This window comes from Macrotis lagotis, chromosome X, assembly GCF_037893015.1.
Source record: "Macrotis lagotis isolate mMagLag1 chromosome X, bilby.v1.9.chrom.fasta, whole genome shotgun sequence".
Classification (NCBI taxonomy): Eukaryota; Metazoa; Chordata; class Mammalia; order Peramelemorphia; family Peramelidae; genus Macrotis; species Macrotis lagotis.
Genome location: NC_133666.1, coordinates 281,194,847 through 281,483,204, shown reverse-complemented (window position 1 = coordinate 281,483,204; position 288,358 = coordinate 281,194,847). Strand labels below are relative to the sequence as shown.

The 288,358-nt window shown below is 35.9% G+C and overlaps 1 protein-coding gene across 2 annotated transcripts; it reads right to left on the bottom strand.

Annotated features, from left to right (window-relative positions):
* Positions 1-50,423: 50,423 nt before the first annotated feature.
* PLCXD3 (phosphatidylinositol specific phospholipase C X domain containing 3) lies at positions 50,424-270,476 on the bottom strand. Of its 2 annotated transcripts, XM_074207228.1 has the most exons (3): positions 270,374-270,476; positions 114,030-114,738; positions 50,424-50,674 (listed from the first exon to the last, which is right to left on the bottom strand). In XM_074207228.1, exons 1-3 carry the CDS (start codon positions 270,474-270,476, stop codon positions 50,518-50,520), a joined length of 969 nt encoding a protein of 322 aa, XP_074063329.1. In that variant the 3' UTR covers positions 50,424-50,517. The 2 variants fall into 2 exon arrangements, 1 of the variants encoding a protein (XP_074063329.1); XR_012472533.1 differs by lacking the exons at positions 114,030-114,738; positions 270,374-270,476 and adding an exon at positions 60,671-60,751 and having other exon boundaries at positions 50,591-50,674.
* Positions 270,477-288,358: the final 17,882 nt, after the last annotated feature.

The following is a 288,358-nucleotide window of genomic DNA, read 5'->3' as shown; positions in this document are numbered from 1 at the left end:
ATACAAAATGTGAATAATGCTCTCAGATCCTCAAATGAGCAAATGCGAAAAGAAATTAATTCTCTCAAAACCTCAATTGGTCAAATGGAAAGCTCTCTCAAAAGTAGAATTGACCAATTGGAAAAGGAGTTGCAAAAGGTTAATGAAGAAAACTCCCCCCAAAAAAGAATGGAGTCTACAGAGACTAATGACTCCACGAGACAGCAAGCCAGTTAAACAAAATCAAAAAATAGAAAAAAATAGAAGCAAATGTAAAATACCTCATCAACAAAACCACTGACCTCGAGAATAGATCAAGGAGGGGCAACCTGAAAATTATAGGACTTCCTGGAAACATTGAAGAGAAAAAAAGCCTGGACTTAATATTACAGGATCTAGTGATGGAAAACTGCCCTGATATCATGGAATCAGAGGGCAAAGTAATTATTGAAAGAGTACATCGATCCCCACCAGAAAAAGATCCTAAAATGAAAACACCAAGGAATGTTGTGGCCAAACTCTAGAACTATCAGATAAAAGTGAAAATCCTGCAAGCAGCCAGAAAGAAACAATTTAAATATCATGGAGCCACAGTAAGGATCACACAGGACCTGGCTGCATCAACATTAAGGGATTGAAGGGCCTGGAACAAGTTATTTCGAAAAGCAAGGGAGCTTGGAATGCAGCCAACAATTTACTTTCCTGCAAAGCTGAGCCTTCTCTTCCAGGAAAAAAGATGGACATTTAACGAAATGGAAGAGTTCCAAAAATTTCTGATGAAAAGACCAGAGCTAAACAGAAAATTTGGACATCCAACAGGAGGTTCAAGAGACACATGAAAAGGTAAAAAAAAAGGGGGGTGTAAAAGGGAAAAAAATACAATCCAGTAAGTTGAAACTGGCTATATCCCAGCATGGGGGGAAAAAGATTCTCATAAACCTTGAGAATTGTAACTCTAACAGAGAGAATACACCTAGCCAGAAATGATAGACATTCATGACCTATCCATGAGATTGCTATCTAATGGGATGCAACTGGCTCTAATCCCACTTGGGAGAAAGACTCTAATACCTGTCAGGAATTTTGACTCTATTTGATAGAATATACTGAACTAGAAGGGACAGACACTCAGAATTTTCTATGACTTTGATAGAATGATCTAAAAAAACACTACCTCCTTAAAAAAGGGGGAGAGGAAAGAGACAGGAGGAGGGAGGGGATTGAATGGGGTAAATCTCATTACACTAAGAGGTACAAAAAAACCTATGGTAATATAGGGGAAGAAGGGAGCAGAGGAGAAACACCTGAATCTTCTTCTCATCAGACTTGGCTTAAAGTCAACCTACACATACTCAGTTAACTTAAAAACATCTAACCTTTCAAGTATTAAAAGGGGAAAAGGGGAGGGGGGATGGAGAAAGGGAAGGGGAGTGGGGAAAAAGGGGAAATAACAAAAGAAAGGGAAAAAGGAAAAGGGGAAAGAAAGGGGAGGGTGTGATATAGGAGGCCAAACACACTGAAGGGGTGGTATTCAGAAACAAAATACTGGGGTATGTGGATAAAGGGAGGGAAGGGGAAAAATACAAACAGAGGGAAGATAGCATGGAGGGCAATAAAGAATTAGTAATCATAACCTTGAATGGGATGAACTCTCCCCTTAAAACATAAGCAAATAGCAGAGTGGATTAAAAACCAGAATCCTACAATATGCTGCTTACAAGAAACCCATTTGAAGCAAAGGGATATATATAGAGAGTAAAGGTAAAAGTCTGGTAAAAGTTTTGCTTCAGCTGAAGTTAAAAAAGCAGGGGTAGCAATCCTTATCTCAGACAAAGTAGCAGCAAAAAGAGATAGCATTAAAAGAGATAAGGAAGGAAACTTTATCCTTCTAAAAGTTACCATAGACAATAAAGTCATTTCAATATTGAATATATATGCACCAAGTGGGACAGCACCCAAATTCTTAGAGGAGAAGCTGAAAGAACTACAGGAAGACAGACAGCAAAACTCTACTAGTGGGAGACCTCAACCTCCCGCTATCAGATCTAGATAAAGCGAATCATAAAATAAACAAGAAAGAAGTTAAGGAGGGTTCATATGATCATATCAATAGATGATGAAAAAGCTTTTGACAAAATACAGCATCCATTCCTATTAAAAACACTAGAGAGTGTAGGAATAAATAGACTGTCCCTTAAAATAATTAGCAGTATGTATTTGAAACCATCAACAAGTATTACATTCAATGGGGAGAGGCTAGAGGCATTCCCAATAAGATCAGGGGTGAAACAAGGGTGTCCATTATCACCACTACTATTCAATATTGTATTAGAAATGTTAGCATCAGCAATTAGAGAAGAAAAAGAAATTGAAGGAATTAGAATTGGGAAGGAAGAGACAAAACTCTCACTCTTTGCAGATGATATGATAGTCTACCTAGAGAATCTCAAGAAATCATCCAAAAAACTACTGGAAACAATTAGCAATTTTAGCAAAGTTGGAGGTTATAAAATAAACCCCCATAAATCAAGAAACAGCAGGAAGAGCTAGAAAGAGAAATCCCATTCAAAGTAACCTCAGACAACATAAAATATTTGGGAGTCTATTTGCCAAGACAGACTCAGAATCTTTTTGAAAACAATTATAAAACACTTCTCACACAAATTAAATCAGATTTAAATAACTGGGCAAATATCAATTGCTCATGGAGCTAATATAATAAAAATGAGAATTCTACCAAAACCAAACTATCTGTTTAGTGCCCTACCAATCAAAATTCCAAAAAATTACTTTAATGAGTTAGAAAAAATTGCAAGTAAATTCATATGGAGAAATAAAAAGTCAAGAATTGCCAGGAGGTTAATGAAAAAAGTGCAAAAGAAGGTGGCTTAGCTCTACCTGATCTAAAAATTATATTATAAAGCACCAGTCATCAAAACTGTTTGGTATTGGCTAAGAAATAGAGTGGTAGACCAGTGGAATACACTAGGTGTAAAAGCAGGAGATGACTATAGTAATCTGCTGTTTGATAAACCCAAGTCCAGCCATTGAGATAAAAACTCCCTCTTTGATAAAAATTGCTGGAATAATTGGAAGTTAGTATGTAAGAAACTTAGATTAGACTAACACCTCACACCCTTTACCAAGATAAGATCCAAATGGTTACAGGACACAGACATAAAAAACAATACTATAAGCAAATTAGAAGATCAAGGACTAGTCTACCTGTCAGATCTATGGAAAGGGGAGCAGTTTATGACTAAGGAAGAGTTGGAGAACATCACCAAAAACCATCTAGATGATTTCAATTACATTAAATTAAAAAGCTTTTGCACAGATAAAACCAATGTAACCAAGATCAAAAGAAATGTAGTAAATTGGGAAACAATCTTTACAACTAATGATTCTGACAAAGGACTCGTTTCTAAAATATACAGAGAACTGAGTCATATTTTTAAAACAAAAAGTCGTTCCCTAATTGACAAATGGTCAAAGGATATGCAAAGGCAATTTACAGATGAGGAGATCAAAGCAATCCATAGCCTTATGAAAAAATGCTCTAAATCATTAATTATTAGAGAAATGCAAATTAAAGCTTCTCTGAGGTACCACCTCACACCTCTCAGATTGGCCAATATGACCAGGAAGGATAATGATCATTGTTGGAAGGGTTTTGGGAAATCTGGGACACTATTACACTGTTGGTGGAGCTATGAACTCATCCAACCATTCTGGGGAGCTATTTGGAACTATGCCCAAAGGGCAACAAAAATGTGCATACCCTTTGACCCAGCAATACCACTACTGGGTCTATACCCTGAAGAGTTGAGGGAAAAGGGTAAAAACATTACTTGTACAAAAATATTTATAGCAGCCCTGTTTGTGGGGGCAAAGAATTGGAAATCAAGTAAGTGTCCTTCAATTGGGGAATGGCTTAGCAAACTGTGGAATATGTATGTCATGGAACACTATTGTTCTATTAGAAACCAGGAGGGATGGGATTTCAGGGAAGCCTGGAGGGATTTGCATGAACTGATGCTGAGTGAGATGAGCAGAACCAGAAAAACACTGTACACCCTAACAGCAACATGGGAATGATGTTCAACCTTGAAGGACTTGCTCATTCCATCAGTGCAACAATTGGGAACAATTTGGGGCTATCTGCAAAGGAGTGTGCCATCTGTATCCAGATAAGCAGCTGTGGCGTTTGAACAAAGTACAAGGACTATTCCCTTTAATTTAGGAAAAAACAGATATCTTATTGTCTGATCTTGTTACCTCTTAGACTTCTCTTCTTCAAGGTTACGATTTCTCTCTCATCACACTAAATTTGGATCAAGGTACAATATGGAAACAAAGTAAAGACTGACAGATTGCTTTCTGTGGAGGGGTGGGAAGCAAGATTGGGGGGGAAATTGTAAAACTAAAATAATATATTTAATAAAAATAAATTTTAAAAAAGAGGTACAAAGGAACTATTGCAATAGAAGGGAAGAAGGCAGGAGATGAGAACTGCCTGAATCTTACTCTCATCAGATTTGGCTTAAAGTTAACATACATGCACTTACTTAATTTAAGAAACTAATCTTACCTTTCAAGTATTAAAAGGGGGAAAGTGGAGGGTGGGAGGAAAAGGGGAACCCACAAAAGGAAGGGGAGGAAGAAGAGGATTAGGGGGAAAATTGTAAAATTTAAAATAAATATAATCTTTCTTTAAAAAAATATAATGACTTATTTTCTGGAAATACTGAGCTTGAGATGCTGATAGGAGATCCAAATATAGTTGTCTATCAGGCAGTAACTGATATGTGACTCTAATTTATGAAGCTATATTTAGAAATTTCAAAATCATCTGCTTAGAGATAAGATTTGAGCCCCTTGGAGCAGATGAGATTCCTAAGGGAAACACTGTAGAGAAAAAAGAAAAGAGGACCCAGGAGAGAATTTTAGGGGACACCTATGCTTAGTAGGTGAATGATGAACTATCAAAGAAATAGAAATATTGGTCTGGAAGAACAAAGAGAAAACCAGCATCACTGAAGACAAGAGCAGAGAAGTATATAGGAGGACTGTCAAAAGATAAAGATGGGGAGGAAAGGATAATTGATATCAAAAAGTACACAGAATAAAGGGCCTAAATAATACCAATAAATAATAATAATAATAATAATAATAATAATAATAATAATAAAGTCCAGGACATAAGTAAGACTGTTGACTTTTTCAAAGGAGAAAGGCCACCTTTGCCTAAAGGATTGGACCAATGAGAGGGGATGGTCAAAGGCTATTAGTTCTAGCATGGAATAAAAGAGACTTATGGCCTTACAGTAGTAGAATGGATCCTCTACTGATAAGTTGGGGTAAAAGGTTAAGATTTTATGAAGGAAGGAAAATTTTCAAAGAAACCATTGAACAAAGTGTGACAGAGAACCTTCAGTTCTCATCTTGCACCTGACCAACTCATCTCATTGATGAAATCTTTTATGCCAGTAGTCATGTGCAAGTTCATTGGTGATATATTAACTGATTTACATTCATTAAACATCATTTCCCTTTTATGCATGCAAATTTCATTACTGTGACATTGTGATTCGTTAGATTTTGTGGTGGCAGCCTTTACCAATGAATGTACTAAGATCTTTCTGTATGCTTGGATAGACTTTAAGGCTGAATTTTTGTTTACCAATTCAAATGACCTTTTAGAATATGTATATAATAAATTCTTACTCATTGGCACTTTATTGTCAATTCTATGTCTATAAAGCATGGTTCATTTTTTAAATTAATTTTTATTAAAGATATTATTTGAATTTTACAATTCCCCCCCCAATCTTACCCCCCCCCCATGGAAAGCAATCTGTCAGTCTTTACTTTGTTTACATGTTGTACCTTGATCCAAATTGGGTGTGATGAGAGAGAAATCATGTCCTTAGAGAAGAGACAAGAATTTTAAGAGGTAACAAGATCAGACAATAAGATACCTGTTTTTTTTTTCTAAATTGAAGGGAATAGTCCTTGAACTTTGTTCAAACTTCACAGTTCCTTATCTGGATACAGATGGCACTCTCCTTTGCAGACAGCCCAAATTTGCTCCCCATTGTTGCACTGATGGAATGAGTGAGTCCTTCAAGGTTGATCATCACTCCCATGTTCATTTTTTTAACATTGATATTTTTCTTCTATTCTTTTCACCAAAATTTGCCTTGATATGCATACAGATATCAGAATTCCTAAAGATAACAAAAACAATAAAATGGGCATATTAGCTATTAATTCATGCTATCTCTCAATTGCTCTTTTTTCGGTACAATATCATCTGTTAATTTTACTGATCCTTTACTATTTCTACTTCTTTCAGAGGTTTTGAGAATTGATCCCTCAGTGTTCTCAAATGTGTATTGCCTTCCATCAAATGATTCCTCTGTATATAATTGATCTGGTTCAGTTCCTCCCCATTTTTAGTTTTTTTTTAAACTATCATTACCATAACTTTGTATAGAAAATAATAGAAATTTGACTGATATATCTTTTCAAAAATCATAGTCTTTTTTATGATTTCATCTTTCATATTCAGGTTTAGTTTAACTGGATCTCACTCCAAATTTTCTGCAAACTCTTTTTTTTCCCTTTACTACATCTCTGCTTTATATAGTACTAATGCTCATAACCATTTACCATAATCCTCCCGTCATCTATAAGGTTTTGTGAACAAGTTTACATTATAACCTGGCAACTGCTGTCATATCTTGTTTTTTAGGGGTTTTTTTTAGGTTTTTGCAAGGCAAACGGGGTTAAGTGGCTTGCCCAAGACCACACAGCTAAGTAATTATTAAGTGTCTGAGACCGGATTTGAACCCAGGTACTCCTGACTCCAGGGCCGGTGCTTTATCCTACGCCACCTAGCCATCCCCTTTTTTAGGTTTTTGTAAGACAATGGGGTTAAGTGATTTGCCCAAGGTCACACAGTTACATAATTAGTAAGTGTCTGAGACTGGATTTGAACTCAGGTCCTCCTGACTTCAGGGTCAGTGCTCTATCTGTCATATCTTTCTGTTTGACAAGGAGATCAAGTATCTATTGGCTGACTACAACTTTTGAACATGGAACATTATTCCCTAAGAACCTCTTCATAAATGCTAGGGACTTAAAAACTTGTTATATGAATTAAATTAGTTCAGTTTACTGAACCATACTCATTATTATTACCAGATTTTTGTGCTATGAAGGGGTATCAAATAGATTTGGACATTTCCAGAGGGTTTACACCTGGAAAAAATTCCCTGTGCTTTGCCTCATGTAGTTAAGATATTGTTCTTCAAAATGATGAGTATATAGGAGAAGTAACTTGTTTCTTGTACATAAGGAATGATAAAGGAAGGGCTACTAAGCACATGCAGACTGCATGTTGGTGCCTGAAAGGTTCCATATTTGACATGACCATTATAATTCATTTAAATCCTTGAATTTCTTTTCCTGCACTGTATAAATGCATATCTATCAATCTGTCAGAATGTGACACAGATTTTCCAACAGTTAGATCATTTATGAATATTCGTCTGACACTAGTATTTATTATTCTATACAAGTTGCTGCACATGCCTTAGAAGCCCTAGCTCTCTCCAAAGCTAGGATCACAATGTCACTTATGAATGAGTCAATCAATGAATGAATCAATCAGCCAGCATTTAATAACTACCTATTTCAGGTACGGGGGATTCAAAGACAAAAGAGAAAGAGTCCCTGCTCTCAAGGAGTTTATATGATATCAGATATGATGACTTGGACATTTGCAACATACATACAACGCAGGCATAACATAATATTGGGTAAAAAGGCAATAGCACCTTCTAGTGGTGGTGGGGAACCAGGAAAGGTCACCTGTCACTTGCAGAGGGGGGCACTTAAGCTGATTTTTGAAGGAAATCTGGAATTCCAAGAAGTGAGGAAGGAGAAGGGGCATTACAGGTTTGTGAGAGACAGTCAGCACAAAGACATGGAAGTGGGAAATGGAAAATCATCTGAAGAAAAGAAAATGACTCAGTTTCCCTGGACCATAAAAAATGTATAAAGAATAAATAAATATATTATATATTATTATTTATTAAATTATTATATTATATAATATAATGTAGTATATTATAGTGTAATATAACAATGTAACATAGTATAGTATAAAATAACATAACACAACATAAACATAATATAATATAATAGATATAAATATAATGAATATAACATCATATAGTATAGTATAGTAATGTAATATATAATATAATATATGATATGATATGATGTAATGTAATATAAAATATAACATAATATAACATGACATGACATAACAGAATGTAACATAATGTAATGTAACATAATGTAATGTAATATAATATAATTAATATAATATAATATAGTATATTGGAATAAAAGGGGGACATAGCTAGGTGGCACAGTGGATGGAACACTGGTCCTGGAATCAAGAGGACATGTGTTCAAATCCGACCTAAGATATCTACTAGCTGTGTGACTCTGGACAAGTCACTAATTCCAACTATCCCTCAAAAACAAAATGACAGAGATACACTGAGAAACTGAGAGATAGAGGCACCAGGTTGTAAAGGATTTCAAATGTCAAAGAGAGCAATTGATAACTGATCCTAGGTAATAGGGAGCCACTGGAGTTTATAGAGTAAACTTGCTCTTTTGGAAAAACATTTTTGATGGCTATGTGGAGGATGGCTTTGAGTAGTAAGAGACTTGAAACATGGAACCTAAATAGAAGGCTATTACAGTAATCCAGTTGAGAGGTCATAAAGGTTTTTCTGATTTTACCCTCATTAACTCTCCTGAAATTACTTCATAATTATATTTCATATATTTTAATTTATTTAAGATCATAGATAGAAGGAAAAGAAACTTAATGGTTATCTATTTCACTATCTCATTTTACGGATTAAGGGTCAGAGTATGAAGTGTCTTACCCAGGGTCACACAGAAATTGTGACCTGAACTCACTTTTGGTGACTCAGGTGTCCTCTGTGACTCTGAGCAGGAAAGATTCTGTCATTATATGGTCCTTTTCAAGCATAATATCTTACCATAGTAAGAAATGCAAAAAAAAAAAAAGAAGAAAAATCACAATTCTTAGGTTTTTAAAAAATGTATATTACTTTAAATAAATGTCATTGATATCTTTTGCTTTTATTTACCTTGATTTCCAAATATATTCCTCCTTACAGCCATGTAGAAGAATGTGTCCTGTAATAAATATTATTTTAAAATGAATAAAGAGTTCAGAAAAAACATAAATATATTGATTGAGTCTGACAGTCTATGCTGTGTTCCACTCCCATAATTCCCCCATGTCTATAAAAAAGTACCAGATTTATATTTTTTCATTTCTACTTTAGGGCCAATATCAGTCATTATAATTACATATTTCATTTATTTTTCCTTGTTCTTTACATTTATTGTTGTAGTCATTATGCCTACATTTTCTGCTTATGTTTATGTTACTATTGATTTCATATAAATTTTACTATGCTTCTCTGTCTTCTTCATATTCATCATTTCTCATAGCATTATAATATTCTATACCAAAATTAGTTTAGTCATTCCAAAATCAATTGACATCCACTTTGTTTAAAATTCTTTGCTAGTACAAAGTGTTATTATGAACATTTCAGTGCATTATGGGGATGCTTTCTATCTTTGACTCCCCTAAGGTATATGCTTAGTTATTGGAAACTCTAGGTCAGAGAGTGTAGACATTCTGTATGTTTAACTTTCATAATACTTTCTCTTTTGTTGCTCTTAAGGAAAATAAATTCACTGATATTTCTTATAGAATTTTTTTTGGAGAAGGACATCTGATGAATAGTGCTAGCTCAAATGTCTCCCTTTGGAATAATTTAAATATAAATGTACTCCAGGGGATCTAGAAAGTTCAGAGAATTCAAAACAGGATGCAACTGTTTTATTACAGAGTGCCTGGCCCATAGAACTGCTTAATTATCTGCCCCCAGGTTTCATTTCTGAAGACTGGCAAGTATGAAGGATGTGTTTCCTCATACAAACTGGTGGGCATTGTGTGGCTTTGTCATTTCTTTAATTTATGGAATTCCCTCTAGTGGTTGAGAACACGACCCATCTGTGCCTCCTAAATCATGCATATTCTGTTTAGAGAGATAGTGAGGGGCAAAGGAAAGTGTCTTGGATGTGGTGGTCAGATAAACTAAGTTCAAATCCCAGAGCTCCCATTTACTTAACCTCTCTGTGACTTGGTTTCCTCAACTATTAGTAGAAGGGGTTGAACGAATTGACCTCTGAGAACCAGTTCACTTCTAGATCTGTGATCTATAAAATAAGAGATCTGAACTAAAAGACTTCCTTTTCTAAAAAAGATCCTTTCCAATTCTAAATCTATGATAAAGGGAGAAGAGTTAGTAAAAAAACTGGAAGCACTCATTGACCTGAATGATTTTATAATTGACTCATCTTCATTGAAATAGCTCATTTGTACAAATAAGTCAAGTAAAAATGATTTTAGATATTTGTAAGAGTGTGTGTGTGTGTGTGGGGGGGAAATACCTGCATGGGAATTAAAATTGTTTAACCTACAATGAAAGAGACTGAGGCAGAACTTTGAGCCAATGGCACTTAATAATCTGAGGTGCTCCCTTCTTCCAGGACCTTATTGTAATCAGGCTTGAAAGCAGATTTGATGCCTAAACATTCCAAAAAGGCTATACAAAGTGCAGAATCTCATTGACTGATAGATTTTTGCATTGATGGCCAAAAAATGACTTATTAGCTAGAAATAGTATGTCAGCAGGGAGTCAAAACTTTGGTTATCCAAAGTCTCAGCATCCTCATGCTCAAAACAAAGATTTTTGTAAATGGAATCCTTTGCCATTATTTGAATAGTCAGAAATCCAAATGGCAAGGTGGGAACTAGTGAAAGAGGTCAAAGCAAGGTAGGACCCTTTTTAAATGAGAATGTGAGCTAACTAATGAATTGGTAAGTGAAAAGTTTTGCTAGATCCTGCCTTCCATATTACGCCTACAAATTGCTGTCGGTGGAACCATTAAATTCCATAAAAAACTTGTAGGAAGATCATTTCCTTATCAATATTTTCTTAATATTTCTTTTTTTTTCAAGACACAACCTTTTTAACTAGTTAGAAGAGCAATATTGCTCATTATGCATTACATTTTGGTGCATTTCCATAATGATCAACTCCTCACCAAGTTCTGGCAAATCCGAGAAGTGATTTCCATAATGCTTCATAGAAGAAGACAATAAAAGAAATCAGGGAGACATCTGTGCATTGTTTATAGGTCCATTAACCTTTACTGAACTGTAAATTACTTGACAACAGCTGGGCAGGAGGAGGGAAAACAAGGCTGCTTCTATAAAGGTAGTAGGAGGATCATGACTGGATTCAAGTTTTTCCACATTTTATTATCTTAAAAGTTAAAGTGGATTTGAAAGCCTAGATTTAGTAATTATAAAACTAATTAAGAGAAGTCAACACTTTGAGTAAATGCATAAATACAAGACAAAATATTCTAAAAAATAAAGTGAAATGCTGCTGAAGATTTAAATGGTAAGGCCAAAAGTCACTTGAAATGAAATGAAATGAAAATTTAGTCTGTGGGAAACCATTTTACATGTTGTTTTTAAATGAATATACATTCATTAAGCAACCATTAAATTAGGGTTGAGGAAAATGGTTTGACTTGGAATTGGGGAGGGGTGGATAGAGGCACAGCTTGGGGAACTCAGAATCTCCAAACTCTTTGCAATGTAATTTTTTTTGGGTGGGGGTGTTTGCAAGGCAATGGAGTTAAATGACTTGCCCAAAGTCACACAGGTAGGTAACTATTAGGCATTTGAGGCCAAATTTGAACTCAGGTCCTCCCACTCCAGGGATGATACTTTTATTTGATTTTCTTGAGAGAAGGGTACACTCCAATTTTCACAAAGGTAGTCAAGATCAAGGAGCTGCCCCAAATGACAATCAAGCAAGATTATATAGCCTAACACAATCCCCTCCTCTTCCCTCTCCTCTCTCTGTGTCTATTCATTGGTTGGTCTTCAGAGTTAGATGCTATGTCTGAAAATCTACCCCAGCAACAAAGAAAAGAATGAAAGGTTTTCTTAAAATATTATCTCACCACCTGGATGGTGAGAATAACCTTCAAGATTATAGCTATCTTATTTAAGTAATGTCTAAGCCTAGTAAAATTAGGTTTATCATAAAATTATGAACTTGTCTTGGAATGCAAGGTCTAGGAACAGTCTACTATCCTCCCAGTTAGTAAAAAATATCCTTAGCAAGAAAACAGGTGGTGTTTCATTTGGAATGCAAGGTCTTTCTTCTAAGAATAATGGTTTGGTTTTCTTAATATTTCTTGTTTAGGTTTTTTGGTTGTTGTTGTTGTTGTTTTTCAAGGCAATGGGGTTAAGTGACTTGCCCAAGGCCACACAGCAGCCTCACTCTCTCCTCCAGAGTTGTCAAAGTCCATAGACAAGATATAGATCAGGACAACTGGTGACCCAAGATGTCATTGGAGATTCTGACTTTTTAAGTGAAGGCCTGTCTCTCAGTTTGTCTGAGGCAACACCAGTTCAGTAATTAAAAGGTAAATGAGAATGGAGGCAAAAGATGGACTAATTTGCCTTCACAAAAGAATCAGTCTGTAAGGAGAAGACATTCACAGTTTCTGGACAGAACAGAAACAATTGCAATTTATACTCTGAGCCATCAATACATTAACAATGAGCAAATGATGCTTGGGCAAGACCTATGATTGCCAGTCAGTGAGAGCCAGGTTTAAAGGAATAGTCAAGTAGCTACATTTTAATCCCACTGGGCATTATCAAAACCTGACTTTTCAGAGCTATATTTCAAAAATTCATAAATGAAAACTACATCAGACAAAAGAGTTAATTGACCCATTTTTTCAAAAAAGAGCAATGATAGAAGAAATAAGTAGGGAAGATTAAAACAAATCTAGCCCTCATTATATTCCTTTGAACAGAGCACCTGTATGTAAGGGCATGACTCCCTATGTAAACTGGAGAAGAGGAAGAGTAGGATGGTGAAGAAGAAAAGTAGGAGGAGTTTTGGAATTGTAGAAACAACATAAATGAGAATATTAATACATTTGAAACATCTGTAATTTCCTCAGTTTCTACCTCTCCAAATTAGTAAATGAGTTACCTTGGTGATAAAAATATGCCCCAAGTTGGCTAATTTTGGAGTAGTAACCTTCTTCAAACTTAAGTAGGATGGTCGTACTGTTTGGCAGTCACATATTAGGTCCATGTACAAAGTCCTTCCAAATGAGTTGAAAAAGTATGTGCTTCAATGTCATAGCCTTCATGAACCTAAAGTCATATGAGGAGAATTTTAGTGGAAGGGATGGATGAGACTGGACTGGAGTTTTATCAGTGTAGAGAATTACTGATAAGAAAGTTCCCTCTACCAATGCAAGCCAGTCGTTACTATATAATTTATAGTTTGAAAAAGTTTTCTGGGGCACTAAGAGGTAAACAATTTGCCCAGAGTCACATGAGGTAAGATTTGAACCCCAGGTTTTTTGGAGTCCAAAAGCAACTCTATCTACTGCAACCACAACCTGACTTGGCTTCTTTTTGTTCAATGATAACAAATGATACACATAAATTGATGATTATCAATTGTTGTCACTTGATTATCATTTTGTTATGATTATCATTTAGGTGACAATTGTTGAGGATACTACTTTCAACTTTAGAAAAGAAGGAAGAAAAATGTGGATATAGTACTATCATAGGGGTATTGAAGAAAAGGAAATCTTTGAGGGAACCAATTTATTCTTTTCTATCTTCATGTCTACATTTCCAGTCCAGATTTTTCACATATAGACTAGTTCTCAGCCCATGTGTTGCTTGGCATATGCTCAAATACAAATAGTTCCATGACTTTATCAATTAAGATTTCTCTCTGACAATGGAAATGAATTTGTCCCTATCCATTTAATCCTACAACTCTTTTTGATGTCTAACCATAAGTTTGCCATAAAGGGTCTACCTTGGAGGACATCTTTGCTTTTCTTGAATTGTAAGAAAATCTTACATTTTCCTACCTGTTGTTATTCTTCACTCTTGTCTGGCAATCAGGCCATCCTTTCTTCCTATTATTAAATTTTTTGATGGCATCTCTCACTCCTGTTCTTTGAATTCCTTACTGGTTATCTGTCGCAGCCCACTCACATCTATCACATTTTGCCCACTCTGTGACTCTCATTTCTATTTCTTCAGAGACAGTTATATGTCATGTCTTGATATAACAATAATGGTAGAATATTAGCATTTTTTAATATGAGGCTTTGTTTTCATGGTAAGCTTTTGGTAGATAAGGGAACTTTGAGATTTCTCAAATACAATCCAATCTTGCTATTTTTCTCATATTCACCTCTGAGACAAACTCATTGCCCATCTGTACAATCTATTCCAGATATACCTCCTACTTTTGTTTTTGTTGTTTTTCACTCATTTCAATTTTTTATACTTTATGACCCAATTTGGGGTTATATTGGCAAAGATACAGGAGTGGTTTGCCATTTCTTTTCTTGATTATTTGATAGATGAGAAAACTGGAGCAAACAGGATTAAGTGACTTGCTTAGGGTTACATAGCTAAGGCTCTATCCACTTTTGTTAACTAGCTGACCATTTTTTGCCATAATAAGATTAAATTGGCTATGGGATCCACACTGCATTCTCTTTTAGTATGTACAATATCAGTACAATGAGCACCCCAGAAAAGAGGCAGGTATTTTGATTCTACTCAAATTCTATAATGGAGAATCATTCTTCCCTTGGTGTTATCAGGATCCCCATACAAAGACTAATCCCTTTCTTTTAACTTCTCTCTTTTTACTACTATTAGGTGATACTTGGTTTTTCAGAGCTAAGGCCCAGCAAGCAAGCTGTGACCTGAGCCTGACATAATAAAAATTCATTGTGTTCACCCTCTGCATGAACTCAGTCTCAACAAAGTTCCAAAATTGTTTTATATCAGTGACCAAGTGTTCTCTAATCTTGAACAAACACTTGTAATACCCATGTTTTAATCATGAAGTCCTGCTATGAATCAAACTTGCCTCATTGCTGCTATTGTCCTTCATTGTCAAAAGCTATGGCTCACTATGTAGCCATGAATATATGTATTGAGCTTTGTCCACACTAAAGTAAGTGTCTTCAGTATCAGAAGAGGCCTTGGCACATGGGTATAGGTTCCTTACTTCAATAAGGAAGATTTTTTTTTTTTTGCTTATGATACATTTTACCTCTTTGATTTTATTCTGGTTTTGTTTTTATATTTTCAAAGTTAACTGTGATTATGTTAATCTGTGTGAGCTCTTTGGTAGTTTCAGAGTTAACAGCAGTTGCATAACTTCTATGAATCTTTGGTCATTTGTTTTCAAAATTGACAATATCAAATTCCAAAGCATTATGTCAAGGTAAAGATTGGAAGACTCCACTAGTCATTTTCTGAAAAGGAAAAATCCCAGGAATGTTACAGTCCAAGTTTAGAGCTCCTATGTCAAAGAAAAGTATGCAGAAGGAAGTTTAAGCTCTAAAGAACTACAATTAGGATCACAGAAAACTTGGCAACTTCTACTAAAAACTAGGGAAGATCTTGGAATATGATATTACAAAAGGTAAAAGAAAACTGTGTTAGAATTTCAAAATGCGCAAACAAGAGTACAGAAAAACCTATCAAGGATTGGCAATCATGTGATGTTAAGATCCATGGGTTAAAAGCCCCTCTCTGATATATGTCATATGGGTGAAGGCGCCAATATATATTGGTTAAAAAAAGTTCCTCATAAGTTTTCTGTACCAGTGGAATCACAGTTTCAGCTTCTGTCTCTGTCCTAATTCTTATTATCCTTATTGTGTTTCATCTACTAGACTATACAGTGAGGGTAGAAACTGTGCCATGTTTCAGCTTTGTATTTCTAATTCTTAGTGGAATCCTCTGCACAAAATAAGTGCTTAACAATTGCTTGAATTGAATCATATTGGACTGAATTATGTCAAATATCATTCTAAAATGTACTTTCTGGCTGTCTGTTTACTCAAAAAGAGATTAAAGAGAATATTTATATACTTAAAGCATAGGAGGGATTAAGACTAGACATCTGAATACAAAGTTTTTTAAATATTTGAGCATTTTACCATTTCCCCATGGGAAGTTGTATAATTTCTATCAGTGTCTCTCTGTTTACATTTGTCTCTTTCTGTCTCTGACTCTGTCTCTCTGTATCTTTTTCTATCTCCCCCCCTCTCTTTCTATTTCTCTGTCTCACTTTTTCTCTCATTCCTGTTTTAATGTAATCTTAGGAAAATCAAATAACTTCAAATTGTTCCACTGAGTTGCATTTTCCAAAGCTTTTGCTTAAGAAAATCATTTTATTTAACTGAGAGATTACCTGAAGGGAATTTAACTTGATTCTCCTTGTGATAGCAACTTTACAAAATCCTCTCCAATGAACTTCCCCTATCCTTCCATAATTCTTCATGGTTAAATGAGATGTGAAGGGTAGCTATCTTCTGAGAAAGAGATGAATTTACTTTCAGCATATATTTTCATAATGGTTTGAAAGACACCCTCATAACTCCCCAGAATGTATTAAATAACCAGGACAGATCTCTGGGGATTTACAAAATCAGTATTCCCAGTCTATCTATATTCTACTACAACTGTCTTTTCCAGGTTGTGGTTAGAGGGGGTGTGAGAAGAAAATGACAATGATAACAGCTTACATTCATTTTGTGCTTAAAGGTTTGCTACAACTTTGTTTTAGATCCTATGTCTACTTAACTCTTGAGTAAGCTTGCTCATGAACATCAGTATCAATCACTTTTCCCACAGAAACTATCAATGGTTTTACTGTACCTTGAAGAGGTAATGGAATTTATACACTGATTTTATGCTCATTCATTTCTCTCCTGAAAATTTTTCATTTCCTTCATCTCCATTAGTCTTTCCCTCTCTTTTTGTTTTTTTCTTAGAAGAATTTTATTAATTTTTTCATTTCAATGTTTATTCCCAAAGACATTTCCCATCATATAATACTTAACTGTAGTGAAGAAGTATGATTAAATAAAAAATCAATATGCTGACCCCACATAATAATATATAGAAGGGAGATAGATTTCACCATTAGTCATTTGGAGTTAGCATTGGCCATTGCATTGATAAGACATCTTTCACTGATGTGTTTACTCCCTCTGCTTTCAAGCTTGCACAGCATTCTTCCATCTTGAAAAAGGTTTACTTAACTCTATAGTGCCTTTTTTTCCTCTTTTACATTTGCTTCCTTCACTTCAAAACCATTCATTCTCTCCTTAACTCTTTGTAATCAGATTTCTCTCCTTCTTACTCTTTTCCCTCTTCTCCCATTCTACCTGATACTTTCTGGTAGGTCACCAATGATCCTTTATCTTTGCCTTGATTCTTCTCCCTAACACATGATAACTCTCTCCTTGAGCTTTGGATTCTATGACACTGGTTTTTGTCTCAATGCTATGATAGTTCTGTGTCTCTTGCTTGAGCCATGCTGGCTCCTTATTCTAAGTCTTTATTCTTGTTTCCTCTGAGCAGATTAATTTTCCCTTTTCCCTTTGAAATTTAATTTAATTTCTTCCTCTTCTATGAGGTCTTCCCAGGTCAACCAGCCATCAGGATCTTTCTCTCTTCTCTGAACTCCCAGAATACTTGTGGCCAATATCACTTCTACAGAATAATACTGCTTGAGGTGTTTCTAAAATGTTTGATGTAGGGGTGGCTAGGTGGCACAGTGGATAAAGCACCAGCCCTGGAGTCAGGAATACCTGGGTTCAAATCCAGTCTCAGACACTTAATAATAATTACGTAGCCATGTGGCCTTAGGCAAGCCACTTAACCCCATTTGCCTTGCCAAAAAAAATCTAAAAAAAAAAAATAAAAAATAAAAAAGTTTGATGTATATATGCCTTTTCCCATGGACTCTAATCTCTAAGAGGGAAGAGCTTGTACTTTATACATGTTCCATTCAACAATATCTATCATCAAGCTGGTCACATGGTAGCTACTCAGTAAACTTGCTTAATGAATTAATCAAAAGAGTAAAGTTTTAAGGCAATTTTTCAAATAGCTTGGCATCAAGTTCTATGCTGAGAAAACAGATACCCAATATTTTCTTATTTTATTTGCTGTTTGGGGCAGGGGTTGGAAAGGAATGTTTGTAGAATGGAAAGGAGTTACCTTAACTATCCAAATTACTTATGCAGGCTAAAGTTTCTAGATAATTGCACAAAATTGCCCTTTCATCCCAGAAGGGCATTTGCCTTCCTAAATAAAATATTCTAAAAGCATTCCCAGGGTATATTCTGGTTCCATGCTAAAAGAAAATCTTATTACTAGTTGTAATAGTTCTTAATACTATTTCTTCTTCTAACCATAAAATAGAAACTATGTAAACATAAAAATATTATTTGTAACCTTCAGAAATGGGTGGCTATGGAAATGGGCTTAATTTTTTTCTACTTTGCTCCAGAATATTTGTAGATCATTTTTATTTTCAGAGAATGCAATATCCTCAGACTTCCAAAGCTTCATTTGTATATTCTATCAATATATTTTAATCCTCAAAAGAGTTCCAGAATCAAATTAGTTAGGAAAATATTGCTCTAAGTCTAAAGGGGGAAAATCACATTTGACTACGTCCCAAAGATAATCACCCAACCTGTCACTAACAAGTAACTTTCTTTCAAGAGTTGTCAGCTATGGCTGACCTAAATGAGAAACTTCATTTAGGTTCTAATTATTCACTGTATTATGTACCATACAAAGATCTGGAAAATTTTAATGATATTTAGTACATTGTGAGTGAATAAGAGGCCCCGTTAAACCCACAGGAAATCACCTGGCTTTAGACATATTACTCTGTACTGGAACTAGACCAGAACTCCACTTTGATTCTTTGAATTCAGGCTGTAATTCAATTCCGCAATTTATTAAGTAAGTCATTGTACTAGTCCTTGAGGATACAAAAACAAACCTCTGCCCTTAAGGAGCTTACATTTTTCATAGAAATGGGATAAATTCAGGGGCAATGACTACCCTAAATAATATTTAGGTAAGAAGGGACCTTTAAATCATATTATATGGCAACATGATGTCCCTCATAGAGTAGAGTCTGCTTGGAAAAAAGTCTGGGAGTTCAAGTTTTAGTGAAACTCATTGCCAGAAGGTATAGAGGGTCATGAGGATCCTGTATATCCAGGGAGAATGAGGAGATATAAAAATCTGGAAGGACTGGAAATAAATTATATTTTTATATGTCCTAAGGTCAATTCTGAAACCCAGACCTTGGAGTTACAGGCTGGAGAACTATACAGAGGTGCAGTAATTGATCCCCTATTATGCCATTTTTTAAATTTCCTAAATATCAATGGTGAGAGTCTAGGTCTTTAATTTATCATCCTGTAGCTAACTCAAAGGTCTGTAGTTGTATCATTCCTTTAAAGGAATGTTGACTACTTCTACATTTTTTTTTATTTTTGCAAGGCAATGGGGTTTGCATAAAGAAGACTTTATGCAAAATTAATTTCTTCTTTGAAGCATCAGTGGTTAGCTTTCTTCTCTATGCAGTAGGGAAAGTTTATTTCTTCTCATCCCTACAGTCTCCTAGTATATCATAATGCTTGGGAGGACTTGGCTTCTCCTTCCTGTATTCTCTACCATGTAGGGAGCCAGTTTTTGATCATTTGATTGCTTAGAACCTCCAGAGAATTTGGGAGAATTGAAATGCACTTTATAAAAAAAAGTTGAGTGTTCTGTCAAACTTTAAATGATGAGGCGTAGTATTTTTCAGGAGGCGCAGTGCCTTCTATGTCAGACCTTGACTCCTTTCTGTCCTAAAACAGTGTTCATGATTAGGACTTCCTTTGAAATATTTACTCCTTGGTTAATTTTTAAATAGATTTTTATTGATATTTTTTGTTTTTCTATCACTTGAAATTTCCCCTATTTATCTTTCTTTCCCCAATCCCAGAGAGTCATCCTTAATATCAAAGTTTTTAGAAAAGAAAAATGTAACAATAGAAAAAAGTTTAATAAAGCCATTCAGTGCAACAACAAAAAAAAATCTAACATTCTGTGTTGAACTCAGGTCTCCTGACTCCAGGGTCTGTGTGTAACCACTGCACCACCTAGTTTCCCCATATTATTTTTTTCTTGATGGGAAGAGAAATGTGTAATAACTGAGCACTAGGGCCAGTTCAAGACAAACCAGGCTAGCAGATAAAAGTTGTTTTTTATTCTTAGTATAACTGGGAATTGTTGAGGGAAAACAATGGTTAGGGCACTGACTCCTCTTTAGGGCGCTCTCTCTGCTTTGGACCCATGGACATGGTTTGACCATGCTTAGACCTGGGAAGGTTGACCTCTAATTAAAGAGTAATAGGCACCTTTTACTCATACTCTTCGACTCAAGAAAACTTAATTCCTGGACCCCAGACAAATGATTTAAAGCTAAGAAATAGTCTATCAATGTGAAAAATGTTATTATTGTTTTTATCTTAAGAAATCGCCATAGCCACCCCAACCTTCAGCAACAGCCACCTTAAACAGTCAGCAGCCATCAACATTGAGACACTCTACCAGCAAAAATTTAGGACTTATTAAAGACTCAGCTGAAAGTTAGCAATTTTTAGTCATGAAGTATTTTTAATGAAGGTATGTACTTTACTTTTTTAGACATAATACTATTGTACACTTAAAAGACACCAAAGCATATGCAAAACTGAGAAACCAAAAAAAAATTGTTCGACTAGCTTTAGTGCAATATTTGCTTATTTTCAGTCATTTAGAATCAAACATGCCCATCTCTGATTTATTTCCATACTTTAAATTGATTCAGCACCCTCTCCCCTTTCCCTCCCTCCCTTTATTCTCCACCATCACGAGGTAGATGAAGACCAAGAGACTATCATATTGTCATATCACTTCGACTGATGAGGCATCACATGGCCAAGAAGTCCTTATCCACAAAGTTTCAAGGCAGTCCTTTACTCTGTTCCTGGAATCCCCAGAAAGACTAAAGACTAACACTGAAAATTTGTTGGATCTGACTCTATACTCTTGACAAGCACACCCCCACCTACATTGCAGGGTGAAGATAGTGCTACAACTCCCAGGTACCTTTTCATGGGAGGACCCCAAAGTTGTGTTAGAACCTGCTCACTTTATTTTTTATGATGTCTTTCTCCTCTTAGCTATTACTTAGTTTAAAATGTTAACTGATAATCATTTAAGTCAGGGGTTCTATGTTTTTTCTGTGTCATGGACCCCCTTTGTCAGTTTGATGAAGTCTTTGGACCCCTTCTCAGAAAAATGTTTTTTAAATAGTTGAAGGAAATGTTAAATTTCAGTTGGAAGTTAGTGAAAATAAAAATGAATTTTTTTTCACTATCTTATTCTGAGGACTACCTGAAATCTATCCAAATACTCCTTGGTTGAGGTACATGGAGGCAGGTTAAGAAATCCTGGCTTAAGAGGGTTTATCCTTTCCCTCTGAAGCTTGCATTTTTAGGGGACCCTAGAAAACTTGACACATCAAAAGGAATGTGTCTCTACTGATGGAATTTCAGGCCAGAGTGATGGGGGGGGGTGAGATATTATTGGGCAGAAAGGCCTTTCTAATGCCCTAAAACACACTGATTGCCACCCCCAATTCTGCCTGGTCATAAGACCAACCCCACTGAGTCTATAGACAGGATTTTCATTTTATAGATGTCTTTGTCATTGTTATTGGTCCCTGGTGCTCATTTAATAGCAGCAAGAAATCAAGGTAGCATTTGGGAGTAAACTGGGTTTTAATCAGTGTCTCTGTATCTTTTCAGAAAATACTGAGAAAAAAGAGGGGAGTACATCTGACTACAGTTTTCTGGGTTGGCAGCTAGGTGGCACAGTAGGCAGAGTCCTGGGTCTCAAGTCAGGAAGACCTACATGCAAATCCAGTCTCAGATTTTTAATTATAGTGTGATTCTAGTAAAGTCTTAAACTCTCTTTGCCTCAGTTTTCTTACCTGCAAAATGGGGCTAATAATAGTATCTTTCTCTCAGCATGAATATGAAGAATATTGGTTTCTATTTTTGGATGAACGAGGATGAAAAAGGAGATGACATATATTGGAAAGAGTACAGGATTAAGTGACTTGTACAACTGTGGGAAAGTGGCCTCATATTCCTCTTCTGTAAAATGGATTTTTATAGTACTAATCCTAGGATTTCAGATTTGGAGAAAGAAGGGGTTTTTGATGTCATCTAATTTAGCCCTTTCTTTTATAGATAATGAAATTGAGACCCAGAGGGAATAAGTGATTTGTGCAAAGTCACACAGCTAATAAACTAGGATTTGAATCCAGGTTTTCTGACTCCCAATCCAGTTTTCTTTCCAATGAACCATAATGGTGTCCTTTCCAATTCTAAAAGTTCTATAGCTCGCTGGTATTTGGGGAAAAAGGGAGGGATAAAGGCAAGTGGAGAAACAATTGTTCAAAAGAAAGATTCATACGAAATGTGTCTTTTCTTCTATATATTCAACCCAGTAAATGGCAACATTAGTTGATCAACAGGATTTGTGAATTTTGTTAGCTCCTGAAAAACAATAGGAATTTCTGAAATTTTAAGGCAAATCTGCAAGACTCCTTTGTTAGAAATCTAAATGAAACATGATTACAATCTCAGCTACAGCCCCTTCTTTTTTTTGAAACTTTCTTATCTTACCAGTTTTTAATGCTCTATCTCATCAAATTACCTTGTATTATACTTAACATATTCCAAACCTTTCAATCCTAGACCCTTCTCAGTTTCCCAGTTTTTACATCCTACTTTGTCTATGCCACATATTTTTCAATCCAGTGATATTGACCTTCTTGCTGTTCCATGAATAAGACTCTCCAACTTTCTTCTCTGGAAATTTCCTGACTGCTCCCCATGCATGCTTGGAATGCTCTCCCCAAGTCTGCCTACTGCCTTCTCCTTTAGGTCTCAACTAAACCATTTTGTTTTTTAATAGGAAGCACTTCCCCACCTTTTTTAATTAGAGTGCCTTCCCTCTGTCAATTATTACCTAGTTTTCCTTTATATGTTTTGTTTGTCTTTTCCTTTCTTCCCTATTAGATTGTGAGTTCCTTGAAGAGGAACTGTCCTCAAACAGTGTCTGATCCAAATTAGTCAATATTGCTCGACCTGTATCCATGTTATATTCCTCCTAAAATCTATGTTTCGGTACTTATGCTTGGCCCTATACTAATTTAATAATTTTTATTGATGACTTAGGACAAAACTAATATTCTTATTAAATTTGAAGAAGTCACAAAGTTAAAAATGATAGCAGAGTCAGTGACAGAATCAGTATCCCTCCAAATCCTAAACCATCAGACTGTCTGGCACAGAAGGCACTTCTTTAATGCTTATTGGCCATTTAATATGAAGACATTCAATAGAGATAAATGGAATTTTACAAGCAGACAAAAAGATCAGCTCTACAAGTATAACCTGGGTAAAGGCATAGATTGATATCAGTTTGTCTGAAAAAAGATCTGGGGATTTTAATTCAAGTTCAGTGAGTCAACAGTAGCCCCATAAGCTACCAGGATCTTAGGCTATACCAAGAGAAATAAAGAAGCAGAGTGTTTCCCTGATATCTCTCCTCCATGGGGTCCCCACCATTATAGGAGTGAAAGGGGCAGGAGATTGTATTATTTAAATATGGTGGAGGAAGAAATGTTGAGTGAACACATTTTATTGTAATCTTGTGAGGGAGTATTCATTTTTAGGGTTTATTTTGCATCTTAATCTTACCTTCCTTAGAAGGAAAAGATATGTTTACTTAGCAATGACAACAACTAAAAAAATGGCTTCTAGGAATATGGTCTTCTTGAATCAGCCCTCATCATACCTCATCTGTAGAATTATGTTCAATTCTGAATGCCACAGTTTATGAAGGAAACTGATAAGTGGGGGAAAGCTCATAGGAGAGCCATCCTGTCCTATGAAGTTTGGTGGAAGGAAAAACAGATATTTAGGGGTGGCTAGGTGGCACAGTGGATAAAGCACCGGCCCTGGAGTCAGGAGTACCTGGGTTCAAATCTGGTCTCAAACACTTAATAATTACCTAGCTGTGTGGTCTTGGGCAAGCCACTTAACCCCATTTGCCTTGCAAAAAAACCTAAAAAAAACCCCAGATATTTCTCTTGGGGAGAGGGGGACATAATAACTACTTGAAATATTTGAGAGGTTGTCTTGTGGAAAAAAGAACTGGACTTGTTCTACTTGGCCCTGAGGGGGCCAGAAGCAATGAAGGAAAATTGCAAAGAGGCCTCCATAAGCTTAATGTCAGAAAACAAATAAGCAAGCAGCAACAACAAAAGCCACAAAACTTCCTAATCATTCTATTTGTCCCAAAGTAGAATGGATTGCCTAGAAAAGTGATGAACTTCAAGTGGGAGGATGGATGACTTCCTTTTGAAAAGGCTCTTACAGTGATTCCTTTCTGGGATGGATTAGACTAAATCAGTGCCTTAACCTTAATTTACTTTCCATGAACTTGTTAGTTTTTATTTTTTCTTTATATTTTGATAATTGCATTTCAATATAGCTGGTTTTCTTTATAATTACAGAATATTTTATTTCATGTATTTAAATATCTTCTTCTAAGGAGTGCCCAGGCTTCCCCAAATTTTGCCAAAGGTATTCAAAATACAAAAACAAGATTAAGAACCTTGGGGCAAGGGAACTAGAGGAAGAATCTTTTTAAGTTTTATACTCAACAATTCTATGATTCTGTAATTTTGAGTCACTGGTCACAAAAAGAACCAACTCTCAGGAAAGAGCTGGTTTTTTTTTTTTTGGATCCATCTCTTTCTTTTGTTACAGGGCTAAGAACAATAAAAATAATGATAATGACTAACATTTATATAGCTCTTTTAGGTATGCACAGTGCTTTACAAATATATAATTTTGTCCTTACAAAGGTAGATGCAATAGTATGCTAATTTTATAGTTAAGGAAACTGAGACAGACAGAAATTCAGTAACTTACCCAGAATCTCACAACTGCCAAGTATCGGAAATCATTTTTGAACTCAAGCCTTCCTGTTCCACATTCTATCCACCATGACACCTAATACTTCTCTAAGCACTGCTATGGTTACTATACCACAAATGATTCTTCCCTAAGAATCATTTTTTCCCCAAGTAGACTACTGTGGCTATTCTGTTCCCCAAGAAAAGCCTTTGAGATGTGAATAGTGATTAATTAGCTAATTGGCATTTCAAAGGACAAATGATGACGATCTTTGGAAATGCCAATTAACTGACTGAGGTGATAGATGATAATTTGCTTCTGGAAGTCAAAGCTCTCTAGGGAGTCTAAGTAGGCCTAAGAAATTGACCTCTTAACAACTTCAGAACCTACAGAACCTCTGCTTTGGTCTTGCTTGCTATCTTTTTCTTTTCATATTCTCCTTCCCTCTCTTAATCCCCTTCTTGGTCATTTTCTTCCTGTTTTTACCTATCCCTTTCATCACTCCCTTGCCCATATCTCCCCCTTCCTTTTAATGACTTCAATCTAGAATTCAAATATGTATTTTCTCTATATTTTTTAATTTATTGAATAAAAATTTCCTCCCTTGCCCATATCTCCCCCTTCCTTTTAATGACTTCAATCTAGAATTCAAATATGTATTTTCTCTATATTTTTTAATTTATTGAATAAAAATTTCCTACATTTATGTTGATGGTTTTTGTCTTTTCAGTCTCAGTCTCTGTTTCTATTTTCCTCTTCTCCTCTTGTGCATTTTTCCCCTTTTCCCCAAAAGTAAGCACCTATATTTTAAACATTTTTATGGGTGTGAATCATTTAAATTTTTTTCTCCTTTGAGAGAACCCAAAGAAAAACCCGAAGAAAGACTCTCAAAAAAAAGAATGAAAGAAAGAGATTTTCCTTGTGAATTAAATGTTTCTACTGTGTTACATATTATTAACTTTCTATGATCTTAAAAAATCCTTTCAAAAATAATCAATCAGCAAACATTCATGAATGCCTCAGCCTACTGTATTCAAAATATCACTTGATACTGAGAGAGACACAAAGGATTATGAAACATGATCTCTACTCTCAAACAGCTTAAGATTTAATTAGCAGAGCAGAATTAAACATGACTAAGGTTCTATGATAACAGGACCATATTTTACAATTGGAAGTCTTTAATACATGAAAGTTCTTAGTGGTCATATAATACATAATTTCCTCATTTTACAGATTGGGTAACTGAGGCCCATAAAGGTTGAATAGTCAAGGTCATATAAAGATATTCAATGACTCTAAGTTTAATATCCTCTCCACTGTGTCACAGCTATCCCTAAATGATTTAAATAACATTTCAAGATTGTTATAAGTAATTTCCACTATCTACTTAAAAGCCCTTAACAGACTGTCTAACTTGTAGTACATGCTAGTTGACAGGTTGCCATAAGCAGGTTTTAAAAGTCAAACTGGACCAATATATTGATTAAAAAAAAAAACCTTTTTTTTCACTCTCCTAAAAGGCTCATTTCTAACAAATGTTACTTCCCTTTGGTGTTTTAAGGAGAAGCAGTAGGACCCATTGGGCCCTTTTACCACTTTAAAAGTGGTTCCTAACTGAACCATGAATTCTAGGCCACAGTCATTTCCTAGTTTTTCGAGTAGGACAGTAGATTTTATCCCCGTTCTAGCTGCAGTATCTCTGGCACTCATTCAAAAATAGATTCATTTAAAAGAAAGCTCTTCTTGCATTAAATATGCAACTAGTATGACATTTTAAATGTCATTTTAAATGTAATAGCCAGGATTCTGGAATCAATCATACAAAACTAACTCTGGTCTTTATAAAAGAAATTTAAAGTCAAGGAAAAGAAATCTATTATTTTTTCTTAGATGTGAAGGAGATGTAAAGCTTTCTCAGATTACTCTTCAGTTTAGAATAGATTGGATCTGGTCCTGGAGAGAAGGAGCTGGGTCTCATGGTCTTAGGAGGTCTTTTACCTTATAATAGATAAAGGACTCACTTTGAAGTCAGAACGACATGGGTTGGAATACTGCTTCTGATGCATATTAGCTGAATGAGACAGAGGCAACTTTCTAAAACCTTAAGTTAAAGAGTTTCATTTATAATGAGGAGGGAATATCTATATTGGTAGTTGCCAACACCAATGAAATCACAAAAAGATCTGCACAAAAAGGGACTGCTCTTTTCTCTCTCTCTCTTCCTCTCTCTCTCTCTCTCTTTCTCTCTCTCTCTTTCTCTCTCTCTCTCTCTCTCTCTCTCTCTCTCTCTCTCTCTCTCTCTCTGTCTCTCTGTCTCTCTCTCTCTCTGTCTCTCTCTCTGTCTCTCTCTCTCTCTGTCTCTCTCTCTCTGTCTCTCTCTCTGTCTCTCTCTCTCTCTCTCTCTGCCTTTCTTTTTGTCTTTTTTTTTCCCTAACACCATTTTGTCTAGTGTAAAAGAACAGAACCACTCAGGGATCTAGTTCTACTACTGATTAGCACAGAAGTTTTAACCTGCTCCATTTCAGACCTCGGCCAATTTGACCTTACTTCGGCAGCCTTAGGCAGTTGTCCAGTCCCAGAGGCTCACCATGCTGACATGGAACTTACTGAAGATTCTCTATTGGTCTTAACCCTACTGTAGCTCAGACTTCAAAATTCAAGTGATCCATCTGCCTTAGTTACTTCAGCAGTAGGGACATGGACCATAAACCTGCGTTTAGTATCCTTCTTCTTTAACAATGAGTTGCTTTGGGGTTTTTTGGATTTTGGAGTGGTACTAGCTAAAAGGAAACTATTCTTTAGGTTCATTTGGGCCTCCAAAAGATATGACTGTTTCTAGAAATGCATAAAATGATTATGGTTAAAGAATATTTTCTCCACATATTTTTGGAGTTCCAGAATATTACAGCTGCCAATAGCTTTAACTGCTATAAGAGACAAACAAGTTTACACAATTATACTTATATTGATTCATTCTCAATAAATGGTTTATTAGAGATGGCTAATAGGTATATATGGAGTAGGACCAGAGTTGTGGAATGAGTATGTAGTGGATTAAACAAGATAAGTACAGTGCTTCCATCAATTTTCAATCTACAATGCTCTGAAAACTTTAAAGGAATTTACAAATGCTTTGTTGTTGTTCTGTCTTATTCAGCCCATCATGAAGCTATTGACCATAGTATACTAATACTGCCCATTGTATTTTCTTGACTATGATATTGGATATTGGAGTGCTTTGTCATTTCTTTTTCCACTAGATAAGGCAAAAAAAGGTTAAGTGACATGCCCAGGGTCACATAGCTAAGTATCTGAGGTCAAATTTGAATTCAGGTCTTTCTTAATTCCAGGCCCAATTCTCTATATACTGAACTACCTAGTTGCCTTGTTACCATTTTCATAAAGGCAGTAGAGGTGGTATAGGATAAAAATACCTAAATTCAAATCCTAGCTTAAATATTTATTAATTGTTTGACCTTGGGCAAAGCAATTAACCTTTATAAGTCTTCTGTATTACATAAAATGTAGATAACAATAATACCTATCTCCCAGTGTTTTTGTGAGAATTAAATGAGATAGTATTTTTAAAATACTTTACAAATTTTGAAGACCTATATAAATATTAGCTACTGTTAATGGAAGAGAACTATGTAATTTTTTTTTGCAAGGCAATGGGGTTAAGTGACTTTCCCAAGGTCACACAGCTAGGTAATTATTAAGTGTCAGAGGCCAGATTTGAAGTCAGGTACTCCTGACTCCAGGGCCAGGGCTCTATGCACTGTGCCACCTAACTGCCCTCTGACATTCATTTTCACAAGATTTTAAGTTCCAAGTTTTTCACCCTTCTTATCTTCTCTTCCTAAAATGGTAAGCAATTCAATTTAGGTTTTATATGTGTGTGTGTGTGTGTGTGTGTGTGTGTGTGTGTGTGTGTGTGTGGTGTGTGTGCAATCTTATAAAGCACATTTCCATATTAGTCATAGTTGTGAAAGAAGAAATAGACTAAGAAAAAAACACAAGAAACACAAAAAGAAAATGAAAATAATATGGTTTGATCTGCATTCAGAGTCCATCAGTTCCTTATCTGAATGTGGATAGCATTTTCTAACATGAGTCCTTTGTAATTGTGTTGAATCATTGTATTGCTGAGAAGAGCTGTCATAGCTGATCATCATACAATGTTGCTGTTACTGCATATGGTATTTTCCTGATTCTGTTCATTTCACTTTACATCAGTTCATACAAGTCTTTCCTGGGTTTGGCTGAAATCTGCCTGCTCATTATTTCTTATTGCCCAATAGTATATTTCTTATACTACATTCACATACCATAGCTTGTTCAGCCCTTCTCCAACAGATGGGCAGGATGTAATCTTCTTAAGGGCAGATTCTATATGTGTAAAATGTATGTATGTAGGCATGTCCTTTTTGTTGATAGTTTTAGTGCTCAGTATAGACTCTTGAGAGCAGTACATGTTTAATGAATATTTACTGAATTAAAAGGTTAGAATCAGTGGGGATCAACATTATCTCCAAGTAAAGATTCAACAAATCCAGTGACCTTAAAGCCTTGCTGAACCAGATTAATTTCAGTTGCACCAACTTTTCCACATGATAGTAAACCAGAGAACTTTTTCCTAGGAGTTGAGTGTTTTCACCCCTTACAATTTTCTAAATTTCCCTTGATCACTAAAATTTCCAACCCAAAGTTTAATTTCCCCTGAACTTTCTTAACCTGACCTAACTTGTCTCCTTAAGCTCATAGATGTCTGTATTTGAACCCTTCAAACATATATTTTCTGTCTATTCTTGCCTCTATATGATAGTATTCAGTCTGAGTACCTGCTACCCTTCCTATCTCTCTCTTCTTATACTACATGACTCAAGGGAAACTTTTCTTGAAGAAAATGCATAAATTCAGAAATAATATACCAAGTTAAGGTGATCAGAATTACAGGAAACTCTTCAGTTCCAGATTTGGGGGTGAGAAGGAAGAAGAAGATGGTAACTTCTAAGCTACTTTTTTATAGTTTCCCAGGAATATCTGGACACATTCTCATTTCTACATGGACAGAGCATTTAACTTCCTCATGTTCCCAGATTATATATATATATATATATATATATATATATATATATATATATATATATATACACACACACACACACACACACACATATACATATATATATATATATATATATATATATAAATATGTATGTATGTATGTATAGGACTGAAAGAAATATTAGAGGTCACTGAGTTCAGTCATTTCATTTTACTGAGGTCCAAAAAGATTAAGAAGCTTATGTAGAATTTTACAGGAATAACTGCCTCTGTCACACACTCTACCCATTATATCATACTGCCTCTCCAAACAAAGTACCCCAAAACCACTTTTGAATCTCATTGGGTTTCCTATCCAAAGCCATAGTTCAGTTCTACAGAAATTAGACAGATTCTCAGTTAGTTAAGAATACAGAAGTTTTAGAACTCCAAATGGAATTATTGCAAAATATAGAAGGAATATTAAAACCCAGGTCTCTCCTAGTACCAAGTCCAATGCATAGAAAGAATGTTAAATCGAAATTGAGGGAAACCTAGATTTGAATCCTGCTTCTGATACTAAGTATGTGATTTAGTGCAAGTCACTTGATTTCTTAAGCCTCGGTTCCTTAGATTATGAAATAGGGATAATTAACCTAATACCTTCCCCCAAAGCTCATATGAAGCAATGTAAAGCATTTCACAAAGTTGAAGTGACATAAACAGTATCAGCTATTATGGTTGTTGTTTCACACTATCAAAGGCAAAAATGCCAGGTAACAAATAAATGGAAAATATTATTTTTATACACAATATAAACTAAATGGTTTCTCTAATGCTCTTTCTTTTTCTTATTTTCTAAGTAGTAATTAAAATGTTTCACTTTAAAAGAACTGAATCTACATATATTAATACACCTTACCATAGACAATGAGAGGCAAGTTAGAGAACAGTTTCTAGAGCAATATTTGAAGTGCTTCCACTTGTAAGAGTGATATTTACACAGGTAGTTAGGCAGTTCAATGGATCGAATGCTGGGCCTGGAATCAGGATAATAATGAGTTCAAATCCAGTTTAAGACACTTAGTAGGGGTGGCTAGGTGGTGTAGTGGATAGAGCACCAGCCCTGGAGTCAGGAGTACCTGAGTTCAAATCCAGACTCAGACACTTAATAATTACCTAGCTGTGTTGCCTTGGGCAAGCCACTTAACCCCATTTGCCTTGCAAAAAAAGCTAAAAGGAAGACACTTACTAGCTAGGTGATCCTGTGCAAATCATTTAACCCTGTTTGCCTCAGTTTCCACATCTATGAAATGAGTTAGAGAAGGAAATGACAAACCATTCTAATATTTTTTACCAGGAAAACTCCAAAAAGGAGTCATGAAGAATAGGACACAATTAAAATAACTCAGCAGCAAAATAGCACTTATCTCCCAGGATTGTCATAAGGATAGAATTTTGTAAAATTTTAAAACACTTTGCAAACCTTAAAATGCTAAACAAATGTTAACTATCTTTTTTGTGATGCTGTTAATAATACTATGGTATGAACTGGAGAGAGAAGAGAGAATTCATAATAGGAAATGTGGTATTTTCCAGCATGGAATTTAATGAAGGCTGTAGACAGCATTGTTAATTTCTTATGTTATTTCACTCTATTTCAGCACTCTGTGAGCTTTGTTTCTCAGAAACATACTGTGAACCTGTTTTGACCCCTTGGCTGCTGACGTTAGAGACTACACTGCTTCAATCAATTTTCCTTCTGCTTTTCAATAATGCCTATTTCCATCTGGGCTTGGGACAGAATTGGAAAAAAGGCAGCCAGTTTCAGGTCTCATTTCCAGTCCTTCTATATAGCAATATCCTTTGGAGCACAAGGAGACAATTCTTCTGTCAGCTTTCAAGATTGAAGATGTTAATGAAGTGGGTAACAGAGCGTTCTGTCTCCAAATTCTTTCTCTTAGTGATCTACCTTGACTTTCCTAAAGGGCAAAGGAACATCTGGGTGTCTGAGACAAAGGGACAAATTAAAAACAAGAGATTAATGAAGCATTTAATTGAGAGTCATCCTACACAAAGTTTAATACCATGAAGGAACATGAAATCAATAATATGAAATGAACAGTATTGGTGGGGGGGCCTGTGACGCCATTGACATTTCAGATTTTATTGATTAACTTACGGAAAAGTCTGGCTCCAGCTGCAGAATTAAAATAGAAAGAAAAGAGCCAGGACTTATGCATGGGCAGTAAGGGTTTGGGAAGACTCACCATGCAAGAGCTAAAGAAATTAATACGCCTTGCACGTCTTTGTTACCTGGAGTCTTTCCATTTGACATTTCAGAAGCAAGGAAAGGAAATGGCTTGAAAAGTTGAAAAGCCAATTCATCACAATGCCTGACATTTTTAGGCTGATATTATCACCTGTGATTTAAAATTCAGAATTTATAAACTAAGTCAGATAATACACCTCAGCCAAACAAAGGGCCTACTATATCATTTACCCTCCCCTCCCCACCCCTTCCCTTTCCTCCCCTCTCCTCCCCTCTTCTCTTTCTGTTTCCCTTCTTTCTCATTCTCTCTCCCTCTGACAGACCATCTGTCTGTCTCTGTTTCAGATTTGGTGTTTGTTTCATTTCCTCTTAAACAAGCAGCTTTGCTCTGAATTTAATTCATTTTCTTCTGTGGGTTATTAAACATTTAGAACTAGATGGAACTTTAGAAATCATCCAATCCTCCCATTTTACAGAGTAGAAAACTGAGCTCCAGTGAAGTAAGATGACTTGACCAAGGTCACACAATGACAGTAGCAAACCCAGGACCCAAATCAGGATCCAAATCTCCCTTTTCCTAGCCCAAAGTTCTCTCCTCCTTTCCCCTCCCCCCTCATCTCTCTCTCTCTCTCTCTCTCTCTCTCTCTCTCTCTCTCTCTATCTGATATTTATTATGCACCAGACATTGTGTAAATAGATGGGGTTTCAAAGAAAACAAAGGTGAAATAGTCCCTGCCCTCAAGGAGTTTACCTTTTTTGATGAAACATTTTTTAAAAATTAATAGAAATATTTTTCTCTCTTTCTGAGGCTGGACTTGAACTCCCCCTTCTTCTGACTCTAAAATCAGTGCTGTATCCATTGCACCACCCAGCAATGTTTCTCTTGAGTACTTCCCTATTACTGTTGATAATACCACCATTTTTGCAGTCATCAGGGACTCAGAATCTCAATGACATCCTAAACTCCTCACTCAGACTCATCCTACATATCCAATCTGTTGACAAGACTCGCCATTTTAACTATGTAATATTTCATATATATATACCCCTTTCCCTCTTCTATATACCCCATATCCCTACTATGACATTGTCATTACCCTAGTGGAAGTTCTCATCACCTGACACCTTTCCAGTCTTCTTATACTTTACTTCCATCTTTTTTCTCTTTGAATTAAGCCTTCTTTTTGTTTCTCACAAATGGGGGATAGAAGATTCTCCATCTTTCCACTCTAAACTTTTTCACTGGTTGTCTCCCATATCTGAAATGCTTTCCTTATCTAGCTCTACTTCTTAGAATCCCTGACCTTCTTCAAAATTCAGTCCAAATCCCATTGGGCTTCATTCCTGCTTCTGCCACATACTAGTTATGGCAATCTGAGCAAATCACTTAACCTGTCAGGGTCCCAGGCAGCTCTCCACGAATATAAATTGCATAGGAGGTAACAGTCTACTTTGGCATTCCTTCTACCAATGAAATCATGAGTCTGAAGGAAACCAAAAAACTCCACAAATTTCTTGAGTCCCTACTTTGTACAAAATGTTTTACTAAAGTCTACTAAAGTGACCCATAACAATTCAATCGACAAATCTAATGACTTTTTTTTCAATCCTCACTCAACCTTCTTCAGTCTTTGACACTGTTGATTCACTCTTCTCCTTGATACTCTCTTTTCTCTAGATTTTCAGAACACTGCTGTCTCCTGGTTCTCCTCCTACCTGTCTACTCCTCATTCTCCTTTACTGGATTTTTCTCAGGCCCAATAATGGTGAGTATTTCCCAAGGTACTGTCATGGGCCTTCTCTTCTCCAGTTATATTATTTTGCTTCTTGATAGCATCAGCTCCCATGGACTCGGTTATTATCTCTATGTTGTTGATTCTCCAATCAACTTATGCAACTCTCTCAGATTTTTCAAATTGCTCTTCCTAAATCATAGGTCTAACTACATCAGTCCCCTATTTAGTAAGTTCCAGTAGCTTCCTACCACCTCTAAGATCAAATATAAAATCTTTTTTTAGTGTTCAAAGTCCTTTGCAAACCATTCCTACCCACAATTCCAGTTTTCTTTCACCTTATTTACCTCCATATGCCATGTAGTCCAGTGACACTAGTGTCTTTTCTGTTCTACAAATAATACAATCCATTTTCAAACTCCTTACTTTTCCCTGGCTATCCCTCCCCTATGGCTAGCATGCTCTCTTTACCCATCTCTGCTTCCTTACTTCCTTAAAGAACCAACTAAAATCTTTTTTCCCCCAAGATTTCTCTTTAATCTAATGCCTTCCCATTACTGAATTTCTCCAATTTGGTTCATAGAAAATAATAATAATGTTGTTGTTCACTCATTTTTGACTTTTTGTGACTCCCATTTGGGGGTTTTCTTGACAAAGATCCTGGAGTGTTTTGCCATTTCTTTCTCCAGCTCATTTTACAGATGAGGAAAATTAGAAAGAATTAAGTGACTTGCCCAGAATCACACAAATACAAGTATCTAAGGCTGGATTTAAACTCAGGAAGATTCATCTTCCTGACTCTAGACTCTCTACTCTATTCACTATGGCACCACCATGGTGATATACCCCTGTGATGATAGCTAATATTCATAAAGGGCATACCATGAGCCAAGAACTGTGAGAAATGTTTTATAATTATTATTTCATTTGATGTTCACATCAGCAGATATTATTATTATCATCACCATTTTACAGATGAGGAAACTGAAGCAAACAGGAGTTAAGTGACTTGCTCAGGATCCTTGAGCTAGAAAGTAGCTGAGATTGCTTTTGAACTCTGGTTTTCCTGATTCTTGATAGGCCTGTACATAGTGTTTTCTTCTCTCTCCCGTTAATTTCTTGGTGAGTTCTTGCTTTTTTTTGTATCTCTAGAATTTAGCACATACTTGCTTGGTGCATACTGGATGTTTGTTTGTAATAAATGTAATAAATGTGTTTGTAATAAATGCTTGGTGGCTGACTGATAAGAAACATTTTTAGTAAAGTGAAGGAGTTGGATGAGATGATCTTTCAGGTACTATGGTATAATAGTTCTGGGACACCTGTGTCTTGTGCAGTTGATATAATCTGAACCAAAACATCAAGGTGTACTATAGGCTGTGAAATCTACTATAATAGATTGCTAAAATAATAATAATAATAATAATTTTTGTGTATAACATAGCATGAGTGATAAGAGTTGTGTACATGTATCAGCTTCCCAGACTCTAAGGCCTTACCTATTAAAACCAGGAGGTATTCATTCTTTGGACTATGCTGTCTACAATTAGGTTGTTCTCATTAAAGAGAAGCCCCTCGACCTGCTGGCCCAAGAAATCTGGGACTGAGTATTCAAATCCTAGAAACCTCATTTGAGACCTTTGCTAAACTCCTTTTCTGTTTGTTTTTCATTGAAGAAAAACAGTGTTCATACTAATGAATGACAACTAATGAAAACAATTTTCATGCTAATGAACCAGTAATGTTTCATAATGTTAAAAGGAGTTGCTTTGTTGAGAAATCTAGTTAACCCTATTTATACTATGTTTACTTTCTTGTAGTTAGTGTTGAGAAAAACAAAGCAAAAACAATCCTTTCATCTCTTCTAGGGAATAAAAAAAGAAATAAAAACAGTATAAATGTCAACCAGGAACCATGGCCACCAGGCATGCTGAGGACAAACTCCTATTCCAACATAACTCAGAAGCACATAGTTTATCTGCCTCCTGGCTAAGCCGTGAATTTCATTGCTGCTCCTTGATTTAATTTGGAGGAGCAGAGGCTGCTGCAGTTTGAACTGATACGTAAAAATAGCTGGCTGCACCTGATGCTGTCTGACGTCAATGGTAGCATGACAAAGCAGTGACCCAGCAGCTTGGCCCCTTGGAGAAAGGAAGTGCAGCTGTTGGTGAAGGTCTTTCCTATGGGGGGCTTTATTCATTAGCCAACAACTACCCTGGATTTGACCACCAGATGTAGAAGCAAGATCTGGTTGGGGATCTATAAAGCTGTACAGCCCCACTGTAGGGGTTAGCATTTTGAGAGTGCCTACTGTATAAGGCTGGATTTGACCTCAAGCCTTCCTGATTACAGATCCAGAGTTCCTAGAGCATTACCTCAAGAGCAAGGAAAATTGTGAGGATGAAGATGATCCTTAACTATTCTGCATAGTCTGGAAGTTTTTTGCTGGGAACCTGCCCATGGAGCAGCAAATCCATGATGGATGATGACCAGCCATGACTAGAATCCTTGCTGTCTAGGCTCAAACGTTAGTGCATTTTCAACTTACTTAATCTAGGGATGGCATAATCATCAATCTTTGAATATGAACAATAACCAGTAAAGTACTGGTTTTCATTCCCAGTGTGCCTCTTCAGGGGAGGGAAAAGTGCTGAATCTGGAGCCAGAAAACCTGGGTTCAAATCCCAAGCTACTACTGAACACTAGGGTAACTTTGGATGTGCCACTCAGACTCCTTGGACCTCACTTTCCATATCTCTGAGAGGATTGGACTAGATGACCTCTGGGGTTACTTTGATCTTTAGATCTCTGATCCCAAAACATAGCCAACATTCATATGGCATTGTAATATTTTCTTTTACCTTTTTTTTATTTTTGTAAGGCAATGGGCTTAAGTGACTTGCCCAAGGTCACCCAGCTAGATAATTATTAAGTGTCTGAGGCCAGATTTGAACTCAGGTTCTCCTATCCACCGCGCCACCTAGCTATCCTGGCATTTTAATATTTTCAAATAATTTGCATATATCAGGCCATCTGATCCTCATAATTCTGTGAAGTAGGAGTTAAGTTTATTATTCCCCTCTTACAGATGGGGAAACTGAGATTGAGAGAAGTTAACAGGCTTGCCCATTGTCACATAGATAATAAGCATGTGAAACAGAATTTGAGCCCAAGCCTAGCACTAATTCAATTATGCCTCTTTTATGCATTGCTACATAGGCAGGGATCTCTAAAGAAACTTGTGTGTTTGATCTTTGTGTTTGTTTTTCATTCAGGTTTTACATTGTCCTTGAACTTCAGAAATATTCTGAGTATTTATATAAGCTGCATGGTATTTTTACCAAGATTTGTGAATTCATGCTGTTGTTATTTAACACAGTGAATAAGATGGCAAGAAACCTACAGCAGAAGTTCAGTTAATTGATTGTGAAGCCTTTAAAATCAATTTTGTGTATCTAAGCTATAAGGCTTCTAGTATCAAATCAAGCCTTGGTTCCCAAGTCGATTAAATGCATAAAAATCTGTTGTAGAAAACTGATTACTATATTCCCTTCACAATAATAGCTTTATAGATATGGAGCACTGCTTAGTCTTTTTAAATGTACTTAGGATGATTCAGCAGGCACGTGGGAGATTTTAGAATCCTAAGACATCAGACTAAAGTAAAAGTTGTCAAGTTTTCTTTGGATGGTATGTTCTCAATTATTTTTTTTTAACGTTGAAAAATGGGTCAATTGTTCATTTCAGTTTTTTATGAAATATTTTGGGGTAACAAGTCACTAATTTTCCTATGAACTTTTAGAAAAGCTGTAGTTTTGTTTAAATACTGTACCTTTGTCTAATTTAATTTTTCATTTACTATGTTTCAGTGTATTTATAAATGATAAACTCAGGTTTTTTTTTTTAGTTTTTTAGGTTTTTGCAAGGCAAATGGGGTTGAGTGGCTTGCCCAAGGCCACACAGCTAGGTAATTATTAAGTGTCTGAGACTGGATTTGAACCCAGGTGCTCCTGACTCCAGGGCCGATGCTTTATCCACTGTGCCACCTAGCTGCCCCTATAAACTCAGTTTCTAAAATTAAACATTTTATTTGGAAAAAAAAAGGAATTGCTATTTGGGGCCAGACAAAGGTCATGGTCTTTCAATTGGCTTTCTCAGGCTAGAATGCCTGTCCCTTCCTATTCTCCCACTGAATTTGTCAAAAACCTACCTATCCTTCAAATTCAACTAAAGTCTCATTTCCTTCATGAAATCTTCCATAAATTCTCTGACTTCATTCTTATCATTCTCCTATCTAACTCCTTACTTCTTTGAACTCATATTTTGGTAGCTTAGTTGTAAGCCATCTTATATTCTCAAAATATTTCATGCATGGAAGCCTTGTGTCAGATTGTAAGCTCCTTATAGGCAGGAGCTATGTCCTTTATTTCTTTTGTATTTTCTGAAGTATCTAACAAATGAGGAGAGGGAAGAAGAGAGGAAGGAAGAGGATGGAACAGAAAGGGATGATGCAGGGGGGTGGGGGAAGGTAAGATGAAGGATTAGTTATGGTAGTCTAACCAGGAAGGGGCACAGTAGCAGGAAGTGAAAAAACTTCAGGGCATCATCATGTGGAGAAAGCTCTGCTATATCTATTAGTCTGAGCCTGGGCTTGTGGGCCCCCTGCAATATTGAACAGAAAAAAGGTGCTCTAAATAAAAGTTCTGCAGAAATCATAGATGTGAGTTATTTATATGAGTAAGGAGAAGCCAAGGGAGCAAACTAAGCTTTATTTTCTTTTAAATTTCAATGTCCTTCATAGACATAATAAACAATACTATAAGCAAATTAGAAGATCAAGGACTAGTCTACCTGTCAGATCTATGGAAAGGGGAACAGTTTATGACTAAGGAAGAGTTGGAGAACATCACCAAAAACCAATTAGATGATTTTGATTACATTAAATTAAAAAGCCTTTGCACAGATAAAACCAATGTAATCAAGATCAAAAGAAATGTAGTAAATTGGGAAACAATCTTTACAACTAATGATTCTGACAAAGGACTCATTTCTAAAATATACAGAGAACAGAGTCATATTTTTAAAATAAAAAGCCATTCCCCAATTGACAAATGGTCAAAGGATATGCAAAGGCAATTTACAGATGAGGAGATCAAAGCAATCCATAGCCTTATGAAAAAATGCTCTAAATCATTAATTATTAGAGAAATACAAATTAAAGCTTCTCTGAGGTACCACCTCACACCTCTCAGATTGGCCAGTATGACCAGGAAGGATAATGATCATTGTTGGAAGGGATGTGGGAAATCTGGGACACTATTACACTGTTGGTGGAGCTGTGAACTCATCCAACCCTTCTGGAGAGCTATTTGGAACTATGCCCAAAGGGCAACAAAAATGTGCATACCCTTTGACCCAGCAATACCACTACTGGGTCTGTACCCTGAAGAGATGAGGGAAAAGGGTAAAAACATTACTTGTACAAAAATATTTATAGCAGCCCTGTTTGTGGGGGCAAAGAATTGGAAATCAAGTAAGTGTCCTTCAATTGGGGAATGGCTTAGCAAACTGTGGTATATGTATGTCATGGAACACTATTGTTCTATTAGAAACCAGGAGGGATGGGATTTCAGGGAAGCCTGGAGGGATTTGCATGAACTGATGCTGAGTGAGATGAGCAGAACCAGAAAAACACTCTACACTCTAACAGCAACATGGGAGTGATGTTCAACCTTGAAGGACTTGCTCATTCCATCAGCAACAATTGGGAACAATTTTGGGCTGTCTGCAAAGGAGAGTACCATCTGTATCCAGATAAGGAGCTGTGGAGTTTGAACAAAGTACAAGGACTATTCCCTTTAATTTAGAAAAAAAAAAACAGATATCTTATTGTCTGATCTTGTTACCTCTGAGAATTCTGTTCTCTTTAAGGATATGATTTCTCTCTCATCACACCCAATTTGGATCAAGGTACAACATGGAAACAAAGAAAAGACTGACAGAGTGCTATCTGTGGGGTGGGGGTGGGGGAGGGAAGCAAGATTGGGGGAAAATTGTAAAACTCAAATAATATCTTTAATAAAAATAAATTAAAAAAATAAAAAAATTTCAATGTCTTTCATTAGCTTGCAAAGATTTCCAAATTAAAAAAAAAAAAACAAGCAGAGGTGAATAGGATCTTCAAAGAAGACAAGCAAAGGTCCCGTGATTCTGAATTTATCTTAGGAAATTGTCCAGACTGGCACAGATGAGAAGGATCTGGCATTTCTCTTTGTTCATGCATTTCAGTAAAAAAAATCTGTTTGCATCCTATTGTTGCTGATCATTGTCAGGCACAATTTAGTAGAAAAATGAACTCTGCAATCAGAGTGGGAAGGAGAGATGACACAGTAATGCTTTCTATTGTCATCATGTTTCAATATACTTTGATCATGCATTTGACTTTGGTGTATTTTCTGTAATCCTTTCAATATCAGCGAACATTTCATGTCTATCAGCCTTTTATAGTAACTGCTTTGTCCTCTCTAACTTTTCCTTTCTACTCTTTACTATGACTCTTTTTAAAGTAATAATCAATTTTAAACCTAGGACCAAAAAAAAAAAAAATGATCCAGAATGGGGTGGGATAAATGCATAAAGAAAATGCAGAGGACCTAAAAATTTCCTTTAATGATTAACAAAGTTCAGGGGCAGCTAGGTGGCGCAATGGATAAAGCACCAGCCCTGGAGTCAGGAGTACCTGGGTTCAAATCCGATCTCAGACACTTAATAATTACCTAACTGTGTGGCCTTGGGCAAGCCATTTAACCCCACTTGCCTTGCAAAAAAACTAAAAAAAAACCAAGAAACAAAATAAAACAAAAAAGAACCAAAGTTCCACTAACTCTTTATCCCTGATATTCTGATCCTGGGGATCATTCAAAACTGACCCCCCCATCCACCATTGTCTGATTCTTTATTCTCATTCCTCTCATCTCTTTAATCAATGTTCTACCCCAAAGTTACCCATGCCATTAACTGTTCCCTCCAGAATGCCTGTTCCATATGCATTTTCCTCTTTCATCATTTCCTTTCCCATTTCTTCCATCTTCTCTCTCTTACTTATATCTCATTCCTTCCTGATGACACAGCTTCCCTGATTTTCCTTTCTAGTACTAGCTTCACTTTTATTCATTCTCCCAACTCATTGGTTAAGGTAGAGGAATTAGAAAATTCTTAGCTCTCTATTTTCATTTCCAAGTTCTTCCCTACCACTATTACTCATTAACATCTCCATCTCTCAGATTTACTCAATCTTTATTTGCCATTCAATCAAAATTCTGGTAGCTGTTGTCTACAGACATCTAGGATGTACCTCTTCCTTTCTTGATGTGTTAAATAATTAGTCACAGTCTTTCTCTCCTCCCTAAGTGCTGCCTACATAATAGGAGACTTCACCATATATATATATGTATATATATATATATATATATATATATATATATATATATATATACGTATTGATTCTTTTTCAAACATCCTAATCCTCCAGTTCTTCAGCTAACTCATTTCTCATAATATATTTCCTCTGCCACACTTTGGTCACACACAAAGATAGACATGCTCTTAATTTTTCCATCAGGTTTATAATCTCTGAAAATTCCTCATCTGATAACACTCTATTGGCATTCCATCTCTCTCTCTCTCTCTGCCTTCCAATACCAAATCCTGTTCTTTAGCTATACTATGACTACTAATCATTTTACCTCTTAGTTCTCTCAGAATATCACTCCAAAGCCAGTTAGACTCTCCTTTTTGCTTCTCCTTGGCCCCTGAATTGAGTCTTAGTCCTTCAAATTGAAGTCTCATATAGAGGGATAGCATACAGTCTAGAATAGTACTTTATCAGCCTGTGTTCCCTGGACCTCCCATGAGATAGGTCCCATAAGTCATTCCTGGGGGTTCATTGAATTAAAGTATTCTTCTGGCAGCCATGTTTAATTAGAATCTGACTATGACTTTTTTACCTTTTACCAGGAAGCAAAAGAAGACAGAAGGATTCTGCAGTCAATTAAGTATGGTCCAGCATTGCCTACACCAGAAGCTTTTAAGTATAAATGAAACTGCACATCTGGATCAATAAGCTCAATTGGGTCCTCACTGTTGAGAGATAATCCTTTTGCATTTCCATAATTAATTTACTATCCCACTCACCACAATGGCTCTTTCAGACATTTTTGTTCTTTTTTCAAGCTTCCCATATCTCCTCTTCCCTTCACCATCTAAACTGAGAATCTCACCTGTGTTTTTACTGGGAAAAAAAATTGAGGACATTCTCTAAGAATTTCCTGTTCTCCTATTCCCCTTACCTCACATCACCCAGATGTTTTCTACCTCTATTTTCTTGACTCATTGTCTCAAATGTTGAAATGGCTCTTCTCCTTGCTGGGAACAACTGTTCTCCATGTATAAGTGATCCCATTCCATCCAATTATCTTCAATAGACCTCATCCTCTATCGTTCCCCTTCTCTCATTTTTCTTAAATATTTCACTGTCTGCTGGCTGCTTCCATATGATTACAAACATGCCCATAAATACCCTAACTTCAAAAAATCTTCACTTGATTCATCTGTCTGCACTAATAGCCCATTTCTTCCCTGCTTTCTTAATGTTTAAATTCCTTTCAAAGGTCATCAATGATAAGGTCCTTCTAGTTCTCCTTTCATCTTCTTTTTAACTCTTATGACTTCCTACCTTATAATTCAACAAAAACTGTTCTCTCCTCAGTTACCAATGATCTTTTAATTGTCAGATCTAACAACCCTTTCTCAATCTCCATCCTTCTTAACCATTTTGAATTCTTTTATGTCCTTAGTCATCTTCTCCTCACCTACATCTTCTGGGATATGATGGTGGTTTCTTGACCTTCCTAAAACAAAAAAAAACTCCATCTCCTAAGTCTGGGCATTTTCACCAGGTATCCCCCAACCATGGAATTCTTTTCCTTTTCATCTCTATCTCCTGGTTTCTTTCAAATCCAAGCTAAAATTCCAGTTCTTCATTCTAGTGCCTTCTCTCTGATGATTATTTTCGATTTATAGTTTATATAGCTCTTCTGTAAACTAGTTGCTTGGTATTGTTTCTTGCCCCACCCCCATTAGACTGTCTTGTGTCTTCCTTTGTATTCCTAGTGCTTAACACTATCAATGCCTAGTTCATAGGAGGTACATATGAAACAAGGAAGTAATAGACTTGTACCAGGGCTTTATTAGACATTTCACTGAATACAAAGAAACTTTTTTTTATTACATTAAGTACATATTCTTGCCATAAAAATTCACATTTGCTATATAGAACTGTAGGGATTTATTTTCTCTACACAACATTTATTAAAGTACCAACAGCCAGATCCTAAAAAGAGAAGGCACAGATCTGTTTCCCTTTGTTGAGCTTCTAGTGTCCAGTGAACAGAAGACCACCAGCACTAAATAATCACCCCTTCTTTAGAAATGTAGCAAATTAACTAAACATTAACAAGAAGTCCATGTGAAAAGGGAGTGGTTGGTGATAGAATATTAAGGAATTTTGGCTTGTGTTCTACTTATATGAGTATTTGGGAGTATATAGAAACCAAGAACATTCAAAAATCTTTTCCTCTTCTACATAATTGCAAGAATTCAGGGTTGTAAAATCAACTTTCCTAAAGCAGACTAATACATGGTTTTATTCCCTACTGACATTGATCATTACAAAAACTGTCCAGAAACTTGACTTTAACCATTGATTAGTGATATTCTGGACAATAAGTAGAAAGCTTCTAGAATTTGCTTGGAATATAGCAGTTCTTCAGGTGAAAACTCCCAAGTTCCAGGTCCCACTGCTTTCCCCTTGACTTCCGGAAGACTCCCAGTCACCTACAGAGCACCCCAGTCTTTGGAATTTCACAGCTTCCTCTCCTTCAAGGTAAAAAGTAAATACTTTGGATTTCCTTGGGGACTGCTAAGTAATCAAATAAACTAAATTGACAAACTAATTCCAGGTCGAGTGTTGATGGAATAATTGTTTGCTGAATTACTTCTCCTAGGCAACATATTTGCATTTTAACAAAGTCTTTCAATATTTTACCCTAAAGAGTACTTAAGGATTCTAGAATTTATATTACATATATTGACAAGGAAAATATACGGGGGTAATGGACCTGAGAGAACCCTCAAATTAAGCTGGATGGAAGGTGGTCTATCTTGACCATAAAAAAAACATAGATTATTAGAATAGTCTTTGTTATTTGACAGATGAGGAAGCAGGTCCTGAGAAGTGAAGATGCCCACTACAGGTCAGCTAATTAAGACTGGGACCCAATCTTCTCACTTTGAGCTCAGGCTTCATTTCATTTCACCCTACTAGTCCTAGAGAGGACATTTTTTTTACAAATTTGTATGCAATCCACTTCAACAATACGGTTAATAGGAATGAAGGGTGCCAACACTCTATTAATTCATACTATTATGCACCAAAAGGAAGAGTGGCCTTGTGGAGAAAACTTCATCAAAATGAGGGAGGGAAGAGATGGGAAAGTGGTTCAAGACTCGTGTTTTCCTTTCAGTACCTGGATGAGAGTCATTCTGGGTCCAGAAGCCTTGCCTGCTTCACATATCACGATCAATCTATTGGATGTTCAGGAAGTGTAGGAAAAACAGTTTCTGGCTTACTAATCTTGAAATGTTCAAAATCCTCTCTAGGACTATCAGAAGCTATGAAGCATTTTTTTGTGATTTTGCAAAAACACAACAGGAAAGGAGTCATGTTCTGAACACATGATAGGTTTATAATTGAGAAACGGTGTAAATGTAACTCTGAAGGCTTCTCATGGTTAATCCAATCAAAGATGAGTCTTTTTTTACTTAGGTTGATAGAGCTAAAACTGGAAGAGACCCTAGAGGCCATCTAGTTCTCAATGCCTTTCCTTTATAGATGAGGATACTGAGTCCCAGGATAATAGAATGACTTGGCCAGTGCTTCCCAGGTAGTACAGGTCCTCTGACTCCAGAAGATCTTTCCTTTTTAGTGAAAATTGTCCCTCAAAATCATATTTTTACAAGGAAGATAGACCCTCATCTTCAGAACAATTTTAGAGATAAAATGGAATGTCCTACCAGTTGAAACCGAAGTCTATTTGTTCTTTTAATGGAATGAGTTTCACAGGCAATTTAAATGTCTTGAAATCAATGCAATTTGAGATTGTGAAGCTTTGCAACACTTCAATAATTTAATTGTGAGAAATCATATATGTAAAGAGAAATGAGACAGTCCATAACAACAACAGAATTTGAAACCAGACAGAAAATGGTGGTGACTTAAGGCTGGTAACACTGTGCCCTTTTCCTTTAGGATAAGTTGCTTTTCAAAAATAGAACATATAATTCACACACACACACACACACACATATATCTTCATGCATACACACACATGGTTTCATTACCCACAAGACACAGATAAAATTAAAATTACACAATTTTTAACAGATTTGTAATCATTTACATTTTACACACTTTAAAGACTATAGTAGCATTTGTCACTGGGAAAACAATACATTTCAGAACAATGTTTAAAACCACCTGTGACAAAATAGTCACTATTGAGATATGGCAAATTCAGCATTCATTCCACTAACTTTTGCATTACTGAGGAGTTTTAAAAGGTTAAAATACAACTCTTTTTTTAAGAGATAAGAGATAAAAGGACAATAGAAGACCTTGCTGAAGATATCCTGAGGGATGTTTATCATTTCCTTGTTAGAATTCTAGGCAGGAGAATTCTACAAGCCCTGAACCTATGGGGAGGTTAAAGGCCTGAAGGGTGAAGAAAGCAGATAGGAGCCACTTTGGTGGTCTTTAGACAAGGAAAATGGAAAATTCACGAGAAGGGGAATTTTCCCTGAGGCTTCCAACTTTGCTGACAGGAATTACAAATGAAGAAAACAAAACAAAAACATTACAATTTAAAAAGATATCATGAAACTTTGAAAGTATTATAAAAAATGAAAATGAAAGTTTAGGGTCATTCTAATTTCAATCTATCTTATTACATTAGTGTCTATAGTTGCTGGGATATGTTAAACTATTTTTTCTGGGCACTGAGGCATCTTCTCCAAGTGATAGCCTATTTGTCAATTGGTTTTTGATGGGGGTTTCCTTTCAAATATTTGACTATTAACTATATGGTCCTGCCAATCCCCTTGAGATAAACTTGTCACAGGAATTAAAATATCAAGGAATTCAGAATAAATGATTATAGTGCAATATGTACTTCAGTGGGAAAACAAAAGCTAACAAACAGGAAGTATCTTGCCCTTTAACACTTTCATCTTATGTAGTGTACCAACAGAAATGATCTTTCCAAATATGGCTGCAATATAATATTAAAATCATCACCTAAAAATGTCCTAAGAATAGATTAAAGATTCCTCCCCCCACTTCTTTACTAGTGAGATAATAGCAAAAGACAGATATATTTTTTGTGTAACTTAAAAAGGATATAGGCAGTAGGAGAAACGGGATAACTGATAATATTTGATATTAACTTCCTTTATTTCTTTTTTCTTTCTTCTAACTTTTTCCTTCCTGTTTTACTCCCTTCCTCCTCCTTTTCCATCTTCCTTTCCCATCTTTTATAGAACTCATGAAAGATGCATTTGGAAGAACAAAACCAAACATAAAATCCATCAATATGTACCTATTTAGAACATTTGGGAACCAACTCTGTATTTCTTGTACTCAGGACTCCCAAGAAAGTGAATGGAGATGTATCAGTGACTTGCTTCAACTTGGCCTCATGACCAGCTTTTATGATATTTCATAGTTTTGCAAAGACAAGGCAGAATACAGCAGAAACTGGATTTTGGATTGATCTCCTATCTATGCTTTCATTTTTCCGAACAATGAGGATTTCAGTTGAGGGAACATTACTTCTGGCACTGCTATCCTTTGCCATAGCATTAAACATACCTACTTCATTCATCCCTTATTAACTAATGAGACATGTTTCTTACCATCATTTTCTCTACACAGAAGAATTAAGGCAAGTTCAATTCTTTATATTGCCTGCCTCATAGGTCACCATGGAAATGAGTAACATTAGATTGAAAATAGCTTTCATCTAACAAGGTTTCTTTGTGCATATCATTAACTGTAATTTAAAAAAAAATCTCCTCCCCTGTGAAGAAATTACACAATTAGGCTTCAGAGAACCATAGTTGGCTTGCTATTTGGTTTTCCAGCATCCAAATGACAAACAAGATGAAGCCAATGAGAGGCAAACATTACATTGAAGCTAAGAAGCTCAAGAAGATACAACATAGTTACCACTATAGATGATTACTTTTTCTTGAACACATTAAAATATTTTTTCTGATATATTTATAAATGAAATCCTTGTGTCATTGCATGTATGCTTGGCTGAAAATACTCCAGAGAAATTAATAATGAGAGATCAATTACAGCAAAAATCTTCTTAAAAAGAGATTTTAAGAGATACCAATTCAAACAATCCAGTGATCTTTTATTTTCTTATTCTATTGAAAATATATAAGAAAAAAAGATCTCTGAGTTATAGAACTTGTGGATTTGTATATATGTGTGTACAGATTTCAACTATGTATTCCAATATATATGTATAAACAAACATATACATATATAATATATATATATACACACACATATTCCCATTTAAAATATTTCAGAGGGAAAGAGACAATAGAAGTCAGAGTCTGAGGGGCTGGAGGAGGGATACAATTTGTCTTTCTGAAATAATTGGGCATACAGACTGTAATGATTGGCTAAATATACTAGCAAGTACAATCAGATTCCTCATTTTAAAAATAGGTAGTAACATATTTTAAACTCTAAAATATTTTAAAGCAAGTTTAGTCAATTGAACTTCCTTAGTGTTTCACACAAAGGTTTTTATCTGAAAATCAAAGGGAATGTTTGTCTGTGTGTGTGTGTGTGTGTGTGTGTGTGTGTGTGTGTGTGTGGTTGCTTTGATGAGCTGTGTATGGCCAGAATATATGGAGCTGATATGTACACATAGATATTCTGTACATACACAGACCTCATCACCTTCTATATTCACTATCCTATTAATACTCTATTTTAAATTCAATTTTAAATGATGTAGTGAAAAACCCTGGCCTTGGGTCAGGGGAACTGGCCACTGCTCCATTCTCTGATACTTAGTATTGGTGACAAGTCTCTAATTTCTTCAACTATAATCTAAATCAAATATCCACACAACTTACTTCACCATGTTGTTGTGAAGAAAACACTCTGTCAGCTTTGTCAGTGAGATATCAATGACATCATTTTTAGTAAAGAAGATAAGAAACCCAATTTTTCTGTTCCCCAGGTTCCCCAGTTGCATAATCTTGTACATGGGTTCCTTTTATAGGTCAGTTTTTAGTCTCTAAAAGTTGGTAAATGTGTTTTTATATGCTTGTGAAAAGTTCACCAAAATTCAGACAAATTTTGAAAATTTGGTCTTTACTAGATACAATAATTTCATTGCACTTTACTAATAGCAAAATTAGGGACTCATCCTGGAATCAGGAGGTCCTGAGTTCAAATTCAGCCTCAGACACTTACTAACTGTATGACCTTGAGCAACTCACGTAATCTTGTTTGCCGCAGTTTCCTTATCTATAAAATAAACTGGAGAAGGAAATGAGAAACCACTCTAATATCTTTGCCAAGAAAACCAGAAATAAAATCATGGAGAGTCCAACACAACTGAAATGATTCAACAATGCCAGGATCCATTTTTCTAAGGAATTTACTGAGTTTTGCTAGTTTTATCTTCAAAGTATCTTGCTGAGGAAGTTGAAGAAAAGATAACTCCCATTGAAGATTGGGTTATAATTTGGGAAAATGCATTCCACAAGGTCAAATGATTTGCCCAAGGTCATATGTAAAAGCTTCTGGCAATGCTCCAGACCAATGCTAAGGAGGTCCAGAACAATAGTTTTCCCTTTTTAAGGCTGTGATATCTTTCTCTGTTCTTTTGGGGAAAGAGTAATGGAGCCAATTTTGGATAAATATGACTGCCAAGACAATACTTTATTTCAATGAACCCCTACAGATGACTTAAGGGAACCACTTTTGAGACCACAGTTTGAGAACCACTGCTCTAGATTCTATGCTATCCCTCTATAGATATGAGACCTTCAGATATGGCCCCCAGAAAATATACTCTGCAAATGCCCATAGGAAACATAGATTTACTTAGGATTGTTTACCGCTTAATTTGTTCCTGAATCTTAGGCCCTATCTTCTAGAAAATGTCTATGGTTAACAAGGAAGTTTACCCTTTTTCATTTATGTGTTATTGCAGTTATTGAGATTAATTACCTAACTTGAATTTTTATTTCACTTATATAGTCTTGTTTTTATCAGATATTCATTACCTTAGCAGAGAAATATCTAGAAGGTAGGGGTCTTCAAAGAGCTCTGGTAAAGAAGAATGTCCTGATTCCTAGTCACTTGTGGTGACCTATCATTTCCAGGCAATGGCAAGACAGGCATTATTTTTAAAGGGATTCCCTAGATATAAATTAACTCTCCCTCTCCTTATTATTATTATTTTTTGCTGTGGAATTGGCACTCAGGTTTTTGTCAGAAGAAGTTCTGACTCTATATATATATAGCTGCCTTAAATAGAAATACTGCATATCCTGTTCCTTACACACACATACGCACACACACACACACACACACACACACACACACACACACACACACCCCAATGGTTATGGTGTCTAGGTTTACTGATGCTAGAAATATTTTTAATGCATATTTTCTATTGAGTCAAAACTGGGGACTATGTCTGGCCAGTCATCTAACTACAAAATTGGGCAAACCTTTTATATTTTATTAAGTTTCTGAAAGCCAGTAAGTTACATCTAACTGAATCAATCTCATTTCAGGTCTACAATTGTTGCATGCTGCCTTTGATAGATGGAGGAGGCATGATGGGTGAAGCATGGATCTTAATCTTAAAAGTAGAAAATGCAATTAAACAGACACTCATAAATATAAGTCACAGCAATTAATTTTGATAAACATTGAACTGGTCTTTTCTATCCCTAACACTAGATACAAGAATAGACTTGGTTTTTCAAATGGAAACATGGAATATTTATAGAGGTGCAGATCATGAGAGTCACTGAAAAAAATTTATTTTCTTCCCCCTTTTCCCACCCGCCCTAAGCCCTAAACACTTCCAAGATTCAGTGGCATAGGAAGATCAATATTTTCTAAGATAATACGCCTACTACAATTGGTCTTCTCTATTTTACTCAAGGCCATTTCCAACAGTATTATCAAGTTGTGTCTGCTTCTCCTTCCTCAAGGACGTAGTTGAGTTTGATGACCGTGCTGATAAAATCCCCAAGTTCTACAAAATCAGCAGTGACGATGTTGATGCCACTCTCTCCAGGTTTCTGAGTCCGGACCCAGTGCATCATGGCTGGGAGAGCTCTAACGAGGAAACAAAAAAAGAAGTTACACAGGGAAGAAGAGAATGAGAGAGACAGACAGATAGAGAGACAGACATATTTGACTGTAATTCCTAGTCTGTATTCATGGTCAACAAAGTGGGTTTCTGTGTACATACAGTTCAATCATGGTTACTGAAAGTAAAAGAAGTGGAAAAGGAAATCATTAAACCAGTGACTCTATAGTGGTAGGCTGTATACATTTTACAAGGGACAAACAGGTCCTGGGAAACAGATGAAATTTTGAAGGGACTTTGGAAAATATAGAAGTAAAAGCTATGTGGGAATTAGGGGATGCTGCTGGCCTTTGCCATATAGGCAGCTAGACAGCAATTGCTTCACTATTCTAAAGTATAATAGAAAGATTTTCATTGGTGACTTAGTGTTTAACAGTCCCACTGGGGCCAAAGAACACCTAGCCTGGAGGGTTCAAAAGACAACCAGGTGGCATAATGTATAGAATGCTGGAATCTGAGGATAGAATCTGCAATAAGGAGAAACCAAGGCACAAATTTTCAAGTATGATGAATTTATTAGCAAGGATTGCAATTGCTAATAAAAAGGAATTCAAGGATCCTCCATAGCCAAGTATACCTTGGGCAGCCAGAGTAGACTTTTTTATATAGTAAAAAGATAATAGGTTATTTGAAGTAAAAAATAATTCTGTGATGAAAACTAAACTATGCCTGTAATTGGTCTATAGCAGAACTAAAAGGTGGGTTTACATTTGACTTGACTCACAAAAGAGAATCTCTAGGAAATGGGACAATGGGAAAACAGAGAGATAGACAACATCCTCTGGAAAGTCCCATGCTTAGGCATCCTCCCTAACCCAGAGAGGTCCAATATTAGGCAAAACATTCTATGACCAGGTTGACTCATACGCCTTTTCTCTCTCTTCTCCAATTCTAGGGTGAGACAAATTTGAGTCGAGGCTGTAACCCAGAGGAACAGGGGAGTTAAACTCTTACAAACTCTATTACTAAGGTCTATACAATAAAATCTGATCCATAAGCATTTATTCCAGTGATTAGATATGATTCTCAATTATTAAATAAAATAAAGTAGGATATTAATTTTCTATTTCACAGAATTCAAGAAGACCTGAGTTCAAATCCTGTTTCAGAAACTTGCTAGCTGTGTGTGACTCTAGACAGAACCCTTAACTAGTTTCCACTTCTGTAAAGTGAGAGAGTTGGATTTGATCAAATCTATGGTTCCTATCTAACTCTAAATCTAAGACCCATTGTGCTTTCACAGACTTAGTGAGTCTTCTACCTTGAGAAGGCTGAACTAGTTGAGATTTGACTAGAAGGGAGACAAGAAAAGGTAAGCATTCTAAACACAGGAACCAAAATCGTTATCATCTATGTATCTATAACTATATCTTCTTACTTGGTCGTAGGATGACTAACAGCAGCCCTTCTAAGATACTCTTTTTTTTTAAGGGTTTTTCCAAGGCAAATGGCATTAAGTGGCTTGCCCAAGGCCACACAACTAAGTAATTGTTAAATGTCTGAGGTCAAATTTGAATTCAGGTACTCCTGACTCCAGGGCTCATGCTCTATTCCCTGTGCCACCCAGCAGCACCCTAAGATTCTCTTTCTTTCAAGGATAAGGCTTTCAGGGGAATTTAATAGACTTGGGCTGTGACCTGGACAGCAACAGTCTGAGGGATTTTTCATAGGAAAATGATGATTAGTTCCAGCTGATCAACCTGCCAAATAAAGTTCCCTAGGAAGACTATCTGTTGATCACTTCTCATGCCAATCTACATGGAAGCATCTTCAAAAGAGGATCACTACACAACCATTGCTAGTTTCTCTCTTTCTAGCTCTGTAGAAATGACTATTTCTCCAAAAGATCACAAGGGAATGAGGGTCAGACAAATTCTCCCATGTTTGCAGAAATCCGAAAGGATTTCTGTCTGTAGACCAGTTTAGGCCACTTCAATTTCCAATATGCTCACCAGAGGACCAAAACAAAGTATGGGAAAGAAGAGGTATTAGACTGACACTAAACTGAAGGTCTACAGAGCCCTTGTGTAGACCTCATTGCTATATGCCTGTAAAACCTGGACAATCTATCAGTGCCATGTCAGGAAACTGAAACACTTCCATTTAAATTGTCTGAGAAAGACTTTGAAGATCACATGGCAAGAGAAGATTCCAGACACTGAGGTCCTTTCTTACCTAAACTGCCTATCATTCAAATGTTACTTCAGAGAGTACAACTAAAATGGGCTGGACATGCGTTGGCATGTCAGATGTATGCTTGTCAAAAAATACCCAACTATTTTATGTAGAACTCACGTAAGGCAAGCACTCACATGGGGGTCAGAAGATGCGATATAGAGACACCCTGAAGTCTCATTGAAGAACTTTAGAATCGATTGTACAACATGGGAGACACTGACATAGGACTGCCTAGCATGGCATGCCCTCATCAGTGAGGGGGCCGCACTCGATGAGGAAGGCAAAATTGAAGCAGCCCAAAGGAAACATGACATGTGTAAACTTAGAGGAGGCATCCAAGTGTTCACATGGATTATTTGTGCCTGAGATCATATTGGTCTGATCAGCCACAGTCAGACACACTGTAATTTGTCTCAAACATAGTGAAGTCATTTTGGTCTTCCATAAAGAAGGTCAAGAACTAACTAACCAGAAGACCAAGTTATTGCCTCCATTTCACATACAGAACATACAAAGGCAAAATACTGAATTTGACAATAGTTCCCTGAAATCTCCCAGTAAACTTTGAAAGGTTTTCCATAGAATCTCCTTTCCTGGTTCTTTTTTTCATTCTTGGATAATGCCCTAATTTCAGTGATTTTTTGCTTTCTCTATATATTCCATTGGTTCACTGCAAAAGCTCAGCTTTACCCTAGATCACACCAGGTTGCTTTCATTGTTAATGAGTTCATCTCACAGTCTCTGTCTAATTGAATAAATATTCTCCCTTTGTGTTCCAGAGGGCATTAGCTTCTATCCTTACCCCATCCCCTTTCCTTTTCACATTCCCTGGAGCATGACTTTAACTAGGTTGCCAGTGAAGAGATCAAAAATATCCCTAATATACAAGAAGGATTCCTCTGTACATGTGTTATGTGAAGTAGAATCTCATCTTCCATAACATTCAACTGAGCATTTTTTATTGTCTCAAGTTGTTTAAAAGTTTCTCCAATAAACCTCTAGTGTTTCCAACAATGATAAACATTCCTCAAGGTCAGGGAAGATCATAGGATTTAGAACTGAAAGGAGGTAGGGAGGTCATGAGCAAGCTGAGGTCCCTCGAAGGTGAAGTAGTCTGCTGGAATGAACAAGATAATATTTTTTTGAAAATCATAAATCTTTATATAAATTTTAGCTCCTATTATAATTGACTGAGATCACATAGGAAGTACTTCCTATTGATTTACTAAGTAAGGTCAAGTCAACTAAAAAAAATGTTCTAAACACTGGTGATAAAAATACAGACAAAAAGATAGTCCCTTCCCTTAAGGAACTTACATTCTAGTGGAGGAAAACAACACATAAAAATTAAAAAAAAATTTTCTGGGGATAGCTTAAAAAAGATAAACATTTTCCTGAGGTTCATCTGTCTCTTGCTTTGAGTCATGACCATTCCATTTGACTGGCAAACTGGGTTTATCCAGTAATTCAAGATATACAGAATGTGGGAGGGAAGGGGAGAGGTAGGAGCAGTCTGAAGGAGATATTTTTAACTTTAATTGGAGTATGGGGTAAAATTGAGCTTTTGAAGTGGGCCAATGGAATATATAGAGAAAGCAAAAACTCACTGAAATGGGTCATTTTCCAAGAATGAAAAATAAGAACAAGAAAGGGAAATTCTATGGAAAACTTTTTAAAAATTTACTGGGAGATTTTAGTGAACTATTGTCAAGTAAAAAGGGAGAGGGACACCAATGGCAAAGTCCAGAAGGTGAAATATGACTGATCTGGGTCTTCTTCAAAATAGATTTCCTGGAAAGAACCCACCAGTGGAAGAGGAGAGGTTCATACTCATATCTTTTCATTTGAAATATGGTATTCTTTCCACTAATCCAAATTCTTAATTAAGATTGTATAATTCTATTATAATTTTCCTCCAAAGACCTTTCTCTTATTGTTAATATTAAATACATGTCAAATGTTAATAACTCAATTAAACACTTACTGGAGTTTAATACCTAACTGAATGTTCTGTATTAAAAAAAAGGTTGGAGCAAGTTCTCCCAGAATCTAAGATAAATATCTTCTTAGGGGTTATTTGTCTCTTTCTTTATGTCACAACCATTACATTTGAGTGGCAAACTGGGTTTATCCAGTGATTTGAGATATACAGAGTGTGTGCGTGGGGAGTAGTAATTTGAAGAAAGTATTTTAAACTTTCATTGGAGTATTCCTATCACTCTCTCCATTCAGAGAAATATTCAATGACCTGAGAAATAGGCAAAAGCAAACAATCTGTTTGGCATATGCCATTTCCACAAAGTAATATTAATTACCAAATGAGAAAAAAGAGGATTAACAAACACAGATATTTTCATTTTCTGGGGATAGCTAAAAATTAAATGTAAATAGAAAAAAAATCCTTATAGACGTAGAATCACTTTTCTATTTTAAAATATAACACATTTCTTAAGATCAAGAAACTAGAAATAAAAGAACAAACTTTTCCTCCCTTCCCCAATTTTAGATGAGAATTTGAAGCAGGACATAGAATAATAAAAAGTGGGCATATATACAGTGTATGACTGTGGGCATGCAACTGGGAGGGGGGAAATAAAATTGAGTGAATATGAGAATGACTGGACTTTACACACATATAGACACCAATTTGACTTTTGTGGGGAGAGAGGGAAGGAAAGGAAGAGTGAAAAAAAGGGAAAGAGGGAAAGAGAGAGAGAGCGAGAGAGAGCTTGTTTGTTTTTGACAGATGACTGTTGTTTGAAAAAAGCTTTACAGAATTCAGATCAAGGTGAAGAGGCAACAGAAAGGATGGACTTATACTCATAGAACCTCATATCACTTCCTTCTTTGGAATTTACTATATATATGGACTTGGACAAACCATTTATCCTCTCTAGGTCTGTTTCCTCACTTATAAAATGAGGCATTGGACTGGATAACCTCTGAGGACACTTCCAGTTCAAAATCTATGATCTTATGACTACTTTCATCTAGAACATGGGGATTCATTAAAGATTTCATCTTTCTTGACTCTGAGTAACATTCATACCAATCTTACCCTTTTAGATCTCTGTAGTTCTATTGTCTTAGATCTCAGACACATGGCACATTAAAGTCTTTACAGACATATGTAACCCATCTGAATATCTGTAACTATATCTACTTATAGTAAATATTTTTTTTGATGAGGTAATGGGTTTAAGTGTCTTGCCCAAGGTTACACAGTAAGTATTAAATGTCTCAGGCTGGATTTGAACTCAGGTCCTTCTGACTTCCATTCTATTCATTGTACCATTGTACCACCTACCTATCCTGACTTTAGGGCTAGAGATAGCCAAAATTAAAATGAATTCTTAGGGAGACAGAAGTACATATATTTATAATATATTGTCCAATTTATCTTAAGAACTATGTAGTTTGGCTACCATAAATTCAGGCTTTAATTACATTTTACCTATCCTCAGAAAGTCTTTCTTGAGGTTATTCCCTTTTACATGTTTTCTCTCTCTCTCTCTCTCTCTCTCTCTCTCTCTCTCTCTCTCTCTCTCTCTATTTTGCAAGCTGCTAACATTAATATTCCTGATTCACAGACTTGATAATGTATCTTCCTTGCTAAAGAAAACCAAAAAATGAAAACACCTACAGTGGTTCTCCAGTGGATATGGATGAACCATCAAACATTTGATTTGATATTCAGAATTCAGAAGAAGGGGATATGATCAGCAATGTCTTAATGCTGCGGGGAGGACTAGGGGTCCAGGATGAAGAAGGAAAAAAGATTTGTTAACTGGATGACGATGATGACTTATGAGAGAGGTGCTATAATGGAATAATTAATGGGAATGAAAGCCAGATTAAAGAGGCAAGAAAGGGAAAACACTGAGCATAGTATCTTTTCTAAGAAGTTTAACAGCAAAGGAAATGGAAAAAAATGCAACTGTCATTGGTTGGAACAGAGAGGTTGAACAAAGGCTTTTTTTCTTTAAAGAATTGGGAAACTGGGGCGGCTAGGTGGCATAGTGGATAAAGCACCGGCCTTGGAGTCAGGAGTACCTGGGTTCAAATGCGGTCTCAGACACTTAATAATTACCTAGCTGTGTGGCCTTGGGCAACCCACTTAACCCCGTTTGCTTTGCAAAAACCTAAAAAACAAAACAAAACAACAACAACAAAAAAAAGAATTGGGAAACCAAAGCATTTTTGTTGGTAGATACCAAGGAGCCAATAGAGAGATATAGTTTGAAGAATCATGGGAGGGGGAAAAGCACTCCATTTTGAGCCGAAGTACCTGGGTTCAAATCACTGCTCTTCCAGGTGAGCAAATCACTTAGCACTTAACCTTCCTGGGACTCAGATTTCTCATTTGTAAAATGAGGACTTTGGAATTTATGACCTTGAAGGTCTTTTTTTCAGTTCTTGATTTATAATACTACAATGGTGTGGGGTCTAAATAAACTGCAAAAAAAAACAACGAAATGGAAAGGGGAATAGCAAAATGAAATGTAATCAAGGATGTAGTCAGAAAAAAAGGAGCTTTAGGAAATGGAGTGATTCTTCTTCTCTGAAACTATAAGAAAGAAAGCATGAGTGATGGTATCAAAAGTATTTTTAAACTTTGTTCAGTTAATATTATACAAATGTAAAGTGATGGTACTTTGTGTTGTGTGTCCAGTTCTTGCTATTCTTCATTCTCTTTAGAAATAGACTCCTCACTTTCACTTCAAAGAAGCAAAAACAAACGAGAAAGTCAAGTCAGATCTCTGCTACTCAGAGACTGTTAAGAATGATGCGAAGTATGAATACTTACCATATAGGATTAGAAGATATAAATGTTCCTAAGTCCCTATAATTATTTGGAGTTGATATGCAAGTCCCTGTATTTGCTTGTGTTTGACAAGTAAATAGTGTGCTGAAGCTTCTGCACTTAGGAAAACAGAGCCTCCCCCTGACCATTTTCTTTGCATGGAAACCAATCAAGCTTTAATTCTTGGTTTCTTTCATTATCCTCATTTAAAGAAGAGTATTTTAATTCCACTTAGTCCTACTCAAATTTCAGTATAACCACTCCTCCACTCCCCAAACCTTGGTAAATAACAAACACTTCTCTCCTTTTCCTGGAAACTGTTTTGATCTGTGCTAATGATTCTGTGAAGTTAGAATCCCTTGGGCTGCATTGCCTGAAATTCCTATTTCCTCACAGAGAGCTTAGTTTTTGTATCTAAGAAGTTCTTTTTTGGATTCAGAGTATTACTTTCTAATGTCTCATGTGCCTTCATCCAATTTTCAATCCATCTCAAGAGACCAGGTTTCTAAGTGGGGTCCTGGAACTTGAACATACCTTGAGACATAATAAAGAGGTGTTTAATCAATTCCCTTTGGAGGTTGGGTAGTAGCATTTTCTTCAAACCTACTTACAAGGTAATTCTTGAGCAACCGAGGATTGTGTGGTATTTGAGCTCATATAATAATGGAATATCATCATTGAAACACATTATTGTGCTCCTCCAACTTTTTAAATACTGATATTCTACCAGTGCTGTTGTATGATTAGAAGCCGTGGAATAGTGCAGTAAGTAACTAAAAATTTGTAGTTGACGATCACCCAAAAGTCAAAAGAAACTCATGGTGGGAGTAAACAGATTTTAATACATTATGAACAAGAAGCTACAAAGGAGAAGAGTAAAGAACCATTAAAGAAATTCTCAGTTGAAAAATATATTCAGTTTGTCATGTGGAATAAATAAAAGATGAACACTGGACAATCTTTGGGTTCCATTGCTACCCTCCTGATGTCGAGAAGATGAGGAAGGCCCTGAAAATGTAGAACATCAAATTATGATACAATATGGAGCAGAGCTGCATAGAATGGGTAGGTATGAGGAGTGGCTATGAGCTACAGTTAAAGGAGGGAATAGTCACATATAAGTGATCATGGTTCTATTTGAGAACTTGAGTATGTACTCACTTCTTGAGAGAGTTGATGAACTCAAGATGCAGAATAAGAGATGCATTTTTATACATGGCCACTGTGGGAATTTATCTTGTGAGCTATACATATTTATATTATTATAAGAGTTTTGTTTGTCTTTTTGCACTGATTGTGAGTGAATAGATGGGAGGATGGGCAAAAAATGACAGGCTTAGGCAGGAAAAAAACCCAGATCAGTAAAATAAAAGAAAGACAAGAGGGACATTGAAGAATATATTATATATACACATACTTGCATACATAGATATGAATATAGAGATAGACCATTCAAAAAAAAAGAAGGAAGATCAAAGAGAAGTACAAAGAGGACAACTTTGAAAGCTAGACTGAATTTATTATATTTTTTTAAAAAACACAAGCTGTAAAGAATTAAGATCTTCATTTTCATGTATAATACCTTCTGCTGCCCTGCCCCCCCCCATTCCTGCTATGTATATAGAAGTTTCCATTTCACTATGTGTCTGGTAAATCTAAATAAAAAAGATTTTGACACTTTCTTCTTGCCCAACTATGTTGAATTTGTTCTATCAATTCTTTCAATCCTGTATTTGTGGTATCTTATTAGCCTCAATATAAATGCAAGATTGGTCTTATCAGAATGAGGAAAAACTGAGTCTCTAAAATCAATGAAGTTAATGAACTAATCAGGCTAGTTCAAAACCCCCAATTTGGTTGATATTTTTAAAGAGTTTGACTATAATAATCAAAGATTCAGTTGTAAATATAGAAATATCCCTCATCCAAATTGTAGCAATTTTGGAGGAGAGGGTAATCTATGTATATTTTGAATAGGATGAAGTATTATACCTATTTAATACATTTATGTTTTTTTTTACTACAGTTTCCTTTGGCAAAATGTATTAAGTGCATAAGACATCATCAAGATGGTCAGTGAGAAGTTGCTAAGACTGTGAAATTCTACTGTGAACCTTGGCCTGCAATCATCACTCATAAAACTACTAATGCTTTGGATTTGTGAACATTTCTTCATAATCTTCCTACATCTTTCCATTTCTTGCTCTGTTGGAGATTCTGTTTGGTAGGGAAACTGGCAAAACTGTACCATTTGTGGGGCATCTAGGTGCCACAGTGAGTAGAGCACTGGCCCTGGAGTCAGGAGGACTTGAGTTCAACTCTGACCTCAGACACTTACTAATTAAGTAAGCTGTGTGACCTTGGGCAAGTTACTTAACTCCACTGCCTTGCAAAAACCTAAAAAAAAAACTGTACCATCTGCAGTCTTGAATTATTTCTCCTGGTAAGCAAATATAATACAATATACTATAATTGATTTAACACTGGATATGGATTCAAAAGATTTGGATTCAAGTTTCAGCTCTGCTGCTTGCTATCTATATATAGCAGCCTTCTCATTTGTAAAATGTAGGATTTGAACTAAGAGTAGTGGTTCTCAAATTTTTTGAGCTCAGGACTCCTTTATATTCTTAAAAATTATTGAATAATCCCCAAAGAGCTTTTATTTATGTGGGTTGGATCTATTGCTATCTATCATATTAGGAATGAAATCATCTTAATATTGTTATGAAATTGATCTTGACATTGTGGATCCCCTCAACAGGTCTCAGGATCCTTCACTTTACAATTACAGGACCAGATGATCTCTAAGTCCCTCCTCACTCTAAATCCAAGGCAATTAGATGGCACAGTGGATAAATGCCAAGTCTCAAGTTGAGTCAAGAAGATTCATCTTCCTGAGTTCAAATCCAAGCTCAGACACTTACTAGTTGTGTGACCCCAGGCGAGTCACTTAACCCTGTTTGATTCAGTTTCTCACCTGTAAAAGGAGGTAGAGAAGGAAATGACAACCACTCCAGTATCTCTGCCAAGAAAACCCAGATGGGGTCACAAAGAGTGGAACATGATGGAAATGACAAAACAATAGCAAAGTTCTGAATCTATGATCTTCTTGTTGTTAAACTCAATAATTTTGAAGATTTTTAAAAAATGAAATCAATCAAGCAAATCCCATATGCAGATTTTCAGATGGGTCAGTATATTTTCAAATGGACTTGCTTTAATAGATGAATAATAACAAATTCTATGAATGTAGTCTAGTAATACTTCAAAGAGCTGGACTTTCATTGGTGGGTATTCCCTCTACCAATACAGATTCCACCCACTCACGCCTTAGCTGTGGTATTTATGAATTACCAGGGCTAAAAACATCCATTGCCTGGTGGCCTGGCCTTCTGGAAATATCTCCTCAAATTTAGTTAGCCTGGTCCTTAGATGGTAGAAAATTCATTATTACATCTAATCTCATGTCCTTTCCAGTTCTGCAGGAGCTATCAGAGTTTAAGAGAGTTGAATTTGCTATCTTATGGTTCCAGCTGCATCTGTGGGAAGGTATTAGTTAATTGAAGAACTTAGTGAGAGAGATTAATATTACCAACAACAATCATACTATTCCAAGGTCACTTATTAGCCTGTGCATTGGTGTCAAATTCACATTCAAGAAAGTATATGCCAATATTTCATGTTGCAGGTTGAAATGGGAAAAATATTTCTCCCATCATTGGCATGAGCAGGTCTAAACAGCTGTGGATGAAAAGAGGGTTGTTTCTCAGGGTCATTTACATCGAATGCATTCGATTTTCCCTAAAGTGTTCCTCTTATTGAATGAGATGAAATTTCCATATTAATCTATTAATTTTTTACAAAACTCTTTAAGGCTCTTAGGGAACAAAAATACTATGTTCAGGTTCCTTTAAGAGTCTTTGTCAATCTGCACAATTCAGATACAGATCATAAACCTTCTTTTCCCTCAACAATTGATCCTCTCAGAACCATTTTTTATTTAAACATAGCCTGATTTTTTTAAGTAAGGAAGAAAAAAAAAATGGAAATACAAGCTTGTCCAAGATTTGCAAACAGTACAAATGTTGCAGTGGGACATCTGCTTCTACAGGCTACAAATAGGCTATGATTTTCAGAATCAGCTTAGGTAATGAAAACACCACAGAAGCCAGGGTTTCCACAGAAAAGATGCTGCTAATCTAGGCCAAAGTCTCTTCCTCATCCAGAAAACAGCAGGGTTCAACAGCACTAAATAAGTCCTGATTGATGCCTAATGCAAGAAATGATTTTACATTTTGCTGATTTTCTTTTTTTCTTGAAGTAATGGGTTTTGGGAAATTTAGTTTTTCAGAATAAATGTAAAATCAAGTTTTAATGGCCATGCTGAAGATTTTAGATTTGATTGCTACCGAAAAAATAAGACCATCCATCTCCCAAGGTTTAGATTTTTTATTCACCTGAAGGAAAAAACTAATGTAACTGTTTGGGTATAACATAGGAAGTAATTACAGACACCAAATAAATCATCCAATGTCTGATTTCTCCCCACTTCCAGCTGAGTATAAGAGAAATTATATCTTCTATTTCCTTCTGATAGTCTCTATTCAATTACATTCAAGAAGCATTTGTCAAGCCCCTGGCAACATGAACATGGGAAGCTGCAGTAAAGCCTAGAGTACGAAGGCTAGAGTAAAACAGTTCCTGCTTTCAAGGAGCTTACATTTTACTGGGAGTGGAGGGGGAGAACCAATATGCTCACAGGTAAGCAAACTGTGCTGTGCTCTGTGTGTGTGTGTGTGTGTGTGTGTGTGTGTGTGTGTGTGTATGTGTAAGAGATGGATAGAGATAGAAAGAGAGAAGAAAGAGGGGAGAGAGAGAGGAGAGGGGGTAGGGAGGGAGAGAGACAGAGAGAGAGAGTGACAGAGAGATGGATAGATAGAGATAGAGAGAGAAGAAAGAGAAAGAGAGAGATGTGGATAGTAGAGATAGAAAGAGAGAGAAAAGAAAGAGAAGGGGGAGAGGGAGAGGGAGAGGGAGAGGGAGAGGGAGAGGGAGAGGGAGAGGGAGAGGGAGAGGGAGAGGGGGAGAGAGAGAGAGAGAGAACAAGAAGAGAGAAAAAGAGAGAGCAAGAGTGTGTGTGTGTGTGTGTGTGCGTGTGTGTGTAACAGATAGATAGAGATAAAAAAAAGGGAGAGAGAGAAAAGAGAAGAGAGAGAGAAAAAAGAGAGAAAGCAAGGGGAAAGCACCATATTGGAGTCAGAAAGGCTCATCTTCATGAATTCAAATCCAACCTCAGATACTAAGTGTGAGACCCTGGGTAAGTCAATTAATCCTGTTATCTATATATATGTATATGCGTATCTATGTATGTATTGATGCATGTTCACACATGTATGTTTGTGCATATGTATGTGTGTGCTTGCTACATATGCATGTAGCCTATGTGTGTGTAATAAAAACCAAAGCAATCACCTACAAGAGGACAGGGAATACCAATAACAAGAGGTAAGAGTTCTTGGAAATGGCACATAAGCTGGGACTTTTAGGAAACTAGAGGCAGAAGGGAAGGTAAAGCATTTCAGACATAGGGACCAGTTTGTACAAAGGCCTGAGGATGGAGATGGAATATTGTATATAAAGACCAACAAGTGAGCAGAACTTGAAGTTTGTGAGTGGATGTAATATCTAAGCAGTTTTGAAAAAGGTTAGAGCCAAATTATAACAAGTTTAAATACCAAACAGAAAAGTTTGTATTTTATCCTCAAGGTAAGAGAAAGTCAATGAAACTTCTTGAGCTAGATGGTGAAATGGTCAAGGGCATGCCTAATTTGTGGTAAAAATAGAAAGTATACTGGACAAATAGTCAGGAGATCATTTACTTGCTTTGTGACTTTGGGTAAAATTCCTTCAGAATTATGATTTATAATGTAAAATATAATTACTGTGAGGTACATGGTCTCAATTACCACCTATTAAATGGGAATCATAGTACTTTCCCCCCTAGCTGGTTTACTAGATCTATCCTCATTATTTGTAAATTTTGTATCTGTAAAGTCACTGAATAACTAAAATTTATTTATAACCCCCAAACCAGTATCTGTGGAGTTTTCACAATCATTTACAGGCAGGCACACATCACAGGAAACTTGGAGTGGCCAATGTGCACATTCTCAGCTAAGACTGAACAAGGCAGTAGATTCTCTGCCTTCTTTGTTTCACTTCACATATGGTAAACAAGTGTTCATTTCAAAATGTATTTAATGTCACATTTTTTCTCATTCTTGTGGTTTTTTGGTTGATTCTTTTGCTATCTAAAATAACTCCTAATGTGGAGTATTGTCTGGTGTTTCAAGAAGGTTCCTATGTGTCTGATAGTGAAACACGAGTGACCCCTAAACTTTGTTTTGACATGAGCTCAGTGTTAATGAAACAACAAGACAGGGGTCCAGAAAAAAAGAGAGAGGAAACTGTGGGTTCTGTATGTGAGGCAGCTTTCTGGAAGTGTTAAAGTAAATGTTAGGACCAGAAGCTCACAAAAAGCTCAACTTATGTTTCCCCCAGAAGCAATTCATTAATTCCAACTTTATAGAACATAACAATCACAAATGTTGAGAATCAATTCATAAGGGAATAGGAAAGATCAAATCAATAAGGCATGCAGAAAAATACAAAATATTATATGAATTCAGGGTGTTTAAAAATATTCAGCTGAGATAACAGTTAATAAATGTCTTTAAGGAGTTCTGAAAGTCTTTAGGAGAACACTTTGAAGAATCCTATGGCAGTGGCAGTTGTTCTAGAGAATACTCCAGCTTAAGGTAGTACTAGTCACTTCCTAAGGGCACACCTGACCCTATTGACTCATTAAAAAATCTTGAATTCTACCAGGAATTATTGCTAATAGGAAAATGCACTGAATTAAAAGTCAGGAGACTCAAGCTTTCAACCCAATTCTGTTCCCAAATGAGCATATTAGCTTGGACATGTCATTTACTCATTTGGGGCATTCATTCATTTCCTTATATGTAGAATAAAGGCATCAAATTAAATGATCTCCAACTCGAATATTCCACCATTCCTTTCATGGACCAAATGATAGTGGAATATGTAGAAGTTGTCTTGGGGAGGTGACTAATTTTTCTCCTCCTCCAAAGCATGTGAAACAGTCAAAGCAGGAGGAAAAAAAAACAAACTTTCATTTACTAGATAATGTTGACAAGGAAACTATTTTGCTGATGTTGAGGGAAAAAGAATATAAAAACATTAAAAAATCCATTTTCAATTAAAGAAAGGGCAATACACATCACAAAACAAATGGCACTGAGATTTCATTGAACCCATAGTGTCCTCTGGCTCTATGTGATGCTGAGTGAATGTTTCTGTCTGAGTCAGAAGTCCTGCCAGGGTGTCAGAATTGAAATAGGAGCATCATTCTAATGGGATGCACCCTGTGGTGAAGGATCTCTTCCCTTCTGCTGCCTCCTTAAGGCTAGCAGGATTATATTCTGAACAAAGGAACCCTTTGCTGACATTTCTTAGGTCATTTCAGTTTTGTCCAAAATTTGTGATCCTATTTAGAGTTTTCTTGGCAAAGATACTGAAGTGATTTGCCATCTCCTTTTCCAGTTCATGTTATAGATGAGGAAACTGAGGAAAATAAAGTAAAGTGGCTTGCACAGAATCACTCATAAATGTCTGAGATGAGATTTGAATTCAGGTCCTACTCTGCATTCTCCTTCAGGATATTCAACCTCAATGCAATGAATACCCTAGAGAAGAGACAGAAGATTCTACTGACTCAAATTCCATAATAGAGAGTAATTCTTTCCATGTTGTCACCTCCCAGAAGCAGTAGCCCAACATATATGCTGGGGAAAGGAAGAAGGACTGCAATAGTTGAACTATTATGGACTATTATTATTATTACCTGCTAGTGGGTCTGCTTGCTACAAGTGTTCCCCCATTCTTATCTATCCTCCATTCAGCCCCCCAGGTAGAGGCTTTCCTAAAGATTTTATATAGCTCCATAAGGGCTATAAAATAGAGGTTTGCCTCTTATTCAGTTGATTCCCACTCGTGGACCAGTCTTCCTCTTGGTGGGGGGATTGGCAAGGATACTGCAGTGGTTGTCTTTTCCTTCTCCAATGTCTAAAGGTATTCGGAAGTTAAGTGAGTTGCTCAGGGTCACACAGCTAGTAAATATTTGAGGTCAGATTTGAACTTTGGTCTTCCTGACTCTAAGCTTTATTCATTATATCATCTAAAAATCACCCTACTTCAAAGTCAGTGGGTACCTTGGGTAATTACCTGAGTAAATTATAGCAAACAGTTTCAGGAAATGTAAGGTTAAGGCTAAGTGTTTAATGGTGGGGGGAGTCAGTCTGGCATGGAGAGAGACAGTTCAGAGTCAGGAGCACATGGATTCAAGATTCACTTTTGATACATTTCTTAGCAAGTTATTTAACTTCATAGTGACCCCAAACAACTCTCTAAGGTCACAGACTGCATAAAAAGTTTTAACCTGAATTGGTAGAAAAAAGTTCATTATTCCCTAGATCAAGAAAATAACCTCTTATATATGTATGTATGTATGTATGTATATGTGTGTGTGTGTGTGTACATAGTTACACACACACACACACACATACATTCATTTATCTATCTACCTATCTACTTATCCATAACCTGCATTAGGAGAGGGAATTACTGAGAGATGACTACATCAACAAATTCACAGGAATATCGTGTGTGTGTGTGTGTGTGTGTGTGTGTGTGTGTGTGTGTGTGTGATATTTAAAAATTGGGAAGCCAAAGCTCATAGTTTCATTGGTATTGGTAACACATGGAACACCATTCTTTCTGAAGAATTTAAAATGAGGGGCAGTTAGGTGGCTCAGTGGATAGAGCACCAGATCTGAAATCAGGAGAACCTGGGCTCAAAATTCTGTCTCAGATTCTTACTAGTTATGGGACCCTGGGGCAAGTCACTTGATCCTGATTGCCTCGGGGGGGGGGGGGGCTTGAGAAAGAGGGAAATAGAGAAGTGCATGGTAGATATGATTAGATTGCAACTTGTAACCCTTGAAGAATTCCAAAGAACAAGGATAAGGGATATCATCAAGGAATTGGAGGACAGTAGGAAGAGAAGGGGAATTGTCAAAGGGTAAAACTGAAGGATGACAGATACATAGACAAAGTACCTCACTGAGACTTTGTGATACTGGGAGAACGTAAAAAAGTCTCCTGGTGTATTGGGTGGACTAAGGCAAACTTTCGAAGGGCATAGACAAGAATCTAATAGAATAGTCAGGCACAGATGAGTTGCATCTGTACTATTAGAGGGAACTTCCAAATTGATAAGATCACAAAACTATTTGAATATTTAATTATTCAGATTCATGAATTCTTTTTACAAAGGCTCCTTTGTCTCACTCTTATTAGGGATCTGCTATAGTTTCTGCTCTTCCTGCCTATCACCTTCAGTTTTAGGTCAATTTTGTGGAAACATAGCCACCTAGGAACAGAAGAAGGGGACTGGGTAATTTGGTTGTCAGAAAGTGATGCAATAATCCATTTTTAGCACAAAAAATTGGGACTTTTAATATCTAGACAATTACATTATTGTTTAGTTGTTTCAGTTGTGTCAAACTCTTCATGACCTCATTTGGGGTTTTCTTAGTAGAGATAGTGGAGTAATCTGACATTTCCTTTTCCGGGTCATTTTATAATGAGAAAACTGAGACAAAAAGGGTTAAATGACTTGTGTAGGGTCTAAAATTTGATATATTTCTAAGGTCCGATTTGAACTCAGAAGGGTGAGTCTTCCTGACTCCAGGTCTGGCATTCTTTCCACTCTAGCTGCCTCAGACAATCATGGACTCTGTTAATTCTCTTTGTTTTGTTGTTACTGTTTTTTCACTTCTAAAATGTAGCCCTGAGGCACATAAACATTGAAAGTAGTTCCTCTGTTTGTCTGAGAATGGTCACAACTTTTCCACATTTCCCATCTCCAGGATGGATGCTGGCAAAACTGTTCCTCATACATTATGCTAAGATGCCAAACTTTGGCTCCTTTATTTATAAACAAAGACAGCATAGACTTATCTCAACCTTCTGCTGAGATTTTCCCTCTGCATAAATTTAAGCTATGAATAATGTACAGGAATCTCATAAAACCTAACCAAATTCCAAAGAAAACCACATTATTACCACCTTCAACAAGGATGTTTCTCAATTAATGGATCATAGTTTGTCAGATCCAGAAAGTACAATTAAGTCTTGTTCCATCCTTTCATTTTACACAGAGGAGAATACTGAGACTCACAGAACTGGAGTGACTCAAATCTCCTAATTTGTTTAAAAATGTTTTGTTTTGCTTTTTCCCCACTGCATAATGCTTATTGTCTCTGATACTGCATAACTGAAGCCAAATGATTTTTATATGTATCAATTTCACTTCAAAAATGGTAATTTAATTTTACCCTTGCTTGAACATATCCTTCCTTTCACTGTATTATCTTTTTCCAGGGGAGGCAGGTAAATTGAGTTGCAAGAATTAAGGATTCCTATTTGGGATCATTAAACTTTTTGTTGTAGTTGTTGTTTTGATGGGGTGGTGATGGCAATGGAGTTAAGTGATTTGCCCAAGGTCACATAACTAATAAGTATGAAGTCTGAGTCTGAATCTGAATTTGAACTAAGGTCCTTCTGACTCCAGAGTCGGTGTTCTATCCACTGGACCATCTAGCTGCACCAATTTGTAGACTTTTAGTAAAAATTTTGATGAATAGTATTTCATTTGAATTGGTTTCTTTTCTTATTCTGTGTATCTTATTTTATTATTCCACAAAGGGGTGGAGGCTTGGACAATCATTGTTAGAGCCATAATGCAGTTCTGGGAAATCTGCTTTCCTGGGAGGCCTTCTAATGTTTCTGCCTCTTGTGTTTCCTTATTCTATTTTATCTCTAAGAAAAATCTTGTGCTTTCACTATTCTCCCATAGATTTTTTTTGGGGGGGGTGGAAGAGGGATTTAAGTGCTTTGTAAATGATACACATCTAATAAATACAAACTATTATTATGATTAGCCTCACAACTGCTGCATTTCTAAAGTCTCTCTCTGCTTTAAAAGACTCTGTTTCTATGATTTTATTTTATCTTATTTTTTTTAGGTTTTTGCAAGGCATATGGGGTTAAGTGGCTTGCCGAAGGTCACACAGCTAGGTAATTTTTAAGTGTCTGAGGCCGAATTTCAACTGAGGTCCTCCTGACTCCAAGGATAGTGCTCTATCCATTGTGCTACCTAGCTTCCCCTGTTTCTATGATTTTAAATCAGAGGATCATCACCTGGGCTCTAGATACAGTCAAGATTTTCCATGAATAGACTGCAGGGGTTGCAGTGGAAAAAGGCAAATAATAAAAATTACATATTTTTTTCAATTATTTTTAACTGAAATTGAGCCTTTCCTTCCATTATGATTCAAAAAAAACCCACGTTATTTTGAGGATGAGTTGATAAACTGTACCAGATCACCAAAAGGTCACATGTGATATTAAAAGGTTAAGAATCCCTTGTTTTCTAGATGGAGGTAAAGTCACCCATCTACACTGAACATCATAAAGAAAGAACCCAGGACATCATGAGGGACCACTGAGATTATGAAGCAGTGCTGAGGGAAAGACTAGCACAGAGTCTAGCCTGGAGTCAGGAAGATTCACCTCCTTCCTGTGTTCAAATCTGGCCTCAGACATTTATTAACTGTGACCCTGGATAAGTCACATAACCTTGTTTGCCTCAGTCCCTCATTTGTAAAATGAGCTGGAGAGGGAAACTGTAAACTGCTCCAGTATCTTTACAAGGAAAACTCCAAATGGGGTCACAGAATTAGACAAGACTAAAGCTGACTGAATAACAAGTCCAGAAGAATGCCTGGGAGCAAGAGTAGAGGGGATTGTGGGGATGATCCAGAATGAGAAATTCCTTTGAAAGGCTAAGCAAGTGATACCTTCTAGGACATTGTCATCATTTATAAGTAAAGCAATGGAGTTCAGGGCAGGGAGTTGGGGGAAGAGGGGTAGAGTTCAATGTGACCGCTCAGAGGTTAATGGCCTAATTGAGAAAGGTAGAGTTGAGGTCTTATAGGCCTAGAACAGATTTCATGGTTGCAGAAAGGGAGGAGAGGTGAAGAGTAAGGATAGTATCAAAAATAAAGAACAGTAATATAACTGGGCAACCTAAAAATCCCTCTGGAATGTAAAAACATCTTGAATGAAGGGGAATGTGCCATTTATATTGGGTAAACAATTCATGCATCTTTGTTCAATACATGCTCAAATAGTATTGCTTTAATACTGATTAGTTAGGTGTTGGGTTAGTGAGGTATTAGAGAAAATCAATGAGCAGAGGGGTGACTGTAGATAAATTCATTTTTAAGTTCATTTGCAACATGATATCCTGGATGCAACATTGAGCTTTAAAGTCAAATCTTGTCTTAGCTACTTTGTAATGTGCAGTCCTGGAAAAGCTACAACCTGTCTTCATCTTACTTCTTCATTTGTAGAAATGAAGTGGGTGTGTGTGTGTGTGTGTGTGTGGCTAGAAAGGCCCTCAAAGATTCTAAATCAATGATTCTATGATCATTAATTAAGAACTTACTATGTTAGAGGAATTACAAAGATAGCTGACATGGTCCGTGCCCTCAGATTTGTGATCTAAATGCAGAAAGCTGACATCTCATCTTTTTAAACAAAATCTTGCAAGAGGTACAGTTAGTCACACCTGCATTTGAGCAAATTGTACATTTCTGTATAGAGAACTGTCTCCTGTGCTCTCCCAGCAGGATCTCTATAAGATAATTGGGTGGCACAATTTCATTCAGGAAATGAGGCTACCAGCAATCACCACTGTTTTGTCCCAATATCTCTGACTATGACAGTTTTATACATGGCTGCACACTGTACCCTTGGAAATGGATACTATGATATTTTGAAATGACTTAATTAAATAGATAATATATTGAAAAATCGAATACACTGCATAGGCAGCAAAGCAAATTAGTTTCACCAACTACTTTAAGATTGTAAAATAACTTTAATCCTGTCTCAATTCCCCTACCTTTGAATCAGAAGGACAAAGCATCATTTTGCTTTCAAATAAAACCAAATTTGAATTTTAAAGGTCCTTCACTGTTATATCTTACAAATTGGACTTTCTGGTTGATTTTACCCAGTGGCTAAGAATTGGAAATCAAAGGGATTCCCATTAATTGGGAATGACTAGACAGCTATGGAATATCCATTGGAATAATGGAATCTTATTGTACTATAAGAAATAATAAGTAGGATGATTTCAGGAAAAACATGGAAAGACTTACATGAATTGATGCATAGGAAAGTGAACAGAACCAAGATATATGCTATGCACAGTGGCAATATCGTTCATTGAAGAAATGTGAATGACTTAATTATTCTCAGCAATGAAATGTCAAAGGAATAATAATGAAGCATACTATCAACCTCCAGAAAAAGAACTATTAATTGAATACAAACTGAAGCATGGTATTTTTTACACTCTTTCATCTTTTTCTTTTGTCCAAGCCTTCTTATACAAAATGACTAATATGGAAATGTTTTATATGAATGCACATTTATAATCTCTTGTCATCATCTTCGGGAGGGTGGGAGTAGGGGAAGGGATAGAATTAGGAATTCAAAACTTTAAATGAAACTCTTTAGGGGCAGCTAGGTGGTGTAGTGGATAAAGCACCAGCCCTGGAGTCAGGAGTACCTGGTTCAAATCCGGTCTCAGACACTTAATAATTACCTAGCTGTGTGGCCTTGGGCAAGCCACTTAACCCTGTTTGCCTTGCAAAAACCTAAAAAAAAAAAAATCTTTAAAAATTGAAAAACATAGAATATTCTAATGCTACAGACAAATCAACATTTTGAAGTGGAAGCACACTGCTATTGACAATTGAGTCCTGATCTCTTGCTTGTTTTTTCATCAGTTTCATTAGTGATACTCTCATTGGTGTTTACCAAGTCTTTTCTGGGGTATTAGGTCTCTCCTGTATGATTCTTCCATGAAATCGTTCAAGAAGACATCTTCAAGTCAAAGCAGATGAAAGTGTATTTTATCCAAAAGTAGAAATTTGTTTAAAAAAAAGTTTTCAACACCTTCTTTTTTTTTTTTTGCAAGGCAAACGGGGTTAAGTGGCTTGCCCAAGGCCACACAGGTAATTATTAAGTGTCTGAGGTCAGATTTGAACTCAGGTCCTCCTGACTCCAGGCCTGGTGCTTTATCCACTATGCCACCTAGCCGCCCCTCAACACTTTCTTAAGAGAGTTTTCATTATCTGCTCCCCCCCACCCCACCCCCCATGTTTCTATAGAGGAACTATCCACATTGGAAGTTACAAGTGGAAATATTTTAAAACCATAAAGAAAATGTAGTTTATCTTAAGCAGCTCAAACTATAAAGTTTTCTACTGCAACTTCTTTAATAGCAATTAATCCCTATTTTTAGTGACTTTAATGTTTCAAGGTCACATTCAATGATGAGCTTCATTTGGTTAATTCTCTGATAGTTTAAATTCAATACTTGAACAAAGCAAAACATTCAGAGATGACTCAACAGTAAACAAAAGGAGATTTAATCACCCATGGTAGGGAGAAGGATATTCAAGGAAAGGTACTGAGAATATCTCAAGTTGTTTCAGCTGAACTATGCTCCAACATCAGTCACTATCCAAGCACTGGAGTCCTTGGACTCCAAGCCTGGAATCCTTGAAGGTTCTTTGTACTCAGGTGACTAGGAAAGGAAGGGCAGCAAGAAAGGATAGGTTCTGGTCCTGAATTCAGGAAGACTCATGTTCCTGAGTTCAAATCTGACCTTAGACACTTAACTGGGTGACCTTGGGCAAGTTACTTGCCCCTATTTCCTCAGTTTCTTCATTTGAAAAATGAGCTGAAGAAGGAAATGGCAAACTCCAGTATCTTTGCTAAGAAAACCCTCATGAGAGGCATGAAAAACTGAACCTGACAGAAATGACTTAACAATAAAAGAACAGGAAATGATGGTAACATCTTGAATCTTTAGTCCCAAGTCAACCAAGGTTCAAGGGTGATCTCCATACTATTTTGAAGGAAAATTAGCCTAAATTGCATGAGAGTGGTAATTAGGATATTGTTTCTTTCAAAGTACAGATAAAATACATGCCAAATTGCAAAACTAGTCTGAATGTCTTGGGTGGTAGATAGCAATTGAGGAAAATAGCTTGTGTATTTACATGCCCAAGATGCTATCACAACTAGTAAATTCAATGAAGAAAATCAGCAAGGTCTCATAGAAAGTGAATTTAATTAGAAGTTAGAAAATCTGAGTTCTTCTGCTAGTTTTGGTAGTTATTCAGATATATAATCTTGGGCAGGTCATTAATCCCTTTGTAATTCAGTTTCCTCATCTGTATAATGAAGTTAATACTTGTTCAAGACTATTTCAAAGGGCTTTTGGGAGGATCATTTGAGAGAATATATTTAAGAGCACTTTGAAAAATTAAAGTGGTTATATAATGGCAAAGTTATTACATTAAACTTGTTATTTTGCCTCATATTTTCTGAATTTTTTTCCATGACATGGTATGCATGCTTCTCAAGCTATATAATTTCCTTGGCTGGCAACTCACCAAGGCACCATTTGCCAGACTCTCTAGCCTAGTATGAGTAGCAAAATGGGACAATGTTAGGCCTGGAAGACAGTAAGACCTGAGTTCAAATCCAGCTTGGATATCTAGAAACTGTATGGCTCTCTTTGGGCAAGTCAGTTAACCCTTTTTGCCTCAGTTTCTTCATCTGTGCAATGAGCTAGAGAAGGAAATGGCAAAACCACTTCAGTCTCTTTGTCAAGAAAACCCCAGATGGGGTCACTAGGGGTCAGACACAAATGAGCAACCCACTTTTTATTTTTTAATATTTTATTTATTTCTTTTTCCAACTCCATGCAACAGTAGTTTTCAAGTCATCTTTTACGAAGTTTCAAGTTTCTCAGTTTTCTGTCTCCATCCCTTCCCTCCCTCCTCCCCATGATAGAAAGCAATCTAATATAGGTTCTACATATATACAACTAGGCTAAGTATAGATCATTATTGATCATGAACAATCCACATTTTTGGAAGAAAACTGAAGAATATAGTCAAGAATTTTTAGGTTCATAATGTAGAAAATATATACCCTTTCTCTTTGTGAAATTAGCCTTTTTTCCCTTTTCCTTATTTCAAAGGGAATGGATCTGAAACAAAGACACTTGAATTAATCAATCATTAGGAGCTCCTGGATTACTCACATGTCCTGTATATCACTTAGGAGACATGCTCTGCTTCAAGGACAAGATGATGTAGTGCTTGATCTCGAGTCTGGAGACCTGACTTTGAATTCCTATTCTGACCCTGACTAGCTATGCAATTTTGGACAAGGCATTTGACTTCTCTGAACCTCAGTTTCTTTATGTTAAAATAAGATGGCAATACTTGTATTACCTCAGTGTTGCTGTGAAAAAAATGACTTTTTACTCTTAAAGTGCTATGTAAAAACTGACTTTCAGTGGTACCTTGCCATCCTTCTGTTGTGGGCAGTGGATATCAGCCCAAATGCTTTGTTTCATTTGTTTTCTATTTTTTGTACCAATTCTGCCTTCAACAATGTGGACCACTGAGAGTTTACTCTATACCCAAGTTGTTGGCAGATGACATCATTGGTTCTAAGAGAGAATTCGAGTAAATGAGAAAAGTACTATAATTCTTTGAAGTTAGTTAACATATGACCAATAGCTGCCAAAATATCCTTCATCTGGCTGCCAAAATATCTTTCATGTGGTTGCCAAAATAATCATCCTCCATACTGCTGCCAAGATAATATTCCTAAGACACAGACCTGACCAAATCTGATTCCTTTGCTCGAAAACTTTACCTCGAGGAAAAAAACTCTAACTCCTCAGTCTGGCTACTTAAGACAATTTCCAAATATCCTTTTCCAGCCTTATTTCACATTATTGCCCATCATGTACTCTATCTTCTAGCCAAACTCAATATTGAACCTGACATTCCACAACCTCCTTATGTCCTCACTCCATTCCTCTTGCCCAAGCAAGTCCTCCATGACTAGAATGCCTTCTTTCCTCATCAGAATCCTTCAAGATCCCACTTTCCACTGGTTCACTTTCCTAGATCCCCTTGGTTCAGGGTGTTTAGCCTCCTCTCAAAAATTCTTCTGGACAGATCTCTTGTCTGCTGCCATGATTCCTTATTTTGTGTGAAACTACTCTTTCCAGTAGAATTTAAACTATCTGAAAGCTGAGATTATTTTTTGTTTTAGTCTTTGTATCCTTATGCCTTATACATTCTAAGCACTTAATAAATTGTTTCTCGAATTAGATTGAGCTGTAGAGTAGTTGTCTGAGAAGTCTTGATGAAAGCAGTGGACTCTATGAGATGTTCTAAATCATTTATTCTGACTTGCTGACAATTTTCCACATCTGAATCAGAGTACTACAGCCTGATGGGTACTAGGGACAGTGATGTCTTATGTCAAAATGTCCTTATAGTCTCCTCCCCCCCAATATCACACTCCCTCAACACAATGTGCAAAAAGTTAATGTTAAAGCTGCTAAGATGAACTAGTAAAAGAAATTGTAATTTTAAAATAAGTCAGAAAATTCCTTAGTTTTTGGACAATAGCCACATTCCTCTTCTATAGTCTATGAATTAATTTAATTATCCTTCCCTTTTTTCTACAGCTCCCATCTCTGGGCTTTGCCCTTCCTATCCTCTTCATCTCAAAGGCTACCTCCCTTCCTTTGAGATGTAGTTCAAATAACTTTACCCCTTCCACACACACAATTGCTAGTTCCCTCACTTCTCGATATTATATATTTTTTAAACTGAATCTGTTTATGCTTTTTTATATGCTTATATTAAAGTATTCTAGATTGCAACATATCACAGCATCTCAGATATATATATATATATATATATATAAATAATCTGTACAACCCAGGGCTTACTTTAGCATCCAGCAAACAGTATATACTTTATCAATCTTTGTTGACTTCTTGATTAATAGGTTTCACCAGCTAACAGATGCCTTCATTTACAATTCCAAAAGTTTGATCTGTAAAAGGGATTTATTAGCAGCAGAATGGATGTTCTCAAACAGACACCTCCTTGGATTCTGAGGAATAAACAGTACAGCTTGGTAGGGACTGCTGAGAAGTGAGCTGAATTGTTGGTTAATTCAATTCTCAGTATCCTGAAAGACATTTCAGCAAGGATCTCAAATGTCATTAAAGCACAAATTTTGAGAGTTGGAAGGAACCTCAGCAGCCATGTAGCCCAATCCTTACTAACAAGGAACCTTCCATAGCAGTGCAGCTGGGTGACTCAGTGGATAGAGTACTGGAACTGGAGTCAGGAAGACTCCTCTTCTTGAGTTCAAATCTAGTCTCAGATACTTACCAGCTGAGTGACCTGGACAAGTCACTCAACCCTGTTTGTCTCAATTTTCTCATCTGTAAAATAAGCTGGAGAAACTACCTATGACCAAGACATAACTGTGAAATGACTCAGGAGACACCAAATGGTAATCTGGTCTTGGTTTAAAGACCTCCAAGGAAACCTCCATGGAGATCCTTCCACTTTTGGACAGCCCTGATTGTCAGGATGTTCTTCCACCCTTTGCTCCTGGATCTGATCTATCTAATCTATCTGTCTCTAATCTAATCCCATCCCCTGCAAGATATCCCTTCAAGCAGCTGAAGACAGCTATGGAAAGGCATCGAGTCTTCTCTAGGTTAAATATCGAGGTCCTTCAATTGAACCTCAAATGCCATCAATCCAAGGTTCTTCCCTCTTCTGGTTGCTGTCTTTGGGAATATTTTATAGGTAATGAACATCCTTCTTAAACCCAGAACTAAACATGATACTCCAAATAAGTTTTGGTAAAGGCAGAGTAAAGGGAGACCAACTCTCATCTATTTCTGCAAGTTATGCCCTGATTAATGCAGGACAAAATCACATGAGTTTCTTTGGTTGCCATATAGAACACTAGACAAATTGAATTTGTGGTCCACTAACTCCCCACCCCCACCCCTACTGTTTTTCATAGGTAGCTAATCTAGACTATATATTGCACTGAGTAGGCTAGCTACTTTTTCATTGAAGAAGAGGGTAGTCCAAAGCTAGTATCAGAAATGAGAAACCAAGTTGTAACTATAGGATTTGTGGAAATGAAAAATTCATAGCAAAACAGAATCTTTTGGGTACTGAAATGAAATTTATATCAAGCCAAGTCAATAATTTCCATACATATTTATTAAATACCTACTATATGTTAGGTGAGAAGCTAGATGGCACTGTGGAGAGAGTACCAGGCCTGGGATCAGGAAGATTCATCTTCCTGGCTTCAAATCTGCCTCAGATGCTGTGTGACCCTGGGAAAGCCACTTAATTCTAAAATGAGCTGGAGAAAGAAATGGCAAGCCACTCCAGTATCTTTGTCAAGAAAACCTCAAATGGGATCACAAACAGTCAGACACAACTGAAAAATGATTGGACATCACGTGGAAAGCATTGTGCTCAGTGCTAGATACAAAAACAATAAATAAACATTGTTATCCTTAAGGGACTTATATTCTACTGGAGATGTGTAGGAGGGGAGGGAACTATATATACATACACACACACACACACACACACACACACACACACACACATACACATATATATATATATATATATATATGTATATTTGGTTATTTCAGTCAGCTCCAATCTACACTTGACATTCATAGGCATTGATATTGTTTGCCAAGAGAAACTTGCCTCCAATTCAAAGATTCAACCATTTTGACTGAAAAAATCAGTCAATTCAGTCATGAAATTACAGAATATGGTATAATATAATCAATATCTAGTAAATACCTGGCTCAGTGGATAGAGCACTGGTTTTGGAATCAGGAAGACAGGAGTTCAAATCCAGCTTCACACACTTGACTCTTACTAGCTGTGTGACCTTGGGCAAGTCACTTAATCCTGATTGCCTCACATCCTGGTCCATCTCTAGTCGTCCTGATTCATATCTGGCCACTGGACCGAGGTGGCTCTGGAGGATAAAGTGAGACTGATAACTTAGCACTGCATCCCCTCACTCAAATCATGTGATTGTCATAGCATCACCTCCCTGATGTTTTGGTCTCCTTCAAGAATGAATGACAAACATTATTGTGTCTAGATGTTCCAATTCAGGAGAGGGGTGAATTGAATTGAATTGATAAGCAAGCTAATTATCTAAGAAGATCACATTTACAAAAGAAAGTTTTCTACATCACTTAACCTAAAGAAATATGATTTATCAAACCAGAATTCTGTTCTCTGGGGTCTTGGGGCTGATAACTTTAAATCTTTGAGAGTAGGATCTGTTTTGCTTTCGGTTTGGTTTATATCTTTACTGTGGTCTAACATAACATCAGTTATAAAAGTGGCTCTTGAAAATTGATTTTTTATTGGATTGATTGATGCTTAAATTTTGGTTACTTCAGTTCACAATACTTAGGTATACTGACCTGAGAATTGATAGTTTGGCATCCTTATAGTTTCTTCTGGTCCCTCTTTGATGTCTGATAACCCCCCTGCTGTTTCAATCTTTTTCTTACTTTCTTCTCAATTCCTTGATATAAAATGCTTGAGGAACATATTGAGGTTATATATTATTTAGTCATAACTGCAACTAATAAGGTTATTTCTAAAACTGGAAGATTCTATTATTTCCTAATTCTTTCCTTTTCTTACCTCTGCTTCCAAGTCTTTAACCCTTTGGTTGTCAAACCATATCTTACAGGCTCCATTTTCTCTTCCTTCTAAAGAATTATGTTCTCCTTTTCATTTTTCTCAACATTCTCTGCCTGGCAAATTTTATTCATTTAAATATAACTTCAAGTAAATTTTTTGCAGATAATTCTTAAATCTATGTTGTCTAATCTGTTCTCTGAATTTCTAGTCCCATATTTCAAATTCTTTTTTTCCTGACTTCCTAATTTCTGTAATATTTTCTCTAGTCGCCCATGCTACAAAACCTTGGAATGACTTTGTCTTCAATGATCCTACTCTCCCTGCTCTCTCCTGATAATCATTTGGGAAGTCTTATTTCCTTTCCTCCTGGCAGTTATCACTACTCTAATTCAGGTTCTAATTACCTCTAAACCTATTCCTCCTCACTGTTTCCCCATTCAATGCATGCTGGACATACCATGCTTGTCACAATTCATTTTCCCAAAGCTTACCTTTGCCAGGTTTCACTGGCTTTCTATTGCATGCTAAATGAAAATCCATTCCCTGTTCTTCTAGGTCCTCTATGATATAACCTCAATTTAATCTTCTAACCCCATTTCTCACTACTGTCCTGTTAATAGTCTTAGTCCCAACCACATTGGATGACTTGCCATTCCCCAAACATAAATGATGACTCCCTACTAATACACATGTTGTTCTCATCACCTAAAATACTCTCCTTATATCTTTGTTTGCCAGAATCCTACCCATCCTCCATGGCTATACTCAGATATTACCTTCATAAAGCCCTCCTTATATCCCAAATCTATGTAACCTTCCTCTTTCTCTTAATCCATTTCCCCAAGGCTTAACTCTTTGTTGGGGCTATCTCCAGTCATCCTGATCTATATTTTGCCATCGGACTTTGATGGCACTGGAGGGGACATTACACAACACTTTTTCAATTAAATCCAATGCATTTACAAGCAATGGCATCACCTTCCTGATGACATGGTCTTCAAGAACAAAGGACAAACAAAAACTGCCCCAATACAGACTCAACCAGAACTGGTCAATCCCCTTTCTTTCCCTTTCCTTTCCTTCTCTTTCCATCTCTTCACTGCCTTTCCATTTCCTTTCTCTTCTTTTTTTTCTTCCTGTTCCCTACCTTTTCTCTTCCATTTCCTTTCTCTTTCCCTTTGCTTTCCTTCTCTTTTCTTCCACATAGGTTATCAACCACATACCTGAGGGTGACTTGTCTAAAGGAATGTAAATTTTGATCTGTGAACCCTTATAAGATATTTTGAGGTTTATAGGCTATATTTCTTTTTTAACTTAACCCCAAATAAGTCCCTTGCAAGTCATGACATAACCTTCCTGATGCCATGATCCTCTTCAAGAATAAGGGGCAAACAACAATTCTTTGAACCTCCCATGTACTACAATGTATATGTAATTTTTCTTCTAACTTAAGGCATAAAAAATCCTTTTTCTCTCTATCTCCCCAAGGAAGGGATTTAGCATGAATAGGGACTGAATGTGGAGAAAGGGATACACAGGTTCAAATTCTGACTCCAACAATACCTCCCAACTTTGGACCATGTCAAGTCACAATCTTTTTGTCCCTCACTTTCCTTACCTGTAAAATGAAGGCAATGGACTTGAAGATGTTTTATCTCCCTTACTGCTTTAAATTATGATCCTATAATTTGTAATTCAAAATGTCTTTAATGTTGTAAGGTACATACACAGAAAACGATACTATACGATGTTGTATGATCTCTACATTAGAAAGTTTTGCAAAACTACAAGGTGAGATCTGTGAGAAAAGGTGCTTGCTAATGGATCAGGAAAGATCTCCTGAAGGAGGCAGCTTTGAAGTTGAGCTTTAAAACATGGATGAAAATTCAACTAATTAAGCAGAAAGTCAAGGTAAGTGCTGTCCTATATCTTAGATCACATCTAATTCTGGGCCGAATGTTTCCTATTAAAATCATTTAAAAAATTCATAACAGTGTCTGGGTTGAGAATATATTTTGTCCACAAGATAAGTTGATATTCTTATATCTGAAGCAAATAAAGAATGATGTTAGTTATAAATGCCAATGTTTTGTCCTTTCTTATTTTAATGAAAATACTTTTCAGTGTAACACCCACCACACTCCTATTAAAGCACTTTCCCAAAAGCCCATTAGTGTATTGGCTGTACACAAGACAAACATTTCCATAAGCTGTTATTTACTCACTTAAACTGAATTGGATGATTCACTTATTTTGAGATAAAACTTCTTTCATATACCTCAGGCATTTCCCCCAATTCTAGCTCGATTCAATGGTTATATTACTGTTTGTAATTTAGTATTCACTGCAGGTTCTATAAGCATAAACCTGGCTCTATACAACAATACAACAAAACTTGAATAGTGGAAAAGTTTTCCTAAATTGTTGCTGGGAATTGACAGGCACATTACAAAGGAATGACTCTAAAATATGAATAATAAATTTGTCACAGAAGGGAAATATTAAGCCAGTGCTTGTTCTCATGTGGATGAATGCAAAACAGGACAAGAGAGAAGAAAGAAAACTAAGCAGTACTTGATTCCTTGGGAGAAAGTGTAAGGTTCAATTGAGTGAGACAAAAATATTTTGATTTAAGGAAACAGATGATCAAATTAGTCTATTAAAGTCCTAGGTTCATGTGCAAATGAAAGGGGGGGATTATTATATTTTAAAACTTTTTCTGTTGAATTATAAATAATGAGAATTATGCTTTAGCCAAATGACATGATCTTATATGGATATAAACTTAATGCACAGATTTTCATTTTCAAAGCCCTATGTTCAATATACCTTCTTCTGAATGGTCCCCAGTATTTGGTAGTATTAATTCATTGTTTTGCCTGAAAAATTACTTTAGCTAAGAAAATCTGAATGAAACTATTACATGAAACTATAAAACAAGTTACTAGAGGTTGATTGTAAAATCCTAAGAAGTTTTTAATGACCTTTTAAACAGGTAAAATTGCTAAACTTTTCTTCTAAATCTTTTCAGCTCAAACTTTTGCAGGATCTTTCTTAAATAGAGTATCCTTTCAAATTTTTCTGACCCAAACTACTTGTTAACTCCTCCTTCCCCCAATAAGATATAAAGGCTAATACAGGTAGGCTCAAGAAAAATCTTGGTCTATGAACTTAAGCTTTCTCTTATAGTTTTCATTTATTCATTCAATTCACTTTTTCCATCAAGAAGCAAGCATAGGTCATATGCCTACTGACTACACAGATATAGGGATCAGTCTACACAAAGGCATATAATCAGGGAATGGAAAGGTCTTGAAAGGCAGGTTAGAGTCAAGCAGCAAAAATCATTAAATTCAAGGGTGAGGAGTTTGCATTTTATCCTAGAGGCAATAGAGAGCCCCTGAAGAAGCAGAGTAATATAGTCACATTTTTATGTTAGGTAGAATATAATGATAATAATGCTTGTCCTTCATTTTTGAAAAAGACCATGACTTCAGCAAGGTCATGCCTTAACAAGCATGTAAACTGAATTTGGGGGAGGGGCTGTGCTAAGTCATAAGCCTCACTTTTTCCTCCAGAACCATCTGGGTCCAGTGGCCAAAAATGAAGTCAGGACAATGGGAGAAGGCCCTAGATGCAGGGCAATCAGAGTCAAGTGACTTGCCCAAGGTCACACAGCTAGTAAGTGGCAAGTGTCTGAGTCTGGCTTTGAACTCCCATCCTGAATACAAGGCCAGTGCTCTATCCACTGAGCCATGAAGCTACACTGTAGAGGATCCATGAGAGATGGGAGACACTAAAAGCCAAGAATCTAGTTATCAGTTAGTTACAATAGTGTAGGTAAGAGGTGAAGACCTGAACTTCAGTAGTAGCTGTTTGAATGAAGAGGAGGGGACAGCTAGTAAAATCAGCAAGCTATGAAAATTGATGGGATATGGAGAGGAGGGCTCATGAGGAAGAGTACCCCTGATTCTTGACCTGCCAGAGAATCACTCTTCAGTTACTGATTCAAGATTTTCCTTAAACACTAGGCCTTCACTTCCTAATCAATAAATTTCAATGACTCCCTATTCCAAGATAAACTATCAACTCCTTTGTTGGTCTCTTAAAGCTTTTCACAGCTTGACTCCAATCAATCTTTTTGGATTTGGTCCAGCCAAATCATCCTTCTTGATGTTCTTTACATATGACAACCCATTCCCCATCTCTTTGTGGTCATCATGTGCCCTAGCTGGAACATCCTCATCTCATAGAGGCCTTATTTCTTCATAACTCCATCAGGCATCAACACCTACATAAAGCCTTTCTTGAATTGCCCTGCCTACTAGTGACCTCCTTACTAACCGGCATGTAGTTAGCCACCTTGTTGAACTTATTCTATGGAAACGTACATTTCTTATGTTGTCTTTCCTCCTTTTCCAAATGTTTTTTTTTCTCTCTTGTTTCCCCAAGGCCTAACAAAGTCTCTGACATATAATAATCATTTAATAACTACATGCCAATTGATCTGATGGTAGAATACTAGTCCATTTCTCAGATTAGCTCCACAAAATCTAAAAGCAAGGCAAGTAATTGAACTCTCAGTGGTTCATTATTATAAGGGATAGGCTTCACTTCAACTCTGGAACTTCAGCCTCCTGGGAACAGACCCAAAGCACCTGGGAGCTGTGGCTCTCACAAGCACAAGCAGTTTACTGACCTGCACCCTGGGGAGCACCAGGTGCAACTTGAAGAATCACCTGGGAGACCTCTGCCAGAGCCAGTCCTAAGCCCAGGACCTCAGGGCAGTTGGGGCACTCAGCACAGTCAGCGAGCTTGCAGTGGTCAATGCTTGCAGTGGTCGATGTATCCAGATCCAGGAAACGGAAACAGGAGCCAGCAAGCAGGAGCCTCCAGGCAATTGTGCCCAGAGTGCTCAGCCCACCAAAGGTAGGAAGTAGAAAGAGACTTCCAAGGTCTGTCCTTTGTCCCTGGATCATGACTCTGGGGCCCTGACCACATTCAGATCCTAGTCAATCTAGGCCCTCCCTATAGAACAGGGAGCCTCCCCTCCCAGCCCTGTGGCAGAGGGATGTGCTTGTAGTTATTCAAAGACCAGGAGAGCAGTCAAAAACTCACTGAGGTCCCTGTGTGGGGTGTCCCAATGAAACTCAAAAGCTCAGGAAGCACCCCCAAACCAGGCACAGGCTGGGGAAATGAGTAAAAAGAGAAAAAAGAGGAACCACACCATTGACAAATATTTTGTCTATGATCCCAAGGAGGATCAAAATACTCATTCTGAAGATGAAGAAGTACAAGCTCCTGCATCTAAAGACTCCAAGAAATATGGAAGTTGGGCTCACATTATGATAGAGTTCAAAAAAGATTTTGAAAATCAAGTAAGGGAGATAGAAGAAAAATTGGGAAAAGAAATGAAAGAGATGCAGAAAAATGTGAAAAGGAAGTCAGCAGCTTAGTCAAGGAGATCCAAAAAAATGCTGAAGAAAATAATATGTTAAAAACCAACAGAGGTCAAATGGATAAAACAGTTCAAAAAGTTACTGAGGAGAAGAATGCTTTCAAAAGCAGAATTGGCCAGATGGAAAAGGAGATAAGAAAGCTCTCTGAGAAAAAACAAACCCTTCAGATATAGAATGGAGCTAAAGGAAGCTCATAACATTTACAAGAAATCAAGACACAATATCCAACACCAAAAGAATGAAAAATTAAAAGCAAATGTAAAATATCTCATCAAAAAAAAAATAACTATTCTGGAAAACAGATTCAGAAACGATAATTTAAAAATTATTGGGATACATGAAAGTCATGATCAGGAAAAGAGCGTTAATCTTATTTTTAAAGAATTCCTACAGGAAAATTGCCCTGATATCCTAGAAGCAGAGGGCAAAATATAAATTGAGAAAATCCTCTGATTTCCCCTGGAAAGAGATCCAAAAAAACCCAAAACAACCCCCAGGAATATTATAGCCAAGTTCCAGAACTCCCAAGTCAAAAGAGAAAATATTACAAGCAGCCAGAAGTACACAATTCAAATATTGTGGAGTTGCAGTCACAATCACACAGGATTTAGCAGCAACTAAATTAAGAGCTTGTAGGGCTTGAAATATAATATTTCAGAATGCAAAAGAGCTTGGAATGCAACTGAGAATCAACTACCCAGCAAAACTGAACATCCTCTTCCAGGGGGAAAAGATGGACTTTCAATGAAACAGGAGAATTTCAAATGCTCCTGCTGAAACGACCACAGCTGAACAGAAAGGTTGACCTTCAAAGACAGGACTCAGGTGGAGCATAGAGAGTGGAGGAGAAGGGTAAATTATGAGGGACTTAATGATGATGAACTGTATGAATTCCTTCATAGAAAAAATGATGCGGATAATGCTCATATGAACCTCCTCATTTGGTAGAGCAGGTAGAAGGAGCTTTTATAGATGAAGCACAGGAGAGAGCTGAATTTGAAGATATAAGATATTGTAAAAATGGAGTCAATGGCTAAAAGGGAAATGTACTGGGAGTAAGAGAAAGGAGAGGTGGAATAGGCTAAGACACTTTTTTTTGCAATGAGATTTTGCAATGATATGGAAGGGGGGAAGGTGAAGGTGAAGGGGAATGAGGGAACCTTCACCTTTATCAGAAATGGCTCAGAAAGGAAACAGCATCACACTCAATAGGGTATAGACATCTGGAGTAAGGAGGAGTGGGGGGGGGGGAACAGGGGGAAGAGGAGGGGATGTGGGTGATGGAGGAGAGGGTAGATCATGGGAGAGAATAGACAGATATAATACACTATCTTTTTTACTTTTTGCAAGGTGCTGGGATTGGGTGGCCTGCCCAGGACCTTGGGGTCAGATGCTTGCTGGGGCTCTGGGGTGGTATGTGGGCTTGGGGGCGCTTGGCCCCAGGGTCAGTGCTGTGTCCACTGTGGCACTCAGCTGCCCTACAGAACATTTTGGAAGAGGGACAGGGTGAAGGGAGAGACAGAATATAGTATATGGTAGTGGGGAGGAATGGATGGAGGGAGTTACAGTCAGCAGTGGCAACTGTGGAAAACTATGGAAGTGGCTTCTGTGATGGACTTATGATGAAGAATGCAATCCACCTGAGACAGAGCTGATGGTAGCAGAACAAAGACTGAAACACAATTTTTTTCTTTTTCTTTTACTTTATTTCTCATGAGGTTCTATATTTTTGCGGGGAGGGGGTATTATGTTTGCTCTTAAACAAGAATATTTTAGAAATATATAAAGAAATGTGGAGTTTTAACAGAGACCAAAGACTATTACCTTTAGGATATGGTTTCTCTCTCATCACATTCAACTTGGATCAATGTATACCATGGAAACAATGTAAGGACTGGGACTTTTTGTGTGTGTGTGGGGTGTTGTAAGCAAGATTGGGGGAAGGGTTGTGAAATTCAAAAAAAAGAAAGAAGGAACGAACAATAGGAACAACAATAAATCTACAAAATAAGTAACTGCTTTTGGATAATGGAGAGTATAACAGAGGTATCAAATACAGTTAGCCCACAGCTCCCCAGTGCTACTGAGCTATTAGGAAATATTCAAGAAAATAAATACAAATATAATAAAATATAAAGTTAATATGTGATTTTCTAAGTCAATATGCACCACATAGAGATCTTCACATTTGGTTTCGTGGTCCTTAATTTAATTTGAGTTTGACACCAGTAGATTGGATTGTATCTCAGAAAAATGCCTCAACTTAGTCTCCCATTTCCCAGCAGGACCATTTGAGCCAATATCATGGTGATTTTTGTTTTTAAAGCCTGATGATCTAGTAGGTGATAATGTCTTTTAAAATTCCAGTGTTACCATGATCCAAGACAAGTACAAAGGATTCATGAGGGGAAAATGCTATATACATCCAGTTAAAGAGCTGATAGATTCCAAATGCAAATGGAAGGATCTTTTTTCCAATTATTTTATTCTTTTTCTTGGTTTGTTTCCCTCTTTGATCTGCTTCTTGTTTCATAACTGTGGCTAATAAGGAAATATGTTTTATATGACAATACATGTATAAACTAAATCAAACTAAATCATTTTAGGGAGGGGAGGAAGGACAGGAGGAAAAATTAGAACTCAAAATCTTGTAAAAATGAATTCTAAAAATTATCTCTGTAATTAGTAAAGCTATTAAAAAATATTTTTAAAAACAAAAAAGAAAAGTAAAAAAAAAAGAAAATTCTATGAAACTACTCTTTCCAGAGGCTACTAGGGGAGTGAAATAGACCCCATCCATATTTTGCTTTGAGCTTTACAGCCAAAGGCTAAGTAGTCATCATGCATGTGTAGAGATTTTAGAGCAGGTTCTCCCACAGGTCTGGCTGGTTCAGGAAATGGCTGCATTTTCAAAAGCATCATTTAGTATTTCCATAGGACTTGGTACAAAATGCTTCCCACTCTAAAAGCTAAGCTAGTTGCATTACCCCTATTTCCTGAATGAGACAGGAGAGGAAATATTCTGGATGTTCTTAGTCAACAAAAAGCTGATTTTCATGGGTGTCATTACATGCTCAGAGCATCTCCAAATGTACACCAGTGTACCATTTTAAAATATAAAAGAGCAAATATTGAGGCAAAGGAGAAGAGGATGCGAAGGAATTAGATTCATCTGAGAGTTTCTGTTAGGGATCTGATGTTCCATTTCCAGGACTCTAATGCATGCTGTTAACAACAGAAAAATGGAAACTAAATGGGAAGCCAGAAAGTATAACCCAGGAACTCTGAGGAACTTTTTCTCAAGTCCAGAGTTAATGCTGTGATTATGTGGGTCAATTAGCAAGATTATATGGGACTTCCTTATAATCAAGTAGAAGGAGGGCTGAATTTAGGATCAGAAGCCAGGGTTCAAATCCTAGCTCTGGCACTAATTCTTTCTTCATTCCTCATGTATAAAGTAAGGGAGGTTGAGTTACATGATTGATTTCCAAATTTCTTTCTAGCTCTAAATCTGTAATTCAATGAGCCAATTTGCTTTATCTATTTTGCACAGTTATGAAGAAAACATTGTAAACTTTCAGGCACTATTTAAAAGTGCTTTTGTGATATAAGTAATGTTTGTACCATTGAGGAAGGGTCGAGGAATAGATAAAAATCTGTTCAGAAAGATCTAGATTCTAGACCCACTTCAGACATCCACTGTCTCTCTGACCCTGAGCAAGGAACTTACTCTCAATACTCTAGGAAACTCTGACCCTTATTTGTTCTAATCTGGATTGGTAGAGGAAGTTCTATATGTCAGTGAAATTGGAGATCTCATCCCTATACCTGGATGAAGATAGTTTTGCCCAACATTAGAATCCAAACTCTTTCTCTACTCTGATACCATTCAAAATTCAATCTATCCTGGAATAAAACATCCATTTGGTAGTGGAGAAAAGTGTTAGATTCTTTTTTTTAATCTTAGCCCTGGCACTTACTGTGAACAAGTCAATTAACTCTTAGTTAAGAAACTGTCAAAGGAAAAAGAGTTATTATCAACACTTATGAGTTATCAACAAGTGATCAATGGAGATCATAACATTAAATAAGTTTTGTTTGCTGTTGAGTGAAATGATTATTTCTCTCCATTATTACTAAGCAATTATTATATTAGGACTAATATTTTTGTCTTTTCTATTTTCTTATTCAGAAATTAACCTCTGTAGATTATTAAAGCAACCTTTGAAGTATAAGATTGATAATGAGATGAAATCTCGGATGAAACTGGGAAAACTTTGATCTGATCAAAAGGTAAAGAGATTGTAGTGAATTGATGAATTTCAACCCATTGTGTCTTAGTTAGACAGGTCTGAGTAGTAGTAGTAGTGCTTTCCTTCTTTTGTCTAGATTGTCCTGTAGACAGGGGGTAATCTTGTATAAGATATATCTTTTTTTTTTCAATCTGAGTGATCAAAGTCATGTCCTCAGACTCTCATTAGAATAAACCCATTTCTCATTATAATTTTCATTCACTCATTGTTTATTAACCAGAGTTGATTTTTATCCTCAGGAACACTTCAGGAATTCTTACAAGGGCAGAGATTGAGTAGGTCCATGAAGGGTCTTTGGTGTAGGAGAAGTAAACAAATGACCCTTTTATTATTTATCCACAAGCCATAATTAATAAAATGATTGTTAATTATTCAGAAACTATGTCTTTTGAACTTTTCATTCATCTGAAGTACAATATTAATACCATGTAAAGGGGGTCCTCGACACTTTTCTGGGACCCGAGAAACTCCCCAGAAATACAGTTTGGCTAATGCCCCTAAGTCTGGGAACATGCTGACAGGGCTCAAATAGTTGACCCTGAGAATCATGAGATATACCACAAATTTTATCTGAGACTCACCTAATGTTCTTGTTAACCTAATCCTTTTTGCTGTTTCTGCAATATTCCTGCTCCCTTCTAAAAATGCCTCCCCCCTCCCCAGGTGCAGTTGGAGATAGTAAACTCCATCCGACCTAAGTCTCCCTGGAACTTGGCTGTCCTGTACCACAGGACACATGTTAAGACCTAAGGCAGACCCTGACCTCCTTCTGTCTTTTACTAGCCTCCTGCTTATACTATGTCACATTTATTCAACAATCTGACAAGGAAATATATCTAACTGCTATTTCTGTTTCTGTACCTTGCTTGCCTGTGATACCCCTGCCCCTCAAAATACTATAAAAACCTTGCTCATTCTATTCTTAGGGTTGTTAGATTTGGGTTTTACCCCCTAGCAACCCCTGGGTAAATATACTCCATTCCAAAATTCAACTGGTCTCTGTTTCTCACATCTGATTTGGGGTACAGTAATCATATTGCTCACTGATTCTACCCAAACACAGATATTAAAGTGGTGAGAAAAAAGGTAGAACTCTGAACTTTTAGAGTATTAATTAGCATGTTGGAGAGAGAAATTCTGCCTGCCAGAGATGTTGTCTATCCATAGTGTCATTCTGGGCTTGTTGTTTTGTTGGTGCTGTTGTTGATTTTTCATGATGCCATTTGGAGTTCTCTGCAATATACTGCAGGTTTGCATTTCCTTCTTCAACTTGTATTACAAACAAAGAACTAAAGCAAATAGGGTTAGGTGACTTGTTCAAAGTCACAAAGCTAGTAAGTGTCTAAGTTCAGACTTGAAATGAAGAAAATCAGTCATTCTGAAATTATACTTGATTCTGGTCCCCATTCATTTATTTTTTTCATTTCAATCATTTATTATGAAATATAAGACTTTGGGTTAATTCCACTGAATATTTCATTTTGAAGAAATCTTTTTCATTTATAATCAAGGATGTTCTACAGGTTTTTGCTTATAATTATTTTTTATTCAAAACATTCATTGTCTACTATGTTAAATATGTGTGTTAGAAAGAACTCTAAGATATAGTCTCTGTTTTCAGAGTTTACAGTAAACAAATGCAGATGGATACCACCTCTCCATTGAACTATTGCAATTGTTTTTTTTTTCCCCAAGGCAAAGTCACACAATTAGGTAATTATTAAGTTTCTAAGGCCTTATTTGAACTCAGGTACTCCTGAATCCAGGACCTGTGCTCTATTCACTGCACCACCCAGCTGTTCCCACTGTGCCACCTAGCAGCCCCTGAAATTGCTTTTTGATGTTCCCCCGCTTCTACTAATGTTTTCCTGCTCCATTCCATCTTTCACACTGCTGCCAAACTGATTTGCCTAACATACAGATCTGGTCATATCACAGCTCTACTCAAAAAATCGTCAGTGACTCCTAAGGATAAAAGACAAACTCCTTAGTCTGGCCTTTCAGATCTTCCTCATTTTGGTTTCTGTCCCTGCTCCTTACAGCTATCTTTCCAGTCTTTCATATTATTCCCCTTTTATTATTCCCTATTCCTGCCAAACTATCATACAACTGCTTTCTATACACACTATTTTAACTTCTGTCTCCATGTCTTTGCACAATCCCCATAGCTATAATGTACATCCTCCCAACCTCTGTTTTATATAACCAATAGATGAACAAATTTAGGGAAATCACCACTCCAAATGTTCATGTGGACTATTTGCATCTGACCTGTGGTGGAGTCTTCCATTCCTATTGGTCTGATCACCCATGGTCAGACACACTGTTCTTTGACTCCAACATAGGGTGTCATTTTGGTTCGGTTCTCTTCAAGAATGAAGGACAACAACAAACTAGTTTCTTTAAAACCAAAGTTAAAAGTCCAATTGTCACCTCTCTCTCTCTCTCTCTCTCTCTCTCTCTCTCTCTCTCTCTCTCTCTCTCTCTCATATATATATATATATATATGTATATATATATATACATATATATATATATATCAATTTTGATTCTTTGAGGGTAGAGATAATTCATTTTTGTCTTTCTATCTCCATCACTAACTAACCCAAAATCTTATATTTGATAATAAATGATTGAGCTGAAAAAAATAAATGAATGGGGATCAGAATCAAACTAGAATTTCATGACTACAAGGCTTTTTAAATAGAAAAACTACCTTACTGAACTAGCTAGTGGTGCAGTGAATAGAGCACCAGCCCTGGAGTCAGGAGGATCTGAATTTAAACCTGGCCATATACACTTACTTTTGCCCCCCACCCACCCACCATAAAAAAGTCTTACTTACAGAACTGCCTGGAGCAATGAAAGATTCAGTGACTAGTCTATGGTCAGACAGACAGTAACTGAAGGAGACATTCCTTGAACCCAGATCTTTTTGACTCCACAATTTATATTCTGTCCACAATATCACACTGCCTGTTATTAGAATGTATTAATGTGAAAAAATATGGAGGCTGTATAATCCAATGAAGGAAAATGTATTTAAAGTTAGACAACTTGAGTGTTTATCCAATTTCTGTTACCTATGTGACCTTGGGAAATCCATCTACCCTCTTCAGAACTGCCCCAGTTTACTTTTATATAAAATAAGGAGGCCTGACAAGGTGATTTCTAAATTTTCTCTCTTGCCTATTCAATTTTATGACATTTGGTGAAGGGATGATTATATTCAATTGAGGCAAGAGGGTATCAATTCTATTTAACTTCATGGACAAGGTGATATGTTACCTGGTCCTTGATGGATGGGTATGTTAACAGGGAAGAATGATAGAAAGGGGATTAGCAAATGATGTGGATAAAGGTATAGAGATATGAAACAGGTAACATTCAGAAAAAATTATGGGTCTGATGGTTTGATTTACCTAGAATTTAGAGTATCTAGGTGATTAGTAGAGTAAGCAATAGCATGAAAATACACCTGCCAATGATCAATGAATGGATAGAAATATTATTTCCCTTACCAAAACAAACAAAAACAAGATTCCAACTACCTTTCTAAAATCTCTTTTGATTGCATAAACAAACTATTTCCATTAAGAAGGGGGAGCTGGGGAGGATTGAATAGCCATGTTATCAGGTTAAAGTTCATCAATCATCAGCAAATGACTATATGATACTAAGATTCACAATTCTTTTCTCAATACTCATTTGTTCATTTAAGCAAGGATTACTAGTTTCTTTAGAGGTTATTAGCACATTGAATACAACAGATGTATTTACTTTAGAACAAAGATTGATTTTTCTGCAGTGGATTTTTTTTCCATTTGATCAATTATATTTTTTAAAGTAATTGTTTACTGCAGTCAGTTTTCTAAGCTGTTGACTCTCTCTTGCATTATTCTCATTTCTTTTCCCAATTTTTCCTTCTATCTCTCTTATTTGATTTTTAATTCTTTTCTTGAACTCTTCCAAGAGGAGTTTTTGTGCTTGAGACCAATTTGTATTCCCTATGGAGGTTTTGCAAATAAACATTTTGACATTGTTGTTCTCTTCTTATTTTGTGTTTTGATCTTCCTTATAGTAGTTTTCTATGATCAGGGCTCTATTCTGTTGGGGGGCGGGGTGCTTATATTTAGCCAATTTCATGACTTTCAAAGTTGTGCTCTGCTCCTGGGGCAAAGTTTCTTTTTCTAAGCTTCTTGTATTGAAGATCAGGAACCTGGTCAATAACTTTCTGGGCCAGGACCTCAGTTGTGTCAGCTAACTCACTGTATGAGGGTGGTTCATTCTGGTCATGCCTGTTGTGTTGGGGGTTGTGGGACTGGCAGTTTGCTCTCTGTGTTGGGGCTACTGAGCCTCTTCATTCATTTGCCCATACTCTATCTGTTCTGGGACATACTTCCCTTTTACTCAGTTGAGACAGACCTTTCTTGATGTCCTTCCAAGTTATCTTAAGCTGGAAAATTGTTCCACTCCATCTTTTTGTACTTCTGTTGCTCCAGAATCCTTTAGGGGCTTGATTTAATGTTGTTTTTGAAGGAAACTGGGGAGAGTTCAGGCAATTTCCTGTTTTTTTCTTCCATCTTGGCTCTGCCCAAAGATTTATTTTTCATCTTTTTAAATTCAACAAATAGCATTTCTATGATCACCTTGCTCCTAATGAAGACAGAAACTGTTAGCCAAATGGTCCCTCAATTTCCTCCTAAAGGAAAATAAATTACTGTTTCAGGTAAAAGAAATACCATAAATATATCATAGAGAACTTCCAGTAATCTCTAAATGAGCCACTGGTTTCCTGCATAAAAACAGGATTTTCACTGCCAGTCTAAAGCATAGATGAGTGGTGAGGATGAGTGACCAGGCAGAAGATGATGAACAAGCTTATCAGCCTTTATCATCATGACATCATCTATGAGGAAATAGGTCAAGGTCATTTCTATAGTTAGAATCCTGATACTGAGAAGGCTACACATGCCTTCTGATAAAAAATGGCATTGTTTTGTTGCCTTATTTTTTTTCCTCTTCTGTTCTATCATTAGTAACTTAGTCCATTTCCTTATCTCTTTTTTCTCCTCCTGGTACATGGAAGAGATTTGAACCTTAACTCTTAAGTTTGTTGGCAGTGTTTTAATATAGCTTCGTAGATGCTTGATTTTCTCTTTGGTAAAAATATTTATTATATGGGGCAGCTAGGTGGCATAGTGACTGGCCCTGGAGTTAGGAGTCCTTGAGTTCAAATCCAGCCTCAGTCACTTAATAATTACCTAGCTGTGTGGCCTTGGGCAAGCCACTTAACCCCACTGCCTTGCAAAAAAAAAAAAACAACCTAAAAAAATTCTTTATACCTACTTCACAGGGTTTTGAGGAGGGAACCTCTAGCCTACAGACTGAGTATAACCCACAGAATCATTTGGTGTGGTACTGCCAAGGTAAGCAAGGAAAGGCAAGACACTCAAAATTCAATAAATCTAAGAGTTTTTTAGGGATAGGATTTTTAAATTGATAATTTTGTATGGTACATGAATGATGTTTATAACATATCCAAAAGGTCCTTGGCAGAAAAAAGATCCCCCACCTCTGTACTAGAGTGATATATAAAGGTAAATTATTATCACTACTACCTGTCTGATCTTGGGCAAATCATTTAAATTCTTTTGGTCTCATGGGTTTTATATATTAGGAGGAACTTCAGAAGCCATCAAATTCGAGTGACATGGAACCAAGAAAATTCTCCTGTAATATTGCTGAAAGTTCTATCTAATTTCTATTGTGGATCTCTGGTGAGAAGTAGCCCACTGCCTCATCAAGTACCCCTTAATCCCTTTAGAGCAGCTTTGACAATTAAGAAGCATGTCTACTTCATTCTGTCTCTCTGCAGTTGCCATTCATTGTTGCTAGTTCTTCCCTCTGGACCAAGGAGAATAAGTCTCACCCATCCTTTCCATGATCTAATCAAGTCTAATCCTAATCCATGATGGACCTTCAAATTTTTGAAGACAGCCATCATACCACCCCAATGAAGCTCTACCCCAGGCATTTTGAGGCTGAATAATCAAGTTCCTTTAACTTATCATCACATGGCACATTTTTCAGTCTATTGACATCTTGGTTATCCTATGCTGGGGACTAATTTGCTTATGTTCTATCTAAAATGAAATGTTTACAACAGAACTTAGAATTCCAGATGTGATATGATCAGAGAAAAGTATTATAGCAGGACTATCTCTTCTCTCATTCTAAATACTTTCATTTTCTTAATTCAAACAAATACAGGACTGATGTTTTTGGCTGCCATGTCACCCCATTAACTAATATCCAGTCACTTATTTTCCCAAGGCTGTTCTGTTTGATTTCAACTCTGAATATCATATTTCTTTAAGGGTATACTCATTATCATCAAGGAGAGGAAATAATATAAAGAGGTTATATGGGGACTTTCAAGTTCAACTCATGATCTTTACTATTATGTCATAAAGATGGTTCAAATTGAATGGTATGGAATTGGCTTCTCCTCTTTGTTTGCAAAGCTAGATAAAGGACAGAGAAATAAACTTTTACCAAAGCTTCCATTTATAGAGAGCTCAGAATTTCCAACTTTCCATTTCCCATGCTTCTCTGTTTGATTTCAATTCCACAAACATCATGGTTCCTCTCCCACTTTCTATTTCCTTTTGTGTATTGTCTTACCACATTAGGTTGAAAGCTTCTCACATTAAATTGAATTCCCACACTAGGCTGTAAGTTTCTCGAGGGCAGGGATTGTCTTTTTCTTATTTATAACTTCAACTGCTTAGGACACTGCCTGCACTTAGTAGGTGATTTAAAAATATGTATTGACTATTATAAACTATTATCTTTTTAAAACAGATGTTATGTTTTTCTTATCTTGTAGTTGTGAAGTTGATTTTTATAAGTTCAAGTACAGAACTTTATATATTTATTCTTACCAAATTCCATACCATTCAGTTTGGATCATCTTTATGGCATACTAATAAGATCACAAGTTGAACTGGAAGGTACCCAAATATTCTCTTTATTTTATTTTCCCCCTGGTTACAGGTATTATACAAGTTTCAACCTTCACTTCTAAAATATGAGTTCCAAATTCTCTTCCTTCCTTCCTCCCACCCCAATGCCCCTCATTGAGAATGCAAGTTACTTGAAAAAGGTTAAAAATGTGTAGTCATGAAGAACATGATCACAAGTCATGTTATAAAAGTAAACATAAGCCCCCCCCCCAAGAGAAACCTCAAGAAAAATAAAGTAAAAAAAGTTTCAATCTGTATTCAGACACCATTAGCTCTGTCTTTGGGAAGGATGATATTCTTTATTATATGTCCTTGAGAGTTCTCTTGTGTCACAGCATTGCTTAGAAAAGGTAGGTCATTATAGCTGAGCATGCTACAATATTGCTATTTGTATACAGTACATTTCTCATTGCATTTGTTCATCTAAGTTTTTTATTGAGAGCATCCTATTCATCATTTCCCATAATGGAGCAACATTTCAACTCAATCATATACCACAATTTTTTCAGTAATTCCCCAAACAATGGGTATCCCCTCAGTCTCCAGCTCCATGTAACCAAAAAGGAGCTTCTATAAAAAAATCTTATACATAGAGATTCTTTTCTTCCCATATTTCATCTCTTCTTGAATACAGATCTAGCAGAATATAGATCTTGGCACCACTAGACCAAAGGATAGGCATGGTATCTCCATATATTCTCAAGCACATAGTTTCAGTAGTAGGCAGTATATCCTTGTACTTAGCATAGCTTCAGCATCAGTATCACTACCTTTACCTTTGTTCTTTGTGAACTAAAGTATGTTTAGTTGAAATTTTTTCCTAATATTTTTCATTTTTTGCTTTTGTAATTCAACAACTTTACTCAACTTTTCATTTCTTATGCTTCCCTGACTAGAAAAGTGGAAGGGACATAGCATCCACTTTAAAAGAAATTTTGGAAGAGAGGGAGAAAGTAAGTTCATCTCTCTAACAAAAATGAAGTTGTAATTAAAGTTCAAAATGAGTTAATATTGACATTATGTATCCAATTGCAATATTAACTAAGATGCATGGTTAAGGACTAAAATGCTGTGATGGAAATTCCATTCTACAGATTAGTGAGATGAGGATACTAACTACTAAAAGGCAGTTGCCAACATTTTCTGCATTATATAGGTTATAGTCATAACAAATCAATACCTCAATTTAAAATAAAAAAAGTTAAGATAAGAATGGAACAACAATAATACCAATCATTTCAGTTGTTTTCCTGAGTCTTTCTCTATGAAGTGAGATAAAGCAAAGATAGAAATCCCATTACAAGTCAACTTTCTCTATTCAGAACTTTCACCTAGAGTGTCTGAAATTTTAAGACCTAGATAGTTTTCAAGTTTCCAAGCAAATACACATCTGAACAATTTCGTGAGAGCTGAAAAATATGTTGTTCAGAGAGTTTTTAAAAAGAAAAATAGATTTGTTAGTACAGCTTTCCAAGAATTTCATTGGAGCTGAGAAAAGGCAAAAGAACTTTCAAAAAACTTTCTACCAAATGAAATTGTGTGGAAAAGATTCAATTGCAAAAGCCTAGAGCTTTCATTTCTCTTGGGATGTTAGGGATTAGATAGAACATCAGATATGATGTTTCTATCATCCTACAAAATTCCCTTCTGGTCAGGGTGGGTAGTTTTCTTGATAATCTCTGAAATAGCAAGTTTCACCAATAAATGACACCTTCCTTGCCAGATAGAGAAATGAAGTTATCTCAAATCACCGAGGCTCTTAGTTGAGCTGAGGTAGGGATTTTGAGAACTCACATTTCTCCCTGAGGCCCATCCTTGCCAGCCTGAATTAACTGCACAATTACCCCAATTATTCAAAGATATCAAAGGACCCAGAAGTGATTTAATGAACCATCTACAGCCTTACTGTAACAGCCCTGTGTACACAGACATGCTTGACCTAATCCCAAGACAAACATATGTTTGTCTGGGACAAAAGCAGCCAGATTGGAAGAAACATTTAAAGAATGAAAAATGCAATAAATTGTAACTTGTTTTCCTTAGTAGAGCACTTTATATATATTTACTAATTATGCCCATTCATCCCTCCCTTGTAAAGAAGAGTATGATTGAGAGAAAAATGGAAAAATGTTTATTGTGAGAAATATATATATATATATATATATATATATATATATATATATATATATATATACATATTTAGACATTGCCTTTTAGGAATGAAATAGCTGCTATTAATTAATAACTGGCATTCTCATAAATCAAAGTGACAAATTCTTAATTCTTAAGCCAATACTTTTCTACTCAAGAATTGTGAGTAGATATCCTGCCAAAATTCATTCTTCAAATTAATTGTTTTCTTGTTTATTCATTAGTTCTGTGAATACCCAGTGATGACAACAAAGATAAATACAATGAAGTCCTTTTATAATTCTAGTATTTGGAGAATACGAATTACCCTAGTGTTATATTCTTACCATATTTCTTAGGTTTTATATATATATATATATATGTATATACATATACATATACATATATATATATATATAATTTAATGTGTTGTCAGAGGGAGGGGAGGGAAGATCATTTTATCTGTAAGAGATACAAATTGTTGCAGTAATAAGTCCAAAGATTCTAGATCTAGAACTGGAAGAGACATTATAAACCATCTTGTTGGAACACTTCATTTTGAAAATGAAGAAATTGAGACTTAGAGAAGTCAATTGACTTGCCCTGGATCACCTAGAAGGTAAAATGGTGGAAGTGAAATTCAAGCTCAGGTCTTCTGACGGTTTCATATTGAGCTGAATTTTTCCCAATGTCCTGAGTGACTCCTTGGTATTAAACTAGGGACAGATGGAGACTTTTTAAGTTATTAACCCCCCCCCCAGAAATATCTTCTTATTTCTGCTATACTCAAATAAATTTAAAAGAGTAAATGCTCCTATTTTTCATTCATTCATCAGACATTAAACATTTTCAAGTGCCTACTTTATGCAAATGTAAAATAAAGCTAAGTCTCAGGGATTAGTTTAGGGACTGAGGCTCAGGCTCTAAAATTCTATTATTTCATTCATTCTTGAGCGTCTTGTCTCAGTGTCATCTGAAATCTGCAATGATGTCAATATAACATGATCAAAATAGGGTGAAATCAGTCAACCATCTGAGCTATATTATTTCTATGTGTCTTCAATAATTTAAAAAAAGATGGAGGCTCCCAACATATTTCTTGAATTTATTATGTTTCCTTACTGAATTCATTGTATCATTGACACCTCAAACAAGTTTTAATGCTCACACATTCACAGAGTGATTATTTGTGTTCTCCTGGATGAAATTGGTCTTGCTCAACCCAAGATGTAGTAAAATTGTATACTATCACTTAGCATTCAGTTAATTCTTTAATAAAAGGCAGCAGGTTACAGTGGAATGTGACTCTAGGCTCAGAGGACTTTGGTTCCAACTCCACCTTTTGTGACTTAGTACAAATCATTTAAACTCCCTCATCTGTAAAATGAAGGGTTTGAATTAAATAGACTTTGAGGTTCCTTCTCCCCATAGAATCCATAAAATACTGTGAAAAAGTAAATCATGTTCCACACTGATTCTTGAACCCTGAAGACTAAAATCCCTTGAGGACACATTAAACTTCCTTGTAAAGTTGTAGAAAAGTGATGTCCATCTGTCTCCTAGAAATAACAGAAATACCAGAGTTTTCCCTTACTCTCATAAGAATGCCTATTTTGCTTTGGTAGGCTTTTACCATGGAATCTTAACAAACACAAACTTTTCTTTACATTAGCAGCAGAATGTTGAAATGTCTCAATTATACCTGAAGATATTTTTGCTATCCTACATGTCTAACCAACTCAAAATATAAAGCAATTTGAAAGTTGTGCTCATTAGGATCCATGCTACTTCTACTCTATTTTTATCAGATTTCTGAGACAGCAAAGATTTCCCTTATACTTCTCTAAGTTGGGATAAAATTGTTGTTCTCTTTGCCAAATGACTAAGAAAGGGAGTTGAGGAGGGGGAGAGCAAAAATGTCAATTTCCAGATCAACCACACTTATCCATGTGGTTGCTTCCCATAAAATTTAAAAAGAGTGACCATTTAGGGGAAAAGAATCTCATCTAGGCAAGGGAAATATAAATTATTTTTATGTACAATTAAAGAATATTCTTTATATATAAACTGAGTATGACAGAATATCAAATCTAAAAGCATATTGTTTCCCTTCAGATTCTTAGTCCTTATTGAGTTAAAGAAAAATTCACCAGAATAATATTATCAAAGGCAACTCTCTGATCCAAACCTCACCAAATTCCCCACACTCTCATATTTATGGAGGAGAGAGAATGCTTTAAAATAATGAATCATTTCTCCCTCCCTTCTACCCATGGGGAAAATTACAACAATTTTTTTTCTTTTCCCAGTTTTCAGCTCATTTGAGATAATCTACATTACTGGCTAAGAAAGCCCTCCTGGCTACCATTATCAAAATCAAGTAGACAGAATGGTGTGCCTTTGTGTGTTGTCTCAGGAAACCTCAAGTTGCTCTCACTTGCTTCTCAGAATGATGAGACAATTTTCTGGGCAATATCCAAAATCAAGGGACCATCTACCCACCACTGAACAAACAATTATTTTCACTTTCATTGTTTAGTGATTGGTTAGGTGCTAGAGCGTAACATGGTTTCTATTAGGATTGACAAAATAAATATGGTCCTGATAGATAAACATAAAAGTTCAAATATATTGGGGAGTGAGAGGAGGAGGAATATTAATTATTTTATACTTGTGATCAAGGCACTTAATGACTTAGCTCCTTATTTTCCAATTTTGTTTTGGGCTATTCGTTTTCATATGCTCTTAACCCCAAGAGGAATACTACTTCTAGAGGCAGAGTTGCTGAATTCAAATCCAATTTTAGTGCTTAATGCCTATGAGACCTTGGGCAAAGTTACATAGCACCCTCAGCCTCAGTTTCCTAGTCTATAAAATGAAGATATTGGCCTAGGTGTGATCCTGTGAGTTGTTGTTGTTGTTTAGTCATTTTATTCAAGTCTGACTCTCCATGACTCCATTTGAGGTTTTCATGGCAAAGATATTGAAGTAGTTTGCCATTTTCTTCTTTTGACCATTTTAAAGATGAGGAAACAGATGCAAAAGAGTTAAATGACATGCCTAGGGTCACATAGCTGGTAAGTGTCTGAAAATGAATCTGAACACAGATGCTCTGGACTCCAGACCAGATACTCTATCTACTGTATCACCTAACTCCTTATGATCCTGTAACTATTTCCTAATTTTTTCCTATCCTGTCCCTGTCTCAGTACACAGGCTGATACCTAACAAAATCTCTTCCTTTTCTCCTTTCACTTCATTCATTCATAGTTTTCTCTTTTTTCAAAGCCTAAGGCAGAGGTTCCTGATTTTTTTCCTCTAGAAAATCCTCCCTGATACCTCCAGGTAGAACATTCCCCTTCCCTTCTAAGCCTCAAGTTCATTCATTTGGAATGTCCTGAATAGATTTAAACAAACTTATGTTTTTATCTATTTATACTTATTTGTGTCCATGTCATCTTTCCCTACATTTGTTAAGACATCACCATTGCTCTCATTTTCTATTGTTTTGTAGGTGCCACATATATATTATTAAGATAGAAGCTCCCTGTAGACAGGAACTGGGACTTTAAACCACCATGGGCAAGCTAGATAACTTTCATCTGATTGACTGGAGGAACATTTCAAGATGTGAATAAAACCTTTCCAACCTCATTCCCTTGACACTAATAATCTGAGAAATATAATTTGGATTTCTTGAATATGAGTGATTTTTGTTTTGGCTCCATGATTTCAGCTGCCTGTTATAGACCCTCTGTCTTTCCATGCAGACCAGCAGCTCCTGCAACTTATACTCTTAGAGTTGCCCAGAGCATTGCAAAGTTACATAATTAGTGGGAAGTTACAGAGTCAGTATTTTTCAGTAGGAGACCTTGAACCCAGTTCTTTCTGATTTTAATGTTTGCCTAAAATTATCAACAACAATAAAGGTTACCATTTAAGTCTTGCAAAATATTTTACATGGAATATTTCATTTATTCTTCATAATAATATGTAATATATAAGTATCCCTAATTTAAGTATCTGAGACAATTTGAATTCAGATCTTCCTGACTATAAGTACAGAACTCTGTCTACTGATCACCTCTACCTATGACTCCATGTTGCCATTTGACTATATCATATTTTATTTTGCTCTCTGTTTTGCTTGTTCATAATGAAAAATCCTAGTTCCATAGACCAGGGATGAGTGCACATTACCAGTTTGACTAACCATAGTGCTGGCTCAGTAATGAGTCCAGACAAAGATTCTGGGACTCAAGGAAATATTTGTTCATGGAGAGGTTGATAGATCAAATGGAACAGATTATTCTTGTCTCTAACCCTTGTTAGAGATGGAGAGTATGGGAATATTTAGTGGTTTCTTTTTCAGGAGAGAGAGAATACACATCTCTATGTATGTGGAGAAACAAGTGTCTCTATGTGCATAGAGAATACATATAGTTTCAGAGCAAAGCATATTAAGGTCACTTTTAAAATTTTCTTTCATGTTTTTTCCTTCCTTTCATGTGATTTTTTCTCTGTTAGTTCTAATTCCCCTTTCACAACATCACTAATATGGAAATATCTTAAACATAATTGTATAACTTTTACTAGACTGTTCACTGCCATGGGGGGAGGAAAGGAAGGATAGTAAAAAAACAGGAAATTCATAAACTTGTAATCAGATGAATGTTGAAAACTACCTTTGCACATAATTTGAAAAACAAAATAAAATAATAAAGAAAGTACACATAGCATCTGCATATTATGTAGTGAACACTTATTTAAAGCATCTATATAGATATCTGAGCATGACCCCACTCTCACCTAGCCTCTGTTTGATCTAGAAGCTGGAATAGCAGAGTTGTGAACAATCCTATCACTTTCCTACCTTCATCCTGGACAGATGTGAAAGAGGCAAAATTACAACACAGTGGGTTCCATAGAATAGAGACTCAACCTGTGTTTTATTAGTCTTGGGAGGTGGAAACTTCCTCTATCAGTGTAGCCTTATAGTCTTGGAGAGTTGCCCAGGACATTGACTGGTTAAGTTAATTTGCCTAGAATCACACAACCATTCAGTCAAATAAGTTTTTATTAAATTCTTACTGTTAGGTACTATACCTTAACTTCTGGGGATATGAGGAAATTAAGAAAGTTGGTGTCAAGATTGGTAATCCATATCCTTAAGGAGCTCTGTTTATGAAAAAGATGCAATGTAAAGGGAAATAATTTTATATAGTGTAAATAAAAATAATTTCAGAAGAGAAACCACTAGCATCTAGGGGACCTGGGAAAGATAGGATCTGAATTTGAGTTTTGAAAGAAGATTGGGGGGGGGTGGCACAGTAGATAGAGCACTGGCCCTGGAGTCAGGAGTACCTGAGTTGAAATCCTGCCTCAGACACACCTAGCTGTGTGGCCTTGGGCAAGCAACCCCATTTGCCTGGAAAAAATCCTAAAAAACAAAGAAAAGAAAGAAGATAGGGAAGCCTGAATGTAGAGGTGAGTAAGGCATGAGGGAAAGTCAAAGCAAAGGAAATGTAGTATTGGGTGAGAGGAACAACATGGAGACAAGTATAGCAGAATCAAAGAGCAGGTGGAGAATAGTAAACTATAAAAATACTGGAAAAGTAGGAAGACCAGATTATGAAGAAATTTAAGTGCCAATATATGTTAGAGGTTGGGACTTGAACTCAGGTCTTTCTGGACCACAAGATCAGTCCTCTTGTCCACTATACCACACTGTCTCTCATATGATGGGTAGAATGATGAAAATAAAAAGAGCTGTAATTTACAGAGCTGGCAGGTAAAGTTGCTGACCAATCTTCTACATAGGTGAGGGAGTGACCAAGCACACACTGTTGTTCTGCCTAGGTTTTTAATGAGGCACATCTAATCCATCCTCATCTTGCAAATGAGGACACTAAGCCTCTAGTCCATAATCCACAGTCATTAAGCTATAAAGTAACCTTAGAGGACATTTGGCCACATCTCTAGGGAGATGATGTCAGGTCACAATACTGGTCCATTCTTCAGGAGCACAGGGAAAGGTTCTTTTTATGTCAAAGCCTCATAAACTTTCTCACAGAAGCCTCTTTGAGAGCTTGGGACTATTATTTTCTTTGTAGCCCAGAGCCTAGTATGATATTTTCTTTTTTTATTATAGATTTTATTTATTTTGAGTTTTACAATTTTCCCCCTAATCTTACTTCCCTCCCCCCCACCCCCCACAGAAGGCAATTTGTTAATCTTTACATTGTGGTACTTACTTTCTTACTACCACCATCCTCATTCCAGACACCCCACTCCCAGCCCCAGGAGTTGCTGTATGAGAAAAATATGATAGATGTAATCCTGTTCACAGCTATGTTTTTTCTTTCTAAACTATAGTCATAATTCCGAATAGGCTCCATTTTAAGAATTGCCAAGCCTGATGCTATAAAAGGTACAGAAAAAATGTGCTCTAGGTGTGTATGCCCATACACACATTTAACACATAAATCTGAAAAATTCTCTGCTCCCTTAGTATGTCAAGGTTACTAAAGTGGTCTGTTAACTTCCTATATAGGAAAAAAAAGTATCATCAAGAAACCATTTAACCACAGGAAAAACCCAGTAGGAGCAGGATTCAGTTTTAGATCTAAATTCCTAGGTCATGTCATTTATAAAATCTTCAGAGGATCTCTATATAGTCACTCTGTGCTACAATTGAACTACACTATCCATCAGAAAGGAAAGAATAATTTCACCTAAGTAAATAATTGCCTCTTGGAACAGATTGATGAGGATCATTAAATTAGGTTTGGAAGGAATCTTGAAGGCTATCTGTTATAATCTAACTTCTTGCTTTTCTGGATGAGGGTGTAGTGTCAGAGATAAGATCTGAACCCAAGTCCTCTGGCTCTAAATTTAATTATCTTTTCATATTATATCAGAGAGTACAAAGGGCAACACAATGAATTAAAGGAAAACTCCTAAATTGGAACATATGACTTGAATACTAAGCACTTGAAATTACTTTATAGATCAGCATTGCTTTATTATCTTTTAGTGACTGGTTTATTTTTAAACCCTACCTAAATTATATTGCTTGCAATTTTTCAGTCTGGTGTTCAGATTAGCAGCAGCTATTTTGGGGAGGGGTTGATTAGTTCTCATTTGAGGGAGGAGAGGAAAGGCATTAAATGTCACCAACATTTCCAAGGGGCAGGAGTTGCTTTGAACCTGACTAATAAAATCAGAGATCATAGTTTTACTGCCAATCACACTGTTCCTTCAAGGTAGGATGTCACAGTCTCAGAAATACTAGTGAGCTTTTTTTCTTTTTACAGCTAAGACTGGAGGGAGTTTCATGCTGAGGGGTTGGGAAAAAAGAGATCTTTTAAGGAAGATTTCAATTCACATGTGATTTCTGCCAAAGGTGTGTGTGTGTGGGAAATCAATTATAGCAAGTAAATCATGTTCTCTAGATTTGCTTGTATAATTATTCTTAGCATTTAAAAAGTTAATTAGTAACAGGCTCAAATCCCATATACACACATATATTTGCCAAGAAGAATCTGGAGTAAGCATAATTTTCTTCTAAAGATACAGAATTCTAACAAGATTCTAGTTAGAGAACACTTTCAAGATGATGAGGGGTTCTTAACCTGGGATCTATAAACTTCATTTTTGTTATTAATTATATTTTAATAAATGGGACTTTCTTTATAATCCTTCATAATTTATACATTAGGCTTTACCAAACTGTCAAGGGGCACCATGATGCAAAAAAAATAAGAATACCAAATATAGGTAAACCCTCCTTTTATTTTTAAAAATAAGAAACTGAGACCCAGAAGAGGAATAGTAACTTGTACATGGCCACATAAAGAATTGGTGGCAGAAGCAGGGTTATAGCTGTTCTACTGACTTCCTCTGCTTTTTTTGTATCTTCTGGCATAGATATCTTAGAAAGAGAAAAATGACTGCATTATTGACAGTGGAAGCATTTTGTCAATTTATCTTTAAAAATGAAGAGATAAAGTGATTTTTACCTATATTAGTACTGGGAAATCTTATGATCTGACATTTATACATGATACTGTAGAGGAAGGGACCACACAGAGGTCAAATAGTTTGTCATTGCAGCATAGTAGAAAGAGGGCTGGGTTTAGAGATGATCTCTGATCAGATTTTATCTCTAGAACTTTCAACCTAAATTGTTTAACCTCACTGTGACTCAGTTTCCCCATCTATATAAAAGGATGTTAAAATCAGTTGCCAAGGTCCCTTCCAGTTCTTTAGTATTCTTAAAAAAACAAACTTCCAAGAAACTTTGGTATTCTAGGTCAGAGCCCTTTCTGGCATATCAATGTAAAACTCTTAACTTAGAGTGAAGAACTTAAATTTTCATCTCAAAAGTGTATAGAGTCATCAATCAAATAATTATAGCAAAAACATTTTTTTCTACTAGTCAAAGCTAGGATCTTCCTTGTTTGAAAGTTTTGGTTCCCTTTATAAAGAAGTCTTGTCCTGTTCTTCGACATATTGCAATCTCCTCATTCTGTAAATAAGGAAACTAAGATCCAAAAAAATTCCTTCTCTCACTCATCTCCCCCAAAACTGCCAAACTGACATCCTTAACCAAGGAGAGCCCCACAATCTCTCCACTAATCAAAAATCTTCTATGACTCACTATTTCCTCTAGGATAAAATATAAAATCTTCATTCAGACTGATATTTAAAGTCCTTTGCCATAGGCTCATCAGATCATACATTTAGAGCTAGAAGGGAACTTAGAAGACCTTGAGTCCAATGGCATCATTTTGTAGATTAGGAAAATAAGGCCAGAGAAGTTAACTGACTTGCTCAAGGTCACAGGAACTATTAAGTGTCAGAGGCAAGATTTGAACCCTGGGTTTCTTGATTCCAAGGTCCAACAATTGTACTCTGACTCTGGCTTACAATTCTAGCCTTATTTCATGTTATTTTCCTCACTGTGCCCCTCCTCCCATTCTTCTGGAAGAAGAATATTCTCATTATGTTTTTGTGTCCTCGCAAAAGTAGTTGCTCATATCTGGAACTAATGTTCTATCTTTGCTCTCAAAGACCTCCAGGAAGGATATAACACACACACACACACACACACACACACACACACACACACACACACACACACACACACTAAGAGTCAAGGTAGAATGAAACACACATTTTCTGGTCCTGGAAAGGCGTCCAGAGCAGCTGGGGCAGCCCATCCTAGTAAGACCCATACTGAGAGCATTCACAGTCTTTCACAGCTAGGGGATGAGCTTACAGAACCTTCTTTATTACTACTTAGTATCAGTGCTAGGCAAATGATAGATTTGGTATCTTCACAGAGATTGATTTTGGTGGGAGACACAGAGTCTGGATAATGCCAAGACCTTTAGTCTCAGATGCTTCGTTTCCCCAGGCTTAAAGAGCAAAAAGCACCTGAAATCCTCCTTTTTCACTGGCTGCTTGTTCTTCATAATAGGGAATGACCTTGACAATAGAGAGACCACTGAAGAAATATAATTGCTTAAAGAAGGCTGATCAGTTATTCTGTCTCCATAGAGAAAGCAACTTTAGATGTGACAAGGAAGAATTGGTTTAGACTTCAAGGAGTACTGCATGATTCTGGAATGGGAAATTTTTAAATCTTTTTCAGGTGTTTAAACTTTATGGTCTGTGACTTCTGAGGGTAATGCCCTATCTGACTAGAAAATGAGTTAGAGTCTGAATGTAGATCCAAAAAAATACTTTTTTTACTTTATTTTTTATTTTTTGTATGTTTTCTTTCACATTATGATTAACATGGATATATGTTTTGCATGACTGCACATGCATAACCATTTTTCCAATTGTTTGCCTTCTCAATGAGAGAGGAGGAGAAGAAGAGAGGAAGAGAATTTGGAAAACAAAATTCTCTTATGTTAAAAATTGTTTTTATATGTAATAGGAAGAAAATAAAATATTTGAAAATCCCTAAGTTTAAAAAGAAAGGCAATGGGTTAGATAGATGATCTTAGGAAGTTTTCTTTTATTCCTTTGAATTCCTATGAACCCAGCAGCTCCTAGGAGAAAAATCAAGAGGCTATACATCTATGGAAGTGATTTCATAGAATTTCATATCTTATCTATTATCCCTACACCTTATAGAGTGATGAGTTTATCCAATTCCAGATTCTGAGCTGCTTAAGTCCTCATGGGGATATGAATAGTAGATAATGGCAGAGAATAAGGACAACACTGTTTCTGAAGATTCTTGAATAGTGTCTCTGTATTCATACAGTATTCAAAGTCAATTTGTCTTCCTCTGAATTTCTAGCCCTAAATAAACATCTTTTCTGGGCTACCACATAGCCCAGGTTGCAAGGCTGTTCTATTGACTGATCAGGTCTTCAGTGGGTGACAGACCTCATAGCTACCTGTTCCATATAATCTTGCAGCAGATGGTATTGGTTTTCCTGGGTAGGTGATTATCACCCCCACCCTGAGAGGAACAGTAGTCCTGTTTGGTTGATGCTAATAGGGAGAGAGCTACATAGATGAGAAAACTCTCATAAGATATAATGGTCCATGTCTCCAGCTTCTCAAAAGGATCTAGTGGCATCATGTTGGAGTCACTATGTGGAAACAACTCAGTTGTGAATTAATAGGAACTTTGTTCTGACGATGCCCTGAGGAAGTTGTGCTCACATTATAGTGTTATGGTCTCTCACAATCCCAAAGTCTCCTTAATTAGGCAAAACTGTGAAGGAGCTGACATATGTCTTTGATATTCTCCCTTGATTGGATTTCTTGCCAGAAGAGTAAGTAGGATTTTTGTCACCTGAGATAAATATAGGTGAGCAGTAGGGCTACTATCCAAACCTCAAGCTCCAGAAAGAGGCAGAGTGAATGGGAAAGTGTCAAGAAAAGGGTATGTTTCTTCAGGGAAGACTAGTTAAGGAGAGGAAAAAATATATATAAATATTATAACATAAAGGTTAATGGCATAGGGTAGGCAGAAGAGCCCAAGGGCAAAAGGAGATTGGGTCAAGAAATAGTCAAACTACAGAATTTAGATGTCAATACCCCACCCCAAAAAAGGAAAAGCCCCAGTAGAGTACACTTCTTGGAGTCTGGAAGTAGCATGCTGTTCTCTAGTTTCCCAAGAACTTTTCTATGAGCATCCTACTTGGGTTTGTTCCTCCCTAATAGTCAATATGATAAATTAACTCTAGATTTTAAAAAGGTCTGTTAGATTAAGGGGGGAAAGGAAAATATTTTTAAGATCTCATTACTGTCTCAAGAAATTCATGTGTATTTCAATGATGGCCTGTTAACAAAGTATGATTATACTTTTCACAATTCATATATAAGCCTAATCTTGCCTCTTCTCTCAAAAATCCTCAGTGATTCTGCATTGTCAACTGAGTAAAATTCATCTTCCTTTGCTTGGTATTCATGTCCTTCCCAATCTGGTGAGGAAGAGGGAAGGAAAGAATCATTCATTAACCATCTTCCATGTGCCAAGCATTGCAGCAGTAAGAAATTTATAAATATTATCTCCTTTGATTCTCACAATAACCTTGATAAATTAGTTCTATTATTATCCTCATTTTAGAATTAAAGTAACTGAGACTGAAAAAAAAATTGACTTGTCCATGGTCACACATAACCTATAAAGTATCTGAGGCCAGATTTAAACTCAGGTCCTCCCAACTCCAGCCCCAGTGGCTCTATCCACTGAATCAACTAACTGACAAATAAAATTCTATTTTCCAAACTAATTTCATAATTTCCCCCCTCCATCTATTCTGCACTCTTTTTTTTAGCATCACTGTTGTCTGATTGTGGACCATGCTCTTTTGGTTCTGTTGAACCCTTAAGGTCTAACACAAATGTTCTTTCATGAAGCCTTTCTTGATTCTGTGACCCTTTAAAACTAATTATTTTACATTTAATGAACTTTTCATGTCAAAAAGTGTATTATAACTATTCATGTTTCTATCATCATCATCTAAAAGACTCTAAGTTTCTTGAAAGTTAAACACGTGACAAAGTAGGCACTTAAAAATTTGTTGATATAATGTGCATTTAGATAATGTGGTTAGTGATGAAAGAAAATGGGGCATGTTAAGTGGCATCTGAGTCTGATTATACTAGAAGGGGCAATCCTCTGGTTAACTCAGGTTTACCTAGACTTGGGTCAATAATTTTCTGGAATTTAGTGCCTTCCTCTGTAAAACCAAGGGGTTGGACTAGATAAACCTTGGAACCTCCTTCAGTTCTGAATTTCTGAATCTCTTTTTATATGGCAGGAGAGAGACAGAAGGGAGACAAATCACAAAGTTATTATAATGTGGCAAATACTACATGATGGCAAATAACCAAAAATCCATACAATTATTTGTCTCTTTCCAGCTATCTGAATGTTTGGCACTGTATATTTAAAAAAAAACTTGAGCTAGATCTGCAAACATTTTTGCCACAAAAGGCCCTGATTCTTTAAAAAAAAATATATAAGAAATCTAGGTAGACTTTTGAACTGGGAAGTACCTATAATTTAATAAGCTTCTGCAGTTTTGCAATGGACTTGATTCAAACCACTTACTTTTTTGGGAAGTGTAAAGTCTGTGGGGGTGTAGGTGCAGAGAATGACATTTCAAAAATAAATTTAAAAGAGATCTTTAAGAAACAAATTTGTGGGAGTTTTTGTTGTTGCTGGATTGTTTTTGGACAGCGGTGAGAAAAGAACACACAACTCTACTGCTTGGTACTAGAAATCAGACTGAAATACAAGTTGAATTCAAGTTGGATTTAGTTTCCCTGAAAATTTGTCCATCTCTCCCAAAACTGCATTCTGAATACATGTATTCAAGTTTTTGGTAACTCAAGTATTAGACATAATAAACAGCATATGGAGAAACTTTATCTCTTGCTATCATAAATAAACAATATACTTTTTAACATGATATTTCACATACACGTATGTATATATGTAAAATTTTATGTGCATGTATGATATTTGGATTATAAATATACCCATGTGTATACATATGTGGTTTTCAGTTGTTTTTTAAGTCGTCTGACTCAATGGTCATTTCAGGTTTTCTTAGCAAAGATACTGCAGAGGTTTGCTATTTCCTTCTCTAGTGCATTTTAAAGAGGAGGAAAATGAGACAAACAGGGGTATGTGAGTTGCCCAGGAGCATATAGCTAGTAAGTGTCTGAGATCAGATTTGTACTCAGGAAGATGAAGTTTCCTGACTCCAGGCTCTATTTACCTTCCATTCAGTCATCTAGCACTTCTCTTTACTCCTCTCCCCCATTTTAATAACGAGCAGCTATAACATAAAAACCAATAGAAAGAACAATTCTGATATTCTCCAAAAACCTGATTATTGGCGAGAAAAAAAAAAGAAAGCATCATTCTTTTCACTTCTCTATCTCATTTAAAGTAGGTAGCATTCCTATCCCAGAAAGCTAGAAAACAAAAGAATTAGAAGTACAGAGTAAAGGGGGAAAAGGTAAAAAGAGCTGGTTACCAGAAATTTGGTTCAGGTTGCAAAGGTACTCTGATCTAAAGTTTGGAATGATACTGCATTGGAAAGTGTCTAAAGATAAAGATTTATTTTTGTGCCAGCAAGTAAATCTTGCATCCTGCCTTTAAAACCAATAATAGAATGTGAGTTTTTTGAGTGCTAGAAGAGTTTCAATTTTCTTTGAATCTCTAGGGACTGGCACATAGTAGGCACTTGATAAATGGTTTGATGACTGATAATCCCTCTTAAAAAACCCACTTTCTGTAGATTGTACAAGGTATGCTTTAGACAATATTGCATTACAAAATCAGGTATCTTCAATGCCCACCCTCCCCCCCCACACAATGATCTTTCCCTTTTCCTATTCCACCAATCAACTTACCTTTGGTATTCCCTAATCAAGCAGTCAAAAAGTAATTATCAAAAACATACATTCCAAACATTGTGATAGGTGTTTCTGTGGTTATTTCAATTGACCAATTTGAGTGAAGGTGTTAATTATTTATGATTAAATGCATGATAGTTTTTAAAGGGAGTAAATGCAAAATTTAAATGAGAAAGTAACAGTTATAGAAGTTATTATTTACTAAAGACAAAGTTCAAACTCATTCTATTTCAGTTTTTCTTTTACATGGAATAGATTAGGAACTTTGGATTCAATACAAGTGAAAGTCTGATGTACTTTTATGTGTTTCAGGTTTTTCATAGTAGATAAAAATTTGAGTAATTTTGAAGGTAATAATCATGGAACTCAATCCCAAAACTATTTTAAGATCATTTGGTGAACATACTTTTCCAGATTAAAGTTCAACTGGTAGATGTCATATTTTGATTACTCATCTTAAGTCGCAGTGTTTCCGAAGCTAAGGATTGATTTCTGAACCAGACAGAATAAGAAAGAAAAGGGTCAGAGAAGAATCTTTAAAGATGTGTGAAATCAAAACTATAGTACTCCCCTATCATTTTTTGGTAGGAAGAATTAGATGGTAAAAGAAAGGCTACTTATCTTTATCTTCTTTGCTATCAGCTGTTGAAAGAATGGAGAAGAGGAAAGAAGGTATTTCTACCTACTACTAGGGAGATAGTGGAGAGTAGGAAAGAAGATATTTGTCTGCATTGTCACCTAATGCCAAGGAGGTAGAAAGGAACCTCAAGTCACTAGATGGAGCATAACTGGAAAAGTTTCTGCCAATCCTAAACTGAGTTTCTGATTTTTAGAAACCATGCACTAACATCTCTTCTGAAGGCACCAGCTGAGTCTGAATTTAGAACTGCAGAATTGTAGGAGTAAATCCATGTCAACAGAGGAAGAGCCCAGCATAGAAGAGGAGTTACAATGGAGTTTTCTAGCACATTGACCCATCTATGCCTTTGAACAGCTCCATATGGCAATTGAGTCATTCATTCATTCAACATAAACATTATACCCATTGGTGAAATTTAAAAGGACAGACTGAGCATCAAAGCTCAAATTTCTGAGTTGTGAATTGCTGTGGTTGCCGGTGTTTACATATATGTACCACATTAACATCAGGGATTTAAGTGATTGTTAATCACTCTACTCTATGATTTCCTGCAATGATGTGAGAGCACAACCCAGATTTATGGCAGAAAGTTATGTAATTCTAGTTTTTGCTTTACTTTTTGTTTATTTTTTTAATTTGTTAAGAAATAATGAAATAATTTTGGTTGGTTTGTGAATGGGAAAGACATGAAAGCTCATGAATTTAAAGTATACTAGGAATAGTCATATATCAGGGTTGCCTCTAGAAAAGTGACTTATATAGAATACATACACCATTATTGAATTATAAAATGATTCAACCATTTTTGAGAGCAATCTGTAACTATGCCCAAAGAGTTATAAAATTGCTTACCCTCTGGCCCATCGATTCTATTATTAGGTCTTTTTCCAAAGGTGATCAGGGAAAAAAGAAAAGAAGCTATTCTAGGGTGGCTAGGTGGCACAGTGGATAGAGTACCAGCCCTGGAATCAGGAGTACCTGAGTTCAAATCCAGTCTCAGTCATTTAATAATTACCTAGCTGTGTGGCCTTGGGCAAGCCACTTAACCCCATTTGCCTTGCAACCTAAAAAATAAAAAGAATATTCTAAAATATTTACAGTAGCTCTCTTTGTGGTAGCAAAAAATTAGCAATTGAAGGAATGTCTATCAACTGGGGAAATGGCTAAACACGTTATGATATGTGATTGTGATGGAATCCTACTGTGCTATAAGAAAGGGTAAACTGGTTGATTTTAGAAAAACATGAAAAGATTTGCATGAAATGACGAAGAGTAAAATGAACAGAAGCAAGAGAACATTGTTTACAGGAACACAATAGTGTTTGAAGATACAACTGTGAATGACTATTATTCTGAGTAGTGTAAATGCTCAGATCAACTACAAAGAATCTATGAAGGAAGATGCTATCCACCTCCAGAGAAAGACCTAATATATAGTTGTATCAAATGGTGACTTTTTCTGTAGTGTAGCATAGGGAAGGAGATGGTCAGAACTTAAAACATTACAAAAAAATTAATTAATTTAATTTAAAAAGAAAGAAAAGTGAATTGTAGCAGCAATTCTACTTTTTTAGAAATCTTAGCCTACTAGAATGATTATAGATTTGGGGAGAAATGAGTTCAGAGGAAAAAGGGGGATGAAGAGACCATTAGAACTGTTGACTAGCTAACTCAATCAACTAATTTAAGCTTAGATATTAATGCTTGTTAATGAGTTCTTTTTATATTTAAATGTATTCATAATAAGCATTTTCATATTAACTTCTCAATTTATCACCTATATCAGAAAATATTTGCATTTTTATAATAGTCTTCACTCTCTTAATATAAGTAAGGAAATCTTAGATGTGTCATGGATGGTGGGGCAGATATTGGTGGTGGTGGTGGGGTTTTAGACTCCTTAAATAATAGCAATTAAGTAAGCATCAATCTACCTGCTCGTGATGCTGACCTATATACACTAATATAAGTGGCACATCTTAGAAAGTGGGAGGTGTCAAATCATATTTCTAAAAGACGCTTACCTTTCTGTGATTGTTTCTCTGAGACCACTGGCCACCCCCTTGACCACAGTACTAGCTTTGGGGGTCAGCACCACCTGAGATATAAAAAAAGAGCCCTTCTTCCTTCTCTCAGTAATAGACGCCTGGAGAAACTGGATCAGTTTTTCAGGGTCTGTTGTGTTGGCCCAGGGAGCTGGCATCATCTGCCCAGGCCAGAGAAAGGGCACTTCCAGAGCCACTGGGCTGTGATAAAAGACCAAAACTTGGTAATCTTTCTCCCAGAGGTACTTCAGACTCACTTCATGGGCAAAAATCGCTGGACACATTTTATTTCCAAAGATGTCTTTCAGCATTTGGACGAGTTTTTCATGATGGTATTTCTGCATTCCGTAGAAGTGGTTGAAGTCCAAGAAGACCACCTCCCTGTGGTGATCTGTAAGGAAGGCATTAATCTCTTCTAGGCCTTCATTCACTTTGGCACTGAACAGACCATGAGCAAAGTAAAGTTCATTGTCAGGGTCCCTGGGCTTGGTGGAAATGCGGAGATCAAAGTATCGGATCCCAGCCCCCAGCTGACCAGTGAAATTCATCGTCTGAGTTGCTAACCATTTCCTCATGAGCTTTTTGGCCACAGTTCCAAATACAGAGACAAAATTCTGGACAGTTTCTGGTTGCTCAGGCCCTACTGGAGAGGCTTCATCAATGTAGAAACTGAAGGAATCATGAGATCCTAAAAGGATGACAAGGCACATTATGGTTAGAAGCCAGCATGTAGAATCAGGGTGTTACTTATCTTTCCCTTCTAAGGGTAGTCCACATATTCATCTTTAACATGAGACAGAAAAAAAAAAACAATTCACTAATGCTTATCCTTATTGATTCTCACTTAAAACAAGATTGTTTTTAAAAGATTTCTTCCTCATATGTTATGCAGAGATCCAATTTCACAACAAGAAGCAACTGGAAATAGTGGGGAAATTTCTTCTGAGTGAAGCTTAAAAGATCAACCCAGCATAGACAGTCCACTGACCTCAGTTTGAATTCTGCTTCAGAAACTTACTGTGTGACCCTGCCTGAGTCACTTAGCTTCTATCATCCTCAGTTCTCTAATCTATAAAATGGGGATAATTATAGCAGTATTATTGTGAGGATCAAATGAAAAAACAGATGTACTTTGAAAATCTATGTAAATGCTACTTATTAATATAATAATTATTATTGAGATACATACATGTTCCAGTCTTTCATATGTACGGTATAAGTAGCCATCTAACATAATATCTTGAAGAGTTTTCAAGATGAGTATGAATTTTCACATCACCCTCATTCTTCTTTCCCCTTCACTTTGTTTTGAAATTCCCCATTTTTTAATTGCTACCTCCTTTGTGGAAAGCAACAGATGACCAGTCTAATTCTTTAAAGTTTCCATATAAAATAATTTAGCATTATTCTCTTTCCACAATTCTCCACTCCACATAAAGAAGGATCCTTGGAAATCAATAAGACCTTAAACTCTGAAGAAAGAATAACCTTCTAGGAGAATGAAATCCATTGATTTGGGGGAAAAAAGGCATTGATAATATCCATATGCTTGAAATCATGTGCAAGATGAATCTTAAGGGTCTTAAGATTACTATTTTTAAAAAATTAGACTCAATTCAGAAATGTACTTAAAATTCAATTTTAATATTAAAAATTATTCTTTGGTTCTTGGCCAAGATGTGTTGAAAAGTTAAAAGTCAAGTTCATGAATACTTGTGCTTTTTATCAAAGAGAAAATAAGTGTTCTTTAGACTGCAAAGAATCATTAATTCATAGAATTTGAGAGCTTCAGTGGATATCAAGACATTAGTGGATATCAAGACAAAAAGAAGCCCCTCCTTATCAACCCTTACTAAAGGTCCTTCAACTTCTTCTTGAAGATCTCCAAAGAAGGGAAACCTACTAGATCTTAAGGTAGTCATTCTTCTTTTTGGATGGGTCAACTTGTTAAAATTTATTTTTACCTTGACACTAAGAATCAATTAGTCTCTTTTCAACTTCCAACCACTGCTCTTGGTTCTGCAAACACATCTGCTCCTTTCTCCACATAACAATCCTTTAAATACTTGAAGACAGCTTTCATATACCCTTCTAAGTCTTTTGCCAATCAAAACATTCCTTCACCTGAACCTCACATGTTGTGGAGTCAACCCTGCCCAGCAGCCTGATTACCCTTTTCTGGATATCTTCTAACTTAACAATATCCTTCTAAAGCAATGACACCCAGAATTGGAATACAGTACTCCAAGTGAAGTATGGAAAGAGCAGAGAGCAATAGGGCTAACACTTTCCAATTCCCGGAAGTCATGTTTCTCTTTCTACAGTCTAAGATCACATTAGTGATATACCACCTATCCTTTTATTCCTCCTATCCCTTTAACATTATTAAAAATATTAAATATAACATCATTTTCAACCCACAGTTTTCAATGCATCTGCAGAGGGAGAGCTGGCTAAGCCAGAATTTCTGAGTAGTCCATGGACCATTGGAGACCACCAAACTCCATCATAGGATTCAAGAAGTCAAAATTATTTTCATAGAAAGATTAAGATATCAATTGTGCATTAAAATACTCTTCCTCTTCCTAATGATGTGATGCTGAATTTTCTTCATATACTTTAACAAAATTAACAGATGGAGTGAAAAAAAACAGATATAAGAATTCTACCATCTTCTATTAAAGCCAGATAGTTAAAAGATTTGCAAGAATGGGTAAAAAAAAATGCCACTCTTTTAAATGATTTTTTTGAAAATTGTTCTTTAATTAAAAATATCATTTACATTAACATGTGATGGGCTAGAGGTGGCTAGGTGGCTAGTGGATAGAGCATTGGTCCTGGAGTCAGGAGTACCTGAGTTCAATAATCACCTAGCTGTGTGGCCTTGGACAAGCCCCTTAACCTCATTGCCTTGCAAAAACCTTTAAAATATGTGATGGGCTTATTATTGTCATTTAAATGAACCAATAATATCATAGTAGCTTTAATTTTGAATATATTAAGTATTTAAAGATATAACTCACATAAACAAAAGTCATTGGGTTCCTCAATAATTTTTAAGAGTCCTAAAGAAGTCATTGAGAACTGCTGGACCAAGTAAAATTGGGAACAGAAAAAGTTTGCTTGAGGTGTTCCACAACCCATTGTATTGCTTTCCTTTCTACCATTATCAGATTCTCTGGGTCCACATACAAGCCCTTCATTTTCCTTGGGTTGTCCCACCCTCATCCCCTCTGGTCATGTGCTGGTCCCTTCATTAGAAAAAAAAATTTATCTGATCATTTGCCTCTTCCCTCTCAGTCTACTCAATTCATTGGGTCTAATCTGATTCAACTCCATTGATATACTACCATCAATGCTGATAAAAATTCTAAGTTGACTTTTGTAAAATAAATTAAGACTTACAAAGGCCAACAACTATTGAACCTATAATGAATTTTCTAGGGAAATATTTTTTGGCTTTACTAAGATTTGATTTCAAGCTCAAAATGAGACTTCAGAGGACCAGTGAAGAATCATGTTATTCATATCCAGCTAGAGAGTTGTTGAACTAAATATACAGAATGAGACAAGGCCAAATTTGTTTTAATGAATTATGCATGTGTTAAAAGTATTTGGTTTTGCTTCCTCACCACCAACACACACACAAAGGAAAATAAAGGCTTTCCACCTCTTTGAAAGGAAAGATGGCATGTCCTGAAAGATAGTGAGAGATAAAGTTTTAAGTTAAATAAGAAAGAAATGTAATTGGGTTTGAAATTTATCAAGAAACAATAATTAATTACTTCCTTGGCTTTAGCTTAGGTCTGTTCCTTTATAACCTGAAGTTCTGTAAGCAGAGACAAACCATGGAAACTTACTGACTTTGAACAGAATCAGTAAGGGCTGTGGATCCCCCACAAGTCATCTTAGTGCTCAAAGTAAAGTAAAACTAAAACCAGAAAAGATGGATGCACCTTCTAAAGAAGGAAATGATTCTTTCCAGAATAGTTCCTTTTTTCCTGAATTGCCACTCAGCAGACACTATGACTATTTGAGTTGCTTTGTGTAGAGTGAAGAGAATAGAGAGAGGAATAAATGAGTATTTACTGCAGTAAAAATGACTTAGAGTCATAGAATGTTAAAACTTGAAGTATCTTTAAAGATCATAAATGCCTTCCCTGGACTCTTTCTTTTTTTTTTTTTTACAGATGGAGAAACCAAGGCCCAGAAAGAAGAAATAACCTCAGCCAGGTGGCACCATGAGCAATGCAAAACTTGGCCAGTTGCCCAGGAAATTTTACTGCTGCTCTGGTGCATTTTCCACCACAACACTGACTAATGATAATAAGAACAGTCAAATGAGGAATGTCATTGTTTGTGCCAGGGCTTGGGTCTATTTTCCCTTGCCCGCTTTCTGATCCCCACACACAGTGAAGAAAAATGATCATGTTATCAGGGCCAAAAAAGAAATGAATACATTTTTATGATTTGATTTTGGTCTGGAAATTTACACAGCAGAATCGAGGATTTTCATTGCAATATTACCTTTTTTTTTAAAAGGAAATGCGAAAGAAAAAAGGTCTTCCCCTCAATTTCTTTAAAATTCTTCTAAAATGAATTTCTTCCAAATCTTAAAAATCACCCTCATTTTGCTAAGTGGATATAGCACCAACCCTGGAGTCAGAAAGATTCCTCTCCTTGAGTGAGTTAAAATCTGGCCTCAGATACTTATTAATTGTATGAACCTGGACAAGTCACTTTTCTGTATCTGTAAAATGAGCTGGAGAAAGAAATGGCAAACAACTCCACCATCTTTGTTGAAAAAACCCTAAATGGAGTCACAAAGAAGCAGATACAATTGAAAAATAACTAAATAGCATATACAATATACAAATACATATATAAATATAAGTATATAAAAATGTGTGTGTATAGAAAATACATATATATACATATATGGAAAGAGAAAGAGAAGAATGTATTGTGTTTTGCCCAGATAGTTGATAAAATAAATAATATTGTGGTCCCAGTGAAGCATTGAAATATAACAGACTAGAAGTTGGGAAAAGGAGGAAGTCCTGGCCTGAATTTTCCAGATAATACTATCAATTCCTCAATTTTCTTCCTATTAAAATTTATAAAAATATGCTGACATCTAAATATATATATATATGCATGCATACATAAACATATTAAAATGCTTTATGATAAAATTGAAATTTCACTATTTTGCACATTGCAGAAATATATTCAGAGGATTTCTTGGCATGTTATTTGGTATTTTATTTTGTGACAGAGGATTAATTAACATAAATATTTATTAAGCAGCATATTGTTTGCAAAGAATTATACTAAAGTATATGAAAGGAATAAATTGTAAATTTTAGGATGGTATAGCACAGATCTAGAGCTGGAAGGACCCTCAGAGACAATATAGTTCGGCTATATAATTTTGCATATGACTTGCCCAAAGTAAGACAAAGAACTGAGGTTAAAATCCTATTAATTCAGATAAACTTCACCAAACAAACAAGAAAGACCATCATCTTTCTGTCAGTGATAGGAAGATAGCAGATTTCTTGTATACCCATATCAGATTGTTCACTACCATAGGGAGGAGGGAAGGAAGAGACGGTGGTAGAAAGATGTAGAATTCAAAAGTTTACAAAAGGATGAATGTTGAAGACTATCTTTACTTGTGTGTGTGTGTGGGTGGGGGGAGGTCTCTAGTATGAGGATAAAAGGTAAAGCTACTTTATTTTGAGAAGATTCTATATTTAACATCATGAGATATAATACAGGTGGTGCAATGTGCTATGCAAATATTTTTTCAATCACCTATATGTAATCAATGAACTAAGTGATGCCAACCAGCATATGAATTATGAGAAAATTAGATTATGTAGCAAGAATTTAGGATAACTGATATACTAGAATAAATGCTGTTCTGGTATCCACAAAATACATAAAGATTGATTTGAAGACCACCAGCGTACAGGACAAATTCCTTATGGAAAATGTATGAGTAAGAAGTCAAAAGCAAGAATAATATGAGCAAGAATTGTCCTAGGCAAGAATGGATTGTGGTTTGCATAGAGAGCTGTTAAAATCAATGATACCATAGACTTAATGAAGTGTTGAAATATAAAGAGATAGAATCTGGGCAGAAAAAAATGTCCTGGACTGGATTTTCCAGGCAATGCTAATCAATTCTTCAATTCTCTTCTGGATATAACATTTTGCTGCTATCCATTCAATAGAAAGGAAGAAGGGAATAAGAACTTAATATATGCCATTTAACATGTAAGATAACTGACTGGGCAAGTTACTTAAACCTGTTTGCCTCAGTTTCCTCATCTGTAAAAATAAGCTGGAGAAGGAAATGACAAAATAATCTTTGTCAAGAAAACCCCAAATGGAGTCATGAAAAGTTGGACTTGATAGAAATGACTTATCAATACAATGTAAGATAAAGGTTCTGTTATTATTTTCACATTGTAGTTGAGGGAACTAAAGTAGGGGAATGTTAAGTGTCTTACCCAGAATCATACAAGTACTAAGTGTCTGATTTTGGATTTGAACTCAAGTCTTCCTGACTCCAGACCTAAATGTCTATCAATTATCCTACTTGGCTAACTCTAGAAAAGAAGTCAATATTAGAGTTATTCTATATAAAAAGTTGACTTCCTTATATCAGGTGAACAAAGTTTTCCTCATAAAAAAATCTCCTAATTGATTATAAGATGAAACCAGTGTCCTGCCCTCCATGATAAAACATAAACTTTTTAAGTCAAAGGTGTAAGGAAAATAAAAAGTATAGATGAACCTGTGCACATGATCGGCTGTGACCCATCCTGGTTTCTCTTTATGAATACACTAATTATAGAACAACTAGAAAACTCTTTCTGTAGGAGCCATATTTCTTTAAAATACCTAAAAGGCGGGGCGGCTAGGTGTCGTGTGGATAAAGCACTGGCCTTGGAGTCAGGAGTACCTGGGTTCAAATCCGGTCTCAGACACTTAATAATTACCTAGCTGTGTGGCCTTGGGCAAGCCACTTAACCCCATTTGCCTTGCAAAAACCTAAAATAAAATAAAATAAAATAAAATAAGATACCTAAAAGATATAGTTTAGTTATATTAGGCACTAACTAGTCAAAAATGATAATTGGGGCGGCTAGGTGGCGCAGTGGATAAAGTACTGGCCCTGGAGTCAGGAGTACCTGGGTTCAAATCTGGTCTCAAACACTTAATAATTACCTAGCCATGTGGCCTTGAGCAAGCCACTTAATCCCATTTGCCTTGCAAAAACATTAAAAAAAATCATAATTGTCTCATCAGCAATCTTCTAAGTGACACATAGACCCTGCTTGTCATCCCAGATATACAGATTCCATTGGCAAGACAAGAAAAGGAAGAACTTCAGACAATTGGGGAAAAAATAATTAAGACAAGTAACAGAAAGCATTTTGGAATAATTCCAAGAAAGTTATTAAACTGTCCACCCTCTTTGACCCAGAGATCCCATTGCTAGGCATATATCCCAAATAATAAAAGTTAGCATTTATATACAATTTTAAAGTTTGTAAAACTTCTTACAAATATCTCATTTGTATAGTTGGCAGACACAGGTTAAAGGACCACTAGAATTTGAACTCAGGGCTTCCTGACTCTGGATTCAATGGCCCCACATACATCAAAATATTCATGACAGCACACCAAAAAAAAAAATAGAAAATAGAAATAAAATAACAAAGTAGCCCATTCCTTGGGAAATGCCTGAATTTGAGTGAATAATGAGTGAAAAGGAATATAAAGAATACAGAGAGGGGAGGCTAGGTGGTGCAGTGGATAGAGCACTGGCCCTGGAGTCAGGAGGACCTGAGCTCAAATCCAATTTTTGATACTTAATAATTATCTAGCTGTGTGGCCTTGGGCAAGTCACTTAACTCCACTGCCTTGCAAAAACCTTGAAAAAAAAGAATACAGAGGAACTTACATGAAATGATATTTTAAGAAACAGGAAGACAAAAAGTACATTGGTGTAACCATGCAAGTGGAAAAACCACCAAAAACTCTTAATTGTGACTGTCAAATCTGACTTGAAGAAGAGTTTAAAAAAATAATTTTTCACCCTTCTTTGAAGAGATGGGGGACTATAACTTGGGAACATTACATATATTGTCAGACTCAATTGATCTATTGGAAAGTTTGCAAAACTGCTTTTTTAAATTTTGTTCTTCCTATAAGGATTAGCAATCTGAGTAGGGAAAAGGAAAAGGTTATATTTAGAAATGAAAGTACTATTAAAAAATAGGAAATATCAATTTTTAAGGAGAAGCTTAAAAAAATCAGGTTTTTGGTTTGGGAATTTGTGTATAAAGTGTATGGATACTCATCATTCTTCTGTAACAGTGACATCTCCAATCTGGAGCAATTCAAATTACCTTATTTCCCTGTAACTTTGATCTTCATCTTCAGAAGATTCATATATCTCCCTGTTATAAAAATTGTTATTAGGTAGAAACTAAATCCTACCCCTCTTTTCACTTCCTACATTTCCTATCATATTTATGAAAGATATATCTGTAGGCTGGTTCTCTGATTACTCAGGTTTTAGGTTTAGGAATAATTCCCGGGGGCAGAGCCAAGATGGTGACAAGAGAGCAATGTCTCTTAGAAGCTCTTTTATAAAACTTCAAAACTAAGGACTCTAACTAAATGTTCTAGAGACAGGACCCACAGAGGGACCCAGTGAGGCAGTTTTCCTACTCAAGGTAACCTGGAAAAGAGCAGAAAGGCGCTGCTCCCTGGGGTCAGGGGGGCGGCTGCTAAAGGGGTGGCCTGCCAGAGCGAAAGAACTTCAGCCTCCTGGAGGCAACCCCAAGGCACTGGGAGCCCGGCCCACAGCAGCTGGGGAGTCTCCTGAGCTACACCCGGGGAGCACTGGGCACAAAGTGGGGGAACAGCAGGGGACCTCTGCCGGAGCGAACACATGAAACCCAACCCTCAGGGCACACAGATAGCAATGCGGTCTTTCTGCAGCCCAGATCCAGAAACAGAAGCAGGCAGAGCCAGGAGTGAAGAGAGAGACTGCTGAGCTCTATCCTCTGTCCCTGGAACAGGACTCCAGGGCTCTGACCACATTCAGATGCTGATCGCAATCTAGCCCCCATGCCCATAGAACAGCAGTGCCCCCCCCCACCTCAGCTCTGTGGCAGAGGGGGGCACTTATGGTCATTCACAGACCAGGAGGGAGGACAGAGCCTCACACACAGAGATCCTTGTGGGAGTGTCCCAAAAGCTCAGGAAGCACCCCAAAACCAAGCTCAGGCTGGGAAAATGAGCAAGCAGAGAAACAAGAGGAAGACCATTGAGAAATATTTTGCATATGAGCCCAAGAAGGATCAAAATACTCAGTCTGAAGATGAGGAAGCACAAGCTCCTCCATCTAAAGACTCCAAGAAAAACAGAAATTGGGCTCAGGCTATGACAGAGCTCAAAAAAGACTTTGAAAATCAAATGAAGGAGTTAGAAGAAAAACTGGGAAATGAAAGGAGAGACATGCAAGGAAAAACATGAAAATGAAGTCAGCAGCCTAGTCAAGGAAATCCAAAAAAATGCTGAAGAAAATAGCATGCTAAAAACCAGCTTAGGTCAAATGGATAAAACAGTTCAAAAAGTTATTGAGGAGAAGAATGCTTTAAAAAGCAAAATTGGCCAGATGGAAAAAGAGATAAGAAAACTCTCTGAGGAGAACAAATCCTTCAGACAAAGAATAGAATTCAGGGAGATTGATTAATTTACCAGAAATCAGGAATCAATACTTCAAAACCAAAAATATCTCATTGAAAAAACAACAGATATGGAAAACAGACTTAGGAAAGATAATTTTAAAATTATTAGAATACCTGAAAGTCATGATTAGGAAAAGAGCCTTGACATCATTTTCAAAGAATTACTACAGGAAAATTGCTCTGATATTCTAGAAGCAGAGGGCAAAATAGAAATGGAGAGAATCCACCGATCCCCCCGAGAAAGAGATCCCAAAAAACCAACCCCTAGGAATATTATAGCCAAATTCCAGAACTCCCAGGTCAAAGAGAAAATATTACAAGCAGCCAGAAGGACACAGTTCAAATATCGTGGAGCTGCAGTCAGGATCACACAGGACTTAGCAGCAACTACATTGGAAGCTTGCAGGGCTTGGAATATAATATACCGGAAGGCAAAAGAGCTTAGAATGCAGCCAAGAATGAACTACCCAACAAGGCTGAATGTCCTCTTCCAGGAAAAAAGATGGACTTTCAATGAACCAAGGGAATTTCAAATGTTCCTGTTGGAATGGCCAGAGCTGAACAGAAGGTTTGATCTTCAGATACAGGACTCAGGTGAAGCATGGAGATTGAAGGAGAGGGGGGAAATATGAGGGACTTGATGATGAACTGCATGTATTCCTGCATAGAAAAATGACACTGATAATACTCATATGACCCCTCTCAGTTAATAGGGGAGGTAGAGGGAGCTTTTATAGTTGAAGCACAGGAGAAAGCTGAATTTGAAGATAAAAGATGGTGTAAAAATGGAGTCAATAGGAAAAAAAAGGGAAATGTGATGGGAGAAAGGAAAAGGAGAGGGGGAATAGGCCAAGATATCTCATATAATAAATTTTTTCTTTATTACAATGAGCTATTGAAATGATATGGAAGAGGGGGAAGGCAAGGGGGAATGAGGGAATCTTCGCTCTCATCAGAGGTGGCTAGGAGAGGAACCAGCATATATATTCAATGGGATATAGACATCTGGAATAAGAAGAAAAAGGGGGGGAAAGGGGGAAGGGGGGGATGTGAGTGATGGAGGAGAGGATGGACCATGTGGGGGGAGAGTGGTCAGATATAACACATTTTCCTTTTTACTTCTAGCAAGGGGCTGGGATTGGATGGCCTGTCTGGGACCATAGGGCCAGGTGGATGCTGGGCCTAAGGGGTGGTAGTGGGGCCTCTTGGCCCCAGAGCCAGGAATCTGTCTTCTGCGCCACTCAGATACCCTACAGCAGAGTCAGAGTGAAAGGAGAGAGAAAATAGAGTACATGGTAGTGGAGAAATACAAAAGGAGGGAGTTGCAATCAGCAATGGCAGCGTTGGAAAAATATGGAAGTAACTTTTGTGATGGATTTACCATAAAGAATGTGATCCACCTGTGACAGAGTTGTTGGTATTGGAACAAAGACTGAAGCACATTTTTTATTATTATTATTTTGGGGGGGGTGCAGGGCAAATGGGGCTGGGTGGCCTGCCTGGAGCTGCATAGCAGGGTGATCTTTGGGTGTCTGAGGCCGGAATTGGACCTGGGTGCTCCTGGTTCAAGGGCCAATGCTCTGTCCACCCCTACTATTATTACTATTTTCTTTAATTTGGGGTCTTTTTTTTCTTTTTTGGGGTTTTTGCAGGGCATTGGGGTTGGGGTGGCTTGCATGACACACAGCTGGGTGATTGTTGGGTGTATGGGGCCGAATATGGGCTCGGGTACTCCTAGCTCCAGGGCTGGGGCTCCGTCCATTGCGCCACCTGGCCATACCTACAATTATTACTATTATTTTTTTAATTTTAATTTTTTCTCTCCCCTTTACTTTATCGTTCAAGCTAATCTATATTTTGTGGGGGGAGGGGTATTCTGTTTACTCTTAAACAAGAATATTTTATTAATGTATAAAAACATTATTTGTACAAAAAGAGAATAAATATAAAATAGAAAAAATTAAAAAAATATGAGAAATAGTGAGCTACAGGAGTATAGCAGGGGAATTTTGGATACAGAAATACTGTAATTTCCTTTTTGTATTGGGAAAAAATCTTGTGACATTTCTGTAAATAAAAAAAAAATAATTCCCATTTCAAAATCCACTGAAATTTTGCTTTAACTGACATCAAAGGAAATATATTCATTCAACTTTATCCATGAATTTGGAGACAAGACAGACTGAAAAGGCCAGGACTCAACTTACCCTGAGACTGAAAATTAAATATATATGTACTGCCCTTTGAATGAAGGCTGTGACTTTGCTGAGATAATTACTGTTCCTGTTAGTCATCAGTTCCTCATGCTTGTAGAAGAGACAGCTGGCCAATGTCTTCACGGGTCTCTGCTCTACTTGTCTACTCTATTCTTGTCAGCTGCTGAGGGCTTGGGTTTACAAGAAGCCTGCTTACAGGAGGCAGGTTTCTTGAGGATTTTATATTTCTATACCTCCATAAGAATAGAGAAAACAGCAGGGGAGAGGTGGAACATGTCTGCTTTCAAACTGTGCAAGCTGTGAACCAAAATAAAACTGGGTTGGGGGATAGGCTGGGGGTAAGGGAGACTAAAATAATTTCAGAGTTAAACATTTTTTTTATCAATAAGCATTTTTCTAGAATGGAGTAGATATTCATTAATCTCTCTCTCTCTCTCTCTCTCTCTCTCTCTCTCTCTCTATATATATATATATATATATATATATGTATGTATGTATATATTTCTGTGTTTTTCTTTGACTGTGCCTGTTTTACATATGGAGAAATGTAAGTGCAAAGTTGATAACTCCTCTTTGATTTTATCATCCAAATTCCATCCATACTCTAAGAACCAACTCATTTGCCCCATGTTCCATGAAGCCTCCTCAGGCCACATCAGTCCTGAGTGATCTTGCTTGTCAGAAATCCTGGTACTTTGTCTCTTTTAGTAGTCACCTGGCACTTCAGAATCATGAACTGACTTGTAATAACACTCCTCTGTTATCCTTCTTTATTATTTAATTTTTTTATTTCCCTACCTAGATTAAAAGCCTCTAGTCAGATACTTTTCTGTATCCCCAGATTCTTTTGCTATGTAGTTGGTGCTCCAAAAATATTTCTGTTTATTAGCAGCATGAATGTATTTGTATATACATTTGTATATTTGTATATTCTAACCAGTACTATGCTCCTGGATGAGCCTACTAAGGTAACCAACATTGGAGCTAATAGGGACTTCAAGTTGTACCCAGAGGAGGTAAAAATAACTAGAGGTTTTGTTATACAGGACAGGATTTAAAAAGGCAAATGGGAAGCTGTTACCTATGATTCATCATAGTTCAGATCCTGGGACGGGAAAGGAGGTTGTGTCTGTTGATTAGGAGATGTTTACTTCCCCCTGACTGGGGACCAGCCGTTCATTAGTCACTGGGCCAGAGTGGGCGTAAGCCCCCATTCAACAAAAGAGACAGATAGTTCTGTAAACTGAGGGAGTATGTTTAGATCAGGGATTCTTAAATTTTGGGGATGCATTTTGACATCTTGCCCCAGAATGTTTCTTAATGAATTCTGCACCTAGAGAGGCACACCACTGGTGGGGACTGGAGTCATTGACAGAGAATATTGCCCTCTCTCAGTTCTCTTAATGATACCAGGGAACCCTGGGGGAAGGGTGAATGAAGGCCACCTATTTTTGTGACAAGTCTAAGCTCCTAAATTAAATGGAGCTAGTGACAGGGTCTATACCTCTGTTAACCTCCTATAATTGCAAAGGTGACCATTAGTAGTCTCTCAAAGGCTATATCACAATATAGGTCTTACAAAGTAGAAAAGTTTTGGGTATGCCTGGTATATTTTTGTTAAAGGAGCCTCCTGCTGAAGTATAGAGAAGTGCATCATCAGGTGGTCCACAGGGTCATGGAATTTTCACTCACAGCAAATCTACCCATACTTCAGGTTTTTACCCCATTCCAATTTAACATCCACTCAGCTGTGAAAGTGATTTTCCTAAAGTGAGGATCTGGCCCTCTCCATTCAATAATCTTCAGTGACTCCCAATCACCTCTATAATCGAATGTAAAACCCTCTACTTCACATTCAAATTCCTTCCTAACCTGCACCACCAACCCCCAAATTTCCAGTCTTCTTGAATCTCCGCCCAACCCCCATACTCTATGATCCAGTCTCATTGGTCTTCTGGCTCTATCTTGGGCTGTTTCTTGAACAAGATAATCTACAGTCTCCAGGCATTTTCACTTACTGTTTCCATGTCTGGAATACTCTCCCTCCTCATTTCTGTCTTTAGGTTTTCTTAGCTTCCTTCAAGTCTCGGGTAAAACCTGGTTTCTATGAGAAGCTTGCCTGACACCATTCTTTCTCAATTATCAAGGTCTTTTACCTTTCTCGGTATCCTCAGTGCTTGATACTCATGGTTTCTAGTTGGTGTTTAATAAATGCTTACTATCATCTACTAAGGCTAGAGGGATTGTGATTATTGGAAAGAATGATTATATTACTAAATCCCAGATCCCTAAAATAGTAAGTATTGAAGTAATAGGGAGAGGGGAAGGAGAAGTCTGGTTTTAGCCTTCTCTTCAACAAAGACCAAAAATTCCTTGAGGACTTAGGATCATATCTTGTATAACAGCTCATCTTCTATTGAACTTTGCATGATACTTTTGCTAGTTCATCCAACAAACATTTAAGTAGCACCTATCATATGTCAGGTACTGTGAATGAATGAAATGCCCCTCCCCCATGATTTCTTCAGGAATGATGAGCAGCTTAACACTATCCTTTTCAATCTAGAGAAGAAGCAAAAAAAAGAAGAGAAAAGAAAAAGACACTGATTTTCATGATTCCATGGAAAGCCAGTTAGGCTAAGAGTAATAGATTGGTAAATGTCTACTTGCCTGAGGTTAAATGAAGTCTTTCAGGGTATCATTCAGGGAACAGTTTTTCTTACAATACCAGTGTTCTTGAAAGATGTAGATTTAAGTAACATTTAACCTGAGGGGTGGAAGACTTTAATACACTGGTACAGAGAAGGATATTCATTTATTCAAAAACAGAACCAGAGCTCATTACATATGGTCCTTAGAGATCAAATGCAACCATATCATTTGAGAAATGATGAAACAAAAAGGCAAAGTCATCTGACAGCCAAAAATCCCACAGTTAAAAACAAGAACGACTTTCTCTCCCTATAGTTGCTAGCTGTAGTCTTTCCCTTTTGTCAGTATGCCTTTTCATTTATTCATTATTTCATGATTAAGGACAGATGATATACAAAGTATTGTTCTGGGTCCTATGTTGCCTACAAAAATGCACAAAACAATCTTTATTCTTGAGGTGCACATAATCTCTTTGGGAAGACAGGTTATACAAAAAGAAAATTAAATTCCAGGATGGTGTCCCAAAAGTCCTAGTGCTGCTTAACACTATTAAATGTTAGCATTAGTAATCTTTGTAAAAGAGTTAGCTGTATAAGAAATGTTTCGTGACAATATATGATCAAATGAAAATTGAAAAATTTGATTTTATAGAAGAAGATCCAACAGATGTGCTGGAGTCAGTTTTACCAGATTGGGAGAGCCACTTAAAATTTTCAATGTGGAAATTTGAACTTCTGAAATAAACAACTACTATTATACAAAGCTTGATTTATTGGGTATTTTTTTAACAGTTTAGATTTAAGAAGGGATAGTGAGGTGGTATGGGGGGAGCTAGATAGAACAGTAGATAGAGTGTGGGACCTGAAGTCTGGAAGACTCATCTTACTGAGTTCAAATCTTACCTCAGACACTTTCCTGGACAAGTTTCTTAACCTTGTTTACCTCAGTTGTAAAAAAAAAAAGAAAAAAAAAAAGAAAAAAAGTTGTTGCCTCATCTGTATAATGGGTTGGAGAAGGAAATGACAAACTACTCCAGTGATTTGACTGAACAACAGTCATAACTGAACAACAGCAACAGACAAGAAAATGATAAAGAAAATATTAATAATAGATCAAACTTAAAAAGTGTGTTATGGTTTCATTTTTTTCCCCTGGAGAAAGTCAATTTTCACATTTATAAGCACACTCCTGGAGAGATAAGTGAGGGCTAGGAATGGTCAATGAATATCAGACAGGTGGAATTATAACATTATAGACCAAGGTTGAGAAGGGGTTCTTGAATTCTATCCCTTTATTTTTTAAGAACACTGAAGTCCAGAAAGATAAGATGTAGGTAGTATAAACATCAGAGGATCTGAACCTATCTTTTGTGACTCCAGAGCCATTTTAGGTAAGCTTTAAAAAGTCAAGGAGGAGAGGCATTTTAGGATAAACAAAGTCACAGAAGCTGGAATGGACAGTTCTTGTTCAGTTGTGTCTGACTCTTTGTGACCTCACTTGGGGTTTTCTTGTCAGATAATGGAGAGGTTTGCCATTTCCTTCTACAACTCATTTTACAGGTGAGAAAATTGAGGCAAATAGCTTTAAGTGACTTGCCTAAGATCACACAGCTAGTTTGCATCTGAGACCAGATTTGAACTCACAAAGTTGAGTTTTCCTGACTGAAGATCATACTCTATCTACTATGCCACTGGATGCATGATATATTTAGGGAGTTTTAAGTAACTCAATCTCAAAAAGTGAAATTTTTGTCAAAAGGAATGAAATAACACTGGAAAGGTAGTTTGGGCTCAAATATCAGAGAGCCTTGGTTAGTCACCACACAGATCCAGGGATCTTGAGAGACAGAGATCTGCTAGCAGATTCAGGAGTTTTATATGTTAATTTTATCAGTTAGCTGGTATCATCATGCTGCTACTACACACCTTACCTGGATTCTAAGTGTGAAGGAGAGATAAAAAAAGGTCTTACCCCACCTCCCAATACAAATCAACAGCAAGGAATTTTATACCCTCCTGTCCCAACAATCAAGGTTGCAGTGAATTGTAAAGCCCCACAAAAATATGAGAGAATGTTATAGATGTGATGGGGAGAACCAATAAAGAATATAGAAATGGGGCCAGAATGCCCAGAAAATAGTGAGATAGATGGATAGACTTTGGTTGTACTCCTCTCTCTTATATGTTTTATTTTCTTCTTTTTTTGAGGTTAAGACAATGCTCACGTTCTCTCTCTCTCTCTCTCTCTCTCTCTCTCTCTCTCTCTCTCTCTCGGCAAATATCCTTTTCCAGGAAGGTGAGTCTGCCTGACTCCAAGGCCTGTACTCACTCTGTCCATTAGCAGCACATAGCAAAATGTTTAGCCTACATCAAATACTGAATGATATTTTGGGGGGTTGGAAGAGAATCAGCAGGAATCTTAGGAATCATCTAATGTAATAGCCTTAATTTTGCAGATATGAGAACTGAGTCCCCCCAAAAATTAAATGACTTTTCTAAGGTCACTTGGTAGTAAACCACCAAGCCAGGGCTCAAACTCTTCAGTTTTTCAAGCTAGTCCTTTTCAGGCTTGTAGGGCAGCTAGATGGCATAGTGGGTAGAATGTTGGCCCTGAAGTCAGAAGGACCTGAGTTCATATCTGGATCTGATACTTACTAGCCGGGCAAGTCACTTAAACTGGATTGCCTCTCATCCAGGGCAATCTCCAGTAATCCTGATTCATATCTGGTCCCTGGACCCAGGTGGCTCTGGAGGAGAAAGTAAAACTGGTGACTTAAATCTATTTCATGTTCATGTCATAGCATCACCTCCCTGATGTCATGGTCTTCTTCAGGAATGAAGGACAAACATCAATCAATATCACAGTAAATATAGAAATAATATCTTTAAAATAAAAAAAAGAATTGTTTGGTTAGAGAATAGCTTCTGAGAGAAAACTGTCTATTTTCTGATATAGGGTAAGCACATTCTGCTTTATTTCTTCCACAGTAGATCGATCACTCCACAGCCTTTCCTTTATTTTTGCCTGTTAAAATGTACACAGTAGAGTCAGCTTTTGTTTCCTAGTGGTGTTGTAAGGGAAACCACTTGTGTGTAACAAAACAGAAAACAATGAGAGCAGTGAAAATGTCTGATTGAATGCTGTCAAAGAAACTAAATGAAAGCCACAAGCTTAGTCAAGAATATGTTCTGTCAGGGTGGCTAGGTGGCGCAGTGGATAAAGAATCAGCCCTGGAGTCAGGAGTACCTGGGTTCAAATCTGGTCTCAGACACTTAATAATTACCTAGCTGTGTGGCCTTGGGCAAGCTACTTAACCCCACTTGCCTGTCACCTGATGGAATCTCAAGCAAATGATCTCACAATTTTTAATAGCAATAATAATAATACCTGGTATTTCATATGGTCTAGTGGGGAAGTACTGGAAGTGGAGGCAGAAAAGATATGAATTTGAAGCATATTCCTGACTTTACTAGATTTAAAAAGATGGACAAACTATGTAAAACCTATGTGAGTCTCAGTTTCCCCCTCAATAAAATGGGAAAATAAGGAGGGTCATTTTGAAGCTTAAATAAGGTATTAGATATAAAGCACTTTGCACACCTAAAGTACCTATGACACAAACTTTGGCAAGTCATCTCACTTCTCATTATCCTGAGCAATTCACTAAGCCAGGGATTCTCCAGATTTTTTGTGGATCCTTCTGGTAGTCTGGTGAAGCCTATGGACTCCTCAGGATATCATTGTTGTCTTCTTTTTTAAACTTTTAATTGAAGGAAATGCTAATATTCAATTAGAATTAAGTTAAAATAATGATGTAAGTTTTTTTCTCCATCTAAGATCATAGGCATCCCATCCTCCTCCCCTCCCCCTTCATCAAAACCTAATCATGGATGCCTTGGTTTTCTACTGACTACATATAAAGAGCCCCTGCTCTAAGTTTCAGGGAAGGCACATACCTGTATAGGCAGAGACAGTTTCCTCACTGAGTAGTGAAATTACAGGTTTGCTTAAAAACATTGTTGAGATATTCATCCCCCACCCCAAATCCCCAGCACCTCCCTCTTCCAATTTCTATTTCATCTAAGTTCATAGTACTGAAAAAAAAATTCTTATGTACTTGGCATATTCCAAATTTGTATTTCAGTTATTTGTGTATAAATAATCTTTCTCTACTCAGTTCCCTCTCTAAGCAATTTGAGAGGAAAGACACTACACTTTTTAATCTTTCTATATTTAAATAATTATTTTATTTATAGATCCTCATTCTTTCTCTTCCACCTCACCCCTTCCCATTTTTATCTTTGTATTTTGAAGTTGTGCCTCACCTTGTCTCAGCCCATAGAGCTCTTCCTAAACTAGGCACTTGATAAAATTTTCTAAATAAATGAACAAATATTATAAGTATGCTAGGGAGCTTGCTAATTAAACTCTAAGATAAAGCTTTATGTAAAGGGAAGATTTTTCTTTTTTGGAAAGTGAATCTACTCCCCCTTATTTTATCTTTGACTAATTCTAGATTTCTAGACTCCCTCCTCACCCCCAATACCATGGAAGAACTTTCCTTGCATCAGATTCAAAGCAAAGTCCAAGGAGCTCATCTGAGGTAGCTCCAGTCATCATCTCTGAGCCTCTGGAGTGCAAATGTCAAGGCAAAAATCAATAATTTGCTGAGCTGTTTTTGTGATTGGGGTAGGATGGACAGAATATTAAAAGAACAGCCTTCTACAAAGGGGATGGGCCTAAACATGAGTCAACTCAATAATATCTCTTCTGATTCTTTCCATTCTCCATTAGGAGCCAGTGGACATCAAATGTGAGGCTGGAGTTAAAAGGAAAGACAAGAAAGATGTAAGGTCAGTATTGGTAGATGGAAGTAAGATGGTGTGGTTTTCAGTGGAGGGACATGTGTAAAAGGGGAAGTTCTGCTCTTTCAGTAGATGAATCCAGTAGGGGTGAGCCTTAGAAGAAGGGGAGGAGAGGAAGGAGTGAGAACTGTGGAGTGGAGGACATAGGTAGTAGTCAAGAAGTGATTTAAGATGCTAAGTAGTATGCCAGCCTGTGCTGGCATATCAAATGTTGAAATTCCTGTCTCAAATATTTAATATTCTCTAGGAAAATTTCCATGTGGTGGAAAGTATTTTATTTCCCTTACCCTCATTTTATTTAACTTTAATATTTTGAAAATGTTGAACTATCTTGTTTATAAAACTATATTTTTTTCATGGATTGAAATCTTTTTTGTCTAATTGTTATGAGCCAGTGATTAATTGAAATTGCACTAGATTTACTCATTTGTCTGTAAGCATTTTACTGTGCTAGACTTTTGGAAGAGAAACTGAAATGTACTTTAACAGGCAGTAATTTTCATGTTTTGGAGTTGGATTCTATAATTTGGAAAAAGTTCAATTAAATGGACACCTGGTATAAAATTGTTAAAACTAAAGAGAGAGAGAGAGAGACAACCAGTGGAAAAGATGACAGGGAAAAAAAATCCAAAGCCATCCCTAGGAAAAGAACACATCTTAGAGATTACTGTCATTCCACAAGCAGCTTAGCCCAGCATCTGGTCTTTTCTCTATAAATTTAGTACCTTACTGAATTCCACTGGGGAGTTAGGAAGGGGAGCCTAGCAAAGTTCTTCTCACTTCTCCCCTAATGGAATAATTACAGAATCACAACTTTCCAAACATAGCTACAGTTTTGTGAAAAAAGCTTCTGAAAAGGGAATATGCTGGCATCAGGCAAAATTTCACTCTGAAAGGCAGAGATTTTGTGAGATCCCTAAGAGAAAAACTAGGCTATAGCATTCTTTGTCAGGAAATGTATGGCACCAATAGGTGCATCTGCTCTTGAATCTCTGATTCCCCAGTGGAAGTTATTTCCAAGGATTAGAAATTAAAGACAATACTTTAGAAAGATAACTGGTCCTTTGAGCTCTTCAGATGCCCCCCCCCTTCCTTCTCAATTGACACACATAACTCTCACATCTAGAGTCCCTACCAATTATCTTCTCCCTGAATCCTCTCTTTTTCTGTGTGTGGGGCCATCTGAATTGAGCACAGAACAGGAAATCAGAAAGACCTGGGTTCAAATGCCACTTTAGACACTCATTAGCTGCATGACTCAGGCAAATTACTTCAGATTTCTGGACTTGGTTTTCCTTATTTGTAAAAAGGAAAGAGCTGGATGTGTTAGTTTATAAGGTTCCCTCCCAGTTCTAGATCTCTACTCCTATCCTATATTCTCCTATGACTTAGAATTGTGACAATGAGTCATTTCATATCTTCAAGGGCTTGGTAAACACAGCTCTGTAAATGCTGATCACTCAGTGGAAGAGGGTACATAACAAGTATAAAACTACTCAGGCAAAGGTCGCCTGACCTTAGAATCCATTTTCTATAAACTCACCTTTAAATCAACTCAAGAGTACATACCCAGAGACCTTCCAGTCAGGCATTTTACAAACAGAACCAGTCCAGGGTCTGCTCTGTTGGGTTTCTCATCCTTCACTCATGTTCAGCTCCATTCCCACTGGAATATGCTCATTTTCTCTTTCTAATAATGAGTCCACATTCCAGTGGTAACAATTCCAGAGGCTGGAATTCAATACTAGTACAATCTTTTTCTACCTCCAGCATCAAAGGAAGGACTAAGGGCCTTTAAACCACCTGAGGGGATAATTGCAGCTTGTCTTTTCTTCCACAAGCCTGTCTTCTTCCCCTGAGATTCTCAACCTTGAAATCCACAAGAAAGTTTTCACCACCTCTTTTTGTTATACAATTATATCAGCTTTTTGTTATCATTGAAGAATAACAGAAAATGTGGCCTTGTCATTTGATTGGCATGAAATGCTACAGAATTATCAGGCCCTCATATTACATCCATGTTTGGCAGCAAGTTGCCACAGTAACTACTTCTCTAGACAAGATTTTTATAGGATATAGAATATTACTAAACTATAAAACATTTTCCAGGCCAATAATGTTCCCTTAACCACAATTCTTTGGGTCTTTTTGTTCAGTCAATACAGAATTCATCCACATTTCTCCACCCAGTCTGGAAACATTTTGCCTCTCTCCACTCTTCCTGGGCTGCCTGGTTTCAACTCTACCTCTCCTAGGTGAAACTCATTTCCTCCAATCTCATCACCAAGCAGCTAATTTGATGGACTCCACTTTCCTAAGCTTTCCCTTTGACTGGAGGACTGGAGAGTGGCTACTGAAGTCTTCCCAATGACTTCCTTTATAAAGGGCAGAAACTGAACTTTCCAGTTAAATCCATTCTACACCTGCTACTGCATGATTTCAATTCTACAGAATAGAGGTCTCTATGCCAGCTACCCCTTGGTGTCCTGTTCCCTACTCCCTACTTTCCTGCCTCCTTTCTGTGTGTAGTCTCTTCTATTAGACTGTAAGTTCCTAACTTTCAGGGTGGAGCCAAAGCTGGGAAGAAGCTCCTTGCATTTTTCCTGAAACAACTTTGAATGAAGCCTCTAAATAGATCCTAAGGTAGCATAACCCACAAACACAAAAACAAACAAACATACAAACAAAACCCCCAGGAAGTTGTTTAACTTTCCAGCTAGATATCTTGGAGGAGCTTCAGAAAAGATCTGCCTCACATGGGTAAATAGGAAGTGTAACCCAGTCTCGCTGGAGAACTGGGAAACCCATGGCTGGCTCTTAACCACAATGTGGCTCAGGTTCCAGTTTACCAGGCCAACAGTGAGGGTCCCGACTCCAGCTAGGAGAGCAAGGTTCAGAATGCTGATGCAACTTTTGGCTACTCTAGCCCAGGGAATAAGCCACAAACACTGGAAATGCCAAGAGCAGAAAACCAGGGATCAGCCCCCAGCATAAAAAGATTGGTACTACACACCCTATCCCACAGGAGCAAAGTTCAATTATCAAAATGAACCACCCCCCCAAAAAAAAGCAATAACCATTGACAGCTATTATTCTGATAGGGGATTAAAAAAAACCCACCATTTCAAAAGAGGAAGGCAGTGACAAAATGCCTACATGTGACATCTAAAGGAGTTTCTGAATTGGTCTCAAATCCAAAGATTTCTTGGAAGAACTCAAAAAGGATATTAAGCATCAAAGACAAGAGGAAGAAGAAAATAGAGAAAAAAATGAGTCAAGCAGGAGAATCATGCAAAACTGACTTAAGAAAATAATAACTTTTAAAAATAAAAATGACCAAATGGAAAAAGAAATCAACTCCTCTAAAAATAAAACCAATCAATTGGAAAAGGAAGTATAAAGGCTAACTGAAGAAAATAAAATAAAAATTAATAAAATAAAATAAAACTAGACTGTAAGCTCCCTGAGAGGACTTTTTCTATTAATTTTATCCCCAATATTTAGCACAGTAAATCTTAATAAATATTTATTGAATTAGATTTATATTATGAGAGACTTAAATGTTTGCCATACTGTTAAATCCAGGTTTACAAAGTTTGTGAATTTCCCCATATCTGATAATCTAGTTATTTTATTAAAATGTAGGAAAAGAGGTTAATATGGTCTAAATTTTTTAATGAATTTATGCTGCCTTATAGTGATCATTGTCTCCTTGAGAGAAATGATTATTAATAACTAATAATGAGGAGAGATTTAGAACTCTTCATCTAGTCTTCATTTTAAATTCAGTCTCTTGATTTACTGATAATGAGATTCAATTCCCTCACCTCAATTTTGGTGAGACCCCAGCCTAACAAGGAATTTAATCTAAGGCGGAGTCCTGGGTTCTATTCATCCTTGGGTGGAGACAGATCCTTTTGTTTAGCTAGCCCAAGACTAGGTGTGATAGCTTCTCTGTCCTAGCCCCTCAGGAACATCTACTCTTTGAAAAGCAATAAACTTGTCACCTTCTTTCATTTATTCTAAGATTTAGCATGCCTACCATCATTTTTACAGCAACATACTGCTTCTTATATTCACTTTCAGTTACCTACTCTGTAGGTAATTTCTGTAGAAATTAAATTATATTCTTTTTTTTTAATTTTAGAAAGGTTTTATTTATTTTGAGTTTTACAATTTTCCCCCCAATCTTGCTTCCCTCCCCCCACCCTCCACAGAAGGTAGTTTGTTAGTCTTTACATCATTCCCATAGTATGCATTGATACAATTCTGTATAAACATGAAAACCGAAACTATTACTTATGAAGATATAGAGATACAGTCCATAAAAACTTTTGCTAAATAATAATGTCATACAAAATCAGGAAGAACTCATCTTTGAAATGGGATCAAATAAATTCTTGATGAGGATGGATGCTAAGGATATCTAATGTCTGTCCTCACCCCCATTCATTTTCTGTTATTATAATTCATGTTCTTCAGATTCTTATAAAAACTTAGGCTCTAATATTTATTAAGCATTTGCTTTGTGCAGAGATTAGAACTAGGATATGGTACCAAGAGGATTTCCCTGCACCCTTCCAATCACATCCATGAATACCTGCAAATTTTCTCAGCCAGGCCACAGTCAATGCTAAAGACATAATCTTTGTCTTTAGTGAGTTTACAATTTATAGTGGGGACACCAGGTCTTGCAAGAACAAAAATGTACAAAGAAAACATAGATAAAAACAGATAAATTTAAATATATTAAATATTTTGGAGAAGCCTTGTTTTCCAGATCTAAGATCCAGTAAGCAGGCTGCTCTGAATTTACCATAACAATAATCCTTTAGGGGCAGCTGGATGGCACAGTGGATAGAGTACTAGCCCTGGAGTCAGGAGTACCTGAGTTCGAATCCTGTCTCAGACACTTAATAATTACCTAGCTGTGTGACCTTCAGCAAGTCACTTAACCCTATTGCCTTGCAAAAAGTAAAAAAAAAAAAAAAAAAAAAACTAACAATTTCCACCCTGAAGGATCTCTCCTTCTGGCAAAGTGTATTACTTGGCCCCTGATTTCCCATGGTCATTCAACACATGTTCACAATCCCCTTTCCTAGTCCCTGAGAAGTACTGGCCAACTGTTTTCATCACAGAACTTTGGTTCTTTTCTCCATATTGTGGCCACCCCTCCCAAGATTTGAGACAATGACTGTTCCCCACAGGACCTAACAAACCTGTATTGTCTCAAGAAATACTAACCATGAGAACTAACAACTAAGAATGATAGTGCTGTAGGTAAACCTCTTTCAAGTATATATGACCCCAACCTTAGCAGCATTAAGCCCACATTCTAAGGTGGGGGGAGAGGGTGGTCTGCAGGCATCATTTTTCTTACTCTGAAGTTAATTAAACCTCTGTCTGTGTCCTGACTCTCCTTTCTCCAGCCTGCTCTGTTTGAGCTCCAACCACCCCCAGGTTAGGGACCAGTTCTGGTCTGGCTGACAAATATAAGAAGTACCCAACTAATATGGGAAAGTCATCAGAGAATCAGTCAGCAAGAATTTATTAAGTATATACTATTACCTGACATCATGTTACATAATGGAGAAGGGAAAGGAATAAGCATTTATTAATTATAAGAAGAATGTAATATAATAGAAGCATGATTAATAAGTTATTAATTACATGTCAGGCAATGTACAGACACTATCTCAGATACTTATCTGAACACAAAGTCCTGTGAGGTAGGTGTTATTATTATCCTTATTTTATAGTTAAGGAAATTGAGGCAGATAAAGATTAAGTGACTTTTCCAGGGTCACAGAGCTGGTGTCTGAGACTGAATTGAACTAAGGTCTTCCTAACTTCACACTCACTTTGTTACCTAAGGGCTATCCCAAGTTGAGTATTCAAAAAAAAACCGAAATAGTCCCTCCTCTCAAGGAGGAACTATTTTGGGAAATGATATGGAGCTTTGGGAATTCCTTTTCTCTCTTCTTTGCTATTGTTTCAGACACCCTCTTCTTTACCCTTTCCTTGAAAGTAGAGTCTGAATCTATTGTATCCTCCAAACCTACTGTAGAGTTTTTTGAAAACGCTTAAGAAATGAATTGAATTGTCCCAACTGCAGAGCATCCACAGGTGACTGGAAGATTCCAGACAAATCACCTTGCTTAACAATTTTTCCATTTGTCAGCTAGGTAAAATCTAGTTCAAAATCATCAAAATCAGTTTGCAAGGAGAAATAACAGAATCTCAGTTAGAAAGGACTTCAGGTAACCTAGAATATCTAGAACCCTCAAAGGATCTCTCTATAACACTGTAGACAAGTAGTCACTGATCCTTTGTGGTGGGAGCCTACAGCCACTTTAAGCAGATCCATTTATTAGGAATTTGAAATCAATTCAATTCTCTGCTGCCAAGCTAATTAAATTCATTAACTCTCTACCTTTTCAAGGACTGGAAGACAGCAATCTCACCCCTTTCCCTCCTCTCCTACCCCACTTCTCTTCTCTTCTCTAAGCTAAAATATTACCAAAGAACATTGACAGACTGAGGGAAGAGAATAGAAATATTATTTTCACATAGTCATATCCCTTTGAGACCTTGATGATACTTTTCTGAGCCTCAAGGCCTTTTCTGACAACCAGCTGTCAACATAGTCTCCAAGGCAGAGTTGGCAAAGGGGATCCAAAGTCTCAGATAAATCTCTCAAGTGGACATACAATGGGAATGACAACAGTTCTGCCATGGACAAGATTACCTGGAAAATCGACCTAGGAAATGTAAGGAAGTTTTGGCAGCAATTGCTTTTCTTAAGTACTCAAATAGCTGTAAACTCTTATTGCAAGGATTGAATCCTTCCTCTAGTACTGTCCACAGTGCCTAGAATGTGCAGCTTCCACAGCAAAAGCCCTAATGTGACTGTTAGATTGACCTGAGTCCAAGCAAACACTATTATATGTTCTTTCTAAGTAGATAAGCTGTGTAAAAGATGGAAATTGAACAGTTCAATTATTTACTTCCCCTAGATTTCAAAACAAGGAGGACTAAGCGATAAAGCTGTCTTGCTCTGTCCTTGAGTCTCTGGCACTATTTGATTTTCTTTTATGAATAATGAAAATCTGAACTAACACAACATTATATTTAATCGTGTTTGTAGCACAAAGAGAATGTCCCCTTGAAATATAAGCCTTTTGATTATGTGTTTTCTCACAAAACACCATTTATTTCAATAACTTGATGTTTTCTTGTCAAAGAGATGCATAGGGTTTGGGGATTAGTAATTTCTATATCCTTTTTTCTCATCGTCCCTTGGATCTGTCTGGAATCTCACATTAGACTTGTGAGAATTAAATGCTCTGAGTTCTTCAGAGAAAACTGACCTATAAATATTGTATATGAGAGAAACTGACCCACTTCAAATGAGTCCAAGTCTGGCTGGTGCCATGCCACCTTAAATTGATTTGGCTTTAAAAAATAAAATCTGATACAGTATGATGTTTGCACTAAATTGCCTTGCATGTTTCTGATCAATACTTGAGCTCTCTTTGCCTTTGTTGAAGGAGATAGGGATGATCAATTTGAAAGAGAGAAGCCAAGACTTGAGGGGAGACAAATTCAAAGTCTTTAAATATTTAAAGGGTCCTCATGTGAAAGAGGCAGATCACTCTGAAAGGCAGAAAAAGTCATTTCAGAAAGCAGAAATAGGGAGATTTGGGAGGGTCAGAATTGGGGCTTACTATCTTTCCCCCTTCCAAGATAACCAAAATAGGTTATCTTGGAAGGAAACAGAACCCTGATACTAGAGTCTTCTAAATAGAGGATAGATGACCATTTCTAGGAGATGTTATAAAAGGGATTCATGATTAAAGTAATGATTGGACAATATGATGGTGAGGGCACCTTCATATTTTAGATTCTTTGAAACAGCAGTTGATTTTCCATCCTCATCCCCAATATATTAATAATATCTTTTGCAAATTATTTACCATGATTTAGTATATCTATTTATTATTTTATCAAATCTATTTAAATAAATCTAATCTCCCATTCTATAAAACCTTAACTCCAGGATCAATACTCATGAACTGTGTTGGAATCAGGTTTATAGGTGATCAATCAAATATTCTATTCAGTGTGCGTCAAAATGCCCAAACTTCTAGTCTATAGAATTCTATAATCAGTGCTGTTTATTCCAGGTAAAACAAAATCTATTGTATTTTTCTGCATGTAAATAAAAAACAAGCAGTCATGGCCTCATTTATTATAATCAGAGTAACTGTATGTAAAAGTCTTAGCCAAAGTAAAGACTTAGATTCCAATCCTACCTCTTCTACCTACTGGCTGAGTCACCCTGGAACAAGCACTTAATCCTTCAGTGATACTAGCTAACTCTAAGATTATAAACTTATAGGATATGCATTGTCAATCTGCATTGACAAAATTTTCATTAAAAGAGTTTACTACATGGATAAAATCATAGATAAGTCTCCAAAAATTAGAATACTCATTTAAGTGCAATTTTTTTTTGTCTTTATGAGCCCATAAGCATAGGAAAAGCAACAAATCAGTCCAAAGACTTATTAAATAGCTACCTGGGTGAAATGCTTCAGCAGGCAATCCATTCATAGCCATGAAGGAGGAGAGCAGAAGTCAAAAATGCTAAACCAGGTGTACAATTTTTCACCAAACAAGGGTCCAAAAAACACAGGTTGTGGGACAAGAAAGGTCCTGCAGAAACAGCAGCAAGTAGGCAGATGTTCATTGAGTATCATGCCTACTTAGCTTTTTGGTAATGTTCTGCCTAACTATACTGATCTGCCAATGTGGATCAGCTGTTACTAGCATCATTCTATTCTCTATGGGGTTGAGTATGCCTCCGTACCACTGGTGAAAAATATGGGCCAAATCCAAGGGATGTCATTTATGAGTCAGTTCCCAAATATACTCTTCAGGTCCATACCCTTTCCCAGCTATAACATCTGCAACTGCTTACACCACTGTCAGGGGCCAACACATCCCATACTACAACCATTATTTGATTTTCTACTATGATCATTAGTGGTCCCAAAAATGGATGAATGCACTTTGGGGTCCTAATAAATCTTCCAGGACAATGACTCAGAGGAACAAGAAGTAAATGTTTATGAAGGCTAAAAGTACCAAACTGAAGGCCATGAGACAACCATCTTCTGATTTTTGAAAGGATGACTAGACCAAAGATGCTGTAGGGATATTCACAACTGGTCTATGAAGTATGGAAATTCAACTAGAGTTCATTAGCAGCCCATGAGTCACCATTAGACAAGTTTGACAACATGTACAATCTCTAGTTTTCACAACGTTGCTACCTATGAATTTCATTGTGTGATTTGTGAAAGGATGGAATAGTGAGCATGAAGACTATTGTTACTGAAGAAGGATTTGTCCAAATTGGGTATATTTACAGAGTTATTAAATAGAATTATGATCATTTGATCATAATTACCATTCATTCTTTAAGGGGAAGAGTTTTCTAAAGTTCCTTAGAACTTCCAAATTTCTCCTTGAGATAAGGGATCAAATTTATATTCAATTCATTGGGGACCCAAGAGATTTGGAAAGTTTGGTAAGAATTAAGTATCACTGGTTCTTAATACCACCACCACCCCCACTTTCTGTGCTCAAGTGACTAAACTGAAGGGATTGTCAAGGTAGAACCATTGGCATCAAGTTCCAAAAGTCAACTTTAATGCCAGCATTTCCAGTTCAGACTACATTTCTCTGTCAGTAGTCTCATGAAGGAAGTGTGTGAATTGATCCAGGAGAATAATTAGACAAGGACTTCTTAAATGAAGTTCACTAACTTAAAAAAAAACAAATAAACCTTGAAAATGCATTAAAGTAGAATGGGTTTTCTTTCCATGTGTTTTGTTTTTATGTATTTAAAAATCTTTTTGTTTCCTATTAAGGGGTTTATAGACTTCACCAGGTTGCCAAAGGGGTCCATGACACAAAGGAGGTAAAGAATCTCTGATTTGGAGGAAATATAGGGTCAGAGGACCTGAGCTCAATCCTGACTCCTGATCACCTTGTGATCTTGAGAAAGTCAGTTTTTCTCTCTAGGTCTCAGTTTTCTAAGCTGTAAAATGAGACTTAGCTAGACTTAACTGTCTCTAAATTTATGATTCTATCATCCTAAAATTTCAGCATGTTCCCAAAAGTGATACATTTGAGGCATTAATGAACATTAATGGCAGCAGGCTGGGTAAAGTTCAATGCAGAACTACCTTTTGAATTTCAAAAATGCTTTCAGTGCATCACTGGAACTTTTGGGTCTGTGGAGAAAGTCACTGAGGAGGATAATCCAGTTATTTTCCTAAGGTTAATTGTCCTGAACTCATACCAGCACATTTTGTACCAAAAGGATATATTTTGTGAGACTGATGAAATAAATTAGCATGTTTTCTTTTAAAGGTTATTGCCCCTGCTCCAGTAAACCATACAAGATTATATTCTTGATCATCTGGACAGTGGAAAGGGTATCACAAAGCCCTTATTGAGTTAGCCTCCTTTCCCACTTCCTCTGATCCCCATCCCCCAGAGAAAACAGTCTCTGAGATGATAACCTTGTCATCCAAGATCTACTACTCATTGAACAATCTAGTTTCTCCTTTTTCATTTTCCACAAAAAGCATAGATACCTAGCAGGAGAGCTCTGTGACTAAACTCTTATTAAATAGTCATAGGATAAGGCTCTCAGAGGACTAGAGGTCTCAATGACCATGTAGTCAACCAACAAAAGGCATTTATGAAATGCTTTCTATGAACCAGGAACTGTATGCTAAATAGTAAGGCTACAAAGAAGGGGGGGGGGCAGTTTGGGCCCTAAAGGAGTTTACACGCTAATGGGGAAGCAAATGTAAATAATTAGGAGAATAGAAAGTATATAAGATTAGATAGATTGTGGGTGGAGTGGGGTGGGGAGATGGGAGAACAAGAAAAGCCTCCTGTAGAAGGTGGAATTTGATTTGAGTCTTGAAGGAAACCAGGTAAACTAACAGGTGGGTAAAGAGGGAAAGTATTTCATGCTCAAAGAGATGATCAGGGCATAGGCATAGAAGTGACAGATAGAGTAGCATATACAAAAAATAGTAAGCAGGACTAGCTCCATTGTAGAGAATGTGAAGAGGAGTAAAGTATTAAGGAGACTAGGAAGACAGGCAGAAATAAGGTTGCCACTGTAACAGCAGTAAATTGGAAACAAAGAACTTTATATTTGGCATAATAGGGAACTACTGAAATTTACTGAGCAAGGGAGTGAAATGGTCAGATTTCCACTTTTTAAAAAAATTGCTTTAGCAACTGAGTGGAGGAGGATAGATTAGAATGGGAAAGATGAGTCATGGAGATGAATTATAAGGCTATCAGTAGTCCAGGAGAGAGATAAGGACCTAAAGTGGGATGATGTGAATAGAAAAAAAGAGGATGTTTATTAGAGATATTATGAAGTTAGAAAAAAAGAGTTTAATGTTTGCCTTTTTTTTTTTACTTTGACAAAGAGGCTATTCTTTGCTTCTTTTCTTACCTGCTTTAATCACTGAGAAGCTCTGAAGGTCTTGCCCTCCCAGTTTAATTTTTTTTTTTGTTCTAAGCAAAAGTGGCCATTCGTGGCCTCTTTGCTGCATCTCTCTTTTACCAAGCCTTAATCACTGAATAGTCTTTGGTTTGGTCAATTTGTGACCTGTGAAAACCCTTAGCTTTAAAGGTCAAGCTCTCTCACTATATCCAAGGTCAATTCCAGTTATCCTGATCCATGTCTGGCCACTGGACCCAGATGAGAAAGTGAGGTGATGATTTTACACAACACCAACTCATTCAAATTCAATTCAATTGCATGTCATGGCATCACTCCCCTGATGTCATGATCTTCTTTGAGAACAAAGGACACACAACAAATCATTACACCAAAAACTTCTCTCAGTAAAGTGAAGTTAAATTTTATTTTATTTTTATTTAATTATTTGCTTTTTTATCATCTATATAGTTTTAAGTTCTAGATTACAAAACAACCACATGATTTAATATTAGCCCAATAAAATGTGAAAGTTCTGGGGAACTTTGATGAATTATTTCTAATTACATTATTTCTTATGGGGAAAAAAACCATTCCCTAGTCTTCAGCACTGGTCAAGAGTTCTGGAATGAATTAACAACCGAGTATAGAGTTACCACTGTGTTTCCAAAACCATGCCCTCTCTCCTTCACTTTATATTAACCCCTAGCAGGATGCTTTTTTTCCCTTTAGCATAAATAATGATATTGTTTGAAGGCAATGAAAACAGAAATTTAATTTTCCCCTGTTCAGTACACATTTCAGGAGCTTCTAATATTCTTGTTTTAAGCCAAGAAATAAGCCAGTTTATCCATGTTCCCTTAAAAATACTTCTCAGTGGGTTGATTATGAGAAAAGGAAGTCAAGCCATCTTGACTTAGCTTGACATCAGTTTGACATAGCAAGACATCAATTTTTCTTTAAGGGGAAGTATAAGATTATGGGTAGAGTACCAAATTTGTCATCAGATAAATTGACTTTCAACATAAGTCCTTTGACCTATTGCTCAAGTACCCCTGGGTAGGTCATTTAACTTTTCTAGACTTCAGTTTCCTCTTCATAAAATGAGTAGTTTAGACAAGATGCCATTCAAGGTACCTTTCAGGTCTCGTCTATGATCCCACGACTCCCCCTGCCTAAGGAAATTCCCTTTATCTCTCCATACAGAGCAACCTATTTTTCACCCTATCAATTGGGTCAGTAGTTCTGTTGCCCTCTCTGGAATCACAGAAAGGTTCTATTTTCCTTTCAGAATAGGTTACTGGAAGGAAAGAATGAAGATTCCAAGATACCTTCTTCTTCTTCTTCTTGGGGAAAAAGATGATGGACTACAGGTACAAAATGAGGCATAGATTTTCAGATATGATCAAGGTGTTGGTTTATTTTCTTGAGTGCTCTTATTTGTTATAAGTGGGATCCTACTGAACAAGAGTTCATGGGAAATGACATAAAATCCTAAGTTAAAGCATGGGTTCAGTCTAGCTTTTCATGGTCCTTGTTGTGTGGCCTAGGGTAAGACACATAACCTCTCAGGGCTTCAGGAACTAAGACTCTAATTTACAAATATTCTGTCTTCTGAAGATCCCTTTCATATATATGACAGGTCAGAGATATGGGAGAGATATACAACTACAAAGATTAATCAGGGTTGGTTGCCTTGGTCAAGTAAGCAGCAACACTGATTCCAGTAAGATAACTGGTTTCTATATTAGGAATCTCCTACATAAAGGAAGTCTGCTTTCTCTCTCTTCCCTTCCCCACCCCCATGCCACATTCCCTGCCAGACACTAGGGGAGGGGAACACAAATAAAATGTGGCTACAGACCTTAAGCATCTTCACTTTTGCTGACATTTAGTGTCTTATTCCACAAAGCTAACCCTACCTCAGTCTCCCAGGTTCAATGTATATACACTCCCACCCACCCACCCCATTGTTGTCCCTTTGTTATAGTCCTAGTTCCTTTGAAGCTTTATCTCCTTGAGTCTGCCATCTTTAATGGTCTTAGAGTTTCATTCTCAGTTCTTGTAAAATCACACCTCCAACAGTTCCATGTTTCTAAGGGGGCATAGATACCATCTGATTGGGAAAAGGTTCAAAAAATCTCAAACAATTTAAGGAAGAGGGAGTAAGGGGTGCCAAAGTGCCTTCCATTGTCCTGTAATATTATATTGTCTGAAGAAGAAGAATTTAGTCTGACTTTAAACTGAGGTCATCTCTATACTTCATAGTTTTAATTACTTGATCTCCTTAGGAAAAAGGATTGATAAGACTTGAGATGATTATGCCTGATAACCAGAAAATTTCCAGTAACTTCAGATAGTGATAAAACAAAACTACTTGTAGTTATTATTTTATCAGTTCTGTAAGTAACTTAGAGGATTCTTATTTAATAGACTTAACAATTTGCTACCTGTGAATGTCCATAATTAAAAATAGTTACCTATTTCTAGAGGCCTATTTCATGCAAAAGCAATAATAATTTCTACTTGCAGTTGTATAGTCCTAAATACTTTGCAAATAGTTTTATGGTTTATTATGACTCTGATGAGTCTATAAAATCAAGCATAATTATACCCATTGTACAGATGAAAAAACTAAGGCTCAGCATTGTTAAGTAACTTATTTAAAATTGTCACATACTTATTAAATGTCAAAGTTAGAACTTAAACAAAAAAAAACTGATGTTATTCATGATACACTCTCATGAGTTAAGCAAAGGTTTGACAAGTGATTATACCTAGAATTATGTTTTGAGAGTTAGAGAGATTGAATGAAAGCAAGGGCTGGGAGAACTGGCTTGAATAAGGGCTAGTTGAATTCCAGTTTGAAGGAATGCAAAGTAAGAGTACATTCCCTTCCTATTTTAGGTATACTCACGTTGAAATATATTCAGTGAGTTCCCAATTTTTATATGCAAAGAACTGTACTCAGAACTACTGAGTATAAAAAGAAGCATGAATATGTTTTCTGCCTTCTAAGATCATGATTCAATCTTGAAAAGTCCCCTGGAACCAATTGCCAAAAGGATTACAGTTCTTCTATGCCCTTGGCTCAGTGAATAGGTGTAAATGGTTCCAGAAAGAATTTTGGCTAGATAGGTTGTGAAACTTGATGATGTATAACCAATAGAAACTGGAGAATCATTTTTAATTGTTTGGGTTCTTCAATGACTTTATTTGAAAATAATGTGTTGAGGGAGAAGATTCTGGGAAAATTGCATAATAGATTAGAAAACTTTTGGTTCTCCAAATTTCCTTCTCAAAAAAAAAGACAGAATATCAAATCAGAGAAGCAGAAAAAAGCACAGAAAAAAGCACTCCAAAGAAAATTTGAGGAGACTCTAAGAAAGACCAGAACTCATCAGGTAAACTCCTTCCACTGCAGAATCAACAAACAACAACCCCTGAGGACAGCAGGGTAGAAAGGCAACCTCCATCTTAAAAACTCATTTTACCCACAGTATGGGGGTCTGAAGGCTTAGTAGAAGACTGAAGGACTTCTACTGTTGAGGGATGCTACATTCAGCTGTGCAGAGAAGGAGTCAGCACACACCTGATGAGTGCAGTAGCAGAGGGTTGGGGATCCTGCTGGCTGTAGGCACTTACAGAAGGGTAGTTGCTGGTTTCAGTCCCAGGGCAGAGAAGAGAATTGCAGTTTCCCAGGTGGAACATCATTTGTAGGAGAGTGTAGCTAGGGGCCTTAGCCTGGTTTAGGAGTAGAAAGGAGAATTCAAGCTTGGGTCCCAAAGCATACCTCAGAAAATAACTATAAAGAAGGACCTGAGACTGTGGCATCATTCTCCATACCTTGGAACTACAACTTGATTATACTATGAGATGCTAAAAACAAAATAAACAATAAATAAATAAAAATAAGTAAACAAAGGAGAAAAAATTCAAGCATAAATTGTCATTATAGATCTGGGAAAATAATGGAACTAAAAATGTCATTCCTCTTTCAATGAGAAATATCAAATGGTTCCAAGCACAAAAAGAGTTCTTCACAAAAACTTTAAAAATCAAATAGTAATATTGAGGAAAAATTAGGAAAAATTAAGATCAATCCAAGAAAATTATGAAAAGAAAGTCAACCAACTTGAGATAGAAAAATCAAAAACTTAATAAAGAAAACAATTCCTTGAAAACTAGAATTGGACAAAGGAAAGCTAATAACCTTCTAAAACCATCAAAAAATCATAAAACAAAATCAAAAGAATGGAAAAAATAGAAGAAAAAGTTGAACATCTCATCAGAAAAACAACTGAGGAGAAAGGAATAGTCAGACTACCTGAAAATTATAATAAAAAAGAATCATGATATATTATTACATGAAATTATCAAGGAAAATTGCCTTGGAAGTTTTAAGAGCAAAAAAGCAAAGTAGAAATAGAAAAAAACCCCCACTAATTACTATCTAAAAGAGATCCTGGGAGGAAAACTTAGAATATCATAATCAAGTTTCAAATCTCCTAGATTAAGAAGCTCCCAGGTTATTGGAGCTAAAAAAAAGATTACACAAAATCTAGCAGCTGCTATGTTGAAGGACCAAACTGGGGTTACAACCAAGGGCAACTTACAGAAAAGTAAAATACATTTAATAAACCGAAAGATTTTCAGCATTTTATAGCAAAACATAAGAGAAAATTTAACATAACAGCCAAGAGAAAAAAATAAGGTAAACATTAAAGACTAATGATAATGGATTCAATAGGTCAAATTGTTTACTTCATGTATGTAAAAAAATTAGCAGGACTCATATGATTATCATTATTATTTGAATAGTTTGAAAGAAAGGTTTGGGCTGAGTATGATGAGGTGATTCTAAAAAAATAAAACAGGGAGAGATTAAAAAGGAGTAATTGTGTCATACAAATTAGACATAAAAGGAAAAAGTGATGCAGAAGAAGTTAGCAGGGGAGAAAGGAGGGAAGTTCTAGAAACAATCTCATCATGAATGGTATAAAGAGGGAAATATGTATATATTAATGAATGCATGTAAATATGAATATATGCATGCATGAATGTACCTATAAAAGTCTTCTAAATTCAGAAAAAAGTAAGAGGGCAAGGAGATAGTGTGAGGGGGAAAAGGATAAGGAAGGGACTTTTAGAGGGGTGGGTAGGTTAAGGAATAAGGAAGGCAACAGCATGAGAAGGATAGTGAAGAAAACAGGATGGAGGAAAATATACAATAAATAATTGTAGTTTAGAATGTGAATGTGACAAATTTGCCCATAAAATAGAAAAGGATCCTAGATTAAAAATTTGAATTCAACTATATATATTGCTTTCAATAAACATTATAAAAATTAGAGATACTCATAAGGATAAAATAAAGGACAGGAATAGAATCTAGTTTGCACAAAAAGGCAGGGATAATAATCATGTTCTCTGACAAAGTTAAAGTTAAAAGGTATTTAATCAAAAATGAAAAATAGAGAAACTATACCATGTGTAAGCCATATTATTATTCAAAATTGTTTTAGACCATTTAAAATACTTAGCATAAAATTACTCAACCTTATACTTGCCAAAATAGGAACTAGTTGAATATAAATATAAAACACTTTTTTATACAAATAAACCCAGATCTAAATAACTGAAATAAAATTTATTGATCATGGGTAGATAAAGATAAATTTTTAAATGACAATTTTATAATTTATTTATTTTTATTTAATGTCATTCCAGATAAATTACTAACAAATTATTGTACTGAATTAAAATAATAATAAAGTTCTTTTTTAAAGAGCAAAAGATAAGAAACATAAAAGAAATCAGAACAAAGAAGTAAAGGAAGTAAATTCAGCAGTATCAAACCTTAAACTACATTAAAAAGGAAGAGCATTGTTGAAGTAGAAAAAGGATAATTTTTATTATTTCAAATTAAATTTTTCTTGCATAAATAAAACCTATTTAGCCAAGAATAGAAGGAATACAGAAAATTGAGGGGAGTGGGAAACTGTCATAGACAAATAGGATGTAATTAGGTTGGAATATTCCTGTGATGTAGGAAATGATGAGCTATTCTAAATTCATTTAGAACAAGATTATACTTGGACCTATGAGGGAAGATGCTATACACCTTCAGAGATACAGATGACAGGTGCAAATAAACATAATATGGTTTTACATATATATGGATGAGTGTATATGTATATGTTTATAGATATCTGTGTAAATGTATATATGTGAATGGCTGTAGGTATATCCACATTTAATTGTAACCTTCTTTAGGGTAGGGGAAGGGAAAAGTAAAATAAAAAAGTTCATAGCAGAGAACAAAAGAAAACCAACAAGGAAGCAAAGCTGGGCAGCTTTGAAAACAAAGATATTGCATTGTCCAATAAAGGCAAGATGATAAGTCTCCTCAGTATGTCATTTTCTGTTCTTTTTTGGGGGGGTAATTTTTAAATTTTAAAGAAATACAAAATGAGAAAAGGGAAAAATATTGCCATGTATACTGTAGACCATAAGAGAGGATTCAATATAAAATAATAAATTCCATTTCAAAAAATGCTACATAATAAATACTTTAATTATCTCATAACTTTATTGTGTATATTTTATATACAACTCTTCTGTATCCTCCACACTGGCTAGAGCAATGCTAAACATAAAGGATTATCAAAAATTCCAGTTACAAAGACCTATAGACAAATCAATCAATCAATCAAACCATAAATCTTTATTAAGCACCTGCTACATTTCCTGGAACTGTCCTAAGTAACTAAAATACAAAGACATTGCTTGATCCAACTTCTTAATTCTATAGATGTGAAAACCAAGGCCACATGACTGGTTAATAGCAGAGTCTGGACTACCACCCAGGCAAATTTTCTAATTTTCAGACTAGTTCTTCAACTGGAGGAGCTAGGTGGCACAGTGGTTAGAATGGTGGGTCTGTAGTAAGGAACACTGATCTTCCTGAGTTCAAATCCAAACTCAGACATTTAATATCTGTGTCCCTGGGCAAGTTACTTAACTCTGTTTGCCTAGGTTTCCTCATCTGTCAATGAGCTAGCAAAGGAAGGGGCAAACCACTCTGATACCTTTGCCAAAAATAAAAATGGGGTCACAAAAATTTGGACAGGACTGAAACAACCAAGTGATTTTTTTTAACTGTGGTGTGTCAGACTAGAAAATAAAAACAAACGTTTAATTGTTGGTGCACTGGATTGCATTGAGGTTTTAATTCTTCCAATGGTTGTTGAAGAATTTTAGGGGTTTTTTTTTAGTAGTAGTTTTGTTTTTTTTATAAGTAACCTGAACAAAAGAAAAACTGTAGAAGTCTTGATATTGAGCCAGGGACCAGTGAGACACTCCTCTGCTGGGTCTCAGACCATCTATTACTTCATGATTCTGAACGAATGCCATAAACTGTACTCAGAAGCAGATGGGAAGAGACGGTAGTGCCCAGCATCAAAGTGGGTGGAATGTTCAAAACAATCAGACCCAGTAAGCAATCTTCCTTTTCGAGATGGTGACACAGCTGAGCATATGGCAAGCCGGACACTGCATGAGGTGTTAGAGCAACAAAAAAGAAATCTGAGCCAGTTTAAAGGGATAGCATTCCTTAGCCAAGATAGCTAATGCTATTGCTGAGACCATATCCTGAGGATGTTATTTTAAAAAGGTAGAAAAATAGTCACAGCTGCATGGTGTTTTTACAGGGGAAAAGGTAGCTAGCATTTATTCATCATTTTAAATTTCTTAAGTTCCTTTACATGTTATCTCATTTGATTTTTTTTTGGCAAGGCAATCCAGTTAAGTGACTTGCCCAAAGTCATACAGCTAGGTAAATATTATGTGACTGGTTTTGAACTCAGGTCCTCCTGACTCCAGGGCTGGTGCTCTATCCACTGTGCCACCTAGTTTCCCCCATCTTATTTGATTTTCAAAACAATGGGAGGTAGATGCTGTTATTATCCTCATTTTACCAATGAGGAACTAAGAATGAGAACAATAAGAGAAGGTAAACAATTTAACAAAAGTAATACATGTGTAATCAAAATCATTAAAGCATTTAGAGATTTATGTCATATTTTTATTTGGCCATTTGTTTATTCAGTCCTACTAATCATAATTGAATCCTTCAGTGATCTCATCCAGGTCAAGACTTCCTCCAGAAGTGGAGGTCATGGCTCAGAAGCCTTCTCTTCCTATCTGAATTTTTTTCAAAGTTTAGGCCAATGGACAATATGCTAAGAACCTTCCCCACATATCTTTGACATCAAATGAATTTCAGGGCTTTCTTCTGAGATTAAATTGAGATTTTAATTCTTCTACTGGCTAATTGAATAGTTTTGGTTTGGGGTTTTTTTTTTGGTAGTTTGGTTTATTTTTCATTTTTCCTTACAGAATAGACCCACTTTCTTTCCTGATCATACATTTCTGGATTCCAGGCTGCAACCTGAGCTACCTAATTTTCAATGCTAATATGTTCCTAATAATTCTTCAGAGCTACAAATTATGATGAAGTCAAGGACATATGATAGACACAAATAGTGTCAGGAACAGCATAGTGATTACCTGTAAGTACAAGAACATAGTATATATTTACATATATAAACAAATATATATTTATATATTGTGGCTTAATAAATGGACAGAGAACTGTAATCTCTTTGGAATTTGGAACTTCAAAGTAAGGAAATTCCTCATTCCAATATTTGTTGGCACCTTCTCCGTAATTTATAATTTTAAAGAACTTTTTAAGGAAGCAGGAAGTTAATAGACTTATCCAGGGTCATATATAACTAACTAATAGCTGTTAAAACAAGGACTTGAACCCACTCATTCTAGCTTTCAAGTCAAGCTGTTTATCCATCCTGTTATATGACCTATACGGATAATAAAATAATCCAGTCATTAATAATTTTTCTGAATGTAATTCTCAATGACTAACACACTCCCATTTCTCCTGTTTAGTCATATGAAATCTTAAGTTGTCAATATAAAAACCCCATTCTGCAGCCTATATTGCCTACTTTCTTATTCCCTTCTCTCTAACTTCTTTCTCTACCCAAGATCCCACTCCAGGTAAATCCATTCCTCTCAGTGAATGACTGCTGGAATGACTTCTCTATAGCTAAAGAACTTGCTTTCATCTTGAACTTTTTCCTTGCCCACTCCTTGAGTCTTCCTACACTCCCTGAGACCTAGATCACGCCCAGCAACACAGCATCTCTGGCAGTCCTTTTCAGTACTGGTTGCTCTTTTACTCATCCATCATGATTCACTAGTCAAGGTGGGGGAGGTGGAATACTTATTTTCCACTGCTACTTTGTGATTCTCCTTCTACCACAACAACTCAGTTCTTCTCCTTTAAAGAAGAAATACATTTAATTTTTCAACAAATGAAGATTCTAATAGTTTATCTACCACCCTCAAGGTACTGCCTCCTTTCTCTCCTCAAATTCTGATCTCATACTTAAGAACTAAAATATACATTTTGGTTCTTCCTCAAACATCCTAATATCCCACTTAATCTATTCATTTCCCATGACACCACCTCAGCTACACACAGAGATAGTCACACCCTTGATCTTGCCATTGCTCAGGAGTATTTTACTTCCCTATTCATGAACTCTGAAATTTCTTACTCTGATGATAATCTTTTATCCTTCCATTTCCCCCTGTGTTTTACAACCCTTAGTCTTATCTTTCATTCTCATTATGACCTCCAGTTATTCCACCCTTTATTTCTTTCCCAGGCTATCACTCTTACTCTAGCTATATCCTTACTTCCTTCCCTACTTGTTTCTCTGGTTAAACCATCCAACTTTATATACTCTCCTCACAAGTCTCTTGCTCTTTTTTCCTATCATTAATCATGCTTTGCCAAGCCCATCCATTCATTACTCCAACAACCTACCATCGTTGCTTCTATGCACATGCAATTGAACAAAGCTGGCTTTGATTTCCTTCTGGTCTCCCTTAATTCTAATGCCTTCCCTGTAGATTGCCTTCTACTTCAATCTAGTTTGTATGGGTTTTTAAGTATTTAGATTGTGAGTTCCTTGAAAAGCAGGGGCTGCCTTTTTTTCTTTTTGCATTTCCTAGTAATGAGTACAGTGTCTGACAAATTAAAAGAGCTTTACAAATTCTTACTGACTAGTAGATTGACTTTCCTCTTAAGTGATTTTATTTCTATCCAAAGAAAGTTTTGTGATCATTGTCCTAGGTACAAGAATGGCTAATTACGTTCTGCCATTTTTCCTTGGTCTTTGACTATCTTGTGAGCTAAGATTGTTTCATATTCTCTGTCTCTGAACAGAATCTGATGCAAGTTCAGAAAGGAATTTTTTTATCAGCTCCATCTAGGTCTAGGAGGCCATATCAGTGAGTAAATATGGTCCACACTAATTACTGAGTGCTTTGACTTGATCTTTAGGACTTGTGCCACACATGCTAAATATTCCCAAGAGACATTCACATTGTAGCAGAAGGCAGTATGGTACTATGGTGATACAAAATGTTGCAATGGAAAGGATAAATAGTCTTGTTTCAAATTCTGATCCTAGTGCTGACTAAATGTATGATTCAAAACAAGTCGCCTTCTCTCTGGTTTAATTTTCTGGTAAAATGGTTATAATATTTGCACTAACTACCTCACAGTTAGTAAAGTACAATAAAGTAAGTTTTTCTAAACCACAGAGCACTATATTATTGTAGACTTAATTCAATTAGGCTGCATCAATGGTACTGGTAGAGAATGCCTTTTCTTTCAGAAGTACAATAATCAGAAAATACTAAAAGATTTGTAATGGAGAATACCATCTGTATCCGGAGAAGGATAAATGCAGACCAAAACTTAGTATTCTCAATTTTTTTAAGTTTTTGTGGAGCAATGGGGTTAAATGACTTGTCCTGGATCATGCAACTAATAAGTATCAAGGTTGGATTTGAACTCAGGTCTTCCTGACTCTTTGACTGGTACTCTATCCACTATGTCACTTAGCTGCCCTACTATCCTCTATTTTTTTTTAAAAGTTGTTTTATTAATTATGTTGTTTTTTTCTCTCTAATTTTTTTCTTCAATTTGGATATGATTCTTCTTTCACAAGATGATTACAAACTAAGTTTAGCATGGTTATAGATATAAAAACTATATTGTGTTGCTTTCTGTCAGGGGCAGAGGGGGAAGGCTGGGAGGGAGGAAAAAAAATGTGAAACTCAAAACCATACAAAAAAGGATGGCTGGAAATTACCATTATATAGTTGGGAAGATTAATAAAATAATAATGATTATGATAATAATAATAATAAAAAATTAAAATAATGCCTTCTGGGTAGGGAGTCAGTTCCAATTTGTAAATTTCTTTTCTCTTTCCCATCTCAGAACTGAAAACCTGGAAACAGATGAAATATAAGGAAAAAAACAAGGGGGTTGTTTTCTAAGGTGCCAAAAAAGTCACTTCCACATGTTCCATAGTGACTTATGAAGGTCATTTAAACACACACACATACACACACACACACACACACACACACACACATATCACACATAAATATTCATGTCCGGTCCTAGAATAAAGGTAACTGAATCTAAGTGCCCATACTGTCAATCAAAAACTCTTCAGAAAATTTTGGATGATTCCCAAGTGAGGAGACAAATTCTTAGAACAGAATAACATTAGTATTAGCTACTCTGATTAGCAATTAATTTTTGCAAATGAGGTTACTGACCTTTTCATGGAAAATCAGGAGACAAGTTGTCAAACCTAGAAAAATTCTCCTGTGTGACCTCTGATTCTAGGAGATGAGCATCTAGAAATGCTTCCCTCATCAATGTTCTTCCCTACTCAAGGCATCTTCTTAGCCTGGCTTCTGAAGCATAGGATCATGCTACCCATCAGACTTGGAGACTCTTGAGGAGGTTGGGCTGTTTCAAAGAAAATATCTCTTGCTTATCCCACTCTGGCATCAACTTAAGTAACTCAAAACATCATGTTTATGGATACAATTGACATTTTAGATGCCTAAGACTTCAAACCTTTCATGTAAGCAGACCAGTTGATATGACTTAAGTAGGTACCACTAAATTACTGAATGGTGACTAGGAAGCCAGTATTTTAAGGGGTAGAATAAGATAGACAAGAATCTATCTAGGCTAGTTTAGGTATAGTTCTCTATAGAAGCAGGTCGAGAAGCTTAATGACCTATTACCCAGGTTATTAAGTTTGTAAGGGAGTCATGATATTTTAATCTCATTCCCCCTTTCCACACTTAAGAGATTAGTTTTATAACATATTATTTTGTTTTATACATATATATATATATATATATATATATATATTTATTATAAGATTAACAAATAGGCTGAAACAACTAGACTTTTAGGTTTTCAGACTGGCCAACACTTTTTTTAGTATTCTATTTGTTTAAACCTCAGAGTCAACATAGAAATGGAAATACAAGTTAACAGATGGAATACATGCAAGATGGGTCCCCTCTTATTCTAGATGAAAGTAGTTGAAGAAAAGCATGGATGAGGCAGCTAGGTGGCACAGTGGATTAATACTGGCCCTGAGTCAAGAAAACTAGCTGGATGACCCTGGACAAATCACTTAACCCCAATTGCTTAAAAAATAAACCAAACAAATAAAGCAAAGCATGCATATTCACATGGAAATATGACTATTATTTTTGGCACCCATGATCTCTGATAGATCTTTCTCTGAGTGATCTCCCCATATTAGAGGGTAGGGTTCTTGACAGTAAGGCCTATAAATTTTTTATAGGTTTTTGTTGATATCTTCTTTTTCTTACATCATCATGATCATCCCAAGAGTCATTCCATAGAATGAATAGTATTTTTAGAAAAGAAAAATAAATCAGCCCAACTGACTAATGCATTGAAAAAGAAAATATGTACAATATGCAACAGTTCTGGACCTTCTACTTCCTTGGTGGAGGGTGGATTGAGGGTGGAATGACATAGTTCTTTTCTGGTTTTAGTCCTAAACAGCCCACAAATAAGCATTTAAATTTATTCTCATTTATTTTTCATTCTTTCATTTATGACATATTCTCCAGAAACTAGGAAAGAACTCCAAAAGTACTACCTATAATGCAACACAGATGATCTTATGACTTATTTACCCAATATCTTCCTTTTTTTTCTGTGTCCAAGATCTCCAAGAGTTTATGGCTTGTAAGACTTCTCTGAGAAGTCACCTTGGAAAACAGAGCTTAACTCCACAGTTAAATTCTTCTACCACAAATGCATTTTACTTGGCTATCTTTTTAAGAAAAGTTTTGATAGTTTTTCTCTTTAATTCACAATTATTCCCATTCCCACCTTCCATAAAGAATACTCTTTTGTGACAACGATATATAGTTAAGCAAAAAATCTGATTCAGAAACCCTGAAAAACTTTGACAATGTATACAATATTCTGTCCTAATAATCCTTTACCTTTCTGCCATAAGAGATGAGGATATTTGTTTTTCATTATTCATCACTTGACTCCTGTTTTTTCCATTGTCAACAGAATCTAGCAATCATATAGGGACACGTGTAGAAAAACTAGCCCAGATGGTTTGAGTCTCCATGATTTTAGCTTGTCTAAGACAGCCTTGAAGAGGGAGAAAAATCTAATGATTTTGGTGGGACTACTGGCAGGAGCTGCTGCCTTTATGTCCCTATCGATGAGCAACTACACGGCCTCCTTGACTGTGTTAATAGAGACAACATTCAAAATGCATGCACAGATACACACACAATGTATTTAAGTTTCACCATATAAATCTAAACAAGTGTTTTTTTTTCTGAATGAATTTAACCCCCAATTTTATCATTGTTTCAAAACCAAAAATTTGCCACTCGTACCCGAGACTCAATGACTAAAGTCATTTTATTAATGAAAAACAATAGGAGGTAATAATGACTATAACCAAGGAAATCACAAGTATTTCAGCTGGAAATAAACTGGAAGACAGTCTCATTATTTTCCTCCTTCAAAATCTTTGTTGATTTGGGATGAGGAACACTTGACTTTGTATCCTGCTAAACATATTTACTGACAAATGGTTTGTACCTCATTTATTTCAAGGGAAGGGAAGGAGGGGGAAGATTTGACTGTCTCTAAGGTACCTTCTAGCTCTAAACCTATAATCCCATGATTTTGCTACTCTGAGCTCTCATGATTCATAGAACCGCAGAATTGTAAACACATAAGAACCCAAGGCCATGTAGTCCAATCCATTCCTGAAACAAATACAGTGTGGATTACCAGTGGGCATTCAGTCTCCTTTGAAGATCTCCAATTTGTGGGGACTTGCAGTCACTGGTTCTCAGGACTAGTTTATTTGGGGTGAGGTGTGGGGATTGCTTTTTCTGCAATATAGACTAGATATATTAAGTGTAGAGAAAATCTGAAGTTGAAGGAGGAAAATATTTTAATGGGGGACAGAGAATGAAATCTGAGTAGAAAAACACATGGCAATAATTATATTTTGGCATCCCTTATAGATATAAAGTCATTTGAAGGACACAAAAAAGTAAATTATCTGTCCATTGATTCCCACTGATTTGCTCATTAAACTGTCAGGTTTTGTATATATTTAAGGCAGTGATTGCCAAATGTTTTGGTCCTAGAAAACTTTTTATGCCTCAAAAAAATTGAGAACCTCTCTCCCCCAAAAGATTTGTCATTTGGGTTATATCTATTCATATTTACCATATTATAAATTAAAACACAATTACAAATTAAATCTTAACATTAATTTAGAAATGGTTTTGACCTTGTGGATTCCAGAAAAGGTTGAGATTCTCAAGCAACTACTGATTCATAGATATTAATGATTATGTATTATGAAGAAATAGAAAAACAAATTTCTTTCTGATCCTCACCTTCATTTTCCTAATTGTTTAGGGAAAAGAATTCCCCTTTAAGGTTTGTTGTTATTGATTTTGAATTTCCTACATTTAACTTGGGCATACTTTTTATCTTTAATATAAAATTAAAGAAATTTGAGAAAGGTTGTTATAACATTATTTCAAGGTCTTCAAATCAGTTCCCCTTACTCAAGTGATCAGGTGCTTATTCTATGGGGGTGGATGAGGGAGGGATAATTGGAGGTATAGAGAGAAATAATATCATTTCTATTATTCCTCATTTGGTATAAGGAATAAAAAATAACATCTCTGGAAAGGAATCTCAAAGATCATTTAGGTTTGTCTTTTCCTTTCCTTTTATCTAAGTTTTCTTCTGGTTCCAAATTCTATGATATTATGATACAATGTAATTGTTCACTAATTTAAGATTAAGTCTTAAATTCACACTAAAATCAGAAAGATTTTAGTGTAAGTATTCAGCAATATAATAAGGATCTCATCTATTGGAGTAATCAAATGTGACCCTACTTGCTGTTTTCCTTATCCTGCTAGCCCTCACTCTACCCCCATGTATGTGTATGTATTCACACTCAAACATACAAAGCCCCTCAACGATCATCTGAGTTCTTAATTATAGAATAATTAATAAAAAGAACCCTCTTCCAAGTTAGCCATCCTATTGAATATGCTTAACCAATTTCTATTCCCCCGAAGTCTCTAAAACAGGGAAACACCTGGTGCTATGAAACTCCTAAGCATAATGGTACAATAGGCTAAGAAGTCCTGGGTTTCTTTTGGTGCTTATCATCCATCCAACACAGCAAAACTCAGAGGTTATATGTAATAGGATTATTATAATCATATATCCATTGGGGAATTGGAAGGGCAAAGGAAAATGTACAAAATGAGAAAGAATTAAATTGTCTATGCCTCCCAAACTCCTTCCTCATCTAATCACTAATAGGCTATTCACAGACCATAAAGGATATCAGTCTGGGTGTCTGCCAAACATTTCATGCTAAGCAAACCAATTCCTCTTGCTATCTCTGTGATGAGTAGACCCTTAGAAGCTTAAGGAGAGAATTTTTCTTTATAAAGCAGATAATCACATACAAAGAACCAGGACATGTAACACATAGGGGAACAATCAAGGATACCTATTACTAAATGACTGATGGACCCTAGCTCACATTTTCAACCTTTTCTCTACCCTCCAATTCCATTTCTTGATTTCTACATTATTCTGAAAACAATTGGTTCTTTTCTTCAAATCACATATTTTAGTCAGCTTCTCCAAGAAGTAATCATTCATTCTGATCACACAATTCAACCAATGTTAGGTAAGCACCTAATAGGTATAAGGCACAGAGCCAGTGCTAGAGAAATAAAAACAATATTATCCTTTTCTACAAAGAGCTTACAATCTAATAGAAAAGATTTGGCATGTACACAAATAACCATAATACCGATTAGAATTTGATAGAAGCACAAAAAAAGAGCTATACATGTTTCAAAAAGGAATATAAAGCATTCATTCCAGGCTCGATTATTGCCTACATAGTTACCGAAAGGATCAAGATATTTTTCTCTCATATTCACTGGCCTTTGTGTAAGGGGTAAAGAACTCACCACAATATGAAAAAATGACAAAAAATCACCATACCTCAATGTTGTTACATACATGCCTGAGGCATGTTGAACCTTTGGGATAACTGGCATGGCTCTGTTCTAGCTGCCAACTCAGAGAGCAAGGTATCATAGGGCACACATGAACTTGACCTAAGGGATTCTTTTATGTATTGTCTGGGCAAGGCTGTGGGTTTGATTAAAAGCAAGGGGACCAAAAATGTATTGATTAGTTCTTGACTTGTTAAATAAAAAATTTCACAAAAGAATGATAATACTCCTTTTGAGAAAGAAGAAACCTCCACAACCAAAGAGAGCTTCTATAGATTATAGTAGTCACTTAGTATGAAATCCAACAGCATATGGTTGCCATAGTTCTGTGGAGAGGCACTAAATGCAGATGTGGAAGCTGAAGGGAGCATCAATAAGGCAAAGCCAATTGCTAGGATATGTGGGAAGTTCAAACTGGGTTGCAGCTCTAGGAGTACAAGAACATAGCATCATGAAGACACAGGTTTAGATCTAGAAGAAAATTTAGAGATCATCTAGTCCTGTTTCCTCATTTTTAGGTGCAGCGTGGGAATCTAAGAGATTCTTCTTTTGGGAGCAGGTAGATGTCATGGTGTAGAGAGCACCAACCCTAAAGTCCAAAAGATTTGAGTTCAAATTTCAGACACATTAGCTCTGTGACCCTGGCAAGGCACTTAAACTTAATTGTCAGAGGGGGAGGGGATGAGGGTTGGAGGGAAGAAACAGAGAGAGAGAGAGAGAGAGAGAGAGAGAGAGAGAGAGACAGAGAGACAGAGAGACAGAGAGGAGAGAACGCATTGGGGGGGACAGAGAGGGGAGAGGGAGAGAAATATATGGTAATGTATAGTAATCTTATTTTCCTTTATTTTTTATTTTGCTATTCTGTAGGTTATATATATATATATATATATATATATATATATATATATATATATATATATATATAACAATGACTATCCCAAACATGCAATACTGAAAACATGGTAATAATACATCTAAAGTTTTATGGGATTCATGCTGAATACATTTTGCCATCCATGCATAAGTCTGATAATGTTACAGATAGCTTTCTATATCTCCTGCCTCAGTAGGCACTGTGACCTAACAGAATGAACAGTGGATTTAGTGAAAAGAGAATTCCTTGTTACTTTCAGTTTTTAACTTGCACATCCTCCTTGGTCAAGTTGCCTTATCTGAAAAATGGGAGGAAGAGGTGGATTTACATAATCTCTAGGAAATTTCTTCAATCTGAATATATTATGATACTGTGGTCCTATGATACTGCAGTCCTATAAGACAAGTAGAATGTCACATAGATTAAACAGGTAATTTAATATCTTAACAAAATATTGGAAACACCATTTTCAAGTTTTGTGAATGGATGCTGCAACAAAGTTGTAAGCCGTTGTTTGACTGAAATTAGGTCACAAACCTAGGAAAGAATACCCCAAATCCTAAACTGCTTGTCTGTATGATAGCATCTTTCTTTGAGTTTCTATTGTACTTAAGAGGTCCATGGAAATATGTATATGATTGTTCTTTTCATGTCTTTTTGTCTTACACTTCCAAGTCGATTATAATCTCCTTGAGGTCAGAGATCATGTTTAATGTTTTTCTATATTTCTTCTCAATAGTTCCTAGCACAGTCTTTGGGCACATAGCAGATTCCAGAAATACATTCTGATTGACTGGTAGTTATGAAATTCCAAATTCTTTTTAGATCATTTCAACTGTGAGCTCTCTGGAATTTTGACTGACTGAAGTTGGTTTGATGTCAGTGTGGTATGCTGGAAAGAATGCCAGTTTTGGGCCTGGGTTTTAATCCCGGCTCTTATTTCTTATTATCTGTGTGATCCTAATTAAGTTGCTTTACCCCTTTGGACACCATTTTTCTCACTTATAATAACAATAATAACTGGCAAAGTACTTTATATGCATTATCACTGCTTTGTGAAATGGGAACTGGGAAGATTATTTACTCCACACCACAGATAAGAAAATGAAGAGAAACTTGGGGAGATTGCCTATGGTCACAGAGTTCATGAGTCTTAGGAAAAACCTGAACCAAGGTCTTTCTGACTCTAAGGTAATACCCTACCCACTAGGCCAATTAGGTTTAGACAAGGCAATCTCTTACTGAGGTACCTTCCATTTCTAAATGCTATCACCTTCTAACAACACTGATGGAGCTGGCAAATCATAGGATATCTACTTGTCCATGGAAGAAACCAAACTGATTTTATGACATGTCTCTCTGTTTTTATGCTGTTATTTTCTTTCCATTCTATGAAGTTATTGACAGTAGTATAATATCTAACTAAAAAAAGAGGATGCATGACTGTTATTTTATTCCAGACAAATATTTAATACAAATTGGGGAAAATTACTCACCTCTGTCTTAAATATTAGGTAAGGGAACCTTTTGGGTCTTCTAGATACATAGAGCTCATTTTATCTTAACTCATTCTATTGTGTATCTTTATAGACAATGAAAAATTCAGGGGGTACTGAAGCATTATGTTTTTAGAAGGCTCTTGATTCTTGGAAAAAATATAAATAGTCTGGTTACCTACCTAATTAATTGTATGGGACCTTGAATCTGCCCGTTACTTTTAAACACTGCAGTCTCTTTGCCTCCTTCACTACTGAACTCCACTTCAGTCATTCTGTTCCACTCAGTTCAATTTAACATTTACTTATTTAGCATTTGCTTTGAGCAAGGTAGTGTGTTGGACTCTGGAGAAAGAGTAAAAATGAAATAACCCCCATCCTTACAAAGCTTACCCTTTGTTACTGGATATGACACATATACTATCACATAAATATAAGATGATTGAGAAGAGAGACATCACTAACAACAGGAGATCAAAGAAGTCTTCATGTAGTAAGTAACATCAGAACTGAACCTTGGAAGGAGAGTGTACACTCCAAACATTGGTGATGATGTAGGAAAAGTAACAGGGATTGAGAGATGAACTGCCAATTCCAGGGAATATATAATACCCAAGTTTGGCTGGTGCATAGAGTGTATGAAGAGAACTAATATTAAATAAAGCTGGAAGTCAGAAGCAGATTGTGGAGATTAATAAATACATTTTACACTATTATTAATACAGAGCTATTGAAAATATTTTTGGGAACATTAGAATGACATGATCAGAAATGTGCCTAAAGGAAATTATTCAGTAGTTGTTTGGAGGATAGATAGGAAAATGGAAAGACTAGATTAGGTAGATTAATTAAGTGATCACTACAGCAGGTCAGAAGACAGTTGACAAAGACTAAAAATAGAATAAGGACATAAAAGTGAAGAGAAAGCAATATTTGTGGGAACAACTGTGTATTCTATTTTAATATAATGCACAAATTTGACAGCTGATTTGTAATCATGACAACAGTGTTAAAGAGATGATAGAGTCAAAGATGATATTAAGGTTATATATTCAGTGTCTGAGAGGAGACACTCAAGAACTATCCTTGGAAAAAGTAAATTGGCTTAAGACTGAATCTTTTGCTGAAGTATTTTAGTAAACATTGTAAATAACTCTGCATATTCTGTCATCTCTTTTTTATTTTTTTTGTTCACCTTGGACATCAGGTCACAAAACTCAGGAAAGGCCAGAAAAGAATTCCTAATGATGGCAGATTGCAGAACTGCTACACTGCTGAGAGTGGTAAATTCCCTAAGAATAACCTCCCAAACAAATGTCCTACTGCTTCATGGAAGATAGTTAACTCCCATCTGAAGCTAATGTCCTGCTGTAACATACTACATTGTTCAGGAATTCTGGGGCCAGAGGTGATGATAATAAATAGCCCCCCAGGAATGGATCAAATGGCAATTGATTTCTCCCTTTCTTAATCCAGTCTGAACGCTGAGTAAAAATCCTACTCTACAGGTATACTTGACCTGACACTTTTATAGTTCAATCAGATTGGCACACTGAAGCTATCTATATGTTTGTGTATGAGCATGAGAGATTCTAGACTTTTGGGGTAGGAACCAAACTCTACTTCTTTTGCATCTACCACAGTCTTTAATATAACGATCTTCAGGAAGAATGTAACAAAAAGATATTTAGTGAATGAATTTTAAATGGACAGATAAAGCAAAACTAACTACAAAAGGATGAAAGCTCTAAAAGGCCACCCTTGTCCCCCAATTCCAAACAAGATTGTGTTTTAGTTTCAAGAGATAAGAGGTTATATATATATATATATATATATATATATATATTTTTTTTTTTTTTTTTTTTTTTTTGCAAGGCAAATAGGGTTAAGTGGCTTGCCCAAGGCCACACAGCTAGGTAATTATTAAGTGTCTCAGGTCAGATTTGAACTCAGGTACTCCTGACTCAGGATTCCTGACTCCATCCACTGTGCCACCTAGCCGCCCCCGATAACAGGCCTTATTGAGGAAGGCAGAGTACTGGACTCTGATCAACAATTTGCTGGTTCAAACAGAATGTTACAATGAGCCAGTGTGTCTGTATACGAGCAAAACTTCTCTCAAATTAGATATTTCCTTTGAATTCCATCCTATGGAAATCCCACAGAGTCTCAGTTTCCACAGGTATCCTTAGCTCTGTCTGCCTAGGACGTAATAACATTTAGGAACTGAAAGTCAGAACAATTTTTTCCCAAGGAGTGGGGGAACTTATCCATTCTTAGTCACTAAACCAAAATGCATGGTAAACTCTCAAGGGGGAAAGCATTAGTCACAGTATACAAGTTTCTGTAAGGGTTCATCTCCCCAAAACCAGATATTTGTTAAAGGATCAGTCACTGAAGGGATCAAGGAACTTGATGGAATGGAGCCAAGAAGGCATTGTTCTGTACATAGGAAAAATTAGTACTACTAGTGTCTACCAGGAGAGTAGAGTTATGAAGGAAGTTATCTGACCATTGCTTCATCAACAACAGGGGCTGAATTGAATTGTAAATACTGGAACAAAAGAATAGATTAGGCTGAGAGATTTAAGAAAAAGTTAGCCAGTTATGATCTTACAGGACTAGATTTTTATGCCACTAAACCATAGATCAGAACCATCTAGTGAACATAGCGGTAATTTCAAACAAACAGAGGCATACTCTAATTTTGTGGAAGTGGATATTGTGAAATTTTGGGCCCACAATAATTCATGGCTCCATTCAGATTGATTGCCACCTATACATTTTTTTAATCCAAACTTTAAACTTCCCTGCAAGATAAGCTTCTCCTTTTCCCAAAGTGACATTTCCTCAATAATCTAAAACAAAGTAATCAAAGAAGTTGATAAATATATGTTTTTAACTACAATATTATTCTACTGGTCTCAAATTCAAGGGGCAATTCCTTCTCCCCACTCCCCCATTTGACGTGCAAAATCAAGACTGACCTAAATTTGGAGCAATATGACAAAAATGCATAGATTGTACTTTCCCCCTAAATGTGACATAAAATCAAAGAATGTCCTGAAATTGGTGATGGAGGGAATGGAAGGGTCCTGGTTTATACTTTGGGTTTTTTTTTTTTGTTTGTTTGTTTGTTTTCAAAGAGATCTAATTTTTAGGGAGTGATCAAACTTTTACAATATTATTTTTGATGTTCTTCTTTGGGGGAGGGTGTAGGAGGAGGGAGATCATTTGAGCATGTGACTTCATTGGTGGAGAAAACTTCCAATGTAAAAACTCTGTGCTATTGTGTAGTTAGTCTCTGACCAACTTCCCAGTCCAAGAGGCCCAGGAAAAACAGTAAGGGAAGATAATGAAGTTATAGGCCTATATCCTTTATGAAGTATAGGGGGAAAAAAAGCTTTGTTTGAATGGGAAAGGGCAATGACATTTATCAGCAAAGATTGTTTTCACTCCAGATCGTCCCAGTCAGACCAGAACTAGCTTTGTGAAGTATAGCATTTGTAACTATATCAGAGAACTGCAGGATGTTATATTTCTGTGCTCCAAATCCCCATCAATCATGGAATATCAAAGTAGACTCATTGTGCAATAGGAGACACTATATCTAACAATTCAAACATTTATTAGTTCAAGAGATTTTAAAGCACAGTTGAGGGAGTAGAACCATAAACTATCCAACAGGACAGGGACACAGAAACCCAAAGGGGTTCCTATACAACTTAAAGAGTTATCTGGGTGATTTACCCAGTGTCATACTGCCAGATTACTTCAGTTGTGGGACTAGAACTCAGGGCTTCCTGACTGCAGCACAGATCTTTGATTCTCTCCACTGTGCCATATTGCCCCTCAATGCTATGTAGCACTAATTTTAAAAATCAGAACACTGAAAGATACCCAACTTGTCATCCCTAAATGTCTATGAAATATTTACTTTTTAAAATTTATTTTATTTTTGATTTATGGAATAAAACAGCATTTCTATAACAGCATAATTTTAAAAAATTATTGCACATGAAACCTGCAAATCTTTACCATTCTTTTTAAATATGCAATAAAGTAATCATGTAAATTTATTTTTTCTCTTTTTTCTTCCCTCCTCTCCTGTGCTACTATTAGACACAAAAAGACAAATACACAAAGACAATACAAAAAAAAAAGCTGAGAAAGGGGATTGGGGGGGGGGGGTAGGAACCCTATGCCAGGGCATGGGGGAGAAGCCAGTCAGTGAAATCCCAAAGTGCTCCAGTCCAGTAGAAATGAGGATATATCCCAGCTAAATTCTCTCATTAAATGGATGTTTGAAGTTCATGCCCCCAGCCTTTAATTAGAAAGGAAGAGGGTAGTGAGTACCAAAGTTGATGTGATGTTATAGGATGATTAACCTATGCTAATAATGAGCTTCCTGGGGCATGGTATAGGAGTCAGAGAAGTCCTAATATAGTAAAACCAGTAAGAAATGAGATATCTGACTCTAAATCCTTTAAAAAAGGCACTCAGACTCACTAAGAAGTCTGGTTAATGGAACTAGTACAATGGAAGACATGGGGGAAGCAGCAGTCCATAGTCCTGTCTGTAGTTTTTCAAGGTTAAATAGAATAGTGGCAGCAATAAAATATGCTGAATATTGTTGCATCACAAATCTATAAAAATTTCTATACCCCTCCTGAAATGCAATGTAAATGAGGAGATAAGTGAAAGTAAAGTGGGGAATAAAGTATTTCCTTAACCTGGGTGGAGTTTAGGTTTTTCTCTCTGCAGAAGTTTTCACCTGTTCTGGATAACTCACCTAAGATAAGAAATGCAAGTCATTGAGCTATCAACTTTAGGGACCTCATGAAAGTCTGTAACTAACAGACTCTGCCACATCCTATTGTCCAAACTGTCAGAATAAAGAAAAGGCAGAAAAACTCTGCAAACTCTTCCCCTTTTCTCAACTCAAAATTCTTTCTCTGTTAGATGGTGGGAGAAAAGGAATACTCTCTCTCTCTGTCTCTCTCTCTCTCTCTCTCTCTCTCTCTCTCTCTCTCTCTCTCTCTGTGTGTGTGTGTGTGTGTGTGTGAGAGAGAGAGAGAGAGAGAGAGGAGAGAGTGGGAGTGGGAGGAAGAGGAGGGACAGAGGAGATGGGAAACAACTTGAGAAAGTTCGGTCTGAAATCAGAAGACCTCAGTTTGAATCCCAGCTCTATATGCTACTAAGCAGGTCAATTAACTAATCTTATTCCTTTTTTTGGGGGGGAGGGGAGGAACAGGGTTATTAAACTGGCAGATCAGAAGAATGCTAGAAATTTAACTTATCTAGATTTACAAAAGAATGTGTTAAAGTTTCTTATGCTCTTCTTATGGATGAAATGATTGGATGTGAGTCAAATTAGAATGCAGAAGGTACATTTGAAACTGATTAAGTGATTGGGCCCAAAGAAATGACATTATTGAATCAATCAGTCAACTTGGAAGACTCTAGTGGAGCATCTCAGGCATATGTTCCTTGTGTTTTGTTGTTTAACTTTATTACCAATGATGTAAAGACATTTATCAAATTTTCTGATGATCTGAAAGCAAACATTTGGGATGATTGTCAAGATGAACTCAACATTAATCTAGACCAAAGAACAAAATCTAATAATATGTAATTTAGCATAGATAAAAATAATGTTGAACAAATTGACTCAACAAGTATAAGACAAAATATATATTTAGACAACAGTTATAGAATAAAGATCTCAGGATCATAGTGGATTTGCATCTTATTGTGAGTCAACAGTACGAGTTAGAAATTTTGAAAAGCTAGTATATTCATGGGTTGTATTAAAGGAAAGATACTTGTATAGCACAGAGAAGTTTCCCTATACTCTGCCCTGATCAGACCACATTTAGAGTGGTATTATGTTGCAGATACTACATTTTAGGAAGAACATTGACAAAATGGAAGATTTCCAAAGAGGATTATCAGAAAATTCCAAGAAGAAATCATTTGAAGATACTGAAATCTTGTAGAAAAGATGACTTGGAGAGAGAGGATAGCTCTCTTTAGGCACTCCGAAGACTTGAAAGCAAAGAATTACTCTAGTTTCCAGGAACTGAGGAGCAGGACTGAAAGCATTGTATGGAGGTAGAGAAGAGCCAAATTTGTCTTGATGCCAGGAAGAAATTCTTCACCTTTAGAACTACTTACAAATGGAATGAGCTGCCTAAGAATATAATAGGTTCCTCCTCTGGAGGTCTTCAAGCAGAGACTGGATGACAATTGGTTGTCAGTGATGTTAGGTAGGGAATTTGGGTTCAGCTATAGTTTAGAATATATGGTCTTTAAGGTAACATCCCATTCTAAGATTCTCTAAATCTGTAAAAAACAAACAAACAACAACTCTGTACCTTTGTTTTTTCATCTGCACAATGGAGAAATCTGTTTCCTTCACAATTAAGCTTATGATTCTAGCATCAAAGAAGAGCTGTCCATTTCTTATTTACTTTGTTTTTATTTTGTCTGTCTTTTATTTATACTTTTACTTTATGTGCATTTTCTTACCCCTACATCATAGAATGTGTGTAGGTAGGAAGAATTTCATTTTTTTTTCGTCTTCATAACCCCAGCACCTAGCAAACTTTTTGGAACAAAGTATGTACATCAATAAGCCTTTTTGAGTGATCTTTTCTTTATAGTAGTATGTGTCTTCACATAATCCATCTTCCTTGGCTACCATGACCTCCTTTGAATAAATCTCAAGATTTTTAAAGTGAGACAAAATAGACTTTGTATTGATTTGATTATTTGAACAATAAGATAAAAGGGATAGATTAAAAAATAGAAGTCCTTAAATAAAAGTAACTGTTAAGTATTACCAATGACACATTCAGTGGGGAAGAGATTCAAGATGGAGGACATTATGGTACCTACAACCTCAATGTATTTGTTGCTGTTGTTAATCATTTCAGTCATGTCAAACTCTGACTCTATTTGAGGCTTTTTTGGCAAAATACTGGAGTAGTCTGCCTTTTCCTTCTCCAGCTCATTTTACAGATAAAGAAACTGAGGCAAGCAGGATTTAAGAGGCTTGCCCAGGGTCAAGAAGCTTGTAAGTGTCTGGGAGCAGACTTGAACTCATGTCTGACTCCAGGCCTGGCTCTATCCACCTCACCACCTACAGCCCTACAATATCAGTTCATACTACATTCCAAGTGCTTTCAGCAGCTGCTGGTCAGAAAAATAGGGTTAACTCTGCCTGGGATCTCCCCTCCTAGTTTTCCAAAGAGTCTGGTCTAATAACTAATTATGTGCATTGGACAAAGCTGTCCTTTGTTAGGCCATACATAAAGAATTCTACAAACAAGAGTAATTATTTGCCAAGTAACTAATATGCCATGACCCAAATGATCACAGCCAGCAGAAATCACTGACAAATCTCTAAATAGAAATATCTCTCAATAATAACTGTAAAGAATTCTGAGTATTATTCAATCAAATAATCATTTATCAAGCATCTACTATGTATGATCTTGGGTAGATCACTTAAACTCCTCGGGCCTCAGTTTCCTCATTTGAAAGACAAGGTGTAGACTAAATTTCCTTTCAATTCCTTTCCATATCTAGAACTAGCAGTCTATACTATTATATTCAGCACTGAGTAATATTCTTGGAATCTACAAAGATTGTAATGAAGTCATCCTTGACCACTGGGAATTTAAATTCTGCCTGGATTTTTCCTTAGCTTTCTTTTTCTCCCTTAATCCCACATACTGTATTTAGACTGACCATCTGACCATCTCTTTTTTCTCTTTGTGGGGATTAAAATGTCTTTGAGAAAGGATTTTTTTTTTAGGTTTTTGCAAGGCAAATGGGGTTAAGTAGCCTGCCCAAGGCCACACAGCTAGGTAATTATTAAGTATCTGAGATAAGATTTGAACCCAGGCACTCCTGACTCCAGAGCCAGTGCTTTATCCACTGCTCCACCTAGCTGCCCCCAAGAAAGGATTTTCTTGAAGAAGAAAATATACACGATTTTGTGGAAGATCCAAACTTCAAAGTTGTATTTTGGGTGATGACTTTCATAAAAGGTTACATGTTTATTCATGAGAGGGGAATCACTTTCGATAAATTTATACCAAACATTCTTGAAAAGTTGGTAATAAGATAAGATAAGAATCTGATATAAATCTTACTTACTAGATGTTAACATTAAATATGCCAATCTGGATACATCATACTCTTGCATTCTCTATTCAGAAAGCAAGTCAAAAGAACAAAAACCATTTACTCCTTTTAGTTTAAAAGAAATGGGATTTTTTAACATGAATTTTTACAGTAAATGTCAAGAAGGAGGCCTCAACCTCCTGCCAATGTCTATGCAGAACCATTATTGATAAATCCTAATACGCACCAGGGTTTCCAAAATGAGAAATAACTCATTTCAGAGTTTTCATGACCTTTCATTTTTAGAAACTAAAAACACACACATAATACAGTTACCTCTAATTTAAAGGTGATATCCAGAGATAATCATCAAGAGTAGTTTGCATGTGTCAGGAATGTTGCCTCTGTTCTCAGAGTAATTTGCAAAGAGTTAATCACAGGAAGTAAAAGAAGATTAAAAAGTAGGAAGAGAAATGAAAAGGACTGAGGAAAGACAGTAAGTTACAGATGACTTGTGTATTTAAATCAGTGAAGGGAGTTTTCACACTGGAAATTCCCATAACCAATGAAAATAAACAAAACTATTAACAACTCACAAACCTAGGCTTAGACTATTGTGAAAGGAGTGAGAGGAATACACTGCCCAAAAGATCTATTTCTCCTTTCAGGTACACAGATCCTTTTCTCGTTTAATGTTCACAAATCCTTTTTAGTTTCAAATAAATTTTAAAAATCAGTCTTTCTACTGTAAAGGTAGAATCTTAAGCAAAGGGAAAATAATAAAATAAGAGAATGAACATGGAGCAATTAACTTGACTGGGATATCTGTGTGAATTGTATATTTCTAAGTAAGCTTCCTTCCATCAGTCTGTACATTAAATCCTGTTGTTCCCACAAAATTAAAGGGGGTGAGAGAAATTATAAGGACAGAACCACAGGGAAGAATGTAATATCAGCATTGATATACTCTCCCACAGAAAATATAAATATTCCATTTCCAAGAAGACTTTAGAATTCTGGTCAATTATAGCATGACCATCATTCTCTTTGAAACCTCCTCTAAAAGTCTGCCAGTTTACCTGCCAATCTGAAAACATTGTTAACAGTGATGGCTTGGGAGAAACTGGGAGAAGACAAAGAGAAACTTCCCTGAGAAAACTGTTTTAAGTCTTATTTTGTGATGATACATGGAGAGGATTCTTGAGAAGAGACTTTGCATAGCATCTTGAGTGAAATGAATGCTGAGACAATGTTACAGAAGAAAAGAGTTCAGTAGCAATGTTAGGGGTAACTCTAATGGTGCTCTTTCTCACAATAAAATACTGCAAATAATTATGCCTTTCTATTATTATCTATTAATTTAACAAATTATATAGCTACTAACTTTGATATTAATGAATTATTATAGCTACTAATTTTGCTGGTCCCAGAGTCATCCAGTTAGCAAATGATAGGGGACAGAATTTGAAACCCAATTCTTCCTATCTTCAAAGTCTGGCCTTCAGCTCATATATCAACAAAATCAATTAGGTTGAGATGAATGTCAATTGATGTGCCTAATGTCATCCTGGTAGAAGGAAATGATATGGTTGGAATTTGGGCTCAAGTTTTCTGAATCCAAATCCAATGCTCTTTCTACCACAGCATACAACCTCTAATCATATATTTTTCCTCTTTGCTTGTTCAGTCAATGGAAAAACCAACACCTGAGCTATCCACACTATGTTTCTTCCATTAGTGAATGACAAAAATGATACTAAAAATCAGGAAATAAAAGAACGATTTTTGTGGCCTGAATACAAGGCTCATTTATCTCAGTCGATCTAATCAGCACTCTCACAGAAGGGAGAGAAAATTGCTGCAGAATCAAGTAATACATTAAAACAAATCAATTCTTCAAATGTGCACACAGAAACAAAAACAAGAGCCAACTTCTCACACTTCAGGTGATTTTGATTCCTTACCCCACCTCCTCTGATCTCATTGCATCAAACCTCTAAGGGAAAGAAGAAGAAATAGAGTCCTGTTGATATTGCTATGTTAGAATGTGAATAACAATGATCTTACATCTCAGCAGCATCACCTGTATAAAGTGCCTGACAGCACAAGAAACAGTGACTACTGGAGAAAAACTGAATGGATGAAAGGGGCAAGCAGGGGCTAGGGAAATTTAAGAAAACAATAGGGGGGGCATGACTAAGCAAACAAAGCACTTTAAATCTTCATTTCTGATCACAGAAAATTGAAGCTAGGAATACTGAGGCTAGTATTAAAGCTTAAGGATAATTGATTCCAGAACTACCTTCTCCTTATTCTACACTTGATAGATAAGGAAATTAATGGCCAGAGGGCATCCAACTGGATAGACCCCATCAGCTCTGTTTTGTTTTTTAGTTTGTTTTTTTTTGAGATGTGACTAGAAGAATTCAGGCTGTCAGGAGCCCTGAATCATGAATGAAAGGACTTTGGTTCCCAGTTTTGGGGACTCTCTATGAAATCTTAGTAAAGACATCTCATCTTTATGTTTCTTAGTTTCCTCAGCTATGAAATATACTAGACTCAATGATCATGCAACTTTAAAACCTATGCTTATGAACAGTCCTCTATTGAGTTGCATTAGTAAATTTTTTCCTTGGGACAAAACTGTTAAGTGATGGCATGTGAGGGTAGGAGTGTATGGGAGGCAGAAGAACAAAGGATAGGTCAAATCTCACTGGCAGAGAAAATAGTCCATTCCTTAGAGTGTTTAGCACTTATAGTGATGAAAAATCATATGAGGGTACTAGAAGAAGGATACTACAGTTCTAGACACTGAGAGGGACTACTCAGGACTGGATAAGCGAGTGGGGTCACTCTTCTGGTACATCCTGAAAAGGAATGAAGTAGTGAATCTTGCTCTTAACTTCCACAGGCAGAAAATATTCTCTCCTCAAGGAGAACCATGGCTCCTAGAGAAGAAATGTGTTTAGTTAATTCAGTCATGTCTGACTCTTCAAATTCCCATTTGGGGTTTTCATGGCAAACATACAGGAGTGGCTTACCATTTTCTTCTCCAGCTCATTTTACAGATGAAGACACTGAGGCAAAAAGAATTAAGTGACTTAACAGTTAGCAAGTAACTGAGATCACATTTGAACTCAGGAAGATGAATCTTCCTGACTTCAGGTTTGGTACTCTATCCACTAGTTGCCTAGAAAAGTGTAGCCAAAGATAACACCCTGGGACAGAGATCCAATTGTTACATCCTAGATAGAGCTCTGTTTTTTTCCCTCATTTCTAAGCAGAAAATTACCATTAACAAACCTGTAGTCAGCAGTTACTGCATGCTGAGCAATATGAAGAATATGAAGATGAAGAGAACATAATCCCTACTCTTCAGGAGTTTACTATCTATTAGGATCTTACCATCTTTTTCTGGAAACATACTCTAGCAACATCATAGTTAATAAAATATTCAGAAAGAAAAGGAGATCAACCATCTGCTACTCAGATATCAATTTAGGATTTCAAGAAATAGAATGTAAATATATGGACCAGATTATTTTACCTCAGACCAAATAGGTCATTGACAGGAGCAGAATATAGGTGTCATAGTAGAGAGAGTTGGACCTGAAATCAGAAAGTCTAGAGTTCAAATATGACCTTTGATTCTTACCACCTATATGACCCTAGACAAGTCACTTAACCATCCTCTGCCTGTCTCATTTTCCTCATTGCTAAAATGAGGATATAGTAGCACCTACTTTAAAGGGATATTGTGTGGACCAAATGAGATATTATTTTAAAGCACTTTGTAAATCTTAAAGTTCTAGAAAAATGATTGATTTTATTATTATTTCAAGGGCACAAGAAAGTTCCCACAAATGTGAAGTAAAATATTCTTAAATCCCTAGCTGATATTCCATTTATAACTTCATCTCTTTAGTTTAAGGCTTTAATCCCCAGCTCTTACTCCCCCAAAGATGGACATTTTTTCATTAATAATTATAATTCCTATTTCCATAGCACTTTGATGTTAACAAACACCTCCATTACCCTGGGTAAGTCAGTGGTCCAGAATTAAAATCCTTATTTTATAGCTAAGTAAACTAAATCCTAAGACATAACTTGCCCAGGTTGAAGACTCAAGACCAATGTACTTTGTTCTTCTTGGTAATCTTTATCCTCACTTATTGCTTAATGTGAATAAAGACTTAGAAAAGCTTTGATGGTTGGATGGGAAATGGAATGGAACCCTGAACAAGTCACTTGAACAACTCAATTTCTTCATCTGTAAAATGAGCCAGGGAAAAATGCCAAACCAGTTTTGTATCTTTTTTTTTTTTATATTTTTGCAAGGCAAATGGAGTTAAGTGGCTTGCCCAAGGTCACACAGCTGGTAGTTGCCTGAGGTCAAATTTGAATCAGTCTTCCTGACTTCAGGCCTTAGCACTCTATCCAATGTGCACCTAAGTTGCCCACAGGGCATATAGCAAATGCTTAATCAACGCTAGCTGGCTGACTGACAAACTGACTGCTTTGAGAAATAAATAACCTCTTTGGAGGGTCAACACTTTGCTAAGTACTATCAAGTAATTAGTAAAGGAACCTTTAACTGCAGCAGAGAGTGCTAGCAGGAGGTAAGTTGGGTAAGATAGGACCCTTCTTAGGTCATAGATCTTAAGCTGGAATGAACATTAGAGGTCATCTACTCTAGCTTCCTCATTTAACAAGTGATCCATATCCTGACCCCCAGATCACAAAAAATGAGAACAGGAAAATTCAATTAAATATTGAGTATCACATTGACAATAATTATCAGCTTGAAGGCATTGAGTGTCTAGGAAATAATCAATGGAAGCTGAAGAAAGTATTAGAATCAACCTTCATTATGAGAAAGAAAAGTTGATTCCAAATCTATTTTGCCTCCTACACAGTTTCACCTGTGTACCAGTTAAATTTGCCATGGTCATCTTTGGTGCTGGGGTGTGTTCCATTTAAAAAATGACCATTCTAGGTTGCTGTTGACTAACTTAAGAAATCTAGACTAGTTTGGAAGATCACAAACTGAATCAGAGAATCCCAGAATTTCAGAGACAGAAGCTTCTTCACTGGTCAAACCTAAAGAATCCCCCTCTACAATATGCCAGAAAACTGATTATCTGGTCTTTTTTTTGTCAAATGAGAGGAATCTTACTCTCTCCTGAGGAAGCTTACTCCACTGTTGGATAGTTCCAATTGTTAGGACATTTTTATTTTTGATTTTTCTTAAATGGTGTCCTTTTATATTTTTTTTGCAACTTCTATCTATTGTTCTTCCTATTGAGACCAAACAGAACAAATCTAATACCTTTTCCTTGAGCCAGACCTTCAACTGTGCAAGGACAGGGATCAATGTACCCCTTGAGTATTTTTCTACTAGTTAAATAGCTCACATTCCTTCAATCTCTCCTCATGTGACAAGAGCTTGAATATCACCTCCATTTGTTCTCCAACTTATGGTGTCCTTCCCAACGCATGGTGCCCTGGACTGAGTATAAGGATTTCAATGTGGTCTGATCAAGGCAGAGGATAGTAGGACTACTACCCCCTTATTCATTGAAATCATTTCTCTTTTGATTAAGTCCAAGGTCATATTAGTCACTTTGGCACTTAAATAGTACAGGGTAGAATCAAGGAAGATCTGTACTAGTTTCAGGTACTTGCTCTTTGTGTGATGCTAGACAGGTCACTTAACCTCTTTCTGTTTCATTATCTGTAAAATGGAGATTATAATAATAATAATAATAATAATAATAATACCTACCTTTGATCCTTGATGTGAGGATCAAATTAAATAATATTTGCAAGGCTCTTAGCCCAGTTCCTAGCAGTATACAAATGTTACCTATTATTATATCACCCTGTTGACACATAATGAACCTGTAGTCCACTAAATGCCCTAGACATTTTGCAGATAAAGTTTTATGTTTCTCCCCTAATACTCATGGAGTGTAAATAATAAATGTTTGTTGATCATATGAAGTAATTTTTTGTAATCTAAGTGAAAAGCCTTAGCATTCATTTCCCCTTTCACTCTAGACTAACTTATTCTAACTTTTTTATTACTACTCCAAAAGTAGTAATAAAAGAAACCTGCTTTCCCTGGAAAAAGAAGAGGAAGAGAAAACAGATGAAGGAAGAGGGTATATGCATTTCCCCTCCCCCTCTTCATCTTCATCATTATTTGAGTTCAGTATATTAGTAAGATTTCCTATGAAAAGACCTTGCCAGGAAAAGCAGGGCTCAGGTCCTCTTCTGACACACCCATAAGTTACTTAACTCTCAGTACTCTAACTTTCTAAAACAGAGATTCTCAACCTTGTTTTATGTTTTATGCTTCTTTTCAAATTAATGCTTTTTGAAAAAATTATAAATAAAGAAAATGCTAAATTTCAGGTAGATATTAGCAAAAACAAGTATAAAACACTTTTTAAAAAAGTTAATGGACCTCCAAAAATCTATTCACGGATCAGAGCTTTGTGGACGTTGGGTGTAGAAGTTCTACTCTAAAACTAAAGGAGTTGAACTTCATTGGTAGGAAGAATAATTGTATCCAGGCATTCTCTCAGCCAATGAAATAAATCAAAGTCTTTATTGTTACTTTTGTGTCACCTTTAAATTGGAAGCAAAGATCAAGGCAAGAAGAAAAAAGAGAACTGATTTGAAAAAAGAGGGTGATAGAAATAGAATGCTTGAGGCAGGGATGCTTGCCTGAAATCTTTCAAGACAATGGGAACGTTCAGGATGTTGATGATGCCTGGAATAATCACAATTGGAGATGTAAAATACTGTTAGCTTGGGCAGTCCCTTGTGAGCATATAGTTTAGACTGACATTTTGGCTCAGAAATGAACTTTACTTAGCAATCTGTATCAGCTAAAAAGAGCTCTCTAATAAATCTGAGTTGATAAAGTTATGTTTCTCTGCTTGGAAAGAAGCCAAAGAAAACAAGTGCATTTATGTTTTTGCTCCTATGACTATAAAATGATATTTATCTAGATAAGATTTCAAGGTTCTTCATGTGGGAGGCTTTTTAGCCTTTGGCACTTCAAATTTAACAAGGAAGAATTTAAGAAATCATTGCTGATGCCTTCCTTGTAGCAAACAGATTCATGAACTGCTCTGCTCTCCAGATGTTCTCCTCCTCCTATGAGTCACCCAGTTTTAAAAAAAATCCATTTTCGGTTTGGGTCACAAGAAGAGCATGGCTCTATATAAAATAAAGAGACAGGTTGCTGGCTGAGAAGAATCTTGTGGCAACATTACATATCTTTAATCCTAATCCACTTGCTTACTCCCACTCTTTTAGATATTCAATAATAAAACAGTTATCAAATAGCAATTGATCAGTCAATAAGCAAGCATTTATTAAACACCTACCAGAAGGAAATAATTTAGGGAGCAGGAAGACTTGGATTCAAATCCCACACTATAAATTATTAGCTATGTGAATCTGGGCAAATTTCTTAATTTCTCTGAGTCCATTTGCCCATATGTAAAATGATGGCAGTCTCTTAGCTCCCTTCCAACTCTAAATTAATGATCATATTTGTTAAGCACAGGGAATACTGAGATAAGATACAAATATTTATAGGAGGGGGTGGCTAAGTGGTGCAGTGGATAGAGCACTGGCCCTGGAGTCAGGAGGATCTGAGTTCAAATTTGGCTTCAGGCACTTAATAACTGCCTAATTGTGTGACCTTGGGCAAGTCAATTAATCCAATTGCCTAAAATAAATAAAAATAAAAATAAATGCTCATAGGGCATCTTCTCAGTTTCACTAGGAGATTCACTAGTCTGAATTGAAAAGACAAAAAATAAGCAATTAAACCATTCTTAAACAAAAAATATAGGACCATGTATAGGTAAAAGCTAGTATAGATTAGAAGGGGTATAAAAACTGTGTGAAGAAAGAGGCAAGTGTGGAATTCCTCATGAAGGGAGAAGAATTAGAACTTGACCTTAAAAAATGGGCAGGATGGGGACAGGCTGAAAGGAGGGGAGTGCCCTCCACAGCAAGACAAAGGTAGAATCAGATAACACTAACATGCAGGCAGTGACAGTATTAAACTTGAAGAAATTCATCCTCATGAATAATAGTCCTTTTGTTTCCTAGTTTTCATGCTCCATTTGTTTTCATCAAGGAAGTCACATGCAATACAACTTGGTGATCAAGTTTTAGTTCTGCCATCCCCTTCTCTCTCATTACAGGTCTATTTTCTTTACATCTTTCCCTGAGAAAATGTTCTCCTGGGAGAGTTTTTCTCAGCATCTCTCCTCAGAAGGAATAGCTTGGATTTCTAGAGCCGAGAACCATGTAGCTCTAACTGGAGCCTTGGGAGAGTTGAGTTACCATATTGGGCTACCTCTTTTAAGGAAGATATCTAAAGACTTTTAAAAGACTAACTACATCTTTGTGCTTTGACTAGCAATGGAGGGCACTCCCTTCCTCTCAATCTGTTCCCTTCTACTCAATTTTAAATGCCTAGCTCTAGTTCTTTTTCCTCCATGAGGAAGCCCACACTTGCCACTTCTTTCACAATTCTAATATCCCTTCAGTCTATATAAACTCTCCCTTATTATTATTTTTATTAGCATAAATTCAATTAAACTTTATGCAACATATGCTTTAGGGATTGATTGGCTGTGTAAAAGATGCTAATACCAACTACTGAAAATAAAGATAAAATATCTTTGCCATTAAGAAGCTTACATTCTACTGAAGGGATACAATAAAACCATGAATGATCAATTATGCAATTATGTACAAAGAAGTACAAACAAATTTTGGGGGAAAGAAAATAGTAATCCTTAGAAGAATTAGGAGAGGCCTAATTTGAGAGATAGATCACACATGAATTCTGTTTTGAAGGAAGTTAGAAATTCTAAGAGAGGGGCGGCTAGTGGATAAAGCACTGGCCTTGGAGTCAGGAGTACCTGGGTTCAAATCCGGTCTCAGACACTCAATAATTGCCTGGCTGTGTGGCCTTGGGCAAGCCACTTAACCCCATTTGCCTTGCAAAAACCTAAAAAAAAAAAAAAAGAAATTCTAAGAGGTAGAAATTAATAGGGGAAAGCATCCTAGATGTGCTGGACAGATCATGCAAGGGCCTGGAGTTGACTGTAATTAAAGAGAAGTCCTAGAGAACAGATGAACTGGTATGAAAAGTCCATTAAGCATTGCAAAAAAGAAATTGAGAGCCACAAAAACAGGAAGATCTGAGTTAATATCCTGTTTCTGATACACTGGCAAGTCACTTCACCTTCAGTGTTCAACTCTTAAGAATAAAAGTTTTGGGGGCAGCTAGGTGGTGCAGTGGATAGAGTACTGGTCCTGGAGTCAGGAGGACCTGAGTTCAAATGTAACCTCAGACACTTCATAATTACCTAGCTGTGTGGCCTTGGGCAAGCCACTTAACCCTATTGTCTTAAATAAAAAATTTTTAAAAAATTAAAAAATTTTAAAATGAAAGGTTCAAAGAAAGTGACAATTTCCATTGGTGGAGAAGGGTTTCTTCCCCTGGACGTTCCTTAGAGTTATAAATTCACAAGTTCAGTTCTATTCCTTTCCCAATATGAAATAAGACTGAAAAGGAAAGTGGTATACATACCATTGAGAGGTTTTTAAAAGTCAGGTTGAGGATTTTGTATTTTACCCTAGAATCAATAGAAGACACAGGAGATTTTTGAGTGGGTCAAGAGGAATGTTAATTTTGTAAATAGGAAATAATGGATTAGATAAGAGAGAGAGAGAGAGAGAGAAAACAGGTAGGGAAACTAAGTAGGTAGCCTAAGTATAGTAACCTAAGAGAGAGAGAGTTAAGGACCTGAAATAAGATCACAAGCTTGAAAGTGGAAAGAAAGTAAGGATGTAATCTATTTTGTGAAAGTAGAATCAGCATGATAAAATATAGTATGAAAGGGAGGAGGGGAAGGGAAGAGTCAAAGTTTACCAGACATCAAGGTCATAAGTCTGAGTGACTGGAAGATTGGTGGTACCCTTGATCAAAGTAGGGAAATTTGTAAGAATGATAAGTTTGTGGTATAGCCTAATAAATTCAGTTTTTGACATTTTTGACATATTATATGGAAGATTTCTGTGAGATGTCCAGATGAAAATGCTTAACAGGATCTTAGGAATGTGAAACTGGAGTTTTAGAGAGAGGTAAGGGCTGAATTAATTGATTTGTGACTCTGAAAAGATCTTTGAATCTATTTAAGTCTATGAGACAACAAAAAAGGAAAACCTGTTAAGAGAGAAGAAAAGGAGGCCCAGGATAAAAACCTTTGGGTAACACCTATGCATTGAGGATAGGATAAGAATGATAATATAGTAAAAGAGACTGAGAAGAAATATCCAGAGTGGGGAAAAAAACAGGAGAAATACAGACTTTGGTCAACTCTTTTACCACTTTCTATACTTTCTCCCTTGGTCTTCTAATGCAAACTCATGATTTCAACTTAAATCTTTAAATAAATGACTTCAAAATTCATATTTCTAGCCTGATTTCATGTTACTAGAGAACAGATGAACTGGTATGAAAAGTCCATTAAGCATTGCAAAAAAGAAATTGAGAGCCACAAAAACAGGAAGATCTGAGTTAATATCCTGTTTCATGTTACTTTACTAGAGTAAAGACCTATGTCTTAATTCAGCTATTGTGTCTCCTTATGTCTTCTTTCCTTTCAACTAAATACTTTCAGTCAGTTCCTTCAAATGATTTTCATATTATATCCCCTCACCTTCCTTTGGATATATCCAATTTATTTATATTTTATCCTTCCTACATGATTGAAAGATAGATGAAGGCAGGGACCAATTATCCTATTCATTTTTTATCACTTAGAATTGAAACTTTAGCATGACACCTTATAGATAATTAATACTGTTGAATGAATAATGAGAGTTTAATGAACTGCAAGAAGAGGAATAAGAATGAATATCAGTTCTACAGTGAACTCACTAAAGGAACCTGATCACTTTAACTCTGGTTGATTAGATTAAAAAGTGACAGATCACAACACAATGATTTTGCCACTTACCAAGTAGGTCTTTTCTCTGGATCTCAGTTTCCTTATGGTTGAAATGGGATGACAAAAACCTGGCCTGAGCCCTCCTAATAATTCCAAGAACAAAAAAGTGAAGGCCATGTATAATTAAGTGCTAGAAGACTAGAAGAGATATAAGACTTGTATGAAGGAAGAAGCAGGTGTGAACTTTCTCTGGAGAAAGGACTAGATTTAGCACTTAAATGATGTTTCTGAAATCCTTTGAAACTGATGAATACAAATTATAGATATGTAATAAATACAAATTAACAGTGTAATCAATGCAAAATTTGTCAGTGAAATCTTTCTTCACTCAAGGAAAATTCTAGAAAAAATAATTCAGAAAAATGTTATTGCTAATGACTGTTTTAATGGGCAAAAATTTCACTTGATTTTTTTTTCTCTTTTCTCCTCAAGCTTTCCCTTTTCTATCTCTAAAAACTAGATCATTTTATATATAGACTAATTTATATCAATATATTTTTATATTCTTCAACTAAAGGGCATTAAAAAGATAAGTGTTGCATATTTTTCAATGTTCTCAAAATGTCAAGGTTTTTTGCTCCAAAAAAAATTGATTTCTTTTTTTACCTTCCCCCTCTTTTCTAACTTGGCTTCAAAATTTCCAGAAATTTTTTCTTTATATTCCTACCCAACTTGCAAAGATCCTAAGTGACAAAGATATGAATAAAAGGATCAAATACCCAGAGTATCTCAGACAAGAAGGTGAGGTAACATAAATTGTCATAGTCATGAACAAGGAGGTAGAATGGAGTGGTAGAAAATTCTGTACTGATTGTCAAGAGAATCTTTGCTCCAGATCTACCGTTAATACACTGTTTGACCCTAGACAAGTCACTCGACCACTCTGAGATTTATTTTCCTGTTCTTTAAGATGAGGGGGTTGGCAAAAAGTTATAAAAAAGGGGGGCAGCTAGGTGGCAGTGGATAAAGCACCAGCCTTGAAATCAGGGGTACCTGGGTTCAAATCCATTCTCAGACACTTAATAATTACCTAGCTGTGTGGCCTTGGGCAAGTCACTTAACCCCATTTGCCTTGCAAAAACCTAAAAAAAAGTTATAAAAAAGGAAAAGCAACTATTTGTATATAGTTTTATTCTTTATTTATTTACCTAATCTTTTTCTGGTGACTAAGAATTGGAAATTGTGATGACCATCAATTGGGAAATGCTGAATAAATTGTGGTATATGATTTTAATGGAATATTATTCTTATGAGAAATGACAAGCAGGATGATTTCAGAAAAGCCTAGTGTATGATTTACATGAAATGATGCAAAGTGAAGTGGGCAGAACCAAGAGAATATTGTGAATAATAACAGTAATGTATGATGATCAGCTATGAATGATTTAGCTTTTCCCAGATCCAAGAAAAAATTCATGATGAAAAATGCTATTAGATGTTGTCCGAAGCATTTTCTTTCTTCCTTTCTTTTTTCTGTTTCTCTCCCTTCTTGCCTTCTATTCATCCTTTCTTCTTCCTTCCTTCCTTCCTTCCTTCCTTCCTTCCTTCCTTCCTTCCTTCCTTCCTTCCTTCCTTCCTTCCTTCCTTCCTTCCTTCCTTCCTTCCTTCTTCAAGTCTTTTTCTTGCACAAAATTACTAAAATGAGAATGTTCTACATAATTGCACATATATATAGCCTATGTCAGATTGCTCATCCTCTCTGGGAGAGGGCAGGGGAGGAAGGGAAGGATAGAATTTGGAACTCAAAATATAAAAAATGAATATTAAAAATGATTTTTATGTGTAATTGTAGAAAAATAAAATATTTTTTTAAAAAATGAAGGAGTTGGACTCTAATCTCTAAGGTCTCTTCTAGGAGCTAACACTGGGAATTTTTTTCTGAATATCGATTACATTTGTCTAATTGCACTAAGTAATGAATTCTAAATAGTTGGGCCTTGGAATTAATTACAGGTCTGAAATATGTATATGCCCTTTGATCTCAATTGTCCAATCATGCGTGTGGTCACTGCCAGGTCCACCTGGAAAGCAGGCTTCCTCCTAGGGGTCTTCTCAGTAAACAACTTATAAAAGCCAAGAATAATCACATCAGAGACCTTGAGGCCTCCTTCTAGGGGCCTTCTAAGTAGACTTTACTTACCAAAGCCTTGAATATTCACAATGTTAGAGATCTTAAAAACTTTGTAGTATAAACCCTGATTTAAAAGAAGCAGTAGAGATTCACAGAATTAAAAGGACTTGGCTTGTGTCCCAAGGTTGGTAGAAAGAAGAACCAGGACTTAAACTCCAGATCCAACCACCAGAAAAGAGCAGGAAAAGAACCTTTTTTTTTGGCAGAAGAAATCAGGTGTATGATAAATCCATTTTGAGAAAGACCTTGGAGCATCATTTTGAGATGTAGAGGGAGGTCCCACTCCTTCCACTTTATGCATTCAGGTGACAACTGTACAGGAACTGAGGGAGGTAAGAAGTAGAAAGAGGGACCCAGGGCTGATGAATTTAACTTCTGTAAACAATGGAGTTTCAGGATTTCCTTTTAGGCTACAAAGAATAGGAACATAGTATTTCTCTTCTATGCAAACCAAGGCTGATTCGTATCCAAGGTTCACTGAGGGATGACTTAATACTGGTGGGAATGACCAAATTTTATTAGAGATTTTATTAATGTGGAGAGCTCCCAGATGAGGAAGTTCCCTCTACCAGTGCAGACTGGTTTATTTAACTTCTAATTTTAGATAGCTGCCTAGAAGAAAAAGGTTGAATATTGAAATAGTGATCACTAAACCATCCATAAGGATCCCTAAAGGCTGCATATTAATTTTTTTATTTTATCAAATATTTTCTGATTGTATTTTTTTAGGTTTTTGCAAGGCAAATGGGGTTAAGTGGCTTGCCCAAGGCCACACAGCCAGGTAATTATTAAGTGTCTGAGACCGGATTTGAACACAGGTACTCCTGACTCCAGGGCCGGTGCTTTATCCACTACGCCACCTAGCCGCCCCTTCTGATTGTATTTTAATCTGGTTCTGGCAGTACTTGGTAGTGTTTTGAGTAATATGTTTGGCATTTCTGGTAGAGAACATTGAGATAAAATCACTTGTCCAGGATCATTGAACTAGGATATGCCAGAGAAAGGACTTGAATACTGGTCTTCCCAACTCCATGGTCAACTCTCTGCCCAAGATACCTTAGTTCCCAAGCTTTCATAGCTTCAGATAAACAATTTAGCCAAAAGACTTTTGTTGCTCAGTCATTTCTAGTCATGTCATACTCTTTGTTATTCCATTTGTAGTTTTCTTGGCAAAGACACTGGAGTGGTTCACCATTTCCTTCTCCCATTTATGGATGAGGAAATTGAGGCAAACAGAGTTGTGACTTACCCAGGGTCACTCAAAAGATTTATGAAGCACTAAAACAAAATCTCAAAGTATGTAGGACAGTTCAGATTTTGATAGCTGAAGGAAAGTGTTTTCTGAAGAGCCTTTCCAAACTCAAAATGAGTTGATTCTGAGAGAGAAGTATATGTACAATGGAGAGATTTTTGAAAGATCAACCTTTAGAAGAAGGCTTCCTGATCTTTTTTGTGTGTATCCTGGACCTTTCTGGCAGTCATGAAAACTGTGGATCCTTTCTCAGTATGTTTTTAAATATGCAAAATAAGACATCTTTAATAGATGTTACATACCAAAATTAATATCCAAACTATTCATAGAATACAAAAGTTTAAAATTAGAGACAAGTAGAAGAATCAATCTTACTTTTTTATTTTTCCAATTACATGTAATGAAAGTTTTTCAACAGTCATCCACTTGCACATAAAGGTACAGATCTTTCTACTATTCTCCCTTCCCACTCCCCTCCCCTCAGTTACAAATAGCCTAATAAAAGTTGTACATATATATTTGTATTTAACATGTTTACATAATAGTCATTTTGTATAAGAGAAATTAGGACTAAGAGAAAGAAAGAAAACCATGGAATAGACAGGAAAAGCAAAAGAAAAGTTTTTTTTAAAAAAGTGAACATAGTACCCATTTAGAGAATCAATTTTTTAAGGAAAGTGGTAACAAGGTAAAGTGTCTCTCATACGCTTCACTCTGTTTGTTATAGGTATTCTACTGAGATGTTCCACAAGTCAAGAGAAAATAGGCTTACATCTCAGTATTTTTATTCCAGTATAAAAAGGAGTAATCTTATTTACTTGTGTGGTAATCCACACAATGTTAAATATAAAAGAATATGAGTAGGTAGTGATTTGTTCCAGGATTATTTTTGTCTGAATTATATCAAAAAATGATGAGAATGAGATAAATCATAAAAATAATATTCAATATTCATCATCACTATCATTTTCCACCCACCACTATACTGGAGAAATGACACACAATCTAATGGTATTGGAGAACCAGTACTTTGTACTATTCTCTCTATGCCCAGGAACATTTACTTCATCATCCTAAGCCTGAGATCTCCATGTTTCTGAGAATTTACAACATAGATGATCATATAGATCCATAGACTGCTCCCTCTCTGCTTTATTATACTCGAAAGAAGCTCATAAACAAAATCATATCATAAGATGCCAAGATTATAGATTGCATACTAGAAGGGACCTCCTCTAGATCCTTCCCATGAAGGCACAATATTCTTTTTTTTTTTTTGCAAGGCAATGGGGTTAAGTGGCTTGCCCAAGGCCACACAGCTAGGTAATTATTAAGTTTCTAAGACCAGATTTGAACCCAGGTACTCCTGACTCCAGGGCTGGTGCTTTATCCACTGCACCACCTAGCTGCCCTTAGGCACAATATTCTTACTGACCATGACAATGATTTACTATTGACTCTCTAATAAAACAGATATTTTCTTAGCTGGTATTTAAGTGTCATTATCCTTCTCCATTTAATTTTCCCTAGTTCTGACAAAATTTGACTACTTACCAAACTCAACATTTTAACTCTTTCTTCTGTGCATTTGCAGAAGCTGTCCTCAATATACCTAGAATTCAATCTCTTTGGAAACTCTGTCCTCCTTCTCTGTGAATCCAGGTCTGATTCTTACTAATTTCTCTCTCATTGGATTTTCCTAGCACATTTTGATTTCTATCTTTATTCCTTTATGATCTATGATACTCCCAAGGATGTACAGTTTCATTGGTGTGGGCTATCCTATATCTGAGATAGATCCTAATCCTTCTATTTCTTAGCACATGGCCTTTCACAGTAACTGTGGCAAAAACAAAACAAAACAAAACAAAAAACAACCAGTACCTTACATAGAGTAGATACTTTAAAAATGCATGTTCCTTGGAATTGAATTGAAGCAAAGTTAAGATGTTTTAATTTTGTTTTATGAGCAGGCTATTTTTGCTTTGCAACTTTTACAACTTGAAGAAATCTCAATGAATCTCTTAAATGTTTATTTCTATGACTTGGCTTCATCATCATCCAGTGGATCAATGATCAGACCTGAGATGTTCAGTCATTATAATTACAACTCACGTTTTCTGATGCAGCTTAAAGTTCAAGGGGAAAAGGATGTTTTAAGAGGGTTTTTCAAAAGAGTATTATTCATCAGGTAAAACTTTAGAACATCAGAATCCCAAGGGACTTCAGAAACCATAATGTATTTCAATGTTAAGTTTAGAAAATGTTTGCATTCTCCCCCACATTCCAAGAAATCTCCTGCTAGAAATATATTCCAGAAATGTTGAAGATAAAATGTCTACATATACAACAAAATAACCACAGTGTTAGAGGTAATAAAGAATTATGAGCAAAGTCAATGCCCATAAACTGGGGGATGGCTAAACAAATAATGGTATACTAATGTAATGGAATATTACTTTGTTATAAAAATGACAAATATGAACAATTTAGAGAAGCACTGAAAAGTTTATATAAACTGATGCAAAGTGAAGTATAGAAATAGGTAAAGGATTTGAATAATTACTATATTAATGCTAATAGAGAACAAAATTATCATAATTAATTGCTATATAGTTAGAGTGATCAAATTTCCTTGAAAGAAGAGATGAGAAAATGTACCCTCTTCCTTTCTTTGAAGAGGTGAGCTATATGTATGATAGAGATTTCATATATGTGTGCACATATACATACATTCATATGTATGTGTGTATGTATGAAACTTGGAAAAAAAGTTATCTTCCCAGTCAGTTAAGTATTTGCAACACTTCTTCTATGAACTAGAGACACAAAGACAGACACCCCCCCCCAAAAAAAAAAACTAAAAATAAATAAATCTTATTTCTTGCTCTTAAAGAACTCAGAGTCCAATGAGGGGACAGCAAGCAAACACCTTCATACAAACTAGATATATTCAGGGTAAACTAGAGAGAAATTCACAGGGAAGGCAATAGGATGAAGGAGGTTTGGGAAAGGCTTCTCACAGAAGGTGGGTTTTACCTGAGACTTAAAGGGAGCCAGGGAAGTCAGGAGGTCTGGGCTGAGGAAAGGGAAAGTTTCAGAGATTTCCCCAGGGACAGCCAATGAAAACATTTAGTTAGGAGATGAAGTGTCTTTTGCAAGAAACACCAAAGAGGTCAGATAATGAATTCCACTGGGCTGATCTCTGGATAATAGACATTCAATCTGTTGCTGGACTATTCCTGAAGTCTTCTGCAGTTTTGTAAAACCCATTTGAATTTATACTCTATTGACAGAGCTTCTGAAAATCTAGGGTCACCTCCATAACCACAGTGAGACTCTGGAAAAAGGCAGTGATAGATTATAGAAATTAAATTCCTACTGCTGAAGTGAAAATTTATTTCTTCTTGTTGTGTTCTTGTTATTTAAGCAAATTACTCTGGTGCTCTGTCACTGGTTAATCTGTTTTATATGCTGGCAAGTTAATCAAAATTAATAAATATATGAATTAATAAACAAGTCTACATTTTAATTGTCTGTTCCATAACTGCAGATAAGAGTATTAATAACAATGAATACTAAAATCCCCAGTTCCATTTTAAATAGGTACCATGCAACATGGACTGAAGTTCTTTCTTTAATATTCTAATTAACTATCAAGCCCAGAACCAAGATATCATGGCCAAATCCTAAACTATTCATAAAGTATAATCTAAAACCTAAGTTTGTATATTAACTGGAAGTTCTTTTTTTGTTTTGTTTTTTGGTCCCTTCCACATGCACAAATATGTTCTAAAAACCCACTCAAGGATTTATGGTATCTAAAAAGAGTACCATATATATTATGTATATAATCTATAAAATATGAGATTTCAATCTAGGTCTTCCTGAAGTCATCTAGTACTCTATCCATTCTTGGTTTATGCTCTAATAATAAAGATTCAGAAAGGAAAGCTGAGTGCTTCTTCATCAGATACCTTTCAGGTAGACAGCTGGCAGAACCAAGGCTTACTCTGAACAGAGTGCAAAAACTGAAAAGAATCCAAACTCACAACACTCCATGGAAATCTTGTGCTTTATATTAAAATGCCAGGCACAGTAGACCAAGGGGAAGGTTAATTTTGATTTTTGACTCCAACACCCTGCAGGCTGAATTCCTAATAAGGCTGGTTTATAGCATCATGGAGAGTAATTCTTGATGACAGACCATTTTCAAGTACCAATTTATTTATATCCCATTTTCAGGGTCACTCATTAGGCAACTGAACATAAATCAGACCCTCCTGTTGCTTGCCACAGGGATTGTGCCTACTGGGACACAAAATAATTGTGCCTACTGGGACAAAAAACAGATAGATAGATAGATAGATAAATAGATAGATAGATAGATAGATAGATAGATAGATAGATAGATAGATAGATAGATGATAGAAAAAGAAATTAAATCCTTCTGGTTTCTTCTGTTAAAGGATATCATTTGTGCAGCCAAATTTTGCCAAGAGGTGAATGGAGAATGAAATGCCATGAGAAACCAGACTCAAGCAATATGAATGTCTCCCCCACCTGGATGACATCTGTCCTGCCTTCTATCTCCTAGACTCCTTCTTTTACTTTACACTACAAACTCATGCAATGTCTTCTTCATAAATTTTCCTTATCTGCAAATACTAGTTTCCTCCTTCCAACCTACCATATATTAAAATATTTTGTATGCATTTTTATTTATTTATTTTATGTTTATCCTGTATATTTATATGTGTATTTTTATCTTCCCTACTGGAATAAAATTCTTTATACTAGTATCAATAAACCTGCCATTTTATCTAGAAGGCAGTACTTGATAAATGCAGGTTGATAAATTGATTTAGGGTATCAACTAACCCAGCCCTTTTGTTTACAAATGAGGTAGCTGAGATCCAGAGTTGGAATAACTTGCCTTTGTGTGGAGAAACATGACTATTTTAGAGAAAGAACCAAGACTAGAACCCATAAACAAATAACTAAGATTGATTTGTGTTTTCCATATACATTTACACACACACACACACACACACACACACACACACACACACATATATGTGATTGGAAAAAAGTTAAAAAAAGGTTAGTTTCTTCTTTGAGAAAATGATTAAATTGTTCATAACCTTTGACCCAGAGATTTCAAGGCTAAGTTATTGTCTGTCTTTCATTTTCAAAGAGGACCAATGACATCATAGAGTGATGTCTTGACTTAAGAGTGAAGTGGACTTAAGTGAAGCAGAGTTGAAAACAGTTATCATCTTCACCCTCTCTTTCAGAATCATCAAAGTCCAATGACAAGTCAAAAGTTACAATGACTTAACAATGATCTGGGATATAATTGGACATTTTCAAAGTCTGATTAAGCTCTAAATTGTCCACAGCATGTGCCTCCATGTCAATTGGAGCAAATTGTTGTCATCTACCAGAGGAAGTTTTCCTGTGCTTGGGGATAGACATTCTTTTAATTCATAGATAGGTTGGAGGCCAATCAGTCACCCTCAATCTGATTTAGACTGTCTGCCCTGGCAGTGTGGCTGCTGTACATGCTAATATAGCTTCTTGGAGTCATCAATGAGAATGGATTAAAAGGTGGATAACTAGTGGTGGATAAGCAGTCCTGAAAAGGACTCAGTAAGCCCTCACACCAGAAGAACTAGTCCTCATGAACACTCCATACACCATAGCTAAGTAAATGCCCCAAGGAGGCTAATGACAAAAAGAAAGACCCTATTTAAATCAAAATTTTCATAGCAACATTTTCTTTGATAGCACAGAATTGAAACAAAGAAGATGATCATCAATAATCTGGTCCATGAATGTGATGAAATATTACTGTGCTTTAATGAGCTATGATAAGGAAATATAGATGAAATACTTTTATCAACTGATACCTAGAACAAAGCAGAACCAAAAAAATAAACAGCCAATATGCATAAAGACTACAACAATATCAATGGAAGGAATAATAAAACAATTAAAGCAATGTTGTGAGATTTTGATGTCCAAACAAGACCCTCAAAGAAGAGATGGCATTTTCCCTATTCTTTTGCTGAAGTGAAAGTGTTGGGTACTGCATATAACATCAGACCTTATACTATTGTTTAGTATCAGTGGGAAAAGTTTTTCCCCCTTTCACACTTTATGATAAGGGAGGGCTTCCTGAAAGGAAGGAGAGAGGACTACAAGGGGAAATGTAGGTGATAGAAGACAAAAGACAGCAATAAAATTTTAATTTTAATTTTTAAAAATCAGTTCTTTCAATAGGAGGGAAATGCTCAAGGAAATAATGCCTCTAACATTTTCAAATCTAAAAAGCATGGGATGTAGAAAAATTGGAGGGATTCATGTCATGAAATTTTCCTGATCTTCCTAGATATCAATACACTCTCCTTAAATTATCTTGTCTATACTTTACTGGTATGCTTTAGTAGAATGTGAGCTTCTAACCCAACAAAAAAAAGTGATTTTCCTGCAGTCACTCTGGCAGAAACACTAGGGTACTTAAATCCTTGCCAGATTGGATTGGTCTACCTTAAGGATGCCTTAGAATTATTTCTTACTGGAAAATTATACTTTTATAGACTTATCTAAGGTTACCTGGATCTGAGAAGGTGAAGTACCTAGTTGCTTTCAGTCTAAAACAATTAAGCAATAATGGAAAGCCTGGCATCTCTCCAGTAGGCTGTTCATACAAAAAGGAAAAAATACTGATTTGACTGTGATCTGGCTTGACTAGTTACTTCTAAAACAACTTCACAAAGGTGTTTCACGCTGGCACACGAAGCCTGTGCAAAACTCCCCATGGAATGAGTAAGTGCTAGTTGAGTCTGAACAGCCTTCTGATTCTGAAGCCAGCCTTCCAGATAAATGCTAAATTAACTATATAATTACTTGACTCTGAACCTAAAGAGGCCTCCCTCCGGTGGGAGTGCTCTCTAACTACTCCATAGTTGAAGTGAGCTTTTAATACTAAAGGACTTGCCCACCCACACAGACCTGGGGTAGGTGGAGGTCAGACGCATTATCACGGTAAAATTGGTTGGAAAAAAACAGGTTGGAAATCCTGTTAGATTAACCTTTAGCTTTTGCAAAAACTTCTATGCAGCTCAGAGTTAATGCCTGTTATATAATCAGTTTGGTTGTGTTAATGGAGCTATTAGCTTTTCCTTCTCATTCCTTACACATTAATATATTACTAGAAGAGATAATTGTGTAATAAGTAATCCTACATTAGTTAGGAAGATTGAGTGAGTGGTAATTGGAGGAAGAGGAAAAGGGGATAGATTTAGAGAGGGGAGGGGATTTGCTTTTATCTGGCCACCTACAAAGTATATGGGCAGCTAAGTACTGAGTTGAGTTCAAATCTGACCTAAGACACTTACTAGCTCTGTAACCTTGGACAAGTCATGTAATCCTGTTTGCCTCAGTTTCATCATCTGTGAAAAGAGCTATGAAAAGAAGGAACAGATAAACCACTCCAGTATCTTTGCCAAGAAAACCCCAAATGGGTTTTATTCTAGGTATCAGTTGATAAAAGTATTTCATCTATATTTCCTTATCATAGCTCATTAAAGCACAGTAATATTTCATCACATTCATGGACCACAGATTGTTGATGATCATCTTCTTTGTTTCAATTCTGTGCTAACTGAAACAACTCAAAAACAGAAGATTTGACATTTGACATGCCATCGCCAACTGCCCTATCATTCCTTTGTGTTTGGAAGGAGCTCAGTTTCCAAGATGCTTTCCCAGGATTTAAATTCTTTAGAATTTCCTTGTTTATTAAAGAAAAAGAAAGATGGGAGAGAACTGTAGTCCAGATCCTGTTTGATTATAACAGATAGGAATGAAGATATAAACACAAGGAATGCATGTAACTTTGAATCCAATGTTCCCCTTAGTCACATGATGAGTCTAGGAAGTCATACCTTTAATTACTAAGATCACAGAGAAACTTGAGATGGCCCAAGGAGCAGAGCTTCAATCAGAGGGTCTGCCCCATCTTCCTCTCTCTCTCCTAACCAAGGGCATTGCTGCCATTTTGTCAAAACTCTCAATTTCTCCTTCTTACAGTTTAGGTGAGGCTGAAAAATTAAACTAGCAAAAGTTTCCAAACCTAGGAGGAAAACAGTTATCTCATTAAAACAAAACATATTAACTTACAGTCATCAGCCGGCCGCCAGCTGTGTTGGGAATAAATTAAATGCAGCTTCAAAAGCATTCAGACTGTCATTGTCTGACAAGCAATATAACTGGGCAAATGCCATCCACCATTGGAACCCCAAAATTACTTGAGGAGGAGATTGGAAGGGTGCAGGAAAAGTTGAAGTTTTATTCCTTTGCCATATTGCATTAAGAACTGAGACCCTAGGTTGAGCATATCTCTTGTAACAAAGAGTAGAAACTCTGAATCTTTAGCTTCTATGTTCCCAGTTCCCAGGGACTAAACAATGAACAAGTCTTCAAAGGCTTAGTAAAAAAAAATCAATGGAACCTCCTAGGTGAGCTCAATTGGCACCTGAAGCATATTTCTCTTCTTGCTTTCATAACCCGCAGAGCTGCTCTCAGTCAGTGTTCCTGTTGACTTCAAAGAACTCATCATGATCAGAAATTTGCCCACTTTCAAATAGAAAAGAAAACTTAGGAGAGGACCCAGGTGAAATTACTTTGTATAGAATTGTTTTGTATCCTCTATAAATTGTTTTGTATTCTCCAACCCTACACTTCCCTTCATCTTCCTTCCCATTACCAAATCTGACGGTTGCAATCTTACCATCACATGTTCAAAGAAAATAGGATTTTGAATTGGGAGAGGACATTGAATTTGCTAGTTGAGGTTCCTTTCCCATTTTACAAATGAAGAAACTGAGGTCTAGAGAATTGGAGAATTGGCCAAAGCCACATTGAGCAAATCTATCAGTCAATAAATATCTATTCTAAGCTTACTAAGGGTAAGATACTGGAATAAGAACTGGAGATACAAAGAAAGGCAAGTAGGTAGTGGTTTAGGGGGAAGAACCTTAGATTTGGAATTAAAGGAATTAACTCAAATTCTGACTCTGCCACTACTTTTGTGATCTTGGACATAGGCCTCAGTTTCCTACTCTGTAAAATGAAGGGTTGGGCTAGATGTCTTTAAAGCTTTTCCAGCTATGTATTGACTACCTCATGCTTCCCAGTTCAGAGTTCTTTATACTATATCATGGAACTGAATTTGTGATCTAATGAAAAGCTCTTTAGGAGTCCAATAAAGTAACTGGAATGCAGAATAAACTGAAGCTCTCTCACATTATCAAATGGCAAGTGAGTGGCATGTAGACTCAATATGTCTTAACCAGGCTCATCACCTTCTCCAAAAACTGATTTCCTCTCCTGATTTCCTTATTTTAGTGGAAAAAGTACTTTTATCTTCTTAGTCACTCAGACTCAGAGCTTTAGGAGTTATCTGTAATTCCTCTTACCCTTCCTTACCAGATACACTTGTTAATTCTGGTAAAGAAAAATCCCTCCTCTTTGCCACCTCAGTACAGGCTCATTTCCCCTCACTTGTGAATTACTGTAATAGTCCCCTAATTGGTTTCTCTGCCTCAAGTCTTTCCCACTTCTAGGTCATCTGGTTTGCACCTGCAACACTAACAACACTTCTTTGAGCATTCTCTCTGTTTAATGGTTACTGCAGAAGGGCAATGATCTCAGTCAGCCCCTAACTAAATAGGGGTAAGAGAATGAGTAAGATTATATTTAGAAAATTGTGTAGTACTTTGAATGATCCCCAAAGATTTCCCAATGTAAGATTTTTTAATACTAATATTTTCTTGGTGATATTGCATAAGAAGATAAAGTGTAGAGGGTTTATTATCTGCACCAAAAGAAGAAAAATTTTTATGAATGAAACAGTCTATATATCACCTTTGCTTTCCAAAGTGTTTAATTCATGACAATTCTATGAGGTAAAGAGGACAAGTATTATATTTATTTGAAAGATGATAAACCTGAGGTTCAGAAAGATTCCATGATGGCATAGCTAGTAATGTGTTGGATCTTGATTTTTAAACTCAGTTCTTCCATCAAGTCCAGGGCTCTCTTCCCTATATGAGGAGCTGTCATAGCACTTCTGAATCATCAGGAAGCAATAACAAGGGGAAAAAAATTGTTCTAACCACCATTCTCACTGTGTTGATTTTAAATGGGCCAACATCCTGCGATTTTCTGGCTTAAAGAAATTGGATTATTTTAAATGAAGTTGTGATAACCACTTAAAAAAATTAAATTAAAAAATTAGGAGAAAGTTGATTTAATCTACCCATTAAAACAACCAGCTTCCTAGAGAAGTAAGCAGGAAACTAAGACTAAAATCAATGTAAATGAAGATATGAGTAGAGTTTTAGAGAATATCATCTTATAGGTATTGTCCCACCCATGCACCTTGGTATTCTTCCCTGCTCTTGTACTGTAAGGAAGTGATTTAGAGAAGACAGTAGAAGAAAAGGAAACAGCAGGATCCATAGCTGTTGCTAAGAAAAAAATGAAAGTTTGCATTGATTCTATATTTATATATATCATCTATCTCTATCTCTATCTCTATCTCTATCTCTATCTCTATCTCTATCTCTATCATCTGTCTCTGTCTGTATCTGTATCATCTGTATCTGTATCTGTATCTGTATATTTGTATCTGTATCTGTATCTATATCTATATCGAATCTATACAATTAACTCCAAATAATAACTTCAATTTTACCAAGATAAAATGTTTGATTATAATCCTACTTAAATACTCATCTTCTGGCAAGTCAAAACTAAGGGGATGCCATCTTTTCCTTTTGTCCAGGGTACTGAAAATTAGAAGGTGCTAATAGCATTTGTAGTCCTTAAACAGTTAGAAATAACTCAGCTTATCATCTTATTAGCAAGAATAGCTAAAGGAGAAAACTACAAAATAGTTTGCTTCTCCTCCCTCCCCAACTCTATCCTTCCCAAGCTTGTTACTTCTCCTGAAATAGCTTTTGGTTCCCTATGGGTTCTCTACTCATGAAGGCTGATGTTCTGAGGACTTCATTACACTCTCTTCTATGAGTGATTACCCTTCTGGGACCTTGTGCCTTGAAGTAGGAGATCTTCCCCAGAAGAATCTATTCTTACTCCCCTGAATTTGTCTTTAAAATTTGATTCTTTGTGCTATTTACCTCAGTTTATCAGAATTGTTAATTATGGTTCTTCCCTCATATTATCCATCAGTAATCTTTGTTCCCATTTAAAGTTGTCCTTGATTTTTTTTTATTTTTACCTGATTTTATCTGGTTAAAATTTTAATAATAGATTTGAGGAAGATACACACTGTGATTTCCCTCAGTTCACAGATCTGAAGGGACTGTCATGTGGGTACATCTAGAACATTATTAGAAAGAAGCACAAAATAAAGAAAAATACATTCTTCCAAACCTACTTCTTCTAGAAATTTTCATCATCTTCTATCAGATTAGGAGGTAGTCATGTTTTCTACAGTTATGCTCCAATATTACTGTCTTCAAAGGTCTGCAGTACTGAATTCTAATTATCAAGTTTTACTTTATGAGAAATTGAAATTTAACCTATTTTTCATCAATAGTTTAAAGATATGTTCCCTGGGAAGTGCCTGGGAAAGTTGCCTCTTAGAACAGCCATGAGGACGCTCACATGGATTTCACAGAAGTGACAATATTGACAGAAGTCAGTAGCAAGTCCCCTCCTTCCTTGAAGACAGACACTTGATTTCAATTGATTGCTGAAAAAAAATAAGTCTGGCAACAGAGAAGGAAGTAATTTGACTTCTGTCTCTTTTACCACATTTTTACTCGTGTTTAAATCAACAGTAATCTCTTCATGGATGCACCTTACTAGAAGCAAATTTTAATAAAAACAACTGTCAAGAATAAACAGCTACACTTATTCAGTGCCATATCAATCAAACTTCCAAATAACTATTTTACTGAGCTAGAAAAAATAGTAACAAAATTCATCCGGAGCAACAAAAGGTCAAAAATAGCAAGGAAACTGATGGAAAAAAAAGTAAAGCAAGGTAGCCTAACTCTGCCAAATCTAAAACTATACTATAAAGCATCAATCATCAAAATTGCCTGGTTCTGGTTAAGAAATAGAATAATGGATCAGTGGATTAAGATACATTCAAAAGAAATTGCAGTAAATGACTACAACAATCTATTGTTTGACAAGTCCAAAGATATCAGCTTTTGGGATAAGAATTCACTATTTCACAAAAAATTGTTGGGAAAACTGGAAAATAGTATGGCAAAAACTAGGCTTAGACCCACATTTCACACCCTATACCAAAATAAGGTCAAAATGGCTACAGGATTTAGACATAAAGGGAAACACCAAAGATAAATTAATAGACCAAGAAATTATCTATCACATCTATGGTAAGGGGACAAATTTATGACCAAACAAGAATTAGAGCACATTACAAACTGCTAAATGAATGATTTGGATTAGTTTTGAAAGTTTTTGCTGGAATAAAATCAATACTGCCAAAATCAGAAGGAAAGTAGAAAGTTGGGAAACAATCTTGACAACTAGGAGTTCTGATAAAATATAGAGAGAATTGTATCAAATATATGATTACAAATCATTACCCAATTGATAAATGTTCAAAGGATATGAACAGACAGTTTTCAAATGAAGAAATGAAGAAATTCATCATATATAAGCATATAAAAATGCTCCAAATCCTTATTGATTAGAGTACTGCAAATTAAAACAACTATGAGAATCACCTCACACCTATCAGATTGACTAAGATGACTAAAAGGGAAAATAATCAATGTTGTAGAGGTTGTGGGAGGATTTGGACATTACCGCATTGCTGGTGGAGTTGTGAACAGATCCAACCATTCTGAAGAGCAATATGAACCTATTCTCAAAGATAATAAAACTGTTCGTACCTTTGATCCAAGAATTCCAATTCTAGGTCTATATCCAGAAGAAATTATAAAAAATGGAAAAAGTCCTACATGTTTCCAAACATTTTTAACAGCTCTTTTTTATATAAAATGAATTGGAAATTGAGGAATGGCTAAACAAGTTATGGTACATGAAAACTATGGAATATTATTTTTCTATAAGAAACCATAAATGATCGGACTCTAGAGAAACAGGTAGTGAGTTACAGGATCTGATTCTGAGTGAAGGCAGCAGAATTAAGAGAACAATGTATGCAATAACAACCACATTATGAGATGATCAACCTTGATGGAAGCAGCTCCTCTCAGAAGTTCAGAGAGCTAGGACAATCATATTAGACTAGCTACAGACAATGATAATCCCATGCAGAGGAAGAAAAACAAAATAAGACAAAAACCAAAAATAACCTTTCAGAATCTGATGAACAATTTATAAAAAATTATCTCATATATAACTCTTTCCCTTAACCCTAATTCCTCACACTGAAAATGACTAATCTGTAAATATGTTTATCTATCTATCTATCTATCTATCTATATATATATATATATATATATATATATATTATATAATGTTATATATAATGTATATATAATTTTAACCTGACAGTATGGCACTGAGGGGGAGGATGGGAAGAAAAGATGGAAGGAAATTTTGTAACTTAAAATTATTCATATGCATATGTTTAAAAGAATAGATAAACATTTGGGAAAAAAGAGAATAAACAGCTCTTTATCAGAAGTTCTACCTCCTTAACCCTTAAGGACAACATGAAATCAACTGAAGATGAGAATGAGAGGAATCTGGGGTCAAAGCTGGTGCCTTGGACTTTCTAACCTAGTGTCTTTAACCCTAGCATGTTATTCCCAAGATGGGAGCAGGTGTTTTGATGCTGAGTTTACACTTCAGTGAAATTAACTGGCAGATGAAGTTTGGTCAAAATTCTGAGACTTCTTCCAATACTCTTTGAAGAAAACACTTTGTGGGCAGCTAATTGGCACAGTGGATAGAGTACCTGGCCTGGAGTCAAGAGGACTTGAGTTCAAATCTGACCTCAGACACTTAATAATTGCCTAGCTGTATGACCTTGGACAAGTCACTTAACTCCATTGCATTGAATAAATATATTTTTTTAAAAAAAGAAATGCCTCCAGGAAAGCTTTGTAGACACAGGATGGTCCTATGACTCTCTACACTCTAAGGAATTCTTTGACATCAAGGTTGCAATGAAAGTGAAAAGACAGACACATTTTTTATTATCTTTTCTGGCTTACAAACCTACAAAATTGACTACCTTACATGACAGTGAACTCCTTTACCCTTTTTTTATAAAAGAAAGATTTTTTTTATTTTGAATTTTACAATTTTCCCCTAATCTTGCTTCCCTTCCCCCCCACCCCCACAGAAGGCAGTCTGTTAGTCTTTACAATGTTTTCATGGTATGCATTGATCTAAGTTGAATGTGATGAGAGAGAAATCATATCCTTAAGAAATAAAAATAAAGTATAAGATATAGCAAAATTACATAACAAGATATTTTTTTTAAATTAAAGGTAATAGTCTTTGGTCTTTGTTCAAACTCCACAATTCTTTCTCTGGATACAGATGGTATTCTCCATCACATATACCCCCAAATTGTGCCTGATTGTTGCACTGATGGAATGAGCAAGTCCATTAAGGTTGATCATCACTCCTATGTTGCTGTGAAGGGTGTACAAGGTTTTTCTGGTTCTGCACATCTCACTCAGCATCAGATCATGCAAGTCCTTCTAGGCTTCTCTGAATTCCCATCCATCCTGCTTTCTAATAGAACAATAGTGTTCCATACATATACCACAGTTTGTTAAACCATTCCCCAACTGAAGGACAATTATTTAATTTCCAATTCTTTGCCACCACAAATAGGTCTGCTATGAATATTTTTGCACAAGTAATGTTTTTACCCCTTTTTCATAATCTCTCCAGTAGTGGTATTGCTAGATCAAAGGGTATGCACATTTTTGTTGCCCTTTGGTGTAATTCCAAATTGCTTTCCAAAAAAATCAAATGAGTTCAACTCCTTTACCTTTTGATGCATTTTAAAAAATGAAATAGATGACCCTCTGTAATAGAAGTTATAAAAAAGTTTCCTAGACCAGGCAGAAGGTTGAACCTCTAAAATCTCTTTTAATGAAATCTCTTCTATGGAGAAACCCTTACAATGAGAAATGCAATTTTAAATGGAATTAAGGACTTATCAGATGAAGGAGGACTGTTTGCAAATTTTACATTGAGTTACCAAACATATAACTCTCTGATGTGGCCAAAGGAACTGATTAGTGCCACCTGGAGAAAGAAATGGAGCCTGAGGATAAGTTCTCCTTGAGAAACCAAAATCTTTGTTTCTTTCAAATCTGTCACTTTATTCCAGTGCTCACAAAGTACAATTTTCTTTCAACAATATAATCAACTGATCCACTGAACAGTAAGATAAAATATCATTTTCTCATCACTCCAGAGGTTCCCCAAGGTCCTCCCTGACACATGAGGTTTGATATTTACCAATTCTGAATTTGGGGACAATTTTGTGATTATTTTCAGAAGTGTTATTTTCACTATTGGATTGTTAGGAAAGTTATGCTTTCACTCACTAAATCTGAGATAGCTACTTACATCATAAACCCTCAATGCTAGCCCTATTTTATGGTCCTTTCACACTAAGACTTAATAACATAATTACCAAAGCCATGTTAGTATAAAAAGGAGAAAATTCTCCAGTGACTACTCCAAGGCAAGACTGGATGAGGGAGAAAAAAAGAAGGAAAAGAAAAAGAAGATGGAGAGATAAAAGGAAGAGAGAAAGGAAAAAGGAAAGAGAGAGAGGGACAGGGAGGAGGAGAAAAAGAGGGAGCAGGAAAGGAGAGGGAGAGACAAAGAAGAGAGGAAAGGAAGATGGGAGGAGGGAATTGAACTTTTTTTTTGCACTTCCATAAAGCAAAGAGAGATTTTATTAGTCAATTTCCAACCTATAAAGAGAAAATTAGGCACATTAACAGCACAGTTTATTTTTTCTCAGTTCCTTTTCAGGACACATTTACCTCATTCCTCATTTCACAGTGAGGAAAAGACATGGATTGCTCAAGGGCAAGACTGGAATTAGAGGTAGACCTTGTAGTCAACTGCTTATTATACAGCTCCAAGATGATAAAAGAAGTGATATTTTTTAATATTATTTTTGGTATAAAGATGACTCTAGGTTCTCAAAGACTATGCTAATAGGAAACAAGCTCTGACAGATTTTTTTCAATCAGATTAGACCTATAGATCAGCCTTATTGACTTAAGACAGCTTCATGTCTAAGAAATTGGCTACTAGTTAAATTAATTTGGAGATATACAGAAATTTATAGAGCAATGAAATATTGTGATCAACATAGAACTAACCACACCAATGAGTGCATAGACCTTTTTGTACTACTGGTGAGGCACTTAACTTTTAACATCTAAAAATTGCACCTTCCCATGTCAAGTAAGTATACATCTCATCTTATAATGTCTTATAGTGAAGGCTCAAGGCTGTCAATATAGTAAAATGCAGGACACATAATTCTTAAAATTAAAGGAGTGACATTTATAACCTTGCTTAAAATACACAAATTTCTTTTCTAGCTTCTACTTGATGACATAAATTATGTTAAATATACCATTTGGACCCAAACTCATATGCCATATTCCAGTTCTGATATAAATTATCACAGGCTGTAAACAATTGAAACCATCTGAGCCTCTGGTTAAAATATCCAATATATAAAGCTCATTAGACAATTTCCAAAACAGTATCTACATTTTCTCAGAGCTCCATGAGTCTTTCTCCATCATGCCATGTTGAGATTGTGTTTAATAGGAAATGAATGATTCTTGTCACCATCAGTTACATGAGGAAAAGGCACACTACTCCTATCCTAAAGCACAAATCTTTCTTAAATATATTTTAACTGGCTCTGGCTTTTATTTCCCAAGCTAAAAGTAAACCATGCAGCAGGTGTCTATTGAGTAATATTTATGATGATTTTTTTATTATAATACAGACTCAGAAAAACAAACTTTTTATTTCTTTACCTTTCTTGGTTTTCATCTTCATTTTTTCTCTAGACTCAACTGGCCTTGTCACTTTCCTTTTCCTTGAACCACTAGCCTGTCTTCTTTCGATCTACCATTTTCTCAATCCCTAAATGCAATTGGCCCAATAAGTGACTCAAAGTACCCTTCCCTTTGAATCACTAAACAATAAGCTGGTCAGGTAAAAGTGGAAGAGGCAAAGTAAAAGGACAAATCTTATATTTTAGAGACAAAGAGTGACTGAAGGGGACAAAGAAGTATTACTGATATCCCAGGAGATAGATATGTGAGCTAAAGGAAAATCTCTATCTCTATCTCTATCTCTATCTCTATCTATATCATCTGTCTCTGTCTGTATCTGTATCATCTGTATCTGTATCTGTATCTGTATATTTGTATCTGTATCTGTATCTATATCTATATCGAATCTATACAATTAACTCCAAATAATAACTTCAATTTTACCAAGATAAAATGTTTGATTATAATCCTACTTAAATACTCATCTTCTGGCAAGTCAAAACTAAGGGGATGCCATCTTTTCTTTTTGTCCAGGGTACTGAAAATTAGAAGGTGCTAATAGCATTTGTAGTCCTTAAACAGTTAGAAATAACTCAGCTTATCATCTTATTAGCAAGAATAGCTAAAGGAGAAAACTACAAAATAGTTTGCTTCTCCTCCCTCCCCAACTCTATCCTTCCCAAGCTTGTTACTTCTCCTGAAATAGCTTTTGGTTCCCTATGGGTTCTCTACTCATGAAGGCTGATGTTCTGAGGACTTCATTACACTCTCTTCTATGAGTGATTACCCTTCTGGGACCTTGTGCCTTGAAGTAGGAGATCTTCCCCAGAAGAATCTATTCTTATTCCCCTGAATTTGTCTTTAAAATTTGATTCTTTGTGCTATTTACCTCAGTTTATCAGAATTGCTAATTATGGTTCTTCCCTCATATTATCCATCAGTAATCTTTGTTCCCATTTAAAGTTGTCCTTGATTTTTTTTTATTTTTACCTGATTTTATCTGGTTAAAATTTTAATAATAGATTTGAGGAAGATACACACTGTGATTTCCCTCAGTTCACAGATCTGAAGGGACTGTCATGTGGGTACATCTAGAACATTATTAGAAAGAAGCACAAAATAAAGAAAAATACATTCTTCCAAACCTACTTCTTCTAGAAATTTTCATCATCTTCTATCAGATTAGGAGGTAGTCATGTTTTCTACAGTTATGCTCCAATATTACTGTCTTCAAAGGTCTGCAGTACTGAATTCTAATTATCAAGTTTTACTTTATGAGAAATTGAAATTTAACCTATTTTTCATCAATAGTTTAAAGATATGTTCCCTGGGAAGTGCCTGGGAAAGTTGCCTCTTAGAACAGCCATGAGGACGCTCACATGGATTTCACAGAAGTGACAATATTGACAGAAGTCAGTAGCAAGTCCCCTCCTTCCTTGAAGACAGACACTTGATTTCAATTGATTGCTGAAAAAAAATAAGTCTGGCAACAGAGAAGGAAGTAATTTGACTTCTGTCTCTTTTACCACATTTTTACTCGTGTTTAAATCAACAGTAATCTCTTCATGGATGCACCTTACTAGAAGCAAATTTTAATAAAAACAACTGTCAAGAATAAACAGCTACACTTATTCAGTGCCATATCAATCAAACTTCCAAATAACTATTTTACTGAGCTAGAAAAAATAGTAACAAAATTCATCCGGAGCAACAAAAGGTCAAAAATAGCAAGGAAACTGATGGAAAAAAAAGTAAAGCAAGGTAGCCTAACTCTGCCAAATCTAAAACTATACTATAAAGCATCAATCATCAAAATTGCCTGGTTCTGGTTAAGAAATAGAATAATGGATCAGTGGATTAGGATACATTCAAAAGAAATTGCAGTAAATGACTACAACAATCTATTGTTTGACAAGTCCAAAGATATCAGCTTTTGGGATAAGAATTCACTATTTCACAAAAATTGTTGGGAAAACTGGAAAATAGTATGGCAAAAACTAGGCTTAGACCCACATTTCACACCCTATACCAAAATAAGGTCAAAATGGCTACAGGATTTAGACATAAAGGGAAACACCAAAGATAAATTAATAGACCAAGAAATTATCTATCACATCTATGGTAAGGGGACAAATTTATGACCAAACAAGAATTAGAGCACATTACAAACTGCTAAATGAATGATTTGGATTAGTTTTGAAAGTTTTTGCTGGAATAAAATCAATACTGCCAAAATCAGAAGGAAAGTAGAAAGTTGGGAAACAATCTTGACAACTAGGAGTTCTGATAAAATATAGAGAGAATTGTATCAAATATATGATTACAAATCATTACCCAATTGATAAATGTTCAAAGGATATGAACAGACAGTTTTCAAATGAAGAAATGAAGAAATTCATCATATATAAGCATATAAAAATGCTCCAAATCCTTATTGATTAGAGTACTGCAAATTAAAACAACTATGAGAATCACCTCACACCTATCAGATTGACTAAGATGACTAAAAGGGAAAATAATCAATGTTGTAGAGGTTGTGGGAGGATTTGGACATTACCGCATTGCTGGTGGAGTTGTGAACAGATCCAACCATTCTGAAGAGCAATATGAACCTATTCTCAAAGATAATAAAACTGTTCGTACCTTTGATCCAAGAATTCCAATTCTAGGTCTATATCCAGAAGAAATTATAAAAAATGGAAAAAGTCCTACATGTTTCCAAACATTTTTAACAGCTCTTTTTTATATAAAATGAATTGGAAATTGAGGAATGGCTAAACAAGTTATGGTACATGAAAACTATGGAATATTATTTTTCTATAAGAAACCATAAATGATCGGACTCTAGAGAAACAGGTAGTGAGTTACAGGATCTGATTCTGAGTGAAGGCAGCAGAATTAAGAGAACAATGTATGCAATAACAACCACATTATGAGATGATCAACCTTGATGGAAGCAGCTCCTCTCAGAAGTTCAGAGAGCTAGGACAATCATATTAGACTAGCTACAGACAATGATAATCCCATGCAGAGGAAGAAAAACAAAATAAGACAAAAACCAAAAATAACCTTTCAGAATCTGATGAACAATTTATAAAAAATTATCTCATATATAACTCTTTCCCTTAACCCTAATTCCTCACACTGAAAATGACTAATCTGTAAATATGTTTATCTATCTATCTATCTATCTATCTATATATATATATATATATATATATATATATATATAATGTTATATATAATGTATATATAATTTTAACCTGACAGTATGGCACTGAGGGGGAGGATGGGAAGAAAAGATGGAAGGAAATTTTGTAACTTAAAATTATTCATATGCATATGTTTAAAAGAATAGATAAACATTTGGGAAAAAAGAGAATAAACAGCTCTTTATCAGAAGTTCTACCTCCTTAACCCTTAAGGACAACATGAAATCAACTGAAGATGAGAATGAGAGGAATCTGGGGTCAAAGCTGGTGCCTTGGACTTTCTAACCTAGTGTCTTTAACCCTAGCATGTTATTCCCAAGATGGGAGCAGGTGTTTTGATGCTGAGTTTACACTTCAGTGAAATTAACTGGCAGATGAAGTTTGGTCAAAATTCTGAGACTTCTTCCAATACTCTTTGAAGAAACACTTTGTGGGCAGCTAATTGGCACAGTGGATAGAGTACCTGGCCTGGAGTCAAGAGGACTTGAGTTCAAATCTGACCTCAGACACTTAATAATTGCCTAGCTGTATGACCTTGGACAAGTCACTTAACTCCATTGCATTGAATAAATATATTTTTTTAAAAAAAGAAATGCCTCCAGGAAAGCTTTGTAGACACAGGATGGTCCTATGACTCTCTACACTCTAAGGAATTCTTTGACATCAAGGTTGCAATGAAAGTGAAAAGACAGACACATTTTTATTATCTTTTCTGGCTTACAAACCTACAAAAATTGACTACCTTACATGACAGTGAACTCCTTTACCCTTTTTTTATAAAAGAAAGATTTTTTTTATTTTGAATTTTACAATTTTCCCCTAATCTTGCTTCCCTTCCCCCCCACCCCCACAGAAGGCAGTCTGTTAGTCTTTACAATGTTTTCATGGTATGCATTGATCTAAGTTGAATGTGATGAGAGATAAATCATATCCTTAAGAAATAAAAATAAAGTATAAGATATAGCAAAATTACATAACAAGATATTTTTTTTTAAATTAAAGGTAATAGTCTTTGGTCTTTGTTCAAACTCCACAATTCTTTCTCTGGATACAGATGGTATTCTCCATCACATATACCCCCAAATTGTGCCTGATTGTTGCACTGATGGAATGAGCAAGTCCATTAAGGTTGATCATCACTCCTATGTTGCTGTGAAGGTGTACAAGGTTTTTCTGGTTCTGCACATCTCACTCAGCATCAGATCATGCAAGTCCTTCTAGGCTTCTCTGAATTCCCATCCATCCTGCTTTCTAATAGAACAATAGTGTTCCATGACATACATATACCACAGTTTGTTAAACCATTCCCCAACTGAAGGACAATTATTTAATTTCCAATTCTTTGCCACCACAAATAGGTCTGCTATGAATATTTTTGCACAAGTAATGTTTTTACCCCTTTTTCATAATCTCTCCAGTAGTGGTATTGCTAGATCAAAGGGTATGCACATTTTTGTTGCCCTTTGGTGTAATTCCAAATTGCTTTCCAAAAAAATCAAATGAGTTCAACTCCTTTACCTTTTGATGCATTTTAAAAAATGAAATAGATGACCCTCTGTAATAGAAGTTATAAAAAAGTTTCCTAGACCAGGCAGAAGGTTGAACCTCTAAAATCTCTTTTAATGAAATCTCTTCTATGGAGAAACCCTTACAATGAGAAATGCAATTTTAAATGGAATTAAGGACTTATCAGATGAAGGAGGACTGTTTGCAAATTTTACATTGAGTTACCAAACATATAACTCTCTGATGTGGCCAAAGGAACTGATTAGTGCCACCTGGAGAAAGAAATGGAGCCTGAGGATAAGTTCTCCTTGAGAAACCAAAATCTTTGTTTCTTTCAAATCTGTCACTTTATTCCAGTGCTCACAAAGTACAATTTTCTTTCAACAATATAATCAACTGATCCACTGAACAGTAAGATAAAATATCATTTTCTCATCACTCCAGAGGTTCCCCAAGGTCTCCCTGACACATGAGGTTTGATATTTACCAATTCTGAATTTGGGACAATTTTGTGATTATTTTCAGAAAGTGTTATTTTCACTATTGGATTGTTAGGAAAGTTATGCTTTCACTCACTAAATCTGAGATAGCTACTTACATCATAAACCCTCAATGCTAGCCCTATTTTATGGTCCTTTCACACTAAGACTTAATAACATAATTACCAAAGCCATGTTAGTATAAAAAGGAGAAAATTCTCCAGTGACTACTCCAAGGCAAGACTGGATGAGGGAGAAAAAAAGAAGGAAAAGAAAAAGAAGATGGAGAGATAAAAGGAAGAGAGAAAGGAAAAAGGAAAGAGAGAGAGGGACAGGGAGGAGGAGAAAAAGAGGGAGCAGGAAAGGAGAGGGAGAGACAAAGAAGAGAGGAAAGGAAGATGGGAGGAGGGAATTGAACTTTTTTTTTGCACTTCCATAAAGCAAAGAGAGATTTTATTAGTCAATTTCCAACCTATAAAGAGAAAATTAGGCACATTAACAGCACAGTTTATTTTTTCTCAGTTCCTTTTCAGGACACATTTACCTCATTCTCATTTCACAGTGAGGAAAAGACATGGATTGCTCAAGGGCAAGACTGGAATTAGAGGTAGACCTTGTAGTCAACTGCTTATTATACAGCTCCAAGATGATAAAAGAAGTGATATTTTTTAATATTATTTTTGGTATAAAGATGACTCTAGGTTCTCAAAGACTATGCTAATAGGAAACAAGCTCTGACAGATTTTTTTCAATCAGATTAGACCTATAGATCAGCCTTATTGACTTAAGACAGCTTCATGTCTAAGAAATTGGCTACTAGTTAAATTAATTTGGAGATATACAGAAATTTATAGAGCAATGAAATATTGTGATCAACATAGAACTAACCACACCAATGAGTGCATAGACCTTTTGTACTACTGGTGAGGCACTTAACTTTTAACATCTAAAAATTGCACCTTCCATGTCAAGTAAGTATACATCTCATCTTATAATGTCTTATAGTGAAGGCTCAAGGCTGTCAATATAGTAAAATGCAGGACACATAATTCTTAAAATTAAAGGAGTGACATTTATAACCTTGCTTAAAATACACAAATTTCTTTTCTAGCTTCTACTTGATGACATAAATTATGTTAAATATACCATTTGGACCCAAACTCATATGCCATATTCCAGTTCTGATATAAATTATCACAGGCTGTAAACAATTGAAACCATCTGAGCCTCTGGTTAAAATATCCAATATATAAAGCTCATTAGACAATTTCCAAAACAGTATCTACATTTTCTCAGAGCTCCATGAGTCTTTCTCCATCATGCCATGTTGAGATTGTGTTTAATAGGAAATGAATGATTCTTGTCACCATCAGTTACATGAGGAAAAGGCACACTACTCCTATCCTAAAGCACAAATCTTTCTTAAATATATTTTAACTGGCTCTGGCTTTTATTTCCCAAGCTAAAAGTAAACCATGCAGCAGGTGTCTATTGAGTAATATTTATGATGATTTTTTTATTATAATACAGACTCAGAAAAACAAACTTTTTATTTCTTTACCTTTCTTGGTTTTCATCTTCATTTTTTCTCTAGACTCAACTGGTCTTGTCACTTTCCTTTTCCTTGAACCACTAGCCTGTCTTCTTTCGATCTACCATTTTCTCAATCCCTAAATGCAATTGGCCCAATAAGTGACTCAAAGTACCCTTCCCTTTGAATCACTAAACAATAAGCTGGTCAGGTAAAAGTGGAAGAGGCAAAGTAAAAGGACAAATCTTATATTTTAGAGACAAAGAGTGACTGAAGGGGACAAAGAAGTATTACTGATATCCCAGGAGATAGATATGTGAGCTAAAGGAAATACATGAATTATGGTAGAAAAGAGGTGAAGGAAAGAAGAAAAAAATAGGGTGAAGTACTACAGAGTAAAGGAAAGGATCCTGAATCGTACCAAATAAGAGTAAATATAAGGATCATATGACTGATCTATAATTAGTTAATGTGGTCATATCTAAAGAAATGTCCTGCTTGCATTTATAAAGCAGTCTTTTCCAGAAGATACTCAAATGGCTTTAGGGACATCATCTCATTAGCCCCTCATGATAGCCTCAGCAGTTAACTAAGTACCACAGACAGCAACCACCTTTTTTTTTTAAACTAAGGGAATGGAAAAAAGAGAGAGGTATAGAAATTGCATAAGGTTGTTGGCTCCATCCAATATCCTATTAACTAGGTCACCCTGCTCCTTAAGGCAACATTGAGTCCTACAAAATAGCAGTGTCACCTTGCCTACACAAAAAAAATCATTCTATTATCTCTATTACTGATCTATGATTAGCAGTCTCTTGGAAAATAGTTTGTAGCTCTTGTTAAAAAAAAGAATCCAAAAATAAACAAAAAATACTTTTGTTTGTTCTTCAGTCATGTCCTACTCTTCAAGACCCCATTTGGGGTTTTCTTGGCAAAGATACTGGGTAGTTTGACATTTCCTTCTCTAGCTTATCTTATAGATGAGGGAAATGAGGCCAGCAGGGTTAAGTGAATTGCCCAGGGTCACACAGCTAGTAAATCTGAGACAAGATTTGAACTCATGAAGATTTCTGCCCATAGAAAAAGTAAACTAAGCAAGTAATGTGGTTTCTAATGTGAACACTGTTCTAGAGTAAACTGATAAAGAGACTGAGACTCATGAAAAGACTGGTCTTAGATTATGCAAGTATCAAATTTTAGACTCGGGATTTGAACAAAAGTCTCCAAAGACTACAAATTCAGTGAGCTGTCTATTGTACCACCATGCATCTAGAGAGAGAGAGAGAGAGAGAGAGAGAGAGGCAAAATGTAGACAAAGTATCGTCTTTGAATTCAAAAAGTATATAATCCACAGTTTTGTGATTTTGAGAATACTATGATCCCTTATGGGCTATCTCAGAAAGCAATCAGAGAACTGACTGGTTGTCTATAGTATCTGCTGTACTTCTGTACATTTGCAATTCTGGTCAGGGGCTCAGGATTTAAATAAGATAAAACATCATCTATCTAACTTCCTTACTTTATTTACAGAGAAGCAAACTATGCCATAGAAAGAATACTCTATCAAGGTCACAACACATTAACTAAAAGAGTACAATTCAAACCCAAATCTGCTCATTTTAAATCCCATGCTCTTCTTATCTATCACACCAAAGCAGCATCAGCCTGCTACACTTGATGGCCTAAAATCAAAAGCAGAGTTGTAACTCACATGGGATAATGTTGTCTTTGCCCCAGACCACTGATTTTAGAGAGTATTGACAATAAATGGAAGCTCTCAGAAGCACAGGAGAAAAAGAGAGCTGAGCAACTCCTTAATAATAATAATTAGTTAAGAAGGGATCAAATTACAGGTAGGGGTGAACCTTCTCCCTTCTCTTCCAATCAGAGAGCTTTAGCAGGTGTCCCAGAGTCCCTATTTTCCTGCTATGAGGTCAATGTTCTACTCCTTACCCCCAAATAAGGAATTGTTTCCCTTCACTTACCCAAGTGCAAAAATGTTCAGTTTTTGCTATAACTATATTAGCTTCCTTAATCTGCTTTGCAGAAGTCCTCCTCACCTAGACCTGATATGAAGTAAAATTTACAAAATTAACCACAATAAGAACAGTCATTTCTGATCAAATCTCATTTCATAGAAGGCCTTGGAGAATGTTGCTAAGTAAACATGCATCAAGTAACATTGTTGCTATTTCTAATAAAGGTATATGCTAAGAGAAAGGGGGGAATCTCTTAAAAAGATGAAGCAAAAAATAAAGGATCCATATATTTTGAAGAAAGGAGGAATTGTTGAGCATTTAATTAAATTATATTAAATCTGAAATACCATTCCCCACTCCCCACTCCCCACTCCCCACTGATGGATGGTGTTTCATGAGAGCCCATTAGAACCAATGGAAATTTCACACATTTATCTCCAACAAATTAATGGGATATTAGCTTTCTGCATAAACATATTTCAGGAATGCTGTTTTTGCCACCTAATAAGCTTTTTTTTTATTTGTTTGTTTTTAGAAAATGCTAATTTAAGCACTCAATCTTCCTTAATGCTAGTCCCTTCCTTTCTATTTACCATTTACACCGTACATCTCTTATAGCTTCCTACTTGTTTGGATGTTGCCTTTCCATTAGAATAAGGAAAATTTCCCTTTATGCTACCAGTTCAAGGGGTCTCGGCACCCCAGGTATTCATCTATTTCATCTCAGCACACAGCTCTTAGAAAGTGCTCAGCATGGAGACATGTATTTGACCTGCAAGCTATTTTCTTTTCATATGGTAAATAGTTAAGTGCTAACACACAGCAGTAGCATATGAACAAAAAATAAAGGGAGAATGAACATTTAAATTCTTAGCCATATTAACAAAGAAAATACATTCCAAGGACATGCTTCGTTGCAGCAACTTTATCAGCAGGGAGAGGTGTCTGAGGCATAGGTATGTATTAACAAGCACAGATTTTTTTCCCTGTTCCATTTTTACTCAAAGTGGGCCAGGTATGGTTCCTCAGACCTTTCAGAGCCCACAACTCTGCTTCCACATCTCTCTAGATAGACCTATCAATTTATGGACCTGAAGACACATACAATTATTGTCCCAATATTCAGTTCCCAACTGCAGGTGACTATATGAGAGCCAAGAAGATTACTTGCCCGTAAGGTCTGACCTTAGCTCTGGTCTGGACATAAAAACTATGCCTAAGAATGCAATGTATCTCCTTTTGAACTTCTGCTGTTATTTCTTACCTTGATGACAATGGTTGAATAACAATTTCTCTGGGATTCAGTTTCCTCTTTGGGTAAAAGTAGGGGACTGGAAAATATGAACTCCAAGGTTCCTTCTAACTTGAAAACTATGATATCTGAAAACAAATTCGGATTTCTTTTCTTTGGGATTTGTATTCTCTCCATTCTAAATTTTACATTGTGACTTCCTTAAAGTTTCATCTAAAATCCTATCTTCTGCAAGAAGTCTTTCCCAGATCTCCTTAAAGCAATTACCTTCCTCTTACATATTACTTCCCATTTACATTGTAAATCTCTTAGAGGTACCCAGATCCTATATGTTGCTTCCAAGGGGCAGAAACTATTTTTGCTTTTCTTTGTATCCCCAGCATTTAGCACAGTATCTATAACATAATTTTTGTCTCCTAGTGTACTAATATGTGGTGACACAAATAAACTATTCATGTTATGGGCTAGATGTCTGATTTGCCTTAAATACTTGTCCTTATTACCTTAGTGAGCTAAAACTAATCAACAAAATGCACCAATTATATTAAAAATGCTTTTGAAATTCATCACTTTGAATTTATAATAATACAAACTGTACAGAAATATTAAGAACCACAAATAAGAATTAGTTTGAGAATTTGAATGACATGGAAAAATATCTTTAATTTGGGTTCTATACTAGACTTGTTTAAAATGACCTAATACCAAACAAAATAATAGACCATTTAAGATTAAATTGGGATCCAAATACAATATATGAAACTTAAGAATAAAAACCTTGTGGCTTTTATCTTTTGAAGGTATGTAGACAGACTATATCCATAAGTGAGTCACTGAACACTGAAATATAAGAAAACATGAACTGTAACAAGACTGTTATGAAAACCAGTAAGAGATTTTCATGTTTAAAAATTGAACTAAGGAGAATATAGACTTCATTAAGGCATAAACCACTGTGTATTACAAGATATAAATAGACTGTAAGCAATTCAGTTATTCAGGATAATGGGAACAAGAATATCTTCAGTGAATAAATAAAAATCCTTTTTCTTAGTTCCTCCACAAACCTTAGCCAGATATGTATTTTACAGAGACACTGATGAATATAAAATTTTACCTTTTCCAAATCTAAGAGAATTACATGAGTTCAAAGTAAGGCTGTCAGAATGGAAGTTGTAAAAACATCAACCAGTGCTGGAGAATGAACCATGAACTATCATGACAGCTTATTCTTTGTGATCATTACCATTTTCATCTTGCAGATCTAATAATAAAAGGTATGGAGTACTTTTAAAGTTCAGGTGGTATTATACATGTATTATCCCAATTGATCCCTTCAACTGCGGTAGCATTATTTTCTCCATTTTACAGGTGGGGAAGGTGGGATTGAGAGAGGTTAAATGATTTATCTAGGGTAACACAGCTAGTAAAAGGGGTAGAATTTTAACTTTCCAATCACTGCATCCATTAACTTCTTCTGAGTTGACAAGAAAATGGTATGCTATTCAAAAAAAAATTAAGGATTAGTTTTATGGGAGGAAAAAAATCTTAAATACATTATTAAATGTTTACATTTATGTGTCAGTCTTAACTATCCCAAGGCCTGAAATCAATTTAACTAAGAAATTACAATAAAAAAGTACATTGACTCTCAAAAAAAATTTCTTGTCTGTACTTGAAAAAGCAAACACAACTATTTAATGACTAGAAGAAGGTGATAGATAGGAGAATGTACATTATTAAGAAGTCCCTTCTGGGGGACAGCTAGGTGGTGCAGTAGATAGAGCACTGGGCCTGGAGTTAGGAGGATCTCAGTTCAAATCCACCTCAGACACTTACTAATTGCCTAGCTGTGTGGCCTTGGGCAAGTCACTTAACTCCATTGCCTTGCAAATAAAAAAACAAAAAAGAAGTCCTTTCTGACTTGTAGAAGGTCTCCCTTACTTCATTCCGAGAGAGATTTGTTCTAGGACTATGGTGAAGACAGAGATTTTCATAAGGGGTGGGGAAGATAAACTCTTAAGACAAAAAAGTAAAGGCAATCTTTAAGATAATGGGGGGAAAACATGAAAATGAATCAACAATTTAGATTAGAGAAAGAGCAGAAACTGAATAATGAAAGAATGACATGACTGACAATGACAAAAATGGAGGCATTAACAGAGTAGTCATTGAAGAGATTGGTTAGGGCAGCATCCATGTGATGATGTCAATGCAGAGAAATTAGTTGAAATATGAAGAAATCCAAGAGGCAGATGGGATAATGCAACAAACACTGCACTAGGAGACAGAAAACCTAGATTGTAGTGACTTTTCCACAGTTTACTTACTTGGTGATCATGGAGTAAAACATTTAACCAATCTGAAATTCAGGAGCCTTTTCTTGCAAATTGAGATCAATAACTTTTTTGGCAGGGTTAGAGCCCATAATTTCATCAGTATGGAAAATTGTTTGGCTTTGAAACTCCCTCAATCAATTCAGATCTGCAACTACTAGAATTTATAGATTTAAAAATACTGGGACATTAAAATGTTAAGTGACTTGCCCATTGGTCATGTGGTACTTTTTGGAGGCATCCCTAGAAATAAGGTCTTCCTGATTTCAAGATCAGTCTTCTTTACATTGTGTCTGTTACCTGAAAAAATGGAATTAATAATATCTGATTGTAAATAATTTAGTGATATTTATTAAATGTCCAGCAGATATTAATGCAACTGATAATACCTAATACAGAGGGTTAGAGCAAGTCCTTTCTGGATGCACCTTACAGTTTCAAGATTTATAATTCAAATGCCACTCAAGTTTTGAAACTTTGAGGTTTGAAAAATAAAGATTAAGGGGCTGCTAGGTGGCGTAGTGGATAAAGCACCAGCCCTGGAGTCAGGAGTACCTGGGTTCAAATCCGGTCTCAGACACTTAATAATTACCTAGCTGTGTGGCCTTGGGCAAGCCACTTAACCCCGTTTGCCTTGCAAAAACCTAAAAAAAAAAACTAAAAAAAAAAAGAAAAATAAAGATTAGAATGTAGAAAAGAAGGAAAGATTCAAAATCTAAAACACAGATGTCAAGTAGAAGTAAGATGTAAATAGGGCCATTTATAGAAAAAAAATAAAGCAAGAAGTAACTAAGGAAGAGTTTTAGAGAGCTGAGTGAAGCACTGCCACAATTAATTACTATGCCTTTATTAATTACATACCTACTAGGAGGTGAGAATATGAAAGCAAAAATGGAACAGTTCTTGCTATCATAGGGCTTGTATTTTATTAGAAGAGAAAATATTTGAACATGATTAGAAAATAGCATGACTGGGGAAAATACAAACAGATCTAATGTCACTTAGTTTGACCAGAAATATTAGCCAACAAAATTGAGTAAGGAAATAGGAAGGGAGCAGGTGGGCCAAGAGGGAAAAGGTTAAACAAAATGTACAAAATAGAAATTCAATCCAATTCAAATGTTGGCAGACTAGCTAGCACACTTATATTCTCCCAAGCACTGGACTGGTGAGTGAGGTTAAAAGATGAATAATGAGCTGACATGAAAAAAATAGAAGGTACAAGGAGGTCATACTAAGAACCTTTCAAGAAATTCCATTTATTTTAAGAAGTATATGCTTAAATGGGAAAATGCCACAACAGACTCTCAGAACCATTGTCTTATGTTATAAAAACTTGTACAATATATGTGATTCTTTTCCTGTGCACTTTCATGGTTTTTTTTAATTACATTTTTTTGAGAGTGTCTGTTCCTACAACATATTTCACCAGGAAAGACATAATTTTTTATTTAGACATTCCTTAAGAGTTGAACTAGGAAAATATGCCCTGGAAGGACATCTGATCTTTGGATTGACTTCCTGAAAGAATAAAAAAATGAAATACCACTGAGGACTCTCAACAGAAACATAAGTATCTAGCAGGAATAGTTTAAGAAAGGAAATGGAAAAGCATCGGGGAGTAAAACATTTAACCAATCTGAAATTCAGTAACCTTTACTTGCAAATTGAGATCAATAACTTTCATATTAAGTTTCTATTATAGTTATTTGCATACAACAGGCATTTAACTAATATTTGTGAATGAATGGATGGATGAATAAATTCATTATTCCTGTCTATTTTCTAGCACTGCCTCTCTCTCTCTCTTCCAATCAGGGTCTTTCAGAAGTTTATCCCTCTATCATCCCTGTCTATCACTGATCTTCAAACTCCCCTTATCTACTGACTGCTTCCCTGCTATATATTTACCTCATCCTTAAAAACTTTCATTTTATCATATATGCTAGCTACTGGCCTATAATCACTCCTTTCTTTCATGGACTAACTTGAGAAAGCTTTCCATAGTGAGGACCTTCACTTTTTCTACCACTCAATAGTAAACCATCTGCAGTTTGACTTCTGAGATCATTCAACTGAAATTCTCTAGAGGTTTTGCTTTCTTCAGAGTTAATAATAATAATAATAATCTCTTAACTGTTAGCAAAGTGTTAACAAAGACTGCAAAAGATTAGGAAAAATGAAGAATGAACAGTTAACCTTTTTTCATTCTTCATTTAAACTTTTTTCATTCTTCATTTTTCCTAATCTTTTGCAGTCTTTGTCAATCAGCCTCTCTTAGTAAACTCTCCTCTCCAAGTTTTCATGACACTACTGTCTTCCAGTTCTACTGCCCTTTTGACCATGTCTCAGTCTCCTTTGCTGACTCTTCATCCAGGTTAGGCTCACTGTCTTCTTGTTGTCATTGTCATTGTATTGTTTAAGTCATGTCCCACTCTTTGTGACCTCATTTGAGGCTTTCTTGGCAAAAATCCTGGAGTAATTTGCCATTTCTTTATCCTGTTCATCTTATAGATGACGAGACTGAGGCAAACAGAATTAAATGACTTGTCCAGAGTCACCAGCTGGGTAAGTGTCTCAGGGAGGATTTGAATTTAGGAGGATGAGTCTCTCTAACTGTCCTGTAGGTATCTTAAGTTTAACATGACCAAAAGTGAATTCATCATTTTCTCCCTTCCTCTAACATTCCCCTTCTTAGCTTCCCCATTGCTGTTGAGAGTACTGCAATTCACCAAGTCACCCAGGTTCACAACCTTGATGTCATCTTCAACTCCTCACTCTTATTCATCCCACATGTTACCAAGACTTACCCAGTTCTATCTTCACATCTTCTGTATATGGCCACTTCTCTCCACTCCCACAACCAGCACCCTGGTATAGGCCCTCATCACTATTCCAAAGCCTTTTGCCTGGTTTCTTTCATCCTGCCAAAGTGATTTTCCCCAAGGAGCAGATCCCACCCTAATTCAATAAATTCCAGTAAGGCAACTAGGCAAAGTGGATAGAGTGCCTGGCATGAAATCAGGAAGAATCATCTTCCTGAGTTCAAATCTGCCCTCAGATACTAGGTAGCTCTGTGACCCTGGGCAATTCATGTAATTCTGTTTATCTCAATTTCCTAGTCTGTCAAATGAACTAGAGGAGGAAATGGCAAACCAGCCTGATATCTTTGTTAGAAAACACCAAATGTCATCATGGGGAATCAGATACAGTTGAAATCATAACTATGGCTATTTCTTCCAAGGAAATAATATAAAAATCTCTATTTGACTTTTATAGCCCTTTAAAAATTGGCCCTTTCCTACTTTCAGCCTTCTTGTACTTTAATCCCCTCTACAATCTGGCAATACTGACCTTCTTGCTATTTCTCATATTTGACATTCCAGCTCCCAAATTTGATTTCTCATTGACTGCCCCCTATGGCTGGAATGGTCTTCTTCCTCACCTCTACTTTCTGATATCCAGGGTCTCTGGTTAAGACTCAGCTCAAATCCCATTTTCTCTAAGACTTTCCTGCTCCCCCTTATGATCCCCACCCCACATGTGTGTATATTTTTACATATATATGTATATATATGCATATATGTATGTGGGTGTACAGCTTTTTTTCTTTTTTGCATAATGTATGTTCCTTTAGAATGTGAGTGTTTTGAGGGGAAGATTTATTTTTGCCTCTTTTTTCCATTTCCATAGCTGACAAATAGTAAACATTTAATGTTTGTTGACTGATTATTTGGATGGTAAATACTTCCATCAAATCCAACAGCACCATTTCACATTTTTTTAGTAAATAATAAATAAAAAATTGAGATATTTCAATGAGTACCCCCTTTGTCCCTTCTTAGCATCACTTTACACACTCCAGAATAATAAAGAATCAAAATACTCAGATGTCTAGTCCAATTCCAAATGGTAGTTTCCTATGTGTGATTTTCTGCCTTGTCTTCATACAGCTCTTATGCTTCAGTCTTATTCTCAGACACATAAATAGAAGGTTCATTTTTATAAGGAGCCAAAACATGGAATGAGGGCTGTCAGGTCTCAGCATGGAATTCCCTTATAACTCCTTAAGAAATGCCAAGATATTGCCTCACTCATCACACCTGAAACTGAACATCTGGAAAGTGGAAAGAATGTGAGGAGATTATCCTAGTCTTCTCCCATTTTTCTCCTCTGAAAGGCTCTTAGAATGATAGCATTGGGTAAATAGAGTGTTTTCACACAGACTAGTTTTGCCTCATGAAATCCCAATTATATTGCAGAAAGTGGCAGATTCGTTGACACTATTATGTAATTTTTCTTTTAAAATAATTGATATCTTTTATTTTTAAAATGCCTACATTTCCCCATCTTTCCCTCTTCCCTTCCTTCCCAGAAAATCATCCTTTATAACAAAAGGAAAAAAATACCAGTTCCTCAAAAACAGCCAACACATCAACTAAGTTTCACATTATATGCAGTATTTCACTGCCATTGTATTGCATCTTTGCAACAAAGAAAAGAAGAAACATTCTCTTTAATTCTTTATTAACTTTAGGTCATTAGACTTCATGTATTATAATTTAATGGGCAGTTAGCTCCACAGACAGACCACTGGGCCTGGAGTCAGGAAGACATCTTCCTGTGTAGATCTGGCCTTATACATGCATAAGCTATGTGAACCTAGGAAAGTCATTTAAATCTGTTTGCTTCAGTTTCCTCATCTGTAAAATGATCTGAAAGAGATCACAAACCACATTGCTAAGAATACCTCAAATTCACAAAGAATGAGACATGATTAATGATTGAACAACAAAAATAATAATTTAGAAGTGATTTATAGTCAATATCTTAACAACAAATTAAAGTTCTTAGTCATGAATATGCAATCTTATCAAGGTTGTTTCTAAATGTCTTCAGGAGAATGTAAGTTCCAAGGATGAGAAAAATTGACTTTTGTCTTTGTAACCAGAGTAGCCAGAGTGGCAACATAGTGGTCAGTTAATAAGTGCTTATGGAATCAAATTGAATTGATGGCTTGTGAAATATCAGGTTTGACTTAGTGCTTGAATATTTGATTTTTTAATAGAAATATTTAGAACTGATTTCTCCAGGCAAAATTGGGTAAAAAGTTAATTTTCTGTTACCAAACTTGTTGAGGTAATTGACATAGTCATTCCTGTATTGATCTCTCCACTTCCTCCCCTTCCCCATTTGGGAATCATGATCTGTACAATTTTAATCATTATGCCTTTGCTGTGTATGAGTACTAAAATATGAACAGATGAAAGACTGATTCATTTTCTAGAACACAGCAGATTTGGACCTGGGTAAGAGTCAGAAAAAAAAGTGACTTCCTTATTACTTTAGATACTTTACAATGAAATTCACTTTCCAGTGCAGTTTACTGGTTCTAAAGATATATTTGGTTTAAAGCTAATTATAATACAGAAAACTTTAGCATCTGAGCAGTTCCTGAGGCAGCAATATGGCCACAGGAAAGCTACTGAGTCATGAGAAGGACTGATATTTCCTTTATTTTCCTGCTATGTTGCCATCTTTCCATGACATAAATAATGTATCTTTAAATTAACCCAGGATCTCTCTAAATTGTCTATTTCTGACTGTCACAGGAATGTGGACAGGACATGACCATAAGGAAATGGGGCTGGTCATTTGAATAAATATATCAGAATATATATCCAGATGAGGGCTGAGTCCTTACTTACAAGTCACCTTGGGAAGTCACGAACTTATTTCAGTATCATTGTCCCTAAAGAATATGCCTTTGAAATATTTCCTGTGGCGCTGCTTTAAATGTCTCAGTGATGAAAAATCTCCATCCTTCAAGGATGAGTTTGATTTCTAAAAACTAAAGTGGTTTGAAGCTGTCTGGTTAAAAAAGCAAGGAAATACTCCTTTGATTCAAAACAAAAAATATAACTAGAAAGTCAGTTTTAGGCCAGGATCATGGCCTCTTGAGCATACAAAGGATTTCAGAATTGAGATAGGATTCGGATCAGAAGTCTGAAGGGATTAGGGAGTATAGGAAATCTTAGAATTGAGATGGAAGTAAGGGGGATCTCAGGTTCTGTGTGATAAGATATGTTTCTGATGGGGAGTAAAACAAGCAAGGCAATAGATAAACAATATTCCAATATACTATAATGGGGCAGCTAAGGTGGCTTGGTGGATAGAGTACTAGGCCTGGAGTCAGGAAGACCTTATTTCAAATCTGGCCTCAGATACTTACTATGGATGTGGGCAACAAAGTGGCATAGTAAATAAAAGGACCAGGTCTGTAGTTAGGATGACTCATTATCAAATGAGGTTAAATCTGGGCTCAGATATTAGTTATATGATCCTGTGCAAGTCATTTAATCCTTTTTGCCTCTGTTTCCTCATCTGTAAAATAAACTGGAGACGGAAATGGCAACCACTCTGGTATCTTTGAAAAGAATACCTCAAATAGGGTCACAGAGAGTCAGACATGACTGAAAAAATTGAACAACAATAACAAAATGGGCCAACAGAAGAGGAAAGAGTGAGATGAGTCCATGTACTTGGGAACAGCAAAGGAGTTAAATATCGATCCTATTCCTCAGCAATCCAAAAATGGAGTGGAAAATGAAGATGTACTGAATGTTAATATTTCTCTGTCATGGCTAAAGGAATAGGGGAAGAGAAGGTTAATGCCATATCATTACAAAATCAATCTTCAAATGTGTAGGGAAATCTTTGGTTTCAGGAATATTGATTTGATCACTCAAGAAAAGAGAAGAGAAAACACCTCAAGAGAACCCATTAGAATTGAAACCTAAACAGGTAATTTTGAGGAAAATCAAGAAGTCAGTCTATGATTTACAAAATGTCTGGATCCAAATTTCTTAGGTGCAGAGAACATGATATTAAATATTATACATGTGTGTTTTCAGGCTTTTGAAGGAAAAGTGATATGTTGAAAAGAAAAATATAGTCCCAATGAGGAGCCTTCAGATTGGCAGAAAGTCCTTGATCTAATTGCTTTTGATAGTTCCGGTGAGATTTAACCCAATCCATATTCACGCAGAGTTTATTATTTCTGGATGGAATTTCTTCCATTTAAGAAAAGAATATCTTAGATAAATTGCCCCTGTTAGGGCCTCCTTAATGAAAAGTATTTTGTTATTAGGTGTTTGAAGACTGACAGATTAAATTGTATGTTTATATGAATCTATTAATTTAATGTATTTGAACGTCTTGTATATACAGTTAATTTATCTTGGACTATCTTTTGGCCCAATGCAAAAGAAAAATGGAATAAGGCAAGAAAATTAGAATATTTGTGAATAACCTGAATTTAATAAATTAAGGAAGTCAGATTTTAGATTATATACAAAGTTAGGTGAATTAACCTCCTCTTGTTTGACCAGAATCAGATATTAGTTTCAGTATTCATAAGTAAAAATGGTATATGATTTTGGTATTGTTTATTTGTATTTTGGGTAATTTAGAATCATTTTACAGGTTTCATTTGATGTAATATGTGTCAAATTGTAATGGGATGAAAACTGAATTGATAGGTTCTTTTAAAAATTTTAATAGTATTTCAATTTTTCTTCAACTACATGCTATGATAGTCTTCATCATTCATTCCTGCAAGACCTTGAGCTCCAAACCCTTCTCTCTCCCTCCATCCTTTCCCAAGACAGCAAGCAATCTGATATAGGTTACATATGCAGAATCAGGTTAAATATATTTCCACACTAGTTGTGCTGTGAAAGAAGACTCAAATAAAAAGGGAAAAAACATGAGAGAGAAAAAAACCAAAAACAAAAGAAATGAAAATAGTGTGCTTTGATCTGCATTTAAACTCCATAGTTCTTTCTTTGACTGTGGTTATCATTTTCCACCATAAATCTTTTGTAATTATCCTGAATCATTTTAGTGCTATGAAGAGCTAAGTCTATCATAACTGATCATTGGTCAATGTTACTATAACTGTATACAGTATTCTTCTGGTTCTGTTCATTTCACTCAGCATCAGTTCACATAAATATTTCCAAGTTTTTCTGAAATCCTCCTTCTCATGACTTCTTATAGTATAATAGTAATCCCTTGCATTTATATGCCTTGTTCAACCATTCCCCAATTGATAGGCATCCCCTTAATTTCCCATTCTTTGTGACAACACAAAAAAGAGCTGATATACTATTTTTGTACATGTAGGTTCCTTTTCCTTTTCTATGATCTCTTTTGGATATAGACCTAGTAATGATATTGCTGGGTCAAAGTTGATATAATTCTAATAAGAAATGTTTCAGCATTTTGATTTGGTATTAAAACTATTTATCAGTGGAAGGAAGGTGGTATACATTGGATCTGATGCTATATTCTGTGGTTAATTTCTGTATGCATTCTCTACTGATTGTTTAACTAGGAAATTCAGATATTATTTTAGACAGTTGCATCCAGAATGCAAAGGATTTATTGAAGAAATGAATTAATGATCTCTGAATCACACCTGCATGTGAGAGATGGCAGAAAAAATCATAACTTATCTACTGGTGTATTCATACTTCAGCATGCTAGATGGAAACTAATGCATGGATTTCAGATCATTTGTGTGACCAAACAGGTTCCAAAGGGAGGATTTAATGGAATATGCTTGAGAAAAACTTGGCTATGAGTAGGCTAGTCAGTAAACCACATTAGAGATACAGAACTATAGAAGAAATGGTGAGGAGAGTACTATTGTACTTGGCAATTGAACAGATAATATGAAATATAACCAGGGAATAAAATTTTAAATAATATAAGAAAGCTATTCAATTACATATAGAAATTATATAGAATGCATAATACATAACAAAGGACCTCTCCCACTGGGAGAGAAATAATTCTACTCAACCAAGAAAGAATTCCAGGTGTCATCCAAAGGGGAAGTTCCCTGTCTCTAAATTGGGGGGGTGGGAATATGATGGAGACTTCTTCGTAGAGTTTTATTTTTCCTTCAGCATCCTCAAGTGGGGGTTGACTTCCTCTGTCTTCTTCTAGTTCAAAGATGGAAGTCAAAGGTACCCAAAATGATATTAGAGTGCTCTAGTCTCAAGATGCTCAAAGATTTCTGAAATCTTGTAAAAATTCCAGAACTCAAAGATATTGAACTTCTTCTCTCCCAACTCTCACCAACTCCAGCCTACTCTTCACAAAGGCATGGGCATTAATCTCCACTAGTGAGGAGAGAGTACCACACCAGTGGTCTTTGGGATTCTGGTTATTCTGGTTACCCCCCCAAAATGAGAAATTTTCAGAGGGCAGGAGGGAATGTCCTAGTAACAGGAGAGGAGTTCAGGAAAAGTCCTCCTGTAGGAGGTAGATCTTGAAATGAGCTTTGGAGGGGAAAAAAAGAGGCAGAGATAAAGAGAGAGAAAACATTTCAGACATGGGGTAATGGGGAAACCCCAAAGATGGGGGGGGTATTGCATGTGAAGAGCAACAAGAATGTCAATCAAATTATTTTTTAGAATATGAACTCATAAATGTAGGGTGGAGCCAGATTGTGAAGAACTTTAATTATCAAAGAAAGGGTTCAAAGGAGTTAACTCTAAGAAAAAAAGGGGAGCCATGGCATGTTATCAAGTAGGGGAGTGATATAACCAGAGTAGTATTTAGGGATAACTTATGTAGGGGATCATTAGAAAGAGGAGAGGTAAGACAACATACTGGCAATCTGTCATTCTGTTAGATCAATCAAAGCACCATGCCCTTGCTATATAATAGGCAGTGAGCCATTGGATGGGGGTGGGTGGGGGTGTTGGAGAGATCTCTATAAAAGACAATATATCACTCTGTGAAATACAAGAGAACAAGAACTACATATCAACTCCAGGGAGAGTCAAATCCTTCCTGAGAGGCTTCTGAGTGTTAACAATGGTGGGAGGTGTAAATGTGAGTGGGGAAGATATGTGCTGGGATATTGCACTTGAACCATAAACTGATGAAGGCTGTAAGAACAGCATAACACCCAACCCTAACAGTTTCCTTTTCTTGTCTTTATACCATGAAAGATCAGGAAATGATCCCTCCCACCTCAAAGACCTGTAAACGAGGAGGAGGAATAATGTGATTTCATGAAGTAACTGCTTTCTATCAAACAATCATAAACTGTTTTCACACATGCTTGGGAAATACCAACAACTAGAATAAGCAAGAATTCTTTTCCCCCACTGTAAGTTTCAAGGCAAAATGGTGGTAATTTCTCTAATAAAGCACTAGTATATTTTAAATAAGTTTTTTTTTTGCTGTTGCTACCTTCCTCAGCTGCTAACCTATGCAAATGTTTCTGTTTTTAGCTCCACTGACACCACTTTAATCCTTCAAAACATCAGGTGTCGGATTAGTTTTCCTCTGATGGAAGAATGGCAAAAAAGTCTGGGCAAGGAACCACAAGTAGTATGGCACAATGGATTTGGAGGTTGAGGACCAATCATGGCTGGGGAAAAGCAATGGGAGGAAGTTCACAGAATCACAAATATAGAGTTAGAAGGAACCTAAGAGGATACGGAATTCAATCTACTCATTTTAAAGATGAGGTGTCCAAAGAACAGAGGAAAGTATACTGACTTTTGTATTATAGGACCTGCTTTCATATCCAGTCTCAAATACAAATGATTCAGTTGGTATAGATTTTCTCCAAAGTCACTTATAGTCCCTAATAAGCAATTGTTAAATGCCTACACTGAACAAAAACATTGAGGATACAAAAATAAAATCTAAATTATTCCTGTCCTCAAGAAAACCTTCTGTCTAAACCTGTGATCCTCTAAGAGGTCCATGAAGGAACCATTAGGACCCTTGGGGAGGTGGAAAGAATGGGTGGATTTTCACAAAGGTTCCTCAAGGTACTGTGCCATGGCTTGAATTACTTTAATCCATTTGTCATGAAACTGAACCTTCCAAATGAAACTGAATATCTCCTACACCAAGCAAGATTTTGACCTTGTAATCTAAATGCAGGAGAAACTTTTCTGGTAAATTCATCAGTGAGATCTTAAACAAATGTTTCCAAATTTATGTCAAATGGGTTTAATTTTACATTCAGTATCAAATCACTTGATAAGTAAAATGTACTACCAAATTGCCCACTTTGTTCTACCCAAAGCCCTGAAAAATTGAATTCAATGGCCCTTGGGACCCTGATGATGCCCCAAGGTCACATATTTTGGTTCTTTGAAGTGATAAGGCATTCAGCAGGAAGTGTAGAACAGTCAGTCCTCTGAGATAGCTTCAGATAGCTCCTGCAGAGAGAAGTTCAAAGATTGTCAGCTTGTGTTAATGAGATTTCTCTTCTTGCTCCTCTCTAGCCAGCTCCCCCTTCCCAACTTTTCCTGCTATTTCAAAAGGAAGAGGCAATAGGCTTCATGTACTCTGAAACACATTGACTCTGGAAAGGCAACAGTTAACTCAAAGCCTGAATGAGCATCACTCCCAGAGATGGTTAGTCCAATGCCTATAGTCCATGGTTTGAAAAAACAATGAAAAATTTAAATTCTTCAAATAGATGTAATGCTAATTCTTACACCTTTGTCCTTGATTCAGTCAGAGGCAAGATACAAATAGAGTGCTCTCCTTCTGAATGAAATTATATGTTTTGAAAATTCTCCCAAGATCCCCAGAAGAGATTTTTCTTACCTATAAAAATCAAGTTTCTCATCAATTATATTCTCTTTTACCTACTCACTCAATTCACTCAGCCTTCTGATACCAGAAAAAGGATTAACTTTGCACAAATTATGTTAGACTAGGTCTCACATACTTGTATTTCTAGAGGCTTGATTTGACTCATTTTTTATTAAATTCTTATTATAAGTGAACTTACTTTAAAACAATAACATTATAACATAGTCTTCTGATAGATTAAAACACGTCCAACCCTTTAGTAATGCTCTGTCACTACTTCACATCATTACCCTCTCTGTTTTCAACAGATTTTCTGTTCCAATTACAACTCAATGGAAGGGTAGATACGAAAGGAGACTTTATGTGAATTGGAGAGCCATGAAAGAGGGAATAAGAACGTCTTTTTGATACCCTCTTTAGATTCTTAAAACTTAAGATGAAGTTTTAATAGAGCCTAGAAAACTGAGAAAGGTAAAGGTAAAATGAGCTAGAAAAAGAAATGGCTACTTCACTGTCTTTGCCAAGAAAATACTAAATGGAGTCACAAAGAGTTGGACACAATTGAGACAAATGAACAAAAGAAACCTGAGAATATAATGTATCTAGTCCAAACACAAGGACAAGCATTGATATCATTTAATCACAGTTCTGCTCTTGATTTCTGGAAGAGTCTGAGTCTTAAGCTGCAATTTCAGCTTCCATATCAGTCTGGAACTTCTAAAATATTACCCCCCCCCAAAAAAAAGGTCATTTGATTCCAAAATAATATGAAAACATACCTTTACTCTATGCCTTTCTCCCATAATTTGAAAAAAGAATACTCTAGGCTAACCAAACATATAGCAGAGATAATATGAGACTTAGAGATCAGAAAATAGGTGATGTGTTTCTCTAACACTAGCTGTGACTATAACTAAATCATTACACTAAGGCAGCTAGGTGGAGTAGTGGATTGAGCCCTGAGTCCAGAAGATCTTGATTTCAAATTCAGTCTCAGACATTTACTAGGTGTTTAACCCTGGGGAAATCAGTTTCTTCTACTGTAAAATAAGGGTAATAATAACATTTACCTCTTAAGGTTGCTGTGAGGAGCAAATGAGATAATGTCTATGAGTGCTTAACCTAGTAATAGTAGGTATATATAAATATATAAATTCTGATCATCATTATTATTAGGACCTCAGAGTTCTCAGCTATAAAAATGGGGATAATTATACCCACTCTACCTGCCTCACTATGTTGTTGTGAAAAAATTGCTTTGTAAACTGTAATGTAATACACTATAATAATGCAAAGAAAAGATACTTTCATTTTAACAGTCTTTTTTAGATGGGGGGAGCAAGCAGAGGAGAAGGAGGAGACCTTTTTTCTTGTCCCCATAAAGACTATGGGAAGTGTAGCTTGATATTTCTTTTTTTCCTTCATTCTTCCCCCCCAAAGTTATCTATTTAATTTTTTTTAACATTCATCCATATACATATATATATATATTTTTAAGTTACAAAATTTCCTTCCACACTCTCTCCCACCCCCCCTCCCCTCAGCAGTGAGCAATCAGGTTAACATTTTATACACACACATATGTGTGTATATATATATATATATATATATATATATATATATATATATATAATATATATATATATATTTGATAAACATGTTTACAGATTACTCATTTTTCGGTATGAGAAATTAGGATTAAGTGAAAGAGATATATAAAAGATAATTTTTATAAAGCTTTCATCAGATTCTGAAGATTTGTTTTGCTTTTTTTGTTTTGTTTTGTTTTTATTTCTCTAGATGAGGATAATATTGTCCATCACTGGTCTAACATGGTTATTTTAGCTCTCTGAACTGCTAAGAGGAGCTGCTTCCATCTAGGTTGATCATCTTACAGTGTTGTTGTTTATGTGTACATTATTCTCTTGGTTCTGCTCCCATTCCTCAGCATCAGATCCTATAACTCATTCCATGGTTATTTAGAATCTGAACATATATGTTATTAAAGAACAATAATATTCCATGTACCATAACTTGTTTATCCATTCCCCAATTGATTGGCATCACTTCAATTTCCAATTCTTTGCCACTACAAAAAAAGAGCTGCTATCAATATTTTGGAACATGTGGAACTTTTCCCATTTTTTATGATTTCTTCTAGATATAGACCTAGAAGTAGTTTGTTATCTCAACAGAACTTTCTTGAGAATGATCTGTCTTCTCTTACTCCTTCCCAGCTTCCAGAAGGGATGGAATTTAAATCCAGAAAATGTTCCATTTTCTTATTAAGTCTCTTATTTAATGAAGTAAATAATTTTATGTTCATTGCTACTTTTGGAAACAGGGTGTTTCACTATTGCTATCATAGATGTCTTTAACTGGAATCAAAGTACACAATGTAGGGGATAGTAGCACTGAAGGGATTATATATTCATGGAATATATAAGGTATAATCTTGATATCTTGGCTTGTTGATCATCAGCTAACTGTATTCAATTTATGTAGTCCTTTTATAACCCATGAAAGGCACGTGGCCTAAGGGATGGAAAACTTGGAGTCATAAAGAACTGGATTTAACTCTTATTATCTTAAATGGATGGACTCTAGAGAAGCATGGAATGAGTTACAGGATCTAATGCTGAAAGAAGGGTATAGAACCAAAAGAACAATGTAAACATTAACAACAATACTGTGAAATGATGAACCTTGATGGAAGCAGCTCCTCTCAGCAGTTCAGAGAGCTAGGACAACCCTATTAAACTGGCTATGGACAATGTTATCTCCATCTAGAGGAAGAAAGCAAAACAAAACAAAGGGGAAAAAAAGCAATCCCTCAGAATATGATGAACACTTTATAAAAATTATTTCTTATGTATCTTTGAGGGAAGTGGGGTGGGAAGGGAGGGTAGAAGGAAATTTTATAACTTAAAATATACATATGCATATGGATGAATGTTAATAAAAATAAAAATAGGTGAACTTAAAAAAATAAAAACCAATAGTTTTGCAATCTAGGATAAATCAAAGAGATCTCTTAGTAACTATCTAAGATGTAGACCTATATTGGTAGAATAAGCTTCCTGACCTGGGGAATCCCCTGTAAAAATATAACTGTATATCCAATCTCTATTTCTTATAACCATTTGAACCCTACTCCTCTCTCAATGAGCAAAGAGTGAAGTCCATAGGATCTGACTAACTTCACCCCATGACTAAAAGAACTAAACTACCATTATCTTTGTAACACAGATGGTAGTCCCTAGGACATAGCTGTGAGGCCCTAAAACCTGGGCATTTTTCTTTCCCTCAGTCCTAGGTCAAGGACTTGTTGGAAATGGAGAAGTGTTGTTCATCCTTATTTTCAAAGAAGACTAATGACAGCATGAGGAATGATGTCTTGACTTGCCGATGAATTGTATTGAAGTGAGGCATAGTGTTGCACAATTATCAACCTCAACCTCTCTTCCAGTCATTGAAATCCAGTGGCAAGACAAAAGCCAGAATGACTCTGATGACCTTGTATTATAGTGAGCGACCTTAGTGTCTTCGATGTTTGACTGAGCTTTAAGTGCTCCACAGTGTTTGTTTCAGCCACGTTCATGATCATTGGGATAGATTGTTCTAGTCTGTCTATTCCACTGGAAGAAAGGTAAGAAGGATATGGGGAGAAAATCCTTCTTCTGAACTAGTCCAGAAATAGGAGAGAGGAGTGTTCTATGATAATTTCAATTCTTTTCCTCCTTCCTTGTTAGATATGAGGGAAGAAAACAACAAACTCTGAACATGATAACTTGGCAGTGTTATATCATCAAAGTGGTCATTCATTCAGTGATGCAGATAGTAAATCTTTTGAACAACTCTTCTTTCACACCCTTAGTCCATCTTCTTCTATAAGGTCATCATCTAACATGCTACGATATCAATTTGAATGATTTTGAAAATCCAAAGATACCAGGGAAGAATTTGAACTGTCCATTGGTTATGTCTCATTCTTGCCATGATTATGCCCCTTTATTTTGTTTTGTTTTGTTTTATAAAAAAACTTCTTTTGGGGCACACTCAATAAAACTTCTTCATAGTTCCTTGTTCACAATGTGTTTCGGTCTGGTAACATTCAAGGATATACCGGTAAATGTTTAACAACTGACTCTCCAAAAGTTTAACCTGCTTTTTATTAAAATTTTCGCCATCATTTTATTATGTCCAGACACTCAACAGAATAGTAAGACAGATGCAGATTTATAGCATTTGCTGATTTCTGAGGTATAACTGCAAACATTGAAATTTTAACAAACTTTCAGCTTATATAAGTTGACTGTAAAAAGATCTTATCCATGATCACACCCATCATACATCTCTCTCTATACTAGACAACGACTGATCTTTGACTTGATTCTTTAGAGAATTTAGTGTTATGAGACACACAGCCATAAGATGTGAACAGAAGAACCTAAGTAAATCAATAACAGGCTTGAGTATTAGGAAGAATGTGTAGTCATTAAAAGAATTTCACAGTTTTCTCAAAAGGCAGTTCAGTTATTCACCTTTCCTTCTCCTGTTAAGTTCTCAGCCCAGTTCATTTCTCACTTTCAATCTGTATACTAAAACACTAAAAGTGAATTATTATTATTATTATGATTATTGTTGTTGTTGTTGATAATAACCTGCAATAAAATCTACTCTTCTTTAATGAAGAACGATATTTACAAATTTTCAAAAATAATTTTTACCAAGCTGAACATGAATCTTAGTGATTGCCTTTAGAATGAAGTACAATATGTCTAGTTAAAAGAAACAAATCAACAGTTTAAGTATGTCTACATGAATTTTTTTAAGGGTTAACAAAAGTTGTGATGGAAAAACTATTTGGAATCTCACAAATTTGAATCAAAAAACCAAATCACTGTCATTTTTCCTCCAATTTCAAATTTTGCTTATTATTTTAAATAATAAAAATTTTAATTCCTTTTCTATTTGCATCACAGTCATTTTTCAAGTACTGCTCTCCCTAGCTCCAGAAGCTCTTCCTTGTAAAATAAGAAGTATAAATCAAAGAAAACCAATTGATAGGACTTTAATGAATTGTGAATGCAGCATTCCACATCTGTAACCCCTTTCCCCACCCCAGCACCACCATGGAAAAGAGGAAAGAACATTTCTAGATGTGTCTTCCAGAACCAAGGTACTACTGATTTTTTAAATGAAGAATGATAGTCACCTCATAATGAAAAGAAAGGATATTCATGCAGAATGCCATTTATCCACACAGGTGAACCCTCTTCTCTTCCCTGAAGGACCATTTAGCAAAAAAAAAAAAAATTGACTAACAAAAAGCACATCTAGCCAGAGTTTCAAGCAAAAAACTCAATGATTCTCAGTCTTAGAAATAGTAGCAATTCTTTTCAAAAAAATGGATTGAATACCTACTGAGTGTTCCATGTTATATTAAGGGTGGTGGGAAACATGAAAGAGAAAAGGGACATGATTAAGTGGCTATTAGCACAGGCCAAACATTGTGCTAAGTGATTTTTACAAATATTATCCCATTTGATCCTTACAAAACGGTGGTAAATAGGCATTATTATTAACTCCACTTGATAGTTGAGGAAAGTAAAACAAACAGAGCTTAAGTAACTTGCCCAGAATCACACAGTTATTAAGCATCGGAGGCTGGATTTGAACTCAGGTCTTCCTGTGCCTTATTTTCTAAGTCAACTGACTGAAGCAACATAGGGTACCTAACTTCACAAAATGGATGAGAGTTGGCAGGAACCTCAAAGAGAAGTTACCCTTTCCTACCCCACTCATTTTACAAATTCAATTTTATTTAAAAAGCAAGTACTCTGCATCAAGCTAAAGTAAAAGAGGTAGGATTTGAACCAAGTTTCTCTGTATTTTTTTCCTACTCAAACTGGGCACATACACATCTACACCCCAAAGCAAGACAGTAGTTTTCAATCCCTAAAGAGTCAGTATGAGCATGATCTTGGGAGGGACAAAGCAGTGTGGTAACTTTACCTTCCCTGCTTCAGATAAGTGGTGGCTACTTAACCTGATACACCTTTGTAGTCAGTCATACAATAAACATTTATTAAGTACTGTCTATGGTAAACATTCTACAAGATGCTTTAAAAATATTACCTCATTTGATCCTCACAACAACCTTGGGAGGTAGGGGATGTTTTTATTCAGGAAACCGAAGAAGACAAATTTAGTGACTTGTCCAGAATCACATACCTACTAGGAATCTGAGGTTGTATTTGAATTCAGGTCTTCCATACCGCAAGCTTTTTGATCCATGTATTTGTGCAACTTCTCACCAGAGAGTCTCTTACTAGGCAATCAATATTTCTCCTGAAACCAATCTGCTAAGGTATGGAGGAGTTTCAATCTTCAATGAAGTGAGTATCCATTACCAAGAGACTCGAAGTTCTACTAATATAAAACATTTGTTTGTGGAGGGAAAGAATTGATGGAGATAAAGGATTTATGAGAAAAGAAATTAAAGGATCACTTTTTTGGACTTTGCAATCTAATTGGATTGTGGGAAGGATAGATTAGACAAGAGAAGTGTAATATGAAATAGATTATAACCCACGGACCTAATGAGTCAAAAAATACTGTAAGACAAGTTGAAAAAGAACTCACTTCTAGATGAAAAAAAATTAGGAAGATTTTTTTTAAGGAGGCACTTCAAGGCCTTGAAGGTTTTTTAAAAATCCAAATTATTACTTCTGCAAATTAACCTATTTCTTATTGTTCTATTTTAGCCAGGCTTTTAGCAGTTGTTCAGTTTGCTCCATCTAAGAATCTTTCATAGAATTGAAAACTGATTGAGTGGTAGGTTCCTCATCTCCCCTCAGCTGTCTATAAACTAAAAAAAATGAAATTCCATATTCTTTTTCTCAAGTTTTCATTACCAACACTTGAATGGTATTAGTTGGTCTCCATCATGTCTTTTCTCCAAGTTCTCTTAAGCTTTGGAATTTCCAAAGACGTGTATTATACTAAGAAAGACATGATCTGAATTTTCCTTCAAGGTCTAGCTTCAGTGACATTTCCTTCAAGAAACCTTCCTTGATGCCCCAACTAAAAGAGATCTTCCCCTCCTAAAATGTTCTTCGTGTACTTTGTATTTTTCTGTTACCCTTATTGTATTCTCTCCTATAATTATTCGTATGTCTGTTGTATCCCCTCTTTCATATTATAAGCTACTTGAGGGCAGGGAGTGTGTTGATTTGCACCTTTAACCCTTATATCTGGAACAATAACTTGCACATGATAGGCATATCAATGTTGTTTTCTGAGTTCAAGTCCTTAATAGCAACTCTATGAGAAAGACTGTAGAAGTTCTATTAGTCCTATTTTAAAACATAAGGAAACTGATAGAAACTTAGAGAGTTTAAGGATTTGCCCAAGGTACAAGTCAGTCAGTACTACATCCTCTAGATTTTCTGATTGCAAGCCCAGTGCTCTTACCAAACATAGAAATATTGGTAACAAAAGGGATATTAAAATTATAACTTGTCAGGTCATATGATATTCTTAGAAAATTATAGCATCTTGGAAAAGCTAATACAAACAAAACAGAATAATGAATGCCCCAGTACATGTTCAGGCCAATATGACACCAGCCACTATGACTTGAAATTTGAAAACAGCAAAAGAAAAAAAAAAGAAATCATGTTAAGTAGTAAAGAAAATGTTCGAGATCTATAAATAAAGCAGATGCCCATTGATTAGGAAATGAACAAATACACTGTAGTAAATGCATATAATAAATAATTACTGTAGTAAAGAAATGATTATTATAGCTGGTGCAATGGATAGTAGCTGAACTTGTATCAGGAAGACCTAAACTCAAATAGTGTCTTAGATACTCACTAGCTGTGTAGCAAATCTAGGTGAGTCATTTCATTTCTTTTCTCAATTTCTTCACCAGTAAAAAGGGGATAAGAATATCACACACCTCACAGAGTCATTATGAGGACAAATGAGATGATAAAGTACTTTGTCAAACTAAAAATGCTATCTGTTATTTAGTATCATCATTGTTACCAAAAGACCAAAGAAAGACTTACATGAACTGAGGCAAAATAAAGTAAAGAGAACCAAGGAAACCACACACTTCATAACTGTAACAACGTGACTGGAAAGAATTGCAGAGCAAGTAAGGAAAAAGAGCTGTAAGAGGAGATCCAGAGGGGGCCGCTAGGTGGCACAGTGGATAGAGCACGGCCCTGGAGTCAAGGGTACCTGAATTCAAATCTGACTTCAGACACTAAATGATTACCTAGTTGTGTGGCCTTGGGCAAGCCACTTAATTGCATTGCCTTGCAAAAACCTTAAAAAAAAAAAAAGGCAATCCAGGAAGGTGCTTCCTCTATTCTTTGCAGAAAGAAATGGAAGACTACAGGTATGAAACTCCACATGTGACATCAACTTTTTCAATATGTAATTTATTTTGTTTACTTTTTTTGTCCCTCAGCAGAAGAGTTTGTTCTCTGGAAGAGGAAAGGGGAAAGGATATATTGGGAAATTTAAAAACAAGAGATAGTAACAATATTTTAAAAAGAAAAAATTACTTAAGAACATTTTAATCTACACTATATAAAGCCAACATGTATCAAAACAAGAGATAATTTAAAAATTATTTTAAAAGGGAAAAATGAAAACAGTATAAATTTATAGCAAAAGGCAAGACTTGTCTCAGCAAAAGATATTAAAAGAATTATTTTAAAAAGAGTGTTTGAGAACATTTTAATGTATAATATATACATTTATGGTAAAAACCAAGGTATATCAAATTCATACAAATTTGGAGTATAATGTTTTTACATTTATCTTAATTCCAGCCCACTATATGAAGAGACATGTACTTTCATACTAAAATTTGGCAATAAGAAAAAATAAAATAAAATAAAAATATTTTTTAAAAAGCAACATTCCAAGCGGAAGCTTGAAATCTCTTGTCCTATTACTTTGTCTGGTGCTTGTTTAAAAGACTTTGAGGCTGAGGATCTGTGAGATCTCAATTGCTCATTAATTGAAGGTTTCTCTTTGCCTCCCCTCTCCACACTATGAATTTTTTTTCTTGATTCTAGCTCAAGTATACAGCTGTATAACATAGCCCAGAAACATCACACTGGGCTTTGAGTAAGTTCAGTTCCTGATATTCATTATTTAAAATTTATGTGTCCCTGAGTGCATATCTTCTACTCCCTAAGCCACAATTTTCTTGACTATAAAATGAAGAGGATCAGACTAAATTATTCCTAAGGCCCCTTCTAATCCTAAAATCCTAAAAGGCCCATTCTTTCTCTTCTTCTATGAGATGGAAGTCACCAACTCTCTCCCTTTTGGAAAAGGCTTTAATATCTGTCCTCCCTCAATACCCCAAAGACCCTAGCATTATTAGCAATAAAATTTAGGGGTTGCACCTTGGTCTCTGTCCCTCCACCACATCCTTAGGGCTTCTGGGTCTCTCTTTATCTGTTTTGCAGCTAAAGTTTCTTTTATCTGTTGTCTACCCCAATTGCATCACTATGCTCTGTCCCAGCTTTTTGACACACTGCACATATTAAATATTTAATAAATAGTTTTTTAATTCATTCTTATATATGAAGAGACAATCAATCAGTCAATCAAACAGGTATTATGAATGATTATTCTGATTAAGATTCTATCCCTTCCCTATAGGTGATTTAAAAGATATTTGCTTTGCAATATTTGGGCATGGTTAAGAGAGAAAAAATGGTGAGTCAGTTCAATATCCATTAAACTACTATGTTCTTGTTATTGTTCTATGAACTGGATATAGTGCCTGCAAGGAACTTATTTTTCTACTATGGGAATACACTGAATAAGTATACAAGAGGGAAATAGCTAGGTGGTGCAGCAGATACAGTACCAACCCTGGAGTCTGAATGATCTGAACTCAAATCTGGCCTCAGGTGCTACTGGTCGCATGATCCTAGGAAAATTGCTAAACCCTAACTGCTTCCTCCAAAAAAATTTTTTTTAAAAAGTCACCCCCCCCCCCCTTAAAACAAATCTAGCTTCAGACTTATTAGGTGTTATGACCACAAGCAAGCCATTTATCCGGATTTGCCTCAGTTTCTGTATCTGTAAAATGAGCTGGAGAAGGAAATGGCAAACCATTTCAGTAGCTTTGCTAGAAAACCCCAAATAGGATCATATAGAATTGGATATAATTGCAAATGACTGAATAATAACAACACATACAGCATATATAAAAAAGGGATTTTTTTTTTCTGGAAGAGGAGGAGATCAATAATTGGGAGAATTGGAAAGCTCTCTTGAAGTAAATTTTCATTTAAGTGTGAGCCTTGAAAAGTGAATTAGAGATTCCAAGAGGCAGAAGTGAAGAGTGAGAGAGTTTAAGATATGAGAGACAAGTGGGTGCAAAATCACAGGCAGAATATGGACCATGAAAAATTAGATCTTAATAGAAGGACTAAAATGCTTAGTCCTTGTTAATAAACAAGGGTAGGTTATCAAGTGAACTAGGAAACAATATTTTGCTTTGCATTATAGATTATTTCATGTAACCCCCCCATTATTTTTAAATGATTTTAGTGATTAACATATCATTTTCATACCATATGAGGGTACTTTTCAGAATTTTCCCCTCTAAGATATCATGCAATTTAAAACTCTAATTTCTTTCATTTCTAGAGTTGCCAGTAGTAATGAACCCCAGACTACATGGTACAATCTGACAAGATCTGTGCTAAAAGAAAATCTCCATCTGGTTTCAAAAGGCACCAAGTGATTTGCTGTTTGGGCTATTTAACTGCCCTTCTGACTCATTTTTTCCCTCAAACTGAATTATTTCTTTATCTATAAATGCAGGCAACAAAATCCCTAGAAGGATCAGTTTCAGTCTATGTGACCTAGTCAACCTGCTCTACATTATTCCCTACTGTATGTAAAGACTGATCTAAGTGGCAGAAAAACTATTTATTCTTCTTGTCTGATTCCAAAATGTTTCTCTCAGGGCTTGGGGGCTTCCTGACATATGATACTAGCAAGAGATTTAAGGTGTTGATGGAAAGATAAAAACATTTTTGTACAGACTTTATTAAAGGAATAATTGGAAGTGATTGCTTTATTGAATTTTTAATTAAATAGATTTCTCCAAAATCTTCACTATGGTTTGAATCAAGCCCTTCAAAAGATGGTGCTTTAAAGAGCTGACATTTCTTTCATTTGAAACCACATCCTTTCAGTCCAGTAATGTGCCATGTTGGTCTACCTCACAGATGACATTACAGTAACTCCAGGCTGTGACTCTCTAAGCTTGAGAGGTAAGCTTAGAGGTTATGTTCTTCACCAGTTAGATAATGGCCAGATGCTTGAGAGGTAAGGCTCCTCAGCTTAGTCTCAAGCCTCTAGTCCCGTAGAGATTTATTATCTGACTGGCAAATGGAAGGAAAATTGTTCACTGCTGCTAATAAAGCCCTAAAGTTGAATCTCTAATTTATAAAAAGTAGTGATTCTTTCTGTAAGAAATACTATTTGTATCTTTCAGATGATACTTGTTCTAGGAATCCAACTGTAGCTGCCTCTATTACCCTTTCTAAAGAGGAGTGTAAGGAATACAAAACAAAAAATAAAAATTTACTTATGTTTGGCCTCAGGGTTGCTAAGTGATCTTTCTGCTGAAGAATGTCCTCCTTGCCTAACTTTTGCTTAGGCTAGCATTTTAAATAGATAGCATTTACTGAGAACAGGCCAACAGATGGCATAAGGACGTGCTCTAGAAACATTTTAGGTAGCAGGAAGAAGCCAGTCTGCGATTAAAAATCTGCTTCAAAATATTATTTTAAAAAATAGATAACTTATGAACAGTTAATTGAGAACTGGCTGTCCTTGGGCAGATTCAAAAATTATCTGTCACCTAGAATGGAATGACTGTAACTTTTAAATACATTGTCATCCAGTGGGATTGTAAGGATTTTTTTCTTTTCTTTTTTTAAAGCTCCCTAGAGCTTAGTGTATACTGTAGATATGGTGGGTGATATGATACCCATCCAGGAAGTACTAAATAGACTCCCCCTCTCCATCTTAGCCTTTTATAATCTCTCTCTTCTATGTACGGGCTACCTCCTACAAGGCTTTTCTAATACCCTGCTTCCTAGTGCTTAGCACAGTCTCATATATAGTAGGCAGTTGATTATTGCTTGCTCACTCCCTTCCCTTCCCCTTAATACTTTGTCTCTCATGAAATGACTATTATTCTGTATATATGAGGGGCAGTGTGTTTTAGTAGGTAAGATCTGGAATCAGGAAAACCTGATTGCAGCTCCTACAGGTGACATATAATAACCTTGTGGTCAAAGACAAGTCATTTAATCTTGATCCCCACTTCAGATCTCTAATTAACCTATGGAGGAGTGACAGATCAGTATTGGTGGAAGTAATTTCAAAATCAGAAATTCTCTTCATAGATGAAATAGAAAAATGTTTTATTATACATTCTTTGAATTTACTTCTCTGTAAATGTATTGTATCCCCCAAATAAAAGGTGATTAGTTTGGGGACAGTAACTATTTCATTTTACTATCCTCAGTAGTCAGCAGAAGAGTTGCCTTCAAGTATCTGAAGGACTATCACATGAGAGAAGGATTAGACTTTCTTTGACCCTAGAAGCCAGAACTATGGATAGAAGGTTCAAAGAGGCTGATTTGAGTTTGATATCAGGAAAAACTACCCTACAATCAGAGCTGTTCAAAAGTTCAGTGGGCTATTTATTAATGTGGTGAATTCCTCTTCCTTAGAAGTCTTTTAGCAAAGGCTTTAGAAATTAAAACGTATTGGCTCATAGAGTAGGAATTCTTTTTATGTATGGGTGGCAGCAGATGGTCACTGAAATGATGTTCAACTCAGATTCTCTGATTCTGTGATTCCATTCCCTCAAGCCAAGAGCTGGTACTGAAAGACATGACAATTCACTACAATGCCAGATTTAAGGAAGTAGAAAATGGCTGCCCAAAAAGGCAACTTCCATGACTGCTTCCTATTTTAGAATAAATTTTAATATAATAATAATAATAATAATAATAATAATAATTTAAAATAGGACAGAATCGAGATTGTCACCATGCTCCTATTTTCAATGTAATTTTCCTTTTTACATTCTTTTCCCCAATCTAGTCAGACCAACCATTTTACTGTTCTGCAAATACACCATGCTTATTCCCTTCTCTTTTCTTTGCCCATATTATTGTCTATCTTAGAAAATGTACCTTCTTCACCTACCTAAACCTTGATCTTCAAAACTCAACTCCAGCTCCAACTGTTGCCTACAGCCTTCTTTATCACTCTAGCTATCATTACCAGCCTATCCCTACAACATTTGCTTTTCTTCAACAAGACCTTTATTATAGCATTTCCAGACTATCAATTAATTAAGTGTTTTTGGATTTTACTGTTAAGGATTTGTCATGTGTATTATTCATAGGTAGAAAGCAATGCAACAAATATGTATTGAGCAGTTACTATGACACTAAAGGGCCATAAAAACCGAAACAGAACAGTACCTGTCCTCAAGGAGCTTATATTCTAAAAGGAGGATACAACTTACACAAGAGGAAGTAAATAGAGAGTGTGTATATATGTATATATATATATATATATATATATATATGAGGTAATATGAATCAATGAATAAAAAGTATTTATTAAATACTTTATACCAAGTACTCTATTTAGTGCTAGGATTATGGCCCTTAACCCTGGAGCTTTCATTCTAATAGAGGAACAGAAGTCAGGGAGTTGTACTTGAGCCTAAAATAAAAGCAAAGAAAGTAAGTGAGGACATAGAGAAGTAGATCAGCACCCCTCATCCAGAAACAAATGATCATGTTTCCACAATAGGGATAGAAGGGTGGAGAGGAGCTGCTGCAGGGAGCTCTTATGCAGGGTCTAGAGGAAGCTTCCAAGCAAGGAACCTACACATTCCTGGGGTTTTTTTTTGAAAGTATCCCAGGAAAGATAGTCAGTCAGTAGAATAGTTTTCAGGAAATAAGTTTCTCCAGGCTATGGACTATAGTGTAAGCATCTAGGTGGTTTGACTATAGTGTAAGCATCTAGGTGGTTTGACTATAGTGTAAGCATCTAGGTGGTTTGACTATAGTGTAAGCATCTAGGTGGTTTGATTATAGTGTAAGCATATAGGTGGTTTGACTATAGTGTAAGCATCTAGGTAGAAAGAACTAGGTGGGAAAAGAAAGACAGAGGTGGTGTGTGATGTACTTGAAATAGGACAATGTAGCAGTAAAGAAGGGAGGCACACCAGACATAACTGAATTTCATGTACAAAGGGATAGAGGTAGGAAATGGAATGCTGTAGCCAAAAAGTTGTCAGCAAGTTTAAACTGTAATAAAGAGTGTGTGGGAAAGGACATTGTATGAAATAAAACCGGAATAATAGTTAACATTGATTTATTACTATTGGGCCAGGAACTATTCTAAGCACTTTGTTTGATCCTCACAATATCCCTGGAAAGTAGACACTATTATTATCCCTATTTTACAGCTGAGAAAATTGAGGCAAACAAAAGTTAAACAGTGGGATTGCAGTAAGATTTAGGGGTTTTCTCATTGTCAGGCTAGGAACTGTATTGTACTTTTATCCCCTCTTCTAATCCTCAGTAATATGGAAGATATCCATATCATTGTTGGACACAATAGATGTTCATTAAATTCTTGTTTATTGAACTGATTTGCTCTCCTGTCTGATTTACTTTGGAAAAGCAATTAAAAGAATCAAACATGCTTTGTTCACTGGTCATGGTAACAAAGACTTTGGGTTACAATGACATTAAGGTTCTTAGTAGACCCTTTAATGATTGAGATACCTCACTCATGCCACAGTAAGCCAGCACCACATGGTTTGGTCCCACAGTCTAATGTTCAGAACATGTCCAAGCATTTAGATCCAAAACAGCATCTTTGAACTTATTGAACACTGAACTTTGAACACTTCCTTCACTAATTAGTACAATTTCCTACTTTCCTGCCACAGACACTATAGTCAGCTCTCAGCAGATGGCAACTGACCTGTTTGGAGAAGAAAAGAAATCATTAAAAATAAAAACAACATTTCTTTGACAAGTTGAATTTGTTATATGATGCAGGTCAGAATAGAATGTCTTACACAGCACAGGACAACTTTAAGGTGCTAGGGCAACTTTGTTGAGAGAGGAAAGGAGGCTTGAGCTCCACTAGCATTTATGGAGCACTTAAGTGGAAGGTGCTGTCCAAAGCCCTGATGAAACCAAGAAAAAAAAAAAGCAGTCCTTACTGTAAAGGAATCTACATTCTACCACAATTTATAAAATGCAAATACTTAAGCAAATTCAAGATAATCTCAAATTTATGGGAATGCTAGTTCCTTGGGTGAAAGGGTATGCAGCAGACTTCCTGTAAAAAGTGACATCTGAAATGAACATTAAAGAATTTAGGAGAGAGGGAGGACAGCTTAGGGGGAAAAAACCAGAGGTGGTAAATGTAATATTGAGTTTAATGATATGAATCAATTTAGGTGGAGCATGTGGTGCTTAAAGAGATTAATGTAAAATAGAATGGAAAGGAAAGATTAAAGGAATATTGTGAAGGGCTTGAAATGTCAAACTGGGGACTTTGTGTGTCATAGACTTCTCAGGCTATTTGGTGAAGCCTATGGATTCCTTCTCAGAATAAAGTTTTAAAATGCATAAAATAAAATACAAAAAACAATGGAAGATCAATGTTGCAAAATTACAAAATAAGGAAGGAAAACAAGCTTTTATTAAACCACTGTGCAATACAAATATTATCTGTGTTGTGTTTATAAATATTACCTGAACCTAAAAGCATTCTTATAAAGTAGGTGATATAATGATGTCCATTTTACATTTCATAAAACTGAAACAGAGACTTGCCTAGCATTACACAGCTTACTTCTAAAACCAGATGTGAATTTTTAGTCTTTCTGATTCCATGCCCAGCACTATCTTCATTGTATCACCTGGCATTCAAGAAACTTGGCCCCCAAAAAGAGAAATTAAAAAACAGTCAAATGGTTCCCCATTGCAGAGTTGGGATTCCATAAGTATGGAATACTGTATAGAATACCAAAATTTTTCAACATATTAATCAACTTTGCTTACTTTTTCCTTCTTTTGGACAAAACCCCCTTTATTTTAGCATTACTCTTTGGAAAGAGGAGAGGAAAGGATACAGGTGGAAACCTAGGCAATTTAAACATATAAAATATCAGTAAAATATATTTAAAGAAATCTGGACCAGAGCTTAAAATACAGGAATAATAATTCTTGGACAGGGATGGCATATCCCTAATGGAAGCTGACATAAATACATTTACCTAGAGACTTTCAAATCTTATCGAGATTAGAAAATGAAGGGCACAAAATTTCCTAACTATATCCACCATTCCAAATACCACTGAGAGCAGATGACATTAAATAGAAGAAGAATATAAGTTAAGAGGACCACTAATTATAGGAGAAGAAAGAGAAGGGCAAGAAAAAATCCCTGTCTATGTGCGCATAAACAAAGCATGAGAAATAAGGTGAACTAAAGTTCTTAATGTAAGGATCAAAGATTTATAGCTGGAAGAGAATAAAAAAGAAGAATAGGAAAGAAAAAGGAAGAATATAGAAAGAATATAGGAAGAATATAGAAAAAAGAAGAGGAGGAATAAGATGAAGACAAAGAAGAGGAGGAAGGAGGAGGAGAAGAAAACAACAGGAAGAACTTCAGCAAGATTTCAGCTTTTCAGTCATCTACTGGAACTCCACTGCTTAAACCAGAATATATGATAAATTCTTAACTTCCCTTGATGATAACATCATTTCAAAGGTCTCCTTAAGAAAGGGGAAAATTGCTTTATACATAATTCCAAGAATAAGGAAGATTGTAGCACAGTTGATGGGATCTTCAAGGAAAATAGCCCTCTACCTTAAAATATAATAAAAAGGGGGAAAATTCAGTCTAACCTAGAGTCTATCTTTGGGGAGAGTGGATTTCAAAGTATTCAGGGAAAGGATAAAGAGGATCATTTGACCTCAAATGGAAAAAATATGCAGGATGATAAATTCTTCAGAAGGAAATTTTAATAGCAAATATACTTCTATTGAAGAATAAAAAGAATTTTCTTAAAACACTTATGTGAACACACAGGGAACTTCTTGTTCAAATTTAATTTAATATAGGCATTTTTGGAGATGGAAGTCAAGAAAAATAAAGATGAATACAAAAGATTGGACACTCCATAAGAATAGTGTCAGTCAGGAAGGCTAAAATTTAGAAGAAACTTAGCATGTCTAGGAAAGTGAAAATATTTTCAAGCTATGCTGGGGTATGGGGGAAGAATAAAGGAAGAATATTCAGGAGTATCTGAGAATAGCAAAAGAAGGTAAAAATTCCTCAATTTTTATTAATGTAAATTCCTTGACAGGAGGAACTGCCTTGATGTCTTATAGAGTATACCACAGTGCCTGGCACATAGATATAAAAACCTTTATAAATTCTTTTTTCTCCATTACTTTCTAATCATTTATTGTAAGACATCTAGAAAACATTGCTCAAGGTTATTAGCTAAAGGGCTAAAAGATATTTAGCCTAATTTAATAAAGGTATAAGGGAACCCTAATAATGGTCTTCAGGTACTTGAATGGTTATCATGTGAAATATGAATTAGACGTAAATCAAATCACAAACATTTTGTTATGAACTAGGCACTATGTTAAGCTCTGAGGAAACAAAGAAAGTCAAGGAGCATATAATTTAATGATTTAACCTATTTTATTTCATAAGGAGGCCAGAACTAGGAAAAATGTGTGGACATTGCAAAGAATCAGATTTTTGTTCTAAAGCATAGACTTTTTAACAGGAAAAGCTAATCCAAAGTAGGTTGCCTTGGATGACAATGGATTTTTGTTATCCATTGATTCAAGGATTCCTGGAAAACCTGAATAGAGTTCTTCAAAAAGATGCTGGATGACCACTTGCTGAAGAGGAAATTCTTATAGACTAGATGAAGTCATTTCTAATTCTTGATGCTGTGTCTGTGCAAGTTGTTATCTGAACAATACATTTAATGTGTAACAGTTCCAATGATGTCAGAGAAATAAGTGGTTATATATTAAGCATGTTTAATGGAAAGAAAAATGCACAGTGCCTTTTTTTCTTTTTTTATTACTCTATTAAAAGCTTTTTTTTTAATAGAGTATGTTATGGTACATCCATTATGAATTGCAGGAAATAAGTACTTAGTGTACCTTTAGTCAAACTCTTTCTTTCTAGAGAGAATCCAAGAAGTGAGCCTATTTTAGTGGTTGAGAAGCAGGCCTTGTCAGTCACTCAGAAATGGCTGAAGAGCAATTTTTCAAGCTGAAGGAAAAAGAAATTACCTTCCCCCAAATATTAACTATGAGAAGTGTCAGCCCCTAAAGTTATATGAAGAGAAAAGGCTTTAAACCATCAACAAAACAGGTAATAAGAAATCAAAATGCCTCCTTTGTCAAAGTCAAGCTACAGTACTGGCTATGATGAAGGGTGTTTAGGATGTCATCCCACACCAGTGGTTCCCAGCAGACATATTTAGGTTTAAAGTCCCACTCAAAGACTCAAAGATCCAGGCTTTCATATTTTTATTCTATTATATTTGTTATTCATATCTCAATGAAAAATGGAATAATAAGGTGTTTATTGTCTAATGTAGGGGAAGAAATAGGGAGTAGGAACAGAATTCAAAGATTAAGAAATGAAGATGATTTTTTTTAACTGTGAGTATTCTTGATAAACTTAAATAAAATCAGGTCCAGTACTCTGATAATACAGGGTTTAAAAAAATTTCCTGGTGTTTAAGGTGAAAAATGAAAAGACTGAGGTTCAATCTTTGAACACATTTCTTTATTAAGCATTGCATACCAATTGTTCAAAAAAACCAGGACCGGACCTTCTCAGCGGCAGCTTGAATCCCAAATATGGCGGGGGGGGGGGGAAATCTTTGAATATTAAAACCAATTAATCAGGGGTGGCTAGGTGGTGCAGTGGATAAAGCACCGGCCCTGGAGTCAAGAGTACCTGGTTTCAAATCTGGTCTCAGACACTTAATAATTACCTAGCTTTGTGGCCTAAACGTTAAAAAAAAAACCCAAAAAACAATTAATCAAATAAGATCAACTGATTAAAAGGAATCAATTAACCAAGATACAGCATTAAATAATATGATTTTTAACTGGAAGAAACATTAGGGACTTTTCAAGTTGGGAGAGTGAACAGATAAAAATTCACTGATATCAGAAAAAGAGGTAACCTACTCCCCCCCCCCCATGACTATAAACAAACAAAAAAAACTGAAACAAGAACCAATTTATCAGCATGGTGCCTGTTATCATTTAAGACATATGAATTGCTTGAGATATACAATCAAAAGAAAACTCCTTGGACTTATGTTTAGCAAAAGCATTATTATCATGCCCACTGTACAATTGGGTAGACTAAAGCTGAAATTCTAATCCCATGTTCTTCCTTCTGTATCTTCATCATCTCAGATAATGGGAACATTCCCTTCCCAGTTTATTGAAATATCCCCAATTCTTGTTCATTTGATATAAGTATATTAGATAGATATTATATAGAAGACAAGACATGTTAACTATCTAATTAAATTCAATAAGAAAAAATTGAAACTTGAAATTTTTAAAAAGGTTTCTGTTTAGAGCTGTGTAAATTTCTCTAGCACTCACTTACTAGCTCCCATTGGCTTTTTAAAAACTATATCCAGACTCTATCAATCATCCTTTTGTTTCTCCTTACCACAATTCTTAGAAGAATAAAAATATATAATTATGAACAATGTGATATTTAGGGAGAAAAATAAATGCAATCAAGATTTCTGTTTAAGAATCATTTCCTGTTCAGGTACATTCTTCCCTAAGGTCTATTGTTCCTAGCATCTAGTCTGTCCTAACCATCATTCCCTCAGAATGGTACCTCTGTCCAACAGTTCTAAGTCCTGGGTTAGTATTTGGGAAGTCAAATACACAAGTGGTTAAAAATTAACAATTTTCTTTTTATTAGTTCAGAAAGGGCATCTTTTAGGACCCCCTACTTAACAGAAAGGGACGTTCAGTATCCTACTGGATAAATAAGAGCTCCCTAGCTGAATATATGCTTTTGAAAGTCTGTTCTTTCTTCCCCAATTGACAAATGGTCAAAGGATATGAAAGGCAATTTACAGATGAGGAGATCAAAGCAATCCATAACCATATGAAAAATTGCTCTAAATCATTACTTATTAGAGAAATGAAAATTAAAGCTTCTCTGAGATACCACCTCACATCTCTCAGACTGGCCAATATGACTAGAAAGGACAATGATCACTGTTGGAAGGGATGTGGGGAATCTGGTGCACCATTACATTGTTGGTGGAGCTGTAAACTCATCCAACCTTTCTGGAGAGCAATTTGGATTTATGCCCAAAGGGCAACAAAAATGTGCATACCCTTTGATCCAGCAATACCACTACTGGGTCTATACCCTGAAGAGATGATGAAAAAAGGTTAAAATATCACTAGTACAAAAATATTCATAGCAGCCCTGTTTGTGGTGGCAAAGAATTGGAAATCAAGTAAATGTCCTTCAGTTGGGGAATGACTTAGCAAACTGTGGTATGTGTATGTCATGGAACACTATTGTTCTATTAGAAACCAGGAGGGATGGGAATTCAGGGAAGCCTGGAGGGATTTGCATGAACTGATGCTGAGTGAGATGAGCAGAACCAGAAAAACACTGCACACCCTAACACCAACATGGGGGTGATGAGCAACCTTGATGGACTTGCTCATTTCATCAGTGCAACAATGAGGGACAATTTGGGGCTATTTGCAATGGAGAATACCATCTGTATCCAGAGAAAGAACTGTGGAGTTTGAACAAAGACCAAGGACTATTAATTTAGAAAAAACCTAATATCTTATTGTCTGATCTTGCTATCTCTTATACTTTATGTTTCTTCCTTAAGGATAAGATTTCTCTCTCATCACATTCAATTTGAATCAATCTCTACCATGGAAACAATGTAAAGACTGACAGATTGCCTTCTGTGGGGAGGGAAGTAAGATTAGGGGGGAACTGTAAAACTCAAAATAAATAAAATCCTTATAATTCAAAAAAGTCTGTTCTTTCAAAATATTATTTCAAAATATATCAATAGTTTTCAATTTGTAACAAATGTTTCTCACATGGTTTATTAAGGAGGAGTGTTATTATGTTTCCCCTCAAGATCTCTATTTTTATCTAGATCTAAAGAAGTCGTGCCCAATAGGGTCTCCATGAGACAACAGAAGTCCACAAACAGAGCAGGGCAACAATCCAGGAGCTCAACTTCAAAAAATGAGACTGGTGGCTAATGTCGCTATGAAAGAAACCAAAACTCTTCAGAAGGGGGAGAAAAAAAAGCATTCATACAGCACTTACTATGTTCCCAGCACTGTGCTAAGAACCTTTACAGATATTATCATACTTGATCCTTACAATAATCCCTCCAAGTTAGAATTAAGTAAACTAAGGCAAATAGAGGTGCAATGAATTCTCAGAAACATACATCTATAACATGTGTCTTGAGTCTAGATTTGATATCAAGTCTTCAGGTCGAGTGTTCTATCCACAATGCCACCAGGAGAGAGACAAAAGAGGAGGAAACTCATAGAATTCTAGTCCTTCTCCAGGAGTTAGCTCATTAATCAAAGAAATGTATTCTTCATTTACCTCCTGGTTCAGGCAAATTGAAAAGAGACAGAAGCCACCCAGACATTTTTCAAGAAAAGTCATAAGTGAAGTTAATCATCATGATGTGTTGAAATAAAGACTTTCCTTTGGTGTGCTGCAGTCTCCCAATTATTTTCAACCATTCTGTCCTCTTCTGATGCATGTGGTCTCACTATTAACATCTATCCTCTAATACTCACAGTGAAAGGAGTCCTCTAGAGGCAGACAGTACAAACCACATCATCATATTTAAATGAACAATAGAGGACCCCTCATTTAAGAATCTCATTGTTCTATTATTTCCTTTATTTCTTTCCAAGGAGGCACTTACAGAGATAAGAAGCTATCTTTTGCCATCTTATGGCTGAGGAATTAGAGACAGAAGGGTGATGTAATTTAAAGCATTCTCAAACATATAATCAATAAAGAATATAGGAGTAAAACATCCAAGGTTATCAATCTCTCAGACATGTTTTGTATATAATGACAACTCTCCCCATTTTGAAAGCCCCCAAAGATAAAATGTTGGAGAGACTCCAAATGGATCAGAACCATCATTAGCTGAAAGTCAAAGAAACTGTGATATGCATTCAATACCAGTAAAGGTTAAATAGACTGGGCAAGCTAATTTTAAGGGATGCCCCTAGATAGATGATGTCAGTTAGAGTGAAAGACATCTTCAAGAATCACCTTTTCTGTACTGATCAAAATCCCCTACATTTCTCAAATGGTTTGTATTAAAAGAAAACACTGATGGCAAATGGCAATATTTTCTTAGTTCAGCAGGCATGCCTAAAAAAGGGGGGAAAAGGAGGGCAGGTGGACCAGATGGGGAGCTCGTTTTATAAGTGGTCAATGGGGAAAAATTAGTTCTAAACTGGAATAAATATGCTATTTGAAAGATATTATAGAAAACATGTTTTACATATAGCTGTTCCTCAATCAAATTAAATAAGTGACTTCACATTTGAGGAGAGGCAACACAATTGTACCACATTTTTAATGCTATTTTGAAAAATAATTACAATTTAAATGAGTAATTCTTGGGTGAGATTGGATCTAACAGGCAAGTTATTCAAGTTATTTTGCCATTTGATTAAATTTAGATGTCCATATAAAATTCCCTATTACTTGGAATTTAAATCAAATATCTCTCCTCCAATTACCTGGTAAAATATTCATTCTACTAATATTGGTTTTATATTCTATTTTGATGCAAAGTCTGAAGTTCCTTTGGAGTAGATCATAACCTATTTTCTTGTAGGGAATCAGTCATTCACTAGACTGGCTTTATTTTTGGGAAATAGAAACTTAAAAATACAGTGAGGCATTCCCAAGATATCAGAGATTGTTGAACTGAAAAGATCACTCCATCTAGTCTAACTCTCTTGAATTTTATAGATGAGGAAACTGAATACCAGAAGATAAATTGACTTGCTCTCATTCACCCAGATAGTAAGCCACAGATTTCATCCTTTGAGTCCTGAGCCAGCTTGCTTTCCCAATTTGCTACACTATAAATCAATCAATAAACAATTATGAAATATTGACTATATAGTAGGTACTATGCTAAGAGCCAGAGATACAAAAAGAAGCAAAAGACAATCCTTGCCTTCAGGAGCTTATAATTTAATGGGGAAAACCACAAACACACATCATGCACATACATTCACTTATACACAAGGTATATTAGAGGATAAAGAGTAAATAATTACCAGAGGAATGATTGGAATTAAGGGTAATGGAAAAAAGCTTCCTCTAGTAAAGCTGGGATTTGAGGTTGGGACTTAAAGGAAGACAGGTAGTTAGATGGATAAAATGAAGAAGACCAGAGTTTAAATTCACCTTTAAATGCTGTGTGGTCCTGGGCAAAAAACTTAATCCTCTTTGCCTCAGTTTCCTCTTCTGTAAAATGAGCTGGAGAAGCAAATCACAAACCAATCTTGGCAAACCTTTGCCAAGAAAATCCCAAAAAGGACCACAAAGAGGTGGACACAACTGAAAATGAATAAACAAAAAAAGTGAAGGAAGTCAGAAGTCAGGGCATATGGGAGAGAACATTCCAGGGATGGGGTACAGCCCAGGAGAATATTCACTGAGAGATTGAATGTCTTGTTCATGGAACAGCCAGGAGGCCAATGTCTCTAGATTGAAGATTGATTTGGGTGTGAGGGATAGGGATTAAAGTGTAAGAAGTCTGGAAGGGTATAAGGGCAGTCAGTTTATAAAGAGTTTGAATTCAGTTGAATCCACTTTCTTCTGAAGGCACTAGGATTCTTTTCCTAATCTGACACTTCTGAAAAGTAGGGTAGATTTTAAACAGAAGTGTTTATGGACATAAACTGCAATATATGAAATAAGCACTGATACTTTTAAGATGTAAAACTCTTATGTACATTTGACTTCTAGTGCTTAATCACATTCACTTTATAGTATAAAATCCTGGAATTGATTAAATGAGTCATTTGAAATACTATCATTGATGTATTGTTTATTATCTAATTATTCTGTGTATGTACACTAAAGGACAAATGAAACTTTATCACTTTGGAATCTGGTTTACCTATGATTTGACTAATGTAATAAATTGCATCATTCAAACAAGCTTGGTTTTGACTGTCATAGAAAAATTAAAACATTAGTAATCAACTCCATAGAGAAAAAGTTGAGATAGCGATTTCAATACACACACACACACACACACACACACACACACACACAGACACAGACACAAACATCCTTCAAAACAAGAAAAGAGGTATGTGCTGGTTTTGAAAGTAGCATGGTTATAATTATTAGGATTTTAAAATTGTTTTGGGGAAGGAACTTAAACTCCAAGATAAAGTACTATGTAAATTCACTTTGTGTCACCTACTTGCCCTTTGAAAGCCATTCCAGTTTCTGAAGTAAAAAGACTGAAATGTGAACTTATTTCTGGCTGGTATCTGAAGTAAAAAGACTGAAATGTGAACTTATTTCTGACTGGTATCTAAAAACTATTTGGCTTACCTTATGAACTCCATTCAGTCTTGGTTCTGCAAATTTAGGCAGAAATCTAGAAGGAGAGATATTCCTGCCTTTAAAGCAAATGGAAAAATTGGTGAAGTCCATTTGAAACTTCAGAAATTAATCTAGAGACTAGAAAACCAAAACTAGAATATAGAATCTTCTAGAATCTGTTTCTCTGATTCTTAACATCGAAAGTCCAACTCCCCTGGTATAACTTCTTCCTGTCTTCCTGGGCACTCAAATGATTCCTTCTTCTAGACTTCTAGAACTAGAGGGACTTGTAGGAACTCAATATAATAATCAATCTCTAAGCATTTATTAAATTTTAACTGTTTCAGGCACTGTGCTAGGAATTAGAGGTGGAAATGCAAAGAATAGAACAATCTGTACTTACAGGAGACAGAGACACAGAACTACAGAGACCAAGTCAGAGAGAAAGCACTAGAGGTGAGAGAGAGAGAGAGAGAGAGAGAGAGAGAGAGAGAGAGAGAGAGAGAGAGAGAGATAATATGCACTAGAGGGAGGGAGGGAGGGAGGGAGGAGACAGAGACAGAGAGACAGAGAGGACAAGAGGGAGAAAGAGAGAGTACAAGAAGGAGAGACAGAGAGAACTAGAGGGAGAGACATCAAATCCTTATTTAAATACAATAGAACTGGAATATGGAAAATATATGGAACAATTCTCAAGTTGAAAAGGTAATAAAGAAGTGAAATATTATAGTTTTATATAGCTCTAAGTTTGGAAGATACGTCTTTAATGGTAAGTTTGGAAGTCTCCCATATGTCATCTAGTCAAACCTCTTGCCTAATACATGAATCTTCTCCATAATTCTTAAGATCTAAGGATCTTGCAAGATAGCTGATTGGGGTTTTCATGAGTGGTTTATTTTTTTAGGTTTTTGCAAGGCAAGTGGGATTAAGTGGCTTGCCCAAGGCCACAGAGCTAGGTAATTATTAGGTTCTGAGGCTGGATTTGAACCCAGGTACTCCTGACTCCAGGGCCAGTGCTCTATCCACTGTACCACCTAGCCATCCCCCATGAGTGTTTTTGAAATGATTACATGACAGCTTCACTGCTGTGTATTTGGGGTCTAGACAGAGAAATGCAAAAAGCAATGTCTACTTTTGTTGAACCATGAAAAAAAGTCCATGATGAAATTGCTTGAAGAATTGGATGTAGGAACAAAAAAAAAATTAACATCAGAATGGTTCAGTAGAAAAAGCAGTTGTATCAGGAATCAGAGGAAACAGGTTTTAAACAGATTCCACTCATCTCTGCTACTTACTACCTATTTAACCCTGGACAAATCACTTCACTTCTTTAGATCCCAATTTCTTCATGGGGGGGGGGGGGGTTGAGCTTGATTAAATGACCTCTGAATTCCCTTCTTAGCTTCAAAGCTATGATCCCATGATGTATTTAGAGAATGCATGGAATGCTTGAGAGTTCAATGATAGTACATATGTGCTAAGTGATTTCTTTGTTTAAAAAAAAGTGATTCAGAAATTTTACAGAGAACAATCATCAATTCAGTACATGAGCTGTGGATACACTGGCTGTACAATCAGCACTTATCTTAAGCAGACTGAGTAGAGGGCAGGGTGGAGTCCTTTTTCCTAGAGTTTCTCACACACATTGTTAAAAACCATTATTGGTATTAAGGGCAGTAAGGAGAAAAAAAAAGCTGAAGATCATATTTTCTTCATGCAGCATATCTAAATTGTTTATTTTTAAGACCTTCCTAGTTTTGTTTTAGAAAGAGATTGCCCAGGTTGCTAGGTTTACTAGGACAAGGTATTAGCATAACAATTAGCCCTTTGGAGATATCTCTAGACTCTACAGGAATGCTTCTTATTGAGAGTACCTTATTGTCTCATACAGTAAGTCATTCCATTTTTGACACCTCTGATTATTAGAAAGTTCTTTTTTATATGGACCTAAAATCCATATGCCTATCCTAGGATACCTTTAGGAGTCACACTGCAGTCCACTTTGCCAACCACAAGAGAGCCTTTCAAATATTTGAAGGTGGCTACTCCAATGATCTTATCCTCATCACTGACAAGTTAAGGTATCCCAAGCTAAATAGCATCAATTCTCCCAGTCACTCATCACATGAATTAGTTTCCAGACCCTACATAGCCCTAGTGGCTCTCTTTTGGACAGAATCCAGCATGAGTATATTTGTATTGTATTGTGACCAGAATTTTCTACCCAATGTGGGCTGAATAGCACAGGGTTCAGTGGGATTATTTACAGCCGATCTCAACATTCTACTTCTATTAATGTGACCGAAGATGACTTAAGGGTTTTTTCTTTGACGGTTTTCTCATACTGTTGGCACATATTGAGCTTTCAGTCAAAGTTAAAATCTTTATCACATTCTTAGCTTTTAAACCAGGTTTCCCCCATCATGGTTTTTTTAATCTAAGTGAAGGACCTTGCATTCATTCCAATTAAATCTCATCCAGCTAGCTTCAGTCCTTTCTTTCTACCTGTCAGGATCTTCTTGGAACATGATTCTGCAATTTATTTTATTATCTATCTCTCTTAGTTTTATGTCATCTACAATATTAATAAGCATTCTTTCTATGTCTTAATCTAAGCCACTGGAAAAGGATAATGAATATGGGGACCAAGTACAAAGAGCCTTGAAGTATACCGTGAGAAACTTCCTTTCTGGTTGACATTAATATTAATATTAACACATGCTCATTGAATATCATCACTATAATAGATACCAATCTATCTGGAAACAATGTTATCCAACCTATATTTCCCAGTATCATCCAAAAAGAATTTTCAAGTGCCTTATATAAATTATGATGTAAATAACCTGCTACAAGTGAAGTTTTCAAGGATTCTTGATGTCATTCATTTTCATTTTGAATTAACACAGTTTGTCACGCTCCTAAGACTTAAGGGTCAGATAGTTTGTCAGTCACTGGACCCATAGGCAAAATATTTTCCAGTTTGGTGGGATCCTTTTGAAGTGCTGATATAAAAGGCTTCATTTCTACATTGAAGAACTGACATAGTACTTTAGTAAAAGTCTACTTTTTCATCACTTCTTAAAAGGAAATGAAATTTGTTCAGAATGATTTGTTTTAGAGAATCTATTCTGAATCCCAATGATCATTGACTACTTCCTTTTTTAAGTGCTCACAAGCTATTTATTAAGTTATCCTAAATAAAACATTCTGACATTTCGCCTTTCCCAGATATCAACAACTATTTATATTGGTATACACTTTCTTGAATAAACCTTTTCTCACTTTTTGATTCTTGGGATCTATTCTTACCTTTCATGATCCTTCAAAGATTACTCAAAGCAGTGATATCTCTAGGTTTCTTCCACCTCTATGAGTAGTATCCCAAGGCATTACTAGAGAGATAAAAGTATTTAAAATGCCTTTGTGCTTCCAAGTCTTAATATAACTTGAATTTCAATTCAATCAATGGTATGCTCTGACTTATATTTTGAAGACCATTCTCCTTGATAAAAGAGATGCAAAATAGGAAATGAGAAAGTCCATTTTGTCTCTTATCTATTACAGTTACAAGAATTGTTCCAAGGAGTTAACTAATCACAAGCAAACCAAACAATAACAAATCCTAAAGATAGCAATGGCTACCAAACTACCCCCCCCTTCCAATCTGACCATCATTCTGAACCTCCTATATAAACAATTTCCCTTATCAGAATGAAATCTTTGAAAATAGGGATTTTCTTACTTGTCTTCAGGACTTTGTAGTTAATAATTATTCAATGAATACATATTCATTCATGATTTAAATATGACTTTAAGATACCTTGTTTATTGAACTTAGCATTTTTGGTAAACTTCAACTCATTTTGTGTTTTAGCCTACTAAACATTATTTTAAAAATTCAAGAAACTCTTTTCTATCTGTTCATAGCTACATGAACATGGATCATAATTCCTTCAATTTTATTCACAGACATTATTTTAAAATATCCTTTTATTAAAGAGTTTCTTGTATTGGTTTCTTTAGGTATGCCTCTTCTTTTCATTCCTCAAAGATAGCATTGATCACTATATTGTCATAATTTAATTTACTTAAAACCTAACCCTCATGAGCCATTTTCTCTTATAGCCTTAAATACACTAATCTTAATTTTAATTCAAAGTCATTAGGGAATGAGGTGCTGTGGTTAATTTATTATTGTGCTGGGGCTAAATAAATATGGATCTAAAGCTTCAATAAAAGATAACATTAAACTATTTTGAATATACCAATCACTTTTTGTTTATTCAGGAGAATCTATGAAGTCCTGCAAGTATCCCAGGACTCTCATTGCAAACTTCAATCTTCCTTAAGCAGGTAAATGAAGAATTTATAGGATACAGGGCTGAATTTCTATTAATGTTTTACCAGGCAGAAAAATGACTGTCATTCAAATATCTAATGTATACTTATTGAATTTTTAAATTTCTCTTAAAAAAAGCAATGTATGGATTGAACTTCCAGAAGTGTGTTTTATGAATTTTCAACTTGATACAGCCAGAAGCACCTTGAATTTTGAAGTCAAAAAGCTTGGGTTCAAATATGAGCTTTGTTAATTCTTAACTTTAACCTTCAGGAAGTCATAACATATATAACTTCAAATGTCCTTCTGAGACCCATTCCTCTAGCTCTTCCAATTATTAGACATGTGACTCTGCTTAACTTCAGTCTTTCTTCATCTGTAAAATTCTCATGTTCTTTCAGAGGTAGATTGCATGTGTGACTTATTTTATAGGATTATTATAGGGTTATTGTAAAGATCAACCAAAATTATAAATATATCATATATATATATATACATATATATATATATATATATATATATATATAAACTGCTTTGTAACTATTGATTTATTCTGTTTCTCTGGATTATAGATAACTGAGTTTCCTCTAAAATTCTAACCAATAAAGCTGACATTTGAGTATGGAGGGGAATGAGTCATATCCCAGAGAAGAAGAGTTTTGAAGAAATCAAATATGGTGCACAGAAATTCAGCATTTTCATAGAACAGAGCATCTGGAGGAAGACAACCAAGAAGATGAAAGGACTCAGGTTCATACCACATGATCATTTGTTAAAGAGACTGGGAATGTTTAAGCTCATGAATAGAAGACAAGGAATATGGTAGCTACCTTTAAATATTTGAAGGGCAGTCAAGGTTGAAATTTATATTATAAGGTTGAAACTTATATTGTTTAACCCAGAGGGTAGCAATTGAAAAGAATCAAAATTGTGCTTGCAAGAAGAAAAACATTTCCTAACAATTAGAACTATTCAAAAGTGGAATGGGCTATTCTGCCAAATAATGCCATTGGAGGTCTCTAAACAAAATCTGAAAGGGCCAATAATTGTAAAGGACTTTATTGTTTCAGGGATGGTATAGACTAAATTAATTTAGTATTTTTTTCCAGCTCCAAAAGGCTGTAATTATTTTTCCCAATGAATACATTCAATTTCTCTATCTCTTTCTTCCAAACAAAAAACAATAAAAACTTAATGACAAATATGCTTAGTCAAACAAAACAAATCACAGTATTGGCCATGTGTGGTTCAGAGATTATTATTCTGAAAGGAATTGCTTCTAACCTCTTTAGATTAGGTTAGGCTCCTTAAGGGTAGAGGCTGTATTTTTCTTTCTTTGTATTGCAGTTGCATATCACAATATCTGGCACAGGGGTATTTTATGCTCACTGCTTTAATTTCAAATATGAAGACACCTTTTCAACACCATTTAACTTAATAGAACCATGCATTATTATGCTATTATTATTATTTGTTGATTTAAAAATACAAGCATTAAGAATTATTTTAATTCAATAATACTTTAAATCAATCTGTATTTTAGACATCCCAATATTACCTATATAAACCTGAAAAAATAGTTAGATAATATATGTGTTTATTTAGTATATGAGGCACAGTTGCTTATTTACTTTATCTCACATTCCATATTTTTGGAGCTAATGAAGATCAAAATGGCAGTACTTCATACCCACATGGATTTCTGTATCATTTGCCATATCTTTGTCATAGCCACAGCTTTGCCATTATTTTACTTTGGGGGAGGTGGCATTTTCTTCATGTAGAAAACATGACCATTGAAAATTACCTCTAAGGGGCAGCTAGGTGGTGCAGTGGATAAAGCACCAGCCCTGGAGTCAGGATTCCCTGAGTTCAAATCTGGCTTCAGACACTTAACAATTACCGAGCTGTGTGGCCTTGGGCAAGCCACTTAACCCCATTTGGCTTGCAAAAACCTAAAAGAAATAAATAAATAAAAATAAATTAAAAAAAAAGAAAATTACCTCTAACATTCCTTCTTGCTTTGATATGATTACTTTATATATTGAATGGCCTTGCCTAATTTTTGCTGGGTCTATTTTTAAATGCCACCTGAAAAACTGACACTTTTCCTGCAAGATATTTTTTCTCAAATCTAGTCTTTCTGATGATGACTTGCTTGACCCATTTCCTCTTTAAAGTAAAGGAATTGGGCTAGTTGTTCCATAAACATTCCATCCAGATTCTGATTTTCTCATCTCAAGTAATTTCTTTGGAGTTCCATTACCTTCTTCTATGTTTACTGATAATGATTCTAGGTAGTCTCTATCAATTTTGCAAAACCTCCTAAACTCACTTCAATTCTCTAATTCCTAATTTACTGTGCAGTCTGTCTCTCTCCTGACCTGGGAAGAACCAGTATAGTCCCAGAAGAGGCAGGGATCTCTGACTGGCATTAGGAGGGAGGTATGTGAGACCAAAGTTTCACTGCAGCAATTCAATTCCTCCTTCAATAAATGTAAAAAGGGACATGTGAGCCAAGATAGGATGAGGGCAGGAATGACATTCAGGGCTCAACCAGGCACACAGGCTTTGTCTTTATACAACACATGGAATGTGAACATATCGCCTCAGAAAGAAGAGTATAGATAAATAGAAATTATGACCTCTTAGGAGTCAGTTTGCTCTTTAGAAAAACAATTCTCTTTGTGTACAAGGGAAGAAGAAAAATGTCATTTTTGATGTTGACTAAAGATAAACAGACATGAAACTTTCTAAAAGCCATTCTATACAATGCTAGCTGGCATTTAAAATGCAATGGTGCAGGAGCTGACAATCTCCCAGAATTGGTAATGGAATTTAGGGATATAATAATTGCAGAGCTAACAAATCAATGAACCATCTGTTTAAGTACCTTGTATCTGGCAGGAGCCAATACTGGTTAAATCTCAAGAAATTTTTATTCCTTCTTCTTTCTTCATTTCAACTTTAAAACACACACAATTTTTTTTAATATAAATTCAGTGTATTACATTATAAGAAGCATCATGATGAATGGAAGACTGATTTCAGGGCCGCAATAACTTGAAGTCCTGCCTCTGGCAAATTCTGGGTATATGATCTTGGCCAAATCAATTATATTCTGTGTGTCCCCAGGAAACTCTTTAGGATGAAAATATTTCAGAGAAGGTCATAAAATCCATTGCTAAAGGGATTTTTATCACTGGGACTTCCCAACATCAGTAGAGGAGAGGATAGGGGAGGAGAAGGGAGAGGAGGGAATCTAAATGTTCCCTTAGAGTTCATAGTCTAATCCTCCATTTAATATATGAGTAAACTGAGACTCAGAAAGATTAAGAGATTTGATAAAAGTCATATAGGGAGTATGTGGCATGGTCAAGATTACATTTCAGGGGGCAGCTAGGTGGCATAGTGGATAGAGCACTGGCCCTAGAGTCAGGATTACCTGAGTTCAAATCTGGCTTCAGACACTTAATAATTACCTAGCTGTGTGGCTTTGGGCAAGCCACTTAACCCCACTGCCTTGCAAAAACCTGAAAAAAAAAGATTACATTTCAGGTCATTTGACTTCAAATACATTTTCCTGTCTTATCCTCACTGCTCATCACAACACTTCATACATTCACTAAGTTCTTCATAATTTTTTTCCATTCTTATTCAGTGATTTTTCCACTATCCAATATTTCCCAAATTTTCAGTCTCTAATAACAATATGCTTTATACTGGTAGAAAAGTCAGAATATATAATTTTTTAAAATTTTTTTTCTTTTTCTTTTTCTATTTTTTTTAATATAAAGAAATCAGGCTTAAGTGGCTTGTCCAGAGTCACACCACAGTCACACTGCTAGTAAGTGCCTGAGATCAGATTTGAACTCAGGTCTTCCTGAATCAAAGGTTGGTGCTCTATCCACTGTATTGCCTAGCTGCCTCCCATATATAAACTTCCAAGATGAAACTTTATTTTTAAGGGATATGTATGGTATATATCTACATAGATATAGATAGATATACATATAGCAGAGCTACATATAGATCTACATATAGATCTGCTAAGTCAAAATAAGTATAAAGTATACCTGACAAGAAATGTAGAAGGTATTAAAGCCTCCAGATCAGTCAGTCATTATGTATGATTATAGGCTAGTAAATATACTAAATGTTGGAGATATCAAAAGATATTTAAAAAAACAGCTCTTGAACTCAAGGACCTTGCATCTTAATGATAGGTCAATGAATAAAAAATAGGTGCACACAGTTTATATACAAAATTGGAAGAGGTTACTTTGAGCAGGGAAGAAACTAGTTGAGGAACCTGAGAAAGGCCTCTTGCCAAAAGAGGGATTTGAGATGCATTGTGAAGAATGTCAGAGAAATTAAGAGGTAAAGGTAAGTGGGGAAAGAATTACAAGTATGAAGGACAATGGATGCAGAAGTACAGAGAGATGTGATGAAGTTTCTTATTTGTGCAATAGCAGATGGTCCATTAAAGCTATATCATAGAATTCATTAAAGGAAGGAAGAAGGAAGACGACTAAAAAAAAAAGAAGCAGTAAGGTTACCAACATAGAAATAGCATAATTTTCAAAATTGTTGGCTTTCCAAAGTGAGTGGATATGGAGAGTGAAGATACTAAAGTTTGGGTCTGGGTGATTGCAAGTATTGTGGTGTTCTTAACAGTAAAGTGGGAAATGGGAACAGAGTAAAGTTTGGTTAAATGAAAGATAGTAAAGTTTTTTGGGGGCGGGGCATGTTAAATTTGAGCTGTCTATGAGACATCCAGCTCAATATATCTAAAAGGCAATTGGTAATGTGTCACTAGAGCTCAGAAGGAGAAACTGAAACTGGGTGGAGTCCTAAGTGAAAGACTGTCAGAGGGATAAGTACCCTGACTCTGGTTAAGATAGATGAACACATAGAATGATAGTCACTCATTCAATTTGGTTGGGGTCTCAAAGTATTTTAATATATTGCATTTATTGCCATCCTCAGAAAATGGGGCATCCTCCTCAAGTAAAGTTTTTAAAAAATCTTGGAAATGTATTTTCTTAAATTTTATTTTAACCATTTTGAATTTTTTTATGTACCACCTTCTTCCCTGCTTTATTAAATGGACATACCAAGTGAAACCCAACTTTTCCTTAGTTTATTGAATCATCATCACCATATAGTATTAGTTTGACATCATAGATGGGAAAAATACTGTAATAGGAAGATCCTTGTTTTAATCCTGAAATCTATGTTCTAACTTTGAGACCTTGAGAAAGTCATCATCATAAGGGAAGTAGACCACATGAACTCCAGTTCTAAAATCTTATTATTCTATATAACCTATGGTTATTGAGATTTATAGTAATATTAGCCTGCACACTAGATGACCCAAGGTTTTCATTTGTTTGTTGTTTGCATTTCATATTTCAGTCAGTCTGTAAGTATTTGTTTCTTCCCTGTGTAAGAGTTGAGATCTGCATGGGTAGATGGAGTACCCACACTAATAACAGTATGTCATTAAAGTACTGAAATATAATTATAAGTAATCATGATAGTATTTTAATAGCTTAAATGTTTTTTGACCTTAATATATCAACTAGGAGTCATTAGTTAAATACATCATAATGCTATTATGGAGGGACATAATACCTATTTTCATATATCTGAACAAGAAGTTCAACATCCTTTACATGACTCCAAAGGGCTAATATACAACTAATAGATAGAAATTATAGGAAGGCAGACTTTAACCCAGGATAAAGAATATCCTAATAATTAAAGCTATTAGAAATTGAATGGACCACCATTAGATGTAGTAAATTTCCTATCATAAGCCATAGTTTCAAGAAAATTAAGTGCTACCACTTCAAGGTTATTTAGAGAGAATTTATGATGTGAGTAGGATATTAAATAATATCAAAGGACCCTTCCAGTTCTGAAACTTTTATTCTAATATTTTGTGACCTGGGAAAAATGTGTTTTCAATTTTATCTAAGTGATTTTGTAGATATGTGAACTCATTGGTATCAATATTTTTCCATTGGTATGAATTGTCACCCATCTATACCTTCATATTCAGGACACTTATTCCTGTTATTTAAATCTGAATTAGATTGATCAAAAACACTATACAACTATATACATTCCATGATCACCAAGGGAATGATTCAAACCAATCCAGTAATTCCTTAGTCTTTATTTCATACAGGTCATCATTAGAAATATGCTACATCTGACTTATGCCCACCACAAAATGTCAAATATGCAACCATGGGCCACAGGCCCACAATACTCAAATGTGACCTGAACCAGATTAAAATGTAATTGAGAAATATTTAATGAAATAAAATGCAAAATATAATAAAAGACAGACATTACATTTTAAAACTAAATAAATATGCATACCACAGAGATCATTATATATGGATCAAGACTCTTAGAGCCCCCCCCCCCATTTCTATTTGAGCTTGACACCACTTGTCTCAGATCACTGCCCTGGGAACCATCTGAGCTTGATTCTTCAAAGGATAATGATGTTCAAAGAATTATAACCATGCAGCATTGTTGGCTTAATATGTGTCAGATAAATGTATGGAAGCAGCCAATTACTAAAAACACTGTGGAGTTTCCCAAATGCAATCTGGCTCACTCTTTTATTCAGTTCCAAATTGAATTCTTAATCATTATTGGATGCCTATCTCAAAGGTATGTACTGTCAACTATTTATTTTTTTTTTGTTTTTGGTTTGTTTTTGCAAGGCAATGGGGTTAATTGACTTGCCCAAGGTCACACATCTAGGTAATTATTAAGTGTTTGAGGCCAACTTTGAACTCAGGTTGTCTTGAATCCAGGACCTGTGCTCTATCCACTGTACCACCTAGCTGTCCTACTGGTGAGCTATTTCTCAGATTGGCTTCTAAATATCTATCATAGACTGGACAAAAGTGTTTGCTTTGAATGTAAAATAAGAATAAATGGATTCTGATGAGATTCTGAAATGTTCTCCTATATGCAAAGTTCCTGGTATAATTTGGGGCATCATTATTAGTTGATGGGTGGCCTTTTCTGTCATATCCTGATTTCTATATAACTATCTCAATAGATAAAGTAACCAGTATGTGATCTCTGGAAAAATGATACTAGATATCTATGGGATATCTAGTATTTACTTTCTATTCCTCTGGAAACAGGCTTAGATTCAATGAGTTCATTCACACAAATTCAAATGCAATGAATAAAGTTTCTTTTTCAGTAAAGAAAATCAATATAATGTAAGGCTTACCTTTGGTTTGTTCTTTTATAGACTCCCACAACTGATTATTACTATTTCACATAGTCACAACTTCCATGCCCTGTCAAGAGCACCACTGGCAAGGAAGATGAAATGTTGTGGGGTTTTTTAAAAAGCTCTAGTGAATCAAAACTAGCTCAACTTGATATGAAGGTTTTAAAAGTATCATTGCTATCCTTGAACTCCAAGGTGCTTGCAGCAGTGGCACACAGGAGAAGGAAATGAGGTAGTAAAGTTCAACATTTATTCTTAGTGTTTACTTGTGACCTAAAAGTCATTTTGGCAATAATGAAATCTCATTTGTGTTTGATTGTTCAAAGTGCTTGATGAATAGAGGGGCTACTTTATCAGAAATGCTCCCCAAATAGGTTCATTAAACTAAGAAGAACTGAGTTTAATTAAGGGGTTCCAGACACCATTAGAACATTGGAAAGGAATATCAGCTGAAATGTCTTTTTTTAGTCCATCAAGGAGCAAGTTTGATTATCTTAGTTTGCTAAGGACATAAATAATAGAAATCAAAGTACAGTAAAATTAATCAATATATTCTCTTATAGTTCAATTTTTCTTTTGTAATTAAATGTGGGTCAGAATAGCTAGGCTCATTCTGAAAGATTCTGTTGCTCAGTGATGCCCAAGAAGGTTAACAAATGCCTCAACCATTTCTAGGTACTCAGCTTAGTACAGTGGATGGCATGTTGAACTTGAAATCAGGAAAACTTAGGTTCACATTACCTCTGATAGATAAATGAATGAATGAATGACTGTACATTCATTAAATCCTTATTATGTGACTAGTGCTGTGCTAAGTTCTACAAGTGCAGAGAAAAGAAGCAAGAGAATCCCTTCTCTTAAGTAGCTTATACTTTAAGAAGAGGTGGGGAAGATAACAAATGAAAGAAAATTCAGTGGCAAGGCTGAAAAGAAGACCAGGATCATCAGTAGGTCATTATGTCAGCATGACCTAATGTGGTCTAAAGGTTTAGAGGTAGGGCAAATGGTAATATCTAGAGGAAATTGAGATAAATAGTAAGACCTGGTTGTTCTCCATATCATTGGAAAGAGTGACTCCTTTCTCATCCAAGCTGAATGATCAATCAATCTAGGTGAGTCCTGGTGGCCAGAAATAGGGAAGAAGAGGAATAAAGGAAAAGGCAGAAGGATGGGACCATCATTTATTAACTAGCTGACTATGGATAAGTCAATGAGTCTCTTTGAGCCTTAGCTTCCTCATCTGTAAAACTGGGATAACACCTGAAATACCTATGTTATAGGGTAGTTGTGAATACCAAATGAAGTAATATACAAAACAATTTTAAATTTTCAAAGTGCTATATTTGGTTATTATTTTTAAAGTTCAAAAATGGAAATTATGATTGTCATGTAATATTGTGCTGAAATAAATAACAAAAATAACAAAAATGAGAAATTTAAAGAAAACTAGAAAGATATACAAAATTAAGTCAGCAGAATCTAGAATTCAGCAACACAAAGACAATAATGATAAAAACTAAAAAGAATAGCAAAGCCAAAGTGAGTAAATGTAATGATCAATTTTGTCCTCAGAGAAGAATTAATGAAGACCATTATCTTCCTTTCCAATAGAGAAGTAAGTATTGGTGTACAATGATGCATTTACTATTGGTAATTGCTTTTCTTTTTTACAGTGGAGGACTCATTGGGTGAGAATAAGGGGAAATATTTGGAAATGGCTGTGATGTAAAAAACAAAAAAAATTAATAAAATTCATTTGATAAAAAAATTAGAATTTTTTAAAATTAGGGTTTGGAATAGCCTCCTCCATTATGGCATAATATTCTGTTACTGTTGACTTGGCAGCATAATAGTTTGATGCTGTGTTGACACTGTTTCTCTAGAATAAGATGCCTTTAGGGGTGATGGAGGAGCACTTTGGTATTTTCCAAAGAAAATTAATGGAAGACAAATGTTATTCTAATTCCATGAGAGGAGTTTAGTTACAAAAATACCTCCTCAAAGGGGTAAAAGAAAAAAAAAGGATCTCTTGATTGCCCCAAGTTTTGAGAGCATTTTCTAACACCAAATTTTTTTCTGTTAAGAGTCACTTCACAAATGAAGAAAAATTTTCCAAATCTACATCAGATATGTAGCCGGGTCCAACCAAGAGCTCAATTATTTATATCCTTTTCCAGATTTGGTCTATAGCCAAAGGAAATATTCTATTTAGAAAGCCCTAAACTTCTTCCCTCTTTTAAATATCTTATATTAGAAGAAACAAGTGATCCATACTTAAAAACGTTAGAGGCAATCAGTATTACGCAGCAATAGCATAGTTTTCTAACGTGGCCCCCAAAATTATGATGCTCAGCTTTAATCTGCTTATTCCTTTACCTTTTCTTCCTTTTTTGCTCTGTTTAAATAAATCTATATTTGCAGTTTTCCCTACATCTCCAATTTGCAGCAAGAGGAAGTATGATGCAAAATCCAAATTCCTGGATATCATTTAACAAACATTTATGAATAAAATTTAATTTGATGTCCCAGAGAAGAATAAAAGATAAATTGCACTGAAAATGGGAGATAGTTCATTGTAGTCTAGTATAACAATCATTTAGAAAGACAAATTGAAAAGTAAAACAGCAAATATCAGTGCCTAACTTGATTCCTCAACTCCATCAATACAAAATCATGGGACCATTTAAATACAAAACAGTCACTAAAAAAGGCTTTATTTCTGAAAGCATTAAAATATATAGTCCCTTGGGATATATTTAAATAGGTTACCAGTAACTTTGGGTAATAATTATTACACACCTGCCAATTGTTATGTTCTATACCAAAAGGTTTAATCCAGGTCAGCTGTTGCAACTGTTAGCTCTCTTAATTAGACCACTTTTTACTTTCCAGTCATCTAACCCAAGGAACCCAAAGCATTAAAGATAGTCTAACGGAAATACCTCCTATCACTGAAACACTTATTGGTGGAAGAGTAGAAGCTTTAAATGGAGATAATTACTTAATTCAAGCTAGAACAACTGGCCAAGTAAACATGTAGCAGCCAGGAAGCTGTTAGCATGATTTTGAGGCAATTATACCATTAGTGTTTAATAGTCTACAATTAGACATCTCAGAATAAAAATGTTTCACTTCTTTCTTCCAAAAAGAGAAAAATTGTTTATAGGTGACAGAAGTCTTCAAATATGTCCCTTCCCCCCATACTGAATTAACAAAACCTGGGGTTATTATGTCATCCTGGCCTTGACTGGTTTTCAATGGATGTAATAATCTTTTCTTTTTATCACCTAAATTTACCCCAATATTTCTGCTCTCTCCCACAGAAGTGTCTCTCATTCCAAATATTTGTAAAGAAAGAAGAGGAAAAAATGAGCAAAATAAATCAGTTTATACAGGGAGGGTTCCACATTATTAATAACCTCTTCCAAGAACTTCATAAAACTTATGCTTGGTACCTTTCTATCTATAATGTTGTGTTTTTCCCTGTACTAGACCGTAAGATCCAAGAAAGCAAGAATAATGATTTAATTAAACTTTGTATCACACACACACACACACACACACACACACACACACGCAGAGAGAGAGAGAGAGAGAGAGAGAGAGCTTAGCAAGTTGACAAGTAATGTCTATTAAATTAATGAATGAATGAAGAAATTCAGGCTCTGGTAGAGTGGTCAGAACTCAGGAGTTTTTTCCTGCTGAAAGATCTCAGAGGTTGTGGAAAAGAGAGAACCACCTGTGGATGTAGTAATAATGGTGTTTTTAAAACCAACAATGGTTTGGAGATCCCTAATGGCATATCTCAAATTGTCAATCAAAAATTTTGTGTAGGAGAACAAAAGTATAAAGTTTGATATCAAACTTATAGTTTGGAAACTCTGAAGTCTCTTTCACCAGCAAACAGATATTGAAGTTAGAGCAAAAGAATGGGAAGAAAACTGTCTCATCCCACTCCTAGTCCCTATCCTACACCTAATCCCTGGTATCTTTTATGTTTAAGCACATCTAATTTTGCTGCTGTATGACTTTTCCCATGCTAGTTACACCACTATGGAAGCAAAGAATTATGGGCTGAAGGGTTATTAAACCTTCTCCAAAAATAGTAAAATATCTCCTTCTTTAGTCATATAATCAAGAAGGTTTTAAAGACAAAGTCTCAAATTTTGGCTAATAGTCATATCCTTAGGTAAAGGGAACAAGCATTTATTAACCATCCACCGTGTGCCAAACATTGTGCTAAATACTAATGGGCTTTATGATAGCTGACCTATCTACCTCATGGAATAAACTTTCTGGGCTGCAGTTTTCTCATTGATAAGATAAGTACATGGCACTAGATGATCAGTAAGCTCTCTTCCAAATAGTAATACTCTGACGTGTGAATGGACTTCAAAAAAAATCACACTATTTATAGATGTTTTTAATGACAAAAAATAAAATGATATTGTCATGATTTTTTTGTTTTTGTGACCTTAGATGAAGATCCTATATGCATAAAGAAGTCTATAATTATGCAGGTCCCAGTAACTAGCTATATGATTTTAATCAGACCACTCAAATGGTTTTAATTCCTGCCCTTAAAGAATTGTAAACTAGATAAAACAAAATATAAGTAAGCATGATCAGAGAATTGAAATATGATGCAAACCAAATAGAGGATCCAAGATGCAGAGAAATCAGGACTAGAATGCTCCCAGCAAGCCCAGTCATATACTTTCTTCAGTTATCTTTGAGGGAGCAATTCTAAGTCCATCTAAGGTGCAACTTGGACAGGGAAAAATGGAGTTTGGAAAGCGTTCTTTCCACAGAAGGATTCTTAGAATTCAGGAAAAATTGCATCTTTACTGTTAGAACAAAAACGTGTACAAATTCTAAGACCCCAGAATAATAGGGAATGCAAGATGATTGAATACTTATTCAGTGTCATCTCCTTTAGTTCTTGCAAAATGCCAAATTCACAATCAAACGCTGAACAAATCCAGTTACTGAGCAAATTCAGCCGTCCTTCAGTCGACCTATGGAGAATTTCAGTACCTTATCCCATCCTCTTAGATGGGATTGGGATAAGGGGAAAGGGGGCAACGGAGCAGAACAGTTGTTGTAAGCCTAAACACATCGATCTGAACGGACAAGAAGGCATGGAGGGCCCAATAAGCCATTAACCGAGGTCCTGAAATGGACAGCGGCATCTGCAGCTCTCCAGATAGATTTCACCCCACTGGGAAGTCATGGCCAAATTTGTACCTGTTCGGACCATTTCTCTAGAATTGCGAACTCTGCAAATAATCCCTTGTTTTCTGCACACCTGAGTCAGAAAGTATGGCATGTTTCTGTTACCAAAATCTTACACCAACAGCCCTAAGCAGTCCGAACTCTACTGCAACCTTCTAGGTCCGACAGATTCTACCTTTCAGAGAGATTTCATTCATCTGGCAGAATTCTTTTTTCCATTTTCTCTTCCCTTACCCTTTCTCTGGCTTCTAAAACCTACTCCAGTTAAACTCCTACACGGTTTAACGCCGGAACCAAGTGCTTTCCCTCCACTAACCTTTTGGCCAAGAGCTCTTCATATCATTACCCTGTATACACTTCTCGCAGATGCGGAGCTGCACCTGCCAGCCCTTCCTGCTCATTTCGAATATATTTGGAAAGGTCTCCGTTGCCTCCTCTATCCCACCACCCACCTCTTCCAAGGGCAAACTCATCGGGTTCCCCGAACTTTCCTCGACTCTTTGGAATGTGCTTTGTCCCTTTAAGGAAGACCCGAGAAGAATATTAATGATCTGGGAGGGTCTGACCAAGAAATCCACCAAAGCTGCTCAATTCTGGGTCGCGGAAGGAGCCTGAGGTCGTCCAACTGAAAGCCGAGCCCCCTGGAGGCACACCGAGGTTGGCCATAGAAGACGACCCCCCACTTCCAACTCCCCAGAGCTCCTTCCGCCTGGCCCCCAACGTCGAAGGAAAAAATAGTGCAGGGAGAACAAGGGGGCTGTAAAGCTCCAAGCATCCTTGGAACCCTCTCCACCCTTGCACACAGCCTAATCCAAAAGCTATTGGATACCCAGTCACCTTGACACCAACCGAGACGCTCTGGTCCCCAGAGATTTGCTAAACGCCCGGAAGCCAGGGGCTCCCAGGCATGTGTTCCCCTAACCCATAGAAAAATAGCTTCTTTCTAGATAGTGATAAGTTGCCACTCAGTAGCAGATGAAGCAGGGCAGGGTGGCGGGGCTGCTAGAAGAAGAGAGGGCAAATCCACGCCAGCCCCTTCGGCTGGAGCCGACCAGGGCAGTCACTTCATTCATACCTGGGATCGCTAAATTGGTGAGGGGGATGCTGTGGATGCTTTCGGGCAAAGTTGCCATCCAGTCGGCGAATTTCAGCTCATTCTTCCCTTGAGACGAAGCCATCCTGCTCCCCGTGTGCCTCCCGCTCCTTTCTCCTTTACTCCTGTGCCTGGCAGGCTCACTGCCTATAAGCCAATGTTTGCTCCAGCCCTGCTAGAGTTTACACTCCGCTCTGCACCACACCCACAGGATGGCGCAGACACATGCTAATTTTAATAATTATTCAAAACACCCCATGCTCCCTCCTAGCCGCCGCCAGACTAGGCTAGGGCTTTTGTTCTTTATGTCCCTGCTCGGCTCTGCTCCCTCCGCTCATACACCCTCCTTCCCTCCTCCCCTATTTCTTTCCCAGCATTTCTTCCTTTCCTCACAGTTTCTCCGTTAGTCTTGGCTTTCATACATATACATTTTTAAACTTGGTACGCGCCAATTGTTTTGCCTCTTTTTCCTTTCCAGTCCTGCAGTTCGTCTTCTTTCTGATATGACTCCCTGGACCACTTTGCTGAGAGTGTGGGACTAATTTTCCCCCAAATTGTGGTCGACTTAAGGGTGTATTCACCCTTCACTTGAGGTTTCTGCTCTTTCCTTTCTTTTTCTCCTGTGACTACAGTAGGCATTTTCTAATATTTCTCCTAATCTTTGGCGCAGGTGACTTTTTTTAAAAATATCAATCTGGTCGTGGCAAACAGCAATTAGCCAGTAATAGAAGGGGAGATCGTGCAACCAGGACTCAGACTTTTGCTATGTTGAGTCAATCATTGCAAGAGAAGATAATTACTCCCCATGCTCTTTTTTCCCCTAAGAAAGAAGAAACTGTTATTTCTACAGGGAGTGTTACAGCCCGCATAGGTATATGGCTGTCATCTTTGTTGCATTAAGGACAAGCCTCATGCCTGATTCTGGAAGAAGCTGCCACATCTCTCAGTGACGTGTGCTGCAATAATTGTCAGTGGCGTTCAGTGGAATCTATTTGGCACCATTCAGAATGATCCCTGTGATTGTCTGAATTTTCATTCCTTGGCAGACTGGTGATGTGACTCTCACAAGAGAAATGGCTCACAGAGCCTCCAAAGAAATGACTTAGCCCACCTACTTTCAAAAAGGGAAGAGAGCAAGAAAATCTTAGCAACAGAATGAGTCCCAAAATGCTAAGAGTATGAGTGTCTAAGCGATATAGCATGCTTTTGGTCTCTCCAACCTCTCAAAATTTGAATTCACTCATGGTGCCTCTAATACGTCTAGTCCATTATTTTGCAATTTTTTCCCTCCTAAAGTAGAAACATTATATTGGAGAAATGAAAATGAAAGAATGTACATGTGTAGGAGAGAGCTTTTAAGACATGGAAATGGGCATTTAAGTAAGCCTATTTTGTATTTCAACAGCTAAAGACTAACTTATTTTGTGCAAGAGTATAGAACAACAAAGACCCTTTTCTCCTAAAGGAAGAGAATGTAGGAAGTAAAAAGGCAGAAGATATAGCGCCTCTCATCTCTGGTATCAAAGAATCAGTAATTCTAAGGATCAACTCAGACCTTCGATTTACTTCAGAAAAGAAATATTACAGAGATGGTGTGTAAATGAAAACCAAATGGTTGCACAATCATATGCCAGAGAATCTTGGACTGAAGTGAACACTGACTTTACATTATTTCATTGATCAACAATTACCCTAAGCAGACCATACTACTGTGTACTGATTGTCTCCAATATATAGTGATAAATAATAGTTTGCTAAACTAAAAGTTAAGGAATGTTGAGTTCTATCCCTGAAACTATCACTAACCAGTTCTATGTTCTTAAACAATCTATTTAATTTTTCTGAGCTTTGATTTCCTTCTCTTCTCCTTAAGGATAATAATAAGGGCCCCTGCAATCTCATAAGGTTGTTATGAAGAGATAATACAAAAGTTCTTTCTAAAGTGCTTGTAAAAGCTAAGTTAGGTTGTTTATCAGAATATCTACTATCTCTTTCCCAATTATTTCATCCCCCACAAAGTCTCTGCTTTTGAGTAATTTTGAGGCCACCATAAGTATTAGGTGAAATGTTCATCTGAGCTATCTAGTGTACAGCTGTGGTGCTTTTCATACAGGATCTGTGTTCTTGAAAAGTTCCTTGAAAAAATGATAAAATCACATTCTAGAAACACTAGGCAAATTTACTCCTTCCAGGGCTCCTGTATTGAATCCTTTGTTAATGAAAATTTCATAAATGTATTTTTAATTCCAGATTTTTATGTGCTGTTTATTTTTAAAAGTGAATTTACAGGAAGAGCTTAAAAGATTGTCAAAAACAGGAGAGACTATATCCAGTCATAGCAAAAGAGTAACAAATAGTATATGCTCAGCCTGATAGTTACTCCAGGTAATTCAATTAAAAAATATAGTTATTGATATAGATTTTAGGATTAATAATTTATTTTATCATTTTTAATTTTGCAAACATAAATGTCTTTATAAAGAAGAATAGAAAAATATTGCAGATGAAACTATGAATTACTATCATGTAGTTTGGGTTTTTTTCCCAGTGTAGAAAGATGTGATGCTTGTCTATTTCCCCATGAACATTTTTTTTGTTTTAACTGTGCATTTTTTTCAAAAATAACTTCCCTTTTTTCTTTCTTTATTCCTTTTGACTTGGGGAGGAAATTTAAGGGAAGGAAATATTAACAATAGCTATACTTATTTTTTAAAGGAAATTTTCTAGCACATTGAACAGTTTTGTGGCACAAAGAAAGGGAAAAGTGTGAAGGCAGTGTCCTTATAATTTGAAAGTAAAATGAAAGAGAGGCATATTTAAAGAAAGGGAAATATTAGAAGGTCTAATCTACCTCTCTGAAAACAATATTCTTCATAATAAGAGAGTAAGATGGAAGATATATCTATTTACAACAGAAAAGACAATAACAGTGGAAGACAAGTTTTGAATGGAAGTCATAAGTCTTGGGTTCTATTCTGAGGTTTGGTTCCCACTCAACTCTGAGCAAGTTTCTGACTGTTTCCTCATCAATTTCATCTCAGCTCTGTCAATAAATAATTAACTTTGTGACCTTGGGCAAATCAATTAACTTCTACACCTGTCAGTTTCCTCACTCCTCAAATTAGGGAGGAAAATAGATGATCTCTAAGATCAAATTTCAATAATTCTGTAATCTGCCAAATGGAAAATTACTCAGCTAATTAATTGTTAAAAAAGCATTAGAATATATATAAAAGTTTCACTTTATATTAGTTATCCCTGACATCAACAGTGAATGATGACTCTATGTTATCTCAACTTTAAAAATGAGAAAATACCTAATGACCTTTCTTTCATAGCCACAAATGTCTGAAAAACAAAATCCTTTATACTGAAATGGGCTTATGGAAAGACTCATTATGGTGGCTTAATAAAACTGCTAAGGCTTTCTCATATAATCTGCTGGTATGAGAAACAGTATATGATAATGGAAAAATCAATGGCCTTCAGGCCAAAGATCTGAAGTGGAGTCCTGGTTCTGCCACTTACTGGTCCTATGACCTTGAGAAAATTGCTCAGGGTTATAGTTTTCTCATATATGAAATGAGAATGATATATTTAGTCCTTTCCACCCATATGATGCTATGATTTCTACCATCAAAAGATACCACATGATGAAATAACTCACAATATGAACATATGAACCCTCTGGTCATGCCCCGCCCTTTAGCAACACACACACACACACACACACACACACACACACACACACACACACACAGAGTTTATGCTGTCCTATCATATGCTTGCTTATCATTTCTTCATCCTTATTTTTAAGTTGTTTAATAAATGTCTATCTTATTGCTTTCCCTAAATTAGGATCACTTGAAGGGAATGATATTCTATGTTTTCATATCTTTTATAGATCTGGTATGGAGCTATATTCATAAAATCTTGGTTCATTGTTTAATGCAATATAAAATTGTTTAATGCAATATAAAATTCTTATATGGTGACTCTATCTCTGAAAGGTATGCTATAAATTTAATGGTTTAGATTTGAAAATTCAATCATTAGAAGTTGTTTATGTTCTTCTAGGTACTTAGCCTATGCTTAGAATCCACTTGTCACTGAGGGAGAAATGATGGTTTGTATATATACCTCCTAGTCTAAAAAAGTTGTTTTCCTAGAGATGTAAGAGCAACATATTTCAATTTAGTTGATATTTTTATTTTTAAAAGAATTATAATGGAATGCTAATTGTTCAAGAATTTATAATTTCACAGGGAGTGGGTAATAATTCTATGATTACCCTTCAGTCCCTGTGTAAATTGGGAAATAAATTTTTGGAGTTCTTTGTCTTCAAAATCCAGCACTCTATAGTCTAACTGGTAATGAACTTTTCCACACTTAGTTAGTCTGATCCCCAGATTGCAGGAATGTAATCTATCCTAGGAATCAAACTCAAGGCTTTTTATCTTGATGGTTGGAACCTGCTCATGGTCCTCTCAAATAACTTTTAAGTTAATTCAAGGCCATGGTAAGAGATTAGACTGAGACTTTAGAGCAGGTTCTATTAAAATAGCTGAGCAAAAATCTTTAAAAAATATCAAATAAAAATATTAAAGTGATTTAAAGAAAAAAACACCTAGAGACATATAACTTTTCCCACTAATACTTACCTATTGATCAGTCATATCTTATTCTTTATTTACCATCTTACCTCTAGCTACCTAGCTAGCTATAATCTCACTATCTTCTGTTTGAAAGTTTTCCCTTGCTTCATTTCATATATTAAATTACCATCTATCATTTAAAACTCAACCCAAATAATTTCACTTATTGTCTTCCTTGATGCCTTCTATCAGTAAAGTTGTTCTCTGTGGGGTTCATATAGCTCTTTGTTTTGTACCTCTCTGATGCTTTCATCATATATTATTGTAAATTACAGTAAAATAGTCTGTCTCCCCCCCAACTCACACTAAATTATAAATTGCATGAGAGTAGGCCCTGGATCTCTAATATCTATGTAGCACAATGGAGTGTATAGAGTATTGCTAAATCAGTTTTTGCTAATTGAAACTAAATGGGTGAAATTCTCTAAATGTATCTTGAATTTTCAACTTCTTTATCTTTGTTCATTAGGTTCCCTCTACCTCCATTTATACTTGTTGAGATCCTCACTATCTATTGTGGCAAACCTTGCTCTTAAAGGCAGAGTAGGCAAACATGGTAATGCTTGGTTTTATATGCTGTAAGATTTATTAAGTAGGGGGGAGGCTGGGTGGCACAGTGGATAGAGCATTGGCCCTGGAGCCAAGTAGACTCCTATTCTTGAGTTCAAACCTGTCCTCAGACACTTAGGAGCTGTGAGGTTCTGGACAAGTCATTTAACTCTATTTGTTTTAGTTTCTTCATTTAGAAAAATGAATTGAAGGAGAAAACACCAAATAACTCTAGTATCTTTGCCAAAACAACTCCAAATGGGGTCACAAAGAGTCAGATATGATTGAATATTGTATATTACAAGTGCTAGATTAATCTAGAATAGCATTCTCCAGGAGAAAAGCCTATACTGTAAGATGAATCAAGAAAAGAGGTCCATTGTTTATTGTTCAAAGAATGATAATCAAATCAGCATTAATATAGCTTTGGTAAGGGCTTGACAATCCATTATTATGATTCCATTCAGAGCACTGTATTTTGAATCAAGGGATATCTGAGTTGGAGTTCCCTTCCCTGGTCACCAATACCTCTCACTCATACCAATATTTTGTGATTCCATCTTTTCTAAGTCCCTACCCTACTACTTTCCTTCTACTGTACCCTCTGGAGGCCCAGTTCTGTTGTTAAATTGCTCTTCATATTTGACCTATTCCATTTCCTTTTATTCATCTGTCTGCAGAAGACATAGAATTATTGGTTATCCAGCCATTCAACACAAACTACACATTTCCTTGTGATCAGTTCACACCCTGGGTCAGGAGGAGGAGTATTTTTATTTTGTGCTTTTCACTATCACCTTCAGGCTCTCCCTTTATTGCTGTCTCTCAAAAACCTTGAGATATATTAATATATCTGGTTCCTAGTCATTATTATCTACCGCTTCTCAAGTCTCTCCCTCCTTTCTTGCTAATTTCAATAGTTGCAAAATCTAAGCAATATTGTGAATGAGTTATAGACTCAGATTGGTGGATAATGGTGATTTAGATCATAGTATCATGGGCTTAGATCATAGTATCATAAGATCATATCATGAAAATCATCTTAGAAATACTATTCATTATAAACATAGCACAACCCATTGATTTTACAAATAAGGAAACTGATGCTCATAAAAATAACATAGCTTGTCCAAGAATAATACCCAATCAAGTTCTAGAATCAGAATTTGAATTCAGATCTTTTGACTCCACATCTCTCTCTCTCTCTCTCTTTCTCTCTCCACTCCACTGCCTTTCAGACTGAATGATAAGGAGAATCCAGAAGAAGAAAAACAAATCAAAACACACCAAAAAAACCCAACCCTTCAGAATCTGATGAACACTATCTTTTTCCCTTAATCCTAATTCCTCATACTGAAAATTACTAATCTGTAAACAGGTTTATCAAAATATTTATGGACAATTCTAACATGAATGTTTCCTCTAAGTGGAGGGGGGATTGGAAGGGAGGATGGAAGGAAATTTTCTTCTTGGTTCTTCTTGACTCTGTCTTCCACCTTGCGGAATGTCTGCATCTCTCTTTTCTTCCTGGGTCATGTGCTTCAATGCTAGGACCTGTGGTTTCACTATGGGCCGCAGTGTCATGTCATGTAGCCATGGTTCTCTCTCTCTTTCTCTCTCTCTCTCTCTCTCTCTCTCTCTCTCTCTCTCTCTCTCTCTCTCTCTCTCTCTCTCTCTCCCTCCCTCACTCTCACTCTCACTCAAACTTTACCCAGCCTATCCTCAAAGTGTTTACTGCTTTGATGGGAATTTGAACCTGTTTACTTTGTAATAATTTATAATAAAATCTTGAGCAGTTTATAAAAAAAGAATGCTAAGGAGAACTAATCTCACATGACTTCCTGTGAGAAAGAAACTTATCTAGTGACATGTTTTAAAAAAATCACCTAACTTAAAAGGAAATCCTATAATGGCTAATGGATTCAGTTGAAACCAACTGAACACAAAAGATAGATCAATATCAGGGGAAGAAGAGCTTCTAGAAGTGTATATATCCTAAAAATCTAGGAACAAGACTGAGCTTGGCATGACTTGCAGAGGAAATAGCTCAAAGATCAAGAGACAACTTTTTAGGGAGTCTTTCTCAACCATAGATCCAGAGGTGAGACAAAGGATTTTTCTAGGACAGAGACAGTTATTAGGGAATGCAAAATAAGGCATCTGTCAAAGCCTAGGGAATTCCAAACCTAGAACTAGGATTTGGAAAAGTATATTCTCAAATGTCATATATGTCTGCAGCTTTGATCAATCGAATCTATTTTGGAGATCACTCAAAAAACATCTTGCCATCTTGACTCTGGAAAAAGAAGGCTAGTCAGAATTAGTAGGGAGGGGCCAAGAAACAATCAGACTTAATTCACTTAATTCTCTATAGATAGGAGACTTATTATTGACTAAAATATTTATATATCCCATAACTCATTACTTTGGTTATTAGATCTTGTATTTTATCCTATAACATGTAGTTCTTAAAACCTTTTGGAATATTAAATGTTTCTTTCCAGAGTCAGGAATAGGAAATATCTGGATCTTTCTCCTCAAGAAACTTTGCAATTGATATCCAAAAAAAGAGTTGGTGTGAGCTAAAAACCGGGAATGGGGTTCTAATGAACCAAGTTCTGAGAATCATAAGATGTAACAAAGAGTAGCAAGTACGAGTGAGGACAGAGAATATAGTGTTGGGATTCATGTCAAAGCCCCAGAGCATCATTTTGAAGTTCAGATTTATGGTTACTCCCTACAGGAAGTCCTCTAATCTTTTCTTTAGGGAGTTCTCTCTCTCCTTACTCTGAATTACTATAGTACTATAGTTCTGCGCCTTTCAAGGCATGTTTTACATTCTGCTTTCTTTCTAATTGCTTCTATAATTGTCTTCCCTCTCTTAGATTGCAACAACTCATGGCTAAGGATCATGTATTATTCCTCTTTTAAACATTTACAGAACCCAACAATACTTTGGATCTAGTAAGTGCATCATAAATATTTATTAAAGAAATGAATGAATGAATAGAGCATGGATTTCTGAACTTTGTATCAAATATACTTCCCAGATGATGTTTATGACTTTTGTGCTTCTTCATTTCAGCAGATAACAAACTTCAAATGCTTTCCAGAATTTAATAACTTTTGATATATAACTATCTTAGATATATTTGTGTATATAATATATGCACATGATATATGCACATATAATATATAATGTATTACATATATTTATATATGTGTGTGTATGTATGTAAGTGCAATGTTTAAGCCAGTTTACAAACTGTTCATTAATCCTTCCCATACTCCCTGACAACCTTCCTATTAGATGGCTATTAAGCTCCTTTCCAGATCCTATGATCCTATGAAATCTTGAATTATTTCTTTTCTTTCTATCTATACTAATACTATCTTAGTAGAGGTCTTCACTGCTTCCCCTTGACTGTCTTGACAGTCCCTCACAAGGCCTATCCTTCAAATTGTGACTAATTTTCATTATTCATTCATATAAATCTGGTTATAGCACCCTTTTATTCAAAAATTCTTAATGGAATCCTATTTCTTATAAAATTATATCTAAACTACTTTTCTGGTACTCAAAAACCTATACAATCTGGAACTAGATTGTGCTTCCAGTTTTTTGCTACACTGTCATTACTATAACCCAATTTTCTATACAAGTGAACAATTTATTAGCCTCTCTAATTTCTAGTCTCTATGAACATTCCCTATGCTTTAAGATACTTTCCCCTCTTCATTTCTATTGAAATATACTATAAAACTTTCCTTGATGCCACTTAATCAGAAATATTTCTTTGCTCAAACTTTCTTTCATTACTTCGAGTATACTACATCATTTTCTTATCACACGCAATTCTTCATTGTAGTTGATTTACTTGAAGATGAATCTTCTGTCTTTATTTTATGTCTTATGACTAATTCATAGTAGGTACTTAATTAATGGTTACTGAATGAATGAATTTTGAAACTGAGCATTTTCACTGACTCTGCTTCCTGCTTGAAGTGCTTCTCCTTCATTTCTAGCATGTTGGTAAAATGGAGGCTGAATTAGGAAGAGTGCATTCAAATTGTGTGACACTAAACAAGTCATTTAATCTCTGTCCACCTCAGGTTCCTCAACTATAAAATGAGGGTAAATCTAGCACCTCCCTCATAGACTTACTATAAGGATCAAATGAGATGAATTGAAGTGTTTAGCATTATGCCTAGCTTATAGTAAGTGGTAAATAAATGCTTATTCCCTTTCCTTTCTTTCTACCTCTTGGTTCCCTTTAAATATCAAAGTCAAACTTTCTGCAAGAAGCAGTTTCCATCTGATATTATAGCCTTTCCTCTGAGATTATCTTCAATTTATCCTGCCTATATCTTGCTTGTTCATAGTTGTTTGTTGTCATCCTGACCCCCATTAGACTATGAGATCCTTTAATAATAAGAACTGGGATTTGTTTCATTTTTTCTTTTTTTTTTTGCCTTTTGGGTGAGGTCTTTCTTTGTAACCCCAGCACTTAGCACAGTATTGACCCACAGTAGAAGTTTTATGTTCTGGATCATTATTTCAATTTTATTTCCTGATGCCTCAAAGTATAGAGAACTTTTTTGGTATATTTAGATGGGTACTGTTATAAGAAGTGCATATCTGTTCTACCTTTCTCTTTAATTATGATACATCAGTAGACTGATTCACTTTGTAGGAAGATGATAGCTGTGTCCTAATCTAATTTCTCTGATGAGTTGACTGATTCAAATATTATATAGTAATAATAGGCTATAATAATTTCTTATTCTCTAAATATATCACTATTATCATCCCACAGCATTTACTAAGTACCCATACTTCAGGGAATGAATAATAGAAAGGTATTTTAATCATTTCATACATGCCAAGAATTATAATAAAAGTAATTATACAAAAGTGACATAGTCCCTGCCTTCAAGGAGTTTATGTTCTATTATATTCTACTCATGAAATTGGTGACCAGACTAGGGTGTTTGGGGGATTAAAAGTTACAGGAATGGTGATGGGGACATTGGGGAGTGCTGCTTCCATAAGCTATATGGAAAGTAATGGTACAGTAGTATTGATACGATTATAGTTTCCAAAACAAAAGGCAGAGAGATTATGCGAAGGGATAGTAGTACCTTCACAGTGGTAGAGGAGATGATCAAAACATAACCAAGAAGGGTGGCTAGGTGGCACAATGGATAGAGCACTGACCCTGGAGGCAGGAGTAGCTGAGTTCAAATCTGGCCTCAGACACTTAATAATTACCTAGCTGTGTGGCCTTGGGCAAGCCACTTAACCCCATTTGCCTCGCAAAAACCTAAAAAAAACATAACCAGGGTAGAGAGATGAAGGCAAGATCTAGAGATTACTAGATATAGTACATTACAGAAATATGTGCTTCCTGATTTGTCTATTGGGATAGCTCAGCCCTAGGGCAGAAGTTCCAAGGTTAAGTAGATTGAGGGTAGAAATGTTGATAGGATGGTTCATAAATATACTTATATAAAGAAATAAGACATATATCTCTATCTCTATCAAGATAGAGATAGAGATGATAGATAGATATAGATATAGATATAGATATAGATATAGATATAGATATAGATATAGATATATAGATGTAGATATAGATGTGGATATGGATATGATATGGATATGGATATGGATATAGATTAGATGTAGATATAGATATAGATGTAGATAGATAGATATAGATATAGATGTAGATGTAGATGTAGATGTAGATGTAGATGTAGATGTAGATGTAGATGTAGATGTAGATGTAGATGTAGGTGTAGATGTAGATGTAGATGTAGATGTAGATGTAGATGTAGATATTGCCATTTGCATTCCTGGGAAGAAGTTTAGAAGAAATGGAACGTAACTTGAGGTTGGGAGAAATGAAAAAGACAGAATGAGAAAGATTCAGAACATAACTCCTTCTATTTGTTTCCTATTGATCAGACATCTTTCAAGAGCATTTTCCTTGTGTGGATAACAATGAGAGAGCAAGCATCCTACAGAATCTGAGCTTCTGTTTGTCACAGCTGCAGACTACACATAATAACACAAATACAACCATACCCTTCTTTATGTACAAAATGAAATCCTCTCTATTTGTAGTGATTCATCCATCGTGTTTATGATCGCCTTTCTTTTTATTCAACACCATAATGTTTGGACACACCACTCCTATCAAAATAGCCTACAGTATCTCAGAAAGTAATAAAGAGAAACATGTATAAACAAGGCAATTAATCTTGTCTTCATCCCAGAAATAAAGTTATCTATGTCTTGCTTGTATTTGCAAACAGAGAGATAATGCTCTGTATCCTGCATTTTCTTACCAAATGCATAAACCTTTCAGGATTGTGATGCTGAGTCATACACTACTGTCTGTAAGGAGCTGTCCATATATTCAGCACTGAATATGGAAAGAATCATAATCTGCTCTATGCGCATCACTAACACAGGTTGTTGCACTTATCCTGTTACTGCCTTCCCTGGTGTCAGCTTTTTTTTATCTAGTGACCATTCATTCAATTTGTTCCAAAAACTGGTTGTCAGTAACAATGATAATAATGATTCTAAGAGTATGAGTTTAATTGTTGTAACTGAATTGGTTAGTTGATGAATTGAATAACCATTCAGGCAAAAATACTCTATCATTAGCTAATTTCTCTGAGTTTCAGTTTCCTTATCTGTAAAATGAGTGTTGAATCTTAGTGGATATTAAGGATCATTTCGAGCTCCAACATACTATGATTCTCACCATTTTTTCCTTAACATAACTGAATTCTCCTGCTCTTTTATCACTTGAACTTGTTTTTTGCAAGGCAATGGGGTTAAATGGCTTGCCCAAGGTGCTCTGTCCACTGTGCCACCTAACTGCCCCCATATCACTTGAACTTTTTAGTGTTTAAACTATAGGAGTGTTTCTTACACAATGAATCCTAAATGATTGAAACACAGTAGAAAAACAAATCCATACAACCTGAAATGTGAACTCATTACATACTACCTAAGGAATAACTTAAAAAAACTTTTTTATTAGATCAAAGGTTATCCCCAAGAAGTCTATAGCAAATTGAAGATCATAGATGCAGTGATTGTTCTTCCTGTAATGCAAATGTAAACAAGTGAGTCCCCCAAAATTATATTACTTCACATTTATCTTTATAAAATTATGAATAGGTAAATACAATTGCATGGGACATACATGTTTCTTTTTTGTAATTAAAATCTATCATTGGATATCAGCACTGTCTTCAGATTCAAATTATCCCCCAAATATCTGCTCTCATATTTTGATATAAAATTTTATGAAAATGTTATTTCACAAATCTCTTATAATACATAAAGATGACTTTCAAGAATCAGGCATTTTTAGTTTCTGTTTTGTGTGATTGTGTTACAACCACTGCTGTGTTAGCAAGGGGGAAAAGTTACCATCTGAAAACATGTAAAAATCAGAATCATTTTGTTCAACTATAAAACAATATTTGCTAATGTAAAAAATTTTGCCCTAATTTGTGTTTTAGACAAGTACACAAAAAGGCCACCACAAGCATCACAAAATGCTCTACACAGGGGAAAAGTTGAAAATTTCTCACCTCTGGATTAAACCACAGTACTTTCACTGAATCTAAATCATAACATTATAGAATTTAAAGATAGAAAGGATCTTTGAGATCATTTGAAACAATTTTCTCATTTTACATGAGAAGAGACTGCAATCCAAACAAGGTAGATTATTTTCTGAGATAATACATGTACCATAAGAAAGTGTGGTATGGTTGGAAAAAAAGTACAAGAGTTGACATCAAGGGACATAGACTTGAATCTTGCCAGGGGTAGGTCAGGCTACTTCACTTATTTTTTTTAAGGTTTTTGTTAGGCAAGTGGGGTTAAGTGGCTTGCCCAAGGCCACATAGCTAGGTAATTATTAAGTGTCTGAGCCCCAATCTGAACCCAGGTACTCCTGACTCCAGGGCCAGTGCTTTATCCACTGTGCAACCTAGCCACCCCAGGCTGCTTCACTTCTATGGGATTTCATTTTTTCATACATTGCATAGGAGGTAGAAGTAAAGGAGGTCTAGCTGATTTCTAAGTTTCCTTCCAATTCTATATCTTAAGATAAATAATAGACTGAAATTTATTCAACTTCAATTCATTTAAATCAAATTCATTACTTTTTCTCTACATCTTCAATGATTTTGTAGCACATTTACATATTCTTCAAAGTTTCTTTTTACATTTACATTTTGGTAAAAATTCTTAATTGGTACAAAATTTTATGCAGTTTGTAAATTATACTTGTAAAAACACTTTCCAATATCACTTGCAAATAATTATCTATAAAAACATGCAAATCAGAATTTCATAGCCATAAAAATCACAAAGGCAAGGATGACAAAAATGATCTCAGATATCAACAATAAAAATAGCCCTAAATAAAAGACATAAAAGGTAAATTACATGTTGTTGAAAGGAACAATAGATAATTAACTAAAATAAAATATGTCATTAAATAAATCATTTGTTTCTTTTTTTAAGATTTTATTTATTTTGAGTTTTACAATTTTTCCCCTAATCTAACTTCCCTTGCCCCACCCCACCCCCACAGAAGGCAATTTTTCAGTCTTTGCATTATTTTCATGGTATACATGTGAAAGTGAATGTGATGAGAGAGCAGTCATACCTTTAAGGAAGTAACATAAAGTATAAGAGATGGCAAGATCAGACAATAAGATAACTGTTTTATTTTTTTTTTCTAAATTAAAGGTAATAGTCCTTGTTTGTTGTTCAAATTGAACAGTTCTTTCTCTGGATACAGATGGTATTCTCACAGACAGCCCCAAGTTGTCCCTGATTGTTGCACTTATGGAATTAGCAAGTCCATCAAGGTTGACCATCACCCCCATGTTGCTGTTAGCATATAGAAAGTTCTTCTGGTTCTGCTCATCTCACTCCCCATCAGTTCATACAAATCCCTTCAGGCTTCCCTGAATTCACATCCCTCCTGGTTTCTAATAGAACAATAGTGGTCCATGACATACATATACCCCAATTTGTTAAGCTATTCCCCAATAGAAAGACATTTACTTGATTTCCAATTCTTTGCCACCACAAACAGGGCTGCTATGAATATTTTTGTACAAGTGATGTTTTTACCCTTTTTCATCATTTCTTCAGGGTATAGACCCAGTAGTGGTATTGTTGGATCAAAGGTGTTGCGCATTTTTGTTGCCCTTTGGGCATAAATCCAAATTGCTCTCCAGAAAGGTTGGATGAGTTCACAGCTCCAACAACAATGCATTACTGTCCTAGATTTCCTACAGCCCTTCCAATATTGATCATTGTCCTTTCTAGTCATATTGGCCAATCTGAGAGGTGGGAGGTGGTACCTCAGAGAAGGTTTAATTTGCATTTCACTGATAAGTAATGACTTAGAGTAGTTTTTCATATGACTTTGGATCACTTTGATCTCCTCATCTGTAAATTGCCTTTGCAGATCCTTTGAACATTTGTGAATTGGGGAAATTGCTTTTTTTTAAAAAAAATTGGCTCACTTCTCTGTATTATTTTAGAAATGAGTCCTTTGTCAGAAATACTAGGTGTAAAGATTGTTTCCCAGTTTGTTACATTTCTTTTGATCTTGGTTGCAGTGGTTTTGTCTGTGCAAAAGCTTTTCAATTTAATGTAATCAAAATTATCTAGTTTGGTTTTTTTAATTTTCTGATTACTTTCTTTTTTTTTTAGTTTTTTTGCAAGACAAATGGGGTTATGTGGCTTGCCCAAGGCCACACAGCTAGGTAATTATTAAGTGTCTGAGGTTGTATTTGAACCCAGGTACTCCTGACTCCAGGGCCAGTGCTCTATCCACTGTGCCACCTAGCCACCCATCTAGTTTGTTTTTAGTGATGGTTCCCCATCTCTTCCTTGGTCATAAACTGTCCCTTTCCATAGATCTGACAAGTAAACTACTCCTTGATCTTCTACTTTGCTTATAACAATTTTATGTCTAAATCCTGTAAGCATTTGGATCTTATCTTGGTATAGGGTGTGAGGTGTTGGTCTAATCTAGGTTTCTTCCATACTGACTTCCAATTTTCCCAGAAGTTTTTATCAAAGAGAGAGTTTTTATCCCAATAGCTGGACTCTTTCAGTTTATCAGACAGTAGATTACTATAATCGCTTCCTGCTATTATACCTAGTATATTCCACTGGTCCACCACTCTATTTGTTAGCCAGACAGTTCTGATGACTGAAGCTTTATAATATGGTTTTAGATCTGGTAGGGCTAAGCCACCTTTCTTTGAACTTTTTTTTTTCATTGAATCCTTGGAAATTCTTGACTTTTTATTTCTCCATATAAAATTACTTACAACTTTTTCTAACTCATTAAAGTAATTTTTGGGAATTTTGATTGGTAGGGTACTAAACAGGTAGTTGAGTTTTGGTAGAATTATCATTTTTGTTATATTAGCTTGACCTATCCACGAGCAGTTAGTGTTTGCCCATTTATTTAAATCTGATTGTATTTCTGAGAGAAGTGTTTTATCATTGTTTTCAAAAAGTTTCTGAGTCTGCTTTGGCCAATAGACTCTCATGTATTTTATATTGTCTGAGGTTATTTTGAGATTTCTCTTTCTAGACCTTCCTGCTGTATCTTGGTAGTTATATATAGAAACGTTGAGGACTTATGAGGGTTTATTTTATATCCTGTGACTTTGCTAAAGTTGCTAATTGTCTCCAGAAGTCTTGTGGATGTATTCTTGGGATTCTCCAGGTATACCATCATGTCATCTGAAAAGAGTGAGAATTCTTTCTCTTCCTTCCCAATTCTAATTCCTTCAATTTCCTTCTCTTGTTGCTGAAGCTAGCATTTCTTTTTTTTCTTTTAGGTTTTTTTTTGCAATGCAATGGGGTTAAGTGGCTTGCCCAAGGCCACACAACTAGGTAATTATTAAGTGTCTGAGGCCGGATTTGAACTCAGGTACTCCTGACTCCAGGGCCCGTGCTCTATCCACTGCACCACCTAGCCACCCCATGAAGCTAGCATTTCTAATGCAATATTGATAAGCAGTGCTGATAATGGGCATCCTTGTTTCACCCCTGATCTTACTGGGAATTCTGCTGGTCTCTCCCCATTTAATATAATGCTTGTTGATGGTTTCAGATAGATACTGCTTATTATTATAAGGAACAGTCCATTTATTCCTACACTCTCTAGTGTTTTAATAGGAATGGGTGCTGTATTTTGTCAAAAGCTATTTCAGCATCTATTGATATAATCATACAATTTCTGATAGGTTTGTTGTTGATATAATTAATTATACTAACAGTTTTCCTAATATTGAACCAACCCTGCATTGCTGGGATAAATCCTACTTGGTCATAATGTATTATCCTAGTGATAATTTGATGTAATCGTTTTACTAAGATTTCATTTAAGATTTTGGCATCTATACCCATCAGGGAGATAGGACTATAATTTTTTTTCCCTGTTTTAACTCTTCCTGGTTTTGGTATCAACACAATATTGGTGTCATAAAAAGAGTTAGGAAGAGTTCCATCTTTCCCTATTTTTCCAAAGAGTTTATATAGAATTGGAACCAATTGTTCCTTAAATGTTTCACAGAATTCACTTGTGAATTCATCAGGCCCTGGAGATTTTTTCTTAGGGAGTTCAATGATGACATTGAATTTCTTTCTCTGAGATAGAGCTGTTTAAGTAATCTCCTCTTTATTTAATCTAGGCAATTTATATTTTTGTAAATACTCATCCATTTCACTTCGATTGTCAAATTTATTGGCATAGAGTTGGGCAAAATAATTCTGAATTATTATATTAATTTCCTCCTCATTAGTGGTGAGTTCACCTTTTTCATTTATTTGGTTTTCTTCTTTCTTTTTTTAATCAAATTGACCAGAGATTTATCATTTTTATTGGTTTTTTTCATGAAACCAACTCTTGGTTTTATTTATTAATTCAATAGGTTTTTTCTGTTTTTGATTTTATTAATTTATCCTTTAATTTTTAGAATTTTTAATATGGTATTTAATTAGGGGTTTTAATTTGTTCTTTCTCTAATTTTTAGTGCCATGTTTAGTTCATTGATTTCTTCTTTCTCTAATTCATTCATGTAAGAAATTAAATATATAATATATCCCCTGACAGCAGCTTTGAGTGAATTCTATAGGATTTGTTATATTGTTTCATTATTGTCATTATCTAGGACAAAATAAATAATCCTTCCTATAACTTGTTCTTTAATTGATTCATTCTTTAAAAATGAGGTTATTCAGTTTCCAATTAATTTTGGTTCTGTATCTCCCTGGCCCAATACTGCTTATGATTTTTATTGCATTATGAACTGGGAAAGACATATTAGTTATTTCTGTCATTCTGCAATTGATTATTAGGCTTTTATGTCCTAGTATATGGTCAATTTTTGTGTAAGTGCCATGTACTACAGAAAAAAAAGTATTTTCCTTTTATCCCCATTCAGTTTCCTCCATAAGTCTATCATTTCTAGGTTTTCTAAAAAATCTATTTACCTCCTGAGCTTCTTTCTTGTTTATTTTATGATTAGATTTATCTAAATCTAAGAGCAGGAGGTTGAGGGCTCCCACTAATAGAGTTTTGCTGTCTGTATTCCTGTAGTTCTTTCAGCTTCTCCTCTAAGAATTTATATGCTACCCAATTGGGTACATACATATTCATTATTGAAATCAGTTTATTGTCTATAG

What these genes read in the sequence shown, in the direction of transcription:
- PLCXD3 (XM_074207228.1), bottom strand. Translation starts at nt 270,476, where the DNA reads ATGGCTTCGTCTCAAGGGAAGAATGAGCTGAAATTCGCCGACTGGATG. An exon ending in CACCAATTTAGCGATCCCAG is followed by an intron (nt 114,739 to 270,373) that starts GTATGAATGAAG and finishes TCATCCTTTTAG; the next exon opens with GATCTCATGATTCCTTCAGT. An exon ending in AGAGAAACAATCACAGAAAG is followed by an intron (nt 50,675 to 114,029) that starts GTAAGCGTCTTT and finishes TTTCCTCGTTAG; the next exon opens with AGCTCTCCCAGCCATGATGC.